The sequence below is a fragment of the Trematomus bernacchii genome, unplaced genomic scaffold (assembly GCF_902827165.1).
Source record: "Trematomus bernacchii unplaced genomic scaffold, fTreBer1.1, whole genome shotgun sequence".
Lineage (NCBI taxonomy): Eukaryota > Metazoa > Chordata > Actinopteri > Perciformes > Nototheniidae > Trematomus > Trematomus bernacchii.
In genome coordinates, this window is record NW_022988043.1 from 2278945 (window position 1) to 2523219 (window position 244275).

Consider the following 244275-nt stretch of genomic DNA (forward strand, 5'->3'; position numbering starts at 1 on the left):
ATGTCCCCGAGGCATATTCAGATAAAAGAATCCTTTGAGACATTTGGCAGCTTCAGGAATGTCCTCACGGTGCGATTAAGGACAAATTATTTTGCACATCAGGGATAGAGTCACGCAGGGCACAATGTGCAGCAATATGAATATAAGACAACCTCACAATCTATTATGAAATATATGATGATCATTTCTAAGTTATTTATGCATAATGTTACAAAAATAAAAGATCATCACATTATGTTTGTAGCTGTTGTATTTAGTATGATTGACGGGTCCGTATTTGCATTTTGTTCAGAAAGCTTGTCTATGTCAGTAAAATGGGTTGGAGTGCTTATTCATCTGGATTTGTTTTATAAGCATTTCAAAAAAGCTAAGCAATTTTAAATGTAATGCTTCAGCTATTTTTTGTCTGCAGTACATTCTCTACATAGAACAATGCCACATAATCCTTGAGCAAATATGAAAGTCAAAGAATATCTAGAGGGATCTAGCATATACCTTTTATGTTAAAATTAAGCACTGTTGTCATCTCACAAGCAACACAGCGCTGAGCCTGACTGAGTGCTGTACCAAAGGAGACAGGATTCTGCATTTTATTCCCTAGGCTTCCTGCTGTGAACACAGGCTCAGAGAGTCAAACAGGGTGAGACCCAAGGAGCAACAAGGGTGAAAATATCTTGCAGGCGGAAGATATGACATGATAGATGAGCAACGGAACAGAAATGAGGTGCAAATGGAGAAAACAACTTGTAAGTGCTCGTCTCTAAATAGACTGCAGGGCTCATTTTTTCTTCTCTGTTTTGTTTCCGTGAAAAGTTCGTACCGTTTAATCTCAGCAGAGACAAATCCTGGATGACACGGCAAATCAATCCATCAGTGATTAGCAGCAGTGACGCAAAGAGATGGCAATTTGTTCTTTGACTTTAGGCCCGGCCACCTACACACAAACCTCGCAAGGCTCCTCTCTCTCTATTTCTTGTCTGGTTCTTCTAAGAGCCCTCTGAGAGCTCCCCAAGCACTACTTCATCTAGTAGGATGTCAAACATAATGTTGACAGTTAATGTGGTCATTTGGTGCATGGCTGGCAGTGATGGCTTTTCAATTAATACAGCCCAAATGGCAAAAATGCTCAATTAGCTTTAATGTATTCTGCTCTCTGATGAATGCTGTGTAAGTGGATGAGGAAGAAGTCATTTATCTGCAGCGTTTTACCTATAATGACTTAACCTAAAATGCAATGTTCAGCAGTGCTGGCAGACCAACGTTCTTTTTTTTTTTTTTTCATTTTGTGTCAACCTTAGACTCGGACATGATAGAGACTGTTGTCCCTCTGGGAGGTGAACATGGACAACAGAAAGCTAGACAGAAAGACAAGTTGGCAAAGCTGGAGAGTGAAAAGTGAAACTCCAGCTACAGCACAAAAAACTTCTTACACAGGCACAAATAAACAAACAATTCTTTTTGAACTAATCTCCCGGTGTGCTTTGGGTAATCCTTTAAGATGTCCCGAGTGCTTATGAATCCACTTCTTAATGGAAAACAACAAAAGGAACAAACTAGTAAGATATCTTAATAATTCCAAACTTATACATAATGATTGGTAATGCCTTGAAGAGGAGTGTCGCGTCGCAGCGGGCGTCTCTAGCAGCGATTATGCATGTACTATAACGGAGTGTCATATGTGAAAAAATGATGGAAGAAAAATGCTAAATAAAATCCAAACATCAAAGGAACCGACTTTTAAAAAACAAGAGGGGCGAATGTAGAAGTACAAGTAAATAACAACACTGACAGCCTTCAGAAGCCATGTGAGACTGCGGGCCGAGTGTGTTGTCTACAAATGGATGGCACATGTTGCTTGTGTGATATTGATCGCTCACTTTCGGTTGTTTTACTTCATTCTCTCATCGTGGTGGTGTAAATAGCCAAGATCTTAATATGAAAATGTCACTGTCAAAAGTTTTTTTTTATAGTTTTCCTCTCTGAATCTGTAATCCCCAGCCCTCGCCGAAACATAGCAACCAGTAAGTGTGGTGTCTCTAAAACTCGATCTGGGTAATCCTCAAACTGCCTCTGAGACCAGTCTTCAAGTCTGTCAATCTGAGATGGATTGCACAGTGTTAACAGGATTTCTTTGGAAACATGATCATTTTAGTCCTGATAAACAGGACAGCTATACTTCAGCTTTAGGGCGATGCTCCTCAGAAGAAGAGGTGACTATCCCCCCCCCCCTCTAAAGTGTCGTCCAAATTGAGTCCCTCCTCAGAAGGAAAATGATTCAATATAATCAGAGAGACTCTCCTTGAGCATTAGTTCCAGATGTTTGGCCTCAGACGTTTGGATTCACACTGACAGTCTGGGTGCGGGTGTGTGTCTACACGCTTGCAATTTTTGTGCCAGTCTGTGAGATTTATCCGCGGTGCACTTGAGCGAAAGCTAACAGCAGGTGTGAGATTATGGTCCGCTCTCATTTTGAGGTGAGCAGATGTGCTGCCATTAAATCCTTACCGCTGCTCTTTTGTATCATTCGTATCATCCCTCTAATCACGTCTATCTCGAGCATGAAACGAGGCAGCTGGGACGGCGGCTTTGTTTGTAAATGCAGATCTTAAACCGTAATACTCACATATATGATGCCATTTAAGGGCTATGCATTATTATATCACTGGTGGACAATCTATAGGGGAAGCTGTAAGAATTGCACCGTGTCTTTGAGCTAACACAATACCATAAGTAACATGATTGATATGTGAATTTGCTGACTATCTTTTCTTCCATGAGACATGCAAAACACAAGCTTTTAGCTTAATACAAAACTTTAGGTTTTAAAAAGTGTATATTATTAGATTAACTGATTATAAAATTGAAATAATCCTATTTATCTCCATACTGTAGATGCTATTATTTTCACTTTACATTATTTTGTATTACTTTATTGCAAGGATTCACATTCCACATTTTCAGTTTGGTCCCTTGATCCATTCATCCTGCCACATTTATACATTTAACCAAATAAATAAATTATATAAACCTAATATGGCTAACATGTCAGCTAACAATATTTAATAGAAAGCTAAGGCGAGTTTGGGGAAATATTTTAAAGTAATATACCGAATATTTTTGTAAAAGGACACACACAATTTTATCTTAATAAGTCCCATTATCACTAAGCAGTCTTCTTTGTTTTAGCGAATAAGCAAATAAGCTAACACAATACCTTAAGGTAACTCTTTTCCATGAGACACGTTGAGACATGTTTACAAATGAAGAAGCTTTTAGCTTAATACACTTAATAATTCTTAATCCTTAAGGCCTACAAGGTAAAATGATTATGTACAGTAAGGACACCTATTTTATGATTTACCTGGATATTAAGATGGGAAAATAAAAACATTTGTATTGTATCTCCAGAGATTTAGTTATATCTAATTGTTACTTCTTAATTGCAAGGATTTCGTTCCACATCATACGTTTTGTCACTGGTTTCAATCATCTTGACACATTCATACATTTAACAAAATCTATTAATGATATAATACTGATATGGCTAACATGTCAGCAAAAATCATTTAATATAAAGCTAGAACTAGGAAACATTTCAATGTATTTCCTCAACATTTCATTTCTCAAATATCCTTTTTGCTCAAACCTCAAAGAAAGCAGAAACATTTCAGTGAATATCAACTTGCGCGTATGAAGGTTTTTAGAGAGATTATGTCACCAGCAATATTTAATAACATGATTCAAGTGGAGCTATGAATCATTATTCTTACAGTGTCTGACTCTTCACTTTCTGCTGCTATGAATGCAGTTCATTTGCCCATACAGTAGGTTTCCTAGCAGTAGCTGTAGAAAGGCTGATTGGTGCTTCATCTCAGACACATTTCCTCTCTGCCACTCAGGCACTGAGCAGCTCACACAGGTCTGGGCTCAATGTTCTGGTCATTAGTTCAAGACCATTGACTTGATAATCTCACCTGGGAAGGACAGGTAATGGTTCCTATCGGCGCAATTATGGCTACTCACACAAACAGCTATTCGTACTTGTCATGTTCATATCTGCTCAATTTCTCTGACTTCAGGAGCTAAGTGGCGGAGCTTAACATCTGGCACAGACCTGGGGGCAGAGTCACAAAACACTGTCAGGTTTCTCCCAGTATTTTAGAAATATCCTCCCTCCAGTCATGTACATTTTAAACAGCACTTATTTACATCCTGTTTTTACTATTTTACAACTTACTTTGGGAGCCAGCTGATCATTTTAACAGCTTCATCATATCCCGCTGCGATACTTGTGTTTTACCTTTCCAGTAATTGTTGTGTAAGGCGTTTTGCGATAATTATGCAGCATTTTATAAATCATGCCTTTTCCGTTAGTGTTCATCTCCTGTTATTTGTTGTCTCTGTGACTTTTAGCAGTAAGATGACTTTATAAAGAGCTCATTGACATTTAAAAAGCACTTCTGGCACCACCCGGGCCCTTTTCTCTGCGTCATTACCTACGACATCATTGCTCTCGCATAAATAAAATGTGATAGATCAATAATGGCTGGTAAATCCATAATAAATACCAACATGCATCTTTGGGTTAATACATTATATCATCCCGAGAGTATTTCCCCAAATTAATACATTCGTGTGTCATTATGTGAAAACATCATAGGTGCTTTAAAGAAGAGGTAATGTATTGTATTCCTCATAACTTATAAACAACACATTGATAGGTGTTTCCAAGATGTAGTTCTAACTTAAGGAGGCCTTCACATAACTTATAGCTTTAATGGACACATTTTCCAATTATTCTGACACTCATGAATGCAGCACAGAGTCTGTGATAACGAGTGAAACCTAATTTGTGTGTCCACTTCATGATTCAAATCTGCTCCAAAAGTTCATATGTTTTCTTTGGCCCTTGCTAGACTCTTACCAAGTTTCAATAAAAATTGCTCCAGTATTTCTGTAATCCTGCTGATAGACACATACTGTATATGGGTATGGGGTAAAGTAATTGAAACTAAACATTCAGTCAGCATGAAAAAATGGAAATCTCCAAATAGTAATGTACATAGTGATGAGCAAGTGATTCAAGGTTCAAGGTTCAAGGTTCAAGGTTCTTTATTGTCAAACTAACATAGCTACAGAGTAATTATGTCGTTGAAAATCTTAGGTCACAGGCTTCTCCAACAATGCAACATAATAATAATACAGATAGTAAAAGTAATACAAAAAGAAAAATAGTTCTAAAATAAAGTGAGTATGTGGAATAGTGCAGTACGAGTCTATATACAAGTTATTGGAATGATATATATTAGATAGTAGATATATCAAGACACATCCTCTGTCTCACTAATGACAACCAGCAGCGGATATGGTAACTTAACCTCTTACATGACTGTTAGATGTCCATTACCTTTACATAGCTAATAGCTGTGTTTTATTATGATACATCCAAACAAGAAAGTGGATAATGGGTCATTACTGTGAAATGTTGGTTTAAGTGTGGGCTCTATTATTTTGGGCCTGTTTATGTCATGCTTGGCAAAATACTTTAACATTTATAGGTCAAAATCAAAATGTGTTCTATATATTTCTCAAATGACGTCCTATGACTTATCTCAAAACAACCCCTGTGAATTCAGTCATAAAACGTCACTGTTTTTATCAACAGCTACCAGGAAACTGAAAGTGTTTGGTCCCAGGATTACAATCAGGGGAGACTCATATAGAACTCATCTCTTACTGGGAGAATATAATTGCCACAGAAAAAAAATACAAATTGTTTACATTTTAAAATGTTTTCATATATCAAAACAATTGCGTGTTAACAGGAAGTATCTTAAATGTCAATGTTTGCAAATTAACACACAGAAGAGATGACTTCCTTTCTTCCTCCAAGTTATCACATCTGTTCTCGCTACACTATTCTTTTTGTTTTTATTTCTTTGTTTTCCCCCCCCAAAATACAATTACAAAGACATCCAGGATAGTATTGTGACATTTCACAGGTAAGTGTTGTTCTTTATCTCAACCCACCAAAAGGTCACGTCTAGTGATAAAGGTATCAGCACAGTGCAAGGCATTTTTCTTGTCTGAAATACATCAAAACAAAGAGGAAAACCCTAGGAAAAAGGAACTTGCAATCGAGGCTGAAACAATAACAGTTTGAGACATGAGACAGTTTAAGTGCTCTGGATGTTAAATTACACACTCAAACACTGTAATATCTATCCCAGCAGTAGATTACATGTATTATTGTCTTAAAATGCTTTAATTCCACATTTTCTGCAAGATAGTAATCCAAAGATTAGAGTTTTTAGGAAACAAAAAGGGTACAATTATTAGACTTTTAAGCAATTGAATTAAACCAGTGACACTTTAAAACTAACCTCCCTATCCCAAAAGAGGGGGTGCTGTAGCTTTTCCAACATAACTGAACCTTTAGAGTTGGAAAATTGACTCCTGCTCACTTCAGTGCCCTACATTTCTCGCCTTTCAAATGGAATGTTTCGGATTTGATTGATTTCCAACTTGATCTATCCTTCCACCTGTACTCAACCACCTCCATCAACTTGGCAGAAATGCAACTAGAGAGCTATTGATTTTTTCGCAGCCCTGAAATCACTTAGAAGAGGATATATACGCTTTGCTCTCCCTGTACCAGAAATAGTTTTATCTCTCCAAAAGGGTTTCCTATATTCTCAATTTCACAAACCCATTTAATTCAGGGGAACATTACTGTGGGGGGAAATGAACATGGACTCGCTGTGCCCAAGTCAATGAAACTTTATGAAATAGACGGTGTGTGGAAATTCTCTGCAGCCACTGTGATCAGCAACACTTTTAGTGTATAGCAGGTATTATAGGTTTCAAAGGGTATTAATAAAAGAAAAAATATAGACTGGCTTGTTTCACAAAGAAAGATTCATTCAATTTTAGGTAGGAGAACTCCACTGGTGTTAAAAGTAGGAGCCTAAAATGTACAATATGATAACGCACAGCATCTATTAAAAGGAGGAAGATTACATTGCAGTGTTTGGACAGCAGTTTTTTAAAACGTAACAATACTTCAACAAAGATTTTAGGATCCATGTATTAATCCAAAAATCTTCTTTTTCAGTTTCTTAGTGCACTGAAATTGGAAGAAATAGCCTCCTTTCAACATGTCATCCACAGCTCTGCTCTTTGTGTCAAAGTCACCTTTCCTGTCACCGCTGCATGGAAAGCTGCCCAACGATGAGCTGCCAGGTATTAGGCATTTTTAATCTCACTTAATCTCCCACGAGTTCCAACCAACCTTCCCCTTTGAAGAAGTTAAAACTTTATGATTTGTGATTCGCGTTCACGATTCTCATCTTACCCTCTTTCATTTTCCTTACCTGTCCGTAAGGTGACATGGAGTGTGCATTTTCCTTTCCTATATATAGACATGCTGCAACATGGCCTACATGGAAACCATCACTTTCTTGATTATTGAATCTCGTGCAACACTTTGGTCTTCCTAAAAGAAAATTCGAAATGGATAAGCAGTAAATTAGATTGAGAATAATCCCATCTTCAACAGAAATAATCGCATCTATTTTCATCACTGGGTGTTTTGTGTGATGCCCCATGACCAATATGTCACCCTAAGACTTGAAAACATAACTGTAGTGACATTAGCCAAACTCTGCACACAAACAGCACGATTCAAGCTGATTGAATCCCACAGAGCTGCATTAAGTCGACACAAGAATGATCCTGTTATCTCCTGCACTAAACAGCGTCATATATTCAAGGCCATGTAGAGCACACATACGATATAAAGAGAGCAGACACGCACAACCACCCACAAACCCGAGGGGTCCTTAAACAACTGCAGACGTTGGTCTGTGAAGCCTGTAAATCAAATCATTTGTTCATTTTCGTTCCAAATGATATTACTTCAAAGGGGATATATAATTAAGTAAATGGATTCTAAAATAAATGAAATTGTGCAACAGAAACAGACTTGCAGAGTGCAGAGAGTGCACAGCAATGCTGATCCGCCATTTATTGCTCCAGTTCCCATCTATTTTCTTTATCTGTCTCTGCTTTGTCTTTACCTTTTAGCCCTGGAACACGAAAGGCCGCACTAGCCTGAGTGGCAGCGGTGGAGATTTATGTAGACCGCTCATAGGTCAACTCAGTCTCAGACGCAATTGTGAAAGTGGAAAAGATGCTTGGAAGGAAGCACAGTTTGATGCCGTTCTTTATATGAGTGAAAAATGTCACAGAAAATGTGACAATCCCACACAGGTTATGGCAGTGGGGAAGGGTTTGCATAGTAACTCGATATATAGCCTCTGGGTATTTGAAAATGTCTGTGCTGCAACTTCCAAAGTGATGCGTATAAGGCGGATGAAGCCACCACAGGAAGCACAAATAGATTTTTTTTTTCCTCCTCATATTTATGCTGAAATTAACTGAAGCATTTCCAATGTCATAGCCGGTAAACAAAAATAGATTTTTACGTTCCTTGTTTTGTTTGTGCTGTATAATGTGGAGGAAATTGGTGCAATGTTCCTCTTCTCTCAAGTACGAAGAGCTATTTGAATTCCTGCTGTGCATAATTATGATGGATGTGCTTAGGTCTGGGTGGCATTGGAGGCGGAGTATGTGTGTGTGTGTGTGTGTGTGTGTGTGTGTGTGTGTGTGTGTGTGTGTGTGTGTGTGTGTGTGTGTGTGTGTGTGTGTGTGTGTGTGTGTGTGTGTGTGTGTGTGTGTGTGTGTGTGTGTGTGTGTGTGTGTGTGTGTGTGTGTGTGTGTGTGTGTGTGTGTGTGTGTGGTAGATGTCCACAGAGTCTGGTAGCTGATGAGCTGTTCAGGGCAGACAGACAAACAACGCAGAGTTGTGCGGTTGATCTCTGAAGCTGACAGGTGTGAGAGGTTCTGTGTTTTTTGTGCGGCAGCTTATTTGAATAGATGCAGGATAATAGAATATGTCAGCACTCGGAGAGGATTGACAATTTAGATTTTCTTTCTTTGACAGCGTACAATGCATTTTTCCTCATCCGTGCCTCTTAGCAGTGTGGGCATGCACAGCTGCGACTTTATTATGTGTTTGTTTTGTGCCACTGTGTGTGACTAAAAAGGAAACAGACATTTTCTTTTAATGGACATGTTTAAAATGCTTGAATAAAGTTACAATTCATTACAATATGATTTCATATATTGAAAATGTCTCTAAAGTTTAGTGCTACATTTCAATTTAAACAGACATTTTCTGGTACACAGTGTTAGATCAAACCAAACAGCATGAGAGGAGCACATTGTTTTAACAGCCACCTGAGCAAACATCAAAGCATTTCACAGTTATTGGGTTTGGTATGGACACAGAGTGGTAGATTTAGCTTCATCTTTGATGCTGACTCCTGTGGCGTTGCACATCCAAAGATCTCTTGTGGAGTTTGGTTTTCTGTAGATGTCGCTCTTTGATGCGTCCGTTCAACCAAGGTGAACGCTGCTGCTTATGCCAACTTCCGCAGTCTTCAATATCACTCACCAAAATGTTACATTGGCCTCATCAATTAATTATTAACTGCATGTATATATGCAGCAAAACAAAATGTCCCTGATAATTCCATAATAACATGAGGAAACAAGTGCTGAGCCAAACCCTAGTTTAAAAATGAATGCTTCATCTCACTTAATCCGCCGTTAGTGCCTGTTGGTCTCAGGTGTGGTGATGCCAAAAACCAGAAACCCAGTCTCAAGCTGTGCCCAAAATCCACACCACATGTAACTACCTCTGTGCTGTGTTCACACTGCAGTGGAAGAATACATTGAGTTTACAGGAGGCGAAAGAAAACACATTTTTATTTTTTGTGTGCTGTTGATGGACATTATTCTCCCACAATGCAATACACAATTGTGGAGCTTCCCACAGACTGTGAAAAATAAAAAGCAAATTGAGGATGATTGTGAAACAGCTCTGTGAATGCCCCAGAAATGAAAACATAAATAGGGAATCCTTGGAAAAACATGTTTATTTAATGCGTGGTAGCTTTCTGAAGTTTGATTGACATATTGTACGTATTGTATCCTTTCCTGTTAGTATGAAACAGTTAAGTATGTTGATCTATTGTATACTACATCAGAAACAACATCCAAAGACATTGTATGTACTGTATGTGGGATGGAATTAGGGCACACTGACAGTATCTCTGCATTTCACATATAGCAGATGTGTCTTTGTCTTTTCACCGTAGAGCAACACCAACATATGGCGCCTCCAAATTCTTCCACCCACATTTATATAAAGCGCTTTTGGAAAATCACTGCTTGCTTTTCATTCTTTCTTTTTTTACGCAGTCAGAAAGATGGCTTGGTTAAATGGAGATGATCAATTCATGTGCCTAGTGCTAATTAAATCAATTACAATAAAGCCATATTGAACTAGGTTTTTTATTTATTTATTTATTGATTGTATTATTTAATGTTGAAGAAGGTTTTCAAACCCTTTAATTAAGCCTCAGTAGCAATACAGTTATATAAAACTCCATTGCAAGTAAGACTTGGAATTAAAAGGGTCACGAGTTTGTAAATATTGTAGGCTGAATGTACTTAAAATTACTCATTAATTCTAAATTAAATGAGTTTGTATAAAAAAAGTAGTTCAGAGGGAAATTCATATTCTGTTTAAAATAGCATATAAATAGTCAAATACATAATTTTTTTACCACTAACCTAACATCTAAACATTTGCCAAATCGAGAAAAAATACCCTTTAATCTTCTTATAACCTCTTCAATATTAATATACCAATTATTTTATTGTATGATCCACCCATTTTTTATTGCATGTTCCAGAAGGCACACATATGTCACATCTCTGAATATTGCTTTTCTCACAATACGATTTTCCTTTTCATATAAAAAAAAATTCATGTTTTATCATGAACAATATCATTTTGACTGCTCTATTTGATACAGTATGTTATATTGGAAACTGTTAAAGTCATGTTTGTACAGCAATAGTTAAAGTTATTCCTCTGTCATATGGTGTGTGCGTGCGTGTGTGTGTGCGCGTGCGCGTGTGTGTGCAGTGGCGGACTGGCCATCGGGACGTTCAGGACGAATCCCGATGGGCCGGTACCAAAGTGGGCCGGTCGGATAAGTCACTAGCACCCCCCATTGACAATTTACTAGTGGTACCGAAGTGGGCCGGTCGAGATGCCCGGGCTGATTTTTAGTCCCAGTCCGCCCCTGTGTGTGTGTGTGTGTGTGTGTGTGTGTGTGTGTGTGTGTGTGTGTGTGTGTGTGTGTGTGTGTGTGTGTGTGTGTGTGTGTGTGTGTGTGTGTGTGTGTGTGTGTGTGTGTGTGTGTGTGTGTGTGTGTGTGTGTGTGTGTGTGTGTGCGTGCGTGCGTGCGTGCGTGCGTGCGTGCGTGCGTGCGTGCGTGCGTGCGTGCGTGCGTGCGTGCGTGCGTGCGTGCGTGCGTGCGTGCGTGCGTGCGTGCGTGCGTGCGTGCGCAAGGCTAGATGTAATTTATCACTTTGCAGCAAAGATACACCATTCAACATCTTCCAGCTCTCCTGTAATATTGGAGATATTTGATGTTACTGCGAGGCAAACAGCTTATTAAATCATTGCAGCAGTGCCCCTTGGGTTTACACACAAAAAACATGCTTTAACATCTGAAGACTCAAAAAATCGAATGAAAAAACACCAACAAACCTTCTCTGTAAGGAAAGCTAATTTTGAACTCCGCAGCAAATCATGACACTTGTATTCCTGGGATGGTGCTGAAGACATATGAACTAATAGCTGTGATATTGGCTAGACAAGAACAATTATAACTTTAATTTCCTGCAGCATTTGCTCATTTACAATCCTTTTTATATATTTAAAATATTCTATATTAATTGTGCACCTCTTGTCATCATAATAAAGAAACAAGAGATCAGCTGTTGATTCATTTATTAAAAAATGTTGGGATGCTGGCTACACATACAGTGTTTTATATATTGATTGCAGGCTTATTTATAAAAGGACAATAGTCATGTTTAAAAGCTTCATTACACTTTCATAATACAAGGATAGTGAAAAGAATATTGGTTGCGGAATACAGTTCTCATTCATTTCTTTACAAAGGCTTTTATCCTGAAGTTTTCTATGAAGTCAGTTAGATAATATAAAACACGTGACATTATAAAATGAGTTCCTGAATGAGTTATGAAATGTGTCATCAGGCTGTTATGAATACAAAATGAACTGAAACATGGACCGGCTTTCAGAGGGATAAAAGAATAGAGCAGCTTGAAATGATACAGAGAGACAGGAGCGCTGTGCACCCAGCTCGGAGCTATCGGATGGATTTCCCTCCTGCCAGGTGTTTGTGTTTAACCTAAAAACACTATACTCACAAGTGAAACCCTGCCAGTTACAAAGAGCTTTTTCGTGCTGAAGCCCCTCTGGCTGTCACTCGTAAATACAAGCTCCAACAGAAACAGATCTTCCTTTTACTTAAAGGGCCCATGTCATGCTTTTCCGGTTATTACCCGTCCCCTTGTGTGTAATGAAGGTTTTTATGCATGTGAACGGTCTGCAGAGTCAAAAACCCTCAAAGTACACCCTGCAGCGAGTAAAACTCTAACACAGTCTATGCTGCCCCAAAACGCCTCGTTGGAGATTTCTCATTTTCCATTGTTTGCTTCCTGGGTTCTGTGACGTGTGAATACCCAAATCAACAACAAATGACCGGATTGGCCCAAATGGACCAATCCGCGGAGCACCTCACACACCAGGATCCCTTGGCTAACTAACAGGGAGTCCCCTTGACTTGCATAGAGCTCCCTGAACGCTGGTAATAGACGAGTTGGGATCGTGGAGAAATGCTCTCCGCAGACCCATTCTCACAGCGTTATAAACCTTTTTCTTACTCAATATCAAGCCACACTTATTGTTTTTACTTCGGCTGTGAGTGTTTGTGTGTGCTCAGGATGAGTTTTGCTTGTTCTCGCTGTATCGCCGACCCGGAAATCTGTCCGCTCCTCGCAGCAACGAGCTTGCAACGTCCCGACCAATCAGAGCACACTGGGCTCACAGGGAGGGGGGGGGGGCAGGAGCTCCAACAAGCCGTTTAGGACAGAGTGAATACCTGGTGAATACACATACTATACAGAGAGGCTGTATGAGAAACCAATGTGATTTTGGAAAATTGCACAATTTAAATCTATTCTAGTATACCTCAACAATGGAAATATGATCAGTAGAAATGGCCATGACATGGGACCTTTAAAGGGGAACACCAACTTAATGGCTAATTCCAATGTGATTTTTCCATGGAAAGCTCAGTCCGAATGTGGTAACATGATCTATTCAATGCCAAACCAGAAAACTGTATAAAAAGTGATTTTAGTCAAAGTGAAGCCACACATTGGTCTGTGGACTACGGTTTTGAAGACTGATTTTGGTAATTGCAATTTTTGATTTTGCATCAGAAGTGACACAGAGTGTGGAGTTTAGTACAACCATTTTCTGAAGAAGTCATTATTACAACAATCATGAACTTAAAAACATACTGTGACAGGGTTTAAGTGCTGACACGGAAACGTGCATAGCACCAAGACCTTGCAACGCCTTGGCAGTACCTTGTAATATAAGGTATTCCCACCCTAAGCTACGTTAGCGTCTATTTTACTCTAAATTAGACTAACATTTACAAAATGAATGTCAAAAGTATTGAAGAGGACTTTGAACCAGCAAATGATACCAGGAAAATGTAAACTGATAAAAAAGAAAGTGAGAATTGGGCTAATTTTTCCATAGATTTTTATACAATCAGACTTAATTGTGTTGCCCCCTACTGGCATATAGAGATCAATCCAGTTCAGACACTTCTGCATTGGCTACTTTTTACAGCACTGAAGATTGCGACCTGATGATATTACAAATTTGAGTTTTAAAACGCCATTTTTGAGGGATTCGAGAGATATTTGTTGTGTTCACTTTTATGTATAACTGTCTCAGACCTAAGGATTAACATGTATGAATTTTGAAATAGAGCGTACTGTAGTTCCCCTTTAGCCAGGTTCAGTATTCAGATTCATTCCTGATTAAATATCCAAGCTCAGTGATGAAACATGATGCAAAGCGATCCTTCCAGTATCCTTTCTTGAAGTTCTTGATTAGATCTGCCTTGATAGATTTCCAGCCATGTGGAAAATAGGGGAAAAATGCTGGATTTTCCGCAAGTCATGAATTGACTTCTGCCAGGGAGATGTAAATCAGCATAGCAAGTAAAATTGATGGAGCATCCTCTGGTTTATTCCCGGCCCCGGAGTTCACCCCTAATGCCCCGGCTGGTGCTTACAGACACTAAAAGATGGATTACAGACAAAAACAAGGGGAGTAAAACAAAGAAATTTGACATAAAAGCTATAAATCACATTGGTCCCATCCTGCTTTTTTTGTGGCTCTTGGTTTGTGCTCTTAACTGTAATTATGGACACAGCTAAATACAAGGCTTGCATCTGTTCAGATCCCCATTGACAGTGCTTATGTTTAGTTAATTGAGCTCACATCCCAGGGTACATGATGAGAGGCTGTAACATTAGCCGTTTCCTGCATGCAGACTCATTGGGATGCAAGGGGCAGTGCTGGCAGAGTAAACTGCGCCTTGGCAGAGATGCTGAGCAGTGGTGGTGGTGCTGCTGCTGCAGGGACATGACAGCTACAGTCTTCCAAGCCATAAATCCCCCCACACTCCGCAGGGCACACAGCCGCACCTGTGTATTAAGTTGAAAGACAGCTAAATTCAATCTGCCCGGTCGTGCCATGTCAGTGGGTGAACTCGGTCGGGTGTAAGACATTTGTGCTGTTTCATCAACAGCACATTATTTATTATAGGTGGCTTCTTTTTTTCTTTTTCTTCAGATGCTCAGGGGGGGTGGTTTAGAGTCACTAAGTCTCCACAGAGTGTGAACCCAATTATGTCACCTCCTTCACTAGTCTCTCTCAAAATCAAAGCGTTTTGCTCAGAGCCACATCCTAGGCCTTTCTAACTATGTCGGTCACAGATACAAGCACGTCATATCCTGAAAAGACTGCAATGCATGTTTGTCTTCTCTTTTTGCCCCGAAATAAACAATCACTGACTATTTTATAGGGTGCACTCGATTGTTCACACAACTGTTGATCCCAACCACTTGCTGCCGCAGATGAGGACAGGAGGTAAACAGCTTCATTCAGCAGCTTGCTCCTCTCATTCTGACTCCCCAGCGCAGTGTGATATGACTTTGATTGTCTACTTGCAATTTACCCAGCAACTGCCAGCTCTCTGTCTTCTCCACATCTCATACAGACCTTTTCTTAGATCTCAATGGATTGCCTAGCAACCTTTTTCCTCAGTACAAACACCAATCTGTGCTCTCAGCAGCATGAAGACCCATGTAATTATTATGCAAGGGCGAATTACCAGACGTAGCACCTTATGGAACAAATAAATATTCGAAGACATATGCTGCATTGATCAATGAAAATAATGGTTGATATTTTTCCTGAATGTTGTTATTATAGCTACGTAGCTTGTCGGCCATGTATGCAACATGTTTCCTCCTTGTTCTTGTAGCTTTTAAGGAAATGAATGATGTGGGAACACAAACTTCACCTCTAAAATATAGTATCTGTGAGTCAGCATAGAGGCAACTTGGGGAAATATATGTTGTAAAAAATCCTTTAAGCAAGACAACCAAATAGCCTGTCATCTAAACTGCAGCTGAATGTGAACTAGATTAACTACATTAAGTGCTGGATGGAGAATTTCCACATTATATAGCACGCTCCACAACTATAATCCTGAAGTGAGCATATATAAAGTGAGTGGCATTCAGCCTTCAATAAAAAAAACACAGCACAATACCAGCTTAACTGTGGCTCCATTTATGATCATTGATTTGTATTTTCGACACTGAATGTAGCATTGAGAGAGATGGATTCTGAAAGTATTTAAATAGCTGCAATTCACTATGCATTATCGTGGCTTTCAGGCCTCAGCTACCAGAGAGACGGCGGCTGACACAGCTGCGGCTTCAGCCCGTGTTTTTCTAACTTCACTTCATTGTTTATTTTGTGACAGGCAGTCGTGAATTGCCTTTCAACCCTGCTACCAAATGTGCTCTCATTTAAGCATCACCCTGCATTAACCCTGTTTCCGTGCATCAACATGTCTTTTCCCTATTGTGTTTTCTTGGAGTCCCATTGTGCACAGTAAATCTGTGGAATCAAGGAAAAGCCTGTGTTGCTTATTGGATTTAGGTTTTAAAACGTCATCCACAATGCTGAAATCCTCTTGTGAATTGCTTCTTATTACTTAAAGTTATAAAGATGTAATTTGTATTATGATTTTCTTTCCGCATTAGCAGATGACAATGGGTGAGGGACTTATAGGATCTTGTGATTAGCAGCGGTGGAATGTAACTAAGTACATTTACTACAAGTACTGTACTGACATTTGAGGTACTTTACTTATTTATAATAATAATAATAATAATAATACATAATATTGATATAGCGCTTTTCCCAGTGCTAAAGGACGCTTTACAAGAAAATAAGAGAAAAAACCAACAAAAATGTACTTACTAACATTTCACATTGTGCTAACTTACTTTACACGTTTTTTCATAGCTATTTGCATTCAATTAATACATTATGATATACAAATATAGCTTTAGTTACCTGGCAGTATGTAAGGTTATTTCAATAAATCCAACTTTTACCAAGTGCAACATTGAAGTAATGAAAACTATGATATATCAATAATTATAATTAAAAAATGATATGATTCTGGAAAAGGCATATTCAGTTCTCTTAGTTTTGGTACTTCATTTATATTTTGATGCTAATACTTTTGTACTTTTACTTGAGTACAATCAAATAATGCAGGACTTTTACATGTAATTTAGTGTTTTTACACTGTATTATTTATACTTCTACTAGTAAAAGACATGAGTACTTCTTCCGCCTCTGCTGATTCGAAGACGACCCGCTTAACATCCTGAGCCACAGCCCGTGGGAGTCATAAAACTTTTCCCTTCAAAAGGATGCCGGATGAGTGCAACTTTATAACGAGACAAACAGAGTTATGAGTCATTGGTAGCTTTAAAAAGGGTTCACATCTTTGAACCTGAAATGTATGAGGAAGGTAGTCGATTGGCTTGTGATTCAAGAGACAGTTTAAAAATAAACTAGCAGCACTGGTGTCACAGTGAGCTTGATGGTAAGTAATCTCAAAGTGTGGGCATAGCAGCAGTGTACCTCCCCGGGGAAATCAGGAGCTTTCACAGCTGCCCTGCCCGCCAGCAGTTGCAACACAACTCTGAAATGACACGGCTAGCGGACGAAGACAGACAGAAACTTGAGCTTGACCTTCTATCGAAATACTTCAAATACACCATGAACCTGTGGGTGAGACAAAGCCTCGTGTTTCCAGATAAATACGCTGCTGCCTGAAGTGCAGCTGAACATGAAAGCGGGTATAGCTTTCACCCTGAAAGTTTGAAATGAAACGTACATCTGTTTCCTTCTAAATAAAGAAGTAAACATTCCCACTTGTTTTTTGTTATGCCATCCGCTCTGCATTCAGACGAGAAATATAGGTTACAAAATGCCAGTAGCAAAAACATCTGGCCCAATTTTATTGGATTTGAGATAGGCAAACAGGAATACAGAGTGACTGGATTTGAGTCTAATAGATGTTTGGAGTGCAGAAGTTGCATTAAATGAATGGTGTCTCCTTTACACTTCTCCTGGTTTATTCTGCTTTTATGAGTTTTGTCAAATGTAGAGAGCTCTCTTGATGACATCCTGAATAAGATCACTGAAAGAAATCAATTGAACAAAATGAGGGATGAGAGGATTTTAAGCCCACATAATAAAAACTGTTACATTGTCTACAGCTCCCAAGACGGAGGAAATAGCTTGTCTCTGCTTTCCAAAGAAGTGCCAACAGATTGTCCGAAAGACTAATATGTAGATGTAATGTCATGGGAATAACAAACCAAAAAAACATCTGGTGCTACCTTAACACTTTACACATTTTAAATTCCTGTAAAATAGGCCTGTGATGGAAGAAAATATTAAATACACCGAGTCAGGAGCACAGAGCCTGTTATTATACACTGTGCAAGCTTGGAAACCCTCCTTTCAAAATTCAGTCTTTATTACATGTTGACTCATTTCAATGCTTCAGATGATAGCATTTCTAAATTCCCAAAGTTTTTTTGACATCCCAAAATAATTTTGCTGTAAATTTATCGAGTAATTTTTCGTGGTTTATTCAAACTTCTCTTGTGTTTGTATGAGTCACACAGTCACAGATTTGAGATGTGCTGCGGGTGATTATTATTTGTAAAGTTGTAGAGACGGAACTGTTTCAGAGGTTGTTATCGATTGAAGCATCATGAATCATCAGCCTGTTAGTGAAAACGCATGTGAACACATAAGTCTGAATGATATTCGGTTGCATTGGCCCGCTCCTCCCTGTCTTGATTCTCTCGGGCAGCGCTCTTCTGAACACTTGAAGTGAGTGCACTGTATGCAATCTATCAGTGTCGTTAAACTGTTACGTGTGTGTGGCCGCAGAGCAGTAAATCCTCCAGCAGCGTGAATCTGTCATGTGTCACAACGTGTTGTCATAAGAAGATGTATCTTCTGCACTGCCTTTCTTTTTTACAGAGGAAAACACCAGCTGGAGCCTTTACAAAATCTGTTATTGAGGAATTATTGACAATCTGATAAACAAGTGAGCACTCAATGCGTCATTGATTTGTAATTATGGGGTTTGATTGCTGATTTTTTGCACTCAGTTTTGAAAATATTCAGATTACACCTTTTTGTATTATTGGAGATTTAATTTACTGTAAATTATGCCCTCCCCCCCCCCCCCCCCCCCAAAAATAAAATCTATCAAAAACCAAATACAATTGGACTATAACATTTTTTGAGGACAGTTTCATTTATGTTGCATGTCCAAAAGCTTTTAGTTTGATTATCAAATAAAAAGTCACTCAGCAACATTGACAGCTTACTAAATCCTGCCCCTTGGTTACAGTTGCTACGTCTGCTAAGCTCTGTGTTGACGCACAGCACTTTAAAACCAGGGACAATTTACCACTCGAAATTCTTAGTTATTTTGAATCAATGGAACTTGTATTTCAAAATGCAGTCCTCAAAAGAAGCTTCTCCTTCCTTTCCGGGGATTATTGATTTTCGAAGCTTCAATGGCAGACTGTTTCACCTGGAGCTATCTAATAGGCCTTCAAAATTAAAACCATGAATAAGTGAAAAAAACGCTGTTTCCAGCTAAACAGTAATGGTTTCCAAATAATTCAAAAAGGGGACATATCGTACTTATTTTATGTTCATAATGTATGTTGGGTTTCTATAAGAACACGTTTAAAGCTTTAATGTTAAAAAAACAAGTGTTTTTTCATCATACTCTCTCTAATAATCTCAGAGGAAATATGGTGCACCTTTGAAAAGGAAGTTCACAAGCCCCTGGTGAAGATACTTAAAAGATGGCGCTTTCATTTGATCCTCCTGCTTTTGACATAGGAAAGGGAGAAAAATCTGATCGGTTTTTGATCTCATGTTTCCTGATAGGGAACCCCCAAAAGTCTAATTATGTTTGACATTACAGGTTGTGGGTTGGTAGCCACTCCAGTGTTAAAAAGCTCTGAAAAACGTTTTTAGTGTTATGTCCTCTCTTAATAATGCAATGGCACCAGAGCTTAAATGATAGCCTGAAAATCAATGTAAAATAAATGGAAATAAGTAAAAACATTAGTATTGTTCATGTATCTGAGTGTAGAGCTAATTTATCAGAGTTCTATGTATTAGTATAAGGTTCTAAAAGTCCCATCTTACTTTTTTCTTTGCGTCCAAAATGAATCCACCTTTTCCTGCTTAGCGTTCACACCTCAACACAAACATAAGATGTATCCTTCATCATCTGTTTATTGTAATTGTACCATGACAAGCTACTGTTTCTCTGGTAGTGAGTTTTGAAAGTTTGTTTTTGGTGTAAATATCCCTATATCCAACAACAATATTACCCTACACTCTTAGTATAGGACCCTCATACAGTCGGTTCTGGGGTCTTACCTGTAACCCCACAAAATATAGATGGCTAATTAAATGCTCCATCCGAAAAAATGCTGTAGATAGCAAGGTATAACTAACAGTCAATTCCTGACAAACGTTCCAATTATATTACATTTAGCATTCCCCACTTTTATGACACAGGCACACGTCTTGTGTGCAAAGAACATGTAGCTCCTGTCTATAAATACCCTGCACCTTAATTGGGTATCATTTTGCACACAAGCTTTCCTTAGGAAGCAACATAAAAGACCACAAGGTTCAGAGAGTGGAGTATACTGTATTACGTCAGATAACTTTCACATACAGTCACAGGAAGAGATCAGTAATGCAAAAACCAGACACATGATTCTTCATCAGGCTTTCCTTAAGAGCGGCACTTTCCATTCTTAACTAATTACACAGCTGTTTAAATACAGCAGAGAGTGTGTTGGGTTGATACCACTGATCTTGATGAAAGACACTGTTATTGGTCATTTACGACAGTTTATTTACCATATATTATAATGCAACATCTTGTAAAAAGCACACACATGTAGATATATGAGTGCACAATCAGATTATTGGTTGTAGAACACATTTCAAAAACAAAAAAACATTAATTACAAGAGTGATTTAAATGGATGACGAAAAGTAAATATCCGAACATCATAGTGCACCGAGATCTGGTGTTTATTTTTCATCTGTTTATTTCTCAGCGCGAATCAATTAACTATAATGTGATCGACACCCAAAATCATGAGGGAAATCAAAAGTCACCATGTAAATTATACTTACTGCCGGCAAGATGTGTAGGCTGTACATTTTATATAACAATTACTGTCCGTTATTTTCTCTTTTCTCTTGTCTTTGTTAATTTTATTTGGGTGGCTCATTTCTCCAGATGAAAAACGCCACGGGGACTGAGTGGGGGAGAGCGCTCTGACTGACAGCATGATCAGAAGAAAGCACAGAAAATCTTTTAGCTTGGCTGATCTTTCATTTGTTCTGCTTCTCAACTGCTTATCATACTGTTTCTCTGCTCTGTTAATAGCATTTTGGATTTGATTATTTAACCTGACGCAGCAGAGAGGTGTCCAGGTGAGGAGCAGCCGAGGAAACACGTTTAATAAGATTAACAAAATCATTAAATTATTAGCGTTAATACTCCTTAGGAGGCAGAGCAGAACGCGGAAAGTCATGCTGCTGTTCAGCCTCATTTTCTAATTGAGGACATTGAGGGTCAGGTGGGTCAGAAGCTTTACTAATCAATATGGCAGCACCCCTTTATTTCCACTGAGAAATATCTCCATTTTCATTACCCTGGGTCCAGGATGCTCTGCAGTAGATTAACAAGTCTCCTTTGCTTCTTTACCAGTCCCAGTTCCCTCCCACACAGCCTGGTGTTTCATGTGTGCACTGATTCTGTGCAGCAGTCAGTATTTCGGACACAGAGGCTCACAGTGTGCACAGCTCACTGGTGGAGGGAGCGGGTCTGGGGGCAAGGCAGCACAGGCTCGGAGGGGAGGGGAGGCATGAGGCCAGGGTGGCACTTGGCTGGCCTCGGACCTCCAAACGCCTGAGTTGGGGGCTCCAAGCCCATGTTGAGGTGCAGCGACAGGTGGGCATGGCAGTCATCCAGGGCCGACTGCTCACACCTATACAACGTAAGAGCGCTCAGCTGCCGCGGTATCTGTCAGAAACAGGAAGCAGGAAAGGGAAAGGAGAGAAATTATGAGAACCACAAGTAAGCTTTCAAAATCATCCTAAGAGCCTTAGTTTCAACATTCTTTATCAGCTCCCAGAATATTTGGAATTGGTTTAATTTACTTCATGCAGTTGTGGCTCAGCACTGTCATTAATGCAGCCTTGGCGCGCCCCAAGACCTGAAATCTGTGGTGCTCAAACACCCACTTTCAGCGGGAGTGATTTATATGCAAGATGAAAGCCTTAAGCAAGAGTGCACACATATTTTCTGCCCTCTTTTAAATGGAGTCAAGGCTCCATTTAGAAAGAGAGTGCTTATTACATTACAAGCACTTTGCTGATTCAAAGACCCCTCTTGGTTTTACGTGTTAGTGTGGTCTGAATTATGTCAATTAAAAGGAATATAGCTGCATCATGGCCTGTGCGATATTGATATTAATATCCTTGTGTTTACAGAGGCTTTTTAAACAAAATATGAATGCACTCGTGCTTCTTGAAATTCACAAAGCAACATTATACAGTGCATAGAAACATTCATATATGAGAGATAATGGAGGACACATGCAGGACTTGAGTGCACTATGTATCATTCAACTCCACATGGAGATACACTGTACATTAACACTACTGTTCAGAAATTTGAATTATCTGTTATATATTCACATTTTTCTTCTTTGCACTTTATATTAATATTGACACCTTTTTATGGGCTCAATATATTTGTTGGAAGCTGTTTGTATTTGGGCCCTCTGAAGTTTTCTCAGTGGTTGGATGGAATAAGTTTAAACTGTGATTTGTCAAAGTTGTCATGATCCCTAGAGTTAGTAGACGATATCAATACAAGTACAATTCCACTCTTTGTACCAATTTGATAATAAGATAAACCAAAACCAAAACAGTAAATCCTATGTAGAAAGCTTCAAGTTATACTCTACGATTGTGTTTGCATATTTGTTATTGTTCGAAGTTAAATAGAACATAATTCTATCTCTAATATACCTATTTGATATTGCTGTGTACATTTAAACACATCATGATAATGTTATAGTTTTTTGTCAGATGGGTTGTACCATTGAACAGCCAAAAAAAAAAGCCGTCTTCTCCTTTGTTTACTTCCATAACATAGTGACATCACAATGTAACACTTTTGCTTCTATTTGTGAGCGCTCGGACACATTGTATATGTTAGGATAAGTGGTTGACTAATCACAACAGAGCCGGCCAGCTAACCAATCAGAGCAGACTTGGCTCTGGTTTTCAGACACAGGGTGAAAAGAGGTGCTGCAGCACAGGCAGAATCAGAGAATAAAGCACTTTTGGAATATTAAGACATACTGTATAAACATGTCACAGGAGTGGCAGAAAATACAATTATGAAACCTGAAATTTAGCATAACAGGGCCCCTTTAAAAGCATGAAAGACAATTATATAAAAATATATATCAGTACACAGTGCCAGCTCGAAGATCTGTCGTATTACTGTATGAACTGTGCACAGAACTATCGTATAATATGTTGGATTATTTGATTGTGCCACAAAAGGGATTATTTAAAAACTGATTTGATGTGAAATGGTTGTCAGATGTTGGTTTGTTTCTGTTTCTGGTTACGTTACATTTCACAACGCCATCCCCATTTAGACCCTTAAAATTAAGGTCACAGCTTTCAAAGGGTTATGTTTTCCAGGATATTTGCTTTTCACTCTAAGAAAGAAGATTAGTTGAAAACAGGCTGTTGTTTTTTTCAACAGATGAACTTTGCACACTACTTCAGAGGCCTTAATAAAAGATTCATATACTAAACAATGCTCAGAATGCAAAATGAGCTTAAAATGAAGGGAGGGGGGATCTGAATCCGGGAGTTCTCTGTGCAAATTGTCAGGGGGAAGGATTTATTTTCTCCAATTATTGCAATAGAAAGAGTCCAACATATAAGCGCAGTCCATATTAATTTGGTCGGTTGGCTGGTTGAACCAATAGCCCTTTCTCTGTGTGTGTACAGAAGTAGTTGGCAGAGCACTTGCAACCTTTGCCTCTTCAACATCTCTTGCCTCCTCTATTTAACTTCCACACTGCCAGTTTATCACGGCTGAAAGCCAAAGGTGCCATAAAATAAACCGAGCAGCAGTTACTGAGACAATAAAAGCATTTTTTGCCTTCCCTCCACAGATCAGTCAATACATAAATAAATACACCTTTAAAAAATGTGAGGTGCTGTTAAACTTATTATATATGTCTCCCACTGCATGAAAAGTCCAGAAAGGATAAAAAGACTTAAAATAGAAAGAGTATAACCTCTTAAATAGTTATGAGGAACCATTTTGCCTTTTTTTGGACTAAAATAGGATTTTGTTCTTTGAAGGATTTGTTTGGTTCAAAATAATCAAAAGAGAGTGTGAAATAGTTTAAGTGTGCAGTGAAAAGCTTTTGATAGTGACTGCCAGTTATGTCAGGTTATTTCTGCTGTGGGCCAAATGCTCTACTCCTGTATAGCGTTAGCCTAATAGCTTAATTGCCTGAGTCATATGTTTCCAGTTTTTCCATTTCTGACCATATACCAGGAGCTGCTTTGGAGGCTTCAACTCCCATTTCTTCTTCAATCTGTCGCCAGGTGTCCATGTCACTTCCTGACCGGTCTACTTTTGCTCTTGAATCAAATAGAAGAGCTAATGCTTCACTTGTGGTCAGCCTAGCCATGATTTTCATTGGGGTCGCCCACTTTGTATGAAGTCAAAGAGATGCCTTAGGCAGATAGTTATTTCGGAACGTAACAAGTATTCTAATGGCATAGGCAACAATGCATGGTGAATCAGCAATGTTAGGAGATTAGAGTTAGGCAGATACTGTATCTCCATTTGGCCAAAATATTACTCAGGCAATTATGCAATGAGGCTAACGATATGCTTTTAAAGCAAGACCCTAATTTCTTTATCAATGTATTCAGTCCGTGGCAAATGTATCAATGTTAAAGCTTTGATCTGTGTCTGCAATTGGTGTTTGAAATTAGACCATTTTAGACTAAAAGAAAGGAAAGAAACGTTATAAATGTCCCATACATTAACCTTAACAATTACTTATAATGGATCAGAGTTTCTAAATTGACCAATGTCCACCTCATTTTTCTGCTTGCCAAGGAAGTAAAATGTGATGCAACAAGTGTGGTAATGCCTCGGCTTAGACATAGTGCTGTGACGCAATGACATCTCAAAGGAAAAAGTGGAAGCACTGAAAACTAATTTTCAAAACAACATGTTTGCACATTTGTAGAATTGTCCAGTTTAGATTTGTATGCTACAAATAAAAAAGCACTTCAATATGCAGAGATACAGTCATACACGCAGATAAACACATACTATCCCCCCAAGCAAGTTTGGTTCTTAAAAAAACAACCACAGTGTTTCATGACCTTTCTGAGTTTTTTCTATTGCCTCCTCCTCAAACACTTTAGTCAGTTGCTGCCTTTCCCACCACTTTGCCTAAACTGTCACCTATTGCAGAGCTTACATAAAGTGCACTCTTAGCCTGCAGTTCACTACATTTGCTTGTTACTATGTAGCTGCTTACCATGATAAAACTATAATTTCTATTTAATTGGGTCTATCAATTTTTAATAAGGTCCTCCTTAAAATGTTTTCATTGATTTATGGGTGATAAATGCAACTTTTTCTCTGATAACAATTGCAAAGTAGGACTGAATCGAATCATTTGAGCCCATATGACCTGCCCCAGATAAGCCCTCTCAAGCACTTCACAAATATGAATTCAATACACTGTTGGTCTGACATTATGAGTTAAAGAGAGACAGAAACATCACTGAATGTGCAACTCTTTAACACACGTCATAGAGAATGAGTTTCTGTGAGTGAAGCAGTGGGATGTGAAACAGCAAGTGATGGAAACTGGGATTTCACACTTACAGTACAAGTCGTTCTAATGGCATTCATTTTATGTCATCTCCTCTGCTCTATGTATATTGAGTCAATCGCTCCTCTTCTATATACATATTCAATTGAACAAGACAAACCATGCGGAGAGATAGAAATCAGCGCTGCCTGAAAACAAAGCAATGGGGTGCAAAAGTGGAAATGCGGAGGTAGGACAATGAAATACGATCCAGAAAGACCAGTTTGAGTATGACTCTGTAATTTACAGGCCAACATGATGCACTGTAGTTGTGTAATACAGCAATAAAGAATTTTACAAGGTTACAACGCTGGCATTTATGTTATCCTTCATTGCAATGAGGTAAACAGTATATAAATATAATCTGTATTTTAATCTAAATCTAAATTTCCTTTTTAAGATTGATTGTTTTCTAGATTAATCAGTTTATATAATGTAAGAAAAAACCCAACATTAAAAAAACGTATTCTCAATATAGATATTCATTTAAATATGATTTCAACAGATACTGTACTAGCAGGGATGCCAAATAACTTTTTGCAGTTTAGAATATATTAATTTGATTTGTTACCACCGCGTTTTTTCCGATGCCATGCCATCAAGCGACTGTATGAAGCTGTGTTTAGGCACTGCAGTGCTAATACTAGCATGCTGACATGCTCCCAAAGACAATGCTAAAATGCAGATGCTTAGCAGGGGCTGATGGGAATGCAGGTGGTAAACATGTTGGACAAATAAAAGCTGACTTGATGTGGGGGTTAAAGGAAAAGTCAGAAGACTAGAAGTGATAACAATTCATCCCGAGGTCAACATCAATGTGTTTTATGACGCTACATCCATCCAGTGACATTTTACTCCAAACCACAAATGTGAACGTCATGGTAGTGCTCGAGGAAAAGCCAGCGGATACAACAAAGTCAGTAGAGTTCACCCATAAATATCTGTGTCAAATTCCTCTGCAATCTTTCTTATAGTTATCTGGACCAAAGAGATGAACTGGACAACAAAAAAGCCAAGATTGCCATCAGTATAGTCAGGCTGAAAAAAAGCTTTAAACTGTAACTATAGGAAGATTGAATCTGCACGGATATTGCAGACTAACATGCTTGTTTTTGTAATTTAGGATAGTATATTGCTGTAGTTATCAGGATTTTTTTTAAACTTTCTTGTAACCAAAAGGTCACATTTTTTAATTACAACAACATCCTTATGTCTTTCAATTAGCTGACAGATCATTACCACCGCTCCGTGTTTTTGTTTCAAAAAGCTTCTCTACCTCAGTGTCGGTCCTTGTGGAAACAAGCATCATCTAATTACTAAAATACCAAATGTCAAAAGAAAGTCCATTAACTTAATGCCAGCTCTCTTTATAAGTCTGATGAAGGTTTGATGCAGTTGAGTGTCATTAAATTGATTGAATGGTAATGTTGTATTTTATGTTGGTAGTACATCTCATATGTCAACCAAATATTGTATTACATCTTCAATTCATACTCTGCAGATGCAGGATTTTTGTTTCTTAATGTGTGAGGTGGAGTTTAAATATCTGCATTTCAAAGTCGGTAAACTAGAAAAGGATCAGTTTCATGTATTACCACAGAAGAATAGAAGCAAAGCCTTTTTGGCCAACTAAGCTGAGTGAGCATTCAGGTTTAATCAGGAATATTGAGGAAATGTTGGCTGGTATGGTTGGAGCTCTTAGAGAGGTGAGTCATTGGCTAGCAGAGCCTGGAGCGTGGCCAGCCGAGCTGCTTAGGGCTGCAAACACTCAGATTCTGCCTGAGGCATGATCACCATCTTCCCTCCACTTTAATGACTGAGGAAGTCCTTTACAATCTAGTTGTGTGCAACCTAAGCGGATAAATATAAAATGAATTCAAATCTCTTGATTACAATAGCTTTCCAAGAATAGTGTTGTTTCCTCTTGATAGTTGTAAGACGGTATTCAGTGAGTCACTGGCGTCAAGCCAAAGTAATAAAGCGGGCATCTGGCATCAGCCCGATCTTGTCCTCACTTTAAGTTAACTGTTTAAACTACAGCTCAATGTGTTTATCCTGAAATGAGTTTAAAGAGAGCAAAGTAAACTGAGTACAAAGGCTGCTTGCTACCTGTTGAAACTACATTTCTGTCCCAGGTGCTGTGTTGTAAGTGTGTGTAATTTATATCTCAGGTTAAGTGATCCCATGTTAATTTAATGAAACACTTATTTTTTTTGTATCTTCTTCTCAGCTAGAATGACTCACTCTTTATCAGCGGAAACCTCAAGAGTTTAAAGTGTTAAGAAGTGATCTTCTTAATTGGTCCGCAAAGTGTTTCAGGCTTTAAGTGGTAACAGCTATTATTATAAACCATAGTGCTGTTTTGTTGTAGTGTGTTAACACACCATTTTATCAATAGTGAGAAAGAATGTCATTGTTAGACAAAAGATACATTAAAATGACCAAAACATAAACTTCTAATTTGGAAGTAATAAATTAAAGCAAGCATGAAGCAGTGAGATCATTTCTGCCCAACACTGCAGTGTTAGGTTTAACAATGTCTAGCAATCACCAAGCCATTTTATAATGCTAACATGACTAAGCTATTTGAAATACAGAGAACACAACTAAGTTAAAAAAAACAGATTATTCCGGACACTTTGCAATGCCCTTATATCACAAACATTAAATTGGAACTGAAACTGGCTCTTTGGCAATCCCATTGTTTTATAACAAAGGGCGCAGATCTTCAAAGCACTCCACTGATCCACTCTAAAGCACTTGTGGAAAAGGACAATGATATAAACTTGTGTGACACAGCACACAGCAATTAATTATAATTCCCAAGCTATTAGCTTTGGATTGCTAATAAAAACATTAACATGGGTGGTCCCCCTTTGCACTGCTCTGAATGTAGGTCAAGCTGCAGCGAAATGATTCCCAATTAGGTGATAGGCAGCTGCACCATACCAGCATGCCTCAGACTGGCAAGGGAGGCATGAGCTCTCATTGGCATATTAACAACATCCTCCGCCTGCGCTGTGCTGCTGCTCTCTGTCAGCGAGATAATTCACTCAGTGGTCAGCGCTGCGGCGGGAGAGCACAGACAAGCCTCTATTATCATCGCTGTCTATTAGACTACACACACACGGATGCTGAATAGCATGCTAATGGCAACAAGACACTCTTCCCTGATTGTTGCTTGGTATGGATAAATTAAGAAATGATTTCAGGGTGAATGGCACAGAGATGAAGCTGATAACAATATAGCTTAATAAAGCGAGGCATACTGCACTGTAGGTGAATTTACAGTCAGATATGGTTTATTATACCTGTGAATTATTATGTTGCATTCATATACACAAAAGCTTAGAATAATGTTCTCTTGCACTGATTTGTTTTACCTTGTTGGCCCAATTACTTCAATAACATGTCTTATTTTTGACATGAATTCCTAAATACAAATTAGGTATTTATTTATTACACTTTGTGTATGTGGATTTCTTCCAGAAAATGCCTCATTTGCATATTGAAAACAATATACCTGGCTTTATCTAACATTCAGATCTCTTTTCTGGAAATGTCTGAAAATTAGAGCAAATTTAATAAGAAAAGGCCCCGACCATTATCATATTTCAACATAACATTTCAGAACATTTGAAATGCAACATACATTCATGGTGATTTCACAAGATAAAACATTTCCCCTAATCGCCTGCAGTCTCTCCTTGTAATGTTAAACACATCTTTGAACAAATATTACACACAGCAGACCGTCAGAAATAAGGACTGAAACAACTGACTTGTATCTGAACTGAAACTCAACGTTTTTCATTGTAAGACTGCATGAGATGGAACTCTAAAAAGATCATCTTTTCGCTGACTTTAATATTCATTATGTAATTACATTTCTATTTGAAACGCTCTTTGCATTTGTCAAAATAACCATAATCCTTCAGATGTGGGGATTTATCTTCTCCTAATGCAGCTCATCCCATTTTCTGCTCATCATTGTTGGCAATGCGCGCTGAGATTATGTTATTTACTGGATCGACATGTTTATGAGTCACTAAAGAGTCTTTCCACATGTATGTATGTATATAAGTAACCTGAATAGGGATACCAGAAAATATAGATCCATAGATGAATTCCTATGATGAGAAGCGATGTGCGCCACAGTGTTGCTTCATTCTCCATCGTTGACTGTTTTCCTCTGTTTTTACACTCCCACACACGTCCCTGAGTGCACACACACACACACACACACACACACACACACACACACACACACACACACACACACACACACACACACACACACACACACACACACACACACACACACACACACACACACACACACACACACACACACAAACAGATAAACAGTGGTGCTTCTTTTCAAAACAGCCTGAACCCTGAAAATAGACAACTAAAAAAATAGAAAATATGTCGCTTCTAAGGTTACAGCTATTTACTTGGAACTGTGAAGGTATCATGTAATATTCTTTCATATCTATTTTAAACGCTGCTTTCACTTTGTACCATGCATTGTTCTGAGGCCTGAATAGGCCATCCTTGATGCAATTCCAATAATATGATGATAAGAAAAATAAATCTACGAATAGGCTTTAAATTCTGACAGAGACCTTAAAGGTGGGTAGGTCATTTTGGAGAAACCAGCTCGAGATCTCGAGCCGATTTCTCAAACTTACCTACCCCACCTTTAAGTAATTCAATTTAATAGAGCTCCTTCATGCCCACAATGTACAACAAGTACCATACATTGTAATGCTAGATGATGGTATAATTTAATTTGAGCTCTGGTTGCATGCAGACAGATTATGCTTTACCAGCTAAATATAATTCGTTTTTTCGACCTATTGTTAACATATCATATAACATTTGGATATTTAAAATAGGTCACATGACCTCTTTAGATGATAACACAAATATATGTATTACCTGATCCTGCAGTTCCCATTAGCTCTAAGGAGATTGTCATTCAATTGTTTACCATCCCGCATCTTTTTATGTTTGGTTTACAATCACTGCTCGCGATTTATTTGCTGCAGTTTATTTATTTTTGGGCGAAAAACTCAAGTGTACACTACTTTCCCATCACCAAACGGTAAGCAGCCAAACATATAGAAGTGAGTGAAGTACACATGTCTTTCAGTATAAGTAACAACTACCACAGTGAAAAAATACTCTGTTACAAAGCGAAGTACTGCATTCATAACATTTTTTAAATAGAAGTATAACGTATCAGCATCAAAATGTTAAAACAGCTAATTTCAGAATAATATATTATAGGATTATGATCTTATGTTTTAGTTTTTTACTATGGCATCTGTACTGTCAGATAGCTTTTGACTTCTTCCAGGGATAAATCAAGTCTGATCTCAATGTATACTGTAATAACACATACAACATATCTGTTGATTATACATATGTTGTAATATTAACCCTGATTGAGAAACTTTGAGGTCACTAAAATGTGCAAATAAATGTAGTGAAGTCAAAAGTATAACATATTTTTTCTAAATTGTTATGGAATAGAAATATAAAGTTGCAGCAAAGGGAAATACTCAACTTAAGTACCTACAATTTGTACTTTATAGTTTGGACTTAGTTACTGTCCACATTGTCCTTTGACAAACAGAGTGGATGATTTAGCAGCTAGAGGCAGATATTTCCCTCAGGAGTTGACAGAGATTAAAAGATGAAAGGAGAGTGGATATTGGATTTGTATGAATCAGGTCGCCAGAAACACACACCAAATGAAGGATAATGTTGCTCCAGATCAGTTTGATGTATAAATACAGTAGGAGGTATTTGCTTACACCTGACACCTATCAACTTAAAAGGTGATAATGCGGTCACCTCAGATGGATGGCGCCTACTTGCCCAGCGTGCACTGGAGGGAGGAGCAACCCCCCCCCCTCATAATAGAAATGTATAAAAAAATATTCATGAAGGAAAACCGATAATAATAATAATTATCATATTACATGAGAGGTTTTCCTAGACTTATTTTTCCCACCAAAAGAAAAGAGGTTTGTCAAGAGAGACATAGATGGTTACACTAAAAGAAAGACCTAAAGGGATTCAGTGATCTAAGGCCAAGCTATTTCATTCTCTAATGGATCTCCAGAGTTTATCAGCCCTGCTTTGTCCAGATGAGATACCAAGCTAATGTTGCAAATCACAGATCATTTAGTGCTGTAAGGTGAAAAAGGATAGGGAAAACTAGACGGACAGATGTGTGTTTAATGGAAATGGTAAAAATACAATCCCCTTGGTTCTGATTGAATGCTCATTGATTTTTCGGATGACTGATTCAGAAAATATTGTTGTTTGATAGGAAGATTTTACAGATAGAGTCTCGAGTTGGAGTCTGCAGTCATTTTGAGAATACAATTTACATCTGGGTGGATTTGCAGGAGTCTAGAATATCAGAGGTATGGTAATCTGCCCACAGTTTATTAGTTTGAATCCAATTAAGAGATTTATTAGACACAAGTCTGCTGAGGTCAGCTATAACTTAAAATGTGAATAGGATAAGTGCGTGTTTGTTGAAGGGGTTAAATAGAGGATTACAGTTAAATTGCAAAAATAAGGAGAGGCTAAGGATTGGGGTTTAGGATTAAACATGGGGGTGGAATACACCTAACTCAGCTTTGGGGGACACATCGGTTTAACTCAAGAGGGGCCGCTGCTATAATCCTCCCTGCTGGCTTTTTCACTATATTCTGTTTCCCTCCACTCCATTTCCAGTCTCGGTTGCAATTGTCTGAGAGACACAACAACATGAAGCAGCCAAGCTATGCAAGATATCTGCTAATTAAGGAAGACTCCAACCACTGCCTGGATTCTGCAAAAGGCAGGTAATTAGTCATATGTAAACTGTCCCTTGGTAACATTTCTACTCCAGTACTGTATTAAGATAATGAGTTCTGCATTTGAAGAATCTGTATTTGAAATAACTTGAATGTCTGGGATTGAGGGGGGGCTTTTTTAACTGTATTGTGGGGGGGTTTACAACTTTTGGCAAACTTTTTCAGTTATGTAAGGGAACAAAAAAAACAACACATTTTTCAAAAATGGTAGCATTGAGAAGGAAGATGACAAGCAACTGTTGATAAAGGCTCGGCTTCCTGTCAAACAAAAACAGAGATACATTTTTCTAATGCACACAAAGGGCTCATTTAGAGATTATCTGGCCACTTGTGGGCACAAGGAACCAGCTGAAAACACAAACTGACCAAATAAAACATTATTTATGGAGTAGTACCAATGTTAGCACAGCCCTGACTGATCCGAACTCCAATCACAAAACAAAACATGAATACGTTTTTTGCTTCTCATCAAAAACCTGACAAAACAATAATTCAGAGTTTAACAAATTGGAATAATGAGATACAGAGTTTATATTCTGTATATATTATATATTTAGTTTTTTGTGTGTTTATTTTGGGGTCATTACACTGAAGTGAAGGCGAAATGTGGCTTTGAACACAGCATTAGGTATTACTTTTGTCTGTTGATAGTTATTAGATTAAGAGCATTGGACAATCAAAGTAATAAAGGGGACATATCCGACAATTCGAATCAGAATTCGTTTTTATTTAAATAAACACAATATGCCGTAATTTAATTACAATAACCAATTAAGAGGATTCAAAACTACATCATGATGCCAATTTGGAAAAACTTTGAATGAATGTTTTGTCAGGTTTGTGAGCAAGACGAGAAACCAACAACTTATACAAGTCTTGTTTTGTGATTGTAGTTTGGATCAGTCAGGGCTAACAATGTTACTACTCACTAGAATAATGGGTTGTTGTGTGAGTTTGTGTTTACAGCTCGTTTCCTTAAACATTTCTGGCGAGGAGGACGACTTTCTGAAACAGGATTTAGTTTTTATTTTCTACCTTTATAGAGAACCGCAGTGACGCTTCCTAAAACCCGGAAGTAAACTCCTTCCGGTTCCTTCGTCAAAAACGCAATGGAATTTCTCCATAGGATTTTGGAAAATAGCTCGAAATAAGGTCTGTGGTTGACACACATTTCAGAGACGGATCACGTTTTGTTCAGCCGGATAATATCCACATGTCTACCCTACTTTTATAATTTTCGAATCATAAATCTAGTCGCCAGAAGCAAAATGCTAACGTTATGCTATAAAATGAGGAGGAGTACAGGGCCCTGGTTGAGAACTTCGTAGGCTGGTGTGACAACAATCACCTCCAGCTCAACATCAGCAAGACTAAGGAGCTGGTGGTGGACTTCAGGCAGAGCAGAAAGAGGCCTCTGACCCCCATCACCATCAGGGGGGAGGATGTGGAGGTGGTGAACAGCTACAAGTTCCTGGGAGTGCACTTAAACAATAAACTGGACTGGTCAGACAACACTGATGCTCTCTTCAGGAAGGGACAGAGCAAGCTGTCCCTTCCTGAGGAGGCTCAGGTCATTCAATGTGTGCACGAGGCGGCTGCAGATGTTCTACCAGTCTGTGGTGGCCAGTGTGCTCTTCTTTGCCGTGGTGTGCTGGGGTGGAAACACAAACACAAGGGACACTGACAGGCTGAACAAGCTCGTGAGGAAGGCTAGCTCTGTAGTTGGAGTACAACTGGACAATCTGGAGGAGGTGGCAGAGGGGAGGACGAGGAGGAAGCTCGACAGCATCCTAGAGAACCCCTCCCACCCACTCCATGCAGAGCTAGTAAAGATGAGGAGTACGTTCAGCCACAGACTCATCCCTCCACAACAACGCACCAAGCGCCTCGGACAGTCCTTTGTGCCTGTAGCTATCAGGCTGCACAACAAGGGGTCAATAATGAAAAATAAATAAAATAAAATCACTGGACATAAATATACACTGTTTCCACAACCCATGTTAATACATTAGTAGTAGACCAAATATGTAGATAGATATGTCGATATATATGTACAGATGTCCATTTTTCACTTTTCACTTGTCACTTTAACTCATTCCGTACTTCATAACTTAGATGACCAAATATGTATATATGCTGACAGTTATTTTACTCTTATTTTTACTCATCTCCTATTTCATAGTCTTTTATTATTATTATCATTATTATTTTAATTTTTTTCTTGATTTGATTTTTGATTTGATTAATCTGTATGAATCTTTGCTGTCCTGTTTTTTCACGCTTACCCTGTTGCTGCTTTGTACAACTGAATTTCCCCACGGGGATTAATAAAGGTCCATCTTATCTTATCTTATCTTATCTTAAACGAACTACAGCAGGGTCGCTGCTTCAACATCACGCCAACTTAAGATCCATATTCAAACATACAGATTCTAAATGGTACAAGTTGAAGCGTTTGTTTGAACAGTTTGCAGGGGGCAGGTACTTGCTTTCAAGCAGAACAGGGCAAACAAACTTAGCGGGAGTGTTTTACGTGTTCGGTGTAATGACGTAAAACGGCCTGGACAACTTCTGTAGTCCTATTCAGCCACATGTTAACAACCATCGTTTTTCAGACACGTAAACTCTTCAAAAATCACCAGCGGGGTCACTGCTCATGTATTTAATGTCGTAGAACAAAACGTGATCTGTCTCTTCAATTTGTGTCAAACACAGACCTTATTTCGAGCTATTTTCCAAAATCCTATGGAGAAATTGCATTGCTTTTTGTCGAAGGAACCGGACGTGGTAGAAATGCTAACTTACTTCCGGGTTTTAGGACGCGTCACTGCGGTTCTCTCTTCAGGGAAATGCCTTAAAGAGCATTTCTCTCTTTTGGAGGAACGCCCTTATCACATTCACACAAACTTCCCAATACATTACAGTCTGCCAGAAACTGAGCAGTGGAGCAGCAGCAAGTGCCATGCTTAAAAGCAGATGGAGGGATCTTTCCCACTTTCACATTTACCACCCAGATTATATATCCGTGCGGTCTTGGGGATTAAACCGCCGAAATGCTTTCAAACCCGCTTCTTTAACCTTTGAGGCTACCACTGCCCATGGGAGGCTTTAATCCAGCCATGCTTTAAGTCAGAGTTGAAACCACTTGTGAACCTGTTAGGCTACTGATGTATAACTGAATGATGTCTGAGGAAATTGTATCACTGTCACTGGCTTCTAATATACCACTGACCCCTTCCAGTGAATCAGAGCTGCTTTAATTCAGTGTCGCTACAGCAAAACAAAAGATGTAGTAAAATGAAATCTATACATTTTTGTGTTTCATAGGAGTTAACAGATTAAGTTTATACGTGGTGCTAAACCATTTCATATAAATGTCAGAGTGTAGGACTCAGGATGCTGTCGCGCCATTGCTTCATCCACCACAGTACAGGCTTTTCACTCCTGTCCAGTTTCCATGGTGATAACTCTAAAGAATGGGCTGTATGTCTAAGTCTTAATGCTGGGGACGATTGCGTGTGTGTGTGCGCGAGTGTATTTGCCACATGATATTTGATGTGCTCTGTCATTATGAATATCTACTTTAGTCTCTGCTCTGATATTAAATCTTTAAATATATTGACCAGAAATCTCATAGACACAGAGAGAGACAAACACTTACACACACACATCATGTTCCTGCTCAAGATTTAATCCCCTCATGATTGGTTGAACATATCTATCAGGAAAACAACTGATTGCACTACAGTAGATATTTAAGACAATGATTTGCAGGGGGGAAAAAAATCTAATATAATTTATCGATGTTCTGTATGTCTGCCGCCTTAAAGTAGAACAGCCATCTGTTTGAGTGCTACAATCTCAAACAGCCTCCAAACTTGAACAGACTTGTCCAATATTGATGTGGCTGAAGATATAAGGCGACAAGAGATGAACCGCAGCCAGCTGTTGGCCATGCCGTGATTTTCCACAGAGGGACGATCTGCACTAATCTAATCTGTGGTGATGAAATGTGAATATTGCAGTTCAACCCAAGTGAAATTGCATGAGGCCAGTGATTTCTTTCATACTGCTGCTGCATTTACCCATGCGCATTACCTTGTTATTCTTCCCTCTGTCAAACAAATGGACTGATGGTGATGAAACTGTGTTGACCTACTTTAGGTTGTCTCACACTCTTATCTTCATGGAACTGATTTATGTTTTTATTTTAGCAAAATGTAATTCGGCTGCTTATGCAGTCATACCAAATATGTCTTCTAAAAAATGAAGTTCTTTCACAATTAAACCGCAACCTCGGTAACGTTTTGAGGATGAAGTGTTTCTTCTCCTGGAATATGGTCTCAGTTTTAAACACGTGGCTATCGTTGTAAACTGAAACAAAAGAAAACAAACAAAAAGAAGGCACAAAATATATACTTGGTTGTATTATGAAAACAAAGGAATTTGGAGTTTGGTTTTAAATAAACATGTATGTCAAAGTTGACTTTTGGTTTCACGATCAATGTTCTCCTCGATAAAATAACACTGTGTTTGTCTCTAACATCCAGCCGGACCTCCTTGCTACGGCGACATCTGTAGCCTTGGATTACAAACAATCAAACATTTTTGATATGTAAAAAACAGTAGTAATCCGGTGACAATACTTTTTTTTTTAAAACAATGCATTTTCGTTGTATGGGAACATCATTTTCAAGTACACCAGGCTGTTCCTAAGGCATGATACTGTATACAGCACACCTGAATCATGTGGGCAGTTGCACCCCTCTAGCTGTGGTAAAAACTGTGCTTCTATATTTTATTATGATCACGACCATTCTGTTTTCACCTGCTTAACATGTGAGGTCATGCCACAGACAAAACAAAGCTGTGATAAATCTCACTATGAGGAGATATAAGAAGCTTAAGGCAGCAATGACACATGGTTCTGTGGTTTGGTTCAATTCCTGCGTTTCTGATATTTAATCTTAAAGGTAATATCATCACTGCTCACTTGTATGTGCGCCATAGTAACTGTAATGAAATCATTTGTGGTTACAGACACACATAACAATGTTAAAACTGCTGGAATAGCATTACAACTGTCCACATGGCTAGAGGAGCACATTACTGACAACAGCACTATAATAAATATGGTATTATTTCTCCTTACATATACTATAGTATAAATAGTAGTATATTTCTCCAACTTGAGTCACAAAACAAATACATTACAACAAGTGCCTTCAAATCCTTGCCAATATAATTAGCGAGCACCTGAAAGGCTTTTACTGCAATCACCAAGGTTACTGAGTGACTGCTTATTCAAATCTCAGTTTGGTTGGTACTATTTTTGTGAGATTTTTAAATATCACAGGGAAGAAAGCAGCTGGTAGGATAAAGATGTTCTGCAGTATACCTATTTCCACTTCTGCAGGTCGACCCTGCCATATTGGCATTAGGCATTAGCTGTCACTGCTGTGGTATTTCCGCACGAGATTACTTGTCAATCAAAATGAGGTGTTTCTCTGAGCATTTTCTGTTCAAGTTAATGACATTTTAGCCTCTTTTGGTGGATATTTTCCTTGTTTGTTTGCTTCTTTTAGTAGCTGCCTACCATATTTGTTACAGACAAACTGCTCCATTATTCCATCATATTGTAAAACCCCACTGACAGTTTTTAAAACAGTAATATGAAAGCTGTTAAAAGTGACTATGCTTTGAACCGTTATTGTGCTACAGTTGGAAGTCAGCCAATGATTTGAAGTGGCAAAACACTTTTTATGAAAGTGTGACTGATTTTCACTTTTAAAGAGTAATTTTTGGGCATTTGAGTGTCAAATCAAAACATGCTTTGCAGCGTTTATACAAAATTAGCTTTTCTGCCAGAATGTTGCCAACAGGTAAACGGGTACTTTTCTATTCAGAGGAGTGATGGTGGGAAAAGAACATTGTGTTTATAGCTGAGAAGCCTCTCCTCTAGCCTGTCTGCTTCTCTCCTCTCCTCTCTCTGTCTTCCTGCATTTCCTCCTCTGTCTAACTAGCACCGCTGCAGACACATCAGTTTGATGGTCAACTTTATTAAGATGAATGAACCTCATCTGTGTGACGCCTGCCTTCATTTTACCGCACAACATTCCCAGTGTGCGCGGCTGACTGTACCGTAGGTGCTCAGCTGTCACCTTGGATAGCCTGACAGGATCTCCCTGGAGGTGACCTTGGGATGTAAGTTCACAGTGCCAGTACAAACGTTTTGTTGCCCTTACAAAGCTGCTGCAGCATGACTCAGTTACACTGTCTGTCTGCTGAACAGGGTGAAATGTACCCAGCTGAAAAAGCACGGTGATAAATCACGTAAGAAAAACAAGTGGAGAGAATGAAGGGAGCAGGGGATTCGAGGTCAACAACCCCAGTGTTTTCTGAACAACATGCATTTACATTCAGGGGTATTATGAAGGATGGGGGGTCATAAAAGATGTCAGTGGGGTCTGTCGGCCTCCTGCAGTGATACAACATGACTTTTATGTTTTGTGGGCAAAAGCACAACCCTACATCTGTTCTTTAAGCCCTGCAGGATTGGATAGAGCAAATGCTATTGACTACATGATATAAAGGTTCACTTTGTTTTTTTTGTCGGTGCACAAAATAGGGAATTAACAACACGCAGGTCAGCGTTGACTTTTAATCTACTATGCCGAACAATCACATTAACTTTGAAACTTGCTTGAAACATTGCTGTGGGTTTTATCAATGCTGGTGGCCTAGCTGTATAGTCCCCGTAAAAAAAAATCAATTTAAGATGAAATGAGAAATATATGAACAAACCACTAATCCTGTGTCCCTGTTTATTCTGTCTTTCTAAATATATATATAAAATCCTCTCTTTTCTTTCTTTATGTAAAATGAAAACATGTTGGATCAGTGATATTGAATCTGGGGTTTATTCATACATTTATCAAATTACATGTACGCACGTGGCGTACATTATTCATTTATCCCCAGTCCTCCTCCTCCTGATCTAATGAGGCGGGTGAGGGAGGTGTTGGTGAAAAGCTTACAGTCTACAGTGAAAATTACGTTCCCCGCCAACTACTGCATTCTTAATTACTGTTACCATGTAAGTGTCTTTTTTCTCCCAGATTAGAGTCATTGTGACAGGGGGTTTATTTTTGTAATTGAAAATAACAAAACGCAACAAAACCTTGCTTAGGTTTAGTAAAATATCATGGTTTGGCTTTTTTACAAGTATGTTAATTAGGTCACACAAGTTACAGAAAATAGTAAACGATTGCCAGAACAAAGATTAAATTAAATGAAAATCTTTAAGTCTGACAGTAAGAGCTAATTCTGAAAGGTTTTCTGTACCTGCTGTTGCCTTTAGCACTACAATAAGGTCCAACTTGATTTATCCTATCCGACTAGTGGTAAGGATTTGATTGTAGCACAATGTCTCCATGCTTTATCTAATGATTTTGTTGTCTAGTGTGTAACAAGCATTAAAGTCTTAAGTGTAGCTATAGACTTTTGGCTTTTTATTGTGATGAAAACTGGCATAACAGAGCACTTCCATTAGCCAGTGTTTAAATCTGTGTGGACAGTACATACAACACTAATTACAGGATTACGATGCCTGTTCCAGTCTGTCGCAGCGAGATCATGGACTGCACAGTTTATTTATACACAACTAAACAATGAGCACAGCTGTTTATGGTGCGTCTAAATACGTTGTTTGCAATTAAATATCTCTGTTCTATCTTTCAACGAACAAACAGGCATAACTGTTCTGCCACGAGGTCAAGGAGTACAAATCCTGCTGAAAGAAAGTTGTTTGAATTTACTTTGCTAAACCTTTTTTTAGCTGTCTCTCTCTTTACCCACTGTCAAACACAGCTGACATTAGTATTCTGATACAGCCCCCTTCAAGCAGTGTTCAGTGCCAGCCACTTAATTTGTCATTTATTGCTCCATGACAACTGAAGTAATTGAACCTCTCTTGCCCACGGACGAGATCTGCCAGCCTTGTGACCGTTTCCCCTCATTGTGGAAGAAATGGAGCTTCAGGACCTTGGTGCAAATAAGGGCACAGATCTCATTTGATGGGGCAAGGAGATGTTTGCTATATATCCATGCCACAGGGGCTTTTGAAATGTTTATGACATGCCTTGGGCCCCCAGTAAAGGGGCATTGGAAAATGTAATTAGCTTTGAAAAATGAAGGAACAATGTGATGGAAACCTTTTTTGTTTCATTACATTGTTAAAATAAGTGAATTTAGAAAATTATATAACAGACTGTTAGCACACAAACTAATTGTGTAGCTGCAGATGGGAAACATGTGGGTGTTAATCTCAAACATCATGCACCAGGAAACGAAAGTGATTTTGAATCCGATAAACATAAAATGAATTAAAGATGAATATTTGACCTGATAACCGTTTCTTAATAGAAGTGACCACATTGGTCAATCTGTTGTGTGTGTTATCCTCTGACCAACATATTGTTCTCAAAGAAAGAGGCTGGAATAAGATGAATATTTACACGAAGCAAACCGAAAGAAATGTATTGATTTTGATGGCTGTTGACCTTTCCTGCAGCACTATCACTGAGGCAGACTGTGCATTTACTTAATTATTATGTCATCCTCACTACACAGTGTTGACTGTGAAAGTAACATATTGACTATACAGTACACTTGTTCTGCAATTTACCCAGTTCAGTTAATGTGGTCATGCATCTTGAGCAATCAAATTATATCTGGATAGGGATTAACACTGAAAAAAACGCTTAAGACGTATTAAGAACAGTTTGAAATCCAATTACTGCAGGAAGTGGTCTGAGACTTTCCAGCCAGATGTTATACTGTAAGTGTTGGCATATGTCTTAAAGCCACACTCCCTCCAGGATGCAAAGCTGAATAATAAACACAAATAAGGTTGTATGAGAGCTCAATGTACAGTATGGTAGAAAGTTGGCTATTACTTGAGGTTGCTTAGTTTGAGTGATTCCCTAACCATGCCTGTCTTTTGTTCGGTGCTGAACAACTAACATACAGTTGGTTATATAGGTTGTTTTTTAATCCTAAATGTGATTGGAAATAAGGTTGATAAAAGTGGCAACAGTAAAGTTACGTTTTAGGTCGGTTTTGTTGTCATCAGGATCTAACTTTTTAGAAGGGTTAAGCATGGGCGAAGGAAGGGCCTATTCAATTATGGAGCAAATATGGTACTGGGGTGGATGTGCAAATCATTTTTCCTTTAGTCATAACACTGCAAAAAAAAGATTTTTTTTTTGTTTCAGAATAATCAGAAAAATGTGTATTAATGTAATGTTTAAATTCTCTAATAAAAAAAATACAACATCTTCTCTGTAGCATGCTGCTGTGGAAAACATTATGACTCAAAGTTTATAAAAAAGAAAAACCCAGAAGGATGACACCATGAAATGAGACCATCTGAGGAATATGTTTATGCACCATTGGTCTTGGCGGAGCTCTCCAATGACCCTTATTATATGTGGGTTAGTCACTACAAGCGATACCTTTGACATTGCACATGTCCTTTGATACAGCGGTAATCTAACAACAATAATACGTAAGTAAAACTAGGAAAAATCTTACCATTTGAAAGAAACAGGAACACAAATCAGTGACGTGGTGACCCCTACACACTTCATTTCCACATTAGAAAGGGGAGAATGGACAAAGATGAATGGTTATACTGGCGGTAATCCCATACAGGTTGGACAATAATGTAAGCCTGTAAGGGGCTCCATTCAGAGCCAGTGCTGGTGTTTCTAAATATAGCTCTAGAACAATGACAAGTGAAGGAGACGCAATTGCCTCAAGAGGACTTCCAGTACCATTACAACAAGCGTAGGCTTTGCTCACCTTTACATTTAGATAAGGGTTCCTAGGTTTCTTGTAGCATCATACTATTCAACAGAAAACACACATCCCACCTTTTGCTGTTGGTCATCTTCATTAAGCGTAGGCCTGTTGTTTATCTATGCTACCGTACAGCTAATTAATGGGTTATATGACATGGGATTCCAAAGGATTTGAAGGCTTTATTGTCGAGCGCAACTATAATAGTTGTTGGCAATGAACATCTTAAGTCCAAGGCTCCACCAACAGTGCAACATAGGGAGGTAAAATAGTGCAAGTGAAACAATAGTGCAAGTGAAACAATAGTGCAAGTAAGATGTGTTTTTCTTGCTTAAATTTGTGTTATCTGAAATGCTGATTTTCAACAGAGAAAGGAGATCATTTCCCAGGGTTTGGATCAGTGAAGCGATTCACAACTATATGAGAGAACAGATCATTTACATCGCTTTAGGATGCTTCGTCAATTATGAGCATCCTCCTTTTAAGCCAATAAGTAATCAAAAACTCAGAGAGCAGATCTCCGACGAGGTCCAATAGTTTCCCCTGTTAACCATTTCACTCATAGTCAATACTGTGCTCTGTGGAAAATTGAAAAAGCAGTTTGAGACTTGTTTTTTTCATGCCCAAGGTTGAGTTGAAGGTGGCACTGAGGTGAATCATGGGGTCATAGGGTCACCCATAATTCAATTGTTTTTCTGCTGTTGGGAGCATGTGCTGCTGTGAATAAGACATTTATTTTTGTGAGTGATGGCAGCAGTGTCACAAATAAAGCTCTCAACATGACACCTCCTCAGTGTCATCTTTTAAATACCAATCACGTAAGCCAGTCATTGTAAATCTGAGAATGCCAGCATCCCTGCAGTCTTCATTTGACTGATCCGAACATAGTAGAAAGGAGTATCGTTTATCATTTATACACATGCTTTTATTCTCTCCGTATCCATCATAAACTGTGTCCATCATCAAGGAAAAAGAATATATCAAAACATTTCCTGGCAAAGTATCTGACATCTTTGTATTCCAAAAAGTATTCCTCAGACTTTATTGCTTAATCCTGCATCGTGACTCATCTCAGGCTTTACTCATTCAGCATGTCTCTACATCCTTGATATCCATCACTGAAGAAAGACTAATTAGCCCTGTGGTCTTGGCACTCTCTTAGCTACATTTTAATCAGCATAGGTGAAAAGTAGCCTTCAAAAGATGTGAACTGACTTATCTTCTCTCTAGTCACAATTTAAACAATCCAATAAGCAGGTTTGGACTTGAGCAAAAAATCGCCCCAGGTATTTTTCGGCCCTGACGGACTGGCAACGATCAGTCGGACACCATCCTCAAGTACAACATCTTTTTCCATCCTCTTTAATATGCGAGCCTGTACTATTCCCCCAATACACTACAGAGCTCAGTCCCCATGGACAAGTGGACCAGTGTGCTCTCTATCTCTGACGGACTCCCTGACCATACGGTGGCCGTGGAGTACACCATCTACATACTCAAGTAGAAATACCATGAAAGATAAATCTCTTCTATTTTACTTGTAAATTATGTTTTGCTTGGCAACACATTGAAGCTTTTTGACACCCCTCTTGATTTACATTTATACACTTTTGACATTTTGATTGTCTATGTATTCATTTTATTATGTTTTATATTCTAGCACATGACACTTATTGCACGTCCGATTATCCTCAGAGAGGGATCCTGTCAGTTGCCATGGTCTCCAACTCTTTGAAGTTCAACCTGTTGCTTCACAATGTCAGGTATTGTGGATTTTGAAGCCGTCAGTTATTTTTGCACATTTTGCAACATCCACGTCAATTTCTCTGCCATCAGCTTTTCCGGACCACCCTTGCACTTTGGTTTATCCCTTTTGATGGCCTTATCCATCCACAGATTTTTGGCTCTGTGCCTTGGCATCTTCAACAAGAAACAGAGAGGGCAAAGGGGGGAGGGGCGGGGGAAAGTCAGGGCCAGCCCAGTGTGAGTATAGACAATTAACCAATGGGCTGTCTCCCTTTAATTAGCCTTTTAAAAACAAAATGTAGACAGCCATGTGTCTCTTTCAATGTATTCAAAGTTGTTGCCTCTTTTCGTTGTTTCCTGTCAGCAGGAGGATATAAGCATTGGGAGGTTGAGCTATATCCTTAGATAAGGATGCTTTTGCACAGAACAACAAGAACGAATCATTGTGTCGACAAGGACATGAACTCTCACTTGCCTGCAACAAGCAGACACCACCAAACGTGTTTGATGGCCATCCAGCTTGTTTTTTCATCTTTTTTATTAAAAAATACCACCGCCTGCAAGTGTGTGACTTCACTTTCATGACCGAGCTGGGTGATGAAAGTGTGTGGACTACAGGAGGTGTGAACACAGTTAGTTGAGGGCTGCTTTCATCCTAGCCTTGTTAGACGGTGCAGACATTTGGCTTCCATTCCACTGAATGCTTTATGTTCAAATTATGTTGACATCGTCATTTATTCCACTTATATACAGACATTTTTGATTTCATAATCAGGGTTTTATTTAAATGCAGTTTGTCCATATCAGATGTGTGCAAATACATTTGACTTGGACAGAACTAACTCAATAGCAGTGAACATCTGGTTCCTGTGTTCTGCATTGTACATCTCATTCATGTCCAATAGCTGGAGCCAATCCAAATGTGCATTAAGTGGAAGGCAGGAAAACACACACACACACACACACACACACACACACACACACACACACGCACGCACGCACGCACGCACGCACGCACACACGCACGCACGCACGCACGCACGCACGCACATGCACGCCCGCACCCACACACACACACACACATACTCCTACTGTTGAAGCAATTTTTGAGTCATCAATACACCTGGCTCGGTGTGGGTGGTGTGTATGTAGTCTTTAATGTCACTCAGCATTCACATGTGTGTCTGTATAGCAACATGGAACAAGATTAAATGCTATTTGTTGCTATACACTATTTAGAGGGACATGTTTTTCCTAAATGAGATACAGCTGTTGTGGCTTGTGCTGTTAAGCAGTTGCATGTCAACGGTCAGAGAGAAAAGCGACAACTAAGCGGCAGCAATGTGGATACAGTACCTTTGTTGGATTTAATGTGTTTTATAATTTAAAAACAGTCGTAGACACTTTCATAAAGGTCTAATAGTTGAATATACATATCGCTGTACAGGAAATTAGTTTAGGAAACATATTTTCTGTTATTATCGTGATAAACATGTGGCATGTATCTTCAAATACATATAGCCTAAGTATAATAACATTTGTTGCAACTGTAGATGCAATTGCATTTGATTGATTTCAACTATAGTGAGAAGGAGGATTGTAATAGGAAACACATGCAGCTTTGTTTGTATTTTGGAGATGAGTGGGTAGGCAGCTGTTTGGTAACACGGTTGATATAAAAACCTGTTAAGCTTATATGAAACAGTTAAACATGACTGAGTATAAAATGCAAATATCATTAAGGATCCCCAAAATATGTGTTGCAACTTAGATGCAAAAATGACAGTGTTGTAACACTGCATCTGTGAGGACAGAAAATGAATGTGATGTATGTGGCTGAATGTCAATTTACTGCTCATTATTACTATTAATATTATTATTATTTTTATTTACATACGGATTGCTTTTGCAGTCGCTAAACCCTAAATAATTAGTCAAAAAAACAAAACATGTTCAAGCACTTGCAAAGGGTCAAATGCATCCAGCGTGAGCAAGACAAATACTGTCTCGTAATCCTGTGCTATTTGTACATATTTAAGTAAAGTAATATAGGTTTGTCAAAAATGTGCTATCTTTTGATGCAAAGAAGGCCTCATTACGAAAACAGTCGAGTAATAAAAACAAGCAACATGCAAATCAACACACCCAAAAACTTAAATGACTTAAAATTCAAGTCACTTTCAAATTCCTTGTCTGAAGTTCAGAGGAAAGAGTCTTGACTCCTTCAGTCAGGACCTGGAGCTTTCTTCCCTCCATTTTTGCGCCTACTGTGTTCTTAGCACAAAGGCAACCTTTACACCTTGCCACATGGATGATTGCAATCAGTCACAAAAAAGGGAAAATTGCACTCCAACAGACCGAAATATAGTAATAACAGCTGGAAAATTACTCAAAACTGCCTCTGTGGTAGTTCTCACCACAGTAGGTGTCTACTTGACCATATTTTGCCATGATGACAAACACCCATCACAAGGCAAAAACGATATCACATAGGGTCGCGGCTGATAATGACTGAACAAGCGAGATCATTTTGGACACAGTCTTCTACCTCCTTCTGGCCAAAAATAGTTTAACGTGGCTTTAACGGCAGGGTATAAAAACACTTATCAGTCCTAGCAAAATCAAGTTTATTCACTTTTCTATTTCCTATTTGAAGACTCCTTTGTGTTGGTGAGCCATGCATAACACTGCATCAGATAGCATCAGTACCCAAAGTGAGTGCGTCTTAGCTACAAAAGGTAGGATAATCCACAAATTGTTTTTGCATTCTTGTTTGTATTGCATAAAAAGCAAGAAGAGAAAGGTATGTTGAGGTCACATTACCTAGAATGACACTGGCTTGAATACATATCTGGGCTGCAAAGCAAAGCTCCAGATTCACTGGTGGATTTTTGTTCCACCCCCTGAGCTATATATGCGAGCCTGAAATGTCGTCATTACCGGCACTAGCAGTCAAATGAGATTCCTTCACAGAGCGGCGCGGCTCACTTTGCATAACAGGGTGAGAAGTTCATTGATCTGAGCGGAGCCCGGTGTCCTGCCGCCCCTCCGCCATGTTGGGAGGGTCGGCTGAGGTCCGCATCATTGATTCCTGTAAATAGTCCCATGGTTGTTGGCTTCCATAAGCTATGATTAATGGAGGTAATTTTGAGATGCCAGGAAGTTCATCTTGAGGATTTTCCTTTTCTCCAATTTCGTTTTCATACCACTATACAGTCAGGATTTTCTTTTAATTATAGTTTTAAAAAATCAGGATGCAATTCATTCCCGCACATTATGCAAAATCTGAATCATTACCACAACATGAATTCCACCCTGAATGGGCCTTTGCTGCATTTACTGTAATATTACTAGTAATAAAACGGGAGAAGCCTTTCACTGTATGTGACCTGTAGTAATATAAATACATATTTAAGAGAGAGTGAAATTCATGGGACTGAAAAATGTCCCCATTCAGCATCTTTCCAGTACGTAAACAGGAACATGATAGGCTCTCAGCCAACACACACACACTTTAGGGTCCCTGTCATGAGTTTCCAGTATTTGTTGCTGTAATTGTCACTGAATTGGAAAAAGGCCTTGCCAGCTGCCTGACTTGTAAATTGCTGACAAACAGATGATGATTTATTCATAATTTCTACAATGAAACTTGTTTTCCTCACTTTGCTGGAGAACGTAACTGCCATGTTCTTCTCGCCACTTTTTGATAATGAATGTTACTGTGTGTGAGTGTGTGTGTGTCTGTGTGTGTGTGTGTGTAGACTGTAAGAGAGATGTCAAGCCTTGTATGACTCCAGCAGTATGTGTGCATATGCATCTCTTTGAATTGATGGTTGATGGTTGACACGATGCAGATTGAACTAAATGTTGCTGCTCATAACGATTCACATCAACAGCCTCGTTTTCTGTTCACTTGAGACATCTGAATGCATGAAGGCCCTTTCAAGCGTGTCCTGGCACAGAAATGCAAAAAGAGATATCTTACAATGAATGCTGCTGTAACAGATGTTGGAAAAACATTGCTATCAAATCCAATGTGGGCCATTAAAGGCTCTGCAGGGGAAAATAGCTTCTGTCATTAATTCCAAAAAATCTTTATACTTTCTTTGTCAAGCAGCTTTAAAGTGGCCCTAGTACGCTTATTTTCATTTCCATATTTGTATTTCTTGCCTCTACTGTGACATTAAATGCTTTAATGTTCAGAAAGATCTTTATTTTTCTCATACTGCCTGTGCCGCTGCACCCCTTTTACCCTCTGTCTGAAACCAGAGCCCAGTCTGCTCTGATGTGATTGGTCAACCGCTTAGAGATGTCCTCACGTACAACTCGTTGGAGCGCGAGTGTTACACAGTGATGTCACGATGATACAGAAGAAAACTGCAATAACTCCAATGATCCCATGTCACTGTACAATGCCACCAAACGTGTTATTGTTTTCATTGAGAGATCCCAATAGAGCCAAAAAAGTAAAGATTATGCATTAAAAATTCAGGATTAAATTTGATTTAAAAAGTTACATTGTGTTTTTTTTACAGTGAACCACAAAATTAGGTTTGTATAATAAAAAAAAGTCCCGGGCATATATAAGGACATTGTCTATGCGATGTGGTTTAACTATTACACGACAAAAACACTTTGACAAGATGCTGGAATAAAGGAGAAAAACCCTACTTCAGAAGCACAAAACCTATCAGTTCTGCCACTGCAGCGAGCCACCACCTCTGTGCTCTATGGAAATGGGGATTGACTAAGATCCAAGAGTAATGTCAAACATGCATACGCTACGAGATCAATACAAAGTCCTGATCTCCAATTGATGAAATACCTCTTCTCCTGGATCCAGGGATAATCTCATCCACTGATTTATCTGTGGCAATGCTCTGCAGAACATGCAGTATCCCTGATCGTTGTTCTCTTGTGTTTCAAATGTTTTTGTTCCATTGGGATTAAATCCCATGAAATACTAACAGATTTATGAAAAAAGATATGACCACTATCATTGCTTTACCCTAACAAAGCTGTTTTACATGAAGGTTAGCTATCCCTTGCAAAGTAGTTATTTTAATCTTCACTTACTGGAGGACATTAGCAAAACTGGATTTGAGCCATGCCTACCAGCAACTGTTACTGGATTAGGATTTAAAACAATATGTTTCCATTATCACATTCAACGGTTTGTTTGAATTAAACTCCGCTCTGCAGAACATGCAGTATCCCTGATCGTTGTTCTCTTGTGTTTCAAATGTTTTTGTTCCATTGGGATTAAATCCCATGAAATACTAACAGATTTATGAAAAAAGATATGACCACTATCATTGCTTTACCCTAACAAAGCTGTTTTACATGAAGGTTAGCTATCCCTTGCAAAGTAGTTATTTTAATCTTCACTTACTGGAGGACATTAGCAAAACTGGATTTGAGCCATGCCTACCAGCAACTGTTACTGGATTAGGATTTAAAACAATATGTTTCCATTATCACATTCAACGGTTTGTTTGAATTAAACTCCGCTCTGCTTTCTTTAGCGATCACTGACCGGGGAGCCCAGCAGGGCACGGAGCCCAGTTAAATATTTCATTGCGGTCTAAGCAGACAACAGTATAACGTTATAATAGTAACTGTAATTTGTGACATTTATGAGACACCCTGATGTTATACATACAGGGGCGGCAGAGTTTGAAGTCATTTTAAAGGCAATGACTAACGTTGTATTCAGTTTTAGTTTGAAGAACAAAATGTGTGCAGTACTGAAGCACACACAGCACTTTCACACCTTTACATCATTCGGTCCGTGACAAGTTAATTGTGGCATTTTTGACACATAACATTTAGCGGTCGGCTGAACCTATAGCCCTACACTCTTGCTTCTGATGTGTATATTTCTGTTCTTTGATGTATAAATAAGCGATTATGAATTCTTTTAGTAGACTTTGATCCGTGAGGTTGCTACATTGCACACTTTTTAAAGCACTTGATGAACTGCCAAAAATCAGAGAGTATGTCAGAAGTTCAATATGACAATTGTAACCACTCTTGATTGTCCTAAGACTAGGAAAGATATCTGATTTGCAGTAAAAACAATTCTGTATTGTTTATACAGATTTCTTAAGATTGCTTCACGGATTCATACTAAAGTCCTATATCTTCTTCTATTTAAGCTTGTTGTTGGTCTGTTTAGTTTGAGAATAAAAATGAACTGCACCAGAGTCCAAATGAAAACAGTGGACTGAGACCCTTTTTTTCAAGCGATCGCAGACCAATTGTTTCGTCTGCACCAGAGTTTGACGGACAGCTTTCACTACAGCCCAAACAAACTGCAATGCTCCAGAGATAGACTCGGCTGAGCTGAACATAACAGGTTGGGAGTGGAAGCACCTTAAAGCTATTTCCTATAATAAAGTACACACTACCACCTGGTAGTTCTGGCTAAAGAAAGAAAATGTTTGGAAAAATACTCTTTAGTGTTACTTTAGAAGATGTGACATTTCAAAATCTATGCAAGTGATCTTTCGGCATGTGGCTCATAGCGCAAAAACTAATATGCATGGCATGGTTTTGATGAGAATTAATTATTGGATGACATGCAGATATGATTTCACCTCATAACCAAGTTCCCTTTACTCTGGCACTCAATAATCTCAATATGATCTGGCCCATCCACCAACATTAAAACCAAATTAGAATGTTATCTCAATATGTCACTCTCAAATATATTTGATTGCAGAGTTTATTGGAAGAAGAAAATGAGCTAAATTCCAAGAGAATTGGCTAATTCTGCTGCTCTCTTGTGTATTTATTTTATTAAGAGTGTTTTTATGACTACCTGTAAAAATGATTGTTTTCCCCACACTAACACAAGCACATTGTGCTCTGCTTTACTGTCAACAAAACATCTAATTTGAAATCCTGCTGTTAGCAGCTTTCTGTAGTCTTGTATCTGTCATGTCTGCAGACTGCACGATACCTGCTTTGTTGCCCTGTTTGTTTTTTTGTCATTGACTAGAGGAACATGGGTAGAAGAAGCAAATGGTAGCAAATGGTACCTAGGGAATGGATAATTGAGGGAAAAGACATCAGCACAGGTCTGTTTAAATGCTGCTCATTCAGAGCACATATAATCCTGACAGGATGATCTGCCTCAAACACTGAATCAGATTCAGGAATCCTTTATTTGTCCCGCTGTGTTGTGAAGATAGCGTTGTTTCTCTTTACTGTGACTGACCAAATTTGCTTTAATTTCGCCCACCATGGAAATGAAATTGTAGGTCGATATCCACTCAAATTTTAGATGTTTATTGCAACCGCCGTTCAGAGAACATTACATGTCTTCCTGTTTGTGCAGTAAAAATGTTCTGCTGGAACAAAGGGCTGCCCCATCTGTGTGATTTAAAAAGGATACATTGGCACGAGGAGGGAAACGGAGAGATCATTCCCTTCTCTTTTTCCACCTGTGCACAATACATGTCACAACTAATTATGCGCCAGCAGATATACAATGCGATACAGATAGTACTCAGAGGAAAATGGGGATTCTCCACTCTTTATCTAATGCCACCAGTAGGCAAACGTTTTCACTCATTCAGTGAAATATCTCAACAGCTACATAATGTAATGTATTTCCTCGAAGTGTTCATGTTGCCAGATAATGAATTCTATATTCCCTGACTTTTGATCTAGCACCACTATAAGTTGAAGGTTTTTATTTTTTGAGTGAAATATCTTGTCAACTGGCTGATGCATTGACATACAATGTGTTACAGACATTCATGTTCCCATGATGATAAATCCACTTGTGCCTACTCTTAACTTTTTATTTATCACATAACATATTAATTTGTTCAATAATTTAATTCCAAACACTTTCAAAATAACATTCCCATTGGACTCAGCTGTATTTTGTGTATTTGTGTTTATTTATTAGTTAGAATGCTAATGGTGATCTAAAACCTGCTAAACATTAGCATTGTCATTAGCATTATAGTTTCCATCCAATTGTAGCAGGCATTTTAACTGAACTTACAGAAGATCAGTCCAAGCGAAATGCAACATTTGGACTCATAAGATAAAGAGTTGGTTTCAATACTTCTACAGTTAGGTACCATTCAATAATTGCATACAGTAGGAGCAGAGTGCACTGACTGAGATGAACTAATTAAAGGAGTGCCAACCAGAACCTCAGACGATGGAAAGAAATGTAGAACACGGATGGAAAATTGAATTCATTTTTATATAATGAATTAATTTAAAGAGTGACTCCAACTTTCTAAAGGCTCCACACAGATTTGTTAATCTCTCTAAAGCAGAAGCATGAATAAATAAAGTTGCATGCTTGAATCATGAGTAATTTGCCAAGTCTGTTTCCATTGTTTCCAATTTGTCCACCTCTTCAAAGAAATAAAAAAGCTTTTGCGACCATTAAAAACCGAAATTCTCACATTTCCAGTGTTTCACTTGGGTTTCTTTGAGCAAATTGAACTTATGCAAAAAACATGGTAAATGTAAGAATGATAGCATGTTAACATTTGAATTTAGTACAAAACACGCCTTGCCCTATAGTCTACAGTATACAGTCTCGCAGAGCTGTTAGCGGGGCTGTCGACTCCTGGTCTTGTTTAAATGTTTAGTAAATATCTGTTTTTGTGTTAGCAGTGTATATCGACCACACAAAAGTAAGAACACAGCTCAAGAGAAAGATGCCATGTTGTGCTTATTTTGGAAAGAAAACTCCCCCTACACATGCAGCTGCCTGACAGGCATTTCTCAACCAGGAGGAGGAGAAGCTGACAGAGATGCATCATTCTCAGTTGGTGCTCACTGACTCACCATTTTGTCCCATCAGACACACTGAGACATCGCTACATGATGAAGGGCATTTAGTTTCTGGGGAAATCACAATACTGTTCTTGAGGTAGACTTACATCAAAATCCTTCCCAGTGGAAAAACAGAAAGAGAAACTGTCCTGTCTCTATGCCGAGAAGGGAGAAGATACAAATTGCAATCCACCAATTTACTGGCACAAGTTCAAATGTGCCAAGTCAACATTTTATTCTCTTTTATAAGTTTCACTTTCAAGTTCTTGTGCAGGGAATGAAAGTGACACAGTAGACAGAACTACAGCATCTCATTGAAATTAACTTAATAACCTTAATTAAATGAATCATAATAAAATGAAGGGCTAACTAGGCAGTAACTGCTTCAAGCTGAGTTGAAAAATTAACGTGGCTGCTGTGACCATAAAACAGCATTAAATGTTATGTCTAACGTTTTCATGTTATAGTATTAATTCTGTCAGCGTTGCCCGACTTTTCATAAAGTGGTAGATAAGCTGTCAAATCCCATTAAAGCAGAAGTGTCACTGACAGAGTGAGCAGAAGCTTAAACTGAGGGAATCCAGGGCATGTGATCATTGATAGATATGCCATAATAATAGGACACGCAATATGGGACTCCGATTTCTGAGAAAATTACAGATTTTGGCAAATACTTTGTTCAAGGGAAACATTGGCCTGGACTCCCTGGGAATTGAAATAGTGCTTTTGTTCCTCGGCTCTAACTCTGACTGAAGGCTTGATGGAAAAATCCTCCCTTGGATACACTTACATTGTTATCAACTGTGGCGCTTGGTGCATGCCAGAAGTGATTTAGCATTGAGGTGACATAAATTATTTTTCGGATACCCAACTTCCCCTTACTCGCCACACCTGCTTCGACTTCAGTTAGTGATTTCCTTGCATTCCCCTAAATGCCTTTCGACAACTGCCAGGGAAGTGAGCTTCAGCTTGTTGCATTGGGCCGTATGTGTTGAGCGATAGCATATAGTGAGAGTCAAAAGAGGCACAACACTCACTCAAACCACAGCATATCACCAGGCTTCATTGCATTGTGGTGTTAAGGCTGCTGTCAGCAGAGAAATTGGTTTATGTGCCTCTTCTATAATACATTTCTCTTTTATGATGGAGTGGTGAATGCCGGAGTGAAATTGTGAGCCAATCTTTCAGAGTGTCTGACAACAAAACGAGATGTTCACCCCTGAAGTTATAATGTTGCAGTGGATTACATCTTCAAACAACAAACTCCGTCCAGTAGCAAGGTACATGGCCGATAAGCAGAGCATTAAAACTGTTTGATAAGGCAGTTCCTTTAAGGCATTTGCAATTATGGCCTCGGATAAGACCAAATTGACAATTTAGTTTAGTTTATTTTTAATTGTCCTCCCAAGAAAAAATTAAGGATTATCGTCCCAACAGCAAAAGAAAAACAACATCATCAGTTGTTTTGAAAAATGCCCCCAAAGAGCATTACACAACATTCAGCAACAGTATTTATAAATGTTGTCATGGCACAATATTAAAGCTCCACAGAGTCAGTAGAGAATGTATAGAGGTTAGCTTGGTCTATAACTGTTGTGTCTCATCAAATGTGTTAGATATGTTTATGTATTTTGTCTGTCATGTCCTGTTTTATTTTGTATTTACCTCTTGTCTTTCATTTCAGGCCCTCTTTCTTCCTCCCCTTGTGTGTTTTTCCCGCCATCATCAGTGTCTGCCCCGCCCCTGATTGTTTCCACCTGTTCCCACTCACCTCATGTTTAATAGTCCTGTCTCTCCCCTGTCCTGTGTCAGTTTGTCTTGTTTGTTTCCCCGAATGGTCGTGCCAAGCCTCAGCTAAGAAAAGAATGCTTTTCACTCATGTCAGGTTTTGTTATGTTTGTTATTTTGTTAGGCTTAAGTTTTTATGAAGTCCTCTTTTTGTTACGCTAGTTTTTTCCTCCTTCTGAGCGCTTTTTGTTATTTCCACTACCTACTCTGTTAAGAGGGATTACCTGATCTGTTAAAATAAATACACTTTTTTATTACATTCAAGACTTTGTCTCTGGGTCGTGCATTTGGGTTCATCAGTTTGTGTCGAGGTCCTGACAATAACACTTCATATGTCGCCTATCAACAGTCAAAGATGGTAAACCACGACCACTATTGTTTACTTAAAGGGGACCTATCATGCAAAATGCACTTTTGTACGTCTTTTATACATGAATATGTGTCCCCGGTGTTCCATGGAACTCACCAAGTGTCAGAAAACACAACCCTCTCTATTTTCCTCCATACCCAAATCTCTAAAAAAGGGGCTGCAACGGATCTGATAAAAACTGATCCAGATTTGAACACTGTCCTGACGTCAGGACGGTGGCGCTACGGCTATTGCGCCAACTCCACCAATCAGGAGGAGACAGCCACGGCCATTGCCGTTCGAAAGCGCTCGAGACGCTGTAGTACATATGCCAGGCCTCTAGATGGTGCTGTTGCTCACAGAATCGACCCTTGCAAAAACAGAGCTAACATTTTTCTGTGAGGCATGGCTAAAATGCATGATCTGTTTGGTATTTTGAAAAAAAAAAGTATAAATATGCCTTATATAGGTATGGTCCTACACTATATTATTAAAATATAGCATGATAGGTCCACTTTAACCTTGACCAACTTGTTTTTATTTTGACTTGGGAAAGGTCCCCTTACTATTACGAAGTATTGATTTCAACAAAAACCACAATGTTTCCCTAACCTTAATTGTTTTATGCCTAAACCTAACCATGTCGATTGTGCATTGTTAACACAATAACACAACAAGTGTGTCCCCTTGCCTGGGACAACAACACTAGAAGTGCTCCCCTCCCCCGACTGTGAAAGCCAGAGATTCCCTCTTGTTTTGTAGCAAGTTTCACCTCGTTATGTGTGTGTGTTCTCAGCACAGTTACTCTTGGTTTTTGTGCTTATGATCTTAGAAGTTGACACTAAGAAATGTCCCAAAAACGGCAAAATAGGAAAATTATAGCTAGAGGGCAGATTCTCTGCGGGTACAGACATGTAGTTGGTCATAAGTGATCACTGAGAGAGAAAATCTATAGTTTCTGTATATGAATACTACTTAGATAGTAGTAGTCAATAGATAGCTACCTAAGAATAGTTTTTTCACAGTTATTTGTTCGTTTTTTTTAATTGGCCTGTAGAATGGGAGAGATCAAGCCAGGAAATGCTTATTGTCTGTTTAGTTCTGAAAATAATTTACAGATGACTCATTTTGCAACAATGACTATAATGGATGTCAATGTCAGACTGTTGGCTGGTTAAGTCGGAAGTATCTAAACATCTCTTTGGTTGTGGTGCATTCATGTGCTGAACATTTGTTCCTGACTTGGAAAATGTACGTTAAGTTTGAGTTGTAGGTTAAATGTCCACGTTATTTCCATATTATGACTTAAAGCTCATTAACACACGGAAGTCTTATAAGAATTCCCAACTAGAAAAATGGGACCGTCAGAGCTGTAAGTGAATGCACCATTGTCCTTGGCGGAGGTCTGCACTCTTCCAGTTAATTATTGACATCAGCTGTTTTCACTCAGTCGGATGTGAGATGTTCAGAGAGGGTTTCCATTAAAATATACTTCTAATTAACACAAAATTGGTTTTAGCTCATTCACAATCGCCGGAACAAAATGGCCATGAACACAAAAGAGAAGAGAAGTTTAATATCCCATTAAATATTCATCATGGTTTATGTGTGGCTGCAGGAGGGAAGGACCACTGCAGATTGTGTGATGGGAATGTTTGAATTAGCTTGATTTATCTCAGTGGTCTTTGTCATTTTCCCTCAAATTACTTTCTGTAAAAAGGGGTCCTCTAATTCCATTTGGTAATTTCAACAGTTCTTTGTTAAAATGAATTGTACAGTGTAGTAAATGTCAGTCACCTGATTTGTTTATAATAGACAAGTTCATTTGATCTTGGGCTTAAAGTGAAGGGCCCGGTTATTGTGTAATATCAAGTGCATATCAGAGTTAATGATGCTGTCAATCAATGCTGACCTCAATTTAAATTGGAGGTATGGAGGCCAACAAAGCAATAACTTCCATTTATTTTTCCTCAGTGGCAAAATGTTTTCTCAGATATCTACCTGCGACTATCACTCGTCTGGCTTTAAGCCTCTGTGAGAGCCTGTGATGATCAGTCGGAGACACAAAAAGCAGTTCATTGTACATGTTCTGTAAATAAGTACATCTAACCCGGAGTGAAATTCAATATTGTCTGTGTCGAAGCGTGGAGGAAGAACATCACATTTCCCGCCTGTGCCAGATCAAGCTATTAGCAGGCTGGGGCATGCTCTATTAGTACATCATAATGAGAATAATACAATCCTGAAAACATCAATTGGATGAAAGAAGAGATGCTAAGATTAATTATTATGAAGCAACCAAATTGTCGTCTTCGTTTAAACAAACCATGTTGGATTACAGGCTTGTGTCTCCTCTTCCTGCTGCTAGCTTTGTGAAATGTATTCCACCTCCTCACCACAGCAGACATCACACCTCCAGAAGGGAACATCTGCCAAAAGTCAGAATAATAAATATAGCAGAGTATGTTTATTTAGAGTTGATCTCACCCCACACACAGAGCAACCTGAGCGGTGCTTAACACCAAAGATAGGCCTCAGATTTGATTATGATCATTGGAGCTAATGAATCACACTGCAGCGTTTAGACTCATGAAATCACAGCCTTAAGGTGTGTCCGGTGCGAAAGTCTCATTAGACACTTTTACATACATGCTACACTTAAACACTGGCTTTCGCACAAATAGGCTAGTATACAGTTAATATAGATTTCTATTGATTAAGTAAATACTGAATAATATGAACTTAAAGCAGATAAGTATGGATAGTTCATTCGAGGAGTAGATCAACATACAATATACTTTTTCACTGTCTTGCAGGGAGTTATTTAAAGATTGATACGTATGCTAAATATGAAGCTACTGCTGGTTAGCTTATTTTCACATAAAGAGTGGAAAAGGAGTTATTTCTTCCTTTTTTGTTATGACTGTTAAGGAATCCAGGCAAGTCTGGCACATAACGCCCCATAACACCACGGGCATGCTGTTTTACACATTTGCCTGGATGAAAACAAGATAAGCCTTTATCATGTTAGTAAACTGAGACATTTTAGCAGTAGATGGATTTAGTTACCTTTGTACAGAACCAGGTTATACATTTAGAATGAGAGCAGTATAAATCTAACTCTTAACAAGAAGCGATTAAGATTACCAAAATATCCAACTGTTGCTTTCAACATCTAAAAAAAATAGGATTTGGACTTTATCCTGTTGCTGTAAAGCTTCCATAAGTGTATACATGTAAACAACTGATGATAAATAATACATGACATTAAAAATGATGTTATGTAAGAGCCATTAGAGCCAATTCACTTAAAAGGCTGTTTCTCCCTGTATTTCGCTGCAGTTGAGTTTGAATCGAGTCAAGATGACCAAAGCCCATTTTTCAGAAAATCATCAGGTATGATAAAAAGCTAAGTACTCTACTTCTTGGAACCATGGATCGTTGCCATACGGTCTTGTTGTAACAGTAATTTTCAAATCCACTAAACAAGAGGCAACCAAGAAAAATGAGAATTAATGGCATAGGTCGGATATTACTTTTTTATAGAATGACTAAAGCACAAATGATGTGTCATTTATCATAGAGTATGTGTGTTACCTTTCATCACAGCATGAATAAATTACACCAACGTTCTTCCCACAACATACGTAAAAACAGATGTGTCAGGAAATGACACGTCTTTTTTAAGAGGCAGTTCTACTCATGTGGTTAACGTTTATTTGGCAAGTGAACAAAAAATGTTGAAGGCTGTCAAACTCCCTTCACAGGATGAAAGCCTGCCTTCTGTGCATTTACGCAAAGATGAAGTGCAAGCTGCCACGTTGGCAAGAAAAAGCAGTATATTTTGATCGCTTATCATCTTTGTTTCTTATCCGTGACATTTTCAAGACAGGGATCAGCTTCTAAATCCTAAAAATTAAACAAATGTTTGTTGAATGAAATGTACCCACAGCTGCAGGATTTGAAAGATGCAAACACTAGTTAGATCCAGAGAAGCCATTAGTTTGAAATATAACCACATTTCAGAGAGCAATGAAAAATGAAAACGACTTAATGCATGATTAAGGCTTGTGCTGGCCTACATCGTTACTTTAAAGGTCCCCTATTATACTGTTTTTCATCAATATATTATAGGTCTCAGATATATACAAAACATGCCTCTGAAGTGTTTGGCTCCAAATAGCATCCCATAAACCCCTCTGTTTCAGCCCTGTTTCAAAAGTGCTGATTCTCTGTCTGTTACTTTAGATGAAAATAAGGAGCCACTCCCCACGCCCCTCTGAGAGATATTTGGTTCAAAAGAACACAATGGTGCTCTAGGAGGAGATTCAGGTGATAAGGTGGGGGGGGGGGGGGGGGGGGGGGTTACCTTGGTTGGTGATTGGCTAATAGTTACACAAGCCAAAAAATCGTTATGACATCATAAAATCTGATCAGCTCATTTTCAGACTGGTTTTTATATAAATGGATCAGGACAAAAAACTTTCAGAGTCTCTTTACACAGAGGGGACACATGGTTATGTATAAAAGACAGGAAAAAGTGGATTTTGCATAATAGGTGACCTTTACATTACAAAGCCCCTGAGCTTAAAAATGAGTGGAATTGAAAATTGTAATAATTTTAAGTCTAGTTCAGACAGCTTTGTATCAGTCGGTAGATGCAGCAGCAGAGGTGGAACACCTTAATTTCTCCTCACTTCATCTGATCTCACAGCCCACTTAAATTATCTGTGAGCAGGAACCCCTCACCTTATTAATGCTTGCAAATTCTGCCCAAGTTCAAGAATCGCCTTCGGGTAAGACAGTAGGATTTGCACGGTGATATTTTCTGAGCTAACTTTGCTGGGGATGATCCGTGGGCGGACGTCAACGACTGCAGCTGCTCTGTGAGCTCAGAAGTGGATGGCATTCAAGGGAAGAGAGGGCTTTTTTTTTGTTTAAATAATGAGCCACAGGAAGGCTGTGTAACCGCACAGTTCAAAGTGTTCATGGAAATGCACACTTGCCGGGTTCGGATTGCAGCGTCAAAACCAACCTGCTAAGCTGTCCTGGAGGAAACCTATAGAAACAAATTGAATACAAGTTTGCTGATCCAGGCATGTGCAGAAGATAACAGACTTCATTTACAAAGCTCTTTCTCCTAATTGAAAATACAGCTAATAGCTTAAGTGCTTGCTATCTGGGAAAGCTAAAATAATGTGCAGGGGGCTCACTATGTTGGGGTGATGACTATACTGACTGTGGGGTTTAAACTCTAGAGAAGCCTTTTTCAGATACATCTCTATCTCTTCCATCTTTCTCTACACTATCTACTGTGTGCCATTCAACTAAACTGAGGAGCAACCTTAGTTTGTATATGCAGAGATTGTGCTACATTGCCTGTATTGTGATGCTAATAAGACACTATCACCGCACATTATGAGCTTCCTGTACTGCGACCTATAATTCTGATGAAGTTTCATGGGTAATAAACATGATACTGTAATAGATTAAACAATGCAGCTGATCGAACAGTTTGAAAGTGTTTCTACCTGCATGAAAAAAACTGCCGTTGGTCTGGAAAGTCTCCTGCTGTATTATGTATCCTTGCGATGTTTGGCCCAATATGCACAAACACAGAGAGGGGCAACAAAATCCTATTACATTTGTCACAACTAAGACTGCCCTCTTGGACTGTAGAGGGCAAGAAATAACAAAGCTGAGGGAAGTCTCAGCTCCTCACCTCTGATGGGCTATTCGTTATTCTAGCTAGTAGAAGCCCCATTAGGTCTGCCATTTAATGCTCCCATGCCACATTCTCACATGAAAGCAACAAGATTGATGAGCCGACCATCTCATCTCAAGCCACTTTTGTGTTTGAGAAATGTTCTACCACAGATAATGTAACACAGAGCTGATTTAGCTACCTGTGTACCTCGAAGTATCTGACATTATTGGAAACCATGACACATTTCAGCTGGTTTCTCTGGTGTGCTCAGTACAGGGCAAAACAAGAATGTGAGTCAGGCTGCAGTGCAATCCACTGACTTAAAACATATTATGGAATGATTCATAGGGTGCACATGGAATATATTTAATGAGCTGTGTGGGAGTGTTAGATAAAACTGTGTCTCTGAGCTGCATTGACAGAAATAACTAAGAAGAAAGATGTCCTCTGGACTTTACAACGTGTTGGGTTAGTCCGACAAAAGGTTCAACTAGGATATCCTGTGACACAATGTCTTCCCTCAACACAACATGTCCTGTTAATCACACTTTAACCATACTGCCAATTAAAAAAAAAGATACTGGACAGAGGAAGACAGATGCGTAGCATTAAGGGACAAAAAAGACTACACAGGCAAAAAAGTGCCTAATTAAGCATGAGCAGATTGATTAGTCCTTCTGTCAAGGCTTTTTGTCTTAATCCCTCCGTGTCATACAGTGGTTCAGAGTCTGCTGTGTGAAGGAGTCTGGCTTTTCAATTCAACTTTTTGGACAAAAGTGTCACTTTTGATGCTGAATATTGTCGTTATCTTTTTGAGATGAACAAAAGCAGCATATTGAAGTTTGTAACTGCATTAGTACACTAAAGCCAGACAGGAATCGAGCCCAAATGCATAATTTATCTTTTATTTGGCTGCAGGCCTTTATAGTGTTCTCCAGCCTGCAGTGACTATTTGAACTTTGTAGATTAAGTAACATGTTAAGTACATGCTTGCTAGAGACAGACAAGGAGACATATGATCAGCTGGTATGATTGTAAATATTAACATATGTGATACAGCAAATAAAAACAGATATCAAAATTCACACCACTTGTGTTTTTGCCACTACAGTTGTTGCAGCAAACACACAGGAGAGGAAAGGACCACCTGCAGAGTGACTTGATTTGTTATCATTCCTGTGTGGACAGCAAGCCATTTGTGAATAAATAATAGGCTGGCTGATAATACATAGATTCATCAATAGGCTGTTTTATGTCAAAAATAAAAGATGGGTCTCCTTTGTGCATAATGCATCTTACTGTAAGTTCTCCAGGGAGAAGAGCTGGCTCTGCAGTTTCAGCTAATGGGAATCATATTTTAGCAGCAAAACTGTATGATTCAGAACAACAGCTGGGTAATCATATGGAACTGAACAAACCCAGCATATTGTAAAACAAGTCACCATGCACTGACCTTTGCTTCCTTATCCCAAAACAGACAAGAGCAGAGGAGAAAAAATAACGTTTTTTCTCCACAGATTGTTAGAAAATTTACCTCTCATGCCTCGCAGTGGAAATGGATTTTTGGAGGGCAACGGTCATACCTCGCATTCCCTGGAGCCTGAGATGGTGTATGTGTAAGGTCCTGTCCCATTAACCAGCACATCCATAGTCTCTGAGTGTGAAGGCTTGTAGTCCACATAGTACTCTTGCAGTGGTGAATTAAGGGAGCGCTCGGTCTCCCGTGCATTTTTCTGGCGCTTTTTGACTCCCGAGCGCTGCTGAAGCTGTTTTAAGCTGCTGGGATAGCGCCTCCACGAGACATAGATTACCAGCAGAATTATAGCCACGGATAAGAGGAGTGCCACACTACCAGCTATGATTTTATGGAAGGAAACATACTCAGTGTCTGGCAAAGAGAAGGTGGGCTCGGAGGGAGTAGGGGAGGCTGTCCTGTTCCAGATCTGCTTCTTATCCTCCACAGACTCTGTGGGAAGAGGCAGCAGCTCAGGTTGAAATGCAGAGGTGAGGGGAGATGTTGTTAATGGGACGGGGGCCGGTGTTGCTGTGCAAATGTTATAAGTGTCCACCACATCGGTCACTTTCTCTCCTTGGGCCTCCTTTGGGCCGGCACAAATCATAGTGGTCTCCTTGTTACCCTTAAAGGCCTTGAGCCAGGCCGCTAGGGGACATATATTTGGGTTACAGTACCACAAATTACCAGCCAGACTGATCGTGGTGAGGGAGATCCAAGCCTCCACTGCCTGCTGAGACACATTGCTCAGCTTGTTGGAGTCCAAGTTAAGAGTCTGCAGATTAGGAAGGCATTGAAATGTACTCGGGTCCAACACTTGGAGCTCATTCCCAGAGACGTCCAACTTTTGCAAGGAGGTCCACATCCACGGCAGGCCCTGGGTCAGCACTTTGATACGGTTCCACTGCAAATACAGAGCCCGCAGGTTAGTCAGGCGGGGGAAATGAGCAAAGTTTATCTTTGAGAACTGGTTGTGCTCCAGATGAAGCTCGATGAGCTTAAGGAGTCCTGCAAAGGCGTTACGTGTGAGGCTCCGTAGCCTGTTGTAGCCAATATCAAGAAACTCCAGGTTGCGACAGTCAAGGAAAACTCGCATGGGGACAGTTTTCAAGGAGTTTGATCTCAAGTGTAAACTGAGCAGTTTTCGCAGACCCACAAACTGATTAGGCTGGAGAACCTGCAGTTTATTATAGGAAAGGTCTAGATTGCGTAAATTCGGAACATCATGAAAAGTGTTATTTTTGAGCAGTGTGATCTTATTTGAGCTGAGAATCAGTTCTTTCAGCCTCCGTATCCCATGGAAAGCCTGGCCGTCCACATCACTGATGTAATTGTGGTCGAGGTAGAGCCACACTAGTTGACTCAGGCCTGCAAACTGGTGTGTTCGGAGGTTCACCAGGCTGTTGTAACGCAGGGAGAGGCCCTGGGTGCTCACAGACACATTGTTTGGCACGTCACGGAAGGCATTGGATTCACAGTATATTATTTTCCCATCACATCTACAGCTCTGGGGGCAGGGACGCTCACGGATGCCACTTGGAGCAGCAAGCAGCCAGGCGGGCACCACCACTGTGAATACAAGCCATCTGAATAGCAAGAGAAGTCCTGCAGACACACAGAGAAGTGATAGACGTATGAGCACTCATAAATATAAATCAGAACTATTATACACAAACAAGAAGAGAATAAATTGAATAAAATGTTATCTGAATCAGGCCAGGGGACCAAACATTTCAACCCATATTCATTTTTTATCAGAGGGGTTATTTGCAGCCCACTTCATTTGCATCTAGACACACACTTACATTCATTAGCACAGTCAAAGTCATGCTCTTGAACATTGGAAAGGAGATTGATAACCACATGCATCAGGCAGTATCCGTAAAATAGTTGCTGAGAGAAAAACCTCCATCCGATCCCCCAGCCTGCAGTCATCACTCATACACCACAGGGGGCAAATACACCAGCGACATTGACTTTAAGTGAATTGTAATTAGGAAAACGACTTTGAAATGCACAAGTACCTTGCGGAACGGTGTACATACCCATATTTGCGCGGTGTCGGCTCCTCCTCATGGTTAGGGCTCTCTGTTGCATGCGTCCCAGGTCCACATGTTAGATACACTCGGCGTTTAGTCCAAACAGTTGGACACGCACCCAGGACGACTGTCTGCCCGGAGAATATTAGCACTTTGCACCGCAGTCAGATCCGCTTTGCGCACAGCCGCACACCTGTCGGAGATGTGAGTAGCGCCAAAAGGTGCGCATCAACCCCCGTCTATAGTTTCCTACGTTACCGAACTACATCAGCTGGATGATGCATATTTCATCCTGCCACCTTTTCAAAGCCGTTTGGGTGGAAGCACTCAAGCTTGTTATAGCCTCATGAGAATCACACTGTTGAGCGCATGCTTTGGGAGGCTAGATACATTTTGAACACAGAGTCGCCAATTGTTAAGGTTAAGTGCCAGGTAAGACACCAGAAACCCGACCAAGTGAAGAAATCAGAGAGAAATAAACTCAAGTCCAAACCCAAGTTGATGTATCCAGATGGAGATGTGGAGGATAAGGCGAAGTCTGCTGTGGATTTCACCCAGTGAACGTGGCATCAAGAATAAATCAGTAGTATAGCAACAGGAATGATGTTGGTGTAGGATTATACTGAGCTCACTGCTGCTCTTTTCAGGACTTGAGATGCCCTCTCCTGGTCAATGTGTGACTCTCCGCAGCCCTCACCAAAATACAACTCATTGTCCTCGTGAGTAGAGCCTGCATATCAATTAAAGCAGGGGGGTAGTCTGTGTGCTCAGTGAGGAGCTGCCAGTCAAACGCCTCTGAACAGCCTATATCTGAGCATTTTCATATAAATGTAATCTCAGGCTTAAATAGAAAGAAAAAAAAGAAATGACTGGAGAATGGTCGTTACATTTTTATGATCTTAATTGTGATTACACATATGACCACTGAAGCAAGAGTATAAGTACTCATTATACCGAATGGCCCTTCTTAATGCTGCTGTAAATGACCTCTTAATGTTTATATACATACAATATGTTGTTGGAATATAATTACTAATGCATTAACATTTAATTTGAATGCAGCCAATGGTTATTATCCATTTGTTGTCCATACGACTTTTCTGCGGCTCCCTTATATCAAATTATTGATTTCTTACACTGCACATAGCTTTTATTCTTGTATTTATCTGTTTCATTTTATTTCAGCTTGTTTTAATTTTCTAGCATACAGGCTCTTCAACCATCACAATTTATTTTAACCATCCTTTTATAGTGTGTATCTTTTTTCACTTTGTCTGATGCTTTTAATGTTTTGTGTCAAGCACTGCCTTGTTGTTGGTATGTGCTATAAATACATTTGCCTTGCCTTAATGTTTGCCTTAATACTATTGGGTGGTATACTTTATAAGAATGCATTACTCTTCAGAAGTTCATTATATTTGTTGTCACAACTTAACCTTCAAGTAACTAAATGCTAGCAGGGGGCTAAAAATAAGCAATTGTGTTCATTTTAATGTAGTGAAACAGAAGTAACATAAAACAAAAGTCCCTCAAGAAGGAATTTAATTACATTACAGTAAATGTACTTTCCTTAAACTACTTTTGTTATTGATTTAAAGTCTAATTGTTTGCGGTTGTGGTTTTAAATGCCTATGGTTTAATGCATTCACAACAATTGTATACCCTAAATGCACCTGACGCTGTATCAGCAGTATATATTTATAATTATCTTACCTGTTAAAGTGTTGGTTCGAGTTGTATCAGCTGATATGATTCTAAATTAGTGTTTCATAGGTAAACTATAATTAAAATATGAGCTAAGTCCACATTTGTGTCGCCATAGAACAGAGTAACAAGCGAGAAAAATCGTGTACATTTTCTTCTACAGGTAGGTACGACACGTAAGCCAAATCAACTGTAACACATTTCTTATTTTGCTTTCTCATATTTTCTGACAATGTATTAACAATAAGCACATTGTTTGTTATTTAATTAGAAATGCTATAAAACAACAACTTAGAAATGCTATAAAACAACAACAACAACAAAGGAAAACCACAGATGGGTCGCAAAGCATGTATATTTTTATCTCATTTATTTGGTTTTGAAAGCCATTTTTTAATCCTTGCCAAGAGAATAAGCTACGAAAGCTCAGCTGGTATTTCTTCACAGCTCATCGTTTCGCATGTTATTGACACTGAAATGCGTCACGTGTAAACAAAGGGTGGTCTTAAGACCTCGTAATGGGACTGTGAGTCAGGGTCAAAGTCATCACTTCTAATGGGTCCCTCTGCACTCCTACTTAATGAGTAGCCTAATTAGGGGTGATGGACATTAATGAGCTCATAGTGAAGACAGTTTTTTGACGAGAAATCAGTGGCAACAAAAATAAAACTGATCCATTTAGCACTTCAGCGGCAGTCACTGATTTAATTTCCATTGTTAGATCAATACGCTAACTGGAGTTGAAGGACGGGGCATGTACCACACACACACACACACACACACACACACACACACACACACACACAACACACACACACACACACACACACACACACACACACACACACACACACACACACACACACACCAAGGTGACTGGAAGTATGGCAAATGCATTACCATACATAGCGCACAGGTTTGAATGTAGAATGTCCTTCAGGAGAGCATTGAGCTGCATTACTGCTAAAAAATAGAAGTGACATTTTACCAGATTTTCCTCATCTGTTAGGATTTGTGACAATTGTGACTTTCTTAGTTTGTCACGATAATACGCAGAAAAGTACTTTGCCACAATTTAAGTTAAATATTTGTATTTCTAATGGTAAAACTTGCCAAAAATAAGTGGAGTCCTATCACAGCTATACTCACCTTTTAGTAAGCCTTACTTGCTCTTCCATAAATCAACCTTCTCAATTGTAATCCAGCTCTGAGCTTTACATTGTATTACTAACAGTCATCAAACCAGCTAAATGTGTTTCCCATATAAGGTGGGGATGAGGATGTGGGAATGTGGCCAACCTTTCTGTTCAAAGAGAGTGCATTTTATGAACTCTAAAGGGTGTGTGGTTTATGATACCCCTCATCCTCTCTTCATACAATTTAAAGAAAAACATGCCCACACTCGTCTTTCAAGATGTAAATGATCATGAATTGTGTCCTCCGATTTATTGTTGAGGTCCAAAGGCGTTTCAGTTCCGGCAGACACAATGACGCTTGTACAGAGACTTATTTTTAAAAACTACCTTTTTCAGAACTGTTTTTGTGCCTGATTGCCCTCAGAAGCAACTTAAATCATCTGGTGCTGATTAGCAAAAAATCGCACACCCCACGAGAGCGCGATTAAAGTTAATAAAAGGCAGCATACAGTATTACACTACTTACAATAAAAATAACTGCATTTCAATTATGAGATACAAAAAAATGTCAAGAGCACAGCAGCGTAGATATTTCCACAAGATACCATAAACGTTTCCAGAAAGAACCCTGAAGGTAATAAATAATGATAACATATAAAAAGAAACCAGCAGAAAAGGGAAGAATATTAACATAATAATCAGAAAATATATCCGAAAAATAACCAAGAAATCATCTCAAATTGTCTCACCCTATTGTTGCTTAGATTCAATTCTGCCATTTAAATCAGAAATGCACATATCCGTGGTATATTTATGGTAGAAAAGTTTTCTATATGTGTATGAATATACTATAAAATTCAGGTCTGTTGTTCCGAGTGTTATACTTGTTGGTCTGAATATTGTCACATCTGTAATTGATTAATTGCCAGTTATCTCCCTTCATAATCACTTAACAATCACAGCACGTCGCTCTCGTGCAATCATCCTTTACACAGTTTTTTTTTGTATTCCCTGTGGTCTGTGCATCAATTCCTATTTGTGTTGTCGAACAAATCTGACATGACCCACTTTCACTTTTACATTTCATCTGTTTTTTTGGGCTGTCTTTTGGGATTCCGGCATATGCGAGCAATGCAGAGCTGCATGGATCAATAATTAAATTATAAACAGTCAACTTTCAACATTAGAAGCAATATCACTCACTTTTTAAAGCTTTACCAAGTTTAATAGTTCTTGCTTTTTATCTGCCTTACAGCTGGAATTTGACTGCTTGTCAAAACATTCCTCAAATAAAATGTGTTGTGTTTTGTGGCCCCGCTGACTCCTTGATGATCATCTGTCGTTTTTTGTAATGTTCCCACAGGCGTCATCAAGTAAAATTCCACTCAAGAGAACAGCATGCCGCTCTCTTCTCATGAAAAGCATGGAATCCCCAGCCGTAAACGGGAAAGGTATGGTGTCACCATATGCACTCACCTCACTTTGCAAATAACTCCGCAACCAAATTGCTTCCTATGAAACTTTAATGACTGTCTGTGACTGACTGAGCCCTGAATAATAGAGCAAGGGAAGGACCTGCTTTTTTGCAGCATAATGACTCCCACTGAAACAAGAGTGAAGAAATGTATAAATAGTAAAATAATTATAACAAAGAAAGACTTAAAACCATGTGGAAGCCGGTTTATTAACCGTGACCCTGACTCCTAAATGTGTAACTTACCTTAATTACCCACCAATAACACGTACAAAGTGTCCAAGCAGCAGGTAAATATTTCGGAGGCAGAGGGTTGGTCCCAAAACATCTGGCACTTAATCCCCTGCTGCTTCGAAGAGTTGAATGAGGGAGGGTAAAAAAAGAAAAATACTGCATACACTGGTTATTTGAAACACCAAGGGCTGCATACTGACTTTGCTCTGGCATCCTACTGTCTGTATGAAGCCATTTCTTTATCATTCACTGATGATGTCTCTATGTGTGGTTTTTATCCACGTAAAAAAGTTCTCCCTCTGCGTCAGAATACCTAAAGTGCAGGAGGAATGTTTTTAAGTTTTCTCAAGATAGAAAACTAAAAGTTGTTCAGACGACTTGGATTCATATTCGGTTTCATTGCATGCATGTGTGAAGAGCAACCCCTCTCTTAAGACAAACTCACATTGAAGTAAAATCAAGGTTAAATCAGGTATCAGGTTAAACAGAGGTTAAGCCAAGTTAAACATGTCCTAGACCAAGCTCAAGACAGGTTACAACACAGTTTAAACACAGGTAAACCAAGTTGAACACACGTTAAATCTGGCACAGGTTAACACAGCTATACAAAGTTAAACCTAGCACATGTAAAACAAAGGTAAACCAAGTTAAATACAGGTTTAATCTAGCAAAAGTTCAACACAGTATCAAAGTTAAACCAGGTTATATCTAGCACAGGTAAACCAAGTTAAAGATAGGTTAAACACAGGTAAACAAAGTTAAACTAGGTTAAACACATAAAAGTAGGTTAAAGCAGGTTGAACTTTTCGAATAGCGCTCTCATGCATAAGGAAATACCTTTCTGCGAAGAAGCCTGTGAGGATCAGCTGGTGATGCATTATAGAGATGGTGATAATGGGCTTCTGCATTTAAATCCTACGTCAAGCAGCCACTTGATAGTTCCCTCCAAATGAGCGCTCTCCTGCGTGCATCACAAATGTAAAGGTTGTTTTTTGCACTTCAGTTGTACATTTCCTCATTCATAATTCATCGCTATGGCACAGCACCGTACCACAGGGCAAAGAGATTTATTTATCAAAAAGTGTTCCCAGTTGTGCCTCGAACGGCTCTTCTCTAAAACTGAGAAGGTGGAAGTAAAGGTGGAACAGGTAACATTTTTTACATTTATTCAGAACCTCGAAACATGTTCCACTTTCTAATTTTACACTTGGCCCTGTTGCTACAAATTATCAGTGTCTTGTGTCTGGTACACTATTATTTTCAATCAAATGTTTTAGTGACTCAATTATTTGATACATTATAAATTACAGTTTATATGAGTTTAGCAGCTTGATGAAGTAAAATGCAAACAGGTTTCCCTGATTATGTCCCTTACAGTAGCAGAGGGTTGGATCATTCTGAAGTTAATGAAACAAATATATACAGTATTTATTGTTTGTGCCGAGAGATATATTGATATGTCAGCAATAACTTATATCTTAGTTCAAAATATATGCATTGTGCTAGAATATTTAACAAAAAATACGAAAACATACTTTTTTACAACATAAACAGTAGAATATGATATTTATAATTAAGTGTTGCCGGCTGAATTAAGTTAAGTTAAAGCCTTTTATTGTCATTGTACACAGAGTATAACGAGATTCAGAGTGCAATTGAAATGCAGTGAGGGGTAAGAAAGGAAGGCTGTTGTTTTAATTTAATTTAAATTGTTTTAACTTAATTTTACTTTAACGGATATCTCAATGTTTCCTTTTCCCTAAAAGCCTCCTTTCTTGCCAACTCTTGCTCATCAACCTGTTTTTTTAACGCACCTTTTTATTTTTCATGTTAAGTTTTCAAGTGTCAAAACCACTTTATCTGCCTTTGTGGTGTTTATATATAGTGGGGGGCGACAGTACAGACCAAATTAAATAATAAAACATACTGTAACATAATGACACATAGAGACCCCTTTGTGTTTAAACAGGAAATGAGGAAATGTAAATCGGTCCTGTCCATCATATCCAGGTCTGAATGCTCTGTCCCATCAGACTGTAGACTATTATTCAAGGGGAGACATCTCTCTACAGACAGCAGCTCATACAACAGCACATTCACAACATACAATGACGGACAACTGAACACACTCCATTAAGCACAGCCTTTTTTTAAGGTGGCAATGGCTGCAGGGATCCGGGTTGTGTCTCCAAAGTGAGCCCTTTCACAGTTTACAGAGTACTTAAGTACATGTTTAAACACTGCAGGGCATGTATTGAGTGTACACACACAGCGGTTAAAACAAGTTTACACACACGTATGATGCTTCAAATAATCACATGTTCAGCACTTCCACTTTTATTTGTTCAACACAAATATTCAGCTGCTTTTTAAAGCGATTCTTCTTCATTCACAAAGGAATTTGTGAAATATTTGTATTTGTAGGGTTATTCAAATCTGTAATAAGTCTTAAAGATCGGCAATCAAGATCACGAAAGTGCATTCCTTCCAAAAAATCTACTATATAGAGGACAGCATTGTTTTTAATCATGTTTGCATCCTTGTATCACTCATTCAGGCACCAGAATTGTCATGTCTGTTGCTTGTTGACAAAATGCTGGACAGAATATTCCAACCATGTTTGTCTTTTATGTGCAAATAAAATGTTAATGAAGCACCTGAGTTTGAGTGACTGAAATGTCTGTGTTTGCACGAGCGGCGGGGGATATTCTGAAAATCACATCATATCTGTCTTGAAATGGTTTTCCAAACACTCAAATTAACGCTGTGCTCCTTGTCTGATGGAAACACAAATACAGAACATTTGTCAAATACCAGAAAATGTCATGCAAATGGCTTTTCCCAGTGTTTTTCAGCCTCACTCTGCGGCTTGATTGTCACTGTGCAGAACATTTCCCTCCTCTTCAGGTGCACATTTCTTGAATGACATATGATGCGAAAGTGTGCCCTTTGAAGAGATGATTTTGTTTGACATTCATTTGAAAATGGTGTTACTAGGAGTTCGAGAGGTATAATCTTCACACAGAATAGATAATGCTCGCACCTCTTACAGTGGACCCCTGCTGTGGAGTTCATGGAGCTGATTTCATGAATACATTTCTTCTCAACACAATTCACAGGCATTAGAGAAAATTCAGTTTGAGTAGGAATATTACCACACTCCATGACAAACATCGATATGAGTTCATTAGCTTGTTTCTTATAACCCCAAGTCATGTGTGTGCTTATTGCTCTCTCTCTCTCTCTCTCTCTTTGCTGTATGTATTTGTACGTTAACTTCAGCAGCTCTTGAAACAGGACACTTCTGTCTGTGTGCACAAGGGGCTGCTGTTACCACACATTACAACTCAGACTCTCAAAGTCTCAAGAATGTTGTTTCCACACTGTTGTGTCCAAAGCCATGAGTTTCTGTGCAAATCAGCAATAGAAAAGTGTGAACAATGAGTATGAAAATGACCACAGAAGTACAGGTGTCCCCCACTCTCCTCCTACTCAAATCCTGTTTTTCTTTTCCTTTCTGTTGACTGAACATTTTCATAAGCGATTTCCCTGTTGCCACCTCTTCAGCAGCATCCCTACACACCAAGAGGTGTTAACTGTTTATCTACACACTCCCTCTGCTGCCTGAGAGTGTGTGGTCGGATGCTGTGTGTCAACATCACACCTAATTCCTCACATAATTATGATTTTAACAAGCAGCTGATGGGGACCCCAAATCCTCATTACTCAGCTTCCTGTTATTTCCTGTGATTCTTTTTTAATGAGTGCTAATGAATGAACGGTTGATTTTGATTAAGGAAATATTATTTCATCATCATGGACAAACCACATTTTATCTTTTTAAATGTATGTTAGAAGTCAAAGATCCCCCCATTGAGCAAGGTAAATATATCTTAACCTGTTTTACAGTATTCATATTTTGTGAATATTTATTTAAATAAAATATAGACAATTCATGAAAGAAATTACAACAACTAATTTAGGTATAAAATAAATACTAGCTGAACATGCCTGGTTGGTATACTGTATGTTTATGACGCCTACGCATCGGAGTAGGGGAGAAACAGACAGAAGGAGAGGGAGAGAGCGAGGGGGGAGAGAGAGGGAGAGATACGGAGAGAGACGGAGAGAGACTGCATGAAGTGAGGTTTAGTTGGCGCTCAAATGGGTTATTGCGCACACAGCAGGCTGAACTATAGCGAGAGGCGACTCCAACTCCGACCCGAGTGAGGGCGTCCTGTTTCCGTTCCTCAGACACACATTAGGGGGTTTACACCGCTGCGGAAAAACTTGCATATATTTGATTTTCTCCTCTAATTGAAGACATAAGTGATGCTCGGTATGTGGATCGACTCTGAGGCTGCGTGAACGGCGGTTTTCTCATGTGAGAGCAGTTTAATGTGCTCTTTATTTCAGAGGATTACTCCTTTCCCCCCTAACGATGGGTAAGTCTTTTTTCACATTTACTGACACAGTTTCCCTCTTTTGAGGCTGCATGTAGCCAAAACGACAGCTATGATCAATTATACTTGCACATTTTAACAGTTCCTAAACTGGATTTCTGACATTTAAAGAGTAAAGAGGAATCCTACTGTTTAATAAAAAGAAATGTACATTGAAATTCTATTTCCCCTTGGTTGCACTTGGTTTTCTGTATTTTCACATGTCCTCACCTTTGCTAACATCAGCCTCTTATTAATTCTTCATGAAGCAGGTCTGGTGTCTCAGACATCAGACCTCAAGCTGCTCCTCCCTACATTATTTCCCCTTTAAAGAATATATTTATCATATTTTCTTATGTAAAAGTCTTTAAACCCGTTGATTGCTTGGGCCCCACTCTACCCCCAACAGGTTCTGTGATGTTGGACTGGAGGTTATCGTGGCTTCTTCTGCAGGCAGCTGTTTTGCTGCTGCTCAGCAAGGGGGAGAGGATGTGCCCTGTGAGTTGTCGCTGCGAAGGGAAGATTGTTTATTGCGAGTCTGGCATCTTTCAAGGCATCCCAGAAAACATCACCACGGGATGCCAGGGTCTGTCTCTGCGCTATAACAGCCTGTTGGTTCTGTTGCCGTACCAGTTCGCTCACCTCAATCAGCTTATCTGGCTTTATTTGGACCACAACTCCATCAAAGATATAGACGCTTTAACATTTCATGGTGTGCGCAGGCTCAAAGAACTCATCCTCAGCTCCAACAAGATAAGTGATCTTCACAATAACACATTCAGCGCTATACCAAACCTTCGAAACCTGGACCTATCCTACAATCAGCTGCAGTCTCTGCAGCAAGGACATTTTAATGGTCTGCGAAAGCTACAACATCTCCACCTTCGATCTAATGGCCTGAAACAGATCGTCACTCGTACGTTTATGGAGTGCCGCAGCCTGGAGTTTTTGGACTTGGGTTACAATCGCTTGCGGAGCCTCATCCGCACAACCTTTTTAGGGCTGTTTAAGTTGAAGGAACTTCATTTAGAGCACAATCAATTTTCCAGGATTAATTTCTTCATTTTCCCACGTCTAACTAACCTCCAGGCCCTTTATTTGCAATGGAACCGCATACGATCCATCAATCAAGGTGTGCCTTGGACCTGGCACAAACTACAGAAATTGGACCTGTCGGGGAATGAAATCCAAATGTTGGATCCGGCGGTTTTCCAGTGTATGCCAAACTTACAAATACTCAATCTTGAATCAAACAAGCTCAGCAGCGTGCCTGTACAAGCCGTGGCAGCGTGGACCTCACTAACAACCGTCAGCCTGGCAGGTAACGCCTGGGACTGCAGCCCGAGCATCTGCCCTCTCATGGGGTGGCTCATGAACATCAGAGAGGCCAAGGACATCAGTATGATATGCAGCAGTCCCAAATCTGTGCAGGGTGAGAGAGTTGTGGATGTGGTGAAGAATCACTCAACGTGTGTGGACATTTCACATGTTTTCTCAACCACCGCTCTAATCTTTCTGACCTCCACCCAAGTTGTGAACATCACAAATCCTCTCTCTCCCTCTGGTGTTACAGATTATGGTACAGAGTCACCTGTACAGAGGTTATCCCCTTCATCTGTTCTACCTACTGAGACTGACAGAAAGACAACAGAGTCCACAAACATGAGCTCCACATCACCCTTCTCCCCTGAAACCCCTACATCGTTTATCCCAGAGCTTCACTTTGAACATATGGCTTTCCATAAAATCATTGCAGGCAGCGTAGCCCTGTTCCTGTCAGTGGCATTGATCCTTCTGGTTATTTATGTCTCGTGGCGGCGCTACCCCAACACCATGAGGCAGCTGCAGCAGCACTCAGTCAACCATAAGCGCAGAAAAAAGGCCCATAAGCAGGAACAGGACCTTAACTCTCAATTGCAAGAGTACTATCTGAGCTACCATTCAAACTCAGAGACAATGGACTCTCTGGTGAATGAGTCAAGGCCGTGCACGTGCACCATTTCAGGATCCATCGAATGTGAGGTCTGAGCTGCCAAGTCCACCTTACGAGACTCAAAGTGCAATTGCTGAGCAGAGGGGAATATGCTTTTTCCACTAGATTAAGTGCTTTCATCTCTAATTTGAGATGATAGATTCTGCAGCACTGATGAAATACTTGGGGGCATAGTACAATATCATTATGTGCACATAAGAAGAAGACTGGAACAGAGGGATATATTTGGAGCTAATTATCACTCTGACTGACACCAGAACAGTGGTGGGGTCAGCCAGGTTAGCTGCCTACCATCCAAACTCAATGCCTGGACCTGTGCTTCAGTAGAAGGCAAACCTGTAGAAAGACTGATCTTATTCCATGTCAAACTTTATCGCAATTGGAAGATACCAACCAACAAAGCCACTTTTTACTTGCTAGTTTTTTTTTTTTTTATCATGTAGCTTGTAAAGCATAGGAAGTGTATCTTTGAGTCAAAGTGTGAGTGTGTTGTCGGGATGATAGTCTTCTGGTTTACTAACTTGGTTGGTACAGTGTTGCCCCTTATTCTCACATGATGCTATTCTCCAGCTAAACTGTACATTTGGCATACTAGTGCAGCAACTAAAAGCAGCAATACCCCAAGAAGTGGAGGACATCCCGTCCTGAGATCTTTTGCATGAATTCATTCTCCCCACCTGAGATCGTCCTTTCTCTTATTTAATGATCATTTGTAATCGAGGACAAAGTTGCGTTTTGGTCATTGTGGTGAATGAACGCCAAACTAACTAACTATATTCAAGTCTAATCTCAGGACTGATGTTTTCAAAGCTGTAAAAATGTGTCTTTTTTATTGATTATTCCTTCCATTATGATCATGCATTGTTTGTGTAAAACATAACAGTATGGGTAATTGGCGTTCTATGTGATAATGACTGTAATTAAAAGAAGAAAAATGACAATTGATGGAGGAAATGATGTGTTATGAGAATATCGACAACTGGTGCATCACATGGAGGTACAAATATCCCTTCTCTAAATCCATGCATTGTGCTTTTGATGTTATACAATTCATTGGATTTGCAGCTGCATGCAAGAGGAGCTGACATATTTTCCATCACGTATCTTGCTTTCTGGCTGTCTTCTCTTCTGTCCTCTCCTGGCTCGACAGTATTGACAGTAGTATTGATTTTATCTGGATTACACATCTCAAACACAGGGAAGCCTATGTCATTCTCTGGGACATAAATGCAGTAAAAAAACGCTGTTTAATACTCTCGCCTTTCTGGTAAATCAGTTTGATTTTAGTGCAAGTGGTGCCTTAAACGGTGATGCCATTCTTTGTAGAGGAGACAAAAAGATGTGTGTCCATGAAACCAAAAAACGATTAGGAATCACTCTTTTATACAACATGTATTCTCAGTCAGTTCTGAAATACTGCTCTTGGGTTGTGAAAGGATTGGGAGAATAGAGGCTGCAGGCTGCTGAGGGACAGTGTTACGGGTCAAGGCAGTTCTGCTATTACAGAGATATCAACCACTTTGATCTGTCTTTTTCTTGTCCCCTCTTTCCTTCTCCCCTTGCTCGTACATTTTTTTTCACCATCTTGCTCACTGTGAGCCGAGGAGAGTAAATGAACCTGCACCCGGGGGACATATGTGCATGTGTTAAAGCAGGAAGGCAGGATTAAGCAGTGCTGGCGTGAGCGTGTTTAAGCTATGAAAAAGGTGTTTTATTTTCCTGTGTGAGAAAATCTAAAAACAATAATCTACTACAGTCATTCCCTCACAGCTGTCGGTTGTTATCTCAGACATGTTGTGAAGTAAATAAATACATTTGATTTCTCCTCCGAGTGATCAACCATTAGCATGTTTACACATCTGTGCGGATTATGTTGAAAGTTAGACTGGTCAAAGGTTCTCCAGATAAGGATTTATGATCTCCTATAATTCACTTTCCAAACATGACTCAGGCTTTTCTCCCCTCCAGGCAGGCATGGAGGCACGCTGCCAACAGAATTTATATCCATATATTTAGTTTCTAACACATGCATATATGATGAATTTCCTCTGAGGGCCAATTGGAAAATATGCCAGGGCATACAACAAATGTAATACGAACAGAACAAATGATTTGTTGATATAGTTTTGGCAGATATTGTAATTAGTGTTTGATTTGTCATATAGTGACTGATGAAAACCAATTCCCTGTGTTTTGAAAATATTTTGGTGTTGTGTGGCTGTGAAAAGATTGCTGATTAGAGAGCTGTGGTCGGCATCTTGCAGATCATTCCTGGGGGTATTTGTTCGGATGAAGAATTGTGGGAGTGCACAGTATTGACGTAGTAGCAGAATGCAAGAATAGGATTACACTCCATTGACAAAATCTTTAAAAAAAACAGCCTATAGGCTCCAAGATATGAAAAATGTGCTTTTGAGTTAATCGAGGTATACTCTACCACAAGGTACTCCAGCTGATAACGAGGCCAAAAACAGAATCAAAGAAATCTTGCCTGGAAACATCCAGAAATACAGTGTTTTCTCTGCACTTCCTATAAACACTCTCTGCGAGGGGTAACTTGTTAAGCCCCTCGATGGCAGGCATGTCATTTAGATGTATTTCTCATACTGGGCATCTTTTATAAGGCAACATGTGTGCAACATTCTGTACATCTTTGCCAATGGTAATGCTGGGGATAAAAAAAATTATAGGCACAATAAACCAAAATGCAGCAGAGATAATATTTTATCGTCAAAATAGGCATATCCCAAAAACATGTTTTTATTTTTAACTGGTGACCTGATTTCCATTTTTGAGGTGAGTAATTATACGTTATAGTTGAACATTTTGGTAAATAGACTTATTTGCTTTTTTGCTGAGTGCTGGATGAGAAGATCATCATTACTCTCATCCAGTCCAGTGAATATAACACTAAAGTCAGCAACTAGTTAGCTAATCTTAGCATGAAGAGATGAAACAGCTATCCTGGCTATGTGCAAATCAAATCAAAACTGAATCTGCTTATTTTAAATCTGCCTTGTGTAAATCTGTACAAAATCCAAATCATAAATAAGGTGAAGGTACAGTTTTAATGATGGTTCATATACTGGAATATTTTGTAGCCAAGATCCATAACTTCCTCAATTATCTGCTGGTTCCCTGGGAACGTCAATGTTCCTGCAGACGTAGTCTTTATGGTGATTTATTATGCACACTTAGTAGATTGATTAGTAGTAGTACAAAAATGTTTCCTTTTGTTTTATAAACAGCACCATTTGATATGTATAAGTAAGGGATAATAGTCATTCAGGCAGTCATTAATGAAAAAACAACACCCAACAAGGTGATCATGGAACCGGACATGCATCGATGACCACCTCGTTGCACATTATCCCACATGGTGACTAGCGTCGGGAGCTGCAACAACAACTACTGATCAAGGTTTACTGTAACTGTGTAAGTCTGTTCAAAGTTCATTTTCCACTTACAAGTCCTTAAACATTGCTATAACCCATACCGTGTTCCAGTAAGTGTTTACTTCCTGTCTGCCTTCTTCTGTTGATTTCTCTGACATCCAGCGCTGTCTTTTAACCTCTTTCCTTTTCTCCCTTGATCGTCCTTAGCAACAGTCATTATTTTTGCTAAGCAGCGGTGTGTTATGTAAGGGATAATGTGCAGCGACGCGGTCATTATGGGTAAAAGAACACCGACAGGCAGATCAGGAGCCCGACGCGAAGCGGAGGGATCTAGATCTGCATGAAGGTGTTCTTTTACCCATAATGACCAAGTCGCTGCACATTATCCCGCTTATTACATGGCCACATTCTCAACAAAGTAATGATATGACTCCCACTATTAATTGAAATGCTTTTATGGATTTAGAAAATGATTTTATTGATTTAAAAAATAGTTGTATGTATTGATTTAAATTGACATGCATCCGCTAAGGAAAATAGTCCGTTGTTACCGTTGAAAAAAAAAACGGAGCAACGCAACGGCAGGAAGGCGGAGCTTTTTGATTACAGATTTGAAAACATCGCTGCTTGCTTTAAAAGTAGCACAATTCATGATGTCAAACCTTGGAAAGTATCTAGATATCCCTGCCCTAATGCCAAAGTAACTGGCAACTGAATATGTGTCGCCGTTTGATGTCTATGTCTGGACCGCTGCGTAAAAAGGAGGGTTTCTGGCCGTTACTTCTCCGCTGTTTTCTTGTCGCTCTTGTCTTGTCAGTTAGAAAAGCAAACTGCATGCAGTTTGCTTTTCAGCCAAACTGTATACAGTTCAATCGACCGGACTTCTTTCTGCAGATTTGAGCGTCCTTAACAACGGTCATAAATCCTTGACAGCGGTCTGTCTGTTCTGGATTAACAATGTGTCACGTGTTCCGAATTGACCAATCAGAATCGAGTATTCAACTAAACCATGTAATAACGAGTATTAACCACCTTTGAAATGTCCAAATTGACCAATCACAATCCAGTATTCAACTAAACCGAGTAATAATTTGCTATGGCATCAACTATTTAAGAAACCAAGTCAAATCTGACCATTTTCCTGTCAATACAAAGATCGATTACCAGTCAGATCAGGCTCAAAAGATCAAATAGGGGAGAAGACTTTTTGGGATCATTGCCTTTAATTACGTTTTTAATGTGGGTTTATAGGTGCTGGAAGTCAAGTGTTGCCTTTGTTCAAAGTTAGCTGTTTCCTGTGTTTCCAAAAGGAATGATGAGCTAACAGCTAAAGCTTGGCTTCCATTTGTGTTCATTACAGATATCAACCATCTTAGGCTCTGCTAGAAAGGGAATAAGCATACTTCCAAAGGTGTTGAACAATTCCTCCAAGCAAAGGTTTTTTGCAAACTATCAGCAAATCAATTGTGCTAATGTGCTGCTCAGTTCAATAAATGCTTGTAGCTCCTTTCCATGAGCATATTCCATCATTGCACTCCCTATTGTATTTGCAAATACCAGCCTGGCATCCACTCGAAGGGATTTCTTCAAGGATGATCGAGCCAGAGGGTTGGTGCTCAGCAGACAGAAACATATTTCCTTCTTTCTTTCTTTCTTTCTTTCTTTCTTTCTTTCTTTCTTTCTTTCCTTCTTTCTCACCTTCTTTATTTTGTAGTAGCATCGTAATATATATTTAAATATCCAACCTGTAGCACCTTTAAGCTTGCCATAGTCGTAATAATGAGTTCCAGGCTGTCAATTTCCAATGATTAACGTCGGCTGAAATGAGAGTCAGTGATGTATGAAACTATTCAAAGACAGTTGGCACAGTTTGAGAGAAAAGTTGTCCCGTCTCCTGTGCTCCAAAACAGGATTTCTTTGTCACTCCACCTTTTGTGCATGGCATGTCACCTGTAAAATTCATTTGAATGCTAATGCTTTTGTTACGAGTCCCAGCAGACCTTCAGAGGGGGAAAAAAAGTCTCCTTGCTGCCTTTTCTGTCAGTCTGAAAGTGTTGTTAGTGGTGAGAAAGCGGAAAGACTTTTAAGTGTGCTGTAAAAAGCAAACCACTCCCAGGAAAATAATTTTGCTTTCTCACTTTCCAGTTCATTACTCACTTGAAACGTAAACACAAACGGGATGCTTAATGAGGAATTGCCCTGCATTTTGTAAAGAAATAGACTATCAGCAGTCGACAAATATATTCCTGTTCTGATGCTGAAATTCAAGTTTTAGCACCAAATAATACATGTCTATACTGTATAATCTTAGTGCCATTATAAGAACCAGAAGGAAAGGTTGTGGTATGAGCGATATATAACATTTTACGAGTTACTTTCTCATCCATTTTAAATGATCCCATTGCAGCTTTGGTTTACTTAACATCAGGAGATAATTTGTAGCATAAAGCCAGTTAACAGCTTGACCTTTTATAGCTGCATTTATACTTCACTTTGACAAAATGTCTCCCACATGCAGGGCATTAAATCATTGTTATATATCTTCAGGCCACATGTTCAGAACGTAGGTATCTTAACACTTGCTGTACATGCACACTGTATGATGTAATACAGTGCTTTCTTTAGATATGTTTTCGTTGTTTCTTTGATTTATTTCCCCTGATTCTTCCTCAGCTCTGTTTCCCACACGGGGAAATCAACCAAAAGCCAACAACAATTAAATGTATAAGATTTATAAGCAGCCCAGCTAGTCATACTGTAGTTTCCTTCGTAATAAAACACCACTATGGTTCCTATGATACAGAGAGTGAGGCAGCGTCCGCGGAGAAATCCACTTTTTACAAAAGGAAAAGTCATTCAGTTCTGTGAAAATAAATTTCCCCTGCTTGATAACCTCCCACACGAACCCACACAAACACACGCACACATGCACGCACACACACCGGATTCAAACTCCTTTCAAAGACAGTCTAACAATTTGACAGCTGCCGAGTGACTGACAGGCAGCTGACTTGAGAAAAGTGAAACAAAAAATAACAATAATAAAAAAAATGTGAATCAGGTACACATCCTGTCCAGATTTCGACTCTTTCCATTATTGTCTAATATTGAAACACGAGAAAAATAATGAATTCACTTCTGAAAAACAAATTCTCATAATGTTGTCATTTCACCATACAGGATGCAACAGCAGAACCGTAAACAGTGCCATTATAAACGGCTGTAATATATTGCGCTTATTAAGTTCTTTCTGCATAGGGACTCTTTTTGACAGAAGCCCATAAGGCTCGATGCTGTTGGCTTCTCTGCTACTGTACTGCATGAATGATCGCAGCATTAGAGCAGCCGAGGCATACAGTGCTCTGAAATACCCTAATAAAGATAAAAACGTACCAAACCCATCTTTATTACCGCAGAGACTCCACAGTGAATGCTGTTAAAGGGCAGGGGGAAACAAAGTTATACAGAAATGAATGACCGGTGCATTTGCTGTTGGAAGTTTGACTGCCTTTAACAACTTCAACCTTATAGCCGCTGGGATTTTCCCAACAGGGCACTTTCTGGTTTGCGTGCAGCAGATTCTTATACAGTTGTTTGTAAAGTGGCATTGAGTAATCTGTGGCATTTAATCGACTTCTACTGGCTGCCAAAGAGCTGTGGTAACATCAGCATCAGCATGGCACAGCTGACGGTATTTCATAAATAATGAAGAGACATTTTTAGTGGGGCTTGTTTGCTAATTAGAGCAAAGATCCATCAGCAGAAGTGGACGTATATCACATCTGAAAGAAGTGTCACTACAACGCTGTTTGACATTTTTTGGCTTGAGGATTAAACATATTGGTCATAGCTCCATCCACAAAGCATTGCTCATTTTAGCCGGGAGGACAGTGACACTCTCTTGCTGACAAATCATTTCAGTTGACCAACAGTGCAATTTTGAAGTCCTATACATCAACCCATTCAAATACTTCCACCTACTATTGTTGTTAAAGGCCTACCTGCTGATTTAAATTGCCACTTGCTGTTTTCAAGCTTTTTTTCTGTGAGAGCAGAACATGGTTTAAATATTGATCAGTTTAAGAGCTGCACATGAGAGTGCCTGCGAGGGTCTGATAACAGTGATCATCCTGCTTTTTGTTTCAGAACAACAAGCCCGAGTGGGAAAAGTTTCTCCTCTATAATATAATCACTACTCCATCCAGTTCAATAGCGCACTAATCAGCTGAAGTCATGATTGCTCTGTAGCTCCCCGGTCTAATCTATAACTCTTGACATTTATGAATTGGGGTTTGACTATAAAACACCTTCGGCATGGAGCATTTCAAACACAGAAGTTAGCTTCTGCAGAACACCATGAACTTACTGATTACTGCGGCTGGAATAGCGAACTCATTAATTAGCGGCTAGCTGATGAGAATTTCATTGTTGACTTTGGTGCCCCAATTGCTCTCAGAATAATACCATTCATCACTGCCGGGTGTCTATTGAATTATTTTATTTTGATTAAATTAGCATGATTTTATTTTTTAGATTTGATGCAATAGTTTTTAACCAAAATACATTGCTGCAATATTCATGCCCTCTGATATTAATGCAGTCATCATAATGTTAGGGTAACTTGTGTTGTGATGTGCAATGAGTGTTGTCATAGCAAATTCCCTTGCTTGGTTAGACAAAATGTTAAACATTTTAAACAGATTTTAGTAATTTATCCAATTTATTCAAAAATGCACACCAGAGCAGCAGAAAGGCCTAAACTACTAACTGACAATGTTTTTATTTGATGTGGGCGTTGTAAATGGTTGTATTTGACATTTCTGTGCCAATGACCCCTAAAGGAAAATTATGTCTGGAAGTTGTAGAAATGATATCAGTATTTTTCTTTATTTTTCTTGCTATCGTTTGTACATGACATCTAGAAGAAGCATTTGAATTCAAAACCAGCACCAAAATGAATAAAACATGTTCATATAACACATTCATACATTAGCTGCTCTAATCTGCATATTTACAGCAGTATAAAGACTTATTTTTCAGAAACATGAATAAATAATGTTATTGTCAACAATATCTCAATACTTTCTGACCTCTGGAACATGTCTGCGGTTCTCAGCCCCAAGCATATTGTTTTATTCTAAAAACGTTAACCTTCAAAAAGAGTCATGAACGTATACTTTATTTTTTAAAATGGCTTTATGATTAAAGATAACTTGAACAAGACTAAATAGCAAATTTGTGAGGTCACGTCTCAGTGCTCCAGTGAGTGTTTCCGGCAGCATGACTCTGTATGTGAGATCCACTCAAAACAATCTATAGGGCCCATGTTTATTATGATCAATTAAAACTTAAAATATACGACTCTTTAAACCTGGCATTAAGTTGGCAGTGCCGCAAGTAATAAAGCACGCTTGAAAAATCTTAATCTTGATTAAAAAACATGTCTCTCCACAATGTATTTATGCAATCTAATTTCCAAGTCAAAATCATTTAAATACTGCAAGTGGCACATTAATGAGCAAATCGGGAAATTATGCATGATAGCCACCATCGCTGCAGTCAATGCACACTACAAGCCAGGATCAACGTTTATGCATCCTAACAATGCATCACATCTATTTTAATTTACGAAGCAAAGATGTATCATAAGATGTAAGATGTGTACCACGATGCAGATCCAAAAAACTGGTCACATCCAGTCTATAACCTTATCCTCTCAGCTCATTTGCGCATTGAGTCATTAAAGCACTCATTAAACATCTTGATGAGGATTGACCCATGCAACTGATGGAGCATACAGCACCTGATCACACACACACACACACACACACACACACACACACACACACACACACACACACACACACACACACAGACACACACACACACACACACACACAGACACACAGACACACACAGACACACACACACACACACACACACACACACACACACACACACACACACCACACACACACACACACACACACACACACACACACACACACACACACAGGATATTGAACTTTGCTGCAGAAACAGTGTTTCAACTGCAACATAACACATGAGACAACATGTTCAACTTAAAGCCTATTTATTTTTACTCATAACCAAATCCAGGACATGCAAAGCTTTTTTTATCCATCCAATGTGTCTGGCTACCATGGAAAATATGAGCTGATGAGAATATATTGCCTGATGTAAATGAGAATAAATATATGGAGCAGTTAAAATGTATCAGTAGACAGCATAAAATATGTCGATTGCTAACTCCTCTGTGTAAATTCACACACTGATATGAATAAGACATGATTCATAATTTAGTTTAAAGGTATGAAGACTTAACAGCTATGCACTAAAGCACTGTTATGGTCCTGGCAGCGTTTAAACTCAAAATCGTTTTTAACGGTCCGTCTGAACAATGGAGAAAAACGGCACAGATTGAACAGTCCTCCTGCCCATCTCTTCCTCACTGAGCTGTGTGATATTCAGCGTCTGTGTGTCTTAAGTGGAGCAAAGCGAGGGATTCACTGCAGGAAGTTCACTAGTTCAGCAGAATCCCAAAATGAAAAGCAGCGGCTATTTCGGTTGGACTTCTTTCTCTTCATCACGTCAGACAAATCTTTTTTCCCTATCCAGTTCAAATGGGCAGCTCAATTCAGAGCCGGCAATCCACCCACACCATCCACCACCCATATATCTGGGTAGATGCTGTGTCTGAGTGTGTTTGTGTGGGAGAGGGGAGCGTTAGACCAGGGGTGTCCAAACTACGGCCCGGGGGCCAAATGCGGCCCACGGACCATTTTGAATTGGCCCTCAGCTAATTCTAAAAGTATAATGGAATATGGCCCACCAATGAGACTTGAGCCTGTCTTATATTGTACTTCTTAGACATAAATGTAAAAATAGTAGTATTCATGTGTTAATAAGACCACTTTTCAGATAAATTCAGACAATTAAAGTTGGAAACCTTTTCCAACATATCTTAGTTGATAAGAGAAAAGCCCAATGACTTATTTACAAGCTTGAAATACACCCTTCCTATTTCTCCTTATTATAATCAATCTGAGGCTTCTGTTTTAAGGGATGAGCTGCCAACACTCACAAGCATCATTTTGCTAACTCATAACTGAATTTATGAGGCAATATACCTCTAGTGAGTGGCCCAGCCCTTCGTATATTTTTCTGTATGTGGCCCTCAGTGAAAAAAGTTTGGACACCCCTGCTTTAGACCTTCAGTGTATAGGTGTGAGGTCAATCCTTGATGTTTTCTGGCTCGTCCTTGTTTAGTTCATGTCTTGTAGTTTGATTCCAAAGTTAATAATAAGTTAAACCGGTTCTCTAAAAATAGTTCTATAGTAAAAAAATTACATTCATTCATAATGATAAACCCTTTTATAATTATCACCTGACTCAGTCGTCACAAGCAGTTTCACAGAGCTTCTTATTGTCTTATTGTTTTGGTTTTATGTCCCAAGACTTTAATGTTTTGGTATAGTTTCACCATACTTTCCAGCTGCGTGAGAAATCTTTAAAAAACAACTCTACACTACCTGCTGTGAATATAATGAAGCATATATCCGCTAAAGAGCAATTAGGAGTAATAGGGACTTATCTGGGGATTAAAGGTAGGGTAGGTAAGTTTGAGAAACCAGCTCGAGATACACTTTTTGTTATATTCCATGGAATGCTCTTAACATCCCGATAGCAATGAATATCTTAAGTGCTTTGACAAAAAATCCATAAAAAAATGTCATCTGTGGAAGCCGTAATACTGTAAAAAGTACGACCAATCATTTTAGCCGGCCCGGCTAAAATAACTGGATGGCCTACCTGCCTGTCAGCCTTCCATCGGGGCACAAACTTATCTCGTGCCCTCATTGGTCATGTGCGCGTTCGTGTGTGTTGGAGGAGGGGCTCTATAAGGAAGTGGCAGATTTTCTCCGGTTGTGTATTTTCAAATTCTAGCGATCTCGAGCCGGTTTCTCAAACTTACCTATCCTACCTTTAACACATGTGACCTACATGTGCGATATTTTGGCCGTCCCCATCTTGTTTTTATTAACCAGAACTAGCAACAAAGGATAAGGATTATTACAACTGAAAGCTGAACAATACTTTTTTAGGCTAATACAATGTTACAATGAACTTTCATTAATTAAAGGTGGGGTAGGTAATTTTGGAGAAACCAGCTCGAGTGCGCAAGAATTTGAAAATACACAACCGGAAAAAATCTGCCACTTCCTTACAGAGCCCCTCCTCCAACACACACAAACGCGCACATGACCAATGAGGGCACGAGATAAGTCTGTGCACAGATGGAAGGCTGACAGGCAGGTAGGCCATCCAGTTATTTTAGCCGGGCCGGCTAAAATGATTGGTCGTGCTTTTTACAGTATTACAGCTTCCACAGATGACATTTTTTAATGGATTTTTTTTCAAAGCACTTAAGATATTCATTGCTATCGGGATGTTAAGAGCATTCCATGGAATATAACAAAAAGTATCTCGAGCCGGTTTCTCAAACTTACCTACCCCACCTTTAAGAACTGACTTTGAAAGGGTTAAAGTCAAGTTTATTTCTCTTAAGCAAAACAGAAGTGATCCACACCCTCCATTGTGTCTTTTACTTTCCAGTCTACACCTGACATTGGAATCTCTTTTGTTGTCTTGATTGGCATCGGTTTCTTTTGATCAACTTGCGAATACATCTTATTAAATATCTCAGTAGTTTCATCATGTAACAGAAGTAGTAGCCAAGTGGGCATTCAAAGAAAAGTTTATCCAAAACACCTTCTCATTGTGGAGATTTATCTAATTATGTATTATGTTACATTGGTTGCTTGTTATCACCTTGCGGCTATATTTTATTAAATATCTGACTAGTTTTATAATGTAATTTAAATCATAGAGGACTGACAGAGCTGGAAAAAACAAGACCTTCTTCTAAAGCAGCTAGGGACACAACAACCACTATTTAAGCACAAATCAGTTCTCCCACACAGAAGCCACATGAGCAGGTTAGTTCTTGTTGTATACTTTAAAAGAGAGAGTAGCTATATTCCCTAAAATTATGAATAATTTATATTAGGTTGGGGTTACATCGAAGGTTAGAACAAGGATTAGCAGCAGTTTGTACACACAGTACAAGGAGTGCCCTCCCAATTGGTATAATAGCAGTCTGTGTGTTATTGCTAATTGTGAGAGTGTTATTGACAGCGTCATGTTTTTATTCCTATCCCAAATGAACTATAACTGCCTGACTACAAAAAAACGCAAGTTCACTAATATGTAGCTGCAGCAAACAACACAGACTACCAGCATCAAACGAATGCAAATTGTTTTCCACCAACTATTGTTAGTGTTTTGATGATAATTGCAGCCACATAAATTATGATGTTGCTTTCAAGCACGGCTGAGCATGCAAACCATTTCATATGAGTTTCAATCCTGCGGAAATAATTCACTCAAAATAAATATGTTTTTTGTTATTATTGACTGAGGATACAGACAATAAAGCAGAAGATTGAACCCATTTTCATCACCTTTCTTTTTCCACAACACAGTCTGTGAACAAGACTGTTTTTCCAAGAATTCTTCTTTAATTAATTAACGTTTTTAATGGTGAAGTCAGCTTTAAATTGCATCATTATATCATATTTCCCAAACGTGTGGGGTAATATCCGCTATCGTGGAAGGAGAGCGGGGGAGAGGAGAGATCTGAAGTTATATTTCAGAGAATACAGTTTCTATCCCACTCCTGCAAGCGAGGCTTAGGGGACAGTAGTCTCCATGGACTCCCTCTGTGTGCCAGACTTCACTGGGTTTAGCACAAGAAGCACAACTTATTGGATTATGGGGTCCACCGTTTTTGCTCATGTTGCTGGAGGCTCTGTGTGTGTGCGTGTGTGTGTGTGTGTGTGTGTGTGTGTGTGTGTGTGTGTGTGTGTGTGTGTGTGTGTGTGTGTGTGTGTGTGTGTGTGTGTGTGGTGTGTGTGGTGTGTGTGTGTGTGTGTGTGTGTGTGTGTGTGTGTGTGTGTGTGTGTGTGTGTGTGTTTATGTGCTGGGGTTTATGTGGGTGGGCAGATTGTGAACCAAGGGAGGGATGGAGTAGTATATACACGATACATTTACTTCCATATTTCATAAATCGGATTTCTTATAGAGCGCTGCCTTTTCATGTTCAGAGGTTGGAAGTTTAAGCATGCCTGAGGACAGACCTACAGAAAATGAAGCAGGACCGTCAGGGCTTCTTCTGGTTTCATGAGGGTTTTCCTGCACCTGCCTAATTTCAGAGTTTTTTCTGTTTGGACAGGATAAGGTTTTGGCACACATTCCTTGTTTGGATGGACTCTCTGCGGATCATAATTGTCTATACACGGACAGAAATTCACAGTGGAAGTGATTCACTGGAACAAAAACACTCTCTATTTGTGTCCTTGGTGGCTATTGGATGTAGTAACACCTCTCACCCTTGTCAGATTTCAGCCCAGGTAGTATGGGATGTTGTTTCCTCAGGCTGAAGTTAATCTTTCTTTCTCTGTTTCTCATTTGACCCTCATCTAAATTTTCTTTTATATCCTCTTTGAGTGCTGTAGCTGTGAAAAGAAATCCCGATAATGGTGTCTCTAGCTGCAATAGTTTGAATTTAATTCATAGAGAATGGAAGCACACTATAGCACAGGCAACCACTGGGGTTTTGTCCTGCTGTTTCCAGCATCATTCAAGCATGTTTTGATAGTTACTGTGCCCTTTCCTTAGTGGGTTGCTGACTGAGATGAAGAATCACAGAAGCTGAGAGGAATCCTTGCATTTGCCTCTATTATTTATTCTGCAGCATGCAACAGAGAGCATGCAGGGCAGCAGGAGCTGAAATTGTGCTCTGCTCAGCGAGAGGGAATAATCACACCGGATTCACAATATAACAAGACAACACACATAACTGGATGTAGATTCTTCACTCATTACTGCATGGTGTAACTAACACCACCCAGGCAGCAGAGTATGTGTTTATGATGGGCAGGACATCTGTTTATAACGGCTGATAGTTGTAAAGAGACAAAAAATCAATTTCCCTGTCGGAGTGGACATTTAATTGCAGAGATTCAGAGGGTCATGAATATTGCTGTATTCCACTCACATTGCTCTTTGAAGGCTGAATGACTACCTCCCTCTGCCAGAAGCACCATCTTTGTCCCAGTGGCCTACCACCTTAAAAAAGAGGAATATATGTCCCCGACTGGCTGCCTGACATTGACACACCGTGACTCACGCTGCCATGCTATTTCAGTTAGGCTGCTGGCAAGCCTAGCCTATTTTCTGTAGCCGCTCCCCTCCCTGCGTTGGTCATTTGTTTGCCTCCCCTGCGAGGCTGTTTATTTGTAATTTGGACATCTGTCAAGGTGGTTTGTTTTCTACCCTGCGGAGTGATCAGGCTACCTTCTGCCAAATCTGGAAGGATAAATGGGGTTATAGCGAATCTTGGCGGGAAAGACAACGCTTGGCTACCTTTCTTTAACCAAGTTTAGTTGGATGATTAAGACAGCTTTGGGTGACAAAAGGCTGCTGTGTCCAGAGGTCACTAATATATTCATGCAGCATGTTGACACGCTCTCTCCTGCAGCTTTAATGGTGGTCTTATGTCCCAGTAATGTCTGTTTGGTCCCGCCTTGTCCTGTCACACAGCCTGTTCAGTGCTCCTGTGCCAGAACCTTCTCTTACAACAGAGGGGCAATTAACCACCTGCTGGTTAAAGCAGCTCTACCTCATGGCCTCACACACACCCTGACATTTGCAGGATCACAGCTTCATAGATGGGGAGTCAACGATTGCAAACTGCATGAAGCTCAGGAACACAGTTTTACAAACACACACACACACAGCATTGAACAAAGTGTTGGGGGGGGTTGGCGCAGCTTTTAATTTTGCTCTCTGATCAAAATGTGCTCTCTGATAATGTTCCATCTCGAGCACTGGTAATTTGTTCATCTCGTTAATGAACATTATTGGCAGGATCGCATTAACCCAGCACTTCCTAATGGCAAACGTCATGCTCCGTGCTCACATCACCTACTGTACACTCTTCACAAAATCAATATGGAGCAATTTCACCGCTCCATTCCACTTCATCTGAAACCTCCCTCCTTTCGTTTTTTGGGTCATCAGCCACAGTAGAATTGTGTGCATTAAAACAGATGATGTAAAACACCTTGAACATTGATCTGTAGATGTTTAACTCCAAATCAAACTCTCTATTTGGGTAAATCATTTATAGCTGATAAGAAGTTGTGATACTGGCTGTAGATTGTAATAGCTCAGAGAATTAGTGATTCCTGTGTTAGTCACATGATGAAACTTTGATTAATGACTCAATACTAGAGCAGTTTGCAGCTCTGTCACCATCTTAACACTGACGTACGAATCAAAACATTGTGTCTTGTGTTGTCTGAGTGTTCTTAGGTGTGGCAGGAGGGTGTGTCGGAGAAGGGTTGGAAATTCAGCATTTCGTTGGCACATTCGAAACGTTAAAAAATGTCACAGCTTTTCAACTCTAAGGAAGAATTTGTTGATATTTTGATAAATCTATTTCAATCAATTCAAACTACATTACAGCAGTGAAGAAAGTACCTAAGTACATTCACTCAAGTACTGTACTTAGTACATTTTTGAGGTACTTGCACTTTACTGGAGTATTTCCATTTGAAATTGTACTTCTAATCCACAAAAATTTGGAAGAAAATATTGTACTTTTTACTCACTAAATATATTTGACAAGATGAGTTACTAGTTAATTTGCAAGTTTAAATAATTAATACAGATATTAAATTACTTTAATAATCACAGCTTTTTATTATGGATTAAGATACCTGGCACTTTAATTCAAGTTATCTCCACTGAGCCATGAGCCAACTTTTACCTTAAGTACAGTATTTCTAGACTGTGGTATTATTACTTTTACTTGAGTAAAATATTTACTTCTTCCAACAATGCACAAACACAGCATACAAAACAACACATTATATTGACACACAGGAGGTAATTATATGTACTTTAATGGAATGAGAGATGTTTATGAGCAGAACAAGCAGCGCAGCAACATATTTGTTGAGCAACTCAGAAGTGGTAGGTAATCATTAATCTCTGTCACAGAAGCCTGGGGTTACAAAACAAATACTAACAGTATGTCCAACACAACGCTGGTTAATTTGGTTAACAAATTAACACATTTCCTGGAATAAAACCTTGTTGAGTGGGGCTTTAAATGTTCCCAACTCGAGGAGTGACCATGCACTATGGACAGAGAGGGTGTGGTCTAGTAACTGCTGCTGAGTTTCACCTGAGAGCAAAATAAGCAAACTCCACCAGTACTGAGACACTGCCAGGCTTTCAAGGACATACTTGTGCTGTGGATTATTCATTCTCCTTAAGGTATGTCAGAACTACTTTAGTTTTCTCTATTAAACTTTCATGGTAGTGTTTACTTAAGTAAGAAACACTTGATCTGACCTCTGCTTGTTTTCAATTAATATTTACATTCATTTTAGACCTCACTAGCTCTGCTAACAACCCGAAAAGGGAACAAAGTGAGAGCAGTCATTCATCTACTTCCCACTGTTAAAGATTAAATAAAACAACTGTGTTAGAGGAGTGGCTGACAGCCATGCTCTATAGATCTTTACACTTCCTTTTTATTCAATTCAAAGGAAGTAAAGAGCAACAGAAAATAATCTTTGAACATTTTCTTCACTTCATGTTGCTTTCAGGGTTACGATGGAAGCTGTTTTCTCAAGTGCAAGGCTAAAGCTGGCTGTGTTGTTTCTGCTAACAATCCGGCTGGAGACAGGTGAGTCTCGTTTTATATCCCAGGAATGTGTAGTAGATTTTAAGTGAGCAGGTAAGGGAAATACAACATGACCGAATGTCAGGAAATCTTTCACACTCTGATCATAAAAAACAAGGACAACATGATCTCAGACAGAGCTGGTGTTGTTTGTCTCTCTGTGACTCACTAATTTACAGGCCAGCTGAGATGCATTGAGCTGATTATCCCACAGTATGGGGGAATTGCATTGCAGACATCATTGAGGCGTGTACATGTACATGACTAGCTCTTTTTCTTTCAAATGTGCTCCTGTTGCCAATGTTTAAACTGGTGTGTGCATTTGTAAAGTAAGACACTGAGATACTTTATTGTTCCCTGTGGATAAATTACTCTTGGGCTTCAATCCAGGTTGTCTAATTTGATACACGGACAACATAAAAACAAAAGTCAAATCAAATCAAATGCTAGCGGCAGAGTGAAAGTGTACTTATCAAACACATGCACAACTCTTAGTAAGTCCAAAGGGAGACAGGATTTGATTATTTGCAGCACTTTGTGTCAAACAGAGCAAATATTGGGGGGGGAAAGGAGAACAACTATTTTTTTAAATCAATAAATCTGCACACAAACATTATGGTAGACTTTAGGAAATACAATAAGAATATGACAAATTATTGTTTAAAGATTTGTTCAGTATGTCGGAGGTAAAAGTAGAAGATCTTTGCAGTTTCAAAAATGGCTGTATTGTGACTGCACTCACTGGATAGTTAGATAGGATGCCTTTACACATGATAAACACATATAGATAACAGCAAAGGAGCTTTTGTAGAGAATCCATTAACTGACCAATTTTCAGCATTTCTGTTAAACTCCATACATCAGATGCTTTTACAAACGCCTATGTAGTTTGTTTTGTTCCAGTTGCATTGAAGTGCTTTCAGACAGTAAGCAGACTTTAATGGTGTCAATGAAGAGGCTGATTTGATTTATCGACGCAGTCTATTAAGACATTTAGTGAAGGTTGATTGCTAAGATGGGGAAATGGTGAAAGGAAGGTTTCTCCAAATGTATGAAAAGTGGAGTGACAACATTGAAGATGAATTGTATGGATCTGTTGAAACACGTCACCACATATTACAATTAACACTGGTTTCTTTCTATAAGCGTCAAGCTATCAACAACAAATAAAAGCCATGGCCATAAACTGTGAGTCAGCAGGGCGTGTGTCAACCGAAGTAGCTTTTAACCGCCACCTGTCAAGCACAATTTTCAAGTCCGCTCCTTCTCAGTTTTTATCATTGTTTACCCATATTTCTGACAACTAATGCACATCAAGGGTCTAAAATGTATCCATAACTCATTTTTATTTACAAACTAACAATTTGACTTCTATTCCAGCTCCGAATACTCAGCAGTTTGACTTAAAAGGCCAATTAGTCTCAGATCAGCAGCCATTCACAGACTGTTTATGTGCTGAAACTGGGAAAATATTAATGCATTTGAGATAGAACTGGGTTTTGTTTGTCTTCTTCTTCAGCCTTGGTATATTTTTTGGAAAATTGGAGCAAGGAAGAAGCATATATTTAAGATTACGTAAATCGGACTATTTTTCTGACCCATTAGATGTGACTGAGGCGATGCAGGTGACGAGCTCGGGGCCGCAAACCATCCAAAAGGCTTTGGGGGAGACGGTCACCCTGGGATGCACCTACACCCTCGGCCCCGAAGACACGGGAGAGCTGGACATCGAGTGGTCCAATGTTAGCCCGGACATGACACAGAAAGACCAACTGGTATGTGTGAGTCAGATGACAGAGAGGTGTTGAAGAAAAACCTGTCTGAGAGGTTGTCTAAATTAAAGGGGCGTTCATTAGACATGCAAGAGTGTGGGTTATTATGGTCTTCTACCTTTGGGCTCTGTTGGTGGGAAAACCTGCTTTGAAGACGTGTCATCACTCAACCCAATCTTTGTATCTCAGCTTTTATCATATACAGGGGGCCTGACGATGCGCTACGGAGACCCCAGCGTGAACAAAAGGCTCAAGTTCATAGTGGACCCCAAGCAGGGTGACGCCTCCGTCTCTCTCTCTAATCTGGTTCTCAAAGACACGGCAACCTACCAGTGTAAAGTCAAGAAGGCCCCCGGTGTTGACATGAGAAAAGTCACACTGAATGTGATGGGTGAGGAGAACTTCTTTCTTACCGGTTTTACCTGTTCATGTCCCAACCCTCTCTTTCTTATTTTAAATGTTACTCTCACACAAGGAATGTGGAGGGAAACAGTTCAGTTTCTCTTCCTGTCTGCAGTGATCACGCCCTTCCTCTGTTGTTATCCTCCTTCACACCTTTACCCCTACCACAATACACTAAAGCCCATGTGTCAAACTCAAGGCCCGGGGGCCAAATCAGGCCCTTGGTGGATTAAATTTCGGCCCGCAGGATAATTTCCAATTACTATTAGATCTGGCCCTCCGGTATATTGCACGCACACCTTCACCCAATCCTGAGGATTTCTTCCGCTCAGAGCCTGAGCCCAAACATTGATGAACTTGCACCCGAGATGAGATGCCAAGTATCTGGCTTAAACTAGCATCACAGAGCAGCAAACTGAGTTTCAATGGATGTTTCCTTTTGCACTTTTTTTCTTGCGTTCTTGAGTTTTTTTGAAGCTGTTGTTGGCCTGTGGAAAAATGTAATCATAAGAAATGACTCCGGAAAAGCTGCAGATAGAGCCATAAGAAATTAATGCAACTGATGATTTAATGTCTAATGTTGTTTTTATAGGCAATCATTTAAGCTTTGTTAGTTCCAGGTTTAATATGTGCAATAAGTTCATTTCAATAAGTTTTGCAATAAACATTGAACCAGTCCGGCCCTCGACTAGTACCGATTTTTTTATTTTGGCCCACTGTGTATTTGAGTTTGACACCCCTGCTCTAAAGCATGCTGTTTATGTTTATTCACTAGTTCCCCCAACATCCCCAAAGTGTTGGGTTGAAGGCCCGGAGGAGAAAGGTGGTCCTGTGTCCCTCCGCTGCAAATCTAGTCAGGGATCCATTCCTCTCTCTTACACGTGGAGGAGAGAGAGTGGAGGTGCGATTCCAGCCGACGCCATCCAAAGTGAGCTTGACAGACAAAAAGGCATTTCTATTCTACTTTCATGATGTTTTACTTATATAATATGTCTGTACTAAATGCTGTCGTCTGTCATTTAGCCCTAGAGACTGGAGAGCTTTTGATAAAGAACCATACGGACCGCAACATTGGAAGTTACACGTGTGAGGTGAAAAATGCCGTGGGCAAAGGACAGTGTAAATATGCACTGCATGCATACAACCGTAAGTCATCATCTATTTTTACTCTCAAGTACTTGGCACTCTTTAATTCAAGATTTTATATTTTATACATGCTTTAGAGTATTTGCTGCAGTCTTTTGGAAAGTCTCTTGAGGAATCACAAAAAAGGAGAGCTGCACTTGTTTGATCTTATAGGAAACATGTGTCTAGGTCTGCAAACATGTGATTCAACAAGCCATTCAGGTTTTGCAGTTTTTCTTGCAAGGTTATCCAGACAGACTGGGCTTTTTGGGAGGGGGCCTTAAAGAGACAGTTGTTTGCGTTGTGTTTCAGACTGAGGGTGTATACAGGTATATTCAGACTGACAGAGGAAAAATCTTACACCATGTCTTTTCTTCCAGCTACCAATAAGGTGGGTATCATAGTCGGGGCGGTGATAGGTGCCCTCCTGCTACTGCTCCTCCTCCTGCTCCTCATCTGGCTCCTGGTCTGCTGCTGCAATAAGCGTCGCTATGAGAAAGAGGTTGAAAATGAAATAAGGTATTGCACCAGAGCCGGAAATAATTTCAATCATGCATGAAATAGTCTCAAAATGTTTTAAAACATCATCTCACGGAGACCTGTGTGACTTGCTTCCTCAGGGAGGACGCCCCGGCCCCAGAGAGCAGACCCACCAGCAGGAACTCCAGCAGACACTCCAGTTTACGCTCAGTGATGGCGTACCGCACCCACCCGGGGGTGCAGTACAGCGATGTGAGGAAACAGCTGCCCAGTGTTAGTGAATCGGCTCACGGTGGCGTCTACACAGGGGAGAGTAACGGCAGATCACAGCCAAATACTGCGGGGGGGCGAGCCTCCCTCAATTATGACAATCGATTCGGATACGCTGTGTAAATACCATCCACATGCATGATAGACTTTTTTATTTTAATATGAAACGACGCCTGCTGAAGCAAGGACTTTTTATTTTTATGATGACTTTCTATTTTAAGTATAACAATGTTTGCAAAGAAGTCTATATATGACAAACTGTGCAATACATATTGAGAATAATGGGAGTATTGGTATACTGTATGACTACGAGGGACTTTCTTACCTCAGTACTCGGACAAATATAAATGTACAGCTTCATGATTCGCTGTAGCAAATCACTGCTACTGAATAGGTTCTCATTGTTACACAGCTTTTCTAAAACTTTATGTAAAATGTATATATCAAAATAGTTGTATTTTTATGGGTGCCTTTTTCTATGATGTAACCCAATCAATTAATCACTTTTTTTGTATAAATATGTACAATTAAACATTTTTTTTAAATAAGATGTCGATTAAGAGAGTACCATCTTATTCCCATTTAAACAAATCTCCCTTTCCCAGGATAAGGAATGTAACAATCTCTCTGAAAAAAATCAAACTGAATTTGAATTAGTCGTATCATATGCTTTCATAATTCAATAAAAACATTTAGTTTTGAACATGCAAATATATAAAAATATATAATCCAAAGGGTCAGTCGTGCAAATACAACTTAATAAGAGGACTTCATGTTGGCGAATGTGTTCAAATGAAGATGGCACAAGACTAGGTGTTATAATATTTGACCTTGGTGCATGAACATGGTCAGACAAACAATCAATGTCTGCCTGTCAACATCTGTTTTCGTTGTCAGCAGAGTGGAATATTTTGTCAGGGCTCGGTTACTTCAGGGTTACCAAATCTGCTCGATTGTAAACCAGAAAATCCATCCAAACATGTTATTTTATTCAAAACGCTCGCTATATAGATTAATAACGATAGATGTTTGCTTTATTGGTCATTTTAGATATATTTGTAGGTTACTGACCATAATCTGTAATCATTACAATCACATTTTCATCATGAAGACTTACCTGTACTTATATATGATGAAACCTAATCAAATTGAAATAATAAAATGAAAATAAGTTAAAGTTTGTTAAGAGAAAGAACCACACCAAATATAGTTTGTCAGACAAAAAGGATAAACTCAACTTAAAGATTTTAACTTAAAAAAACAAACGTATGACACTTGCTGGATACGGATTATCATTAAAAAATGTCTTTCTAGTATATGGGGAAAACCTCACCAAACATGGACCAACATCACTGTTTCATCATCATGGAGGAGTAGAAATAATTTGAAGCACAATGAAGAACAAATTGAAGCCAGTAACAATGCAGGAGTGCACATATTAAGAGATGATGAACATTATGCACCTATCTCGTATAATTGCATGAACAGCATTCAGCCAATGATATGAATACTGATCATGGTCTTAACCCTCCTGTTGTCTTCGGGTCAAATCTGACCGATTTACTACTTTCATCAATCGTAACTTTTTTGTTTTACATTCGATTGCATTAAGGCTTTATGATATCCTTCACAGTAGACATTTGAACATATTCAATTGCTGATCACCACTTTCATTGAATTTTGGATGATGTAGTCAACTTTGTAACACCCATGGTGTTCCCGGTCAAAAATGACCGCCATAAAGAAAAGGAATTAGTAACCATCCAGATCAGATATAACACACACACACACACACACACACACTCTAGATGTGTGTCCCCCCTCCTTATGTGCCCAATCCCCCCATGTGAATCACACCTGGCACACACAAATACACACAAATACACACACACAGAACAATTTGACACATTTCCCGCTCTTATGTGCCCATCCCCCCACATGGATCACACCTGGCACACGCAATACATGTACAGTGTCTATTCTTTGTATATTCACTGCAGTTTTTCATGTATACCAGTAGTCTGATACAATATTTACAGTTTGAAAGGGTGTTAAATGAAATGTGGTGATGATTAATGGTTTTTGTGTTAATGTAATAGCAGTTAAAACAGGACCGGTCAAATTTGACCGCGAACACCAAAGTAAGGGGGGGAAAACGAAGACAATAGAAGGGTTAACTGTCTACTCCTTTTGTTTTCATTTCAGAATAAGAGCCTATGTTACCCAGGAGAACTTCCTTTATTAATTTAATTAAATCCTCAAAACTGCTTTCAAATAAATAAATCGACTGGATACAAATATACAAGTTTAGCCTGATGTCGGATTTTTAACTCAGAGTAAGTTAAGCACCATCTAAAGAACACGGTCCAGAGCTGATAAAAACAAATACAAGTTTTTAGCTGCATGAAACAGAATATCGGGAAACTGACGGTGAAGTAAATCTCTCCCTCTGATCCTCTTATGGGTATTTGCCTCCTGGATTTTCTTTCATTTGCAGAACAAAGTACTGCAAAATTGTCTCGTTTGAGTTGTGTGCTTCTCCCATTTTTGCTTAGCAGCCGGTAAACTAGTTATTAGTCGAGTATTTGAGGCAGTAACCTGCAGCTGCCACTCTCAGAATCCAGAGTCAGCAGCGTGCCTGCAGACCCAGTCCCATCTTCAAAAGATGTACGTTGAATTAATAAGAGCTGCAAGAAGTGGTGAAGGTTGGTGGGCCCTTGGTAATAATTTCTGCCAAGGGCTCCTAAGAAGTCCCATCCCCCTCTGCAGCAATCTGTAAAGACTGGTAATTTGTTGAGAAGAAATGAAAAAGCATCAAATTATACTTTTAGACACGCTTTCTTCTCTTTTAGATAAGCTTTTCTTCAAAAGTCAACCAGCAGCGCACACAGCCCAAAAATAAACACACATAAACAAACACACTCTGACAAAACACGTTTGCTATGTCTCTGCATTGTTTGACTATTTTTACTTGTCTTCTCATAAAGACAAATTGCCAGCTGTCTACATTTGTTTGTTTCTGTCCATGTCAGTGTATTTCTGTTTGCTCAATTCAAAACAAAGTCAGAAAGTGCTTATCCAAAGGAAGGACCACTTCTCTGTGTACGCTTTTCTGTCTGTCGGTCCTTTGATCCCAGCATGCATCGCAGAAATAGATACACTAATTAATTACAGATACTTGTCTGGCAACCCCCACTTAGAAACCACATTATCTTTTATTTTATTAATAAGTTTCTTAGAGGGCAGAACTTTTCACTGTGTGGGCATAATCATTATTTTCCTTTAAAGCAAAGCTCCCACTGTGAACTTTCTTTCACATCTAAACTCAAAGAGTATCTGCATGAGATTGAGCTTTTTTATGCTATTGTGCATAAAGGCGGAATTTGTCCTTGAAATATATCTTTGTATTGTTTGGTATGAAATCAACTACTCATTAATATGAAACCAATTATTCCAAGTTAAGGTGCTATTCATGAAGAAAGACATGAAGACCGTAGTAAGCCATGTAACAGTTCTTTACTAACATCCTTTTGTCCAATTTGGAGTCATATTTTCCAAAGATTAGCACGTCTGTCTGTTGTGGTTCATACCATTAACAATCACGTAAAATTCCTGTTTTTTTTTTTTTAAAGGAATAATCAGTGAGTCAACATGTTCTTTACAAACCAGCCAGTACCAAAATGACGGATCTTAAGGTCTTATATAAATGCTTGCAAGCGGGCATGCTGGTATTACGTAATACTTATGTTCAGAACCTTGCTCAGTATAAAACCTCGTCGTCTTGAACATCGGCTCAACAGTCATACTGAAAAGCTGATAAGAATTGTTTGGCTGATTTTGGTGTAACATAGACTGCCAGGGGTGGATAGGATGGCAAGCGCTTCTATCCAATAAACACACCGAGAGGCAACATACAGTCAGATGTAAAGCACATGTACTCTTTCTAACCCTATGGATTAGAACAGCAATGTGCATTTTTTATAGTTTTTCTTTTTTTCCTTCTGCGCCCTATTTCTGTGTCTGTGTATTTGATTTTTCTACATTTTGAGCCAAAGGCTATGTACTGTACTGTATGTTGGATGTTTTGTTGCTCACTGCTGGGAATGTCATGTTGCGAATATAGCTTTGACTGCAGCATATCTGTAACTCTTATTTTTGTATTTTTTGTCAATTGTAAATAAGTAAAGTAAAGATGATTACTGTACATCACGAAATTCATACATCAATTTCAGGAACAGATTTATTGCCAAGTAGGTTTACACATACGAGGAATTTGGTGTGTATATATGAAGAGTGGAAAGCTGTGCAGATATTAAGAGGTAACCAAATGTTGCTTTTATATTGTTTGTTGCATCCATGTAGAACCGAAACATGAAAATAAGTTTTGTAACACCATCAACTGATAATTATTTGAAGGGGTTATACTATGGTTGATTCAATTGTCCTTTTATTGAAATAAAAAATGTGCTTGTGTTTTAAAAGATGTATTTGATACTTGGTTTGGTTCTATGTGTAGAGTTAGTGTACTGTATGTAGAGACATTTCTTTTTTACAATTTGAAATGAATGGTTGGTTATTTAATAATCAAATTATGGTTTTGAGCTAAACATAAACCACACGGCTAATTTTGTGGTGCATGTGCGTTGCTGTGTTGTGAAGGGGAAAAAAAGTAATTAGAATCCTGTTTGCTTTATTTAATAGGTATGCGTGTAAAACAAGCAAACCAAAAACATCTGAAGGAAATCTAAACTAAAACATAATTGAAGTCACTTCTTAGTTCTTCTTGTTCAAGTTAGTGTCCTCCACGGCACACACTCCATGTGATAAGGTGATGCATTAGCAAGGCTCCTGAAGGTGATTCAAAGGTGATTTGCTTTTCTTATCAGGTAAATAGGTGTGTGTGTGTGTGTGTGTGTGTGTGTGTGTGTGTGTGTGTGTGTGTGTGTGTGTGTGTGTGTGTGTGTGTGTGTGTGTGTGTGTGTGTGTGTGTGTGTGTGTGTGTGTGTGTGTGTGTGTGTGTGTGTGTGTGTGTTTGTGTTTGTGTGTGGTTTTGTGTTTGTAAATATGTGGCCAAGCTGCAGGAATAGCCATTTGCATGCACCTGGTGGTCTGTGGATTGGCTCTCTCATGCTGCACTGATGGACATACAGTGAAGTCATGGGATAATAATAATGAGCATGGCCCCGTGTCAATGCAAATACACCGCCACCACTACCTGTGGTCATAACTGATGCAAATACCCAATGCCTATATATAAATCCCAGTCAAGGAACGCAAACAAATCCAAGGATTTCACCTTGCTTCCCGCAGTCATCTTCAGGCCAGGATTAATGCTTGGATTAACCGCACAAAGGATCCTTCTGCAACGAAAGGTAATAAGCCAACATATTGTGACAACTAGCAGGCACAGAGCGTGTAAGCAGAAACAAGAGCTGCGGTCGAATATACTTTTTTCTTACTTATGAAGAGACAGAGTGAAATGACCCAAAAGTATTCAGTGGAAGTCATGACAAGAGTGGTAAGACTCTTTAAATGCAGGGAAATGCTGCTTCAATGGTTCCTTTTTTTCTTCCTATTTGGCAAAAGCTGGACCATTTTTGCCAAGTAGAGAGGAAATCATTTCAACCCACAGTTCCTTGGTGTTGCAATTTTTATAACAACATTAGGCAGTCAATAACATATACATATACATATCTATATATATATAGATAAATGGCACACATCCATCTTTGTCCACCATCACGTAAGTGCAGTCATGTTCTTTTAGCACTGCGGTTATCTTTTCCTAAGTCCAAAATGGTTAGAAGAAGACATGGGACGTCTTCCTTTGACGATCTGACGACAGCCCTAAAGTAGGATTCAGAGTGATGAAAAGCCTCAGCCTTCCCATGGAGGATTTGTTTTGAGTTAAAGATGTATGTTTCTTACCCTAATTGTTCTAACCTTCTCATCTCAGCTGCACTTGACGTTGTTTTGCACATTAGATTCACATATATTCTTCACCACAGTAGAATATTTTTCGTAATTGAGTCTATTTGGATCGTCTTTCATAAGCTAAATATGTGAATCTTTTCCCTAGGCTGCACCGACAAACCGTGACTGATTCCCTTCTGTGAAAGCAGAAACGAAGAAGCCTCTGGTTTAGAGTATCATTTTTTGCCTTCTTGACATCTCTTCGAACAAACCAAAAAGAAAAAAAACACACTTGAGGACTGCTGAGACCCCATTAAGATTTCCTGTGCAGATATATTTGGGGTAACATTGTCATTATGTATATGAATAAAGTCGCCATCTGGGCAATGACGGGTCTTTTGGCTACCACGACCGTCTTCTTTAATGTCTACATCTTCCTGATGAGTATATGGAACTACAGGCAGAAAAAGAAGTGGAGTCCCTCTGAAACCATCATCCTAGCTCTGTCCGTGGCTGACGTGGCCCACCAGCTGATCTGCTACTTCTGGATGACCATGGATGAGGTGGACAGTAAGTGCCTCATCAACCAGAGGCCTTACACCGTCATGCTGCTGTTGATCTACAGCCTCAAGTTCACCATCATGTGGGACACCAGCTTCCTCACTTTTTACTACAGCACCAAGCTGGTGAGCACGCCCAACCACTGCTACACACAGATCCAGGACGCCATCCTCAAACATGTGACCTTGGCTGTTTGTCTCATCCCTCTGTTAGGGCTGGGCACCTGCATGCCGATGCTCGTAGTGTTTGAATCGGACAACATCACCGCTGCTAACAAAGACTGCGGGATTTTGACGCCCACCAACCACATTGGCCACGTCTACGAAGCCATGTATCTGATTCTCTCTGATGTGCTGCCCGGGGTGCTGATGGTGAAATGCTGCTTCTCCATCTCCTTCCACCTGGCCGTCCATCTCCGCCAGATGAAAGCCAGCACCAACGGAGCCCACAGGCCAAAGCTGGGCTCTCAGATGAGGGTGATCCAGATGGCTTTATCTCTAGTGGCTGTCTTCCTCCTCTTCCTTGTCATCGACCTGTATGTCAACTACCAAATATCGGTGAACCACGAGAACATCATCGGGCTCACGTTCTGTTTCACGTCCATCTACACGACTGTCACTGCGATGGTGCTGATCTACGGGAAGAAGACTTTCTGGAAAGCTCTGATACATGAATTCAACGTGTGCCTGGATGAATATCCGTGCTTGTATTGTCTGAAGGTGCCTGAACCCAGCACTCCTGAAAAAGTTAAAACCTGAGACACACATTTGCTTCTCACAGGAAGTGTTTGTGCTGAATAAATGTGTCATTGTGTGAACTCATTAAAAACTAATTAAAAAGTCACTTATTTTATCCTTTGTGTGTCTAGCAGTTTCAGTAATGACCAGTGCCCTGCTTTAACAATATTAATTACATTTAAAGGTAACTGTGTTAAGTCAGGTATTTGCTCAAATGACACACAGATCACAGAGGCAAGGTTACCAGCTTTCAATCCAAATCACATCAGTCTGCACCTATGAATATTAATATTTCAGGAGAACAAATAATAGTCCGTAAAATAGATCCCCAAGGATGGATGCCTGGACTTGATGTAACTCAGTGCCCATCTAAAAATGTTAAAAAATACATGTGGCAGTGCTACAGAGTACAGAGTATATTAATAAAACAGGAAAGTAGGCACAGTCTGAATTCTCTATTCTTTTTTTCATCACAGACCTTTTTAAGAGTTTTCACCTCAGCGAGGTTGCAGGTAGTTCAGACAAAAGGAGCATTTATGTAGAAAAGTACTTATTATTGCCACCGTCTTTTGTGAATCTGTTCATTGATCAGAAATGTTCAGGCGTGTGCTCGACAGCTCCTATTGTGATTGTGTGTAACTGTGTGTGTGAAGCTGGACGGTCCTTAAAAGTGCAATCATGCCCAGCACATCTACCCTGGGTAAATATGGGTTTAAAAAAACATCAGCAGACCTCTTTGCATTGCTCCATTAGCTCACACCCCCTGGCATCCCCCAGTGAGGTTCAAAGCAGAGATACAATAGTGCAGCTAATCCCACTCCGTGCATAGGATCAGGATCCCTCCCGCAGCTAAATGGTCAAAGTAAGAAAGGGTATATCTTCCTTTGATGCGAAGAGAGTTAAGTTGTACCAAGGACTCGGCTTCCTTCCCCTGTCTTCCTCTCTCTGGGAGAGTTGGGTTTGGCATGATCAGGGCAAAAACCGCTCAATATGATACAATACTGGCCAATATGGATGCAATACTCCTGAATGTTATAGCATTTATTCTCTATCTTTTTTTATTTATTGGGAAGTAACAGTAATAAAAGTCCCATATTAATATTGAAAATAATGTTTATTACAAATGAAAGCATTACAAATGTATTTAAAATGTAAAAGTAAAGGAAATCATTTTGTAGATTTTCCCCCAAATTGCCAACATATAAACGCACAATATATGACATGATTATTAGATTGTTGCATTCGAGTAGAAGCGTCATTACTGTTGTAGCGGAGGGCCAGGTCATCACGTTAACTTTACAGGTAGGAAGTTTACTGCAGTGGTTCCTAACTTAGGGGTCGGCCACCTTTAAAGGGTCTCAAGATAAATCTCAGGGGGCCTGTCATGATACACATTTATTTTCATTCAATTTGACTTCTCAGGGCCTCAAACCTTCTTTTTGTGACCAACTGTTTATTGGTTCAGCCCTCCCTTTTACATTCTTTATGGATGAGACACCACATAGATGAAAAATCAGGCAGCTGAAATATTGTGGTCATACTGTATCACACAATATTTCCACACCTACTCACCAAGGCAATTCACATATACATTAACAATGTACAAAAATGTACAGTCACAAAGCAACATGGAATACAATTAGCTAAAATTGTTATTTCATACATCTGAGCCATTTAAAGGGGACCTACTGTATCATGCAAAATGCACTTTTGTACGTCTTTTATACATGAATATGTGCTAAAGACAACCAATAATATTGAAGTCATTGTAGTTGTTGTACATTGGCTGAAAAAATGGGTTTTGATTTACAGGATTTTATTGAAAGTCCAAGTGTTGATAAGTTGTATTCCTGTCGCAAAGATGACATGTTATGTATTGCAGCTCACTTTAACATTTCAGTAGACAAGTATAGAGTAAAAAAAGAGCTAAGAGATGAAATCCTGCAAAAACTAGAGGAGTTAAAGATTCTTGTAATCCCAGGCATGTCAACTCAGCCTAGGGCTGATGTGTCTATTGATGATGATGGTGAACGTGTAGTTGGTGCTTCCTTTATAGAACAGAAGGGTCGTGCTGTATTAGCTACACCTAGAATTGACAAGGTTAATCCTGAAGCTCCTCCTGCAACGCTTCATAGGTTTGAGGCTTTCTCTCCGGGTAGCTTTGGTGCAAGTAGTAGTGCCAAACTGAAGGTTCGTCTTGCCCGTCTTCAGCTGGAGGCCCAGGAGAAGGAAATGGTGCGTAGAGCGGACTATGATTTCAAACTGCAGATTCGCAAGTTAGAGATATAAGCTGAGAAAGAAATCACATTAAAGCAGCTTGAAGTTGATTCCCTGAGAATCTCTTCAGAGCAGACATTTGAGAGGTCAATACCTTCGCATGCAGTCCATACCAGAAGTTTTGATGTTAGTAAAAATATTGCTTTGGTGCCAACTTTTAGAGAGTCGGAAGTTGACTCATATTTTTGTGCTTTTGAGAGAATTGCTACCGCACTAGTCTGGCCTAAAGACATGTGGCCAATCCTACTTCAGTGCAAATTAGTAGGTAAAGCTCAGGAAGTGGTATCTTCACTTTCTTTGGAAGAAAGCTTGCAGTACGAAGTGCTTAAAGAGTCGATCTTGCGTGCTTATGAGCTTGTGCCGGAGGCTTACAGACAAAAGTTCAGAAACCATAAAAAGTCTGCTACGCAGACATTTGTTGAGTTTGCACGGGAGAAGGGCATTCTCTTTGATAAATGGTGTGCAGCTAATGAAGTGAAGGATCATTTTGAGTCTCTTCGTCAGTTACTTCTCTTGGAAGATTTTAAGAATTCTTTGCCTGAAAGGATGGTGATATTCTTAAATGAACAGAAGGTCACTTCACTGGCTAAGGCAGCTGTCTTAGCGGATGAATTTATGCTCACTCACAAGACTGTGTTTTCTTCTCCCTTGCGCCCAGATAAAGCTTCAGTATCACAAACCGGAAGACCTGATCTTGGCACCACAACTTTTGAAAGGTCTAGAGGACCACCGTCACCTCCACGGGGGCCCCGTGAGTGTAACTACTGCCATAAAACAGGACACCTTATTTCAGGGTGTCATTTCTTAAAGCGTAAACAGCAATTTTCGCAACGCTTTCAAACGCCAAAAGGCATGGGACTCATTAAAGGAGTGTCCCTAACAGACATAGGAATGTTCCAGGAAGATGATGTACCTGATCTCTGTGTCAAACCCTTTATTTCAAAGGGCTTTGTTTCTTTAACAGGGGATCCTAAAGACCAGCTCCCAGTACAGGTACTTAGGGACACAGGAGGTTCTCAGTCTATTATTAGAGAAGGCATCTTACCTTTAAACTCCAGATCATCATGTGGATCAAGTGCTGTTGTTCAAGGGGTAGGCATGACACTAGTTGCGGCTCCTTTGCACAATGTTTATATTCACTCATGTCTTGTCAAAGGATTCTTTAAAGTAGCTGTCCTCCCTGCCTTGCCCATCAAAGGTGTTGATTTCATCCTCAGTAATGACTTGGCTGGGGGAAAAGTTAATCCAGTACCTGAGGTCATTGATTCTCCTAATCTAAGTTTAGACACAGGGAAATCAGCTGAAGTACCTCCCGAAATCTTTCCTGCTTGTGTGGTTACAAGGGCCCAGTCAAAGAAATATGGAGAGGACTTGTCTGATTCTTTTCTTGCTACAGGGCAGTTTCTTGATGCCATGACTGTGTCGGACCGACTGCCAGAGGAGGCCCGGTCTGCTGGTGCTGGATCACCCAGTAACAGCTCAGGGCTTGTACAACTGCCTGCCACTCGGGAAGAATTCAAGGCAGCCCAGTTAAGTGATATACAGAAACTGATATTCGACTTTGCATGTCTTTTTAATAACACTTTCTTGCAAGGATGTACAACCACAATCAACGCCTTATGCGTTGGTCATTGATCGTCCAGAACTACAATCTTGACATAAGCCATAAAAAGGGGGCCGATAATGTTCTTGCCGATGCACTATCTCGTGCTATGTAAATGTTTATTGTCAGGTCCAAACATACTGTTTGGATTTATATGTGTGGGGGTGTTACGTGCCAGGCAGGCTGTACTTGTGTGGTTCTCCTTCCCTCCTGTTTTTCTCTTCTCCCTGTCTTCTGCACAGCTAATCAGCAGCTGATCAGGACCTGCCTGTGCACCAGAGTCTGATGGCTGATTGGATCCTCTCACCCTCAGCTGGCCTATCAGCAGCCAGGGCCGACCATAAAGGAGGCACCCAGGAAGTCTTCTCTCTCTCTCACTCTGGGTAGATTGCTGATGGAGGAGCCTGCAATTTACTGCCTTGTAAACGACAATATTTCTCTTTGTTTTGTATGACCTATGTTGAAAGTGTGTGTGTTGAGAGGTGGAGGAGTTAGGTAAGTCTGGGGTACCCTGTACACTTCTCATCACGTAGATAACTAATGTTAAGACACACTAGGTTAGCGGATTGTTGCCACCCCTGTATTCTGTTTTGTCCAATTCTGAGTAGTTTAGTTAGTGAGGGTTTTTGTTTGAGTTTTGGTTTCAAAGGATAGACGTAGAGATAGGCCTGGTTTTGTTATGCTGGTTTCTTTTGTTTGGCACAATCCTTCGACTCCTCCTCCTCACACACAGAGTATTTCTGTAAGGTTTTCTGTTCAGTTTTCTAGGTTTACAAGAATAAACCTTTTGTCAAACCTTTACGCTGACTCATTTTATTGGTTGTTGTGTGTTATTGTCTCCAGGTCCCCTAGACCTTAGTGGGGACGTAACACCGGTGTTCCAGGGAACTCACCAAGTGTCAGACAACACAACCCTCTCTTTTCCTCCATACCCACATGCCTCCATGCCACATCAAGGTGGAACGCTCTTCCCACAACTGTAAAGGAAAGTAAAACTATACTTACCTTCAAAACCTCTCTTAAAGAGCACCTTCGGGGGAAAGCATTGCAAAACTGGCCCCGGTAATGGTACAAATCTCAACCTGTCGTACAATGGACAGCTTCCCCCCCCCATCTATGTATATACTCGCATTTTAGACTCTGTTACTAACTGTATATCTGTAGACTTGGTATGTCTTAAATGTCCGGTTAGGATGTATTAGAACGAAATCTAAAATGAAAATTGTAAATAAGCCATCTGTATGTAAAAAACCACCTGTATGTAAATTGTAAATAAGCCATCTGTATGTCAAATATGTCTTATATGTCTTAAATGATATGATGAATTGGAAATGGGGGACCCTGATGTAAACAAGACGAAAGTCTTTCTCTGGTCTGCATCCCCTTAACAATTGTATGTTTTGAGCTGTACTGTACTGTACCCAATATACAAGCTGTTAATAAACTTTTCAATCAATCAATCAACCCAAATCTCTAAAAAAGGGGCTGCAACGGATCTGATAAAAACTGATCCAGATTTGAACACTGTCCTGACGTCAGGACAGTGGCACTACGGCTATTGGGCCAACTCCACCAATCAGGAGGAGACAGCCACGGCCGTTCGAAAGCGCTGGAGACGCTGTAGTACATATGCCAGGCCTGTAGGTGGTGCTGTTCTCACAGAATCAGCCATTGCTAAAACAGAGCTAAAAAATGTCAAATTGAGCAAAATGAGGCATGGCTAAAATGCATGATCTGTTTGGTATTTTGAAAAAAATATATATAAATATGCCTTATATAGGTATGGTCCTACACTATATTATTCAAATATAGCATGATAGGTCCACTTTAAAGCAGAAATATGGCTGCAACTGCATGCTGCTTCAACATGGCTTTGTTATTGATGATCAATGGCTTGATATTTTTCTATATTTTGTATATTATATATTTGTTTGTTCATTGAGGTTCTGGCACCTTCCAGTTCTGAATATACAGAAACCAATTTTTCATATACTGTTTTAACTACCTTTTATAGACAGCAGGAATAGCCACTTCACAAACATGATACCAAAAAGCTTTTCCAAAGGGAGTATTCTCAGTACATCATACCATTCACCAAGTGCAGGGTTGTCTTTAGAAATACAGGATTTGAGAGGTCTTTCTTGCAATATATATCCCTTGTGTTATGTTCACATTTCGCACCCTTTGGTAATGTTCGGGTCAAATTGACCCGGGACATATTTCAGGGTTTAAAAAAAAATACAGAACTAAATTCAACATGCACAATTCCTCATATATATTGTCTTATAACTCATTCCCCAACAATATAAATGAAATATTTGATTAGTTTTTGAAAATACTCTTTGCTAGATCAAATTTAACAATGGAAGTGTCCATCGTTTTTTGTGATAAAAATGTAATTTATGTTAAAGAAAATACACTGTAATAAAATCTAGGTTTACACTTTGCTCATGCTTTTCTAGGACAAATGTAAATGTGAGGTTATGTCTCTGTTTAGTCCCTCCTCCGGCGTGCAGGTGCGAGGGGGACAGTGCGAGAAAATGTTAAATGTTTATACATTTCTGGAAGATCTAAAATGTTTATAATGTTCTAGGATAGTTTTGTGTACACACTACAAAGGGTAAAGATCAAGGTAAAACGGGTTCAAACAGCTTCTCTATGCATACAAGTGTGTGTGTGTGTGTCCTGGTGTTGTATCCGGGCATTTTTTCACAAGTGGAAAAAAAAGAAATAAGCCCCGGCCATTGAGTTTCAGGTTGAACGAAAATATCCTTATATTCTTTTTTTATTCATTGAAAATGGAAATCGGGTCAATTTGACCCGAACACCACACAAGGGATATAAGTGTTTCAACCAATTTCGCGTTGGTTGTTCTGTGCACTGCCCACTTTAGCTGCCAAAATTCACAGAATACATGACAGCTCAAATCATATCCAATCCACATAACCACTTCATCCTTCACATGCTTTTTTTTTTAGCACATTTCCAAAAACGAGCAAGTGTGCCTATTTATGACTTGCATTACAGTTTTTCTCGATTGCTAACGCACTAAAATTATACATAAAGCACAATTATTTTAACTGACACTCAAAGAGCAAAACATCGGCTCAAATCTCCAAAACTCTAAACACGTTTTCAGCTTTTCACACAATTTGCAAATCAACATGGCACTTTTTGCAAACCACTGCACACGTTTCTCCACGTAAGACACATGAATCTGACATAAAGTCACGTGTTAGCTGGTTTAAAACACTGATATTCAAAATGCCTCACACATGGACCAATAATCAAGAAACACGTTCCACCTGACCAAACACCTGATAGCACTATAAAAAGACCACAGGTGAGTACTTTCTTACAGCAACAATGGAAGCCAACATGGAAGCAAGAGGAAGAGGAAGAGGAAGAGCTGGGCTGGGCTGAGAGTGAGAGGAGGAGGAAGAGTATTCTCTAATGAAATGAAATGTTATCAACCATGGTTTGACGATGAGAGGGGCTGGAGAGAGGGTTCAGCCTAATCTAAGCCGATTTACTGTTGCCTCTGTAATCCGGACACTTAGACTTGAAAACAGGTTACCAGTTTGTAGCTCTGCATAATTCATGATATATCAGTGCTTATATCTGTTGTGCAAAACGTATTTACTTCATTACTGTAATTGAGTTGTTGGCATGTTGCACTATAACTACACAAATCCTGCACAATTGACTGTGGTAAACTTACTTTTATGCAACACAGACACTGACCAACCACTATATCTTTGTTGTTTATCTGAAGGACTGAGAAAAAAAGAGGTGCAGGTGGAAGGCTAAGGATTTTCAATGAGGCACAGGTAGCAGCAGTTACAAACTGGGTTTTGGCAAACAATGCCATCACACTTAGAGAGATCCGAAGCATAGTAACTACTGTATGTGTTGAGATCATAGACTGTATATATAAATGGACGTAGGGTCCGTGACGTCACCCATAGGATTCTGCAGTTGCCGAGAAGCCCTTAGTAGGCGGAGTCGGCCACTAACGGCTCGACAGTGACGTCTGAGTCTAACTCCCGCCTGCTACATCCTGCTCCAAATAAGGGCAAAGAGGCGGAGCCGAGGCGGGACCTTCTGCCTCCAGCTGGGAAGTAACAGAGCTAGCTCAAGCTAAGAAGCTAAGCTAACATGCTTCCCCATCAGCACACTGCAGTCACATTTTACGTTTCTAAGGTAAGCGGACATGAAACTATTCAGCAAAACTATAAATAATAATCTAAGTTATTGAGTTTTTAGCATAATACTTCAGAATCTTAAAATCCCTTAACGTTTGTATGCAATGTGCTAAATGCAACACTGGAATCAAGCAAATATTAATATGTTTGCATGACATTAGTTATTTATATTTTGCTATCACTTAATTATACGTTTAATACATTTAAGTTAAGCTAAGGTGCATGTGATGGTAGCTAGTTAGTGCTCTTACCTGTGAGGCCTCCTCCAAACAGCATTATAACCAGACTGTATCATTACAACTATAAGTACCAGTTCTAGATCCTTGACTTTAGACAAACAATTCAAAAGACAAAATGTATTTAAAGACCAATCTTTATTTGAAGGTGCCTCTTAACCTGGGATATTAGTTATACAGTAATAGTATTGACAATCTAAAAAAACTGAGCAACTCAACAGTCAACTTTATATTTCTTATTGTCTAAAGCATTTATTATTTTCATTTTCCCCTCATATTCAGTGTGGACGGATTGAGACAGCGTGGTGTCCAGAGAGCTGCAGAGACTTCAGGGAGAAACCTCCGTGTGATGGACGTCCTGTCTGTTGGTTTGGCCGGAGAGGACTGAGGGTCTTTCCTCAGCGAGGAGGACCAGGCCTGATGGAGGAGCCCATGCATAGCTGATACCACCTGATCAGGCCTAGTCTGTCACTTTATTTGACTAAATGTGTTTACTTATACATTTAATAGGTTTACACCTTCTGTCCATATGTGCTTTTTTATTTAAAACATGTTTGATTAACTTTTGGTTCAGATTTCAATAAATTGAATTTGTATTTGCACTCCTTTTGTCCATTATTCTTACTGAAAATGTTAGATTACACATTCACATCCGACTGAAGATTGGCCCCATTTATTTGCGTTGCAAACTCTGCGGTACAAGGTACATGTTGTGAAGCTCATAAAGTGAGGCAAATAGAATTAATCAGCTGATGGAGTGTAGATGTGGAAATAGGTGCATTCGATCAGCTGACTTCACAATAAAAGTAGTTTCTTAGTGAATGTCCTGTACTGGTCTTAACATCTCATAACAATAGCTTTTAATTTTCCTATTGGATGTTCTTCTTGACCCTCAGAGAAGGAGAAAATGTTGAGTCGTGTCTTTCAGGCATGTCCTTTCCTAACAAAAATTACAGGAAACATAAAACATATTATTGCAGAACAAGTGTGTTATTTATGAAAGAGGTGTGTTTGTGTTTAGGGGCTGTAGATATAATTATTTTGTAATTGTAATGTTTTATTTTATTTCAACAGTGAGCTACAAAGACAATCAGATTATGAATGAACAGTATGAAATTCATCAACATTGAAATATATTTTATTATCAAAATAATATTTAACTGTTATCAAAACTTAGTGCAACTGTAGAAGCTTGCTCTGTTGTCTCACTGAAATCATAACTTTTACCACGTTTTTTTACAGACAATATTGAGAGATAAATAGCAGTTGTCACTAATAGCTTTGCCTTCAATACCTTAAATTAGAAAGCTGACAGTCATATTGCTTGTTAACATCTAAATGTAACCCTTTGCATGGAAAAAAACCCTCAACTTCACTGATGTGTAGGTGATCTAGTATTTAGTATTGTTTAATGGAATGTATATCAGTGTATTAAAGTCAATACTTCATTTATTTAAACCAATATCTTTCTTGATTCTTTGTACAGTATGAAAAAAGAGTATTTGTACCTGTGCTGAAGTTCACTGCTGTGAGGAGTCCAGTTCTGTCTCTCACTCTCTGGTCCATCCTGTCTGCATCACCTGGAAACTTTAAACAAACAGATATATATGTAAAGAACCATGTGTACAAACAATATAACTTATTCTCTTCTGTTGAACATGTTGGATTGTGTATTGTCCGAGTCAGGGTTCTTTTTATTTTACTGTAACTTTGGAAGTTGTGTTACCAATGCTGTTGTGTTACTGTTTATTTGATACCAATTTGGTAATGCACATTTCCTGCTGAAATACATGCATACCAAGTTACTGCGTGGCACTTTGGTTTTGATAAAACAGTGTAGTTCCACTATATAAACGTTACATTCATAATCAAACGAGACAATCTGCAAGATAATGAGCTATTTGTTGTTATTTTTAATGCTTGTCCTTCACACGTTAATCAAATAAAATAAGTACCGATACATAGCAGAACAATTGTGGCGATGTTCAGCTTAATAAGCCTTGTTCAACATAATTTATTTAGCTAATACTACAGCGGGCTGCAGGCGAACCAAGTCTGCGTTTCGCTGCATTCCTTGATCTCCAGTTATAATGCCGGACTCCGCCGCCGGCCGAAGCTAACGGAGCCGCCGGGACGCGCTAGCGAGCTAGCCCCCTGCGGCTCCGTTAGCTTCGGCCGGCGTGGACTCCGGCGGCCACCACTGGGATAATTGGGTCCCCTTTTAACATTTGCTCCCGTTTAGCATTATGGGCGTCACAGCCATATACTATAAAAGGCTGAATCATAAACTAAACTGTATATATATATATATATACACATGTATAAAGGGTTGCGTCCTTAGCTGGCTAATAAGCTACATAATAAGCTACATAACAAGCTAAACTAACAAGCACACAAACACCTGCTAACGGGATTAACATGTATAATATTATCATTTTACTCACCGAAAAAAGCTGAGAGTAGACTTCTTGGAAGGTCTGTTAGTACATTCAAGCGCACAGCACTACATTTCAATTGTCTGGTATTTGTAACAATATTCCCTAAAAGGCACAATCACCACGAACACGGCTAAAGGGTCAAGTACAGCAACTACAACTAACTAACGTTGTAGCCTAGCAGAGTGGACAAATTGCTGTTAGCTGACAGTGAGGCACGTACCTGTCCATCAAAGTGACCACGCCCTAATTTATGCAAAAACTTTAAGACCTAATATAAATAAAAGGGTCGTGTTAGAAAACAATTCACTCACAGATCCATAATCATGAAGGTGGAATCTAACTATATTCATAATAATATTTATTGGATCCATAGGTAGAAACATGTTTTTTTAGGCTGTGAAATTGGGCATTTTAACATGGGGCTCTATGGAAATTGCTCCTTTCTGCAGTCAGCGCCTATCGGCCAATATATGAACTGCAGTTTGTGGCACTTCCGCATTGGCGTCCCGGCTCTTCCCCAGAGTTTGCCGCTTGGGTTGAGATGCATGTTGCACAATGTTATTTTTGAATAAAATGTGATTTTTTTTCATTTCTTCATTTACTGTGTTTCTGTATACTCAAGCACTCTTTCTCTGCAGAAACCTCTATGTACAGAGCATAGCACATAAAAGATGAAAGTGCTTTAGATTATGCTCAGCAGTGTGTAGTTGGGTGGTCAAACAATCTAGTATTATGAATGAAGTGTGTTATATTTGGTGCAAAAGTTTGCATTTGGTAAGTGTTTATGTAGTTTTGAGTGCAGTTCTTCATTTAGCAGGAGAAATGAGGTGTTTTGCACTTTGGGTGTGGGGTTTTGTGAATTGTGTTTAGTGTTCTGAGAAACTGAGTAATTTAAAAAAAACGTGTGTTAGCAATCGAGAAAAACTGTAAGAGCTCTTAGACAAAGACTTCTTCTCAAAAATGAAGAAAGACTATTGAATATTCTAGATGTGTACATCATGTTTGTTATATTGTAACATTTTAATCTGAAAAGTCACTATAGCTGTAGCTGATTCTTATAGTGGACTAAACAAAATATATTTTATATTGAAGTATAAAGAAGCATAAACTTAAAATGCTCTAGAAATGTATCTCAAATTGTAAATGCGCTAGTTTATGTTTGACAGCTGTTTATGATATTAAAGGGTTTGCAACCATCTGTGTGCTTAATATCTGATAAAGTCATTAATTAGATATGAAGTACACATGCAGCTGCTGTTTTTTATTATGTATATTTAAGATTAAAAGTTAATATTTTAGCACTTTCATCCTGACCATTTGGCCCACCCATTACTTATTTATTGTTTTAATCTCATGTTATTCTAACCCATGGCAGAGGAAGATGTTAAGTTTGTCACTTTAATCTGTCTGTAAAAGACACGTTTTCATGTGTCTGGACAAAAAATATATATTTGTTCTGTCTTTTTCTATTCTGCAGGAAAACTTTCCAAAAACAGTTTTATTGTGAAGGTGATGGAAACTGTGTGTGACTTCAGACTAAAAAACAACTCAAAGTTAGACACAGATCCATCATTGGTGTATTGTCAGTTGAGGAAGCTGTAAAATGTCTGCAATGTACATGAAAGGATCGAGAGGATGTAGATGGATGTCCTCCGATTCTATACAGCATGAAGCTGTAAACATGTTTAAAGTATGCAGATTGTTTCCATGGAGATGTTCCTGTGCATCCAGCCAAACCTGGCAGCTGCAACGCTGCTCTCCTTGCATGGGTGAACATCACTTCAAATGCTTATAGCTCCCGAGACTTGCGGGAAGAGTGATATCCCGTACTTCACTATCTGACAGGAAGGAACAGTCCATTAGCATTCAAGATTACCAAGACCAGCACCCATCACACAACTCCCATAAACATCTCATAAACTCCTCCCTGCAGACAGCCTCCCCAGTCCCCAGATGAAGCCCTTTTAGTTAAAGAGGCCTTATTTTCCTACACTGACTCTAATTGTATTGGAAGTAGCATAAATCACCAGTTCCATGCCAGTTTGTTAGATGTTTTGAGCTTGAATGGGTCATTTGTCACGCTATCAGCAGCGCCCAAATGACTGTCTCTGTGGGCGCCGAGTTTCCAAGGAGGGCACGGAGAGTAATCTGTATTCACTGTGTGGACAGGGGATGAAGAAGATGTCTTTCTAAAACAATCAATGTCACACAAAAAAAATTGGATTATGCTATAGTCATTCAATAAATCTTTATTTTTGTTCAGTCAACAACAGCTTGTTCATAAAAAAGATCATAATATATCTCTTGAGGCATTGTTTGTATAAAATATTTGATGCTTGTTAGGAAATGAGTACCGTACGAAAAAAGCGAATCCCTTGTAAAACAATCTAAAATAAAAATAACTTAATGATTAAGTTTGATCATTCTTTCAAAACAGCTTATATGCATAGATTTATCAGTCTGAAGGCACATCAATTGTATTGCTTCTTTTAAAAGTGTTAAACTGAAAACGGTAAAGTGATAGCCTAGGTTGAGATAAAACTCAATTTATGATGCAAGAAAATCTACCATTTACACACTGGGTGTGAAAATACAAAAGATCAGCATATTCAAATTCAATGAATAACTTAAATGTCAATAATGAATTTATTTAAAAAAGTTAATTTGCCAAGACCGGAAATAAAAAACTAAAGTAAACTTCAAAGGCATTTATACATGTAACGTACAGCGTTCAGGGTATTTTTAAAGGACCAGATTGAAACTTTGTGAAGCACGCTCATTTACTTTCATGGCAACAGTCAATAAGATAGTCAATACCAGTCTCACGTTTATAGTGGGTATGGGTTGGGGTATGTAGCATGGGCAGCTTGTCTGTTAGCTTAGCATAAAGCTTGGCTCAGTGTGAAACTTCCTGTAAAACCCTAGTAGGCTATAATTGTTACACTAAGGGTTTTGTAAGCATTAAACAAACAAGTAAGCATGCTAATTAGTGAGCTTCAGTGGTGGAAGGCAGCTTTTGTTACCTTTACACAGAGCCTGGCAAGCTGTATTTTCATTTCTCCAGTCTTTATGCTAATCTAAGCTAAGCTAATTGAAGGCAGGACCTAGCTACATGTATACCTTATGCCATGCAGACGTGAGAGTGTTATCAATGTTTTCATCGCAAAAAAAGCAAATTTCTCATGTCAAACTATGCCTTTAAGGCAAAACTCGCTTCCAAAATTAACATGACGCAGTTGAAAGCATCATTACAATATTCAGTAGCCGACATGATAAACATCAAAACAAATGCATATTCTGCCTCACATTCATTAATGCCATCCAGTGTCTCTAAAACATTGTGGTTTGGGGAAATGGGTTTGATCATTACAATATTACTGAACACCATCATCAGAAACAAAAATTACTACATTTCAAACTAACAATTACATTCTGTACATTATTATTCCCTGCTCTCATATAATGCAGCTTTTCCTGCTCAGATATGGAATGCTGGTAAACATCTACTGTCGGGGAAAACAATTCATCCAGTGTCACTCCAGCAAATAAAGGCTAAATATTTCATTTCAGCATTGGTCATTCCTTTCCCTGAAGTCTCTACAACATACTGACTTTTCTTTAAAAAGAAAAAGCATCTAATGACGGTTTCATTAAAGCACAATAAATCAAAGTCTGTAGTGACCATATGTACCCAAAATCATATATTCATTTATGCGCAGTAGTACCCTCTTATGACATAGAAATACATATATTCTTCTTCGCAGCTTAAAAACAAGACATGAGCTAAATCGTGAGATAAAAACTGCTTGGAATTATTAGTGACTTGCATCAGAAACATTTCTTTCTGATAAAAATCTTGCATATACCACATGTAGATGGTCCTGCATCGGTAACCTACTGTGGCATTCCTCCTCCCACAAATGAAACTGCGCTTTCATCCTAGCCAAATCAGAGAATTAGTGAAACTTTAAAGGCGGTGTGTGTAGGTGTAGGCTTAGTGGGGGGTGTGCTCGTATGAGGGACACATGGACTTCCGCGTTTTCGGAGGCGGCGGAGGAGGCTTGCTCTCAATTTTCATTGGAAGCGGAGGAGTGAACTGTGGGGAAAGAGATAAGAGAGTTCATGTTAGGGCTTCAAAAATAAAAAACAGAATAATTTAACGTTTATACTTCATTAAGTATGCATTAGTAAGGGGGTGCTTTTTTTTCTTCAACAGGCGTACCTCGGAAGGAAACCCAAAGTTGTCAATCTCATGCGGGTGTTTCTTCGGAGGCATGGGTGGGGGTGTCCCTGGGGTGTCAATATTATTGACATCATTGTCACTGAGAAGCGATGAATAACCTACCACAGGAAAGAAAAGCATTTCAGACAGAATGCATCTGTGAATATGAATGTGTGTGTGTGTGTGTGTGTGTGTGTGTGTGTGTGTGTGTGTGTGTGTGTGTGACCTGATTAGGGCTATAGACCAGAATGTGCTTACACAAAGTAAGCAGACATGGTATTCTTCCATTTCTGTGTGCAAGGCATATTTCTAAGAGAAAAATTAAATGATGACATGCAGTGCTGTGTTTGAGAGAGCAGTAGTTTGTGGCTACATACTGGAGCTTCGTGGTGTGTGAGGCGTGTTTGGAGAGGATGGTAGCGGGCTGAGAGGGTTAGACAGGCTGAGCTGGGATGAAGCACCGTGGAACAGGGAGAGGGTAACCCGCCGGTCTCCTAATTGTAAACTCTTGGGTCTCTGCTGCTTCTCTGGAGGAGTCTGGAAAACACCATAAAACCAAAGATATAGCCAATACAGTCAAGCATGATGATGCTACTCCCAATTCACAACTGAGAAACTTTAACTGATATGATTTGGTCTACTAAACAGCAGTGGTAACTAAGTACATCTGAACCCTTTTTCCACCACCAAGTGTGTGGTCACCCAAAGGAACATTGCCGAACATATAAATAGCATCTGAATATAAGGCCTTACCTCATCTGCATCCGATTGCCTTTCCAGAAGGACCTGGGATTTACTCACGCTCCATTCCTTCCTGTTCTTTCGAGCAATCCGGTTGTCCTCCTCTGAGCGGGACAGAACCGAGGTCCTGCGGTCGCTGGGACGGGACAACAAGGAACTGCTGGTGAATAATCGGGGGCGAAGAAAGAGATGCACAAAGGTGTACAATTGTAAAGACAAACAGTGATTTGATTTGAGCAAAGACAAATATCAGTGTTTAAAGAAATCAGGGATGGCATCACAATAGGCCTAACGCAGAAACAGTTTCCACAATTTCTCTTATATTTTATGTGTGAAAAATCTAAATGCACCAAGCAATCTTATCCATCAAAACCCAGGTGTGCACAAAAACGAATCCCCTCGATCATAAAATATGGTGACTGTTTATTTAATAGCATAGGTAACATCCCTTATATATATCATGTTGTGCTGTGTGGAAGTACTCTGGCACATGCCCAATGGGAGAGATGCCACAAGAGAAGAAGAACTGAAGCAGAAGTGAAATGTAATGTAACTGTTAAATAAACTTCATAAAAAGGTATAGGTTTGTTTTTCAGAGCCTCAGTAAGCTATGCAATAGCATGCAATATCATCCAAAGGTTGTTATAGTATCAATTTAATTCACTTTATCCCTCAAATGTAATAATCAAATCATTATAATACTCCGAAACATCAAAAAAAGGACATGTTATTGCATCAAATATATGCATTTTGTTATGTTTCTTAAATGTCTCTGCATTAGACAAACCATTTGTGGACTGGGTATTTTTGTCTTATGTTAGTGCGAGTGCTCTGGACTACTCCTAACTAAGAGAAAATCAAAAATAAGAAAACATTTGAGAATCACGGGGTATCAACAAAATAAGACCAATTAGTAGTTTCAAAGAAAAATTAAGGGGTAATTAGTTCACTTCCCTGCAATCGGCCCATAGTCAGACAACAGGGGACAGTTAGACAGTTAGACAGAGGAAGCAGGGAGAGGATATGGGGACTGACTCTTGGGAGGAAATGCAGGAGGGTCCGTCTGAGGATGCGGAGCCGCTGGAGAGGCCGGAGGAGGCGTTGGAGAGGGTTGAGACAGTAGACATGCGGCGCAGGGTGGAGGACAGGATGTAGGGCATCACTACGGAGCCCACGCGACTCTTCTTCCTCTCAGTGAGAGAGCAGGGCTAGGACACACAAATGGGATTAAGCATCATCGGGGGATCTTGGCAGGGGAGGAGCACAATGACAAGCATAACTCAGGTCGCACAGGACTTGCTAAAGGAAGATTTATGGTCCTGCGCTAATATACCGTACACTCTGCTTTGAATGAGAAGCGTTTGATAGGAAGGCAAGAGGGCCAATAGCTTAAGTTGGCACCCTCTTACATTAAATTGAGTTTTCGGCTGGCAACGCACCAAGGTTATGACGCCATAATGCTTCTCCACTTTCTCCCGAAGGTCTTGGAAGCAAGTAATCAGACGGTTGTGTAAGGGCTTCAGCTGCTCCGTTGTCTTCTCCCCGTGGATACGAATCCCATCTGCCAAGAGAGGGATCTAGAGGGGAAGACGGACACTTAAGTATTCTAAAACGTGGTCCGCTTTGAGCCCAGTGTCAATGACAACGACGGTGGAAGGATTTACCTGCAGGGCGATGAGCTGTTTAAGGACCTCAATGCGCTCGTGGTCCTCTGGGTGCTCTTGGATGTAGGTGTCTATGAAGAAGGCCTATAGAGGATGAAAATTGGGCTGCTCTTTTATACAACATATTAGAATATAACTGCAAGCAACAGTGAGCAGGTTTCCACAGCATGACAAAGAGGCCGCAACAGTTCCCTCATGAATAAACCTTTGGAGCTCAGAACAGGCTTGAGGCCAGCTGGAAAACATTTTTTTTTAATATAAAATATAATATAATTTAACACTTCAAATAAGAAAGTACACATATTAGCCAATAACTAGTTGTCTATTTGCATGTATTTAAGTAGTATATTAGCTCTTTATTACTCAGCATAAAACATGTATTCATCCGTCTGCCAGACCATAAATTAAATGTAAATTCAAGAGTTGCCCCTAAATTACTTTCTTGTTACTGCTTCTCATATTAAGTTAGGAAATTGTTGTACAGTAAATATATTACGATCTTAATATGATTTCTGTAGAATGGGCTTTATAAGGTGGGAGGCTGTGGCGCAGTGGCCTAGTGCGTTGGTGTTCAGATCAGGGGAGCACAGGTTCAAACCCCACTGCAGTCAGCATGTCGTTGTGTCCCTGGGCAAGACACTTCACCCCAAATTGCTCCTGTGGGAATTTCCCACAGTATTGAGTATGTTAGTCGCTTTGGATAAAAGCGTCTAACAAGTAACATGTAATGTAATGTAATAAGGTGGTTGAACAGCATTTTTTATATGAATAAAACTAATTTTTATTAATAAAAAAACAAGGATTATCCTCTTGTGTCTAAATAAAGTAAAGTATTTTTTCCTAAAAATATGTTATTTATTCTATAGGCAAGGTCTTGCTCATAATTAATTCACAAGTACTTTAATATTGATCTGTATAGGCTTTACCAGTGTGACATTATACTGTTGAAAGGTTGTTTATGTACTCCAAGTATGTGAGCCTCTTTCCATTTGTATGGCAGGATTATATACACGATTTGTTTTATTTTGGGGGTTTTTCCGCCTTCATAAGTATAGCTGAAGAAGGGAGAGAGAGAGTACACACGCAGCAGAGGGACGCAGGTTGGATTTTAACCTTTTTATTCTGGTTGATTTAGAGTTATTTTCATACTATTAACATTTTATTTTTTGTTACATAAGAGCAGACTTTATTTATTGAATGAAAATAACTACTCAACTTTTTTAGTGAGCTGAGTATATTAAAATCATAACTCATGTACAACTGCAGCCTTTCTTACTATCAATAAGCAATAAGAAGGAATATTGAGGGAACACTCTTGATTAATGGCCTAGTAGTTGAAGAATACAATCATGCAGAATAAGGCATCAATAAGTACTTTAAAAGAACCAATATGCTACTAATAAGCATGCTAAAAGCAACTAATTAATATGTTTACCTTCATATAATGTGTTACAAAATGTACAAATGTATTTTAATGATTGTAGTTGTAGGACTTATATGTTGCAATGTTTCATAGTAGTATTTTTTTTCTCTAAATGTATTACTTTAGAGCGAACTGTGCACTAAAACCTGAACTGAAACAGCTTGACAGATACAGTGGAGTACAGAAGTACAGAAACGTTTTGTGTTGTGATTCTCTACTCTTACAAATAGTCTGTTTTACTTTTCTGTTGCATCTGTCTATCTATGCTCTCTGCTGGAAAATGTGTCTCGTTAAACTAGAAAGTCAAACCTTCTCGTAGTTGGAGAAGCCGCCCATGACCGCGGGGTCGACGATGCCGCTAAGCATCATGGAGAGCGGGTTGATGGACAGCGAGCGATCGCAGTCTTGCTGCTGCACGAGGTTACTCAGCTTCTCATTGGCCATCTCCATGGTCTCAACGGCATTCGCCAAAGGACTGATCTCCTCCTGCACACCGGGAGAATTACATGACGGGAATTTATATGTGAAATAAACTGTGAACAAAGTAGAAGGTTTGAGCGTCACGTTGGCCTCTTACCACTGTGGCAGATTTCACTTCAAACCATTTCAGAATCCCTGGGAAGCGATAGAGTGTAATGTACGTCGTCTTCTCGATCCACATGGTCTGTAAAGCAGAATAAATATCAATAACATTTTAAAGGGTGACATTTTAACATCTTTATTAATCTACAGAGTGAGGTATGAGAAAAATGATTTTTTTTAATACGTTTTATTATTTATGATTGTGATTAGACATATGGGCAAAATGCTTACAGCAAATTCATTGTCTGGGTCCTTTTCACCTTTCCTGAAGGGCCTGGAATAGCTGAACTGGTCCACTTCATTGGTTCTGTAATAGCTGCAGAAGATCAAGGAAGGACAGCGGTGAGTTAGTCTTTTGACCAGAGAACTATAAACCCCAAGGTGTTCACGAGAAGATAAATCAGCCTTTAAGTGTTCCCTCCTCACTTTAATATCTGCTCTGGAACCCCCTTGTCTTTAAACTGGCGTGGCACGGTGAGAACAGGCTTGACAGTAAAGCACTGGATGTCTGTGGAGTTCAGCTAAGGATAAAACGGGGAATAATGTTGTGAAGCAGTAAAAAGCTGAGCAGCATTGGATCAGATTACCTTTTAAAATCTGTAATTGTGAAATAAGTCTACAGACATGCTAGCAGCTCTGTCATGTGAAGGTAGGCGCAGCGGTGCTTCGGGCTAAATCTTGATGTCAGCATGCTAACATGCATAGAATAACAATGCTAACATGATGATGTTTAGCAGGTATAATGTTTACCTTTTTCACCATTTTATTGTAGCCTAACACAGATTCAACTGAGGCTGACGGCAATGCCTATAATTTTGCAAGATTAAGTCATACAACTAATTATGAAACATATTTTAAATATTGACCTGAAATCAGAGTTAGTTGAAAAGTTCCAGTTTGGTCCATTTTGAACAATTCATACTAACGAGGACATGAACGTGTATACAACATTTGTTTTGGAATAATTTAAAATAAAATTCCAAGTCAACCTCTTCGCCTTCCCTTGAGCTCTGCTGCGAACATGGCAAATTAGTTTTTTAAATCTCATTGCATATGTGTGGTTTGTAGAACACACATCTGCTAATAGTTCACATCAACATATTCATTCATTATGACAAAATACAGTATTTAGTTATACTGTACAGTATTTCATTTCACTGTTATATTGTATATTACATGTAAACAGTTTACTTATTCTTGGATTTTACTAGCACCATCATGTCACTTGCACTATTTGTTATTGAATTGATCTATTTATTTGTATGTATTAAGTCAAGTATGTGTAACATTGTTGGAGGAGCCTGGGACGTACGTTGACATTTCTGTGCATATAACAATAAAACCTTTGAATCAATATTAGGATACATTGTCCAGAGGAGTTGCAGATGTTGTCTCCAGGGGGCGCTGTGCTGGTCATGCGTGTTGCGTTGGGGAACTGAGAGAGCAGCTTGACACTGAAGTCTTCCAGCCACTCGTACTCCTTCCCCCGGTAGATGAACATCTTGTTCTGTAGCAGAACAAATTCAATGAGCAACACAACAAAAAAACTCAATAAAAAGCTAGAATTACAATTGAGCTTATTTACATAATATATGAGAAGCATCCTTGTTTAGGACTGTATTCCTTCTGACCTTGGGCTATCAACTACTCAATAACCTTCATCAAGATTATTGCATCATTACATGGTGCATGGTGTTTTCTCTAAGTCTTTAGTTATTGAAGCAGGTAATCATTTCCTTACCCTGAGGAAGGAAGGGAGTCCAAGGCCATAATATCCAACAGCAAAGTACTCTGGTTGTGGCCGCATAGCATGCATTATACTTTCATAGAAGCCGGCCTGTTTTTTCTGTGACAGAGGATAAAGAAAATGATGAAGTGCAGTACATCCACAGCATTTCATTTAGTCTCTTCATAAAAAAAGGAATGCGGGTTCTCTTGTGTGTTTTATTTAATTACGAGAATAGATTATGGGAGCACAATCATGGTGAACTACTAGCGCAGAGATAATTTATGAGTTCATTTTTCATAATAAATGCAAACTCCACAGCAACAGTTGGGTAAACAGGTTAACACACATTTATCTTCTCCATCTCCTCAAATAATTGCACTCAGACTTGTACTGAAACAACAATTCTTGTCCATTATATCTCATCAGACTTATTTTAATAACCTTAAAGAGGCATACACAACTAAATCATTTAAGCTGTTTTCATATCAGAGTATAAAGCTGCTTTTTTCAAAGGTTTTAAGGGAATTGTATTTGTAGGGCTGAATACAAATGGAATGCGTCCTCTTACCAGCAGCTGGCTCAGCTCCATGAAGTCAAACATGTGGCTCTCATGCATCTTGGCCAGCTGCTTGCCCAGCTCAATGGCCTTCTCCCACATCTGAGAAGACATGTGCATCACTCAGTGAATGTGAACACAAAATAAAAACAAAACAACACAGGGGCACAAGCCAGAGTCTGCCATCTGGTACCCACGGCTGCACTCGCGGCTTCGAGGGTAAACAGTCGATATGTGGCTGCCAGTGAGAGATTTAAATACTGTACTAACACAATAAAAAGCTTAAGTAACCTCCCCACCAGTTTCACAATGCTTGCTCAGATGGAACAATTCTGACTTTTCTTTGGCTAATGTATGCATCATGCAATAACAATAAGGACATTAGAACATGTGCATGCTCACATGCATATGAGCAGCAAACACACACCTTGCCCTTGTCCAAATAGCAAATGATCTCCTGGATGAGCCTCTCTTTCAGCTCCTGTTGGGTCCATACATGCTTCCCGTCTCCAGGTATCAGATGAGGTGCGCAGGGTTTGTCGGACCACTTCGTAAATAAGATCATCAATTAAGAATATGGTTAAAGGCATGGGAATATTAAGGGTTACACTTCTAAAATAAGAAGGGACACAAGAGCTTTTTGTTGTGTCAGATACCTCCAGTAGTTCAGCATGTAGCAGGAGAGTGTAGGAGGCCTCTGTGTAGTTCTCACAGTCCAGGTGCAAGTCTCGCAGCTTGTATAAGTACCTAGTTAAAAAGAACACATTAGTTAGACACACTACGGCCTTTGGTCCAAGATCCAGATGCTGTGTGTCTCTTTCCGACTCACCGGATGTAAATGTCCTCCCTTTTTTCTTCTTTGTAGAAATTCTTTAAGAGAAAAGAAATGTAATTGCACACTCTGAAAAACACTTCCTTCTGAGCACTTTGCAGCACAGATAATTGCTTTATGAACATGCATGAGCGGTGTTAACCCTTTCTGCAAACAGGCACAGGGCGTACCAGCACGTTGACGGTGCAGCTCATGCGGTGCTCCGGACTCTCGTCATGTGTGATGGTGCGGTACGCCAGGAGGTTCTCCAGCAGGCTGCTGAGCATCAGAGCCAGCTCCTCTCCGGACTGAGACAGGTATCTGTGGCGTCTGCAGTGCTCCAGCAATCTGCACATAAAAACAAACGACTAGTTCTAGGTTCGGAGAAAGCCAAAGCGCATTCATTTTTTATATTCTGTCCCAGAGGGGTTTCTATCTATTGATTAAGATGATGCCTATAATTCTATCACACTGTGCTGTCCTACTGGCCACTTGAGGGATGTCTCAAAAACACAATAAAAAATGCCTTTGTATTTTAACAATGTGAATTTTCTATCACAAAGAATACTCTTCTCCCCGTCTTACGTTTTCTCCAGCAGGACTTTGTACTGCTCATCCCCTCGCCCTCCTTCTACTTCCTGATCCAATTTTGTAATCAGTTCGTTCTCAAACTGCCAAGATAAAAAGGGAAATAAAAAGGCAACATCGTCATACACATCACAAATGTTGTACTTCAGTACATTTTAAACAAAGAACAACAAAGGTCTGAACTTGTTATGTAGCTTCTTACGGTTTCAAATGTGCGTCCGGGGCTGAAGTTGTGCTCACACTGCATCATATCGAAGAAGATGGGGATGGTGGCTTTCCTTATTTCGGGCTCAGGCACCAGCGTGACCTCCAGAATGGGCCCGACCATCGCTGGGATGAACTTCATTTTGTGGGGGCCTGAGGGACAATGAAGCTTTATCATGCAGAAATATCATAGTGTATAGAGAAGGCAATAAGCTGCATCTTCATATCTCAACAAACATGGGACAAATCCAATATTGTGGCAAACAAAAAAACAACACACTGTGAAACTGGACAATATAAAAATATTGTCTTGTTATTCCCCTTGCATTACCGGAAGGCACTGAATAAACACTGCCACAAACTCTGTGATAACAGCAGCGTTATCACAAAGTGCAAATTACTCACCCAGATTGTACCACATATCTCCGATCTTGAACCCAATAGTCTTCCTCATGTCTCCATATCTGCGACAAATTTAAATGATGGGACTGTTCAATTAAGTTTCCTCCATTGAAATCATATTTGTATTGAAATGTAAATGACCTCACCTGTTCAGTATCTTATTTCGTTTCTCTTGAGAGAAGGACTCCAGCTGCAGTGTCTTGTGAGTGAGGAACGCCACGGTCAAATAAAAGTAGTTATTCCACAGCTGCGAGGGGAGCAGGGTTTTCAAATATTAATACCATAATTACCTTCCCGTAACACTGGCTTCTGATTTTCTGTTAAATAAGAAATGTAACCTCTACCCAGGAGGGGGAGGACAAAGACACACCTGGAGTTGAAAATGTGCCTGATCCAGGAAGTACATGTTGAGGACGTCCGAGTACTGATTTATGGCCCTCAGGAAGACCTGCATCTGCACCAGGTTCATGCTCATCCAGTCAGCGGGGAACACGTCTCCCATCAGGTCCTTAAACATGATGAATGTCTCCATGAGAAAGTCCTGAGGAAAGCACAGGAGTAAAATCTTTATTGCAAGCGTATGCACTATGCACACCATGTCTGCTCCATTATGGTAAATTCATAATCACAATTATGTTGAGAACGCAAGGATTACATTATAATTAACCTTGAAAGTAACATTGCAAATTAAACAAAACGTGTCTTCTTTCAGTAGTTACAATTATTTTACTTTAAATATGATTTAACTTTAAAAAACGAAATAAAATTGAAAAAAATGAAATTAATATATATATATAAAAGATATTATTAATATATATATAAATTAAATTATTAATAAAAAAATAAGATCAACTACGCATTAACGTTAGTGCACTTCCACAACCACCTGCACCCAACCTGATACATATAGTATATAATAATAAATTAGACCAAAAATAAATTAGATATAATATACTGCAGGAGTGCACCTACAAGAACTACTAGAAAGGTCTTTACATGCTGCATATTGAACAGCGAAACAGGCAAAAGTGCCCTAATGTAAGGGAAAAGTGCGATGTGCTGGATTAGAAAAAGAAAAAAGGAAAAGAAAAAACTAGGGCATCATTGTGAAACGACTAATAATCGTTTTATCTCAATGATCTTGTTTTCAAAATCCTTTTTTTGATACTGAAATGTTCATTTCTTTCCCAGCACCGATACACACAGTTGCTTTGAAGAAATACAAAAAGTAAAGTCCAAACTAAGCAACTACTAAGCAAAGCAGCGCTGCCACATGTCACGAACACATGATGCACCCGCAGCATAATGGAGAGCCACTACTGACATCCTCATCATGTCAGCCCAATCCATTGCATGAAATGTCTATAATCAATATTCCCTGGAGAAGCAGTAAGTGGCTTGGGTGGTTTAATGCCTGTTATTGATGAGATGTTTCAGGACGAGATGTAGCCAGCAGGGGTGGAACCAGGACACTTACAACGATATCCTGTCTTGTCTTGAAGGTGCTGATGTAGTGGGCGTAATGCTTGTCATCCATTTGCTTCAGGATGGCCGTCATGCAGGCGAGATATTGTCCCTGCAGCGGAGGAGTAAACTATTAATCACTTGTATCACAGTGAATAATTGTTCAAAAAAAGAATAGTATTACCTGTGTGTTTTGTTATACCGCTTAAAAGATTAGTTTATTTCTGTATTTGGGTATTTTATGTGGATGTCAGTGTACTTGTTATTAAAATGCATGCTGAGGATGTATTTGTCAAGGGCATATTTCAGCTGTAACGCCGCAGTGTGTCTTACAATGAGAGGGGAGGATCTTTCCATGCTGATGACGGTGCGATTAACCCTGCGAAGAAGCCGCTCCATTATCAGCTGAACGTGCCCTCTGGTTGGACCCTGCACAGACAGAACAGCCTCAGGTACAATTACCCGCTGAAACACGGCCACACAGACACGCTGCAAATGGTTTTCAGGATCAAAGGGTCGGTTCCATCAAATTACAAAAAAAAGGGAAGAAATAACAGCCTATAATCACACTTTTTCCAAGTTTTGAAATACTTCTTTTTTGGTGCTCAGTGTTGAAAAAATACATTTCTTTCAAGTTACTGTGGATAATTTATTATTTCAAATGTTTTCCGAGAGAAAAATATTTCATTGAATATAATTGATACGAGATCAATTATTTTGGAACTTTTTTGATAACTGTTTTAGTGATATTTAAAGCAAAACATGCCACAGATGTTAATGATTACAGCCTCTGAATTGTAAGGACTTGTCGTGAATTTCAGTTCACTAAATACCATTGTGTTTTTGCCTGCTGGTCGATTAAAAGAAGAATCTGGAGATGTCGCCTCAGGCTTTCAGAGATTGTGGTTTGTCACTATTTCTGATGTTGTAAAGAAAAGCCTCGCAATGAGTTATCCTTTGTGGAAAAATATGTTGCTGCAACTTTTCAATGCTGTGAGCATCACAAACTAAATGAAATTCCCCTCCATCATTGTGGGGCAGTAGCATTACATCTCAGAGACAAATTAGGGATGCGGAGATCCATTACTCTAAATGTGTATCAGTCGGATGTGGGTCTAAATCACTATATTTGGATTTCAGGGGTAATAAGGCATAATCCAATACTCTCTTTTCTCCCAAACTCTGTCAACATCTCTCATTGAGGTATATGCTTCATTGAGTGTTTGAAAATGTTGCACAAAGTTGGATTTATAATTTAATTTGGAATGTTTGAAACACTGCTGAGCAAATAAAACAAGCTGCTTAAAGTTCTGTGTGGTAAACAGTTTGAATAAAAAGATGGAGCATTGTTGCATTACTGAGTCATGCTGTGGAATATGTATTTCTTCCTTGAGGGACGTAGAGTATTTTCTTTCACAGTTCGAGTGTGATGTTTTCAAGATCTCTGGGTTAAGAAATATGCATCCATACAAATGCATTATTAACAGCTTGGTTGTTTAAGAACGGGAAAAAGACGGCATCGATCATTATCAGTCAACAAACAAGGTTGCTATCTCTATGGAGTTTATCAGGGTAGCCAGTACCTCTTCTCCTTAGATCAGTTGTCTACTAGGGGGACATCTAGGTGCTACCAGGCTATATGGGATATAGAATTCCTCCAGCATGCTCAAGGTCTGCCCCGAGGCATTTTTTCTATGTAGATGTGCCCAGAAAACCTTTTTAAGAGGAGCCCAGATCACCTCAAGTGAGTTATTTCCGGTCACACAGCAGCAGTTTTGCTCTGACGTGGCAATGGAGATCAGAGTTTTATCCATATTTGTCATGGTGGGCTAATTTCGGCTGCTTTAACCCACCTTCTCATGCAGAGTAGCTGTCGTGTGTGCCGACCATTTAAACTCATGATCTCCGAGTGTCTAAATTGTCCTCACCACGTCTTTGCGGTCCAGGTTGTCCAACACTGTGCTGAGGAGTTGTGCGCAGGCCTCATGGTCCGGTTTACACGAGTGGTCGTCCAGCTGCCCACTCAGCTGGTCAGTAACAAGTGGCAGAAACACATCTCGACAATCTGTGAGCAGAGAAAAGACTCATTGTATCACACAGCCATTTCGTGTTAAGGGAGCTGACCTGACAAACTTGTATGTAGGTGTGATGCAGAGCAGTTTTCTTTCCTTAATCTTGTGTGAAATGTCATTATGTGCTTTTCAAGCCTCGAGGACTCCTACCTGGCTGCCTGAAAAGGTCACTCTCCACCATTTTACACAAGCAGCCCAGCTTTTGACGCACAAGCTGAGAGTCAGGAATGCTCTCAATGAACTTCGCTAGGAGAACGCTGAGAAGAGAATGAAAGAGAAGAAGTGTGTGACAATTTGTATGCTTTTCACATTTCTCATCCAGTAATTATTGCCACAGAGGACTAGTGAGCAGTACACAGGAAAGGATGATTTTAGAGCAGCAAAAATGGTTCGGGAGTAAATATGATAATTTGCACAAAGTAAGGCAATTATCATATCCTGCTGTGCAAATCCTCTGGGTAGTTACCTGAGTTCCACAGGATCAAACGCAGACTGGATGTCATTAATGATGCTGGGAAGGTATTTCAATATTGCTCCCTGAAAAAGCACAGAATCAGGTTTCATAAGGCTGCAGCACAGGGATGTTTATTTTTTTAGTTAAACAAGCTTTTTACCAGAGTTTTTCTTCACCTAATTGAGGCTGCCAACAGGGATGCCACAGTCATTTTAAAGGTAATATGTAAAAACTTTTAAAACTTGTCCATAACACATTTTCACAGCTGGATTACTGAGACTGAAAATGGCTGCATTTTGCTTTTATTTCCAAGCTACAAATGATACAATTTCAACTGTTTCCACATGATTTGCAGGTCTGCATTGCAAAAACTAAACACATATTAGAAAAAGAAAAGCACTACAGGGCACATCAACTATTCTTCTTCAACTTACTTTTATCTTCACACCCTCGTCTAGAGGTCTGTCCATGAGAGTGTTGAAAGACAGGAAAAGGGTGCGAATGGAGTTGAAGAAAGCGTCACCATCCTCACTGTTCCCGTAGAATCTGAGAGTCAAGGCCAGGCATTGCATTAAAATAATTCACTCGTATAATAGGAATACAAATGTTTAATATGAAGAGTGGATTCTTGGGTGAAAGTGTCTCTGATACCTGAGATAGAGGACCCGGGACTGGACAATAAACCTGAACAGGTATTTGAGAGCTTTGAGTGCTGCGTACAGCCTCTCGCTCAGGACGGACTCCTCTGCATGGCCCACGTAGTAGTTCAGCACCCTGGTTAGCTTCCTGAGAAAGTGAATGAGTCAGGCATCAAGGTTTGCTGCTAATTTGCGTGTGGGTGGAGAGCAAAAGACCCATTAAAAATAAACAGCTTGAAGGGGTGTACGTGATCAAAAGGTGGGAAACACAGAGAAACGACTCACATGTAGGCCAGAGTGGCACTGAAGTGCTTGTTGATGTAGGTTTCCAGGACTGGATTGAAGTGCTGGAATTTGATGTCGCCAATAAGTGTGATTATAAATACCTGGTTACAGAAAAGAGGAACACACACCATCAGAGCCAAGACCACGGTGAAAGAAGATGCATTTACTAAATTAATCTCAACCTTTTTTTAACTTGTGACCTTTTAAAGTTATCATCTCTAATTCCCCCTCCAGGCAAATAGCAATTGAATGTATGTTTCTCAACGTCACATAAATTCAACCCTTCACACAGATGAGGAGTCTGCTATCTGTGACTAGCAGATATATCATACGGTTACGTTTAATTTTAGTCTTTCATAAATCTATTTGTTTGTGAGATTTAAACTGGCAGTGGCTTACACAGCGTTTCTGGTTGTAAAGCATACATACATACATACATTTAGTGGAATTATTTGGTAGGTATGGAATAAGCCCCAGGGTTTGGTTTAAATCCCAAATAGCATCCATTGCCATATTTACTGTCAACAAATGTGCTATTTTTGCTATTTTACGTACTGAAAAGTCAGCTCTGCACTAAATGTTCAGGGTTTATTTTCATGTTGATACGTGTCGGCAGCATTTGCGTACTATAAAACGATTGGCATTCAAATTGTTGACGTACCTAATCTAGCTTGCCTGGGGTAGCCTATGTTTGAATCTCAGATATCTTAGCTCGTTTAAAACTTTATACACAGTTCACTATATGTGGATAGACATTTCAAGGTACATAAGCAAGAGTAAAAACACTTTTTTTTACGGTCTCATTAAATTAAACTCAATTTTGATGCATTTTAGTAGGTTTATGTCAGTAAATAACTTGTAGACTGTCCTGTCTTTTAAACTTCTACACCATATGGTAAACATTTTATTACCATAGCCTAAGGCCTGAAAAACTACTAACCAAGGCATCAAACACCAGCGTATCATAAGTGTCCTTCTCTGAAGTCTCCATCATGATGTTGAACAGAGCATCGAGTGTGTCCTGGAGAAACTGTGCATAAAACAGAACACTGTTAACAACATTTACAACCTGTTTCATTTCATTTCATTTCATTTCAAACCTTTATTTATCCAGGTTGTATCCCATTGAGATCATTGATCTCTTTTTCAAGGGAGACCTGTGTTAAATATAGCAACGTATTACATATTTTAAATCAGGGGAACATACTTTTACAATCTCTCCTCCCTCGACTTCCATCAGCCTCTGCAGAATCTGGTCCAGGTCCTCAGGCTTAGACCTCCAGTTCAACAGGCCAAGCAAATCCACTGGAAAAACAGACACATCATAAAACAATCAGTAAAAGCACCACGTCCTCTTTCAACGTCAGTTCAAATATAAACCTAATTTGATCTACATCCATTAACACCAACACATCAGCATTACATGACACGGCTCAGCTTCATTCATATCAATGCAATCTGGGGGACGGAGCTACTGCATCTCTATCTGATGAGGAACCTGATTCATTTCTTAAAAATGACTTGCGACAGGACTTTTTAAAAATGATATCAGAGTCGGAGCCTGGAAGATTGTGAGAAATAGAAACAGTGCCCTACGGTACCGTTCTGAGTGAGTTTAGTGGAGCAGGTGAGCGTGGCGATCTGGAAGCTGTCTTTAGTCACAGGAATCACTCCTGAATGGTGGAACGTCTTCCCTGTTTGTTTCTCCTTCTCCTCCACCTCAGCACAAGTCGCTGGCAAGGTGAGATAAACCTTTGCATCCTCCGCCTTTTTCACATCAACCTAAGAAATTCATAAAACGGGGAATGAATCATGAAGGATATTGATCGATGGAGATCTAATTTCATATTTATCGATTGAGGAGAGATTCATGCATAATCCATCTACCCACTGTCAGCTATTCAAGGCACTGATTTTTTTCTGGGAGTAATTACATCAAAACAATGTCTTGCTTATTTTAAAGTTAGGTGCGGTTTCCTAAACTTCATTAAAAACCACAATCGTGCAGAGGTACCTTATAGACGATAAGTCCATGCCTGCCATCTTTCAGCGTGGTCCCATCTCCTCTCATGAGCCGGACGAAGGCCATACCGAAGGGCTTCTCTGATTTATCCCTCGCTGAAGTACACACAGGGGCATAACATGGGAACACACTCAGCAGGAGTAAATGTATTTAACGTGGTTGCAGGATTACATGTGGGAGTTTCTTATACAAATAAGTCACTCACAGTCCTGGGAGGATCGGTGTCGAAACATCACCCTCAGGTGACAGCGGCAGACGTCTTCAATGGGAATTGTCACCTTGCAGGAAGGAGATAAAAGTCAGGGAATTAAAGTGATTACAGGATTATACATACAGTATAGCAGAAAAGCAGTCTGCTGGGAGATTTGTATGAAGAGCACATCCTGTGTTAATATTCTCCAGGGGAAATTAGGTATTTGAAGGAGTAATTAAAGAACATGAGCTATCATGTTCGATCCCCCATAGGAGGCAGCACACGGGTCGTTGACAGAAGCTTACCTTCACCGTTTCATTCCAACAAGGCTGCTTCACCTGGTAGTAAATGACAGACTTGTACTCTGAGATGCCATCGTACCCGGCCCCAGGAAATATCACTTTCTATAGAGATGGAAGGAAGGAAATACGCTTATATGGTTATATATTACATATACAGTCCGCGATTTGAAGTCAAAACAAAATGAACATCTGAGACGGATGTTAAGTCAATAGTTTTGCACGGCAATAACCCACAAGTACCAGCCACATTTCGACCTGAGTATAGCACTAGAGGAAAAATCAAGCAATCACAACATGTTGAAGGCTGTTGAGAAATTCACTTAAAACTACAATATAAATAGCGGATCAGGAATTATGTGCTGTTTTTTATGTGCGCATGTATATTGTCTGTTTAGTTAGTGTGATAGAGAATAATGTACCGGCGTCGCATGTTCATGAATGTGTGTAACTTCCCATGAAATGATCTTCTATCTGTTATCTAGCTAAATCTGGGATAAATCAGTTCTTCTTTTTTTTAAAATGTATGTTTTTTTTGCCTTAATCTTTATTTAACAAGGATCATAGTAATACATAATTGTAGGACATTATAATCTGGGGACCACGAATGTTGGTAGAGTTAATAGGACCAAAGTGGTGGGCCGACAACCCAGCATTTTTATCTATAGAATCAAAAGTGCAACATTTACAGCAGCATTATAGTTGTTAGGTTGTGAGGAGATGGTTGCCCAGTTAGTCCCAAGAGGCTAAATCACAGAAAGAGAGAGATCAAAGATGATATGTTGCGTCCACTCGTGTATTTTACCTCGATGGAATTGCCTTCATCATCGTGCACACTGAGTATGAGCTCTACGTTTTTCGGGGTCTTCTTTTTACCGCGGTCAAACTCTCCCTGTAGCAACGTTACGTAAATATCATTCCTCACGATTCCTGAAGAAAAGACGACAACAGGTGATCAAACGGATGTGCTGAGAATTTAGAAACCCTTCTCACGCCTTTGTAAGCAATTAAAACGAACATGACCGTGGTTTATGCAGAGCAACAAAGACTTCAATCCACCTGGGAGGATGATTTCTGGGAAGCCCATTTTCCTGACGATAGCTGTGCTGCGGTCGACAAAGTGGGGGTAGTCCTTCCTGACTTGGGCGAGATCCCCCGGGAGGAGCTTCAGGGTCACAAAGAGTCCTGCCAGCAAACATGTAAAGAAATTAAATGAGGCAGATGGCAAAAAGAACCCACCCTGTAGACCCCTCACACATCATTTATTTCCCTCTAAACAGAAAAGGTCAATTTAGAGCGGCCCTCTGAAATCACAGGAGAAACACGCTGTCTGTGAACGCTTCATTTTACCCTGGCCTTTGTGATTGACCTCCCGTGTTGCAATGACTTTGTTGAAGACAGCAGTGACCGGCTCGTTCTCTCCGATGACTCGAGATGGGATAAGCGGAGACATGATGAGCTGCCGCTGACGGATGTAGGTTTCCATGGCTATCCTGGGAGAAAAGTGTCAGAACGAAGATGAGAAAGATCAGCTGCCAGCGTCTGACAAGTGACAAACAAATGGACAGAGGAGCTGCAGAGGCAGTGTGAGGCTTTCCTGATGCACCATTATCCCCCCCAGACCCCCACTTTCCTCAAAGGACTACCATAGACCCCAGACACACACAGAGTGCAAGTGCTAAACTGAGCTTTGTAGAGAACAACACTGTTTACTTATAGCTTCATTAGAAGTTAAGTTGATCAAATAGATGTTTTTAAACACAGTTCTTCTCCGTTGGCTCCGCACTGGCACAATTGTGAAATTATGACATTGTCAAATGAACAGTTAATGTTCTCCAACAGTATATGCATATCTCATTGGTTCAATACAGAATTTAAATGCACTGTATAAGCATAAATATTGTGAAGTGGTGCATCAATAAATATTAGTGACCAAATTGGATTAAATTGATTTTCTGTTTAATTTTCAGAAATGTTTCACACATGACAATTAAATTGAATTACAGTGAGAACTAGTCCAACATAATGTTCTTGTGTAACCTAAAACATTTTTAAATGTAGCTTACCGACAGCTCACATTATTGTATAATACATGGTGTGAAACTGAGTTTCCTACACCACAGTTATTGAATAACACTGATCAAACGTATTAGAGCGACAACATGTATCTTGTTAAAATAGATTTCTCTGTATTCTGTTTGGTCAGAGGGAGAGGGAGGCCTGAGTCTACATGGTACCTTTATGTCACAGACATGTAGAGGAAGGATCTATGTATTGCCAGGACATTTGTTTCTGGTATGCATGAACCAGTTTTTTTTGAAAATGTTGAATTAGCATTTATTTTTTTGTATTTTACATTTCTGTCACTTGAGGTTTCTATGAATAGGGGTTAACACAGTTAATTTGTAAGACTGACATTTGATAAATGACTAATTTCCGTTTAAAATATGAATTGTCACAGTCACAGTTTCAGCCAACTGACAGCGTTGGTGGAGCAGGTGGAAGTCATTTCAGAAAATGAACTCACCTATTTATATTTCCTTCTGAATCACAAGTTGAATGTTTTGACGGCCTTTTGCAAATTACAAATGACTGGTTATTAGTTGAACTGCCCTGCATGGATTGATGTGATGATTGCACTTGCAACAGTGTTTCAGAAAAATGTGCTTAAGCATCTGAAAAGAAAATTGTGTCCAATAATTCAAAGGCTCTGGAAAAGTGTTATAGAAGAAAATGACAAAATAATAAAGTAGATGTCCCCGTTGATCCATTGTTGTTTTTGTTCTGTAGCTTAAGAGATATATGGCACAGATCAGAGGTATATAGTGCAGATACTTTTATTGATCAAAAAGAAAATGATAACTGTGAACTGGAAGGATGCAAAACCATAACTCAGCGGGTGCAGAGACTGAATCAGAAGGACCATCAAAAATGCTATCATGTTGTTTTTCTGTAACTCACCCTGCTCTGCTGCGAATGCTTTTTGTAAATGTATCTTCCTTTCTTTCTAGGTATTATTGTTTACTATCTTATGTCAGGGAATGTTCTATATGGCTGAATAATACAAATGTAATTAAAAGTTTCATAAAAAATATCCGTGCTCTGTTGCTATTTTTGAAATATATAAATGCTCCCATTGCTCGTTGGAAATGAATTTAGCTAGACCTTTTGGTTTAATATATAGCCCTCAGAATAGGAAATCAATGTGTTATTTAAATAAATCATCCACAGGTGATAAACGCTGATATTCAATGCTACAAAAACATGTTTGTTCACTAAGTGCTTCTTTGTGCTGACTCTGAACTGTGACAACTAGAGGTCAAAAGTTAGGAAAATGTTGTTTGGAGGTTTTTGGTGCTCTTCCATCTAGTAACCCTATGGACATATTACCGTCCTGATCCCACCATGGAGCAGCTTCTATGCATGGCCTTGAAGCCTGTCTTTTTAGAAGAGATAACAAAGTATTTTATATTTGTTGCTGAAATGCAACATAGAAAAAGTTGAACCGCGTCCTTGAAAAAGATTTGATGTTGAACACAGTGAGCAAAAATAACTCGAGTCCTAGTCCCATTCTTTTCCATTAGAAAACAAGGATGATCATGATAAGAAGAGCGACATCAACTCACTGCTGGAAGGGGATGAAATGCTGCTTGTCCTCATCGTCTGTTTTGCCATGGGCGACGTCTGTAACATCCATCACTGCAGTGACAAAGGGAGCTCAGTTAGTGCTGTAAAGTAACGGAGTACATTTCATCAAGTACTGTACTTTAAAACAATTCAGATGTACTTATACTTTATTTGAGTACTCCCTTTTTATGTTACATTATGCTTCTACTCCACTAGAGTACTGTACATTTCACGTCTTAATTTTTTCCATAAATGGATATACTACTAACTTCACATATTTAAATGATTCATATAAATATCAAGAACATTTAAACTATTTTTATAGAATAATCAATTTAAAGCTATCCAAATATTTTTCAGCTGCAACATTAAAGGTGGGGTTGGTAATTTTGGAGAAGCCAGCTCGAGTGCGCTAGAATTTGAAAATACACAGCCGGAAGAAATCTGCTACTTCCTTACAGAGCCCCTCCTCCAACACACACGAACGCGCACATGACCAATGAGGGCACGAGATAAGTTTGTGCACAGATGGAAGGCTGACAGGCAGGTAGGCCATCCAGTTATTTTAGCCGGGCCGGCTAAAATGATTGGTCGTGCTTTTTACAGTACTACAGCTTCCACAGATGACATTTTTTAATGGATTTTTTGTCAAAGCACTGAAGATATTCATTGCTATCGGGATGTTAAGAGCATTCCATGGAATATAACAAAAAGTGTATCTCGAGCCGGTATCTCAAACTTACCTACCCCACCTTTAACATATAAATCTATCAAATTAAAGATTATGATGCACTAATATAATGGGCCATTCTGCATGATGGGTACTTTTTGTACTTTAAGTCAATTCAGATTCTATCTATTGTATCCATTTACTTGAGTAAAGTTTTTAATATAGTGCTTCTATCAAAGTATTTATAATAACTGTAGCTATGTACGTATGACTAATAAAAGCCTTGAACCTTGAACTTCTCCTGCCATAAATCACAGTAGGGCAGCAGATAAGGATAAATTAATATACCAGGTGCAATGCCGTTTTTTTGTTATTTCAAAACAGAACCTAGTTTTAGTTCTAAAAAGGAACATTTATTCACTTTAACTCTTCTAAAAGCAGGATTGGAGCAAGGCGTTGGATCTGACTCACCTGTTGCCTGGCTCGGCACACAGCCAGCATAAAGTAGTAAAACAGAATGAGAGCTCTTGATCTGCAGTTTGCAAATGCCTCTGAATGGTTCATTCCACCTGGCTCTTTCCCTTAAGTGATTTTTGTTTTTCCTGGCTAAGAAAAATGAATGAAACGTTCTTTCTGACTCTGGTTTCAGTCCATTTGCTGGAACAGCCGAGCAAATCCGTCCTCATCAAACCCACTAATCATCTGGCCAAAACAAAAAGACGGGTGCTAAACCAATTTGCACCCACGTGTATTGCCAAGGCGGAGTGGAGGCATTTTCTAGGTCAGGAAGCAGGTGTTCCCATTTCATTCAGCACAAGGATCCTTCATTTTTACAACTCAACGGAACCATTCATGCAAATATTGCACCAGAAAGGAGAGGAATTTTCTTTGTTGAGTTCTGGGACTTTGTTATTGCCAAAACAAATATTAGGAAGTTTGAAAAGCAGCTCACCAGCTACACCAAAGGGCCTTCTCAGTCCTCCTGTGTGTTTCTTGCCCTCTTTGAGCTCCATGCTGCCCACTCTTATGATCTGACACACGAGGAAGAGGCGCTGTCGCATCAAGTCACTGCTGCTCAGGTCCTGCACACAAAGGAAGACAAATAAAGAGGATTGTTTTATGGTGTATTAAGTGATGAGGTGCATTACATACAAAATTAAGTTGACTCTACGTAACTCTAGCCTGTTATTTTGTTCATGCAGACCAGATGGCAAATATTACAGAATAAAAGCATGCAGTAAAACCCTCAAACATATCGCTTCCCAGATTCTCTATGTGTTTGTTTTCCTGGAGGCGCTTCAAGACGAAGGTGTCTTGACATGTGTGCTTTGAGGAAGTAAATATTTGATTAATTTTCAGCTCGTTGCCTTGATGAATGTGGTTTGATCACATTAAAAAGACACAATTTCATGCAGGTTAGCAGGAAACTGGGACTGTGTCATTAACATAAACAGCGGTGAAATAATGGAGGCAAATGTATTCAAATTGTCAGAGATGTGGCGTGAATGTGAGCCATTCAGTGCAACTTTCAGCAAATTAAGAGCGACCCAGGAGCAAATTGGCTTCTTTGTCACAGATTTCAGGCCGCGTCAGGATTGTTTAAATCCGATGCAGAGGGAATACAGGCGGTGGGCTGGGATTCACTCACCGTGAATAGCGCTGGCAGGTTGTTGAGTTTTTCAATTTCTTTAGGCATCCCCGTACTATCCCAGCGCACCAGGAAGTTCTCACTGCAGGAATTTCAATAAGAATCACAGTTAGAGATCACATTATCTAAAAGGCATCAGGAGAAATAGAAAATAACTGATGTGAAAAAAAAAAACTTTGCATCACTTTATCTGTCTCAGCAGATACAATCCAAGAGATGATTACATATTTGGAATAGCAACAATGTGAGACCACTATTGAACCACATAGACATTTCTCATAGCAGGCATTCTGAGGCAAATGGTAAAGGCAGAAATGCATTGCTTGCGGGCATTACTAAAGAGGGAACACATCCATTATTAATGCATTTAGTTACACCTGCGATTTTCCTGCAATGAGTCAAAATGTCTGCTGTAATAAAGGTCTAATGTCGTCCCCTCGCTCTGTCCGGAGGAGCAGAGGTCAGAGTCGTCGGCAGAAACATCCCCGAGCAGCCGAGGAGTGTTTCTAGCTTTTATTTTTATAGTCTCCATTATTAATGCTGCCACTATTTTTGACAAGCTTAGAATAGTTATTTTTCTTCACCAGCATGTTGAAGAAGCAGCGGTTTCATGGCCCCTGAAACTAGTCGCTTCCAGCCTAGAGCTCTCATTTCTCATCAGAGCTTTGCAGAGTTATATGACAATAATACACAACCTCAAGCCATTATTGTTATTTCACACAAACTTAGCATAACTAATTATATTTATTTTCTTCACTTGGTTACTTTTGCCACAATAAACATCAACGTAGAAGCACTATTTTTCTTCTGTATTGATGATTTAATGATGTGTCCAACTTGTTAGATACATAAAATCTCCTACTCACCTACAAAGCCCTCCACCCCCTGGCCCCTACCTCTCTCACAGATCTCCTTCAGGAGTACACCCCCTCTCGTTCCCACCGCTTAACCTCAGCTAGTATATCTACCATCCCCTGATTCACACCTCACCACTGTGGGGGCTTGGTATTTTAGCTGCACTGCGCCCAAGCTCTGGAAGTCTTCCCACTTCACATCCAAGAGTCTGACACCCGTACAAATCCCTCCTTAAAACTCACCTCTTCAAATTGGCCTTCTCACTTTAGTCATCCGGCTTGTTATCAATGCTACTCCCTTTCCACGATACATGCCTGATTTTAAATGTCTCTTTTTGTGTCTGCCCTGTCTGTATTTTATATGTTGCTGTATTTACTTGAGTATGTCTTTTATGCATTGTAAGGTATCCTGAGGTGTATGGAAAGGTGCCTCCAAATAAAATGTATTATTAAATAAAATAGTGTCACGTTAAGATACATTTTTTATTTTGTTTGTATCGTGCTTGATACATACTGTATTTCTTTACTATGTCAAATACCAGTTCAATGAACTAAAATTGACAAATCAAGCGTAATACTGAAATTAGTTGTAAATTAAAGTGTGGAGCTAACCTGATGAATTCAGACTGGTCGGGGTCGTACAGAGACATTAGCAGCTCAGCATCCTCTCCAATGTTGCATACAAAGTTCTTCAGGTTCATGAGTAGACTGTAGGTGTGCACAGTACTGAAAAGGGTCTGACGCCTCATCTCCAGGTTTTGTAGCCGCGTCTGCAGAAAAACAGAGCCCCAGGCAGTGCATGGACACAGATATTATTTTAAAAATTGACAGCTACTATGGGAATAAAAAGTGTCTGAAAGTGTGAACAAATCAAAATCATGCCTTCTCTTCTAGTATCCTGTCATCCACACTGCGGGAGGCGGTCTCGTGTGCCCGGAACAGACTGACCGTGCTGGTCCAGTCCGGATCCAGAGTGTTTCCTGCTTCATCTCGCACCACCAGGTCCAACCCCAGAATCCTTAAAGCACAGAGGATCAAACACTTTAATTTAAAATCGACAATCTTGGAGCTATGGCTCAGGGTAATAAAACATTACAATGGTGTTTATGCTGCAAGGCAATTTGTTGCAGTACAATAAGGCAGCAGGACTCATACCGGTTTCCGTAATCAATCTTAGCTGTGACTTTCTTTCTGAGCTCCACAAGGTCATCCTTAGGCAGCGTTCCTGACACTATCTGAGATCGATATTCGATGAGGCTGTACGCCATCTGCGTAACACTCCTGAATGGTTTTGTCTTGTTCGCCTGTCAAATAAAGATGTACACACTAATAACAAAACATTCTACAGAGGTGTGAAATAAAATGTCTCACAGTAGTGTGAATCCGAGTAGGAGACACTTGTGTGTGTGTGTGTGTAGTCGAAACAGAGACGTTGATTTACACTCACCATGTAGAGCTTGTGCCATATCTGTGCCCATTCTCTCAGAGTAGCCCCGAGCTCCTGCACCAGGGGCAAATCGGCTGGAGTAATTATTTCCTGCTGGCTACCAGCCACAAGGAGAGAATAATAAGATATTGGAAAAGTGGCTCATCACTCACAGATCATGTCACATCATTTGGACAGACTCAAGTGCATGTATTTACATGATAAATAGTGGGATGGTTTCCCCTCCACAGCCAAGAAAAGCATTACTGAATCCTTACTTATTGTAATTACAAGGGCACTGCTAGTATATGTTAGTGGCTAATGACAAGGCAGGGTGGCAAACCAAAATCAAAGTGGATTATCATCACGCTGATATGTTTACTGATATGTGCTCTCACCCTGTTCCCTCAACCGTAGCGTCCTTTAAGTGGATGTAGGAAGCTGGGAAAATGCCCTGAGGAAGCAATGAGGTAAATCAGTAAATATACATCACAGCATTAGTTAGATGATAATAGAGTGCTAATGACTCATTTACCTTATGCGATTTCTTGCGTAGTGTGTAACCCCTATACCAGCCTGAGGAAATATGAATTAACAGAGAAACATGTTACAGAGAGGGATAGGCTGTGGACAAGACAGTGATGTGAGTGATGACAGTCCACCCTGTCTGGAGGACGGACGATGTAGTAGTCTCATTTGCATTATTATGCATAGCATATCGAGCGGTGGTTTGTTCAACATTTTTCTAAGTTCCTGTGTCAGCTTGCTTCAGTGAAGGAAAAGAGGGATGTGTCAGGGCTTGTTGTGCGTTGAGGCTCGCTCACCTTCCAATTTCTCAAGTATGTGCACCGTGTCCCCCACCTGCAGACACAGCTCCAGCTCACCACTCGCCTCATAGTTGTAGATTGCTGAAGGACAAAAAAGGGCTGTCTCATTATTGGAAACACGCACAACATTCAATACATACTGTTAACAAAGACAAGTTTTAAGCCGACAGTTTGATAAGTTTTGTTCCCGCTCCAGGTCCAGTGGATTAAGAAAAAGCCCAAATCCCCTTTCAATCACTCAGGAAAAGGCCTGTTCTTAAAAAAAGTTCTGGTTCAGAGGATTGCAGTTTCTTCCAGGAAAATAAGCAATTCTTGTCGCAGACTTGCATGCAGAGAGGATCTTGATCTTTGATTTATTCCTCATCTTACTGCTCTTTGTAACAGCAGACTGTGGTTCAGGGTCCCTGGGCAAGACACTTCACCCCAAAATGCTCCTGTGGGGATTGTCCACAGTACTGAATAAGTCGCTTTGGATAAAAGCGTCTAACAAATGACATGTAATGTAATGTAATGTATGCTTGTGCAGCCAGCCTGCATGACTCAAACCGTTAAAGTCTTTTGACAATTCTTAATTGAAACAGATGCCCTGAGGCAGTGTTTAACGTTCCAGTGGACTGTGCCGGAGCAGGTAGCTTCAGAGAGAGAGAAAGAAAAGGAGGGGAGCTAAAAAGGGCGATGGCATTACATCCTCTTTATTTCTGATATCACGCTAGCCTTTGGTCAATAGTTACACTCTGCAGGTCATGCTTCTGCAAACTGGCTCACCTGCTAGCCCTGCCCTTCTCTTTACTCAGTTTATTAACATTTCCTGGAGGCGACTCCTTAATCTTACCAGGACACGGATGGGAGGGATCACACCAGAATACGTCTGCGCACACAGACACACACTTAACCAACGAGAAGTTGCAAAAGAGAAACCTTGGCAAACAATACTGTAGCAAAGGTCTTTGTCAAGACTTGAGGGAGCCACAATAGTGAGCAACCAATCTCATAGTGATAGAGGAACTATAAGCAGAGAGCTATGTCCTGACTTGCATGGTGATAATGCTTGTTGCTCCAGGCTAGATTTCCCAGCACGCTTCAACTGGCTTGGCTTATCACAACTCAGTCTGAATACCAAAACTTGACAAAATACTGAAGGCGGTTGTACCCTTCTCTCTCCATGACATGATAGCTTTCCAAAACGCACATTTGCCCAGACAGAATCTCCACATGGAATCAGGTTATGACTGCGTCAGTATAGACAGCCTATTTTAAATGTAAGGTTAAACCCATGCCTGCTGTACTGATGTAAGGATATCACCAGCACAGGTACAAGTGAATGATGCCTTAGTCAGATATCCCTCACAAATACTGAAACTTAGAACCGGTCAGAAACACTTACCTCTGACGCCTTTCTTACCTTCTTTTTCCCACAAAAACATACATTGCCTAACATACCCGTTTATGTATGTGTTATATTGTGAACATCAAGTTCAAGTCTTTAGAGCAAACAACGTATCATACTATATCATTATTTTAAGTTGAATTAACATGAAAATGAATTATATTTTGCTATCACTTGCTGGTAGTTTCACTATTTGCATATTTCTAAAGTGATTAAGGTAGTTAAAATTACTTGTTTTGCCATTTTGTGTAGTTTCTTTTACACAATCTGCATACAAGTTTTGGCCGTTAAAGCAAAGGAAAGATTTTTTAAATTTGCCGTTTTTACCAACCTCGCCCCTTTTTATTTCAATGCATTTGTTGGGCAGCCCCCACTGTTGGGTAAGAGCATTGAGAAACCGCTCTTGTACTGAATCAATAAGAGATTCTGCTATGACAAGTAAAAATATATGCCCAAGATTGTACATGTCAGATGTTTCAAAACTGACGAGTACGAACATAGGCACATTTTTTGACCACAGCTCAAATCTGTCAAATGGTATAAAAAGTAAAAAATGTCTATAGTGCTTTTTTTTTTGCTTTATGAATGACCTGTGTATAACTCAATGAACTCACTTGTGGCCTTTTTTTTCGCATGTGACTTTTATATTATATTTTGTTAATCATTCATGTATATTGTCAATGTTAACCGCTTCAAACTAAGATATTTGAACTACTTTTACTTTGCTTTGGTTAACCAAGCTAGTTTTCTCATTAGGGTAACATTGCTGGTTTTTTACTTTTTCCAATGTAAAATTATTTGTAGCTGGCAAACCTATATTTTCAACTACAATGGTTATTTGTATTTAAAAAGAAGAAACTGACACGCTGTGAATTATCTTTGAAAAAAGGATTTGTTGTCACAGGGGAAATATTTGTGCAGCCAGAACAATATTGAATAAAACGAGCACTGAAGAAATGACATCTGCCTCTGGTGATGCCGGGAGTCACAATGGTCCATTCACCATCTTGACAGTGTCCGGGCCTGGCAACAGTGGGTAAAATGCCATTGGCAGGCAACCGGCTGAGCGTGTTGTGATGCCACACTGTCTGCACTAAAGGCAACAGTCTGAACACTGGCAGCACAACTCATCAGCTCTGAGACCCACTATCATCCTCTTGAACTTAAAACACTGAGCCTGAAGCCATTGTAGTAAATTCCAATAAAGCCTTAATCTGAGTAGGTTCAAGTTTATAAGCATACTAATGTTAAATCAAAGCGAGGCTGATTCAATCTTAATGATTTATCAAGGAAGTGGATTAGCCAACAATTAAAGAACACTACAGCTGAACAGTTTGAGCCGCAGCTGGCAGCCCATCACAGCTAACACATTTCAATAAGAATCCATTGTTCTCTTCACTGACTGGGTGTGAAGGAAAACATAAACAACTACTCCGAGTTATGGCCGTGATAACACACATGCAAACAATATGACGCAAGATAGATGAGCCTAGCAACCAATCCTTGAACATACAGACATTACTGCTCCACTGAGTTCATACAGATCCTCAGCATGAAAATCCCTCCATCAAATACATGAAAGAAATGAAACGATAAAGCCAGAAATGGGGAAGACATAAACGTTGCCATGCTAAACAAACGGACTCTGATTCCACAAAAATAACAACCATCATATTTACTTGTACAGTAGAGTTGTAAGCAAACATTGTACCAAACTATTAAAATTGTATTATTTTATAGGGCTGCAACATACATTTTATTTTCATTATAGATCAATCCGATTCTCAATTTGTTGTGATATAAAACAGAAAAAAGCAAGTCTCCATATTGGAAAATAAATATATATAAAATATGGATGCATTTTATGAGAAAACATTTCTTCATGAAAGATTACTTATTACTTATATTTTGCGATTAGTTTTTTAAAACGCAATTACTACGACTAATTGCTTAAAATCAATGAAAGTGGAATTAGAATAAAATGGTATTCTAATAAACTTGAAAAGGTCTTTTAGGTAGCTACTATTATGTGATGTATCATATCTCTTTTAAAACCTGAATTCAAACATATATATTTCAAATGCTTTGGAAGAAGCGAGAGGTACAGTATATTTCCAAAAACTAATTAGGTAAAAGCAAGTCTATTAAAGTTTGTCTTTGAGCCAGTTCTCCTCAGGAGAAACCTTTCAAAATAAAGGCCTTGCCTTCGATCTATACCGTCTAGACACTCTGAGACAATCTGTAGCTCCAGCTAATAAGTCCTTGTAAGTTATCCATAAATCAGAAAGTTAATTTTCAACTTCAAATCTAATAGTGCAAACGAGGAATTAGACCACTTATGGGCTCATTTTTTTTTAATTCTGGTAAAAACTCTGCTACAAAGAAAATTACAATTGCCTTTTCTGAAGGAGAAAGAAACTACAAGGTCTTTCTACAGGTTCATTAAGAACTACTCCAAACTTATGTCCGAGTTTTGAAAGTCATGACTGACCATCCAATAATCTGGTCAGTCCATCAAAACTGAGAACAAGGTCAACACTTATCTTAACGGCTGGTATCAGACCTATGGCGCCATCAACAGCTTTAGATTTGCTTTGCTAATAAGACACAGACACCCACAAAGCAGAAGACACCGGCAGAGCAAACCATTTTAAGCCCTCATCAAATTAAGGACACATATTTATTGTTGTTTATTGCATAAAATTACAAAGTGGAAGTTTTGGATGAGCACTTGAAAATCTTTTTCACACGCCCACAGTGAGGGCAAGAATAAGTCAGCCTTTATGAATGCTTATTGTTACCTAACTTTGTTTGTTTGAGTTTTATTGTGCAGAAACTACAAGGCCGTTTACATTCATCTGTGCCTGCCTTATATCTGATGTGCTGTTTACACAGGAACGAAACGGGTTGTATCCGCTACTTTTCTCTTTCGTATAGCCCGTTCGTTCACACGAGGCCGCAACGGAACCGCGGAAACGGACCCCGCAAACGATAACAGGTCCCAAGGTGAATAGATCTGCGGACGGAACGCTCTGGGGGGGCAAACGGCTCCGTGTGTACGTCCTATACGATTATTTCCTGATAACAATGAAGCCATAGCCCCATCTCTCCCCACCTCTGCTGCTCACTGCTGTAGCATGGTCAGTAGCTACTGCTAGTAATTACTGACCATGCTACAGATGTTAGTGCACAATCTACACCTCCTCTACCACAACCACAACCATCAGCAACAAGTGGACATGGAGAACTACATGAATTACATGTTGCTAAATCCACCGCAGAGAATAAACAGAAGGGCAACCATGGCAACCATGCTCGGGGGTCTTCTTCGCTGCTTTTGGTGTATTTTGTGGCGGAAGTACAGCGCCACTTACAGGCCCGGCATATGTACTACAGCGTCTCCAGCGGGTCGAGCAGTCTCGTGTGAAGGGACACGTTTATTGAGCCGTATCCGTGTGAACGGAAGACTTTTTTGATATCGAATTCGGTTTGTTTGCGTTCCTGTGTAAATGGGGTCTGAGTTCACACAGTTTACATACGCACACGACTTAGAACACCACAACTTGTTTGCAAGTCCATCATGGTCAATTATGCAACTTATTCAATGCAGATATACTCAACATCTCACATCGGGCTTAAAACAAAACACATTTACATAATCAGCATAGGACTTTACAAACTTAAGTTGTTTTATTCTGTTAATTTACTATTTTACTGGATTTGTGTTGTGGACAAACACAATCAGAAACATATTATTATTCATGACTCAGCATTTCAAAATATATATAAACCTTTTAAAAGGGGGTATTTGAAGTATACATATATAGCAATGTAGTGTTATAAAATTGTATAGGTTTTCCCGAGATTCCAGATTTGTTACATTTTAAAGAACAGATAATATGCTTATATTTAGATTGATATCTGTATGGGGTTGTAGAAAATGTTAGCCTGCTTTACTGTTCGAAAAAAAAACCTCCTGAAAAAACCCAGTCTGCTTTCATCAGTTTTTTCCGGGTCTTCCCTGTCACAGCGTCTCTTGCAAACGTTTAAAAACACAGTTCCTGAATACAAGCTTTGTGTGTTACTCTGAGGATTTAGCACTTAGCTAATTTCACATTATTGATTAAAGCACTTAGACCTTCTTTAATATAAAATACATCAATATCAAAAATGTTTACAATATGGGATCTTTAAAAACGAAAAGATGTCGCCTTTTTAATTCTACAGATGCTTCTTCCTTGTTGAAACCTGTTGCCTACATTACCCACCATTCAACCTAATGCAACTCATACAGCATGCAGCATACCACATCAGCGTTAAGCAACACCTGTCAACATACTTTGTTGTGCAAAATCAGTTCCCCTTTAACTTCCTGAATAACTGTCAAAAATGTATAATGTTTTTAATACAGACTGTCAATACTAATGGCCAACTTCATATGGGTTTGGTTCAAAATCAAGCACTGCCTTGAAATCTTATATAGCCTTTTGATTTCATTGTGGATGCAAATTATGTGAAAATAGACATGCAGTATATTTAACTAAAATGTTCCCTACCTTGTGATTTCAATGATTTATTTGAGTCTCTAGTACAGCGCTTCTCTTCGGGATATATAAAAAGGGAAAGCTATCCTCTTGTGATGGTGACACAAATTAGCTTGTGATATCTTAAGCCCCACATTATCCACATTTCCCTTTTAGCTAGTATGATATAATTGCTATTATCAGAAACCTGGCAACTCCTTTTTCTACTGAAAATGTAGTTGCCTGGATCTGGGCAAAGCTTGGGATGCAATCGGATTAAAAAAGTAGGACCTTGTGCAGGGTCCGATAACATTTTAAGGATTAAGTACAGTTGTGGTGACACCTGCCCCGTTTCTGGGGCGGTTGGCAGGAGAATGGCACCATCTACACAATCAAGCAGAGCAACACTTTTTAACACATTACTGAAAGGATTTACACACAAAATCACCTGCTAAAAAAAAGTATGTTATAATCATTTTTATCACAACAGCAACAGAGGACACAATACATCCTTTAAAGATAAAGTCGGTAACAGAATTCAGGCTAAAGCAAGATATTCTTAATAGGCTCTGGTTCACACATATTCCATTAGGACTAGGTATTCACACAAGGTTGCTCCTCTTGCGTAACACATCTGCTTCCCAACAGGAAACACTGTCTGTAAAAGTGTCTGTAGCGCAGATTTAGCGGTGAGTCAGTACGGTAACCAATGACCGGCCAACCTGTGCTGACAATAAAGTCATTACAGTAAACCTGGAAGGAATTTCACATGAAGGCTACAAGTTGTGCTCATTTGCCCTGAGGGCGTGGAGGTCTACCTGATAGCATGAACGTGCATGCACAGTTAGCCCACAAACACACATTTATAAATGTGACAGTGCCACACCTTATTGCAAACCACTAAAAAAACATTTTCAAAGTTGAAAGGAACACAAAAAGTGTTTTAATAGCATCAAAAGAAAATCACAGTTGTGCCCCATAAGCATAGGTAGAAAACTTAGATTTTTGAGTTAACCTGAATTCACAAAAGGTACTAAAGTAGAAAGACAGAAGTATTATCCGCTAAGTGTAGCCTACTTGAAGCGTACAAAGTAACTAATGCAGAAAGGCTATTTTCACCACATTATCTTATAATTATAAGAGGATTGTGGAATCCCCAACAAATACACGTAGGAGCATTTTAATGTTGTAGTTTGTCAATATGTAGATACTTTTAGATACTGGGTTGATAAGTAGTACAGTATCATAAGCATAACATGCGTTTATGGATGTAAACGCTATCTAGTACATTTCGCCTCGGAAATGTCATGGGGTACAAGTTTAAAGAAGCATACAATGGAAATACTCAAGTAAAGAACAATAATGTCAAAATAGGCTCATGGTACTTAGATACGTTCCACCACTTCCCAAAGTGTTAAGCTACACTGACAAACCTAATGTCTATACAAATTCTCTCCTGTTATCTGACATGCATACAGTCACAGCAGTGGCTCCCATGTGGGACCCTCCAGGAGTCCTTCGGGGGGCTTCTAGGGACTTAACAGCAACATGAGGATTTATTCAAGTTCACAGCTACTTCCACAAGTCAGCTCAGCGAAGTTAGGTACAAGAATGACTGGTATGCTCATTGAACTCTTGGCTCTTTTCCATTTTTCCTCACCACCTATTATGGACACTTGGTCATTTCTTACTACAACCAAATACCTTGACTCGCCAGGACAACAAGGAGGGCAACTCACAAACTATGTAATAAAAAGTACCCAAAACCCCTCCGGGCTACGGTGTCGCTACGCACCATGTACCGCCAATAACAACAAAACCCTACGTGTGTTTCTCAACTTCAGACTCCCCTTTCCCGTGAAGTTTAGTTGGGAGTTCACTCGGTGAGCTTGTAACTCGCAAAACACGCGAAGCTGCTTTTGAAAACTTACCGACTCCGTACTTCTCTTTTTTAGTAGGAATCCAACGGGTCATGTCGGGGGAGGATGTGAAGTTGTCTGAATAAATAAATAACTATATACAATTGCCAAACGCGGACGGGCGGTGCACTCCTGCTCGTCCTGAGCTCTACAGTTCCGCCATCATGACTTGTAAACGGGGAGGGGAGAGTCCGAGAGGGGGGGAGGCGTGAACCATGGAGCTCTCAAAACTACCCCCACAACAACAACACACCGCGGTGGAATGTAAGTACATTTATTCTGTGGTACTCAGATCCTTTACTTAAATACACTTTACTAATACCACAGTTTTAGAAATAAAAGTTCTGCATTGAAAATGTTACTCAAGAAAAAGTAAGTAGAGGCTGTAAAAAGACCCAATTCAGAAAAAAGAAATAAAAAACACCCAGAAAATAAAAAAGACAATTACTTCAATGTTTATCAAGCCAATTGATTCTCTATCAATCTTTCAAAAGCTGTTAAAAGCTGGCTAGTTTCATTTGTAACAAAACATCTTATTGAGTACTCGTGGATACATTTCATAAACTCTTGTTGTTGTTTTTTTTTAAATGTGTAAAGTCACTAGTAACTAAAGCCATAAGATAATTGTAGCCAAGTAAAAACTACAACATTTTTAGTGGAGTAAAGAAAATGATCAAGTTAAGTAAAACCCCCTGAAATTGCACATACTTCAGTAAATATAGCCTACTTATTTACAGTCTACCACTGCATTTTCTTTATTTATAAGTACTGTACTTAAAATGTTGAAGTGCTTATTTTAGGCCTACTAAGGCCATTATATCGAGTTTATATTGTGAGATTAGACAGCATGGTCCTACATGTTAGTAATGCCCCAATGGTGTCTTTTCTTTTCAATGGTGTATTTTAAACTCCATAATAGTTATTGAATATCATTTTCTGAACTCACTGCACTGTTCATTGTGTTGTATTATTTGCTTGCATGTCAGCATTATTCAACACAAATGTCATATTTGTTCATATTTAGTGAAAGCACCAATAGTCACCCCTAGAAAAATATTAGCAATACTGATTTTGAGGTATTTGATAAAAGAAATTGTGAATTGTCACTAAGCTCTAATTGTTTGAGTACTTCTTTTTATTGGTACCTTATCCTTTTTCTTTACTTTTGTTTTGAGTCAAAAATTGTGTTTTTATTTACTTCAAATATTTGCTAACTTAAGTTTCTTTCGCATCTGTCGCTACTTTTGCATTAAAAAATGTCTTAGTACTTCATCCACCACTGCACATCAATCAGTGGATATTCTGCAGCCATTCCGCATAAATCTTCAAATAAACAAAAATTAAATTGAGGGAAATTATAATGAGACTGACCCGTCTGTCCCTCATTTTGCTTCAAGGACTCCTGATGCTGTCGGCTCTCCACTTTTAGAGCTACTAGCTGGCACACAATTTGACAATTTACAGAGGAGAATAATTAATTAAAACCAGAGTTATAAATCACTGATGTGTCATAAATAAGTTATCGCCAGGTTATTGTTTTAATTTAAAATTAGATTGAATCGCAAACTCCATACCGCTGCTCACATTACTCGCTCGACAGGTTTGTATTCTGATTGAGCATTAATGAACAAGACCTGGAACATAAATAATGATCATATAATCACAAAAGGCTATATTTGAAGTTGCTGTGCATACTATAATTGTTTAGAAACCAAATGGAACTAAGACCAAAGCAATTGTAAACTTGTCTATCAGTGAGACTATACTGAATTCAATTACATTTCATTTCAAACCAGCCATGTATCAGAAATAACGCCCACCTTCCTGCACAGTGAAGTAATTTACAGCTGTTGGCTGAGATCTGGTAGTCCACTTAGCCTTTTGTTTGCCCCATCATGTGTGTGTGTGTGTGTGTGTGTGTGTGTGTGTGTGTGTGTGTGTGTGTGTGTGTGTGTGTGTGTGTGTGTGTGTGTGTGTGTGTGTGTGTGTGTGTGTGTGTGTGTGTGTGTGTGTGTGTGTGTGTGTGTGTGTGTGTGTGTGTGTGTGTGTGTGTGTGTTTCTTCTGTCACTGGTCAGCCAAATGGTGCTGTCAATAATGTTCAGCCATCCAATGCTTTTGTTGTTCCCTGCGGCAGGGTGATGTCCATGTTTGTTTTTTCCCTCAGCTATAGTGAGCTTTAAAACCAATCTTGTGGTGAATTAGTAATACCGCAATACAACACAGGCTGAAACCTGTTATTGAATCTCATTATTTATAAATCATAGCTATTTAAAAAAAGAACACCATACAGCAATGTGAGAGACGTTTATCTGGCGGAACTGTAATCAATGCAGACATTTTAAAAAGACGTTGCCTTAAGTTAATTACATTTTTGAATTGTTGCCTTCTTTCACCACATATAATTATAGTGTAACACATATGGATTATGTGATGTTTTTAACACCTTAAACAGCTTAAGGATTCAAACACATTCACCGAGCTCATCCTGAAAATGTGCTACTAAAAATGTATTTTGCAGCCATTTGTAGAATTTCCAAGGTTATGGCTTGAGCTTTTACACATGAATAGTGTGACCTATTTCGGTTTGAGCTGTAGGTGCCTGCTGTTTGGGCTTTTACATTTATTGAAAGGGGGGCTTCAAATAAGCTCATGCCCTTTTCAACAATCATTCTCTTTATTCGTTTGGCAAACTCTCTCACACTTATTATCAAATGTGAGGAGTTGCTTTTGGTCTTTTAAAAGTTTAAAACAATCAAATCTGCAAAAAGGAATACAATATTGCCATCACCTGACTGCTGTGTGCTATTGCATACAATAGACCTTCCCTTGTAAAACCCCAAGAATGTGTTGCACTTTGTTGTGGCATGTAATTAAAAAAATATTTTGTTACCTTTGCTTAACTTTTCCCCATTAGAATCGTTAAGAATAAATCATTAAATTCAGATGGTGTGTGTTAGTACGTGCATGCCTCGCATTAATGTGTGTGACAGTTTGACAAGCAGAGTTGAACTCTGGAGTTCACCCTGAGTTGAAGGCTCCATTAGCAATAGGACCAGACAGGCTGAATCTTCACAGGAGATTCCCACTTCCCCTTCTCTTCTAATTCAGATCAGATTGTATCTCAGACATCCTTCCATTAAAACTCGCTGAATAGGTGCATCTTTGACCTAGTCATTTCATCTTGTGCAAATGTGCAAGGTAAACATGAACACTTTCACATGTGTATACAGAGGCTGAACATAAAGACTGAAAGCTTTTACTTCGTTCTGCATGAAAGTAAAGAAGTGTTGTGTTAAGAGTGGGCTGTAGTTATTGTAGATAAAAATAGAGATGAAGCTACTGTCTGTTTACTTCGCCTAAGGGCTTTTCTTGTGTGTCACCCAACAGACACATAATGAATGAACATTTAGCATGACAGACAGCTGAAATGATAATAAATATGCTTCCTATTCACCATCCACCTTCCTACACTCTGGAGCATTTTTGTTTGTGCGAGTTACATGCTCCAGTGCACATGCCTGTGTTCTTTTTACTATAATGGGATGCAAAAAAATGTAGCTCGTTAAGCATGCATATGTATTAAATGTATCATTTGAATAGATCTTGACCTGACTTGACTTCAGAGTTATTCAGTCGGGGACAACACCAAACTCTGTGAACTAAGATGTCTACAATGTAAGGAACTACATTGCTCCTGAGACAAGTGAGTGGTAGGGATCTGAACACCTCTCATAGCACCCCCCACTAAGGTGGTTCAATTATTGAGACAAAAGCAGACAAAGGGCCTAATGGATTTATGGGTCTTCTGCCAGAACCGCATGACGCCAGAGGCAAATTGGGCCTCGGCATCTGGTCCTGCAAAGCTGAGCGGATAGGTCAATGCACTAGTCTCAACATCCTGGAGCAGAATTTGATTTGCAGTTGACTAATGGCTCAGGAATATCCACATTTCTTTCCTTTAACAGTTTGTTATATAAAATAATTGTTTCTTTAGCTTTTGCTGCATGAAATCAGATCCTGTATGTGCGTCAACGTTGTAACTGTAATGGTGGAAGCTGTCAATATTTCTATGTGCTAATATTGACACCTACATGAATTACTTATATAATATAAGCATGTAATATATTTTGATGCGAGACATTTTTGTGCACAGAAATGCAAAAACAAAATCATGACAGCAAGAAACATAGTGTTAAAGCGTGATCACAAAATCAGGCTACTGCAGGTAATTTAGATAAGCACATTTATTTGTATTATGTGTATAATTAACATCTCATTTCGAGATTGTGTTGCATGAGAAAGGACTTGCCTTGAGGCTCCCTCATTTATCTCCATCTGACTCAGTGATGCATTCTTTGTAGGCCTGTAGTGCACACATAAGGCCATCTGAAGCTATGTCTAAACCAAGAGAAGAGGGGATCTATTTTTAGAGTATGAGAGCCACATTTTTAAATGAAATAGTCTCAGTCTGCTATCTTCCAGGCCAAAGTGAAGGCTTGTTCAACAGAGCCTTTTAATTAGGCGATACTCCGAGATCAGCAGAGGGAGCCACAACTCTTATCTTAGGCTTTTTTTTTCTTTGTGAAGACAAAGCTGTCTGACAACTAAAAAGGCAGACTGCAGCGTGACCACCCTCTCTGTCTGGACCTTGGCCTGAGCAGCAGAGGAGTGTGCACACCCACCCAAAATGTTAAAAACATACTCAGGCTGACTCTCAAGGTGAAAGTATGATCCTTCCAAAGACGTGTATGGCATTTCTGCTGTGTTTTGTTCCCCCCTTTACTCATTAAAAAATGTAAATATATGTGTTTCTACTGCAGGTGCCTCCATCAATCTGGGATCACTACAGTGCAGCATTTCAGCTCAGCATCAAATCTGCTGTTACTTTACATAGTTCAAAAGCAAAAGAAAAATGTTGCTGCTTTAGTTTGCAGATTACATTTCTGACATTACAAAACAGTAAATTATTGTATTCTTCTTGTATTTCCTCATGAAATAAAATATGCTTGTGTTGTAACTGAAATCTGATATCACTTTCGTTATGAAGACAATGTTTCATGACTCTAGGACCAAGCCAGCCTTTCTTGTTTAGCTGTTAAATTATAGGAGCAGGTAAGTGGTACAAAGTCAGTTTTTCAATACCTGACAATGAACAATTGTAAGTGTCATATTTAGGGTTTAGAAATTATTACATTTTGTGAAGTATAAACAGACTCTCAAAAATATGTCCTCGTGTTTGGAAGTTAACTGATATGTTAAAATCCTCCTGAATGTAGTTGAAGTTAAACTTTTATGTTTTTATGAAAACAATGTATTTTGGGGTAAAGCTGCTGATGCCTGCTCCACCTTCAGCTCTTTGTTTTTCATCAAAGCATTGTACTTGTGGGAGGTCTCAGTGGGCCTCAGTGATGGGCCTCCCTCCCTCTGACAAAGTGTGTGCCCACTGGAGTGAGAGGGAGTTAAAATATTTATATACCGGTCCATTCACATCCCAAATGTGACAGATGAAACGGAGCGAAACTCAATTTCTGAAAGATGAAATGTGATAAAAAAACGATACAGCTTTGCTTTGATATGTTATGTTTACTGTGGATCGGTGTCCCAGCATGACCTAACATGCACCAACAAACCACAAACACACACTTGCAAGCCTCTAATAGCTGCATTATACGACACAGGTGATACATAGTGTATAAGCACCTGAGAGAGTATCGATATATCCTGGTTTACTGTATCTTTTGTGAAAATTGTTATCACTACTTTAGCATTCTGTCTGCAGGGTGGTTTGTGTATTAAAATCTGGCCTGCAGTGCATCACTAGTGTATTTTTAATCAATAGGAAAACATTTACAATATTGCTATCTGTTTGGAGTGATGGATGGTGTGAGTGTGCAGAGCCAAATGCGCTGCAAAGTAGAATTTCTAGTCAATTAAATTGAGTGCTCCCTGGTCTTAGTGTACAGCAACCGAAGAGGAGGATAATGTAGTTTAGCTGGGGTAAACTGAGGACAACGAGGATGGAGCTACAGAGGACATCAAACAGTTTGGGGCATTGCTTTGACACATTCAAAAACAAAGAAACTCGCATATTGAAAAAGAAGTTAAGAGTTATGATTGTAAGCTGATGCAATAATTCAATGTGTGCCTGATCAAAAGATGCTCACACCAGTTTGTGTGAGGAGAGATGAGTGTGTGTTTGGGGTTACCTTGTGTGATATAATTGTGTCTCTGCATATGCCTAAAGAAAGCCTTTGGTCTCACCTCCTTTTCGTTCGGTAATAAAACAATCTGTCCTCTGTCAAGGTTTATGGCAGCGGGATATGCTTCTCTTCTTTCTCTCGATTCCTCCTCAACCTCTCTCTCCCTAATGCAATAATGAAATCCCCCCCCCCCCCCTTCCTCTCTCCCTCTCTTCCTCGCTCTCTCTTAACTGTCCCGCGTGAGTTGACACTTGGCCAGACTCTTTGGTGCAGCAGACTAGCTGACTCATAAAGGTTTCAGTGCGCCCTGATTTATGGACAGTGATGGGGATGAGTTTGAGGCAGCAGGAAAAACACCGCTGTCAGCTCACCCATCACACAGAGACTGTGGGCACATCAGGGCAGAGACGACCTGCTGACTTAAGATAAAGACGAAAATGCCATTGCTACTCTTTTCTGATAAACTATACTTGTGTTTAGCCAAGTCCAGAGAAATATAATGAGGCTTTTTTGGCAGATAGTGCTGAAAAAGTGAAGCCTTATACTGTGTTTTGTTTTGAGTATGTTGTTTTTTCAAGCATTTTAATGTCAAGGTGTGGCTTGGTGTCTTCTGCTGACTTTGCTGCAGCCCTCCCTTCCTGTTAATTGTGAATTGAATTATCAATATGGATATAACCAAAGGCTCCTTGGCTGCCATCTATTTTCTTTTTCCATTAACCTCCATTAACATTCTGGTGAGAAAGCAACTTTCTGTATAAAATTAGCAGTGAGTGAGTCACAGAGCTTCGACATTGAATATCATTTTCAGCTAATGTGTTTAGTGGTGCTAAATATTATTTCTTCTGACAGTTCATGGCAACTGTTCCTGTTTATTGGTACAAATAAAAACTCAAAGGCCAGCTCTGGGTTGACAAGGCTTCAAGGCTTTATTGAAGGCAGCACATCATGGATTTAAAGCACTAAGTGAGGACTTGAAGTAAGGCTTTTCAAACCGGGTGTTGCACATAGAGTACAGGCATATATTGGTGAAAGTAAAGCACACAGGTGTTTGCAAACACATATTTTCAAAGCCACATTTTTTCTCCCGACCAGAAACATCCTGTATTATTGATTAGCTTTTATTTTGTTTCGATTCTTTGCTTTTGCACACATGCTGTTGGTTAAGTTGTTAATACCGAGAATTTCACCAACATGATGTCTTCTAATTTCAGGATTAGAGAGGTATCTCACATAGACCCCCGGAGAAGACATCCTACAGCTACAATGCTAGCAGGGACTTTGTAAAGCATTTAAATTTAAACTTTTTTCTCAGTTGCTTTTCCATTTTTCTCTTCGGCCTCCACCTCGTCTTGTTTTTCAGCTTTGTCCTCCTCTTTCTTATCCTCGTCATCACCCTGTTCTTCTTTCTGCTCAGCATCCTCCTCTTCTTGAGGCTGGGTGTCTTCTCCTCCTTCCCCCTCATGTTCTTTTTCTCCATCCTCTGCATCACCCTCTTCATTTCCTAAAGAATGTGAGGTGAGAATAAAAGTTAGAATTACTTTACTACTACAGACATGCACTATGGAAAAGATTAAAAACGGTTACCTTCTCCATCTGCTTCTTCCTCTCCCTGCTCTTCCTTCTCCTTTTCTTCAGACTTGTCTTCCACCAACTCTTCTCCCTCTGAATCCTTCTGGTCCTTCTCTTCACCCTGATCTTCCTCCTTTTCTTCCTCTACTTCCTCCCTCTCTTCCTCTTCCAGTTGCTCTTCATCCTCCTCCTGAGGCAGGCTTGCCTCCGCCTGCTGTGCTTGGCTTGCGGATATTGTCTCTTCTGTGGGCAGTGATCTAGAGTAGAAGCGGGAGCTCAGCATGTACGGAGCTGCAGAGGTTAGCTGGGTCTGCATGGAGAACTGAGTTCTTCTAAAGGATGGAGGAGTTGCGTACATGGATTGGGAGTAAACGTTGAAGGACCCTGGGCCCGAAACATTGAAACGGTTCTCTTCTCCTTCAAGGAGATTCCTAAAAGAATAAGAGTCACATAACATCAAGTAAATAAGTCAAATCCCACAATTACTGTACAGCACAATATATAAGCAACTTGCATCCCTTACCTGTAGGCTGCAATCTCAATATCCAAGGCCATCTTCACGTTTAACAGATCCTGGTAGTCTTTCAAGTATCGAGCCATGTCATTCTTGTTGGCCCTCAATTCTTCTTCTATTTGACTTATTGAATCCTGCCGAAAAAAGATAAAGTCACATGTAATAGCACATTTAGGGCAGGATGTGTATCAGTTCTTCTTTCAGGTATCACTGCATGCTCTGTAACTGTTAAGACTTACCTCAATTGCCAAAATCAATATACATTTTCCATAGAAAGGATAATTCAAGCACTGTTCCTTTATTTTACTTTATTTCGGTCACTAACCTGCAGTGCAGAGATCTCAGCACTCTGTTTCTCCTCCACGTCCTGAAGTTGGTTTTCCAGAGCTTGATTCATCTCACGGCAGGCATCAATGTCCAGCTCCCTGGCTTTGATGAGGCGACGATATTCTGCAGCCTCATCTTTGGCATTACGTGCACTCTCTGTGTTGCGAGAAGTGCCTACTGTCATCACATTCACCTTGTCACAGAACCATTCTTCGGCTGTTTGAAGGTTGCGGTTTGCCAGCTTCTCATATTGGACTCGGATGTCCCGGAGAGAAGCGGAAAGGTCAGGCTTGATGACCTCCATCTCCACTGAAACCTCGGCGCTCAGCTGTATTTGGGCCTGCAGCTCTGCAATCTCACTCTCGCAGAGGCGCTTCAGAAAGGTAAGCTCATCCAGCAGGGTCCCAACTCTTTTCTCCAGCTCTGCCCGGGTCAGTGCACCTTCATCTGCACCCTTCCTGGCATCCATGAGCCTGCCCTCCGTTTCCTCTCTACCAAGCACTTCCTCCTCATAGCGTTTTTGGAGGTTAGTAAACACATCCTCCATCTCATCCCTGTGGTCCTGGGCAGCTTGCTTCTCATGGCGGGCCTCTTCCACAGCAGCACGGAGCTGGCGAATCTCATGCTCATACAGGGTGCGAAGGTTGGATGGCTCAGTCTGCCTCTGCCTGAGAATCAGGAGTTCAGTCTCCAGCAACTTGTTCTGCTGCTCTAGTTCATGGACCCTCTCAATAAAGCTCACAAAGCGGTCATTCAGGTCCTGCAGTTCAGCCTTCTCCTGGGTCCTTAAGACTTTGAACTCAGAGCTGACCTGGGCTGCTTGTTCAAGGCGGAGCTCGGTGGCAGCTGCAGACACTGGAGCTGAAAGCATAGAGGAGTAGCTAGAAGTAGCTCGGGAATGGGTCGGATAACTTCTGCGTGAAGAGACATAGGAAGCCATTGGGGCGGAGTGGCTGGAGTAGGCAGACCTAGATCCTATTCCTCCTCCAGCTCCATATCCTGCATTGCGCACAACTACCCTCCTCTTGTGAGTAGAAGGGAAGTAAGGGTCAAAGCCGATGGAAGTCATGACTTCAGAAAACGGGACGCTCTATTTCTAGGAATGAAGCTGGGTTGACTGTGAAGTGAATCTGAAATACACTGGCTTTTATAGAGCCAGTAATGACTGTGACGTAAGCTATTTTGCAGTCATGCTGACAGAAGGAATTGATTGTGGTGCCAGCTATCCAGTCTCAGCCAAGGGAAAGATGGGGTGGGGTGAGGATGGAGGAGGCGGGTAAGTGGTGGAGCCACACAGGACTGCAACAGACAGGGTCACTGAGGACAAAACAGTACGCTGTTGCGCATAAAGACTGCAGAAGTTGTTATAATTTGCCATCATATATCCTGACAAAGACATCATTTATCTCTTTTGAATGCAGCCAGATAAAAAGGACCTTTCGTAAAAGATGATGCTGCCTTGCACTGTTTTGCATCATCTGCATGCTGTGTTAAAAATAATATTAATAAAATCATTATTATGATGCAAGGGTTAGGGTTAGGGTTACATCACAATTAAATGTCACAGAAAACAAATCAATTCAGCTAAAGATCAAACACTTAACCCAATGCTTTGATCAGGAAAATACCACTTTAATCTTAGAGAAAACATTTTACTGTATTATATATTAACATTTTGCCCTCTAGTGGTTGCCTTTTGCCACAATTTACAATGCTGGCTAAAAATGTATAAAACTGAGTATGCTATATTGATGTATAAGCTAAGACATTATTTTCTGGTATCCTTCCTGAAATTCCCTGGCTGCTATCATACTATTTCACATGCTACAATTATTTGTATTTATGTTTAAATACTGTTACTGTACTTAGTGTTGTCCATCTGGATGGGTACTTTTTGTGAACTGTAATTTGTGTAATTTCTATCTCTAAAATGTTCATGTTAATTAATATTTTGCCTCTTTACTTTTGCTGTAACAATGTAAACTTCTCCTCTGTGGGACTAATACAGGTATTCTGATTCTGAAATAAGTGTAATGGCTATAGATGTTTTTAAAGCAACACTTTTGACAGATTTGTAAAGTTGTTATGCACAAGTGAAACATGTTAAGTTAATTAGCTTGTTGTGCCTAATATAAAATATATTGTCTTCCTTGTTCATTTTCCCATTCCAGTTACTCACTTATAAGGATTAACCATAGACTTTGAGATGAATGACATTTCCTGTGGCGTGGCTTCAACCAATATCCCAACATATGATTGGTCACAAGAATGCACCTACAGCATATTGACCAATCAGGGACGTCTTTACTAATTGGCGGTAACCAAATGTCATGCTCTGACGCCAACGCCCGTAACGTTAACAACAACAAAGGATGGAGAATAAATGAAGTTTCAAACTTGCTTTGTGCCTCACGTCCACTTATGACCGCGGTGTTTTTTTAACCGTACGCTGCCTTGTTGGAATAAAAGTAACGTTACAAATGCTTTTAAATCGGGAATGAACGGCAAGACGCCCAGCTTTGCAAGTGATGGTCACCCGGTGAAACACCAGCTAACGTTAGCTCATATGATCTGCTAATACCAGCTACCTGAGACAATAATGTGAGCCAGGTGAATCTGCTAGCATGTCAGCGATCTATATTAAGCATGCTTTCCAGGGTTTTGTTCGTGATAATAACCGGTGAAGCTTAATACCTGCTCCGGACAGCAATGCACCACCGCAGAGCTAAGCTAACTATGCTAAGTTTTAAGTTGCATTTTGGTGAGATTAGCTAGCCGGTCCCAAGATGTATGATTGTGTTACGTGATAACAGTTGACAACAGCAGGGTTGCCTTTCGCTTCTCTTCTCGAACAAAGCTCTAGCATGCACTCGAAACTGCACAAACTTAATGAATAATGCAGAGCCTTTAGACTGGTAAGCGCTAGATGGATACCTAATTCATGCCAAATTGGGAAATGATTTTGTCGCAGCAGTGTTGTGAAATGTAATCTAACGTTTTTCTCTATACGTTTTTCCACGTTATGTTCCATCTTTCTTGCTGAATTGATGTCCTGCCTGCCTTCATTCTTCCTATCTTTGTTTGCTTTCCATGCATCTGTGTAGATTCCAGCAAAAGCTACAAACCGTGAAGGTGGAAGGTCTCATCACAACATATTAAAATGGTAAGGCTTTTAATAATTGAATGCATCTTCGTTCCCAATCCTGATGTATATTAACAGGAGTTATGGATCTGCTTGCTAAAGGGGTTTGCTACTTTTTCTGTGCTCTTTACAGATTCGCATAGCAGCGCTGAATGCTGCTTCGACAGCTGCAGATGAGTCCCAAGACCCCTTGAGAAGTAACAAGAGTCAGACAAAAGAGGCTCAGGTACAGATTGTGTGCGGATGAGTCAGCAAGATTAGGCCTGCACAGCTGATGCAGACCTTTTTTTTGCCGCTGTACATCTAAATGGGTTTTCTGATTGGTCTTCTATTTCTGTCAACAGGAAGCTGAGGCATTTGCTTTATATCACAAAGCTTTAGATCTGCAAAAACATGACAAGTTTGAGGAGTCAGCCAGGGCCTATCATGAGCTTCTCAAGACTCCACTGCTCAAAGAGGTAATATATCACTCATTATATAGTGCTGTCAAGACTGTTGTGATCTCAAAATATCACAGCAATAACACTTTAATACAAGTCCTATCCACAACAATGAAATTAGATTAGTATCTATAGGTAAGATATTTTTCACACATTGCCACAGGCCTCTGGGCTTTTAGGAACTGGTGCCGAAACAGTTAACTTATGACGTCACTTGTTCTTTACTTGGTGAGACTGTTATAAGTATACATTTTGAATCCGTTTTAAACATGCCTTTCAAATATTACATTTTATTTTTGCTGCAATGATACGCCAAATATATGATTCACAATATGCACTTCAACTTTGGCTTTGTGGTGGGACAAACCCTGCTCATGTACAAAAGCTGTGTGTGTAATCATTCATATTGATTGACTGCAAGATAATTCTGCATTGCTCTGTGTTTGGTGCCAAATTAGATTGTATTCTATAATCATTTTAGGCTATGCCCTCGGATGATCACAAAGTGGGTCTCAAGCATCCTGGACTGATGTTGAAATATTCTACTTTCAAAAACTTGGCTACAATGTCTGCATTGCGGGATGACCTGGAGACAGCTATGGAGTTCTATTTGGAGGTAAATCAAAGGAAATGGTGCCAGTTGAACACTTTTTCTTTATCCTTTTTGGCAGGTCAGATTTGTGCAACTAAATGCGTCATTTAGATACACATGAATAAAAGTACTAACCTTATGTTCTGCTTTGCTCTTTTTTTAGGCAGTTATTTTGGATTCCACTGACGTAAACATGTGGTACAAAATCGGTCAGGTGGCTGTGCGACTTGTGCGCATTCCACTTGCTCGACATGCCTTTGAGGAGGGATTGCACTGTAACCCAGACCACTGGCCCTGCCTGGACAACCTCATAACTATTCTCTATACACTCAGTGACTACACCTGTATGTAATGCTTCATTATAATCCCCTTTGCTCTGTATCCTCACTCATTAACAATTTAAGAACTCAAGTATAGAAAGCAAAGTGACTGTTATCTGCACACATTCTCCCAGGTTGTTTGTACTTCATCGCCAAAGCCCTAGAGAGGGACCATTGTTACACTAAAGGCCTGGTGCTGAAGGAGAAAATCTTTGAGGAGCAGCCCTGCCTGAAGAGGGACACAATGCAGATGTTCATGAAATGGTGAAGCCGCTCACTTTTTATTCCTCCATCTCTTTTGAATGTTCCCTACATGAAGCTCTACAAGTTTACATCACTGACAAACCTCTGTGATGTGCTTCATTTTCAGTGATATGTCTATTCACTATGTGGAAGTGGAGACGGAGGAATGCAAATCCATTGTGGAAGAGGCACTAGACTTACGAAAGCGCCGACAGGCTCTCTCTCACTGTGAACCAAAACCAGACCTTGTCCTGATTCAGCCCATCCGCTGCCTCTCGTAAGTGCTGTGCTGCTGTGTCTGCAAATGTTTTGTTCTTTCTGTCTGGGTGGTTTAGCCTACATTTTCAATATCTAACAACTTTATTGCAATTTAAACATAGAACGCATTCTTTATATGCCATTTTTCTTTGTGACAATGGATTAACTAATACTTAGAAAAGTGTTGCTAGAAAATGCAGAAACCGTATATATTTTCCTTAAAATCTTGATTTACCTCGACTAATATTGAAGTAAAGGATTTCAGCACTAAATGTATGGTTGCCCAAAGCTCTTTCTTGCAGTGAATAAGTGACATCCCTTTATATAAACATGCTGTTGTTGTATCTCAGATGGAAGCATGTGGGTGAAAGCCTTCTTGCGATGTACAGACATCAGACCACATGCGAGTCACCTCGCCCGAGTCTTGGCCGCAGAATTGACTTATCGGAGTACCGGGACCCAAACTTCCTCCAGAACCTCCCCCAGCCCAGCAGCCCTGTCAGTGTGGTCCCGCCCACTGTGCTGAGCAGCAGCCCCAGCTCCCCCCCGCCCCCCATGCCCCCCATGCCCCTCCCTGAGCCTACAGTGCTGCCTCAACCCAGCGCCCAGCCTCAGATTACACCTGCCCACACCACCGTGGAGGTCACCACTTCTGCTCCCGTTGTCGGTCAGTCGCTTATAAAGAGAAATGTTGATGTGACCTGCCTATGTATAATAATATATAATAATTATTTTCCTACTGTATGTTTACAGCTACTGCCATGGACGTTTCAATGTCAGATAAAGTAAAGAAAGCTCCAAAGAGGAAACGCGTGGTAGTAGAAGATAGTGGGGACACGGCCAAGCGACGCTCGGCACGTGTTCGAAACACAAAATGCAAGAAGGAAGAGAAGATTGATTTTCAGGAACTGCTTTTTAAATACCTACCTTCAAGGTATCTCACACTCAACTATTGTACAATACATAAATACATATATGTCTTGTTATAATTGTGTTGATGAAAGACTTTACTGGTTTGTCTTAGGTTAAAGAAGTTTGATCTTGATAATGATGATGAGAGTCTGAGTAATCTTGAGACACAGTGTGATGGGAAGGAGGACATGAAGCTTTTACATGGGAGTTGCCTGCCTGCTGAATCAGTTGAATACATGGAAAATGGTTAGTGGTGCATTGTGGATTTGCATTTAAAATGTGGAGCCATGTTGCTGATTCTGTTGTTTTAACAAACTGCACATTTCCTTCTGCAGAACAACAGGATGTCCACAACTTCCTGCTCGATAACATGACCAATGGTGGTATACTGGACGTGATGATGCGCTATCTGAAGGCAGTGGGTCAGAAGTTTACGATGGAGTGGCCCCGGGGCCTCACTGCTGTGGTACTGGAGGTCTATAAGACCTGGAGGAAGCACAGCGGGGGGCTTCCTAACCCTCTGCTTCGCGACTGCACCAACAAACACATCCGGGTAACAGACAAGAAAAAAGCTTACTTGAGCTTTGATTGTTATTTCATTAAGGACGTTTGAGTGCGTGTTCAATTTAAAACATTGGCACTGTCCCAGGTAGTACTGATATTTTCAGACTGGATATGTATCACATTTTGAAAGAGTCTGCATTTTCCAGCCTCTAATATGGCTTTAAATCTTCTTGAATTGGAACCAGGGAACTATAGCTTTTTATCAGAATTGGCCTCATATGATGCCCCCACAGCTAACTCTAATACTTGACTGTATATCTGCTACCTTTACAGGAAATGTTGGAGATGAGCTTAGCATCTATGGAGTTGCAGTTGGAGCAATGGGTACACACCAAAGGGAAGACTGGTAAGTAGCAGTGAGCTAAGCCCCCATTTTGAGGCCACTATACTGTTGATTTTAATAAATTGGACTAGATTGGCCTAAAGGGGGCACTGCAATCACAGTTCTAAACACAGTGACATGAATGAATAGCTAAATCCTGGAAAGTCATTTGTGTGTTACAACATGTTTATATTTGTTTTATATATTATTTTCCTTGTCTAGTGTCTACAAGAAGAAGCAGCATTTGTCCCGGCAGTGATGCGGCTGACTCAGAGTTCCCCGGGCAGCACTTCCAAAACGATTTGTTACTCCTAGCCTTAGGTTCATCCCAGAGAGACTTGTTCGAGGAAGACTGGCTGGATGTCATGGTGCGTGTCTACTGGCTCAAGGCACGATTCTTGGCCCTGCAGGTAAAGTCTATATTTTTGTTTTTGCTTCACTTTTTATTAACTTGGTCCTTTCCCTCAAACTCTGCCAGATGAGACTTGTAAGTCTGTCTCTCTTGTGTTTGTCAGGGAGACATGGAGTTAGCCCTGGAGAGCTATGATGTGTGTGTAGGTCTGTTGCAGAGCAAACCGAAGACTCCTGAAGGGAAACATTACACCATCAGACTGCCTAACCTACGTGTAGACGCAGCGATCTCTGTGGAGGAGGTCAGTGCAATGGCTGACAAACCACCTTACTTCCATCAATATGACCACTCATTTCCAACATAGTATAATATAATAATATAAAAAGTGTTTTAAAGTCTAACTTTAATATAGAAAAAAAATATTAGCAGTACTTAAGTCGATTTGCAATTATTTAAAAAAATGTGTATTATGCTCAATCATACAAATAATTAAAGGGGACCTATCATGCAAAATGCACTTTGTGATGTCTTTTATACATAAATATGTGTCCCCGGTGCGTCGGGGAACTCACGCAGTGTCAGAAAATAAAACCCTCTCTCTTTTCCTCCGTACCCAAATCTTTTAAAAACGGGTGTACAACGAGCGGATACAGATTCCATCCGAACTGACGTCAAATCGGCAGCGGACCCACAGAAAGTTGCTATCAGAAACAATGCCTTACGTGTTTTGGACGTCTTTGTTTACATTAGCAAGCCTCGCTAACACTCAGAGCTAACCTGTACTGTAGAGCACATGTGTTTTAAAAAGCAGGAAATAAAAAAAGAACTCACCTTGTGATAAAAGCGCAAGAGAAAAAGCATTTGAGCTCCATACTATTTCAGAAATAATCCTTGACGTGGTTTAAACAGGATGGCGTTTTATCACAGCAGAATTTAACTTTATCTCTGGTAGAATTCTGATCAGGCATTAGCTCCGCCTCCTCTTCTTCTTTTTTTTCAAGCTGAGGACACAAAATCTGCGTTTCTCTAACAGGGCTGCAAAAGAGGGGTTTGAGCAGTATGAGGGATGGCTACAATGGGTGATCTGTTTGGTATTTTGAAAAAAATACTTCACAGACATGTTTTATATAGGTATGGCCCTACAATATATTTTTCAAATATAGCATGATAGGTCCACTTTAAATAAAAAAACACAGCTTGTGTTTTTTTCCCCGTTTGATTTTTAAGCACGAGTGTAAATTATTAAATAGATACAAGTCCCTTGATTATCTTGTCGCTGTTTTGACTGTTTTTTCTCTTTTTGGTTTCGTCTATCCCCATGGACAGATTGACAAGAGGCTGAAGTCTCTGGAGCGTTGTCAGTCTTTGGAGGAGATCCAGCGTCTCTTTGAGTCTGCAGACTTTGATTCTGTGGTGCGCCTGCTGCAGCCCACCCTTAATTACGGCGGCAGGAGTAAACCTCTGGAGTTTGTGAGCTCAGCACCAGAGCGGCCTGCTCAGCTGATGCTGCTGCAGGTTAGATCCTCTACATCAGTATCCATTGAACCTGGTAGATCTTTTGAAATGTGTGATAATTGACACTTCTTCCCTGAATTTGAACTCTAGGACTCGCTGTTGAAGCTTGAGGACTACCAGCAGTGTTTGGAGTACAGCGAGCTAGCTTTGAATGAAGCCCTGCAGCAGCTCAACTCTGCTCCTAACAACTCGTCCCCCAGTAAGGAGGAGTGGGTCAGTACCATCGGGAAGCTGCTGGACGGCACCGAGGTCTGCTTCATCAAAGACTCAGAGATTCTAAGCAATATCCCTCACCTCTCCAGTATGGCTCGACTGGCAAACAATCTCATTCAGGTACAAAGGGAGCCAAAGCCAAAAAACATTTTAATTTGACACTATGAGTAGAAACTGATCAGCCTCTTTGGAATTGTAATCTGTTGTTTGTGTGTTTTCAGCTGATTGACATGAGCATGAACATTTCCGACGATCCCAAGGACCCTTATTTCTTCTCGGTCCTGCCTTGGATTATCCTGTATCGCATTATCAAACATGAGGAGGCTGCTTTCGACTGCATGCTTCGACAGCATATCCCTGTGGGGGATGATGAAGGTTTGTTGTCGTCTTGTTTTTAATCCCTTTACTTTTCCCCTAGTAGTTGTTACACCGAGTGACCCTTTCAAGTCTCATTTTCAGAGAACTCAGACACTCCCATGCTGCCCTCCTCCCTGATGCTGCTGAACACGGCCCATGAGTATCTCGGCCGTCGCTCCATGTGCTGCAACTCAGACGGCGCACTGCTCAAATTCTATGCAAGTGTATTTATAGACTTCTCTCTACACATACTATACTACCACCAAGGTGATATGTGAATGCACAGCTTGAGAACATGGTTGCGGTACATTCCTGCTAGTACATTTTTAAATAATCTAAATTAAGCCCTGAAAAATGTCTTTGTGATAGTGTGACTAGAATAATTTGTATGTACTACTTTGACCGGGTGTTTTTTCTTTATGTTTTGTAAAGGTTCAAGTTTTGAAAAAAGAGGTTGCAGCCTCTTCCAGCACTGCGTCTCACCCCTACAAAGAAGAGTTGGAGATGGCCCTGGAGCAGTCCCTTTTCTGCCTATATGCTTACCCCAGTAAGAAGAGCAAGGCCCGCTACCTTGAGGATCATTCGTCTCCACAGGTCACTCACTCACATGCTCCTAAACTTCTCTCTGGTCATACATTTGATTTTATATATATATATCATCATTTTCTCATGCTGCTTGGAGATTCTTTTGAATTACAAAATGCAAAAATCAAATACAGCTCAGCTTGTTGTTCTTAAACCAAAGTATTATGTAATCTAAAATGGCTGCTATAAAGATAAAAGACAAATGGTGTTGAAGAGGCGGTGAAATAGTGAGGAGGTGGTGAAAATGGCGCATGGCTTTGACTAATTGGTATGATTTCTCACATGTATTGTCAAAAAGAGATTTGAGAGACTGCCAATGACGCAATCATTTGCCCTCGTTGACCCTCACTCACAGAGGACGTCTGCATTTTCCATTAATGTTTTGTAGGCTTGTATGGTTAGTACGCCTGGGGTCAATTGAGGGGGTCAAATGGCATTAATGACGAAAAAGCATTAGTGAGAAATGTAAAAAAAACATTGGATCAACCTGCAGCACTCCACCCACTGTTGTTCAGCAAAATATAAATCTATCGTTGTTCACCTTTTTGAGATCATATCGACCCCAAAGATTATTTTTGAATAGCTACATTATAACTCTTAAATAAGAATTCCACTCCTTTATTACCTCATGCATTCTGAAGCTTTGTGGATACAGCCCCATGTCTCTTGTATTTTTGTAATGCACGTGTCCAGCCACAAGGGGGGTGTCATTGCCACAGTTCTTGTAATAGTGCTACTGACTGTAGTTATGCAACATCACAGGGCAAGAGGAGCGTCCCCAGAAAACCTCCATACCACTTAATTTCTCTTGTCTGTTGCTCTCTAACACAATGCATGTTGACACTAATGCTTTTCTGTTGACTGAATCTGTTTTGCAGGTTGAGCTGCTGTGGTGTGATGCCCTCTTCATGTTCCAGTATTTCAAACCTAAGTCACTGCCTGAGTTTGACAGCTATAAGACAAGCACAGTGTCTGCTGAATTGGCCAATCTGCTGAGGAGGTTCGCTGGTATCGCCCCAACAAGCGACACCCCCGTCCTCACCATGGATGAAGTGGCAGCCTACATTGAGGGCATGGCAGAAAAGGTCAGTTTGTGAGGCCACACTGACTGGAGACACCAGTGACTCAGACAGGCTAAAGAGGGCTGAGTTCTGCTCTGTCTCTGTGCCTGTCATTCCTTCAGCTTCATTTGCAGGCTTGTCCCTAAGAATCATGGTTATTAAAGTCATGTTTAATTTATATATTTTTCAGGCCCCTTGTCTTCCTGAGGGTAGTGCTCCTGCTCCTCCAATCATCGATGAGATGTTCTACCTGCTGGCTGATTACCATTTCAAGAACAAGGAGCAGTCCAAAGCCATCAAGTTCTACATGCATGACATATGCGTGTGTCCCAACAGGTAGCTCTTTTCTTTACTTTAGTGTCACAAAGCATCTATGTGTTATGAATACAGGAGAAACCAATTATAGTGATCACAGTTACAGTTATCAACCACTGCTGTGGATCCATAAGCTTGAAACAGAATACATCCTGTTTTTATTCATTTCCGAAAAGTCATTAAGCTGTCGTATAACAGTGTTACGGTACGTCCACACGGCAGCGTCGCGTTGAAGCTTGCCGGTGGGCGTGTCTGGCGTGCGACCAACAACCAATCACATTAATCTCCCGCCCCGGACACACAAGCACGCGGTTTGATTGGCTAGAGCTTGTACTGGCATATGATTTGATTGGCTGGCGCTTCCAACGATGCTTGAAAAGTTGAACTTTTCTCAACTTTCGAAGCGAGCAACGGAGGCAAAGCGACGCGACGGAACCACAATGCAGTTCGGCAAAGCGTGACGTTACCCCATTCAAAGTGAATGGAAAGCGTCTCCGTTGAAGCTGCCGTGTGGACGTACCGTTAGTTCCTTTAAGGACAAAATATACATTAATTTTTTTTTTTTAACTACGGTAATAAATAAATGAAAGATAACGCTCTTAATTTAAGAAGGCCCCTAGCGAAAGAGCAGGCAGAAGAACTGGCAGCGAGCCAGTAAATACCAAAGCAGTCTGTTCCATTACCTTCTTATCATATTAAAATATGATAATCTGCATGATATTTTATTAAAACCAAAAAAATATTTGTTAAATAATCATACGGGTAAAGTGATCAATTTGATCCAGACTTGAACACTATAAGCGGTTTCCACTGTATTAGCAAATGTGTGTCTTGTATTTTACAAAAACAGTACAGATACATACTACAGATCTTTTACTAAAAGCAAACATTTCTCCTCAGGTTTGACTCCTGGGCCGGAATGGCTTTAGCTCGGGCCAGCCGTATTCAGGAAAAGCTCAACTCCAATGAGCTGAAAAGTGATGTTCCTATATGGAAACACTCTCAGGCAGTGCTTCACTGCTTTAAGAGGGCCCTGGAAATAGACAGCTCCAACCTGTCTCTGTGGATCGAGTACGGCACCATTTCATATTCGCTGCATACATTTGCTTCTCGTCAGCTCAAGCAGTGGCGCAACGAGCTTCCCCCAGAGGTGGTTAAACAGGTGAGACATGTTAACAGAGGTGTCCTGTTCCTCATCTGTAGTCACTTGTCAGTTTTTGTTGAGTTTTAATGTCAAATGTTCCTTGTGTGAGCTTAACAGATGCCACATTCTGTCAGTTTTGCCTGTTCCACATGTGAATTTGTTGTAACATAAATGGATCTGTCGCCTTCATCTAAATAACTCATCAAGGTTCAAACGTGTGTTTGTGTGTGTGTGTGTGTGTTTGTATTCAGATGGAAGAAAGGAGAGACTCCATGTTGGAAACAGCCTCCCAGTGTTTCCAGGGAGCTTCCCGTTGTGAGGGTGACAGTGATGAAGAAGAGTGGCTCATTCACTACATGCTCGGGAAGATAGCAGAGAAACGCAAACAGTCTCCAGTGGAATATCTGCAGCTTTACAAAAAGGTAAACAACTTCAGGTTATAACCTTAAGTTCTGTTTCATTCCCTCCTGACTGTCAGTGGCATTAAACAATGAGGACAAGACGCTTTGTTCTCTGCACAGGTCAAAATCTGATATAAAGAAGTCATGTGGATGACATGTAGGCTCTGGCATGGCCTCTCTGATCTTATCGCTGTTAGCCTGCCAGCTACCGCTGGTTAATCTCTCCATAAGATCTATGCTATGCTTGCAGGTGTAGGCAGGCACGTTCTGTGTTGTTTAGGGTTTGTCATTCTGCCCGAGATTGTATGGGTGCAGTGCAACTGTTGTGCAAAATAACTGGGTCAATATATTATGTTTTATGATACATTCTTTTGAATGTTCATTCCTTCTGGGGTCCAATAAAACGTGTCAGCTGGAACCTGTGTTAAAATGTAACTCAAGATCTTAAAAAATAGCTGGAAGAATACGGCTATCACACAGCTAAAATACAAAAGCATAAGGTTCAGGGAGGTTTTCTTAGGTGAGTGAGTATAATTTATAGAATTCAGTCTGATAGGAAGAAACAATTACATTTAATAGATACTTTTCTTGGTGGTTAACATCAGATAAATGATAACCGTAGAAAAAGTAATTTCAAAAATCTTTTGGTATGAAGTTGACTGAAGCCATTTATTAAGCTCTATTAAGAGTCGTTTCATAACCCGCCTACAGAAACAAAGGCCGCTGCCCTTCCACCCTCGCAAGATGTATTTTTTTCCTGGAGAGAACAATGCATGGAGTTAGTCATTGCTTTGTTGTTGTGATTAGATCAGAGGAGGCACATGAACCTGTATGAAACCCGGTGTCATGGAGGTCAGCAGAGGATGAGGGGGGCAGTGTGAACACAGGGAACCATGATGCCAGCACACATGGCCGTTTTCTACTCCTTACTGCACGCCTTCCCTCCATTTTACCTTAACAGATGATTGTGTCGGGTTGGTGACTCTCCTTTTTATATCTCTAGGCAGCACACTATCTGCATGAGGAAGCTGCAAGGTACCCCCGGAAAATCCACTACCATAATCCTCCTGACCTGGCCATGGAAGCCCTGGAGGTAAACTACCTGTCGCCGGTGGATCAAACGCTTTGTCACATTGATTGTGTTATGTAAGATAGCTGTTTAAAGCATTCACATTTACGCCTTTTTCACGTCTTATTTCTCATTTCTGTCTTCCAGTTGCATTTCCGTCTCAGTGCCACCACCCTTAAACTATTGGAGGGTGAAGTGTCTGATCTGGACCACGAGCTGTTTTTCAATTTGTTGGTAGAGGCCGCTACCGGGGCATTTGCCAGGGCGGAAGAGAAGAGTATGCCGAGCATGCCTAGGTCCCTTGAAAAGTAAGATAGAAATATAACCAAGCAGCAATCACACAAACACTGCAAAACCATAATTCACATTGTTGTTGATTGGAACTTGATTTTTTTTGCAGGGAGAAACCCCCCTCCATGACGGATGAAGACTTTAATTGCTCGTCAGTTTGCACAGGGAACGTCCAGAGCCCCTCCCGTCCATCCGCTGCCACCCCAGGTCTGACATCCCCTCCTTACGTGGCCACGCCGTTTGACCATGATTACGCCAAACGCAAAACACTCCGACGGCAGCAGTGGCAGCAGCAGCGGCATGAGGAGCAGCAGGCCGATGGTACAGTCCCAGTCCTAGGCACTGTCTCTGGGGTGGGGCTCTCTGCCCTTTCTGCACTGGGACAGGAAGCCCATTGGGGAGTGCTCAGATTGCTAATCACCATGCTTAATGGTTTTGGTTTCAGTTACTATGATCCCTATGCACTGGGTGATTGGGATGTGGTGAAATGGGCAATATGGCTACTGATTATTTCACTCTTTTCTTTGCCTGACAAATCAGCAGTATTGAAACGAATGATTGAGTGTGTCTTTGTGCGTGCGTGTGAGTGTGTGTGCGCTGAAGAAACCATTTCTTGTTGCTGCTTTTATTTCTGGTCCTATTTTCTCTTCTTACCAATCATCTTGCCTCTCCTAATATTCTACAATTTTGCTTTGTTACAACTTCCTTAAGCCTATAGCTTCACCGAGACATGCCTGCTAATTCTTTATGATCCTGATTTGTTGCTTCCCTGTGTGTTGGTTCAACAGAGTGGTTTGCATTGTCAGAGATCTAATCCTGTGCTCATTATAACCAGGTCTTTTTTTTTACACTGATTACATAATTATTAGCAAGCACATGCATTATTATTCTAATCACTTTTCAATCAGATCATTTATTGAGATGAAGATCTGCTTTGCAAATTAACCTTAAGTACAACAGACAAATCAACAACAGATGAAACATACAACAAACTAGCAAGCCAGCCATGCCCAAGCAAACATTTGGAACAACTACAGACAAAAACATCCAAATGTAAAAGTTTGAATTCATGCAACGAGATGTTTGTTCAAAAAAAGTGAGGCACTTTACAAGTTGTGATAAACAGGAACGTTTTCAGTCCCCACTATAAAGGCAGGATGTGAAAATATAAAATGTGTGTTTTTGAAAAACACATAAAGACGGAGATTATCATGCAGTAATGACTTGTACATTAGTGCTTTCAGTAATTCGGTAATGTACATCTTGTTCAGAGTTTGAACAGTGATAAATATAACTGACCTTTTTGTTCAAGCACATTGATTATCTTGTATGTCGACTCTTGTAATTGCAGTCATGCAATGATAATTGTCTTGTCAAATTTCAGAGAAGACACTTCATAGAATGTTTTTAAAATAGCAAACAGCCATGTACATGCACAGTTAGTTAAAGCAGCCTGGACTTACATTTCAGGAATTGAAAGTCAACGTTTTTTTTTTAGTTCCTACCCTGGCAATTAAGTGTGAACCAGAAACCAAAATAATGTTTGGAAGGAACAGTTCTCACTATTCTTTACATATGACAAAAACAGACATCCCCTCCCCATGTGTCATCTTTAGCCTGAATGTGCAAATAACGCAGCCATATTGCCCATGTTGCCAGTTTTGTCACCCTTTCCAGATTCCTTCCTACCTACCTACCTGCCTGCTACCTCTTTGCCTGCTTGCTTTTACCACCTGCTTTGCCATTTATATGCATGTAGTTCTAACAGGGTGAATGTCTTCACGACCGGATAACGTCAGTCTTTTATCACACTTCACTTAATTGTCTGGTGTGTCACATGTGATTTGAGTTTGGTGTGGGCTTAACTTGACCGAAAAAGTCTTTTAGATATTTCAAAAATCTCTCCTTCATCATGTGTTTGCTATTTTCCACTAATTTGCTATAATTTCCAATTATGACCAATTAGTGTGAAAATGTCAATTCAAGGAGAATGTGGCTGGCCTATAATTGGCAGTCAGAAAATCCTCCACCATGCACATGTTTACTTGAAAGTGCCAACTTTTTCTGGCTTGAGTGCTGCTTAAAGGTGACAACGAGAGTGCAGGACCTGATTCAGACATGCGTTTATCTTCTCATTATCTGGTGAAATGCATTCAAGATCTCCTGGTCATCATGTGCACTGTTGATGTTTTCTTTCTTTTGTGCTGTACAATTGACGGTAAAGCAAGAGATCAGTTATTGAGTAAAATTGCATTTTCAAGACTCGTAGGTCTTCACTGCTTTGCCAAAGATGCAGCAGGTCGATCCACGGATCATTTCACAGGCCTTACTTTTTCATTTTGGGATGAAATATTGCTCTTTAGACACACTTGATACATTCCTAACACTTGCACTCATACTGTGAATGTTTGTGTCTGAATCAGGTTCTACATTTTCAAGGGGATTACATCTGTATTCAGTTTTCATAACGACAAATTATGGATTTTTAAGGAAAATTGCAGACATTTAAAAATATAAATTCTAAGATAACGGCTTTTCTTGATTATATTTTAAAACCAGCTCCCCATATCTTCAACAGCCTCACCAGAGTTTGACCATGATTACTGCCTGCCCAGGTCTTCAATGTGGCTGGCTTCCCTGAATGGTACTGCTCTTCAAACCAACAAAACTCTTTAAGAGGAGATGTTTTAACCCTAAATGAAGTGCATTCTAGCGGGAAGTGTTCAGTTTTCACAAACCTTACAGTACCATAGTAACTTCTCCTGTTAGCTGATGACTGTGAATCCTTTGAAAAGCCCCTTGTGTGCAATAGTCACTGAAATAGCAAAAGCTTATTGCCCTTCTGATTGTGTTAGTAACAGTTCCCTGCCAAGGATTTTTTTTTGCTGAGGTTTCACAACATGGCAATTAAGAGGAATGCTGGCATTTTGGTTTTGGACCTCTAACAAAAACAAACCATCTCTCTTTTATAACAATGTGTCATTAGGGATGCACTAATAAGGATTTGTGGCTAATGACCTATTTGTGTTTCAAAATGATATTTATTTCTCCCCCACACACACACACACACACATTATAACAGGACATTTTTGGCATTTAAAAACAGCTTGAAAAAGACCTATACAGCATGCTGTTAAATTATTCTATTACACATTTTGGATAATTGGTTAAAACTCATACAATACAGTAATCTTAACTGAATCTATAAAAGATTGTCCCACCTGAAAAAAAGAAAAACCCCCACTTTTTAGAAAGAAAAAACACAATTATAATTATATTTTGTAATGCTATCCTGAAAAGATGTACTAATATGTCTCGATCTGGGTCCATGCGACTGGCGGCATGACCCATGATGTGTTTTTGTTCTGGCAGAGCGCAGTCAGGACAGTGAAGTGGTGATTCTCTCTGACTCCAACTCCACCCAGGATGCCTTCACTGACCCCGCCAGCTCCCAGGACAGCAGCCACAAACCTGCTTCTGGGAAAGTCAGCTCCTCGTCATCAGAGAGTACGACCCCAGTGAAGGACGGGCAGTTTGCATCTGAGGACACAGGTGCGCTTGGACTTGAAATGACTTATTTCTTTATGGCTGCATTTACCTTTACATATTTTAGCTGAATGTAATGAATGTATACAACAATGTCATAGTCAGATGTGGTGTTCTGATGTTTACATTCTCGACATTACAGGTTCAGTTAATAACGTTTTATATTAATTATTTTGTATCATAACTGTCACTGTATCCTCACAGTATATGAGACAGATCATCTGTGGACAGCTTCCTCTCTCTCCTGTTATTGCTCTTCATGGCATTTGCAAGATTCCATTGCGCTCAAATAAAAAATAACCAATCAGATCAAAGGAGAGTCCATCCCACTCAATCAATGCGTTAAAGGGCCCTGTTTGGCTTTTTTGCGGTTTTCCTTTTCCCTTAGGTTTTTGTGCATGTAAATGTTCTGCAAAGGCTAAAATCCCAAAGTTCCCCTCCCACATTCAGAAACGACACAAAGGCAATCACCACCCCCACTGACAAGAGCTTACTTTCTCTTTTTAAAGTTAGTTATTTAAACACTCATCTGCTCTCATTGGTCCTTTTCCTCCAGGCATGGGGACACCTTGCAAATGCCATAGCAAGCAATAAGAGGAGGCTCAGGATATAATGACAGTTTGGGGAAATATGATGACGGGTTATTTTATAAAGGTTAACAAATGACCTTTTAAAGCAAGCAGAAAACTGATCTAACATGCACAACTCTGGATTAAAGTCCTAAAGTCTTTGCTTTTAAATCTTTAGCATCACATAGAGATCACTCTGGCATCCAGACGGAAGAGAAAGTTATCCAGGAAGTGGTAGAAGCCGTGGTGGTGACACTCCCCGAGTCTTCAGCCTCCAAGGTCTCAGCAGACCCTGGTCCCCATCCTCTGCCCATCCCAGCGACCCCTCCAAAGCCATCCCACTCTCAACAAGCTGCTCCTCAGACCCCAGCCAGTGAGGGGAAGAGGAAGCCAGAGCCCCCCCTCGAGGTGATCGAGGTGCCCAAGGCCCTGCCCACAGATCGTGGCGACCAGAGACGAATGCTGGTGGAAATGTGCGTCGCATCTCTCTTCCTCTGCCTCGGCCGCTTCCCTCAGCACTACAAGAGTCTGTACCGCCTGGCATTCTTCTACCACAACAGCAAGGCCCATCAGGTCAGTGTACCCCTGTTAACGGATTACACAAGTCCGCTTTCATTGCATTTAAAGGCCAAGTCATCCATTAAACCTAAGTCATACACCCTATAATCACTATCCCCTCTCATTAATGCTGACATTTACAGAAGATTGGGTTTGCTAAGAATTGCTTCAATTTCCTCAATTGACATGGACCTTTTGGATTCATTATTTCAGTGTCAAGTATATCAGAGTTTTCTTCCCCCCCCCATTGGATTCTCTTGTGAGTCTGTTCACTCTGCAGTAACGCAGGAGTTGCTGAAACAGCCTGTGTTGGCTGTGAGGCTCGGTGGGCAGAGGTGTGCGTGGGTGGCAGCGCAGTGCTCTCTCAGCCAGTTTGGCACAGAGACGTGGCGTTGAGCTTTCCTCTGGTGGCATCCTTCTGTCAGCACTCCATTAGTCCAACCTTTTTAATACAGCCTTTGTCCTCACTCAATAAGGGTGGATTGGGAATGGAAAATGTTTTTTTTTATGTTATGTAATATGCTCATCTCACCGCAGAGTACTGTGTGTGTCACAGCATGGTTTTCATTATTTGCTACAAGACTAAAAAAACGTTACATTTGTAGATGGATAGATATGTAGATAGATAGATGGATATATATATACTTTATTGATCCCAATTTAGAAAATTATTTGGTTACAGAACCAAGCATCAGTGTGTTCAGACATTAAAATTAAAATACTTAAAAAAGTGGAATAGAAGAACAAAAAATAAAATGTAAAATATTATATCAAATATAAACAGTATAAATGTGTTTATTATATTATGAACAGATCGAAGGTAAAGATTACTCCCTTGAGAATTAATGAGATGCAGATAACCTTTTGATAGAGGCTTACACAGGTGGTAAGGTTTCCCTCTGTTGTTGCCCCCAGTGGAGTTATCAGCTGCCTGGATCAAAGAAAAAGCTGTGGCTCGATGACACAGTCAGTTGATTTGATGCTGATGACACACGTTGTGTAGCTGCCCTCACAACCCAACACATCCAGTGTTAAAAGCCTCTGTGCCCCTTTTGTTCTCAGGAAAACCCGCTCCCGCTCACATTGACTGGCCAGCTCTATCCTCCATGGAGTGAGAGGGAGCCTGTAATGTTATCCTATAGCCTACTGGGTCTGTGAAAGATAACATGAAGTGGCATTAGTGTGCTATCTTTTCCAACAGGGCACTTGCGTAGACACTGATTTGTGAGTCATCACACTGTGAAAAGGGGGTCTGACTTTCCCTGATTGCAAATTAGCCTAATTTTCCCTTTTTTTCTTTTTGGCGAGATGTTAATTCAGCATGCAAATATAGTCCATCAATCTATTCATATAACAAAGGGTATCCCCTTGGTTCTGTCATTAGGAATGATGTTGTGCGTGTAAATAAATGTACATTCAAACGTATGTGTTTTTCACATTTATTTCTCTCCTCAGAACCTACAGTGGGCCCGAGATGTGTTGCTAGGAAGCAGTGTCCCATGGCAACAGCTGAAGCACATGCCAGCACAAGGACTTTTCTGTGAAAGAAACAAGACAAACCTGTTCAATGTAAGTCAGTTCACTGCGATCACCAAGCATGTTTCCTTCTCCCTCCTCTCTGTCAAACTGTCAACACATTGCTCAAAACATTTGAGAGAAACCTGAACTGGAGTTATTGGCATTCCTCTATGCCAGGGGTGGGGAACCTTTTTCCTCTCAAGGGCCATTTCAATTTTTTCAACATCCTCCGAGGGCCGTACAAATTATTGACCTCTGCTTAAAAATACTAAAATCACAGCCCATTCATTTGGCCTTTCTTTCATGCTGTGCAAAGAAAAAGCAACCTCTTAATCCAGATATGGACACAAGATGTGTGCAAATGTATTTAGTTTCCTATCCATGTGGACATGATTTAAGTGGGGGGGGGGGACCTAACCTCCTCTAGGATTTTTTCTTTTAAATGTTGAAGTTAAAAGCATCAATCTGGTGCACTGTGAGAGCAACATTAGCAGATCTATGGATACATCTCTCAACATCCATATGAAACAGAACTGTAAGCAGATTTTATTTTTATTTATGGATATTTTACAAATCACTCTCCTTTCAAACTGTATTCTTGAACTTTTTTTTACTGTCATATAGTATGTTATACCTGTTTACTTTATTCTCTTATTTTTTTATAACTATAATGATCATATAAAGATGTGCCTTTACCTCACTGGTTGTAGAAAAAGCTTCTTATATTCGTTAGCATAGCTAGCTAACCAGATGCTAATAACAACAAAGTTATTGACTGTATGATCAGTATGACAGATGAACAGATCGCCACTGGGCTTTCAACTAAAGACACAGCCACGCAAAAACTGCGGCATGTGTACGGCTCCTTATGGGTACTGCAATTTGTGAAGTGCCGGAGCGACGTTCTGGTGCTCTCCGTCAGAACTACACCCCTGTCAGACAAGACATATACCACGTGATGACACGTTAGGCTCGTGTTGTGTTCAAGGACCCTGACCTTGGCCAGGAAAAACAGGCACTCGCTTGTTTAATTATTTTGCGGTCTAGATTTCTTTAATTTTTTTGCTTGTGTTTATAAATTACATCGAGGGCCGTACCAAATGGTCTCGCGGTCCGTATACGGCCCGGAGGCCGGAGGTTCCCCACCCCTGCTCTATGCAATCAACAAAAAATGATTATGATCCCATTAAAATAAAATGACAAAAAAAACAAAAACAAAGTCGCTTGATGTTTTTCAGCAACTGACTTTCAAAGTGAAAGTCCTATTTTCTTTAATGAATACTATATTATTTAAAGCTAAAAAATTAAATATTGACACAATGCCCTTTTGTAGTGTATCGGCAAATTAAGTCTTGCTCCAGAAGCAATTATAATCAGCATTATTGTCACCTGAGCTAAGCAATCGTTGCTGGGTAAATGTGTTGAGACCACTGGATCTTTGTAATAGTTTATCTGTGATTTTATTACAGTGCAGTAATAAATCAGTGGGAACACAGCCTTTGGGTTGGCCGTCTAATGACTAAAGGTCGACATACTTTTTGAACTTGTTATGCCATGTTTAGTATAAATAGAGTTCAAGGTATCCCGCGATGTAAACAAAGCATTCTTGTTGTTACTTCAGTCAAACAGCATCTCCAGCTGAGTACCGCCTACATTAGTCTACCCCACAACCCTACTGGTTCTATTTGAGACATTTCTGTCCATAATTGATAATTGTCACTAGGTGAAAATAATATTATATCTCTCGGTTGGCTAAAGTAATTTACTTCATGGTGTCCCAGTTATGTTTAAGTGGTTTATGTCACTTCTGCTTTGGATTTAAACAAAACATCCTGTTGGAAATATACAAAATACCTTTCTCACAAACACAGAGATTAGTTCATACAATAACGTGCCTGTAAAATACTTGTGTATGTGTCGTGTTTTTACTCTCAAGTTTAGCCTCATCATAGTAAACAACTGCACAGTAGCAGCTAATGCAGCCTCCCAGAGGGAAACCTGTGAAGCGCTGAAGTGTGTCCTCACGTTTGTGACTAATGAGCTGTCTGCATGTTGGCTGGGAGCGAATGATTGCCGTTCTGCAGTTGTGGTTTACCCTATTCACACACATTATTCACATAGTTCAATAGGATGCACAGAAATCAGCCCTAAATATGAATCACTAGATACATGGTGCTCTGAGGAGAGTGCTAAATGATCTGCTTCTCAGAATTACAAGGCCTCTGCTGTTATCCAGTGGAGGAGATTACTGTCTGAATCTGTCATCTGTCACGCATGTCAGATGATTTTACTCTTTTTACTTGAAGCAGATATTATGTCTTGTCAATGTGGGCCGAAAATGGCTTACTTTTTTATTTGTTCCTGTCAAAGCCTAAATGCTCAGACTCTCCTTACCAAGCAGATGATACAAACAGTTTGTCACATCATCTTAATGTCACAAATAAGTCACTTGTCAGGGTATATTTTGGTGGGGAACATTATTTTGGACATAGTGGATTGAATAGGTTATCGAGTCAAATGTGGCCTTTGGGAACAGACTGCAGAAGCGATGCGGGCCAAGTCGGAGCTGGAGGTTAGCTCCGCATCGCTCTGGCTCCCACTGGGCTCTCACAGAGCTCCTTCTGGAGGTAAACCTGCCACCCTGGCATACCAACTGTTGGAGCTTTATTGTTCCCTTCAAACGAAGCCCTCTCTCTAGCACAGGAAAACACAAACATTTCTAAATGGCTGTTTTTAACGAGTCTATGAGTTCTAAGCAGCTATAACATTAACGAAAATGTTCGGAATGAACATTATATAGCTTTGATTTCCACCATTTATTTTGTTAGCTTCATTAAAGCAACAGCAGTGGAGGTAATTTCACTCGTAAATGGATAGAAAGGCATTGTTCAGCACACAGTTGTTCCCAGGTAGAGGTGGATTTTGAACAAACAGCCTTCAAGCCAGCCTTTCAAAGCTGTGTACTTTTGACAAGTCAATTTCAGCCGACAGCTGCGTTCTAACCAGACTAATCACTCTGCGCTAGTGTTTTATAGACTTATTGTTTGTGCTTGAGTCATCTCTCCAGTGACAGAATAACCAGCAAGAGGGGATTGCCCCAAATTGAAATATTGTTGATCAAATATTAAACATATGGCACCTTGATGCAAAGGAGACTTTCATCTGTGCTTCAATGAGCCTGTTGGTGAATGCTGAGTTCTGCTAATGTAGGTCATCATGGCCTACATTTCCTGTTCATTTGGCTGGGCTACATTAATTGGAGTCTGCGTAAAGTAACCTATATATCGCTGTTCAGGAATGATCCAGATAAGCTTGTGTTGCATAATTCATCGCTGTGGTTGTCAGCATGAGGCCAAATGGACTCTGTGCTTTTTTAACGCAGATTTCCATACCGGCTCCTACTTATTTATTTATCTCATTGTTTGTATTTTAAATGTAATTTTAGGGCGTCTTTTATTGGTGTGTGTTTTTACAGAGTTCGTGAGCCTCTAACCTAAGACCATTTTTCTGAATCTCAGATCACTTTGATAATAGTTATGTAGTTGTAAATATAATTAGTAACTGAGTCACATTCTATAACTATATGTTATTCATGCACTGACATTTGTATTGTGAGACTAGGGCATTTGGACTTGCTGCTTGCTTTGGCCCTTACTGGCTGTTTGACATTTAAAATGATGGTGTATATTTATATGTTCAGGTTAAGAGGTCTCAGACTCGTACTACTTTACTCAATGCTTCAGCTGCCTGTACTGGAGCTCTCGATAATGCACGGAATAAATCCAGCATTTTGTTTTTCATGAAATAATTATAATTGCTATTTTAGGAAGGGTTGTCCCGAGTAACCTTTTTCGGTTTCTGGGGCTTTGGTAGCGAATTTTCAAATCTTACACTGCATCGCACTGATAATCTTTATTTGTACTGCTCTTCAACAGGTTATAACTTCATAGAACCAAGTAAAAAAAAATAAAAAATTGTATCAATAGCATAGTGTCGTAGCAGAGCAACCTCATTGGTGATTTTTACGATTCACAAAAAAACCCAAATCAATGTGTATCCATGATCTTGTAGTAAAAACATCCAGTCATTTATTCCAGTATCAGTAAATGTAGCCAACACTTCCAAACCCTTCATAACCATCTGCTCCATCACAAGCACACAGTGTACCTGGCACACACTACACAGAGTCTGAGGATCAGGTACTAACACGCTGTGCTCCATGTATTTTGGCTGTTGGCAGACATTTCTACGATTTTATTAAATTCTTGTCTGTTATTGGCGACGTAACACAGCAAAATAAGGATCATGTTATTTTATAGTCATGTTATTTTTATTAAGTGTTATTCAATTAAAAAAATCCAGAAAGGAAAAACAAAACACAAATGTCGGAATCTTAAAATAAAAAAACAACTATGTACCCAAGAAACTAATATTTCAATAGTCCATCCCTAATTTAAGTGGGCTGGCTATATCTTTTAATAATATTGTGATGTGACATACCCTTTAACCATACATACTCACACTATTGAACAATTATTTTGTATTCTAACATAGTCATCCTTTTCGGTAAATTATTGTAATACAGTTATTGTAACAAAGTATCAGGGCTGAATTTGATGCTTTTGGTTATAATGCTGCTGTAACAATAGAGGCTGCTCAGGACTCCTTCAGAGCGATCGTGAGGAGTCCCTGTGTGTAGCCTCCTCCTCCCCACACACTCATACTCCTGCTTACATATTCTTCCACTCACTCACGCATTCCCTCTCTGCGAAGCTCCAGAGAAAATGGATGTCCTTGTTGCTAAAGAAAAACATAAATCCAGCCTGGTCTTTTAACTTCTCGGAGAACGTGTTTTTAGCCGATACTGTATTTCCATGACAAGCGTACATGTTTGACTTGACTGCTTGAATTTAACGGATCATGCACTTAGGCCTCAGTGTCTTGTATTATTAGGTTAGGAAAGTCTTCTGGAAACAGTGACACTTGTATTGCTCGCCTCGATTTGATGTATGACTCAAACATTTGTGCGTTCAGCTGTAGGTGGAGCTCCACTCAGGAGAACCTTGTTATTTCTTTCTTAGGGGAGGAGTATTGGCCCAATGAATACATCTTGTACATAGTCTGTGTTTTGATTTGCACGTTGGAGGGTTAGGTATGGCTGCCAGTGTGTTTTCCATTGCCTTCTTTTTCTCTGTGTTCACTTGAGCTTGAGATTTTTCAGCAGTTTTTACCCACACTCACACAACAGGAAGCAGGAAAAACAAGGTGTGTTTGCTTAGTATGTTTATGGTGGACAGCTGGAGGGAGTCGACCAGAGTTAAAGGAGAGGAAAGGAAGAAGGTGAGGGCTGTCAGTATTCTGCTGTCTGAGGAAATACTGTGTGTGTGTGTACACACCACAATCGTATCTATTCAACAGCGTTGTTCCTCAGCCTGTGTTTCTGTGGTTACCGTGGGCTGTCCTTTTTTCTCTCAAGTTTTTGTTTAATTTCACTACTGGTTTGCCATCTTCTTGATTCCTCCCAGCACATTGATGTGGTCGCACTGAGTTCATTTTTGAGCCAGTTTATGTTCTCTTGTTCTTTTCCTGTTGCTCCGTCTTCAGGGTGATCACGCACTCCCCCTCCCCCTGACTCTTACTCGCTCTACTCATCTACTCTCTCTGCTGCACTGGTTCTGCTTCCTCATTCTCTCTCTCTCTCTCTCTCTCTCTCTCTCTCTCTCTCTCTCTCTCTCTCTTCGCTCTCCCTCTCTCTCTCATCTCCTCTCCTGTCTCTCTCTCTCTCAGCTGTCTCTCCCCCTCTCTCTCCTCTCTCTCTCTCTCCTGTCCTCTCTCTCTTCTCTCCTCCTCTCCTCACTCTCCTACTTCCTCTCTCTCTCTCTCTCTCTCTCTCTCTCTCTCTCTCTCTCTCTCTCACACTCACTCCTCTGTTTGTGTGTGTAGTGTGTGGGTGTGCACTAAGGGCGGGAGTTTCTCTGCTTGCTTCCGATTGGCTGGCAAAGGCCTACAAGGATTGGCTGTACACTGTGTATAGTGCGGGAGAAAGGAAGGAAGGGAGGAGGGGGGAGAGAACTCCGACAGGCTGGGGTCAGGCAGAGCGGAGATAGAGTGCGTGGGTGTTTTTGTTTTGAGATGGCAGGGTTTGAAAGCAGGAGAGGAACGAGTCGGCTCCTCTGTCAGGGGCACACTGAGCTTACAGGCCCCTCACTCCATCGCTGATTCTCCTCCTGCCGCTCTCCTCTTCTTCTCTTCCTCTTCTGGCAGCTGTGCTTCCCTTTTCTCTTCCCCTTCAGCTCTCGCTGCCCTAGCACCCAAATGCAGCCCACTCCTTGCTCTCCGAGTGTGAGCCTCTTTCAGGGTGGAGGCGCTGCCAGGGCTGCAGGTGCTGCTACCGCCAGCAAGAAGTCTCTAGAGCACTAACACAGGCGCAGGAGAGTAGCTTTCTTAGGTGATGGTGAGTCTCCTTCTCCCTTTCCCTCCAACTTTTGAAAAAATTGCGCAGAAGTTTGTAGGTAATTATTGTGTGATCAGAGTTCCTGTGTCTAGAAGTGTGTTCTACTTGTTTTTGACTAAATGTGTGATACTCTTATTAAATGGCACAGAGCATCCTGTATGTACTGTTGAGGGTCTCAACTGTCTAGATTGCTGCATGTAAACTACAGTAGACTTAAGTAAGATGCACATTTACACCACCCACATGCAAAGTGCTGAATGCATTGCAGGTTACCAGCCATCTTGGATTTTTTGTGTGAATCTTGCCATCTGAAGTTGTTGTTGGCTGATGAAATGCTGATATTGTTGTTACCAGTAAGCTGCAGTAGTGTTTGCCGAGTGTTAAAAGACACATTAACACTCAGTTAGTGCAACTTCCCAGCAGTTAATAAGTTCAACCATGGCTCATATTTTAGACCTGTGCCTTTCTTGCCATTAATGCTGGCATGATAAGATGTTAATAGTAGATGAGGTTAAAAAAGACACCTGGTTGAGGGTTTATTTGGCAAATGTTGTTCAGCATAGAGACATGGTTTTATTTTGGCTCAGTTTGTCACACAAGAAGTAGAGGGACCGACAGAAGTTGGTCTCTTTTGTTTTTTGTCACGTTGCAACAGAACTCCTTCATGTTGATGTTTATAATACAAGAAAAAGTGACTTGGGGAATTAGGATAACTTTACCAGTTACTCTTTTGAACCTAACAATTGTCTGATTATTCTTTCTGTGCCAAAGGACTCTCTTGTCATGTATTTATCTCTCACACACCCCCGCTATGCGTCTTAATCTCTTATCAGTCAGATGTTTTTGCGTAATGTATTGGCAACATCTGCCAGTTCTGTCGCTCTAGTCTAGTGTCAAGCATTGGTTATTTTTTCTCTCACAAAAAAAGGGGATGCTTAAAATCATTGCAGTAAAAAGTCTTACAAATCTGCTTTAGCTGTTGTGTTCAGCATAATCTGTGTAAAGCCATGGCTCTGCTTTCCCTAAACAGATTTGCTGTGGTTGGATGCTTTTCTGACGAAGAACAACTCTCCTCCATTAGAGATGTTTTTAAGTGTGCGGAGCCCACCCCCTCATCATACTTGACCCGTTCCTGTTGGAAGCATTTGCTAATCTGTGCATTGAAAGGTTAAAACCTTTCCAAGCCCTGCCTGATTGCATCATATGATTTATAAATCTTCTCTTTTCACGCAGGCATTGGAACCGTTCACTTGTTCTTTAGAGGTTTGTGTTGACCACTGGAAATGTGGCTGGAGAAGAATACAATTATTTCTAAATGAATCTTAAAAGATGACAACATGAAGTAGCCCCTGTGAAGGAAGTCTTGAATATAAACACAGAGGCTTGTTTTGCCTGGAATGAGTTTATATTACGTGCTCAGGAATGTGATTTGTTTTGATGTGTTTATCTTGCCTCTCTTTCCTGCTTTGTTCGTCTCCGGTGGCTTTGAAAATGTCATCTGACAATCAGGAGCTGTCTGTGAGGAGGAGCTCCCCGGTGCCTTCAGCAGCCGATGGAGCCGCCTCGTTTGTTTTGCTCCATCCTAATATGGTCCTCTTTGTTTTGTCTCAAACACATTTCCTAAGGCCAGAAACCGAACCCTGCGCCATGTGCTATAGTGTACGCCTCCTAGGCCACCATCTGCACTCGTATCAGTAGCTTCAGAGTGAGAAGCGCGCCTCGCTTCACCTGCTGAGAGGACATGTGCTCACAGGAAAGGTGGACTCCTCCATCTTTCTGCAAAGCAGGGCTGTGTTTGTTGGCAGCCAGTCTGCTGGACTGTTGCTCTGCTTGGACAGAGCTGAGCACTAATGAGGCTGCCTATCATGTGTGCCCAGAGAGAAAGCCCCCAGATCCCCCTCCCCCTTTCCACATGGCCATCCAGTCCACTAGATCTCTCCTGCAGCCTTCCCATCCCCTCATTAGAGCTTTCTTGTTTCAATGCCATGTTTTGAACTCCTTTTAATTCCTCTACTTTCTTTTCTTTTCAGTTTTTTCCATCTCTCCCTGTTGATTGTCTGTGTGTGTCATACATTCCCTAGGCCTCTGAAAACCTGGCAACAAAGAGCGCTTGTAAAAACAAAACTTTCAGAATTTCATAAATTAGCCTTTTGGCTTGTTGTCCAGTCAAATGTAAAACAAGTTTAATGGAAGCAGCTCCTCCTATTTGGCCTCCTTGGCCAATTTGAAATAATACTTGGTGAACTTTAAGGCAAAGGCTCCACCAACAAGTGTGTTTGTGCCCAGGATCACCAGCATTTAGTGGAAAACATGATATTTGAGGTCGAACTAACCTCCAGATTCTGCTTCCCCTTTTTCTGTTCTTGTCTCCTTTAGGGCATCTGGCGTATTCCAGTAGATGAGATTGATCGCCCCGGGAGTTTTGCATCTCATATGAACCGATCCATTGTCCTCTTGCTGAAGGTGCTGTTTCAGCTTAAGGATCACGATACTCTGGTGAAAGTGTCTTTCATGCTGCAGAGAACCCCTGACCAGGGAAAGTAAGGACCCACTTCATATGATACTTCTACTTCTGTCATGTATTATGTATTTGTTCCATAACATTTCTCCTCTTGCTTCTTTCTCTTCCATGAAGGAAGTATTTACGGGATGTTGATCGCCAGGTTTTGGCCAAGAGAGCATTTTTCCTAACTGTAAAAGTCCTGGAGGACAATCTGAACAGTCTCACAGGGGTAAGGAAGCACAAATCACAGCGCACACACAAAGAGCAGAGAGCCGCTCAGCGTTTTAGATGTCTGGCATGCACCCTCTTCATGTTTTGACAGGTTCTGTTCTGTTTCAGGTGTCTGAGCAGCTTCACAAAGCGCCTGCGCCCTCCATGGGGGAGATGACCACAACGGAAGCATCCAACAGGCCCAGTTCAGAGGACAGCAAGCATGCACTGCCTAAGAAGCCTGGGCTCACAGAGGGAGCCTGTGCCACTGAGACAGGGCCCAGGGAAGCCTCCCAGGCACAACTCACCCCTCCACCGCCATCATTAGATAAAGGGAGCAAAGTTCAGGAGATCTACCCTGGGAAGGTGGAGACTGCTGGGAGTGAGGGACACAAAGCAGGGCCAGAGGAACCCATGGACCTGGACAGTGGCCAGTGGAGGAAACCCTCTGCTCCCACAGACTCTCAGGGCAACCCAACGGAGGCAGAGACCTGTCTGAGTGCCGTGGAGCCCTCGCACAAAGTGACTGACAGCAGCCGGACACCAGAGCTGTCTCTAGAGGAACTAAGTATCAGTTCCAGGCAGCAGCAGCTCCAAGCTTTACTACCCAAGGTCACCGTGGCAGCCGGTGGGACGGATCAGGGGCTACTACGAAGGCCAAACAGGAAAAGGAAGCTACTTGACGATGTGGAGTCCGGAAAAACGTTACTGCTTGATGCCTACAGAGTTTGGCAGCAAGGCCAGAAAGTCATGACTTACGACCTGCAACGCATCGAGAAGATCATGTCAGAGACTTATATGCTCATAAAACAGGTAAACCTGCTACCACGCATAGATTACATTATTGCCAGAATATGTGCTGTTCTATTTTCAAAGTCATGCATGCTTGATATAAGCCCTCTTAAAGTAAAGGGGACTTGGGGAAACCCTTCATCTGACTGAAATAGTAACACAGCACCCGCTGTAGAAGAGGGACTTTCCCTCTTTCCGTTTTCAAACACGCCGACAAATCCAGCTCATAACGCGCGGTTTTGTTTTTACTCTCAGTAACCCAAATATAACCTCTGAGTCTGTTTGTTCTTACTACAGAAACGGGTTGTTGAATCTAAAAGTAGCCCCACTGGGTATTTTTGAGGTGAATTGGGACTTTTGTTTTGTAATGATGTCACAAGAAGGTGGGGAGTTGCTCAGTCATTATGTGTGTAATGAAACTGGTGCCAAAATGTAAAGTTGTGGCATAATGCCAAAACAGAGACAAAGGTCTGTCTGTACTAATCAGCCACTTCTGCTTATTAGGTTGTATGTATAGTTACACTAAAAGTAACTTCTTACTGCCTATATCTCACAGTAAAAGCAGGGAAGGAGCTGTTATCTGTATAACTATTATTCATTATCTGAAATCCATATATCATTATGTCAACATTTTCTTTTGCGTAGGAAGTGTCAGAGAAGCAAGAAGTGTCTTCACATCTCTAGATGCCAATGTTCCTCAGTTGTTGAACGTTTGTCCAACTTCAGGGCCTTCTATGGCATTGATGAAATAGTAGCAGAACAACCCACTTCAGATTATACGGCCATATTGAGCTGCAGATCAATGCTCGCCCGAAGGTGCCAGGTCATTATCTGTGTAATGCCATAGAGCTGGAATAGGAGGGTTATAAGCGAGGGAAAACTGAAGAGGAGAGAGAAGAAATTAGAGGGAACTGGCCGACTTCAGCAACGTTTGTTTTACTGATGTCTTTGAGTAAATATTCTCTTTGCAGTCTCAGACACACCATTAAGAGAGAGTGTAGCCTGAAAGAGCGATGACATGTTTCCTGTCTTCAAATGAGTTGTGCAATTAATATGCCTGGACATTTTCCAGAAGCACCTTCTGTTTGTGCACCTACTCGCACAAACTACAGAGGCTCGGTGCTTCCGTGGTCTGCTGCGTTGCACAGCAGCATGTGGGTATAGTTTCGATCGGCTTCTTGCATCATTTTCCTCCTTGTTCACGTTTTGGTTATCAGAATATTTTCTTCCTTTTTAAGCTCACTCCTAAGACACTGCAGGCAGTGTTATGCACTGATCACTAATGAGAGCTTCTCCATAATTTAGAACAAGTTATCATTATTCAAAAATAACTATTCAGAAAACTTGTTATTTAGAATTAATGTTAATAATGAACTGGGGTTTATATTTCATCTGTCTATCTACTTATTAAACAGTATAGTGTTGCAAAATGTATTGAATCTTCAGAATCATATCTTTGTGTTTTCAATTAAAACATTTATTAATTCTCACTCTGTAAAAACCAAAAGGATTTTTGGCTCGGAGGGATTAGTTCATATATAATTCATAGCCTGATTTATATAACAGTTTTTCCTCAATACAACAATATGTCCTTGCTGAATAAGTCAACAAAATGAGATAAGAATGTGAGCCTGGCTCTATCCAATGCTCAGATCTCTGTTCTGGTCATGTCAAATAATACCATTAGCATATTTAAACAAGTTACAAAACTTGTAATACAGATATTAATTATTATCTAAACGTTAATCATCATCTAGGAATCCCTAAGAGCCACAACATTGTGTTTGAGCATTTCCTGTCATGAGAATGCAGTATGTTCTGGACATTATGTAGATAGTTGTATTGATCTGTTCTAGATGTATGGTTGAAAGGCGCCTGTTTCAAATAGTAATCATTATGTGTTATTGATAAGTCATTGCTGGCAGCTGTATGTGGTTTGACGAGGGAAGTTAGCATAGAGCTAGACATGAATAGAAAGCGGTGGGCTGTGATACTCTGAAGCTTGACTCAGTCCATTTAACAATTGGCACCATTTGAAAATGAGAATGAGGCTGCTGTAAAATCCCTCCCTTTTGGGGGTCCCTGAACCGCTGCACACAACAGGCTGCTGCAGGGAACACAACAGCTGTGTGAACAAGATTACTGCTAAGTGTACGATGTCGGGCTGTGGCTAAGCTCGCTAACTCCCACACATCACTCAGAGTACTGGGCTCTCATGTTACTGCTGCTATGGTCAGAGGCAGAAGAATTTCTAATAGTTGATTAGTGATGCAAGTAAATAACATAGTGGGAACACAGGGCAGGTCACCTCAGAAATATGATATAATTGCAATTACACCCACTGCTCCGGTGTTGCGTGAGGACATTTAATACGATACGATATACTTTATTGTCCCCGTAAGGAAATTTGTTCTGGACTCCGTCCTGCAGTGCATACATGTACATATACAAACATAGTGGACATTAAGAGACATACACATATCATCAGTCATACACCGTTTGAACAAACACAATACAGACGCACATACTGACAATGGCGACCTATTGCACAACCCTCATGGCCAACATTTAAAAAGTACATTTCATTACATTTGACTACATATCATTTCATGTGAATGTTAAGAAGCTTAATCGACATAGGTAGGAATGAGTGCTTATAGCGGTTCAGCCTGCTCCTGGGAACCCTGAATCTTCTACCAGAAGGTAGGAGCTGGAATTCTGGGTGGAGTATGTGGGTGGGATCAGACACAATTTTTTTTTTTGCCTGTCTGATAATCGACTGCTCGTGAATAATGAATATAAATGGATGTGTAAAAAGTTTTGTCAGAATGTAACAACAGGTTTGTAAAGATGTGTTGCTCTTCCTTAATGTCCTTGTTCTGCTCTCCTGTCTCAGGTCGATGAGGATGTTGCTCTGGACCAAGCTGTGAAGTTCTGCCAGATACAGCTGGCCACTTCTGCCCAACGACAGGTAAAACACTTAAACTCAGCATGCTCATCTGCCATCTGTCCGCTACATCACCTCAACAATGTGTCTTCCTTGTGCATCGTAGCATTTCTTTATTTATTTATTTTGGTTTGTATACGGGCAGGTATGTTGCACAAACCAATTTGACACAGTAGAGACTTGATAACCTACGCTCATTTGCATACCTGACACTAGATAGGCCTTAAACAAATACCCAAAGTTCACAATGATGACAACAACATGAACTAACAAGAAGCACCAGAATATTCATCACCATGTGTATGATCCCTTGGTACAACCACACCGTAACTGTGCATCTTGGTAACCTGGATATGAAGTAATATATATATTAATTAAAGATAAGTACATGTAATACACTTATAAATAAACTGTATTTACTTTCTTAAAAGCATGACTATGATCTGATCTGCTTCCTATCATAATAAAAGGCCTGTCAATAGTAGATGCAAAACTATTTTCAGATTGAAATGGTGGTCACTCTGTAATACGTCTAAATCTATGTTAGTTTGCTCGTACTACCTTGCTCACCATCTCACAAATCCTGCCCGGCAATAGACTGCCTGGCACCTTTTCTAAGAAACACACACCCCGCATCCTGAGATCTGACCTTTTTTTTCTTCGTGTTATCCAAGCATGATTTTCTCGTAGTGTTAATCATCCTGTCATGTCACCCAAGTCCTGTCTCGTCTTGTTTCACTGAAGGAAAGGGGAACAAATGTTTGAACTCATTAGCGCCTATTGAGGGCTGAACCCTGAAGCAAAGACTACATGACACCTGAACATCGAGTATAAGACAGGAGTTATACAGCTGTTTACATTTCTATAGCGAGTCAAGAGAGTCTGTCAATCCACCAGCCTTGTTTTTCCAAAGTTGATGCCAAACACTAATTGTTTCCCCTCAAGTAATAAAGAGTAATCTTGCATAGTAAAGACTTTACTCAAAACAAGTGTATAGTGCAGAAGCAGTATGTTAGTGACTTGTTGAGCAACCTTTTACATAGCAATTACAATAATGCACAAGAACATATTGAAATGATCATAACCGCAGGTAAAACTTAAGCAGATAATATTAAAAGGTTGTAACCATCATGGCACTGTACTGACATGTATTAAAGTCTGGTTTCCAGCATGGCAAACTGTATCCACCAGCCTTAAATAAAATATCTGAGTTGTTTCACCCCCCATCTTCCAATCCAAGTAGGTTGAATCTCACTAGTCTTCTCATTAGCTTACAATAGTCTTCTCATTAGCTTACAATAGCCGCTTTAATGATATGTGTTGTGTTGTTGTCTATGTGGGGAAGTAAAATGCAGCAACAGTAGTAAAATGTGCCCAACTGATGGAAAAGTAACTTCAGGTGTTTTCTGCTGCAGCTTCCGGAGCTAAATGTATCCCAATGCGTGGTGTGAAGGCTCCCTGTGTTCCCTTCAGCCTCACAACTTAGTTGCTAAACTTGTCATTGGTCTAACCGAGCAACGGTACGCATGTTTCTTATTTGCATTGATTATTAACATAAGCATATGTGCATTCCAGGCAAAATGATCTGAAACCATGAAATATGTATGTCTCGTTCTATTACACGAATGGGTTCAGCGAGTGCTAAACCAGCTATTAGTTCAGCTTCGACTTCATATCCTTCGTCGAATCCTTACTGGCTCTGCCTCTCCGGTGACTCCCCCTCCCTCACACCCCTCCCTCACATCCCCCCCCCCCTCCTGCCCACACAGTCAGTCTCTGCCCACATCCTGTTGTCACGGTGATATCCACCAAACTGCAGGCTGTGTGAGCAGTAGCTGTGGGCAAAATAAATGTCTGTTTTCCTAGTTCACTGATCCTATCATCTTGTTTTCTGCATGAATCTTTTTGCTGTCTTTGTTGGTTTTGTGTGTACATTTGTTTGTCTCATTTCCACGCATCAACACACGACACAGAGATGATGGTGCAGAGGAGGCACAGAGCGACAAGCCGCATGTCTTTAATGTGTGGAAACCGGTTGGATTTACTGAACCAGCTGTGTGGTTTGAGCACTTTCAAAACTATTTACATTTATTTACATGTTTAAATCTTCATAATATCTATATGCACCTTATTTTAAGTCTACATTTTTTTTCATTGAAGTGCAATTTAGCTTTTCCTTGGATGTAATATATTGTATAAACTATTGCTTAATGAGTCAACTGCAAATTAAAAACAAAGCAGTAATGAATAAGAAAACAAGAGTCTGCACTAAAAAGGTCTCACACTTGAAATGTTATTATAGCAACAAAATTAAAATGAATCAAAATCAATGTTTTTTTTATTTGAATACTTGTCTTTTATTCCATTATCACCATTTGTTAGATTGATGACATTAGTTAAAGTCTCATGTGGTGAAATCTTAACCTGTCAGGTCATTGTGATGCTGTTGTTATTTTCAGATATACGTAGTGATGGTTATATATTGTGATAATTACTCTGCATGTGGTGCTTTTTTTCCCTTCTCTCCTGATGCTGATGGGGCGCTTCTGCGTACTAGCTTTTTCTCTGCAGTGTGATCCAACTGCTTTCTGTGTAATTATTGTGCCACCAGCTCCTGTCTTGTTTTTTTTTATTTGCTTTCACTTGGATGTAGTGGGAAATGTGAGTAGGCACCTTGGAGTTCTCAGCTCGTGGGCATGAAATATTCTTGCCTACCTCTTACAGATTCACACATCCCTTCAAGCCCCCACAAGTGACGAGCGAGCTCTTCTCCCTTACTGCTGATCCGGAGAATTGCTCCAGTCTTGTGTCTCATTTCTTCCCTTCGATATCGGGAGAAAAGAGTGGCAAAGAGCACAGGTTGTGTAACTTTGTCACGCTACATGGCTGTCACTCAATTGATCTGATATGTCTCCATAATCAGTTTTTTTACTCGCCCCTTTGTGGAGATGGTGGTGCTCTTTGAGAGACTCGATGTAGTCATTAAAACACTCCAGTCTCACCTCCTTTATGTTTCAGCAGGATGGAAGAATGCTGAGGTCTTAATAATCAAAGATTGAACATACGCTTCTCAACGGAGCTCATGCGTCAGTCACATTTGAGCTGGCAATTTCATTCAAATGTTCGGTTGGCCGGTCTTTCAATTGTGTTGGAAATATGGCCAAACCTGTGCACGACATCCACAGCTGCTCTCGTCTGATTTAAAGCTCGATAATTGCACAGAAGCACCTCTCCCTTCACGCTGTGGGACCTCTGTGTGTCTGCCAGCAGCCCACTCTCACCCCGCAGAGACCCACGACTAGACTATGTGCTGCAATTCTCTCAGGTACAGTGTTTTTTTTCTAAAAGCACACGGCCCAGCTGACTTGTTGGTGTCTTTGGTTGCCAATGTTTAATTCATGAGATATGAATCATCAGAGCTGGCAGTGGAGCCGCTGCATGCTTGAAGCTGCAGTTGTGGAGCTGAAGGATCTGTCTGTGAGGATTTGGACGGCTACTCTTGTTTGTTTGCCTGTGCTCTGCTGTGTAAATCCCGTGGGGAGCTTCATCACACACAGCTGTGATTCAGAGCACAATTTGACTTTTAACTCCCAGCAGAGACCCTGAGAGCTGTGTTATTGCCAAATTATCTTGCGCTAACATACCGTATCTGTCAAAGCCTGCTTGTTATGACAGTCGTGGCTCTGATTGCTGCCTCTAGGCTTTTGGGGACCTTGGCAAAACTGTAATACATTTACCAATCAAATTAACCTCAGACATAGAAGCATATTTACGTTTTACATGCCTGTGTAACTAATGCAGTACAATTCTGTTTAACCCTCCACTGGCTATACAAAGATTTCTTCTAATTGTGCACAAAAAAGGTTATCTAGGCTAGTTTCATCTAACTTTTCATCCTTTTTAAATGGAAAAGTAGAGGGATTGTATTCGTGCCTCCTCTGTGTTGCCATGACAGCGGCTGTGTGAGCAGGGCTGCTGTTGTCACAGGTTGTTTGTGCAGCTCTTGTGTTTGTAAGTGGTCCTCCAAAAGGACACACAGGAAAGTGGCTCAGAGGGATGTGGTGTGGAGCTGAGCTGAGTCCAGCACACAAGTAAGCCTCTCGCCCCCCGCGGGACCACACCGCCACTCTGTCGAGGATTTCATTACTACTAATGTGGAAGAGCCGAAGACTCTTATTGCTGTTGTTTTTAAAAGTGCAGTTGTATCGACTGTGGCTCCGTCTCTGAGTCTCTGACCAGATTCTGTCTCCAGGGAAGGGTAGTACACTTCTCAGAGGAGAGTTGATGCTGCTGATGGATCCCCCAAGGTCAGTCTCACCTCCTCACAACCTCTTCTTCCTCCAACAGTCTGCAGGCGATGCCCCCACCACACCGAAGTACACCAAGGAGCACCGAGACCTCTTCTTCCCCCTGCAGTCCCCCGTCCTGCTCAGCCACACCGCCTGCCACCCGCTGTCCACCCCGGAGGCCAAAGTGTTGTACGAGCCGCTCAGCAAGCTGTCCAGACCTCAAGCCCCCCCGGGCTTCACCGACCAGCCGCCGCTCCGGAGAGTCGTGAGCCACCCGGCGGCAGCCATGGCCTTCCTGCCACACACAGGTACCACGGGCCCCGTTAACTCACCATTACGTGTTTTTACCACAACAGAAAAAATGACTTATTGCACTTTCTAAAGGGATGTATTGAAATGTTAGATACTTCCAAGCCTCGTTCATAACGTTGACACATTTTCAATCCGCATTCGATTGCTACTCAACAATGAGTTTAGATTTTTATTTTGAAGCCAGTTTTCTTCACCGATAAAGATTGTGCTACTCTCAGAATCAGAATACTTTTTATTTATTCGTTCCACAGAGGGGAAATATACATTTGTTACAGCAGAAAAGAGCCAAAGACAGCTTAATGTTAACACTGATTTTATAAGTATTATACTACTGAAGTGTTGCAACTGCATAGGATTGTGTGTGGCTCGTAACATTTCCTAAAACTCCAGTGTTGTGAACTCCAAAAAACAACATGTATTGAAAAAAGATGAATGTGTTCATTTCCAGAATTCGCACACACCTGTACTAATGAGACGTGATGATGTGCTTGAATATAATGACAGACATTATACTTAATTAAAAAAGCTCACTTGAAGCTTTAAATGTTAAAACAGCCGCACTCTCTGATGCCTTTGAGGTTATTTTATTGTTATTACTTTTGGTTATCATACTGCTGTAGTCTATTACAACTGTTTAGTCGTAGCTTTGCACATGTCAGTTCAGTTTAAGACCCTACAGTGCTGCGGCCCATGTGACCAGCAGGGGGCGCCTGTGGTCTTCCTCAAATCAGTTACATAACAGCAGACTCTGGCCTGCTCATGTTTTGCCTTTTTGGTTTTTGTCAGTTTGCCAAAATGAGTTTTAGGAATCCCGTGTCCTCCAGATTGTGACTCTCTTTCTGAGCTCCTTGGCATAATAATCTCTGATCCAAATAATGAGTTCTGGCCCCCTCACATATCTCGTATCCAAAGACACATGTCATGCACCCAAAGGTCTTCATTCTAAATCCCCCGATACAAAGCACAAACTCAACCGGTGAGCTGGAATCTGTAGTGTTTACAAATGTATTGTCTGTTCTAGTTATGAGATGTAATTGTTATCATTTTGAACAGTCATTTGTTTTTGTACATGCCCGTAGAGCCAATAGAGGGCAGTATTCTGATCATTTGGAGACCCTGAAGGCAGACGTCTTGTTGTTGAGCTTTCATTTTCTTTCCCGTCAGATAAGTGCTCAGTAATTGGAGCGTTTGTATTTGACTCCGTTCCAGATGGTGCTCCTGTTTTTGGCCCATTTTCCTTTAATCGTCACAGGTGTTTTACTGCAACTTTTGAAACCTCACCAAATTGACCTCCATTTCTGTAGAAGACAAACAAATTGAAGTCGTTTTAGAAAGAAATGACCCTCAGGAATGTTTATTACATGGACTTGATTCCAAATGTCCTTTAAATCAAGCAGAAACATCCTTCTGAATGACAAGCAGCTATGTTTACACACAGACTCGGGTTATTATAAAATCCTGTAAGTAAAATATGTATTGTATCTCATCAGTAATGTTTGGCTTTATATTAATGACTGTATAAGTCAAAACATATAGTATCATAGTTTAATACAACATCTACTTTAAAAAAAAATTAAAAACACATTAAGATAATTTATGATAAGCAGTTACTGTAAGGCTGTTATACGCAAACAGGTTTTACAAGTGTTCTTTTAATGTTAGAATATATTTGATATCTCTATAGTGTCACATTTAGGGTTCTTGTTCAATTTCATAGTGAGATGGCTTTCTTTGGGAGTGAAACGTCGCCTCGAGAACAAAGATCCCAGCCTTATGAGTGAGCTGTCAGTCAGAGCTCTCTTCTGGTTGTCCTTCATTAGAAACCCACAATGCAGCTTCACAGCAAACTTTATGGAGCTCTATTTCAGATCTACTCGAGTCCTTCTCATCAGCTATTACAAATACACAGTGGGGATTTCAGCTGGACTCTTATGAAGGTCATGTGACGAGCTTATCTTACATCATAAATCCAGTTGACTGAAAGTAACCAGTAGCTGCATATCAGCAATCTGTGTGGATCCATTAGGCTTTCCTTAAGATTCATACACAGAAACAACTGCACACACACACACACACACACACACACACACACACACACACACACACACACACACACACACACACCTGTTAGCATTAAGTAACATTGCAGCTCCGTGTTATATAATGGTTTCCTAGGCAACATTAGTGGAGAAGCCTGAAGGAGTATGATATCATTTTTGTTTTCATTTGTGTCTGAGCTGCAGGGGGAACATCTAGTCATCTAATTGTCTGCCAATAAATGCCAAAATGTAGTGAATAATTGATTGGATTTCTACATCAAATACGGTAATCTCCACTGACTTTGTGCTAGGAACTGTGAGCCAGGGAATTCAATTAGCTTTCGAAATACAGGGGAAATGTTGCCTGTGGCAGTTGAAACCCTCGGATAATATGCCACCATGGTAGATAGGATAGGTTATCCTTATTACTTCTCAAAAATCGTATTCCTTAATGGCAAAAGGCAGGGATGAGGGAAAATTACAATTTCTAAAGTCTTATAAATAGATTTCAGGATTGGCAAACCAAACAATGGAGTTGCCAGTAAAAATATTCACTGACCTTTGAGTGGTGAGGATACAATTATTTATTTCAGACCCGGCTGTCAATCTTCTACCAGTGTGTATTCCTTATATTACAGTGTACTTGCATATACATACTTGTCAATAAAGTCTGACGTGATTATTTTAGTTGGAATGAAATTGGATCATTAATCAAACGTTTGTTTCGATTTAGATACTGTAAAAAGCCCAAATGCATATGGAGTAGCTTTAATGTATGTGTGTGTGTGTGTATGTTTTGTGCCCCCAGAGGAGCGGGAGGAGCCCTCAGAGGGTCTCTCGTACCGGCAGCAGGAGTCTCACCTCTGTCAGCAGATGAAACTCGCCACTGTTTCCCAGGAACAAGAGGCCGCAGCAGGCTGGTTCCAGGGGGAAACCGCCACATGTAGCAGCGCACAACCCTGCCCAGGTCAGACCCTTCACATCAGAAGTGTGACAGAAAGAAGGAATGAAAGTGGCTTGACATGTCTTAAAAGTATCCTTATATTTAAAGTGTCCTCTTGTGTCTCGCTCTCAGACCAGCAGCAGTTTGCCGGAGATGAGCAGACAAAACTTCCAGACCGAATCCGCTCCCGTGTTCCAGCCAACATGCCAAAGCTTTTCATCCCTTCCACGGTCACCAAGTTCCCCCCAGAGATCACAGTCACACCCCCCACTCCCACCCTGCTCTCTCCCAAAGGCAGCATCTCAGAGGAAACCAAACAAAGACTTAAGGTTTGCACTTTGCCTTCACAGCAGTTCCTCTCCATTTGTTATTAGATACTCTTAATGAAACTGGGATTCACTTGATCTTTATTATCACTTTCTTAGCACAGAAGTACAAATTATACGATACGATAATACTTTAATGGTCTGATCAAGTCCATTAAAGTATTATCGTATAATTTGTATTTCTGTGCTAAGAAAGTGATAATGAATATCAATTAAATCCCAGTCAATGATATCGTTATGATGATTATGTTGTTGTGCATTGTGTAGTGCTGGATTGAAAAGAAAAAATAAACATAACCACAAGTTGTGTATTTTTTATGGAATTATTTGCTTATAATGCAAGTTTTTCTGTGAGTGTTGGAGCATTTCGGCAAGCGGCTTTCATTTAAGGCCTGTGTTAATTAAGTGTTTAACTTCTGACTTTAAGCATAGGAGAAAAACTATAATCTGTACTGTAGTCTGACAGTGAACAGTGACCCCTGCTGTCTGCTCCTCTACAGAACGTCATCCTGTCATCTCAGTCGGCAGCCACGGTGAAGAAGGACACGCTGAGCCAGCCGGCGCTGGAGGTGCAGGAGACGTCGAGCCAGGAGTCGTCTCTGGAGAGCGAGTCGGACGATGAGGACGATTACATGGACATCTGAGCCTCTGAGGGCCTCGTGTGAAGCTCAAACTGCCCTTTTGTCGCTAACCTGGCGTCACTCTGCCAAACCCTAGGCCCCCTGTCTTAAAGAAAATGGTACATGTCACTGCAGCTGTTGCTCCGTCACATGCATTACAAAACAACCACTCCCAAACTGAAAAATGAAGTATTTTCTTCGCCCGTCATGTCGTATACATCTCTGTCAGACATCTCAACAGCCCACGACGATGGCTTTAGCATGTCTGTAACGTGCCATTTATGCATATCACACATCCGCTTACCGAGCTCCCCTGCACCCCACCGTACTCTGGGTATGGCGAGAAAGACTTTTAGCCTTTTAAAGCCAACCAGCCCCGTGTTACACATCTTTCTTTTGTTATGCTGGGTGCTAACGGTATCTCCAAGCAGCAGCTAGATCCTCGTCTGAGAAACCGCCAATCTGAGCTCAGTCTGGACGCTTTGATCACTTACTTCGGCATGAGAATTTCATCCTTAAGATACTTTGCGTTGGTACATAATATATTTCAAGGAACACAAAGGGTGAAATAAGGACAATCGGCTGCATTCGAGGGCCTCACAACCTGTAGCAGATTGGAAATGTTTACACTTAACGTTTGGGATGTTTTTCAGTTAGCACTTAACTTTGTGCTATTTTTTTGTATAATTGTAATATTTTGTCCTATATATATTTTTCTTGAGTGTGCATTTGTAGCTAAAAGGAGGACGTCTTGTCACCAGCACTGATCTGAATGGTATGGAAAGGGGTTTCAGTTATTATGAATTAGCCTTTGTACATATCTCAATCCAAATATCCTTTTCCAATTAGCTTGGCTTTAATGAGTGGAGTATTAAGCTGGAGAGGAGTGTGTATGTGTGTGTGTGTGTGAGAGAGTGTAGATATTAAGGCGAGGGTCGTTCCAGTTTCAGTGACTCTGACCTGTCCTGATTTCAGTGGAATTGAAACGCCTGCCGAGGAAGACTTCCTGATACAGATGCCTTTCCATTTAAAACCATTTTGGTAAATTTGTCACAATTCTAGCTTAACTCGGAGGAAGACAACAGAATGTTTTTTACAGATTGTTTTCTATAAAAAAAGAAAGATGTTTACTGACTATGTTTCTTGAAAGCTGTCTTAAGATCATTTTTTAAAAGGACACAAATGAATTATTGTAAACTATCACCCTTGGAAAAAATAAGAGAAAAGTATTTTGTATTTTATTTTATTGTTGGTTTTTGTTGTAAAATAGTTTTCTATTATTCTTCTGGGAATGTACCACGCCTGAAGAGGTGAGCGGAGACTCGGGCTGCTGGAGGGGAACTGCTCTGTGTCTGACTGAATGCATTATAGATGTCAAACCAAAAATATATTTAAGAAATGCAAAAAGTGTCCTGTGTGCTACTTCAAATACTTTCCACATGGGTCCTTGCATCAGGTAACATGCATGAACAGAAAGATAAAGAAGATATTTCACAAAACCTGTAAAGTAATGAGTACAAACATTCGAAAAATAAAGGGGAAGAATTCAAATAAATATTAAAGTGGAAGATAAATTACAAAACATAAAAAAATTATAATGTTTTTTGTCATTTTTTTCTGTATTTTTTTATTTGTATATTTATGATTTTTTTTTGTATATGTAATATATTTGTTATCTGTTTTATTTTTTATAGAATGTGTCAGTCTAAGCTGTCAATCATCTGGCCTTCTTCCTGCCCAGACTAGGTAGTCAATACCTGCTAAAAAAAAACATTGTCTTTTTTTTATTTTTTATCTATCTATTCCTTTTTATATTTCCAAATGTATATGTTTTTTTATGGCACTCTTATGATTCCATACATATCACTTAGTGGAGTAATAGTGCAGCGTCATCCATTATTTTCTTTTATACGGTTGCCATATATAATATTTAGTTTCATGTTTAGTGCATAAGGTGCCCCAAAAAAGACATATTTATAGCCTATTAAAATTAATATCTGACAAATATAACCAGCTGCAAATCAAACATTCTTAGGGTGCAAGGAGCGTATAATGGACAGGATGATATCACATTTAGTGCAAAACAAGTGTTAATTAGGTCCAGTTAAGTCGTATGAACTATTTTCTATTCCAATAAATTAGATAACGAGGCTAAAACTTGCATAAAGATGTTTAGTTTTAACGTTCATTTTGTTTCCTTATTTAAAATATTTTATCAGGTATCACCAGGTGAATGTTGGAGGAGCTGGGACGTCGGCCTGCCTCCAGGACCGTCAGCAGATGAAGATTTCATCGAGGTGTCAGTAGAGAGGAAGGTGATGGACGCTCACTTAAACTCCAGGCAGACCACACACACTGCACACAGGATGTTATCAGAGACGGCTCATTCCTTGGCAGTCAAGTTTATTCACAAGGTGCGTGTGTGTGTCCTGAAAACACCTTATTTCATTTTACAATATGTATTAGTCACACACTCGGTGCTTCATCCAGATTCCCTATAATGAAACGCATAACAATTATCTTTTATCTGTCACGTCTAGTGTCTACACAACCTTTTAATGCCAGATTATAAATTCCCAAAGGCTAATACAAAAAGATTATAAAACCGATTTGACAAACATTCATCAAAATCAGAATTGTGCCTCAAAAGAGCATCAATATAAATCGCTCATACAACACCCTCTGTCCCTAGACACCTCAGATCAGGTAAAGCTCTTATAAAATGCATTTTTTTAATCCAATAGGCTTTATAATAGGGTTAAGCAATATTTCTATATATTATATTGAGGCTTGAGTAGACACCGCTTTAGATATTGCATTTTGTGATACTGATAATGATTTATCATAAATGTCATTGTGTAAATATTTAGTGTAAGCATCTATTGTCATCCCTATAATATCAGCAAAACATCCATATTTAGTATTATGTCAAATATATTTAGATATTTGACTTTTGAACACATCGCCCAGCCTATCATTTTAATCGAGTTTATAATAAATAAACTTCTTGAAAGAGCCCCCTCTGCCGGTGGAGCTGTGTGCTTTCTGCTGCGGACCACCCCTCTGACAACCCCGCTGAACCCCTCTGACCACACTGCCTCTGACCACACTGCCTCTGACCACACTGCCTCTGACCACACTGCCTCTGTGCTCAAAGGGCTTGTACACTCTGGTGTGAAGTCCCCGACACGAGGGAAGTCATTAGTCTTCATTAGCAACTTCCAGGAGTTTCTTATGAAGTGCTGTGAAGTTGTCATTTGCCCCCTTTGCCAGGCAAGCTAGATTTAAAGTTTGTTTTCTTATGTGGTGGACCAAATGTGAGCTCACCCGGGCCCCTTCTTGAGACCCCCGGCCCCTCTGGAGTCAGGCCAGGGAAGCCAGTGCGGAGTAGAGAGTTTGTTTTGTATAATATCTGCAAACCACAAAGGAAACTGAGGAATTGGCCTTTGATAATGAAATGAGGGTTTCTTCTTGAGCACAACACAGCATATACTTGAATGGTCTCTCAGCAGATTCAAGTTCTCTGCTGATATAATGTTATGAATGATCTCTAATAACACAGAATCTCAAATGTAGCTTTTGCGATACCAGATTTTCACTACACGAGCACTTGGGCAGAAATAATTTACTATAATTATTATTATAAGGATGCAATTACAAAATCTATAGAACATTAAGATTTAAAAAAAATATCTCTCAGTCAAATTCATGGTTAACTTCCTTTGATTGTGTGTTTTGTCTTTCTTTATGGCAAATAGATTACACTTTAAATATGATTAAAGTGAGATGGAGTGAAAGTGTATAACCAAATTTCCAAAAGTGCAAAAAAAGAACACTTAATGGATAGTGAAAAGATAACCAGCTAAACGGATGAACAGCAAAATGTGCAAGTCCTAACATTCGCAAACACAATATTATCATTTATCTTAACGTGTTATGGATATTTCCTTTCTAAATGTCCCAGTCATTGTCATTACCGTTAAATCGTTCCCAGGTGAAGCACTTCCCCTGTAGGGATACAGTTGTGTTTTCTGTGACATCATGTTGTCTCCGGCCATGGGGCTGCTATCTCTACAAACCCTCTCAAAGTGGCCAATTAAGCATCAAAAGGGCATGCTGCATGGCTAATGTGAGCGAAAGGTGTGAGATTTCTCGTCAGTCCACCCCAGGGGCTCTTTATTGGGCCGCTGCAGAGCCGTCTGATCCCCGGCCCTGGCTGTATATTGGCAGCTGTTAACTGTCGAGCACAAGGGATCTGTGCAGTTAAAGCAAATGGCCAAAAGACTGACACCTGGGAGGAGAAGAGCTCTGCAAAGGTGATCGAGGAGCAGGGAGACGCAGGAAGGAGAGCCAGTGGAGTCAGATGTTAGTTCAGTTAAACAGGAGGAAACAGCTGATTATCCTAACTGAAGATACTTATGGAGAATCGCCAATGATTCCTCCCTCCTCATCATTTTCCCTCAAATGATTTTCAGTGGTTACCCTCGTGCTGTCAATGGAAACAATTTTGTATTAACCTTCATTAAGAACCGAGTCATCAAAACCATGGTGGATCTTGAAGGCCCCAAATATACTGGATAACTCTATATAGAAATATTATTAATTAATAGTAAACAGATAATTAATCAAACTTGTTTTAATGTAGACAAAATTAAATTATAATTCACAATTCTAACAAATTGTAGCACTGCTATATTTTATGTTGTAGCATTAGTTGTGTCATTACTGATCAGAGACAACATTTTTACAATAGTAAATTATTTGTTAACAGTTTATTGTTGAACATATTTTTACATTTTATATACAAGACTATATTAGGTATTTGTTAATAATTCCACGATTATTTGTAAAAAACGAATGCATAATAATAATAACAAACAAATAGATGGGTCCAAAAACGATTTTTATTCAATGAAAAGTATTATTCTATTCCTATTATCTGTCTGAATAATGTTTATAGATTCTTTACAAAGTAGTCCTCAAGCTTTACTGTAAGTGTTAATGTTTTAATAGCCATCACAATCCAATTTACAAACCAATTAGTCTTACCAGTACCTGGTCAGTCTATCTATGTGATGTTAACAAATGATAAGCAATCCATTTTTTAGAGGTTTAAAATAATTTGGTAAAGTTAAACTTCATACACAATATGAAATGTTTGCAACAATAAACTTAATTATAGCATCTCTAATAACAAGTAAATTATTTAAATTATCATCTCCTTGTTTATAGCAGGCAATAACGATACTTTTCTAAGAGTATGAAGTTCTACCCAGTATAGTTTGGGGCCCCATTTAGAAAATCCACCATATTTTTGGAGCTCAGTCCTTGTAAATCTTTTCCAGGTGACCTCCCTGAAGAGTCCTGCAGTGCTCATTGCCGCAGGAGGCTTGCTCTCTGTCAGCCCTGACTCTAGTCCTCAGCCTGCAGACCCCCCCCCAGTCACACCTGTCACCCCCAGACCCGCAGCGGAATGGGATCGACACCGCCGCTGCTCAAACGTACACCTCCGCTCAGACACAGAGAAAAATCATCAAAAATCTATTTATTTCCTGCGGCATCTTCTCTGCAGAGCCGTGTGACCTCTCTGCCCCGTGAAAAAAATCTAAGGGGGTCTTCACGGGGGCCCCCCGAGGAGCCTGCTAATGCTAAGTGAGGAGAGCCACACTGAATCTGTGATTAATAACTCCTCGACAACAGTTGGCTTCACATGAGGAAGATAAAAACACATCGCACTTCCTCAAGGCCAATGTTGTCCCACCAAGCTCCAAAGAGAGGGGGGAAGGGGTGGGGGGTCCCACATCAGGACTTTTAGCATGAGTAAATGATCGTACAGACCCATCTTTAAGTGCATCATTACAACCGAAAGTTATTATCCTTTTTATTTCACATCGACCCCGCAAATGAGCCTTTAGGAAGCGAGTCAATATTTTCACGCCAAGACTTTCTAGCCTCTGACATCTCTTCATTCTCACTAAACCGCTGATTGTTCAAAGTGCTGTGAAGCCTTTAAAACTGTGGGACCGATACTTTTAAAACTCTAGATCATGTGTTGCATAACTGTTATCCATACAATTCCACAAAATCCTCTGTGATTGAGTGTCAGAGAGCTTACAGGTGGCATTGTATGCAGCACGCAGACATGAGAATACAATGAGAAATGTGAGTGGAAGTGGTGTGTCCATGCTAGAATAGAAGTTGAATGAGATGTGAAAGTCACCTCAATTCAAATTGTCAGTGGAAACAAGAGGGGGACTGTGGTCTAATTTTGTTCCTCTATGCTAACGCCTGCAGTGTTTAGCATTTGTTTTGCCTGTGGTAACATGGCACGATGCAGGCCTATGAATGAATGACACCCGTGGATTTTGCCTGGCTGTGGATGGTGTGTGAGGACGGCCGGGTTGTTGTGGCAGGTCTTTATTCTCAGACCCCTCCTCTCCCATTCAGGGCTGACTTGGGCTTGTGGTGCTAACTGGCTGTTAATTGCCTGCCTATACACAAGGCTTTCTCCACATGCAGAAACTAGCTCCTTCAAGGGAAACTTCCCTAATGAGATTATCTATCAGAGCACAGGTCTGTCTAGACACCCCAATATACAACAACCCCACATCCACACACCCACTGCTGCTGGCAGAAGCCTCTGAAGATGCCCTCAGGTAAAGGTTACCTGCAGAAAGAGTGCTTGTTATCATTACACCATTATGGGTTTATACCCACTGCGTAATTTCTATTATGGAGAAGGCTGAGAATGTGGAAAAGTGTAAAGGTCATCGAATATTTAATTTGATAGTCTTTTATCCTATTTAATTTCAGAACAATACATACATGCAATCAATAGTGTTAGAATAATTGTTATACTTTGAAAATGTTGCTATTTTAACTCAGGATTATCTCCTATAAACGTTAAGACTATTCTATTTTCATCAGTTTTCTTACAATTATTATATTGGGTATTTACCAGATTGCACAAACACACTAAATGCCATTTTGGTGTGTGGTTGTGTGTGTGTGAATGATATTTACACAGATTCTGGTGCCGATCTGCAGCAGGGAAGTGCGTCCATATTTGTTTTAAAGTCTCTTAGTAGTTAATAAAGATGCATTTCCTCCGTTCCCTCTTCCTGTGGGGACGGTATCAAGGCTCTGTTAAGTCTCTTTGATTTCCAGCACCCTCCAATCACAGCGGGGCTCTGACTCATCATTGTGCCACTTCAAAGCCTGGGAATGGCTCTCTTGACCCCACCCACCCCGGGACTCCCCTTAAAAGTCATGGTCATCCTCTTCCAGCAGGACTGATCTCTAATGTATCTGCTGGAACAAGACGGACCAACCTTCTGCCTCCCTGAGCTGCTGGATTTCTCTTTTTAACACATGAGGCAGGACGTTAGATCTGAACACACCGTTGGATATCACAAATACTTGGATTGCTTTTTGGCCCTCAGTGCAGGAACCTTTTTCAAGCTTCTCCTGCGTTTAACCTGAACAATGCAGTCCATCAGAGGTGAGTGTTTCTCGGCTTTTATTGGATTTACTTTGCTTTTCATTGAATTACTCCCCATTCCCCCGCCTGTGTAGTGGTTTTGTCTTTAGCTGAGCATACCTATGGTGATCTTCTATCACTTTTACTGAAGCATTTTGCTCTGTTGATTCTTATTTAGACTTGAAGTCCAACTTCGGCCCTCCTCCCCAGTCCATGGCTGCTGGCCCCGATGCCTATATGCAGGGCAACATCAGATTGACTCTGGAGGACCCTGACCTCTGGAAGTCCTTCCATGATTTAGGAACAGAGATGATTATCACCAAACCGGGCAGGTAAGAAGACAGAACAATTCAACTTGATGCAAAAAAGATTTGAAAAAAGCGTTTCCTGTTGCTGCATTTGCTTCTTTTTTCTCATGTGTCTTCTTCTGTGTTTTCCAGGAGGATGTTTCCACACTGTAAAATTAATCTAGCTGGCCTAATTCCATGTGCCAAGTACATCTTACTGGTTGATATGGTTCCTGTGGATGGTTTCAGATATAAGGTAAGATAGCCATTACTTTTCCTTCTCTTGTGAATGTTGATATCAGTGATTTTAGTTGACTTTTCTAAGAAGAGGAAGTTGCCTTGACTCACAACAGCCTTTGGTATGAGGATTTCCCTCAGTGGTTGCCAGTATCCCCAGACAAGACATCCCCTGTGTATCACCCCCCACTGTGCTGACATTGTACATCAAAGGGTGCTATCTCTTCCTGTTTTTCTATCCCCTGCTGGGAGCCCAATGTACTACCCCCTATCTCTGTGGGTGGTACTGGCCGGCAGTCACTCTCCCCTCTGTGGTGCTCTCACCCTGTGGGAAGGGAAGAAGACTTTCCCCTGTGACAGACAGACTGACTCACTATCTGTCTCCTTCCTTCAGTGGAATAAAGAGAAATGGGAGGTGGCGGGGAAAGCGGAGCCCCAGCCACCCTGCAGGACGTACCTCCACCCTGACTCCCCCGCCCCGGGGAGCCACTGGATGAAGCAGTCCGTCTCCTTCCTCAAACTCAAGCTCACCAACAACACACTCGACCAGCAAGGCCATGTAAGTACACTAAGTTTGGTGCTTATCAACAGTGTATTTTCAAATCTATCTACGCTGACTTAAAGGTTACCTATTGTGCAAAATCCACTTTTTCATGTATTTTATACATAAACATGTGTGCCCTCTGTGTAAAGAGATTCTGAAAGTTTCAGGAAGAAAGATTCGCTCACTTTTAGTCCATTTATATAAAAGCCTGTCTGAAAATGAGCTGATCAGATTTTGGCCACTTTATGATGTCATAACAATTGTTTAGCTTGTGTAACCATTAGCCAATAACCAACCAAGGTAACCCCCCCACCTTATCACCTGAATCTCCTCCTAGAGCACCATTGTGTTCTTTTTAACCAAATATCTCTCAGAGGGGCGTGGGGAGGGGCTCCTTATTTTCATCTAAAGTAACAGACAGAGAATCAGCACTTTTGAAACAGAGGGGATTATGGGATGCTACAATGATCTGTTTGGTATTTCAAGCCAAACACTTCAGAGACATGTTTTGTATATATCTGAGACCTATAATATATTGATGAAAAACAGTATAATAGGGGACCTTTAAAGATATTTGATAATAAAGGACTGGCAACACTTACAACATGAAGCTTAAAGTTCTTAAAAACATGAAAAGGTCCTCTGAATGAATCACGATCTTCCTCTCTGCAGATCATTTTGCACTCCATGCATCGCTACCACCCGCGCTTCCACATCGTCCAGGCAGACGACCTGTTCAGTGTGCGCTGGAGCGTCTTCCAGACCTTCACCTTCCCTGAGACTTCCTTCACCGCGGTCACAGCGTACCAGAACACCTCGGTCAGTTTCTCTCCCTGCAAACACAAAATGCAAACTGCTGGCAGGACGCCCCACACATTACCCAGATGTTAACTGTTTTGATTTCCCCTCATACAGATCACAAAGCTGAAGATCGATCACAACCCATTTGCAAAAGGTTTCCGGGATGAAGGCACCAATAAAAAAAGGTGGGTGTCACATTAGTCACAGGCTGATGACCATTTTACAGATTTCCATAGCAGGAAACACTCTTTTCTTAGTATTTTTATGGCTGTCATTTCTGTTAGAAGTAATGCATTGTTTACATTTTACTGATGTTCCTCTGCAGGCGTTCAAGCAAGAGTCCAGCCTGCCTGGAGAAACGAGCCAAGATGTCCGACATGTTGAACAGAGACTCTAAGGAGGACAGTCCACCAGGTACAGATTCAAGACAACTTTGTGTTAATATTTGTACTCTTATGTCCTGTACTCTGCAGTAAACTAATTTGATGATTTGAACCCTCTCAGATTTCTGCCGGTCAGCGTACGAGGCTTACGACGGAGAAGAAGAAGGAGACATGCCCAAACGGAAAGAGGCTGAAGGCATCAAACAGGAGCGTTACTCCCCCTGGGCCGCAGAGCGGGAGCACGGTGTGAGGACCGAGTCCCCCCCCGGGGCCGACCACAGAGACGTGTACAACACGGAGCAGCTGGTCCCTGCCCCGGCCTCCTACCAGCCCCAGAGGTACTGCCAGCTCTATCTGTCAAGCAATACACCTTTCACAGTTTATCAAGTACAGTCAAGGATGCTGTGTAGATGACCGAGAAGTAGAAACAAGACGGAAAGGTAAAAACTGCAGAAAAGACAAAAGTAAATTTAGCAATTTCAACGATTCCTGAACAATGACAATAAAATCATAAAAGATATAATAAACAGTAGTAGTGGTCAAATATAATTAAACACAAACAAAATATTTAGATAAACAATCAAATAAATTCAAAAGTTGTACAACTTAAATACAATTACTTTTAGTTTAAACATTTGATACAATTATACAAACTAAAAGGAGTCATCATTAGTTTTATGTTCATGTTTTTAAGATTTCAACCCTTTTATAAGTTGTCACATTCCCAGACTGTTCCAACTAATCAGCAAATAAAACTAAGAGCGGACTCACCAAAGGTTTCAACATTATACTTTTTAACACATTTTGAATGTCTAACCTTCATTTTTGCATTTACTGTATTTTAACATTGTGGTATTGCTTATTTTACCCAAGTAAAGGATCTGAATACTGGCTGATGCACAACCATAAGGTTCTTAAAAAAAAGAATTAGTAAATAAATTGTATTAAAATCCAAAAGTAACCCTATGTCAGGTCTCAAACACGTTGAAATAGAAGCTGTGCAACACATAAGAGCATTGCGTTGTCCTGAAGAGCCGATACTGATCTCCTTTATTTTCCTCTTCAGGGTCCATGACTTTGGGAAGCCCCCCTCCCCCTCCCCCAGCGTGGGCAGCAGCCACAGCGGGTCAGGACGCAGCAGCTTCGAGTCCCGAGTCCCCGACGTCGCCACGGTGCCAGACCACGACGCCTCAAAGCTCCGCACACACGAGGTGGGCCCCCACCCCTGTGGCCCACAGCCCCTCCCGGCCCCCCAGGACTACCCCGGGGTCCTCAACATGTCCATGGCCCACCAGGCAGGGAAACCGGGGGTGATCGGACACCACCTCTACAGTCCGTACGGCCCCGAGCAGCCCCTGGGCCAGTGGAGCAACCCGGGCCCCACACAGTACCCCCCCCCTCACCACCTGACCGCCGACTACACAACGCCCGCTGTGCACCATGGATATCACCATGGCAACGTGGCTGAGTGGAGCCAGTACCCTCTGTTCTCTTACTCGTGCTGGTGAAGGATCCGAGGTGATAAGTGACTGATACCGGTGCTGATCCGGGGGGGTGCATGCCGACAAGAGGCCCAAAAAAAACTGATTTGAGAGAGGAAAAATATGTTTGATGAGAGCGGCCGGACGTCTCCAGACTGACAGGATGCTGACTGAAACCAAAGTGTGCTACGCCATGCTGTTTGATTGTTATTATTGTTGAATTGTCTATTTATTTTCTATTTCATCTCATCTCTCAAGTTTAAATATTATTTTTGTAAAAGAAAGATTGAAACGTGTGTGCAATTTATGTCTGTCTTCAAATTGTGATGTGATCTGAAAATAAAAACCTTAAAGTAACAGGATCAAATATATTTTCTGTGTTATTTTGAACCATTTGTATCTGTTATAAACTAAACAAAGGTAGAATATGATTTTAGAAGGCTCATACGGCTGCAACTTGTTTTCTTATCTACTGAAACAACATTTTAAACATAGTTGAATGGTTTAATACTTTCCATTTCACGTAAGTACATTGAAATAAATGTCTAGCATAATGTAATACTCAGTTATCATCTCTTCTTAACACTTTAAATTCAAATGAAGTTTAAATCTTCCACTTAACCATGAAGTAGCACATTTCCTGTCTGTAGTTTAGTTTTTAAACTGTGTGATGTGGATCCAGCTAGTTTATTGAATGAGTGTATTGTGGCAGTGTCTTGTTTGCGGCTGCACATCTGCATGCTTTGTACCCGTCACCTCTGATAAGCAGCACGTCCTTTCGGTGGCGTTTGTTTGTATTTCCTCTTTGTTGATCTAACGAGGGCCCCTCTGTAGTTTGGAGGGTCCCAGCAGGCTTTAAAGGGACTGTATTACTGTGACTGCGGCTCACCTGCTGAGGTTTACCCACCGGCATCATAAAGCCCTGCATGACTCTCGTTCTACATCTCAATGAGCCCTTAAAAAGCTTGAAAATGGGGGGGCTGTTGACACCTTTTCACAAGCTCAAAAACACAGGCTGGGCCTATGGACTCCACCCTGGGTGGATATGAGCTGCTAATGACTGTTGTAAAGTCCAGGGGGGAGGAGGAGGAGGAGGAGGTCATCCTTCAGGAACGAGGCTGACATGGTGTAGATTTTACTCAGAGATTCATTAAATTGGACCAGTAATACTTTTTCAACCTCAGTGACCCCAGCTGTATGCACACAACTCATTTTAATGAGGATGGGAAGAGCTATATATACTGTATGACCTATATTTATATGTCTGTAGACTACGGCTGCTGTGTTAAGACGTCACTTGATGATGTTCAATTTCAGACTTATTATTAGATCATATCTACCTGAGGCCAGCTTTTCAGTAAAACAAAGATAATCATTACATGTATGTTAGGAATTGGGGAAATTAAACCATCAAAGACTGAACATCATAGAATTTTGCCCCAGGTTATTGTTAGGGATCATACACGGTGACTGATATTTGTTGCCATATCATTGCAATTATAATTTGTATTCTAAAATATTTGTCATAAAAAAAAAACACTGCCCTGCATTTTAACTTGCTTAAGGCCAGACATTATGGTTTTATGGGGATTTGTTAGAGCCTGGTTCCACACCTGTAACTCAATTCATCATTCCTCAAATTGAACTTTAATGAGTCACTTAAACATGAATGAATCAAAAAGACACACACATTCACATTTTTTTTTAATTACAAGGAAATATTGCTTAATCTTGTTTGGATAATCTCTCCCTGTCCCCTCCATATCTGTGAACAAACCTGTGATGAACATTTACAATAAATGAATATTGTATAAACTGTCAGTGGCTGCTGCATCAAAGGGAATATTAGTTGTTTTAAGATATAATGGATAGCTGAGTATATGTATGTTTTAAGGACAAAGGGCAGTCGTTTGAAAGAGGGGGTTTTTAGGGGAACACTTTCTAAAAGAGGTAAGATGTCTGCTCCTTTTTGGTTAAATGCCATCTCCAGATCATGTTATGCTGATGCTATTTGATCTTCTACATCACAGAAAAGGTGTTTATTGTATGTTATGTGTTGCATTGGTGCACAACAGGTTGTACTCACTGTCAGTAAATGCATGAAATGTGTTGTAAGGTAAAGACAAAGCCACTGTCGTCACAGGGTCAGGGGTGCAGCTTCCTGCCTGCTCTAATAGATGTCCAAGAGGAATATTGTGTGTATTGTCAGCTGGAGAAAAGCAGCCTTTCAGTCCACAGGTGACTTTCGGTGTCCTCTGTTGACTTATTGGACCTCCTGCTCTCCCACACAGCAGGAGAAACAAGAATGAAAGTGAGCACTTAGTAAAATTCCCTCGACACACACATCCTCAACTCCACTGGGTTTAATCTGATAGCTCCACATCAATGGTTATTGTGGACCTTTTAATTGCTCTGTTAATGGTCCAGCAAAGAGCAGCTCATCGACCTGCACTCAGAGGCCAGTAACAGGGGGTTAAGTGCATGACATATGTCCCGAGAATCCCCCGGGTGGTACTGCAGCGTCAGAATGAAAAGACGCATGAAGGCAGCAGATTGTTGATCCTGGATGTCCACTGCTGCTGTCAGCACATCCCACCAGACAACTTGGAGGGGGCTGGCACTGTAGTGTGAACAAGAGAGAGGGGGGTAGGGGGGGGGGGGGGACACTCACTTAGGGCTGGTAGGGGGTAACAGATGTAGATGAAACAGCCAGAGAGGAAAGCAGCAGTCAGCCTTCATAAAGCTGATGGAGCAGAGGGCCAAATGGAGAGGAACTGGGAGAGACTGGGAGGAATAAAAGACACGGGCAACGACAGGAAGACAGCCATCAGGAGACTTCTATTAAAACAACACTAACGTTGATTAAAGAGAACACATAAGTTCTAAACCCCGGCTAGGGACTCATCAAGGCTTCTAGTAACACCAAGACCCCCACCCCAAGGTACAAGAGAAATGTTTGAGTTTTACATTTTTATTTCAGCCAAGGACCCCTAACAAAATAGAGAATATACTCAGCCTCTGTGGAATAATTAGATCATTTTAGAATTAGAACAAAAGTTAAATGTAAGGAATATATAAGGCATCTGCAGATTACAAGGGTTATTTAATTGTCGGGTAAGAATACTAACATTACAGGGTTTTACAAAATATTTGTTAAACTTTTAAGCATTTTTTAAAATATATAATATTTGAATATATATATTATACATATTTTTTCTTTGTATTGTAATGTTTTTAAATGAATATGTATGTATATATCAGAGTGGCCTGACCCCACTTTAAGAACCTAGTCCAAGATTATTTTATTTACCTGGTAGGCGGTTCATTTAAATGTCCTGAGTTTTATTTAAGTTAGGCAGTGATATCAGGGAGATTTCATTAGAAATTCTTAAAAACTATACACAACTGTCTGTCTGTTTTTTTCTGTACATTTCTGTACAAAGAACATATTCCAGGAAACAGTTTTGTAAATAATTAGCCAATAAAGTGAAACATTGCCATTATATTTGTTTAACGCGATGCCTAAAAGGTGTTCCAAAGTTCTCGCTGCCAGAAATACAATTGTGTTGGAAAAATAATTAGCTCTTTCATTTTCATTGTTGAAATAAAATAGTCAAATAGCTTGAAATGATATTCAATTAATAAACACCATGTGACTTTAACGCTATGACCCAAAAACATGACAAAAGAAATACATATCTACCTTTACTACATCTCAAAATGTATGTCATGAATGTTGTATTAAGATTGCATATCTTGTGTGAGTGTGTGTGAAAAGCATTTCTCTTTCAGAAGGAACAGACTCGTACCTGGAGTTTTTTTAATGACAGAAGTTAAGGATTCACAGAAGCTTCTTAATGTTTGTAATAAACAGCGTGCCGAAGAACTGAGGCATGGAGCAAAGCTGGACTGAGTGGATGGAAATATTCTCAAACCTCTCCTCATTGTGCTCTTTGGACTCAGTACCAGAATAATTTATACAGTATGGAAGATCATCAAAAGGACTTTGTTTCACGCAAAAATCAAGACTTCCTAAATCATTCACAGATATGGCAGCATATTGTGAGCTGCACTCTACCACCTGGAAGCGTTCACTAGTCATGTTCAAGCATTGTTTAAACTAATAATGATGCTAGAGGCACAGTAACTAAGACTCAACTCCATCCGCACATTATACTGAAACATAAAAATACACAACACAAGTTGAGGATCCACAAAAACAAGGCACAATGTTAAATAGTAAGAACCTAAGGATTACTCAGTAGTTTGGATGAGAAGATCATTTCAGTTTCTACCGATAACCAGAAGCTGCAAGAAGAATTACAGTTTGCATATTTGAGAAGTCTTTTTGAACTCTCTGTGGTTAACAATTTAGCTTAAAAGTGCTGTAAATATCTGAAGTCTAAAGCCAATGCAGGTCATATATATTAGCATATTATTGCACAGCCAGTGGTCTTGACTGCCTTCTGTATATTTAAGATATTGAGGTTTTCTCTATGACAAATAAAGAGAGCTAATAAAAAGGTAGCTACAATGATATCTAGAAATGAGTTTTTAGTGACAGTGCAATTTTGAGCTTGGATTCATGGGCGGAGCATGATTATCTTAAAAGATATTTGCAAAATAACAAACAGTGTGCGAAGGTCCCGAGTGACTCTTTGGTTCAGAGGCACTCAAAGTGATCGACTTGCAGGAAGGACCCGATGCTGCGCAAAGAAAACCCCCCCCAGGTACTTTAACATGCTGTGTAAGAAAAAGTGCATGACAGCGTCCAAGTGCTCAGACAAACAGCTGCTTCAGTCCTCACTCGAGTCCTCCGAGTTGTCCATTTCCACGTCTTCCCATGATGCCTTGGTGCGCTGCTCCCAGCTCCGGGCCTGAGCGATCACAGCGGGGGGCATCAGCACCACGCAGGCTGCCAGGCCGGAGACCCGCTCCTTAAAGTCCGCCTCGCCCTCCCACTCGTCTGCGTCGCTGTTGAACACGTGGATGTATTTCATCCTGTTGCCTTTGTCGTGAGAGCGGCCCCCCAGGACGTAGATGCGACTGTCCAGCACGGCGATGCCCGGTTCTCCGTGTCCCGCGGGGAGGGGGGACATTAAAGACCAAGAGTTGGCCTCGGGGTCAAAGCATCCCACCTGAAAAAAACAAAAAACGAAAAACATATGAATTTCCATTTTATTCCATTTCTGTCCAAACAGTTTAACCTCGGTCAAAAAGAACAGCTCTGATTGTATTCTTATTTATTATAATATTTCACTGAGCCAACACCAGGGAAGTCAACTATACTAATATTATTTTATTTGTTTATAAGATTAAAGAAAAATGTGTGTCTCAAAAAACAGAACAGGTTGCTGTCTGCTAATACAGTGAATACTACTACTGCACTAAGACTTCATTCATTTTTCATCCAGACATATTTTTCAATAACCTTGTTATTTTTCTTACCTCTAAAAATGTATTTACTTGATACTTAAAACTAAAAATTAAACAAGTGACTGCAGTGTGCACTTTAAGTCTTAACAACATTGTGTCTGATTTATTTATTTTATTTATCTTGTCCGATGAAAAAACATAAACATAAAAAACCCAGCATCGGCTATAGTAAAACCCATGACGGCTGAACTAGCTTGGGGGCATTGGAGACATAAACGACATTGTAATATAAAATCAAATGGAAATGGACACAAGAAATATGTCATAGGCAAGAACATCCCTGAGTGTTCAAATGTAAACAGAAAACCCTCAGGAGTTATTTTAAACTGTGAGACGCCTGCTGAGCAGAGCAACACTGCCCTCATTGTGCAGCATCAAACACCCCTGACGACCTGAGACTCACCTTCAGGACATCACGCCGGTACCCGCGCTCATCGTTGCTCCCCCCAATCACATAAATGCGTCCGTTGACAGCCGTCATGCCGTGCCACGCGCGCTCTACCGGCCCCTCAGCACACGCTGACCAATGATTGGCCCCAGGGTCAAAACAGTAGGTCTCTTTGAGGTACGCATTCCCTCTGCGCCCACATGAGATATACATTTTCCCATCAAGCACTGCTCCAGCATGGGCGTAAACCTGGAGGAAAGGTCAGACTGGTATTAAATTGAGTTAAAAGAGGAGGGAAACACCTGGTTTATAACAGAAAACTCCATTAGGACTACACAGGTGGGGAGGTAGCACCATCATGTGGATGGTAGCAGCATTACATGTTTTTCTATCGGCTCTTTTTCCTTACCTCTCTCTTCAGGGGTGATACAAACTCCCACATGTCAGTGTGTGGGTCGTAGCGCTCCACTGACTCCAATTCGTGGCTATAGTCCCGTCCTCCAATGGCATAAATATGGCCGCCCATCACGCAGACACAGTGGTCAGCATGCTGCTGCTGCAGAGGGTGGATCGCGCACCATCTGTTGTGACGAGGGTCGTACCTGGGAACAAGCATCAACACAGTGAAGGATAAATACAACTTTTGAAATTCAATCTGCAGCGAGAAATCTGTCCAATTAAGCATTGAGCATACAAAACAAATTTGTTGCGGAATGTTTTATGCCATGTTCAACACCACCAAAAACAACCCTTTCCATTTTGTGGATCTGAAGAAAAAAGTCAGCTTAGTTGTTTATTGATTCATTTTGATGATTAAAAGGCCTCACAAACACAGGTTCCAGCTTCTAAAATGTGAGGATTTTCTGCTTTCTGTTTAATTTGACCAGTGTAAACGGAAACAGCTGCTCAGACAAAGCATGCAATCTGAGAACATGTCGTCATTTCAAACTATTGTCTGACATTCTACAGACTGAAGAAAATCAACAAATCAGGTGAGCTTACATAAGAGCCAATATTAGCTTATTGCAAATACACCCGTATCTGCAAATGTGTCAGACTGTCGGACGATATGTAAAGAGTGATTGTAGTTTAGAAATAACAAAGATATGTTTGCTGTAGCTAAGCTCCAGTCAGGGACGCCATATACGGGTCGTCCACTAGAAAGGAGTTATTTTTTAGCTGTAAAAAGTTCTGCTCACTACATATTATATATTTATTATACACTACAAATAATCGATTACTTGGTCTTATTGAATAGTTTCAACTGTAATAGACAATAAACAATAGTGGTTGGTGGAGAATATCCATTTATATAACAATCAATATTCTTGTCTAGGTACTTGTCTACAAAAGTACCAAGATATTTCTTCTGACGAACAGATATCCTAAAAAAGGAAAAGTCACACAAAAGACCAATTTAGAAGTTTGAATTGCCAAGATTCTTGGAAATAAAGAAGGCAGCTATCCTCAGCCTAAACGTTTTGTTTATTTAATAGGCAGCATCTTTATTTTTTGTAAGATTTGAACTCTGAACTCTTAAGATAACTGAGGACTTTCTTGTAGTGATGCTAACTTTGCACAAACTAAATAAATAAATAAATGTTACCTTTTGTCTTAGGTTTGACTTTGTGTGTTTACAGTTTTGCAATCAGTTAATAAACCTTTTTCAAATGTAAAAACTACAAAACGTATAGTCTTTTTACTCTGCTTTCACTCCATCATTTGCCACAATGCCTCTACTATCACACCGCAGACTGGAGCAGCTCCTGAAATTAGCAACCTTATGAACTGTAATGAGAATTGATTTTGTAAAATGAAATGAATTCTTACCAAAAATGACCATCCCTAAACAATAAACACAAAAGTTAAATTGATGAAGTGAATGAGTGTACGTTAGGGCTGCACGATATTGGAAAAAACTGACATTGCGATATTTTCTTCCCCTGCGATATATATTGCGATATGAAAAAATACAGGAATTGAAGAAAAGACAGTTTTTTTTGTCCGCAAACCATCCTTTCTTGAAGTTTAATGCTATACAATTGGTATTTTTCTAACTATATTTAACCGGATGAAGGATTTTAGTCACGGACGTCTGGATCTTAAGTTATCAGAGCAACAAGCTGAGCTAGCTCGGTTAGCAGCGCCGAACTGCCCTGGAGAAACACATGAAACTACTTTATTCAGTGTTTGCTTTGGAGATTTGATTGTGATTGGTGGTTTGCTGTGCATGCAGAGCCTGCATGTCACTCACTCAAGTAACCCTGACATGAGAGTTTTCCTTTTGTAGCAAGCAGCAAAAGATTTGTAACATGACGTGTTTGAGTTAATTTGCCTACTTAATATCGCACGTCCTAAAACATTTTTTACAAAATTAAAATCGCACGTCCTGCGATGTGAATATCGCGCATGCGCATATCGCGATTATCGTCACGACACGATATATCGTGCAGCCCTAGACGTGGTGATCCTAGATAGAACATCATTTAAATCCATCAACAGAATAAGGGAGATCTCACCTCCAGCAGCGGGTCTCTGCGCGGAACCCACTGGTGTTCTTGTCTCCTCCGATCAGATAAACGAAGTTGTTGAGCACCACGATGCCCTGGTTGGACATGCGGGGGCCGTGGTCTGCAGTGAGGGTCCTCCACTCCCCCCAGCTGGGGTGGAACACCTGGAACAAATGCTCGTTGTCTGTGAGGGAGCTGGAGGTGAACATCCCCCCGAACCCCAGTATGCAGTGGAAGGTGGAGCGAGGCTGGGTGAGGGGGGTCTGCAGGACGGGCTGCCAGACCTCCTGCTCATGATACCGCAGGGCGGAGGACACACAGTCCTTTAGGGGACACTGGTTCAGTCTGCCGTACAGACGCTTCAACACTTGTTTCTCAATCAGGCAGAAACGCACAGCATCGATCATCTTCAGATTGTCCTTTGGGTCAGAAACATCAAAAAAAGGTTAGATTGGTTGAGAACAGAAACCAAATCCTATCTTTTAGGTTAACTTTCAATTCTCACTAGTATCATTGTACATGTTTTACTGTATTTTTTCTGTTTTGCTTTTATTTTAACCTATTTGAATTTCTTAGGATCACTGTAGATGTTTTATCTTGTTCTGTATTTATTTCAATATTGTTGTTATGTTTTCTGTAAAGCACTTAGGGCTGCTTTGTGTATGAAAGGTGCTATACAAATAAAGTGTATTATTATTATTATTAGATTGCAATCCAAGCAGATTAAGCTTTGTGAGTATCTGATGGAAATGATAGATGAGTACAAAATGCAGGACACACCTTAGGACTGACCTGCAAGTACACCTGGTCAGTTTCCACCTGCAGGGGACTGTAGTGGAAGTGCAGCGCCGCCTCGTACGCCTCGTTCTCGCTGTTCACCTGCAGCTCGTCACTGCTCAGCGCGCTGAACACCACGTCCTGGGGGAGCTGTCGGTACACGTCGGTGCGGGACAGAGTCTGGATGTTCCTGAGCATGTAGGAGCGGACCCTGGCACTGAGCTGCTGCAGTCCGTACAGATCTGCCAGGTTATAGACCTCCAAAATGTTGCTCTCGTCCAGCCAGGAGAAGAGGAAATCACAGCAGAAGCCAGTGACAACCTCAAGCTTTAGAACACAAAGGGACACAGGTAAGGTGAAGAAAAAAATGTGATTAAGCAAGAGATCTTTTAAAGAGTTTACCTGTACTAACGTGGCAGCTATCAGGACTTCCTGCACACACTCCAGGTCTAACTCAATCTCCGAAGTGTAGATGTAGTCCAGTATTTTTGTCATGGCCATGTAAGTGACTCCATGAATGGGGATCTCTTTTTGCTGTGTCTCCCGCAGGCCTCCAGCAAACATTCCCCTATCGGAGAAAAGACACACATTGTTTAATATAAGAACTGTCCAATAAAGATACAAATATGAATAGAAAACGTTTATGTTAAGCACAAAATCTATTGAAAAAAGGTGTATGTACTCTATCCAAACCATTTAAAACACATCTTTGTTGAATATACTTTGCCTCAGTTGTAAAAGGCAGAGCCAATACAGTGAAAGCATCTTTGTAAAGGGAAGTTAGTGATCTATCTTTGCCTGCTTTTAGCATTTTAATAGGATTACAGGGCTACAGAGCAACAGTAGGGCTCTGGTTTAATGTCACAGTGTAAACCCCAGAGTAAAGACTTCCTCCACCCCTGCCAGCACAGTAAGCTCCAAACAAATTAGAATAATACTTGAGTTCAAATCCAACACACCTATCTGTCCTCATCATGTGTGCTGCTGGCTGACTGTGGATCAGGGATTGTACCTATGTGACCCATGTCATCTGTCTACAAAAGATACAAGTGAAGGTTTCAAATGCTAACACATTAACATGACATATAAAGTACAATTGTTGAACGTGTCACACCTAATCTTCAGGTAACAGGGCACTCTTATTTGCAACACACTGCATATAGTTGTCTATATGATTGTGATGTTAAATGTTTGTTTTTCTTGTATTGTGTCTTAATATTTGTCCTTGTTGATGTTGCAAATGGAGTTGCTGTGATGCAAGTCAAATGTCAGACTTTATCAGACCATTAAAGTACTATCGTATCGTATATAAGACACATGAATCTCACATAAAGTCTCTTGTTTTCCATTTCACAACACTGGCATTCAAAAGGCAACACCCATGCCACAAGCCAAGCCATTGTCCAATCTTCTTTTAGGATGTAAGTAGACGCTATAAAAAGACTACAGGTGAGTAACTGTTTACAACCACAATGGAAGCAAACAAAGCAGTGAAAGGCCTGTTTTTATTTGCAGTAGCAGTAGAAACACTTTAACTCATGCTTTCTTTTTGTGTCCACACATTTTCGTAATTTACTATATTCTTTTACAATCGTTTGGAATGTAGGGATGTTTTGAGATATTTTACAATGTGGAGAGGATAATGTTTTCATCTGTGTGCTGTGACTCTGCACCGGGTCTTTGCTGCAAATGTATGATTTGATTACAATGTAGAAGAATGTAAATAAAGTACACAAATTACAATTTCTATAAAGCAACTTGAATTGGAAAGCATTTACTCTATTCTGTCTATCAGTGGTGTACATATAAATACTGCATGTATCTGCGTATTTGCTTTGAGTTAGAGGTGGGAAGTAACTTAGTACATTTACTCAAGGACTGCATTTTTACAATTTTGAGATACTTGTACTTTTCTTGAATAGTTCCATTTCATGCTACTTTGTACTTTTACTCCACTACAACATTTGTGTACCTGTAGTTACTTTGCAGATTTGGATTAATTATGTGAAATAAAACCAACACTTAAATAAGATTTTAGTTAGCAACCTACCCTGCAGTATACAAATTAATTGAAATTATTTACCAGCTTTAATAAACACATTAATGCATCAATGATTATAATGAAAACATATAATATATATTATTCTGAAATTGACCAATTTGCATAATAAGTAATTTTACTTTTGGTACTTTAAGTATATTTTGATCCTAACACTTTTGTACTTTTACTTGAGTAACATTTTGAATGCAGGACTTTTACTGATCTAAAGCTCTGAGTACTTCTCCCACCTCTGCTTTAAGTTACTCTTAAATGAAATGTGCATTGGTGTAGACAAATAAAGGAAGCAATGAAACTGCAACGGAGACTATTGCTGTGGGTTTTACCTAAAATAATCGCAGGAGGCAGCCAGCAGTATGCGGTGGGCTTCGATGGGTCGGCCCTCCACCAGCAGCACCACGTCGAACAGCACGGCGCCCTGCCGCAGCGCCAGCAGGCCGTCCAGGAGGCTGCGGAAGTGGGCTGAGCTCCTGAAGGTCTGTCGGCCCCGGCGTCCTCCTGCCGGGCTCAGCTGTCCCTGCTCAGCCATGACAGGGTACGGATGTTCCGGCTTCATCTCTTTTATCTATCTAGTTTTATCATTTTTAACTGTTTCTTCCCATAATTGTTACGAAGAACGCTGCTTTCGGTATTGAGGATACTGAAAGAGGAAACTGGACACCTAGCAGCTACAGAAGGGTGGTTACGGTGTCTATTTTAAGGATACTGCTGTATGCCAAGTTTTACACGCGTTTTACTAGTCTACCAGCTATAATAAATAACCAAAAGGGTATAGTTACATAAATATGCCCTTCTGTCGACCTGACACTACACTGTCAGCTAATGTCAAGTCAGTTTAAACGTTAAATAACATTAGCAAGTAAGCTAATTTATCTAGCCTGTTAGCTGATGTAACGCAATATAAAAACAGCCTTCTTTAAAAAGGATACCAACGACTGCACGAAAATATCCCCGTGTTCGTCAATGAAAAAAAACCTTTTACATTGACAGTTTGGTCACAAAGCAACCAAATCCTTTTTGGGAATGGCTAGCTTAGCCACAGTCGCCTGATTTTTTGACAGATCAAAACAAGTGTGTTTACTTTTTGGTGTCAGGCAGTGAGCTCACACTCTATTGGATGTTACCGTCGTATTGTCCCGCCCAGTTTTTAAGAAAGAGCCAATCAGTGTTCTTCACACTGCAAGGACATCGTGTCAGTATGTCTTATAACATTGTAAGGTGTTTAAAATGTGCTCTGTACAGTATTATATTTTGTAACCCTTAATTTGGTGTCTGATTTTTTTAGATTCATAAAATTAGTATTTACAGTCTATCTAAACATTATCTAAACAAAATGTTTAGATAATGTGACTCTTCCTGTAAACACAAGAGGATGCTGTTTCTTGTCTAAAAAGTGTTAAAGGCTATGTCTTACTGGTCTCTACTGTCACACAACATGTCATACAAATACACCAGCAACAGATTTTGAAAGCGGTTGTGTATTTACTCTGTACTTTATGTTGTGAGGCACTGGATACTTGCATTTTTCTTTAAATGTATACCTCTACTAATTTTCAGTGATATTTAATGGACATGTTTTATTTTCATTGCATTTTTTAATGGTTCCAGTAACTAGTTATTACACAGACTGATTAACTCACCACCCTAGTTAGGCTAACTATCACCTGAACCAGCGACATAACAACTATGCATGTATATTATTGCAATATGAATTACACATTTTAAAAGGGGTCTTCTTCCAAAGTATTTCAGGTCATATTTTTTCATTGAAAACACAATTCAATCATACTTTTATTCCATTACATTACATGTTACTTGTTAGACACTTTTATCCTAAGTGACTTACATACTCAATATGTGGGCAATCCCCACAGGAGCAATTTAGGGGTGAAGTGTCTTGCCCAGGGACACAACGACATGCTGACTGCAGTGGGGTTTGAACCTGTGCTCCCCTGATCCGAACACCAACACACTAGTCCACTGCGCCATTCCCTCAAATAGGACTTAAAGTTGTAATGGAGTGCATGTGACTTTTTTCCTCCATTTGTCCAAAATAAGTGTTCATCTTCGTGACAGTATTTATTGAATTGATAATTTTTGTCCCTCTAATATTTGGTCTCAACCCGAATGCTTTCAGGATTGATTTTCCACTGCTTGGTAACTGCATGAGCTGCTACATAGATTTTATAATGCAGCCAGTCAGGCTTCTATATTGTCATGAGGCTTCCATATTGCTCAGGTTTTACAATCTCATTCATCTTCTGCCGAGGTTTCAATTTGCATATATCATTTTCTGACACGGAGAGTAGAGATTTTTCCACTCGCAAAAACACTGTTGAAATAATCCATCACTTGATTTATTTTCCAGTCTAATATACATTGCAGAGGAGCACAGCCAAATATGAATGGGGAAAAGCTCCCCTGGCTTTTGGTCGTTGGTGCAGAAATGCCCTTTTCAAATAGCGAATCATAACTTTTTCCCTGACACATATGTCATGGGGCTGAAGAAATGCCCTATCATAGTTGCTGCAAGTAATGGAGCCATTTTTAGCTTTAGCATTAAACAGCAAAAATGCAGATACACTGCGGACCTACTGTGACAGCACCAAAGTCAGTTTCTTGATTAGTCAATTAGCCAAATTACTGTCTGGATGATAAATAATTTGTTCAAGCCAAATAATACAAATGTATAATTTATAATAAAAAGAATCCAGACAAGTATTATTTTAGTTTTCTTTCATCCAAACGATTAAATGGTGTGAATGCTGTAACTACAACTCTAACAACTACATTTGAAACCAACCAACGCAATCTTGTTGAATTTAGTGATTATGAATTGTGTGTTGTGTTAACCAAGTTTTGTCAGTGTCTTGATGCTCACCCTGCAACCTTTACCCGCTCTCCTAGCTATTGCCTGGTCCTTCACAAATTGTTAGTAGAGAACATTTGCAGATAGGTCAATAATGAGGATAATTGTTAGTCACAAACTTATTTGCAATTATCCACAGTTCATAGCAAAAGAAGAACATCAGTTCAGTCACAGACAATGAAGCTAATTCTGAAGCGATACAAACCCTTTCATTTGTCCTTTGTTTGGATATGTTTTTCCCAATGGTATCATTATGAAGCCCTGGGAGACAAGCAAAAGATAAAGACGGAAATATTTTATTCATTTTCTGCTGGGTTTGTGACTTGAAAACAAGTGAAAAGGCAAACATTCTGCTGAGATATATTAAAGTTCCTTGAAAGCTTTTTCGACATTGGAAAAGTTTTCTTTTGTATGTTGTCGTAATAGTCAAGAGGCTGAGACAGATGGAAAATATATAAATATAATAACAATTCTCCTGGCAAAACTTTTTTCCCCACCTGTTTCACATATTCAAATTAAACAAACTCTGGAAGAAAATGCTGGCAACTCCTTTTTAAACCTGTTTTTAAGCCATAAACACAGGAGAGAAAACATTAAGACGGTCTTATAAAATGTGCTTTCATTTTCCCCACATTAGGTGCCAAACCTTCTAAGCAGTGACTATCAAACTATGATGCACACTTCACTTTTGAATTGCTCAACATTAATTAAAAATGTTTTTTACACAATACGGGTTTAATAATCACAGGTGCACAATATGAGTGATACACCTTTGTGACGTCAGTCAATGTCAAAGACTGAAAGCCTGTTTTTGGCTGTTGTTGGACCTTCTTGGAGGTCAAAGAGAGCCTATTGTTGCTATTATTAAGAGAAGAGCTTTCCAGTGCATTAGCAGCGGGCTGTCTCCTCTCATCAGGAAAAGGCTGTGGCCACAGCAGGCGCACCTCAGACTGGAGGAAGAAATTACAAAGAAATGAAAACAAAGTGGGCTGCATTTACAGAATTAACTGTCAATCTAGATCTCAAACAGACCTAAAAAAGGGATTCAGCAGTGACATGAAATAATCCATGACAGGGAGCTTTTCTGAGCATCCCTGTTACACAAAACCTGCAACTGTGATTACTGAAGGAAACCATGTTACTGTGCCTTGAGTGGTCATCCTATGATGAGGAGAGTTAGAGAGTAACAAGGACACAATAAGCGCTAACAAAGAAGAGTGCAGCGCTGCAGGCTGCTGGAGATGCTTATGTACCTGCCATGATGTTTCCCCTATGCTGTTTCCCCTATGCAATATATGCTGAGAGAGATAACTGGCAGACCACAGAACAGTACAACTATTAGATTACTTTGGGACAGCACAGCTCCAGTGGTGCCATTAATTTTGCCTGCACCCACCTCAAGATGTTTCCATGCCAACTGCTGCCTTTTAATTGTTGCTGTTTTGGGGTTTTATTGTATGAAAAGCACTTCAACTTTGTTTTTTCAAAAGTATTATACAAATAAAGGTTATTATTATTAATTGGTGTGGAATATGATATTTGACAGGCGAAGTGTGGCACAAATCATTTTTAATATTGAACTGTTTTTATTTTAAACGTACCAAAGTGTATGATCATATTAAAAAGGAGTATACACAATGGTGCTTCAAATTGGACATTAGTCTAACGTAAAAAAACACAGTATCACACCTCCTTTGTCTTCATGAAAAACGATCCGTCTCTCCAGATGTTGTGTTTTCTCAACCACAGTAACTTGCATACTTCACTTGAATCTAGATTGTGCTTGGCATTTGGAAGAGCTGAAATCTTAATGAGCCGCCTTTCTATCTTCTTTAATTAATTTGCAAGTTGAACACAGGCAAAAAGTAAGGCTTTGTGAAGAGTGCATGCCAAAAAAAACATTTAGGCAATTTATAAGGGAATGGCAGCAGTGCGAAATGGAATGTGTCCACGGTATTAAAGTCACTGCCCTCCCTGTGATTCATATGTTGAATGGAAGGTTGTAAAGTGACCGAGGTGCAGCCCTGGCAGGTGCAATTTTCTTGTGGCTGATTGTGAGGCGGGCAATCAATTTTCCTCTGCACCAAAAATCCTGTAACACAACAACTTGCAGCATTGCTGTTTGATGCAGCCTGCTAACCGCCTTAGTGCGGCAGCCACTTGGTGCTACATAATTCTCCTGAGATGATAAGCAGTGGGGGGTCAATTACACAGCCACAGGATTTAGACCGATCTGTCTCAGTATATTTAGTTGTGATTATGATTCATTTTGTGAGAAATTGCAATGGCGCTGCACCATGAGATTGTGAAGAAATGCGGTTTATATTCTGTATTTAAAAAGGGATCTGCATTATTGAAACTGCATGGGAAAATACTGATGTTTATTGTTTGACCATAACAGCAATTCTTAAGACAGCTAAAGTGGTGTATTTTTTCTTCATTGGGTCAAGGTCTTGGAAAAAGAGAAAGCTTCCCCGCCTCACTGGGGAGTTAGAGAAAACAAACCAATGGCACTGAAATATTTAGGAATCCCCCCAGTATGTGCTGCTCTACAGGATGCAAGGAGGTGTCAGTTTGTATTAATATAAAGAAGAATACATAGAATAATATCACCCAATTTCCAACAGGTCGTTCCACATGTGTCTCCGTCACTGCTCATTTTTCAACAACTTTTAACATCTTGTAGAGACAGACAGAAGGTTGATCATCGTTTCCTTTTTCTCACATGGCCCACACGTGGCAGGAAACTGGCATTTCCCAGTGGAACGTGTTATACAAGACAGCAAGCATTGACTTGATAGCACCAGATAGCACAGTTGGCCTGCTTTCCTCTCAAAGGAGAGTTGTGGTCTGCATATAGAGCTGATGGAAAATGTCTTTACTCTGACGTTAAATGATTAATTTACACTATGCACATCAAAGACTGATCATTATGCATCTTCTGCACATTTCACAGAAACTTAGCCATGATCAGTAACCCTAGTAACCACCTTCCTCTCTAACACTTGCAATTCATGGGACGAATGGTGGACCAAGTGTTTGTTGGGAAAAGCTAAATTGTTGCCAAGTGGTTGGTCATATCTGCCATGTGTCATTGTATCTGGACTAATATTGAACAAGGCTTCTGTGGATCAATAGCACCTTGCTGTCCTCGTGCCGCGCTGCCTCAGAATTCAGTTTTCACCTCTTGCTATAGGGGTTGCAACCGACAAGCGCTATTTTGGGGTGTGACATCCACCGTCTTATTCGCTGTGACAACGTTAGCGTAAATCAATCCTGAATCATATTTCGACACAGAGGAACACGAAAAGCGAGGCGGTAAAAAGAATGTGTCAGTGTTGCACACAGATGTGACTAGCTGAGTAGAATACGTATGTGGCTTTGGAAAGCAGGAAAGACATGCGGAACATTCGTATGAATTAAAGGAGGGGGTCAGCAGGTCTAATGCACACTGGATTGATTATACCTTTCGGCCTGCTAATGCAATTGTGTTTTAATAAACCCCTCCTCTCCAGGCTCTTTCTCTCTACTCTCTTGTCTTCTCTTTTCCCTATACTCAATCAGTTTTTACCACTTTACGAAATGTAATTTGAAGTAGCACATTACAAATTTGACAGCCTTTTTCTCCAGAACTAGGACACTGAAGGTGTTTGACAAACCAACATATAGTTTGTTTGAATGGTACTCTAATAAATGTTTAAAACGGTCTGAGAGCAGCTATCGAAAAACAATCTCAGACTTTATTTTAAGAGCACTTTATTACTGCAGCTGCAAAAGATGTTGGTGATATATAGTTCTCAAATTGGGAAATCATTGTAACAGCATAAATACAGATTTAATATTTACTCTACCTATATTTACAGTAGAAATATATAAATATTTATAGAGTGATTCTACAATTTAGGGTACATTCCATGTCCATTGATGTCCATTGATGATAATTATAATTATTCCAACTATTTTCTTCAAAAATATCATATTTTGCCTATTATTGGAAAGCATGTTATAATATCACACAAACATTATGTGCATCCTATGCTTTATTTACCTTGAAATGTGTCATGATGTTCTTAAATTGTCAGTTTTTGCTCTGTCCGTTTTTCAGTTGAGGGTGTCTTGGTTTCAAAATAATGAATAAAAACCATTAAAGTAAATTAAAAAAAGTATTCATTTATTTCAAAAGTCTAAATACTAAAGAATAATAACATATTTTTAATTGATTTCCTCCTTTAAATAATTTAAATATCTTAATATATGAATGTCCGCAAAAGTTCTGTCAACTATGTTACTAACAGAACTCCCCCATTTAACTCAAAAATGGTTTGTCCCAATACCATGTCACCAGCATCACATGATGCCATGTTCCTCTTTGGCAGACATTTTGAACACACTGTGGTGATTGTCCTCTAATTTTTTACAATATCTTATGTATAATAGCACATTGTCAATGAGTATATTCATTGACCGTCAACAATGTTACGTACATTGTTATGGTTTACAATTGTTTAATGATTTTAATTCAATTATATGTTCAAATGTGATGTTAACCTGTTCAAGAAAATGACATGTGGTCATCCAAGCAAGGCCTAACATTGAAATGATGGGTCAAAATAGGGAAATTGTCAACTAGGTTACCTGTCAACTAAGTTACCCAGTACTGTAATAACTGTAGTAACAGTTATTACATTTATATAAAATAAAATAAAAAAATGTTTAAGCTTTGCAACCAGTGGATATGTTACACTGAGGAATATACTAACTTGAACCACTGATTGTTCTATTGAGAAAGAACACTTTCTTTGTACTGTTTTGTTGATGTGAAATGCACCCTAAATTATAGAATCACTCGTATACAATTAAAGGTGGGGTAGGTAAGTTTGAGAAACCGGCTCGAGATACACTTTTTGTTATATTCCATGGAATGCTCTTAACATCCCGATAGAAATGAATATCTTAAGTGCTTTGACAAAAAATCCATAAAAAAATGTCATCTGTGGAAGCCGTAGTGCTGTAAAAAGTACGACCAATCATTTTAGCCGGCCCGGCTAAAATAACTGGATGGCCTACCTGCCAGTCAGCCTTCCATCTGTGCACAAACTTATCTCGTGCCCTCATTGGTCATGTGCGCGTTCGTGTGTGTTGGAGGAGGGGCTCTGTAAGGAAGTGGCAGATTTTTTCCGGCTGTGTATTTTCAAATTCTAGCGATCTCGAGCTGGTTTCTCCAAAATTACCTACCCTACCTTTAACTAAATAAATATTTGTATAATACACTATAACATACCAAATGACTACAACTAAAATAAAAACCTTGAATAATATATACATCAGTAAAGTGTGTTGCAGTTTTCTTTGTTTTATTTAAATACAAAGAGTTATGATGTGAGTTTAAAATGTGCTAATTGCACAGAGTGAAATATGATAAAATATCCAAATAATAAATTAAGAAGCTGGGAGTTTAGCTTAATTTATTGTTATGCACAATGTAAAAATGCACAAACATAACAAGTAAAAACCTAATATACTGGGCAGGAAGGAGCAGATTAACCCACGAGGCGTATTAGTCTTTCTCTGCAGAGATAAGGAAAAACATATCTGTGGGTTCTTCCCTGTGAAGAACCCCTTAAGTGTGACTGTATGAAGCCTGAGTAGTGTGTCTGTAATACTTGCGCAATATTACCAGCTGTTCCTTAAGTCCTATTTACACAGAGGAGCATCAAGGTGAGCGTCTGTGTCAGATGGGATCTGCTCAACTGATGGGGGTTGTTAGTCATCCAGGAGCACCAGAGGCATCGTGGCATTTGTTCTTGACTCGGGTTATTTAAAGCCTCAGGGGATTTATAGGACTCTGTTGAAGTGATGGAGTCAAGGATCACTTCAACTTGGATCATGTAAGTAGCTGCAGAACCGTCGGGAAGATTGTCCTTCGCTCAATGAGAAGCACCCTGTACACAATGCATATGGATTTTGGGTTGTAAGGAGAGAGGGGTCGAAGGAACAGTCAAGTGACATGATCAATACGTTTTTTGTGTTTCGTGTTGTTTTGATTTTGAAGGCTGAATTAGACCTCAGCCATTGTCAGACTATTTGTTGTTAGCTTCAAACCATGAACATCCTGGAATAATTGTGCTGCTTATATGAGGGGTGTGAAGAGAGGACTGATCAAAAGTATTATTAAAAAAAGGGTACATTTGACATGTTAGTTATTTTTGATATTCACTCTTTCCTGTTTTGGATTAATGACTCTTTCTTTCTTTCTTTCTTTCTTTCTTTCTTCAATCAGAAATCTTTTATTTGTCCCACTGTGGGAAGATTTACTGGGGAAAGTGCAGATTAAAGACAAATATAAAAGAGTCACACACAGGCATATTAAAATAAAAAGTGAAAACAATAATAAATAGTAAAGAATATCAGCACAACAGTGTTAATACAGTCAGTATTCATGTGTGTGTGTTTGTGTATGTGTGTCATCAATTATATCTAACATAATACATGCATGTAACACACATCACACAAAAATAATAAATTATTCATATATTCACATCTCATATCACAACTAAATATTGCAATTTAAAGAAATTGTCAACATTTGTCATTCTCAAAAGGTACACATTGACACACCACCACACTATATACTGGTAATAATTGATGCATCAATTATGTTGCTGTCGGCTTCAGTCAGTCTGCACACATTCATGGGTACGGATCCTTATCACTGCCTGATATAAGGATACAAACTAATTTATGACTTGCAATATAAAGTGTTGGCACAGAGAAACATATCCATGGCGTTAATGCTAGTGGCTGTAAATCTTATCATTCTCTTCTCTTTATACTTTAGGTGAGCTATAAACAGGAAGTAATCCATGACAGACCTTGACCTAATTATACAGCAACAACATGTGAAATTTACATTTTAATGTGGCACCCTGTGTTAATATTTGCAACATTGTCACTATCAATATACCCTGTGTATCAATCAATAATTATCCACATGTACTGCACATCTGTTTTACATGACATCATGTAGAAAATATGAAGGAAGTAGTGATTTTCTACATTAATTTGTGTAACATTGTCACCACTCCTTTGGCCTCATATGCCAATATGTATTAATACTGTTTCAGTAAGACATATCTTATTTATTAGGAACTATCAGCACTGAACTTATATAGGTAAAACATTCTACCAACTACAACTAGGTGCAAGGAGGAGCATGTATTTGCATGTTCAGCACGGGAGCCTCTATTTTTTGTGTATTTATTTCATCCTTATCCAGATTGTCCTATAGGTTTATTCAGTTCACAATATAACTAACATGATGATCCCATTAAAAACGTGCTCGCACTCGGTGGTTGCAGAGCTCTGACAAGGTCGTTTCTGTAATAGAAAATAATAGGTGCTTCTGCCCCTTTATTGTGGATCAGCTTTTTAAATAGGTTTCTCCTTGGCTCATGCTACATACTCCCACCAAGTTGCATGAAACAATGTGCCAGTAGTTTGTCCGTAATCTTGCTGGCAAACAAACCAAACAAATCCACAATCAAATAAGGAATCACGATTTATTTGTCACTTTTTTCCATAGGGTATTAAAACATCCTGAGCCTATGACTAAAGCATGGATCCACAACATAGGTCCCTATAAGCATAAAGTATTCTATTCAACCAGGTTATTTCTTTCTTTCTTTCTTTCTTTATCTTGTATACCCCCTTCAAAACATGACTGAACAAAGTGTGAAGTTTAAGAGAGAAGCCATTTGTTACTTTGTTTCGGCTGGCTGGCGTTGAAATCTATTTCACAGCTTCACTGCACAGCACAGGATATTAAAGGTCTGTTAAAGTGAGAGTTTTTTCCCAACACAAATAAATCACCCAAACAGCGACTATGGCCTTAAGAATACAGAGGAGCAACTACTCCCCAAACACTATTAACATGGATATGCGGAGCTACAGCAGGGGAACAATTCCTTCTTAATAGGGCATGATACTGTATTGATTTACACTGGCAATGACGCATACAGCTATTAACAATTTTCCCACAAGAGCCACTTACAAATGCCTGATGTAATAAGAGTCTCTCTCTGAATCCAAATATGGACATATTTTTTAATCAAGGGACATTATGTAGCCTACTGTATAAATGGACACAGGATAGGAGTCTAAACAGTTGATAGACTTTACCAAATAAAATAAGCGATCAAAGAGCTATTAAATATTTCATGTGACAGTGAAATGATATTAAGACAAATGTTTGGAACATGTCATCTGTTCTTGTTTGCCCTTATCATAAAAAAATGATTAAAAGGTATCTGCTTTCTGTTTCTTTATGCTCCTGAGCTCTGTGACATTCGCTTAGAAAGATGTTCCCCTACTTTCCATGAGAGATATTCATTCTTACCATCTTGCACAACCTCCTCTGGCCGAACTTGATTGTGCGGCCATCAACTTGCCACCTATCAATTAGAAATAAATTGGTGGACATACTGTCAAAAACACAAAAAACAACCATTTCATGTCACAATAGCGCTCAATTGTCTGGACATTTAGGACTTAACCTAAGAAATGTTTTCCTCCCTTCCTGAAAGAAAAAGGAAAATGTGAGTGACAGCAGTTGAGATTGCACAAGGGGTGAGGTGCAGCCATTCAATGCCTCGATATATTGAATGGATGTCCTGCTGTGCTGTACACTTATTTTTCAGCATTCCTGCTTTCCTCTGATAATGATTTGCATAGATTAATCGTCTTGAGTGACTTGACACCCGTGCCTCTGTGTAAATCCAACACCAACAGAGTCGTTGTTGCTGGTGGCGAGGCATTTCACCGTTCCTCTATTACAGCTATTACAGTTTTCTCATTTACAGCCTCCAATGGAAGTAGGACTGTGTGGGGACAGTGTGAAGAAGCAGTTAACAATCTGTTGCAGAAGAAAGAGAGGTGCAAAGAACGGGTTAAAAATAGTTCGAGGTGTTATCTGCGGAGGGATCAAGACATGTTTTCTAATCGTGAGATGAGTTGGTTTGGGCGTCAAAGTATTATGCAGATGCAGAGAACTTGTGTGGTTATTTTTGGCTATTGAATTTATTGGATTACACATTGACATGTTTAATGATCTTTATAAGGGGTAGAAAAGTCAGTGCATGGCCTTTACTAGAATACATGCACACATCAATAAACATCAATGAGCATCCATCAATACTCATCATGAAAGTCTTGCTTCAGATTTGTTGTTGTTTTTTTAAACATTTATGTATGCAATGTGTTTTGGGTAACACGGTTCAATGGAATAGGAAAATAACATGATGTACGTGCTCTGTATAATTGACATTTAGTTTTGTCTCCTTCAGCAAACACACTCACAGGAGCTTTGCACCCACAGAGCCTCGCAGAGTGTGAAAACTTTACAAAATCTGTCTACATTTCTCTAGACAGCATTGTCTCTGTTTATCCACAACTGACTCCATATTTTACTTTATAGACTTGATTTAAAAATGTCCCCCATTTGGAAAGAGTAACCCAATATGATATATGTTACATGCATGATGTATAAGCTATAGACATTATATAGCAATCATTATGGCCATTTTAAACCTTTTATTACTGTGATATTACAGCGATTTCTCTTTGGTGATGAATGAAACTCGCATCAACATGGGAAGGCTTAGCATGCCTTTTTACAACAGACCTAATAATGAGACAGATCATGAATACTGTACACATTTCAAACAACTCAATACCCCCACTGGCCCCTCTAAGGGCGCGTGCCTGAGCGCGCGTGTGCAGTGCATGCGTGCGGACGTGCGTGCGAGCCACCGAGAATTTATTATGTAACATGTTCCCAATCACATCTCCTGCCGGAGTCTGAGGCATAAGGTCGCTTTACGAGATATCTCAGTTTCGACAGGACGCCTCCTACCTTCTGCTCGACCAAAAACTCTTGTTGTGTCTCACCTGATGCGAAGCAGCGCGGGCAGCCCGAGAAGAGACCCCTCCTCGGTAAGACATTTGACGGCTAATTAAAACACGTTATTCCGTTCTACAGCACAGCATGCAACTCTTTGTGTTGGAGGGTAACCTAAAAGTAAGAAATTACGTTTTTCTATAGGGTCGTTTTTCTTTTATGACATGCTACGACAAAGCTTAAAATGATAAATATTCAAAAATATGTATGCATGGGTTCTTTACGTTGTGCATAGCGAGTTTTTACAACCTTATCGTTGACGCGGGTATTTGTAATTATTCCTTTTGTTGGTGGGGTTTATAGTTTGTTGTTCTTGGTTATTGGAGTGCTCAATTAAAAGAAAGTGTTAGAGGTGTTTAGTGGAGGTTCAGGTAGAAATTAGTGACGGGTGCCCCCCCGGCTCTGAGTGGGGGTCTCCTCCACCTGTCCGGGGCTGAAGACACACAGACAGCTGCAGACAGACAGAGAGGCAGACAGTGGGTACAGGACAGCTGCAGACACACAGGGTACAGTAACCATTCTGACACTTTTCATCCCTTCATGCGTTTCTCCTCCAGGTACATGATGCGTATATCATTCCTGCACGACCTGTGTCAAAGTGCTTTAGTGAGGGGACTGAAATGTGAAGGATAATATATAAATACATATTTACAAAACATCCACATTAGGGCTGAGCTAAATTGCCACATCTTGTATTTCATATCTCGATACAGCACGACATAGCTTGTTTGCCGGCATGATAATAAATAAATAATCTATATTATACAACACATGGAAAACCGGTTTCAAATTCTCCTGTGTGAACAAAATACATGACAAATGAAAATTATTTCTTATAGTTGTATGATTAACTTGAGTGCAAAAAAATGTTAAAGTTTCAAGTGAAATTATATAAACATATCTCCTAATATGTTACATGCATGCGAAACATACAGAGTAATACAAATAAGACAATAGATTTATTTAACTTAGTTTGATCTGATTTGCTGAGTCAATATGTCATTCTTCAATCAATTTAGACAATTGTATTGTGTATCATAATATTAATGTATTGATATGTATGTATATATATATATATATATATATATATATATATATATATATATATATATATATATATATATATATATATACATATATATAAGTTAATTGCAATAGGATTCCACGGAGAGACAACAATTATAATTTGTAATAATCGCTCAGCTGTAATCACTATTTTTAGATAGATTCCCATGAACTCTTGTTTCTTTTTCTGGTTTTGCTTTCAAATAGTATATGTATTTTTTATGCAGACCATGTCTTTATGAGTTACCTCAGTAAATGTACTTCTAACATCCCTCGGACTGCCATTTTCCAGCAGACACAACACACAGCAATACATCACTTTAAGTGTCCAAGTTCTGCCATAAATAATCAGCATCAAGGCTGCAGCATGATACCGCGCCACATATCCAGAAATCCAGCCAGGTTTCGGGTTGACATCAAGGGGGAGGATTAATTATCCAGACGCCTTGACAGAGAAGAGTGTGAACCACTGAATAAATTCAAGTGGTTTTACCGCACTTAGCTCCAGGTACAAGGGTTTACTTTTTGTTATGATTATTCTGTCTTTCTTTGAGAACACCACACATGAACACATTAAAATACAACATTTCTGCTCATCATGGAGACAGCCACAAGCAAAAACCATCCTATCTGTCCACGTCTTCATTAGGAGTCCTCTATGGTCCTTTTAAATCCTGTAGATTTCATTCTGTTAGAACATAGGTGATGCAAAACTATTATCTGAGGAATGAGCCTTGGGCCAAACTGTTTGGTTAATCAGTGCTATTTTCACTGCTGTACACACACATCCAGACACATGAATATGTGCACGTCCACACACACTAGTAAGATGTTCTTGGTGCCACAAAATTGAATTTCTGTTTTGCTTTCTTTCCAGTACATTAATTCATCAAGATTGGGAGAACTAAATGTGCTTTAGCGCCTGGGAATCTATTGTGAATGCTCAGCGACAATGAGAGGTGTATGTTCCTTTATGGACAAAAACTGAATAAATTCCCACTGTCAAAAGGGGATAAAACAGCGAGAGGTACTCATGGTCTCTAAAGGAGCAGTCATCATTATGCATTGTGATGGAGATTGAAATTACCATGTCATTATAGCGCATCATTTCTTCTTATGTCCTTGAGGAGATAGAACATTTACCTCATGATATCTGCATAACAACATCAAATATTCCTCTCCTAAGTCTCTGTTTTTTGTTAGGCTTTAATAAATCACTGGCAGCGTGTGCTAAGGTGAAACTGGAACACTTAACACATCAAAAACACTTGTTGAATTACATGCAGAGGCACTGTGATTTAAAGCCCCGTCTTGTATTTAGAATTCGTTTTTGGCACATATTCTCATTTAAAAGAAGGAACAGTCTCTGATGAAATTAGCTTTTTCAGCAGGGGTCCATTTCTTTTCATGCTGCAGTTTTTACAGCAGCTACATTTCAATTTGAGTGATACACCAATCTCTATATATCTTAAGAGTTCATAACTTTATAAAAAAACGTTCATGACTTGACATTTATTTATTATTCATTTCATTTTCTTTCTGTTTTTCAGGCAGCAAATGAAGGCTGGTCCATACACTGGGGAGAATTAAGGATGGGGGGAAAGCTGTAAAAGAATGCAAATGATATTCATGAAGTAATTACAGCAGGTGTGACACAATAAATTAATTTGATTAGTCCACAACCTTTGAAGTGAGCCCAGGAAATTCACCATGGAGCTCCAGCACAACACCAACCACAACCAAGCCTTGTGGAAGGAGATACCGTGGGATTTCACAGAGGACTGCTCCCTCTCAGTGAGTGGCACCACCTTCCTCATCATCGCTTACAGCACGGTAATGGCGGTAGGTCTCATTGGGAACTCTTGCCTGGTGTTTGTAATCACACGGCACAAGGAGATGCGAAACGTCACCAACGTCTTCATCGCCAACCTCTCCTGTTCTGACATCCTCATGTGCATTGTGTGCCTGCCGGTCACCATTATCTACACCCTGATGGACCACTGGATCTTAGGGGACCTCCTCTGTAAGCTCACGCCCTTCATCCAGTGTATATCCATCACTGTGTCCATCTTCTCCCTCGTCCTCATCGCCATGGAGCGCTACCAGCTCATTGTCCACCCGACTGGATGGAAGCCCATGGTGGGGCAGTCCTACCTGGCGGTGGCTGTCACCTGGACCGTGGCGTGCCTAATCTCTGTGCCTTTCCTCTCGTACAACGTCCTCATGGCGCCTTTCCAGAACCTCAGCATGCCTTTCCCAGTCAGCGACCAGCTTGTGTGCATGGAGCGGTGGCCATCCGTTCAGAAGCGGCGAGCTTACACCACCTCCCTGCTCATCTTCCAGTACTTCCTCCCTCTCACCCTCGTCATGCTCTGCTACATGCACGTCTACCTGCGCCTCAGGAGGAGGAAGGACATGGTGGAGCGCGGCAGGAACACCACCCAAAAGAAAAACAAAGGGGCCACGAGGATCAACGCCATGTTAATCGCCATCGTGGTGGCGTTCGCCGTCTCCTGGCTCCCGCTCAATATCTTCAACACGGTGTTCGACTGGAACCACGAGGCCCTCCCGTCCTGTGGCCATGACGTCGTTTTCTCTTTCTGCCACCTCACGGCCATGGCCTCCACCTGCGTCAACCCCATCATCTACGGTTTCCTCAACAGCAATTTCCAGAAACAGCTCAAGTCCACCCTACTGCGCTGTCGCTGCTGGGGGGTGACCGAGAGGTACGAGAGCGTGCCCCTCTCCACCGTCAGCACAGAGGTCACCAAGGGGTCAATTTTGAGCAATGGATCTATCAGCATCAATACTTAAACCCAAGCCTTTTCAGTGAAAGACAAAGAGACTTCTGGGGGCCTCTTCAGCCCTCATTGTGTCATCCTTTGGAGCTTTTCTTGCTTTGTTGCGTCCAAAATTGAGGTTGACATTTACAAGGTTATAAATCTCACAACAGCAGCCCAGAGATTCGACTGAAGACAGTTAACCTGTATGGTGCGAGGCCATCGATTCACATGTAAGGGGAAGTAGATAACAAATTGATGGTGCAAAGGTCGGACAAGTATTGTAAGGTATGAAGGCACTTCACATGAGCACTTTTGCAGTCTGTATAGTCCTTTCCCCATGTGCTGTGGGCACATACAAATGAAGAGACAGCTTTAATCTGGTATTCATCAGTCATGTTTTCTCTCTAAAGCACTGGGATCTACTCAGATTGTCACGTTTTTAATAAATGTCAGCTATTAAGGAGTTGCTTTTCACACTTTCTCTTATTAAAATGTGAGCAATGGAACCACTCAAGAGATGTACATGGACAAAAGGGGTTTAGAAACTGCAAATGTTCTTCTCAGTTTTGCTGTTTTATATGAATAGTATTGACGACATATTAAGAGATTGTAAAATGTGATGTGTTAATGATTATCGACAGAGTAGTTTATTAGAGTACACAACTGAAGGAGGGAACATTAGTGCATTAAATATGCCTCCAGGCGTTCATTACTATTTACTCCCATCATCTTAATGCATTTCTTATTACCTAAAATCACCACATTCATTGTAATGGTCTTTTACAGAGAACCTTTCCAAGAGATATACACTCCACTCTGTCCGCCAAGGTCTGCAGTGTATTGTGCGTGTGGGATGTTTTTACTCATAAATGTGCCATTCAACAACCATATATCAAGTGCCATAAAACAAAATAAAAAAGGCAGTAGAGGGCGATGTCAGAGCACGGTTCGTCTGCTGTATACAACATTACTAAATACTTGTATGGCCTGTAAAATATGTAACACAGTTATAGTTAATGGTGTGGTGGGGAATACAAAGCCTGTGTAGCATAGCAGATATCTCCTAGGAAACCTGTTGTACGTCACTTTTCTTTGTGGTATTGAATTAAACTTTATTATCTCTTATCTTTAATGATAGCGTCTATGTTGTAATCTTTTGTTTAGATGAGTTACATTTTTGCCTGTTTGATCTTCGTGTACTGCTTTTCAGTTTGTTTGCCAAACTTCACGTCTGCCTTGCTCTCTGAGTGTGTGTTGAACACAGAATAGATTTGAAGCTGCCCTCTTGGTTGTCAGTTCATCCACATCCATCGCAGCTTTCCCAGATAATTGATTTGTCCTAATGATGCGTTCCGGACGACTGGGGAGGTCGACATTTTCTCGGTTTGATTATCCAACTTCCGATTTCCAAGTGTTTCAGATGCAAGTGTCATTGCTTGTGACAAATTGATGTTTTTTTGGCATTGTGTTCAGCAAATTAAACTCTCAGCAGTGCAGCGTATTTTTTTCTCATTTCTAAGATATTCCCATAAAACTTGAACAAAAAAGGAGAAAGCTTTGCGAGATTGTTTACTGTAACAAGCTTCCCGATTAGATCGTGACATATTTTGACAACAATTTACATGCAAAACAGGTTTTACTTCACAAATGTATGTCTAATTTGAATTAAATGAAGGTAATTACAAATACTGCCCTTTAGTTGATCGTGTACCACACAATGTGTTCTTCCATTGTTATGTGACGGCTTATTCCTGAAGTCGGTGTGGATGGATATGCTCCAAAATCGACTTCAAGTGAAAATCCATTGTACTTTTTCTAGTAGGAGGTGTGACATTTTCAAGTTACAAGTTGTCTGGAAAAAAAGCATAGAATGTTACGTTTACTAAACCAGACTGCATCATTTCCACTTCAGGAAACTGTGTGAAGTGCGGGATTAAAGTGTTGATGTGCTCACAAACAAAACACGTCTTTGCTGTGATATGTTGTGTACAGTAAAAAAAAGAATCGTACATTTTCTAAAAGTTCAAATTAAGTGTGCTTCATCTCTCTGCATTATTCAGGTGGGCGTCTGAGATCACAACACATTTTAGATGTGCTTGTAGTGTTGAATAAATCAGTGTTGTGTTTTATGCCTTAGATCTTAAATAGCATGGGAAAGGAAAAAAACAGCATGACACATCAATGGGAATTGTGCTAATATTCATGCTGTGGGAAGGCATGTTAACAGTTATACTCACATCGGTCTCAAAGAAGTATATCAGGGTTAGGTTTTGCAGCTTTATAGCCTTGGAAATGAAGTCAGGAGGTTAAGTGTAGCATGTTTTGACAGCTTACTGAAAGTCAAACCTGTTTTTGAACTGACAGCGACTCACTCAACCCACCAAACAGTTTTCCATGGGCAATTTAGCCCATGAGAGAGCTCTCAGAAGTCCTTTAGGACATAATTGACAGTGTTTTTTTTGCCTGAGCTGGCCTTTAGAGACTGCCATTCCCCTCTCATCTCCTGCATTCCCCTCCGCTCACCTGTCTTTCCTTTGTAAAAACCACTGAATGAAGCAGCAGGTGTTCTTTTCGTGTGGAAGAAAGGACCCAAGATGCCGGTGGTGCTGACGTACTCCAGCGACACTTGACAATAACTGGAACTTAAATTGTGCCATTTTACATTGTTACCAAAGTAACAGCGAAGGGGCTAATATGAGCACATTACTGTGCTATGAAATGAAGCTCAGCTGAAGCAAACATGTAATGAGTCCACAGGGCCACACTCTCCTTGTCAGTGGAGCCGTTCCAACAACATTAGCATCTTGGCTCTCCGCATTTTTCATTTAGAAAGATTCGCATAAGCAGTCTCTCCCGATCACAGGAACAACATGAACTACATCGCTGGCGAGAGATTTCCTCAAGCTGTTGTTTTCAGCATTTCAATTCACTGTTTTTTTTTTGTGCCTTCCAAAGAAGAGGACATCATTCACCCTGTTTTGCATTTTTAATTAGTTATAGCTTTTTGTGTTGCCTTATTGAAA

At 40.0% G+C, this 244275-nt stretch overlaps 10 protein-coding genes across 22 annotated transcripts; 6 read left to right on the top strand and 4 right to left on the bottom strand.

Annotated features, from left to right (window-relative positions):
- Positions 1-20397: 20397 nt before the first annotated feature.
- On the bottom strand, positions 20398-64599 carry LOC117472956 (leucine-rich repeat transmembrane neuronal protein 4). 2 transcript variants are annotated; one of them, XM_034118415.1, is made up of 3 exons: positions 64403-64599; positions 62428-63962; positions 20398-21785 (listed from the first exon to the last, which is right to left on the bottom strand). In XM_034118415.1, exons 1-3 carry the CDS (start codon positions 64452-64454, stop codon positions 21567-21569), a joined length of 1806 nt encoding a protein of 601 aa, XP_033974306.1. In that variant the 5' UTR covers positions 64455-64599; the 3' UTR covers positions 20398-21566. The 2 variants fall into 2 exon arrangements, with proteins under 2 accessions (XP_033974306.1, XP_033974307.1); XM_034118416.1 differs by having other exon boundaries at positions 21555-21785; positions 62379-63962.
- Positions 64600-73116: 8517 nt separating this feature from the next.
- On the top strand, positions 73117-76336 carry lrrtm4l2 (leucine rich repeat transmembrane neuronal 4 like 2). Its single transcript, XM_034117645.1, has 2 exons — positions 73117-73389; positions 73796-76336. Exons 1-2 carry the CDS (start codon positions 73386-73388, stop codon positions 75412-75414), a joined length of 1623 nt encoding a protein of 540 aa, XP_033973536.1. The 5' UTR covers positions 73117-73385; the 3' UTR covers positions 75415-76336.
- A 15683-nt stretch (positions 76337-92019) lies between these two features.
- On the top strand, positions 92020-97213 carry vsig8b (V-set and immunoglobulin domain containing 8b). The gene is made up of 8 exons (XM_034118682.1): positions 92020-92202; positions 92538-92617; positions 94220-94389; positions 94576-94777; positions 95564-95716; positions 95812-95934; positions 96294-96432; positions 96534-97213. Exons 2-8 carry the CDS (start codon positions 92545-92547, stop codon positions 96784-96786), a joined length of 1113 nt encoding a protein of 370 aa, XP_033974573.1. The 5' UTR covers positions 92020-92202; positions 92538-92544; the 3' UTR covers positions 96787-97213.
- A 5246-nt stretch (positions 97214-102459) lies between these two features.
- LOC117472549 lies at positions 102460-103895 on the top strand. The gene is made up of 2 exons (XM_034117810.1): positions 102460-102515; positions 102908-103895. Exons 1-2 carry the CDS (start codon positions 102460-102462, stop codon positions 103893-103895), a joined length of 1044 nt encoding a protein of 347 aa, XP_033973701.1.
- A 12971-nt stretch (positions 103896-116866) lies between these two features.
- dock5 (dedicator of cytokinesis 5) lies at positions 116867-152056 on the bottom strand. Of its 3 annotated transcripts, none has more exons than XM_034117742.1 (51): positions 151877-152056; positions 144033-144116; positions 143744-143784; positions 143607-143662; positions 143230-143326; positions 142938-143086; positions 142665-142800; positions 142395-142552; positions 140929-141010; positions 140233-140362; positions 138610-138682; positions 136334-136476; positions 136043-136168; positions 135789-135913; positions 134990-135088; positions 134697-134769; positions 134483-134586; positions 134070-134250; positions 133676-133773; positions 133409-133498; positions 132469-132569; positions 132197-132331; positions 131980-132091; positions 131558-131628; positions 131242-131348; positions 130948-131084; positions 129353-129448; positions 129033-129131; positions 127926-128096; positions 127702-127802; positions 127559-127617; positions 127152-127306; positions 126947-127032; positions 126553-126709; positions 126380-126420; positions 126207-126297; positions 125978-126097; positions 125563-125652; positions 125007-125111; positions 124631-124772; positions 123692-123773; positions 123497-123581; positions 123261-123347; positions 122993-123169; positions 121261-121344; positions 121036-121173; positions 120632-120804; positions 119609-119756; positions 119233-119392; positions 118856-118974; positions 116867-118729 (listed from the first exon to the last, which is right to left on the bottom strand). In XM_034117742.1, exons 1-51 carry the CDS (start codon positions 151917-151919, stop codon positions 118628-118630), a joined length of 5619 nt encoding a protein of 1872 aa, XP_033973633.1. In that variant the 5' UTR covers positions 151920-152056; the 3' UTR covers positions 116867-118627. The 3 variants fall into 3 exon arrangements, with proteins under 3 accessions (XP_033973633.1, XP_033973635.1, XP_033973634.1); XM_034117744.1 differs by having other exon boundaries at positions 119609-119732; positions 151877-151919; XM_034117743.1 differs by having other exon boundaries at positions 119609-119753; positions 151877-151919.
- Positions 152057-158966: 6910 nt separating this feature from the next.
- On the bottom strand, positions 158967-161604 carry neflb (neurofilament, light polypeptide b). Its single transcript, XM_034117691.1, has 4 exons — positions 160474-161604; positions 160158-160282; positions 159650-160065; positions 158967-159566 (listed from the first exon to the last, which is right to left on the bottom strand). The coding sequence occupies exons 1-4, from the start codon at positions 161542-161544 to the stop codon at positions 159361-159363; spliced, it is 1818 nt and encodes a 605-aa protein (XP_033973582.1). The 5' UTR covers positions 161545-161604; the 3' UTR covers positions 158967-159360.
- A 1205-nt stretch (positions 161605-162809) lies between these two features.
- Positions 162810-203792, top strand: cabin1 (calcineurin binding protein 1). Of its 6 annotated transcripts, none has more exons than XM_034117728.1 (39): positions 162810-163390; positions 163580-163638; positions 163751-163843; positions 163962-164075; positions 164539-164673; positions 164813-164993; positions 165104-165233; positions 165340-165489; positions 165821-166137; positions 166224-166404; positions 166495-166628; positions 166718-166935; positions 167220-167292; positions 167491-167678; positions 167784-167921; positions 168947-169135; positions 169226-169468; positions 169570-169723; positions 169808-169923; positions 170138-170299; positions 171169-171375; positions 171542-171687; positions 172567-172828; positions 173062-173232; positions 174215-174304; positions 174428-174588; positions 174681-174892; positions 177150-177215; positions 177944-178123; positions 178865-179259; positions 180700-180813; positions 189593-189756; positions 189852-189948; positions 190059-190742; positions 193618-193692; positions 198016-198265; positions 201117-201296; positions 201384-201580; positions 202078-203792. In XM_034117728.1, the coding sequence occupies exons 2-39, from the start codon at positions 163636-163638 to the stop codon at positions 202219-202221; spliced, it is 6714 nt and encodes a 2237-aa protein (XP_033973619.1). In that variant the 5' UTR covers positions 162810-163390; positions 163580-163635; the 3' UTR covers positions 202222-203792. The 6 variants fall into 6 exon arrangements, with proteins under 6 accessions (XP_033973619.1, XP_033973618.1, XP_033973621.1 ...); XM_034117727.1 differs by having other exon boundaries at positions 162810-163076; XM_034117730.1 differs by having other exon boundaries at positions 162810-163076; positions 201117-201275.
- A 547-nt stretch (positions 203793-204339) lies between these two features.
- Positions 204340-213772, top strand: tbx16 (T-box transcription factor 16). 4 transcript variants are annotated; one of them, XM_034117672.1, is made up of 10 exons: positions 204340-204611; positions 209365-209698; positions 209856-210009; positions 210118-210220; positions 210596-210760; positions 211418-211564; positions 211661-211731; positions 211872-211960; positions 212051-212267; positions 212996-213772. In XM_034117672.1, the coding sequence occupies exons 2-10, from the start codon at positions 209683-209685 to the stop codon at positions 213435-213437; spliced, it is 1404 nt and encodes a 467-aa protein (XP_033973563.1). In that variant the 5' UTR covers positions 204340-204611; positions 209365-209682; the 3' UTR covers positions 213438-213772. The 4 variants fall into 4 exon arrangements, with proteins under 4 accessions (XP_033973563.1, XP_033973564.1, XP_033973565.1 ...); XM_034117673.1 differs by having other exon boundaries at positions 209485-209698; XM_034117674.1 differs by having other exon boundaries at positions 209488-209698.
- Positions 213773-217208: 3436 nt separating this feature from the next.
- On the bottom strand, positions 217209-225661 carry klhl22 (kelch-like family member 22). Of its 2 annotated transcripts, none has more exons than XM_034118386.1 (7): positions 224907-225661; positions 222924-223089; positions 222537-222848; positions 221754-222163; positions 219644-219836; positions 219250-219483; positions 217209-218548 (listed from the first exon to the last, which is right to left on the bottom strand). In XM_034118386.1, exons 1-7 carry the CDS (start codon positions 225134-225136, stop codon positions 218207-218209), a joined length of 1887 nt encoding a protein of 628 aa, XP_033974277.1. In that variant the 5' UTR covers positions 225137-225661; the 3' UTR covers positions 217209-218206. The 2 variants fall into 2 exon arrangements, with proteins under 2 accessions (XP_033974277.1, XP_033974276.1); XM_034118385.1 differs by having other exon boundaries at positions 222525-222848.
- An 11649-nt stretch (positions 225662-237310) lies between these two features.
- Positions 237311-242384, top strand: npy8br (neuropeptide Y receptor Y8b). The gene is made up of 2 exons (XM_034117592.1): positions 237311-237439; positions 240020-242384. The coding sequence occupies exon 2, from the start codon at positions 240180-240182 to the stop codon at positions 241281-241283; it is 1104 nt and encodes a 367-aa protein (XP_033973483.1). The 5' UTR covers positions 237311-237439; positions 240020-240179; the 3' UTR covers positions 241284-242384.
- Positions 242385-244275: the final 1891 nt, after the last annotated feature.

Coding starts and splice junctions, on each gene's coding strand:
- LOC117472956 (XM_034118415.1), bottom strand. CDS start 64,454: ATGCAACAGAGAGCCCTAACCATGAGGAGGAGCCGACACCGCGCAAAT. Junction 63,963..64,402: donor CCGACACCGCGCAAATATGG/GTATGTACACCG, acceptor GTGTGTCTGCAG/GACTTCTCTTGCTATTCAGA. Junction 21,786..62,427: donor CAGGCTCCAGGGAATGCGAG/GTATGACCGTTG, acceptor TGTTTCTGACAG/ATACCGCGGCAGCTGAGCGC.
- vsig8b (XM_034118682.1), top strand. CDS start 92,545: ATGGAAGCTGTTTTCTCAAGTGCAAGGCTAAAGCTGGCTGTGTTGTTT. Junction 94,390..94,575: donor TGACACAGAAAGACCAACTG/GTATGTGTGAGT, acceptor TTTGTATCTCAG/CTTTTATCATATACAGGGGG. Junction 95,935..96,293: donor TGCACTGCATGCATACAACC/GTAAGTCATCAT, acceptor CTTTTCTTCCAG/CTACCAATAAGGTGGGTATC.
- LOC117472549 (XM_034117810.1), top strand. CDS start 102,460: ATGGTTAGAAGAAGACATGGGACGTCTTCCTTTGACGATCTGACGACA. Junction 102,516..102,907: donor GATCTGACGACAGCCCTAAA/GTAGGATTCAGA, acceptor TTTCCTGTGCAG/ATATATTTGGGGTAACATTG.
- dock5 (XM_034117742.1), bottom strand. CDS start 151,919: ATGACCCGTTGGATTCCTACTAAAAAAGAGAAGTACGGAGTCG. Junction 143,087..143,229: donor TATGGCACAAGCTCTACATG/GTGAGTGTAAAT, acceptor TTTATTTGACAG/GCGAACAAGACAAAACCATT. Junction 128,097..129,032: donor AGACAAGACAGGATATCGTT/GTAAGTGTCCTG, acceptor TGCTTTCCTCAG/GACTTTCTCATGGAGACATT.
- neflb (XM_034117691.1), bottom strand. CDS start 161,544: ATGACTTCCATCGGCTTTGACCCTTACTTCCCTTCTACTCACAAGAGG. Junction 160,283..160,473: donor CTGAGATCTCTGCACTGCAG/GTTAGTGACCGA, acceptor TTTTTTCGGCAG/GATTCAATAAGTCAAATAGA. Junction 159,567..159,649: donor GGAAGAAGCAGATGGAGAAG/GTAACCGTTTTT, acceptor CACATTCTTTAG/GAAATGAAGAGGGTGATGCA.
- cabin1 (XM_034117728.1), top strand. Junction 165,490..165,820: donor CAGCCCATCCGCTGCCTCTC/GTAAGTGCTGTG, acceptor GTTGTATCTCAG/ATGGAAGCATGTGGGTGAAA. Junction 166,629..166,717: donor AGTTGAATACATGGAAAATG/GTTAGTGGTGCA, acceptor TTCCTTCTGCAG/AACAACAGGATGTCCACAAC.
- tbx16 (XM_034117672.1), top strand. Junction 210,221..210,595: donor TGGATGGTTTCAGATATAAG/GTAAGATAGCCA, acceptor TCCTTCCTTCAG/TGGAATAAAGAGAAATGGGA. Junction 212,268..212,995: donor GCCTCCTACCAGCCCCAGAG/GTACTGCCAGCT, acceptor TTTCCTCTTCAG/GGTCCATGACTTTGGGAAGC.
- klhl22 (XM_034118385.1), bottom strand. CDS start 225,136: ATGAAGCCGGAACATCCGTACCCTGTCATGGCTGAGCAGGGACAGCTG. Junction 222,164..222,524: donor ACTTGCAGGTCAGTCCTAAG/GTGTGTCCTGCA, acceptor TCTGACCCAAAG/GACAATCTGAAGATGATCGA. Junction 219,484..219,643: donor TATCACCCCTGAAGAGAGAG/GTAAGGAAAAAG, acceptor CCTTTCCTCCAG/GTTTACGCCCATGCTGGAGC.
- npy8br (XM_034117592.1), top strand. CDS start 240,180: ATGGAGCTCCAGCACAACACCAACCACAACCAAGCCTTGTGGAAGGAG.